Source organism: Balaenoptera physalus (assembly GCF_965194825.1).
Source record: "Balaenoptera physalus genome assembly, chromosome: 16".
NCBI lineage: Eukaryota > Metazoa > Chordata > Mammalia > Artiodactyla > Balaenopteridae > Balaenoptera > Balaenoptera physalus.
The window spans coordinates 88,653,701-88,938,271 of NC_138898.1; the positions used below are offsets into that span (position 1 = coordinate 88,653,701).

The 284,571-nt window shown below is 45.4% G+C and overlaps 3 protein-coding genes and 2 long non-coding RNA genes across 23 annotated transcripts; 2 read left to right on the plus strand and 3 right to left on the minus strand.

Annotated features, from left to right (window-relative positions):
• Positions 1 to 1,083: 1,083 nt before the first annotated feature.
• Positions 1,084 to 26,030, minus strand: LOC309645847 (uncharacterized protein). Of its 14 annotated transcripts, XM_082431595.1 has the most exons (9): positions 24,059 to 26,030; positions 23,617 to 23,734; positions 18,944 to 19,080; positions 18,131 to 18,347; positions 15,926 to 16,098; positions 14,802 to 14,844; positions 8,000 to 8,126; positions 7,618 to 7,713; positions 1,084 to 5,514 (listed from the first exon to the last, which is right to left on the minus strand). In XM_082431595.1, exons 5-9 carry the CDS (start codon positions 15,979 to 15,981, stop codon positions 4,418 to 4,420), a joined length of 1,419 nt encoding a protein of 472 aa, XP_082287721.1. In that variant the 5' UTR covers positions 15,982 to 16,098; positions 18,131 to 18,347; positions 18,944 to 19,080; positions 23,617 to 23,734; positions 24,059 to 26,030; the 3' UTR covers positions 1,084 to 4,417. The 14 variants fall into 14 exon arrangements, with proteins under 14 accessions (XP_082287721.1, XP_082287720.1, XP_082287716.1 ...); XM_082431594.1 differs by lacking the exon at positions 15,926 to 16,098 and having other exon boundaries at positions 24,146 to 26,030; XM_082431590.1 differs by lacking the exons at positions 15,926 to 16,098; positions 18,131 to 18,347 and adding an exon at positions 14,228 to 14,372.
• Positions 26,031 to 58,700: 32,670 nt separating this feature from the next.
• RNF216 (ring finger protein 216) lies at positions 58,701 to 228,969 on the plus strand. 6 transcript variants are annotated; one of them, XM_082431537.1, is made up of 17 exons: positions 58,701 to 58,869; positions 71,027 to 71,162; positions 77,445 to 77,578; positions 92,425 to 93,279; positions 94,241 to 94,317; positions 102,819 to 102,921; positions 104,552 to 104,716; positions 112,062 to 112,176; positions 115,794 to 115,933; positions 121,403 to 121,453; positions 123,016 to 123,153; positions 125,162 to 125,310; positions 125,822 to 125,900; positions 198,309 to 198,406; positions 210,503 to 210,725; positions 225,080 to 225,149; positions 225,899 to 228,969. In XM_082431537.1, exons 2-17 carry the CDS (start codon positions 71,096 to 71,098, stop codon positions 226,216 to 226,218), a joined length of 2,784 nt encoding a protein of 927 aa, XP_082287663.1. In that variant the 5' UTR covers positions 58,701 to 58,869; positions 71,027 to 71,095; the 3' UTR covers positions 226,219 to 228,969. The 6 variants fall into 6 exon arrangements, with proteins under 6 accessions (XP_082287663.1, XP_082287665.1, XP_082287664.1 ...); XM_082431539.1 differs by having other exon boundaries at positions 92,596 to 93,279; XM_082431538.1 differs by lacking the exon at positions 123,016 to 123,153.
• On the minus strand, positions 139,585 to 150,599 carry LOC309645858. Its single transcript, XR_014255093.1, has 2 exons — positions 149,363 to 150,599; positions 139,585 to 148,202 (listed from the first exon to the last, which is right to left on the minus strand). It is a non-coding gene; the product is annotated as an uncharacterized lncRNA (long non-coding RNA).
• Positions 228,970 to 245,654: 16,685 nt separating the features above from the next.
• On the minus strand, positions 245,655 to 255,394 carry FSCN1 (fascin actin-bundling protein 1). The gene is made up of 5 exons (XM_082429228.1): positions 254,432 to 255,394; positions 248,170 to 248,326; positions 247,953 to 248,074; positions 247,538 to 247,705; positions 245,655 to 247,076 (listed from the first exon to the last, which is right to left on the minus strand). The coding sequence occupies exons 1-5, from the start codon at positions 255,261 to 255,263 to the stop codon at positions 246,874 to 246,876; spliced, it is 1,482 nt and encodes a 493-aa protein (XP_082285354.1). The 5' UTR covers positions 255,264 to 255,394; the 3' UTR covers positions 245,655 to 246,873.
• Positions 255,395 to 255,488: 94 nt separating this feature from the next.
• Positions 255,489 to 259,867, plus strand: LOC309644925. Its single transcript, XR_014254661.1, has 2 exons — positions 255,489 to 255,721; positions 259,165 to 259,867. It is a non-coding gene; the product is annotated as an uncharacterized lncRNA (long non-coding RNA).
• The last annotated feature ends 24,704 nt before the right edge of the window (positions 259,868 to 284,571 follow it).

Sequence of the window (284,571 nt, forward strand, 5' to 3'; positions counted from 1 at the left end):
CCTACTGTATAGCACAAGGAACTATTCTCAATTTTTTTAAAATTTATTTTTGGCTGCGTTGGGTCTCCGTTGCTGCGTGCAGTCTTTCTCTAGGTATGCGGGCTTAGTTGCTCCGTGGCACGTGGGATCTTCCCAGTCCAGAGCTTGAACCCGTGTCCCCTGCATTGACAGGCGGACTTTTAACCACTGCACCACCAGGGAAGTCCCTATACTCAATATTTTATAATAACCTATAAGGGAAAAGAATCTGAAAAAGGATAGATTCGTAAGTATAACTGAATCACTTTGCTATACACCTGAAACTAACACAACATTGTAAACCAACTATACGTCAATTTAAAAAAGAAAGACAGGAGGAAGAGACAAAAAAAAAAAAGAAAGAAATCTCGTGAAAGGGGGTCTCTGTCCATCTGTCTGTGCTGTCTTCGTTCTTACCTTCTGCTTCTCCCTGAGGCTGGTGCCCTGAAGCACACAGGAAGCCCCCCGTCAATTCCTCCCCAAATCCTACAGCTATGAGGAAGTCCTCACTCAAGAGACACTTAGGGCTGGCAGTCTAACAGGCCTGGTATCTGTGGTTGATTTGTTCCAGCGCATCTCCTGAGACCGGGTGAGGCCTGAGGGCCACCAGCAATCCTATTATCCACACTGTACATGATTGAGAGTGATGACCACAACCAAAGAAACCTTTGCATTTGACCACCTGGTGGGGAGCCTTGGTGGGAGCTGTCAGGTTGCTGAGCACAGGTGGCTGCAGCTGCTTTGGCGTTGAGGTAAGTCAGGGTAGAGGCCCAGCCTGCATCTGCTGATGGTGGCCCTCCATCCCCAGGTTCTTTTAAAAGGTTATGCAGGGAAATCCCTGGCAGTGGTTAGGACTCCACGCTTCCACTGCAGGGGGCACGGGTTCGATCCCTGGTCGGGGAACTAAAATCCCGCATGGCGTGGCATTTTGGGTCTTTGGCCGAATTCTGTGGTGGGGAGTAGCAGCTCCGGGCCAGGTTTAGACACTTTCAACGGCTGACTAGCCCCTTTTCTCTCCCTCCTGCTGTACAAAGTCTTTCAAAATATTTTGAGTCTTGAGATGCATCAAGTTTCAAGTTTCAATTTATTTATTTATTGAGAGATAATTGACACATAACATCATATTGGTTTCAGGTGTACAACACGATTTGCGATTTGTGTACATTGCAAAATGATCACCGTGATGACTGTAGTGAACATCACTTCATGTAATTGCCAAATTTTATTTTCTTGTGATGAGAACTTTCAAGATTCACTCACTCAGCAACTTTCAAAGATGCAATACAGTTTCAAGTTTCAGCTTCTAATTCTCTATTACCTGCCACCCTGACAACTGACTTGGCCTTGGGGATGTTACCATAAAGGTCTGCAGTGGACTCCCAGGCAGCCGGACTCACAGGCGGCTGCTTCCCCTCAGGGTGTCCCAATCAGCCTCACTAGGATCGGGCTCACCCCCACCAGCGCAGAGGCAGCAGGATCACCGGAGCTGGGACCTCGGAGCCTAGAACCAGCGCTTTGGTGAGTCAGTGGTGGCTGCGTGCTCGTGGCAGGGTGCATCTCAGCCCTCACCTGCCCCGACAGGACCTTTTGGAAACCGTGGCCAAGTCTCCTAACAGTCGGCAGCTGGGTCTGTACCTGGAGTGGGGAAATACACCCAAAGTCTAACACCCACTGGGGGAGTTCACCCTCCGCGGGGTGGCAACTTCCACAGCCCGTTGGCCAGCCAAAGGCCTTTCTCCACCAGCCAATTGCAAGACTCTACCATCCTGTTCCCATCTGTGAAGACTTCGTGAAATTAACACTTGTTAAGTGGAGCACAGGGTGCAGGACGATGAGTGGGTTCAGCAACAGACCACGGAGAAATCGAAATAGGCAAGTTTATTACTCACAGGGCCTGGACCAAGCACACAGCATGCCTGGAGGGGCCCCAGGGGAGGTCAAGGCGGAGTGCAGACAGGGACTGGACTTGGCACACATCCCTTTATTAGGGTCCATGCGGGGAGTGCTCTGGGGTTTCTAGGTTAGGACCAGATCGGTCAATCCAAACCCAAAGAGCAGGGTTTTGGTAAGCTCACGGGGGTCCTGGCTAAGGGGCGCGTAAAGCTTACAGGCACTGGGAGGCAGGTGAGCTACTGATCACAAGGGCTGCGGGACAGTCACACCAGGGACTTACATCTGCTTGTGGCCGAGCGGCTGCTATAGGGCATGTCCTTGCACAAGGGGCTAGTGTCAGCTTAAGGTCCCTGCAGCCATCTGACCAAACACGATGGATGACGAGGCAGCAATACTAGAGAGCAGCTTAGCTAAACTCTGACGGGCTAAACTCTGGATGGATATACATCGAGTACATCTAGATGTGAACTTATTTTTAGTGATTCAGCTAGGCATATATTGCATGTCTATATATGCATATATATATATACATATATATTGCACACACATATGCATGTTAATGCACATCTTTTGTTAAATCTGAGCCAATATATCTTTGAATATTTACTTTTCTTCCGTTTTTTCATTTTGTCTTTCAGGAGCTCCTGTTTGCTCTTCTCTCTCTCTCTCTCTCTTTTTTTTTTTTGTTTGTTTTTTTTCTGGGGTTTTTTTTGGCCGTGCTTTGCAGCGTGCGGGATCTTAGTTCCCTGACCAGGGATCGAACCCATGCCCCCTGCAGTGGAAGCTTGGAGTCTTAACCGCTGGACGCCAGGGAAGTCCCTGCTCTTCTCATTTTTATGTCTCTTCCCCCATTCTTTCACATTTTCCACCTCTCTATATACTGAATTCTGTGAATTGGCTTATAGCTCTGCCTTCCTGTTCCCATTTTCTTCAGCTGAGTATAATCTACTGTTTGACATGTAGAATATTTTAACATTGAGTTTTAAATTTCAGTGACTATATTTTTCATTTCTAGACACGCTATGTGGTTCTTTTTCCAAATAAGCCAGTTATCTTTCTTTGTGTCTTTGCTTTCATGCAGTTTTGATTTTTTGTTTTTCATCATTTTTCAAGACAGTCATTTTTATAGAATTTCAGATTTTTCTATCACCTTAAAAGGCTTGAGGTTTTTATTTTGTTAAAATGTCTGTTGACGTTCTTCACATTTTATTATTCTGGATTATGAACTCATCTTGGGTTTGTATGTCAGAACCCTGAGAAACACAGGTTGAGGGTGTCTTCCTCCAAGAATAGTTTGTGTTTGCTTCTGTAAAGTTGTTTCAAAGACCAGGACAAATTTCTATGTTAATTGTTCAGTTTTTCAACCGGGATATGAATAGGGCAAATTCACAATTCTAACTCATAAGAGGTGCAGGTCACGGCTTGTGAATCATCAGGGTAAATTCCTTCCCTACTAGAGCCCAGGGAGAGACAGGCAAGCTTCCTGAGCAAATGAGCAGGTTTTTCTCTGGTCCATCCTTTCCCTGTATGTACAGGCTTTTGAAATTTCTCAATTTATGAGGTATTTCAGTGCCAAGCCTTCTGCCTATAGCTTTTAACACCCAAGCTTCTGGGTAAACAAACCTACAGGGCAGCTTACAGCATCAACTCACACACTTTTCAGTTCCCTCTGGAACTGGCACCTGGAAACCTCACTGATTTTCTTGCAAGCTGAATTATGCATTTAAAAGAATGTTACCTGTTATTGTCCATCATTTCAAGTGGTTTACAGTGGAATGTTTTTCACTTTAGGTGGTCCACTATACTGCCAGAAAAGGGAGTCCCAACCTTACTCATTTAACATGACTTATAAACTAGTTGATGGAGAGAGATCAGGGGATGTCATGAAATTGCTGGTTTCCAGATCCAGGGGGGCTCTGTAATACTTGCCGGCAAACAAAAAACCAAATGGTATGTGGTACGGTGTATGGACTTCCGGTTGAGTAGTAAATCCCAGTTATAACGTATATTAAAGACGAAAGGGTGTAATTTAGTGTGGAAACTCTTGATAGATGTCATCCTACATATTATGGTATCTGTGTCTACAAGTTCACAATTATGTTCAACTACAAATGCAGTTCAAAAATAAGTAAAATAAAATTCTGTTTATGTAGCATCTCCAGGAACATAGTCCCCACAAACCCCTGGGATTGTTCTGTGGCTTATTCAATCTGTTGTCTTAATGGTTTAAATTATTCACTTAGAGCTCAATAGCCACAGTTAATGTAGACACAGATACACTTCATAGTTAAGTTTATCCTATAAAAATAGATCCCTCTAGAGCATCATTAGCCTTCTATCCTTAGTTTTAAGAGAATAAGCATTTCCTAGTTCTCCAAATTGGTAGAAAGGTCTGCCCACAGTGGCATTGGACTTCTTGCTGAAGGATTTTCCACGTTCACAAAATCCACAGGGTTTTCATTCCTAGATGTGTTGGGAATTCCTGATGAAAACCTTCTCTGTCACTTTATCCATACAGTTTCTCCCTGGTGTGAATTCTGTGGTGTCTGATGAGGTTCGCCTTCTGGGAGAACGTTTTCCCACAGTCAGAGCATTCATAGGGCTTCTTGCCCATATGGGTTCTCTTGTGTATGATGAGGCAGGAGTTTTGGGAGAAAGCCTTCCCGCATTCGCTGCACTCGTAGGGTTTCTCTCCGGTGTGAGTCCTCTGGTGAAGGATGAGGTGTGACTTCTGGAAGAAGGCTTTCCCACACTGGCTGCAGCCATAGGGCTTCTCTCCTGTGTGGATTCTGTAGTGGATAATGAGGCATGACTTCCGGGAGAAAGATTTCCCACATTCTTCGCAGCCGTAGGGTTTCTCTCCTGTGTGGGATCTGTGGTGTTCAATGAGACGTGACTTGTGGGAGAAGATTTTCTCACAGTCTGAACACTTATAAGGCTTCTCTCCAGCCAGAATGGCCTCGGGTATGGAGAGGCTTGTTTCTGGGGAGAGCTTTTTACCACATTTGCCGTTTCCACCGGGTTTCTCGTCTGTGTGATTTCCCGGACGTTTTTTGCTGAGGCAAACCTTCTCCTCCCTCAGGCCATCTCCCTGGTCGTTGCATCCAGAGGACTTCTCATCCCTGTGGACTCTCTGATGGGTGATGAATTCTGATTTATGGGAGAAGCCTTTCCCACATTTGGTACATTTGTGGGGTTTCTCGTTACTGTCGGTTCTCTGATCAGCGTTAATGGATTTGTCACGGCTTAAAGCATTTCTACATTGGTTACATTCACGTGGGTGTGCCCCAGAATGTGGAGTTTCCAGCTTAGAATAGAGAAATAAGTTCCCCTGTGCATCATATTCAAATCTCCTTCTTGCAAGGTACGCGTTAGGAGTAACGCCTGCATTACCCGGCAAGGCTGCTCCACACGACTCGCACTTAGGGACCTGTTGTCCTGAAGAAACAACGTTTGTGTTCGGACAGGTGTTTTTTTCAACTGTGTTACATGCGTTGTGCCCTTCTGGGGTCAATTTTTTCTTGTCTAGGAGTGCAACTTGCTTCAAAAGTTTGTCTTGGTGTTCCCGTTGTCTATCTACTTGGGTATCAACTTGCAAAACTTCTAGGGAAATAATAAATAAGGACACAAACGTGTTATCTTTCCAGGATCACATCGTAGAACTAAACTATTTCAGAAATGTTTGGAAGGAGGATTAACTTTGTGGTTTCAAACCTGATTGCCCAGATTAAATAATCATAATCATAATCCTACTCCCTTGGCTTCTGAAAAGAAAAAAAAATGAGAAATGGAAACAGATAAAACCCTGACGGTGAATATATGTAAGCTCTGCTATTATCAAGTCCACACATTAAATTGGGAAGAAGGTGAAAACACACACAAGAGAAAAACTAGAGGATAGTGGACTCAAGGCATTGATGTGCTGATGAACCAGGTCACCAAGAGGAAAAGAAACCCCGATCTATACCAATTACCAATCTCCATGGTGAAAGCATTCCCCAATGTGACCAATTTCAAGATGACATTACAGAATGCAGAGCCAGAGGATTCTGCCACCATTGGCCATCACAGGCCGGTACTAGCTCTAGCATCCATAGGTAAGGGGAAGACATAATAAGGAGGTCCCATCAGGAGATAAGCGTATTTAGGAATTATGAACGAAGACTAAAGACAGACCAGAGTTTTCAGGGGACTCTAGGGAGAAGGGTGTTTAGGAAATATGAGCAAAGGACTCGGGCTGAACGAAGTGTGAGTTCCCCTCACTTTATTCCTAGGTTGCAAATAGGCTTTTCTCTCACCTGCACTTCCTGTGCCCTTCCCACCTTAATTTCCCCTCCATTCTGTATATCAAATTAATTTTCTCAAAGCATCAAGTTCTTTAACTGTTAAAGGAATTCTCCTAGAGTCAGAGGTCCATTCTGCAGCGATTTATTCTCACATGGATCTACGTGGTCTTTACGATGTCCAGTATATGGACACAAGATAAGTACCGTAGACCCGAATGCAAGCCATCCTTGCCCCGGGAAGATTCCCTGTTGTGCTCTGATTGCTCAGATGACCGTTTTCTTCATTTGGTTCCTTAAAACCAAATCTGGCCGACAACACAACCCTACGTGTCCCCTTCCCATATGCCTGCAGATCAGCCCCTCCACTAAACCCATACTGACATTCCTTGGGCAAGTTGGTTTCCACAGCACTGTGGAATCTACTTGGAGAATCTTAACTGTTGGATTCTTCATCCTATGCTTAGATCTTTATTTGCTTTTTCTTTACTTACATTTTAAACCACAAATACCCCGCTGTTTCACCTTGGGCACTAATACCCAGTGGAACCATGGAACTCCTGTGTTTAGAAATATTTATGTTCCCTGAGCCCCAGTGCTGAATTCCTAAGAGACAAAATCAATGCCTACTGATCTTCCCCAGCAGGATTTTCTGGGTTGGGACCCAGCCAGGGGGCATTTTTAAAGCTCCCCCAGTGAGTCTGGTGTACACCCCTGATTAATAACAACTGCCCTGAACAAATGCTTGATAAAGGATCCGTGTCCTAGACAGTAGAGGGGGTTAGTCAATATATACTATGTGTGTCCTGCAGAAATAAAGATGAATAAAACAAAGGCTCAGCTCCCAGTGGGATCACACTGAGATGGGGGAAAAGCTTCAGTTATAACGTATCAGACAAAATGGGGACATGTTACATGGTCTTGAAAGAAGATGAATTTAAAGTCATATAAAAGGTAGAAAATAAGTTTTTAAGGCATTGAAAGAAAAGACAACTAAATAAAAATGAGTGGCACAAAATAACAGTTATTTTAAAATAGGACAAATCTATGAACCCCTGAAAGCATGAGAAAGCCTGTTTTATAACCATGGGGACAAGCGTAAGCCTGAAGATTCTAGAGAAAGACTGAGAAAGCAAGGTCTTAGAAGGGGGCAGTGGAATAGAATGAATGGATAAACTTTAAAAGAATATGTCTTTCTCTAAGATCCAGGGAAAGGAGAGTAATCATGCAGTGATGTGTGAGGTATGCAGGTAGCAGGAATCATTTGGGCATTTCAAGGTCTTGGGTCAGATGTCCATAGCTGCTTGCAAAGATCCAAGGCTTTTAACACAGATGTGTGAAACAAAAAAAAATCTGAGGTTCTGCTTTGTGACCTCCTGGAATCTCATGTCCATTGTCCCCCTCCAGGCTGGTTCTCTCTCACCTGGAAAGCTCCATCTGAGGATCTCTTCCTCCTTCATCCACGGTTCTTGCCCCTGCTCCAACCTGGAGATCACAGCTGGTTTGGTGACTTGACAGCCTGTTCATAAGAAATAGTTACAAGATTTATGCTGAGCCACCTGGGCCATCCAAGGAAGCAGAAGGCTCAGGCTGCCTAATGAACATTTACATCTCAGCCAAAGAATAGCTATTTCACTTGGGAGGAAAATTCACAAATAATCCAGGTGAGATGAGAACAAGACTTACTGATGGTTGAAACCCAAGGTCAAACATTTTTAGTACTTAACAGGGTCTTATGTAACTGAGAAAAGAAAGGAGCTCAGACATAAGCGGCGGGCAGGGGGGAAACAGGAGGCCTTCCTCACCCACGGAGACCAGGTGGCTGTAGTTCTCCAGCATCACATCCCGGTACAGGGTCCTCTGCGTAGGGTCCAGCTGCTGCCACTCCTTACGGGTGAAGCCCACAGCCACGTCTCTGAATGATAACGACCCCTGGAACAGCACACTCCTGATTAATCTGGAGTGCTCAGCACAGAGTATTATGGCAAAGGTGTAGAGGAGATGGATCTTACCACCTTCGGAGGTCAGGTTTCCCCATGTTAAGTTATATAGGAAGCTTAGCATGCCCCTAACTTTGTACGACATTTTGTGGGAGAGAAAAAAAAAAGATCATTAGAAAATATCTCACTTCTGGATCTCTGTTCATCCATTCATCCATCCATCCATCCATTCATCCATTCAGTGAACAAGCATCTACGGAAGACCAGGTATGTCACTGGTGTTCTGCATGGTGCTTGAGGTTGAAAGCTCAATGCCACATTGCTTCTGTTCTAGGGCATTTGTAGTCTGGTGGAGTGAGATGAATGTAAGAGATTGCTGTGTGGTAACAATACACTGAAGGCTATGATGGAAGTACAGAACAGACACAAAGAAGACAGCAGTCAAATTCAACATCCTGTCAAGTTAAGCTTCATTGGAGGTCACATGTGAGCAGAATCATGAAAAATAAATTGTGTTCTGATGTTGGAAGGATATTCCTATCAACAGGCGTGGCCTGAGCAAAGGCAAGGAAAATCTGGTAGGAACTGCAAATATACGACAGTCGGGAATGACAGTATAGAGTATAAGGGGGATGTGTGTGTGTGTGAGAGAGAGAGAGAGAGAGAGAGAGGTCAGATCATAGGACAAACAAAGGGTTTTTCATACATGCAATGGGGACTCCATCACAGTATTTAAGAAGGGGAGCTACCAAAGACAAACTGATGTGGAAGATCACTGCATCACTGAGGTGGGAATCACTGGGAGGGAGAGAATGAATACAATTCGGGTACAATTATAGGGAATTCCCTGGCAGCCCAGTGGTTAGGAGTCCGTGTTTCCACTGCAGGGGGCACGGGTTGGGGAACTAAGATCCTGCAAGTCACATGGTGCAGCCAAAAAAATAATAATAAAAAAAATAAAGTTCGGGTACAATTATAATCATCAACATGTGATATGGTCAAAATTAAGTTGGCAACAACAGGAAAGCAGAGAAAGGATTCCACGTACACAGAACAGGGCTTGGCTCCCCTTCCCTTTCACCCTCCTCTTCTCTCTCTCTGAATGAATTAAGGACCAAAATTACAATTTTAATTTATACTGAGTAATATACATATATATATATATATATATATATATATATATATAAAATGTTAGTGTGTAAATCATTTTAAATATTGGTTTAGAAGTTAAAAGGCAAAAGTATAAGAATAAAAAAAAGTATAAGAATAATTATCTCAGATTTGTTAATGGAAACAATATAAAAGGAAGTAAAATCTGTCATAACAAAGTGGAGGGGGGAGTAAAGTGTAGAGTTTCTGTATGCGATTGAAGTTAAGTTGTTATCAGGTTAAAATAGACTGTTAACACTATTAAATATTCAACGCAAGCCTCATGGTAACCACAACAAAATCTACAGTAGGTACACAAAAATAAAGAGAAAAAAATCAAAGTATATCACTAACAAAACTATCCTCAAACCACAACAAAGAGAGGAAGAGACGAACAAGAGAACTACAAAACAGAAAACAATTAGCAAAATGGCAATAGCTAGTCCTTACCTATCAATAATTACTTTAAATATAAGTGAACTAAACTCCTCAAATTAAAACACATACTGTGGCCAAATGGATAAAAAAGCAAGACCCAACAATTTTCTGTCCACAAGAGACTCACTTTAGATATAAGGGCACATATTGGGTGAAGGGATGGAGAAAGATAGTCCATGCAGATGGTAATCAAAAGAAAGCAGGTCTGGCTATACTTACATCACACAAAATAGACTTTAAGTCAAAAACTATCACAAGAGACAAAGAAAGTCATATAATTATAAAAGGGTCCATTCAACAGGAAGATGTAACAATTATATATGCACAGACCATCAAAGCACCTAAATATGTGAAGCAACATGGACAAATCAGAAGAGAGAGATAGACAGCAATACAATAATAGTAGCAGACTTAAATACTCCATTCTTATCCAAACAGAAATCCAACAAGGAAAGAGCAGAACTGAACAACACTATAGATCAAATAGCCCTAAAAGATATATACAGAACATTCTACGCAACAGCAGCATAATACTCATTCTTCTCAAGAGCACACAGAACATTCTCCAGGATAGATCATATGTTAGGACATAAAAGCAAATCTTAACAAATTTAAGAAGACTGAAATTATTCACAAAGCTAGAAATCAATAATAGTAATGAAAATGGGGAAAACTTTAAATACATGGAAATTAAATAACCACACTCTTAAACACCATTGGGTCAAAGAAGAAATCAAAAAGGAAATTAGAAAATATCTCAAGACAAATGAAAATGAAAACATACCAAACCAAAACTTAGGAGACGTAGCAAAAGCAGTACTAAGAGGCAAGTTTATAGCAATAAACACCTACTTTTAAAAATAAGATACCAAATAAACAACCTAACTTTGCACCTTTAGAAAAAGAACAAACTAAGCCCAAATCAGCAGGGTTTTTTGAAAAGATAAAATTGAGAAACCCTTAGCTAGACTAAGGGGAAAAAAAGAGAAGACTGGAATATATAAAATCAGAAATGAAAGAGGAGACATTACAACTCATGCCACAGAAATAAAAAGGATCATAAGGACTATGATAAACAATTATACACCAACAAATTGGACAACCTAGAAGAAATGGATACATTTCTAAAAAAAAATACAACCTACTAATACTGAATCAAGAATAGAAAGCCTGAGCAGACCAGTAACAGATAAGAGAATGAAGAAGTAACCAAAAAACTGTCAAACTGTCAACAAAGAAAAGCCCAGGAACTTTATGAGTGAATTCTACCAAAAATTCAAAGAAGAATTAGTACCAATCTTTCTTAAACTCTTCCAAAAAACAGAAGAGGGAATCCTTCCAAACTCATTCTATGAGGCCAGCATCACCCTGATACCAAAACCAGACCAAGACACCACAAGAAACCTCAGGCCAATATCCCTGATAAACACAGATGCAGAAATCCTCAACAAAAGACTAACACATCAAATTCAACAGCACATTAAAAGAATCATAAACCATGACCAAGTAGGATTTATCCCTGGGATGCAAGGATGGTTCAACATATGAAAACCAATCACTGTGATTCACTACATTAACAGCATGAAGGATAAAATTCACATAATCATCTCAACAGATGCATAAAAAGCATTTGACAAAATTCAACACCCTTTTATGATAAAAACTCTCAACAAATTAGGTATAGAAGGAACTTACCTCAACACAATAAAGGCCATTTAGAAAAGCCCACAGCTAACACCATACTCAATGGTGAAAAGCTGAAAGCTTTCCCTCTAAGTTCTGGAACAGGGCAAGGATGCCCACTCTTGCCTCTCCTATTCAACACAGTACTGGAAGTCCAGCCAGAGCAATTAGGCAAGAAAAAGAAATAAAAGGCATCCACCTCAGAAATGAGGAAATAAATGTATCTCTGTTTGCAGATGATGTTATCTTAGTGCAGGGTATCAAAGAGATGTCTACATTCCCATTTCACTGCAGCATTATTCACAATAACCAAGAGATGGAAACAGCCCAAGTATCCATCAGTGGGTGAATGGATAAAGAAAATGTGGTATATATATACAATGAAATATTATTCAGCCATGAGAAAGAAAATCCCACCATTTGTGACAACATAAATGGACCTGAAGGACATTATGCTAAGTGAAATAAGCTGGACAAAGAAGGACAAATATTGCAATGATCTCACTCTTATGAGGAATCCAAAATAGTCAAATTCATAGAATTAAAGAGTAGTATGGTGGTTACCAGGGGCTGGGAGGAGGGGGAAATTGGGAGGTTGGTCAAAGGATTCAAAGTTTCAGATACGGAAGATGAGAAACTTCTGGAGATCTACTGTGCAGCATCATACCTGTGTTTAACAATACTGTATTGTATACCTAAAAATTTGCTAAGAGGATAGATCTTATGTTAAATGCTCCTACCTCAAAAGAAAAAAGTTATAAAGGTGGGGGGAGGGGAATTTTTGGAGGTAATGGATAAGTTTATGGCCTTAACCATGGTGATGGTTTCATGGGTGTACACTTATCTGTAAACTCATCAAATTGTGTACATTAAATATGTACAGATTGACTGTCAATCATACCTCAAAGTGGTTTAAAAAAATAAAAATTTCTAGTAGTCACTTTTAAACTAAAAAAAAAAAAAAATTTTAATCTCTCTTTAACCTAATCTAACCAAAATATAATTCCAACATATCATAATTATTTTAAAATCACTGATATAGTTTTCATTCTTTTTTAATCATATCACATCTTCAAAACCTGGTGTGTATTTTCCACTTAAGGTACATCTCAGTTCAGACACTATTTTCAATTTCACTTTGGTGAAATGTAGTCCTAGCAAAACAAAGTTGTGTTTCCTGAAAAAATATTTACTCTGATTGTTTTTAAATTGAAATGTAATTTAAAAATTCAGAACCACAGTCACATTAACCACACTTTGGATGCTCAGTATCTACCTGTGGCTACTGGCTACCGTGATGGACAATGCATGTCTAGAACACGTCAATACTACTGGATTCCTTTGCTGGGAATTTGCTATTGGTAGATAAAACTACAGTTTAATCATTAAGGTCCCAGTTCTATGTCTGTCTGTCTGCCTGCATTCAGATCCCAACTCCATCGCCTAATGGATTTTAACATCTCTAGCCTCAGTTTGTTCATCTGTAAAATGAGGGAAGGAGTTAATGGTAATATCTATCTCACGGGTTTATTCATGAAACAATATACGAAAAACACAGAGACCGGCACATAAGTGCTCAACAGATAGTTTTATAAGTTTTATTGTCATTATCTTTATCATGCATAGCCATAACAGGGAGAAGCTCCCAGTGAGACTTGGTTTCCTACAAAACAATAGTTTCCCCCAGAAGACACCAAATGAAACCTCCAGCTTCACATACAGGTCTGACAGCCTCATGTTGCAGTCAGCTCTCTCCTCTGAGGAGGCTGTGGAGTCACCACCTGGTTTTCAGCCTCTCAGATTGGTCCTGTCCCCAGATGTTCCTGGTATCAGATATCCAGACAGTCCTAGCTTTATTAAGCACAGACACTCCCATCAAGACAGGTCCCTACACCTGAAACTAACACAACACTGTAAGTCAACTATACTTCAATTAAAAAATTAAAAAAAAGCACCTGTAGATAGAGCATTCTGCAGCAAAAAAGACAGGTCCCTGAGCTCAAAACCAACACCCTGTGAATGCTTGCCTTCCTGGAGTGGACAGCTGCAATGTTTATCCACCAGGTCTCATCTTCCTCTGGGACTAACATCCTCCCTCCTCCCCACGCCAAGCATATGGTGCTCCTGGGAGCGCCCCTCTGCAGACCCAGCCCCTCAGCCCTTGAACTAAGCTGGACCAATCCCAATCTTTCCCAAAGATCTTTCAAACTGGCCCTATGAAAGGAGACTTGGTCCCATTCTGCGGCAGAACTTGTCAATGTGAGATGTGAGAGCTGATGGCCACCCTATTTCCGGCCATACGGATGAAATCGGCATGAGAAAAGGAGTCACAGAAACAGGGACAAGGGAACAAGAGAGACACCTGGTGAGATCTGGGTCCCTGGGCGGAACTCTCCCAGTCCCAGCTGCATGCCTGCTCTTCCCAGTTTGGGGTGCTGCCTAGATTTTTGTCTTTGTCCTCAACTAGCTCTAGCTGGGTTTCGGGCTCTTGTAACTTCCAGGATTCTGACCAGTGCACTTCACGTTCATGCAACCCTAGAGCCCAGGGTAAAGAGGGAGGCCCTTTAGGAACAGAGGCATTTGAGAATGACCGGCTGACAGAACACAATGATATTATGATGTCTGAAGAAAGATAATGACCACCAGTGAGAAAGGACGCAAGGGAGGTCAAGGGCAATGGGTAAGGTCTAAGTCACGGAGAGAGAAGGAGGCAGGCGAGCTCGCACAATCTTCCCTCCTGCCCCTGCCGAAGACGGAAGCTTTGAGCTGTTTAAGCTCCATCTGTGTCAAAAATTATCATGAACAGCAGTTTGAAGAACATACCACTCACTCGTTCCTCTAGATCATGCAGTGTTTATCTAGGTCAGTGTGAACCGTAATACAGCTGTTTATGCAGACCTAAGTGTTTGGATTCCTCCAACAACTGTAATCACAGATTTCTGCACTGGCACAATATCCACTCTTTATACTGGAAAAAAAAAAAGTCACAGGAGATCTGCTGTTGTGTTTATTTGAATGTTGCTATTATTGAGGAATCTGCCTGCTATATGTCACGTATGGAGACCCATCACATAAATGTCTAAATATCCTAAAAAGCTTTATTTCCCCTGAGAAGGTGATATGCTTGTCCCAGACAACACAAGTCATATATGGGATGGCATCTGTCTTTTTAAAGTGCCAGGCATGTCAGGCATAAATTTAGAGGGCAGCTAATAAACCCCAACAGCCTCTGTACTGCCCCCACCCTGCCTTTCCCATGGCCTTGATCGTCCGCTCTCTTCGTATTTTCACGGATCCTGATTTCCGTTTGCATTGCGTTTGATTGGATTAATTCTTACAAGCATCCTGAAATCCATGGTAAAACAAAAAGCGCAGTTGAAAGAAATGCCACACTCACCTGGCACATGGTCCTTCCTTGCTGGTCTGGGAAAAGCAGACACCTGTGGAGGCAGAGATTGGGGTGGGGGAAGAAGAGGACATGAGAGGCCAAGCTTGCCTCCAGCCTCAGAATCAACTGCTCTAACACCCCAGGCACGGGGTGGCATGGGGGCTCCTCCCAAGAACCCCATTTATCAGAGCAAAGCCCTCACCTTGGAATGTGATGGGGACCCAACTTTGAGGCTTGAACCTGAATTATTTTTCTACTTAATGAATACACATCCCTGTGTTGCAGTAATCAATGTGCAATTTACTACCCTCCCCTGCCGCTACCCAGAAATTTAATTAATAGAAATTTATTCTGAAGAAACAGTCATGAGTTCGGGCAAAGATTTAGCGGCCAAGATATTTATTACAATCTGGTAAAACTCTGAAAAAAGAGAAATAACTAAATATCCAACTATAGAGGACGAGTTAAATGAATATACCACAACCAAAGGGAAATAAACATCATGTAGCTAATAAAAATAAAACCATAGAAGACAATTTATTGATCGTATACTGGCAACTGAAAAAGGTGGTTGAAAACTATTTGATCACACACACACACACACACACACACACACACACACACACACACACACTCTCTCTCACACAGAATAGTCTCTGAAATGATGTAAGACAAAATGCAAGTAGTAGTTAGCTTTGCATAGTTGGATAATGCCCGATTTTACATTTTTTTCTTTGTACTTAGATGAATTTTCTAAGCTCTTCTATGACAAATGGGCATTTCATATATGATCATGCCTTGAAAATGATCATTTTAAAAATATCTGTAGCCCACTAATCTTCTAACCCAAAGCTTCTATCACCATTCCTGCCCCTGGTGTTGAGGAAATTCACAGGAAAATATAAAAATGGGTTCTAGAAGGCGGAGTCCGTTCAGTGGCACTTAGCTAAGGCAACTGGAGGTCGATTAACCTGGGGCGCTCAGTTCTATCCGTGGATCCTGCTAAGTTTTGTTTGCTTCTCCTCTCGTAGCTGTAGTTTCTCGACAGTAAATTTTATTATTAAGACCTGTTCTGGGCTGAACTGTGCTGATCTCTGCCCAGGAAGTGGTCCCGGTCTGGCTCTGCCACTTACCAAATATGGGACAAGATCTGATGACTTCTCCTGAGCCCTCCTCCTCCTTTCCTCATTTTCCCAGGGAACAGGAACACGAAGGTTCAGGAGCAAATTTACTGTGGCTGGAAGCATCAACTGGACCCCACACCTATCTCTCCTGAATAGACACGAGGTTGGTCCTAGGTAAGTTCCTACTCAGGATAGAGACACACTGGAGTTTGATCCAAGAATTCTGCAGAGACACTAAAACTCTAGAATTACAGAAACTCCATAAAGAATTCTGAGGGTGTCTTTTTTTAAAAATTGGAGGCTACCTAAGTGCTTAAAAATAAGAGATTGGTTAATAAATTATGATACAATTAAAGCATGCCAAGCTATGAATCAACTTAAAATATTATAAATATTTGACATGGAATGATCTTCCAACAATACCAGCAAGTGAAAAAAGCAGGATACATAGCATATGATTCACAGATGCGTTAACAGGAGAATGGATGGGATTTTTTCCCACGTGCCTGGAAATTTTAGCTAAATCCCAAACACCCCAAATTCTAAGGAGGAGCTTCCAGACACACCCTAACAGATTCCTTCCTTTGGGGGAGGGAAATTATCGAAGGAGAGCTGTCTATTGAGGGAGTGTACCGTGGGGCTTGCCTCCCGTCCTAGTTGGGGATTGCTCCCCTTGCAAGCCAAGAGGGGGTGTGCTCCAAGAAAACTGTTCATGGGTTCTGGAGGGAGCCTGGAAAAAGGGAGAACTACACCCCCAGGCTGGCGTATGTCCAGCTGCAGAAACTCCCCAGAGGGGGGCTCCTTTGAATGTTTAGGGCATGCAGGAACCCAGAAACAGGAGCCAGCTTTCCAGCTGAAGAATTCAGAAGTCAGAGGCTCCCCACGGCAGCCAGGGGAGGGGAGGGCACAGGGGCGGAAGCCACCTGCACGGCCTGCGTTTGCTGGATCAAGGATGGGAGGGTTCCCGGGGGAGCCAAGTGGATGGTGGAGAAGCTAAGTGGGCTTGAGCCCTACTGCAGGGACGCTGATGAAGCAGGCTGCTGGCAGGGTGAAGAGAGCCGGTCCTGAGGGGCAGGACCACTGAGCCAAGAGCATGGAGGTCTGCAGAGAGCCACTGCTGGTGTCCCAGGCTGGGCACCCCGAAAAAGGGCCATCACGTGGCCTCCTGCGGAGTGGAGGGCAGCCAGCTCTAGGCAGGTGAGAGCTACAAATAACACCAAGCAGGGGAAAATTAGAGCTATTTTTTCTTCTACTCTCCCCTCCTCATACCCTGACCCTGGAGGTGAAAGGAGGGAATCCGATGAGAAGGAAGAATTGAGGAGCAGAGACAGAACAGATCACGTGCCCTTCCCATGGGGAGGTCCAAGACCTCTGGCTCCACACGGGGGAGGGAGAAGCTGGAAACTGGACATGAGAGTAAGATGTTCACAGACAGTTGGCAACTGAGGGGGGCCTATTCTATTATAACCTGAAGTGACCCAACAGCTATGGGGTTCCCTGAGATAGCATCCCGGAGGGGAAGTACAATGGGTTGAATTGTGTTCCCCCAAAAGCTATGTCGGAGTTTTAGCCCCCAGGACCTCAGAACATGACCTTACTTAGTAAGAGGGTCTTTGCAGATGATCGAGTTAAAATGAGGTCACTGGGGTGGATCTTAACGCAATATGGCTGTGTCCTTATGAAAAGGGGAAATTTGGACACACAGACACAGCGAGAAGTTCATGCGAAGAGGAAGACAGAGGTCAGGGTGATGCAGCAGAAACCACGGATCGCCAGCAGAGCTCCAGAAGCTCGGGGAGAGGCCTGGAGCAGGTCCTCCCTCATGGCCTCAGAAGGAACCAACCCTGCCCACAGCCTGATCTCAGACTTCCAGCCTCCTGAACTGTGTGAGATTCAATTTCTGTTGTGTAAGCCACTCAGTCTGTGGTACTTGTGATGGCGGCCCCAGGAAGCTAATACAGGAAGGCGGGCCCAACAGCGTGGGTCAAAAACAGTGGTCTGTGACCCTCTACTCCATTTCCTGCTTCGTCGTCATGGAATGGGTATTCATAAACATGTAAAGAAAAAAATTCTATAGAAAACACGCAAAATGTTAGCAATGGTTACCTTCACACGGTAGGATTTGTTTTTCACATTTTCTAATTTTTTCAACAGTAAACGTGCTCATTGTTTAATACTTAAGTATGGCATAAAAATATACATATATCATCTTACTGGGTTCTCTCTCCATGACCTCCTATCAGAGTCCTGCCCCTGGAGGAGAGGAAATCCATGAGAAGGTCTGAAGGGGTGGAGGGTGGGGAGGGGCGGGGCTTAGCGATGAGGGCCCCGCCCAGCCTCCTCCGGACAGGAGCCCTGGGGGCTAGTGCTGGCTCGGCCTCTAGTAAGCTGGGTGGCTCTGAACACCTCTCTCACGCCCATTTTCTTTCGTCTTTAACAGGAGAAGGAAAAACGAAATACTCTTAGGTTAAGAAAGCAACGTCTGAGCCTTGACTCAACTAGAAGGGGGGGGTGGGGTTACAGGTCACCAGAAGTCAGGTGCGGAGGTGACAGTGGGATGGGAGGAGCTACACATCTAGCTGGATGGACAGCAGAGAATGAGAGTAAACGCGAATGAGTGGAGAGAAATCGGTGGTTGGGGGGGTCACCCTCAGAGCCATGGGGGTCCCTTCCCTGCTAGTTCATGCTTCTCACACCCTAAAGGAGACCCCCCTCTCCTCCTACCAGACCTTCCCCTAAATCAAGTCCTAGATGATCCCCTAAGGCAATGACATCACCCAAATTCTGCCTGCAAGCGGGTCCTGGGCTGTTGTAGGGGCACTTTTCGGGGGGCTGCCCCAGATTGTGAGCCTCCAACTTCAGCCCTAAGCTACGGAGCGGGATGAGAGAGGGATCCCTCTTGCCCAGGAGATGGCCGCTCCCCGGGTCGCCTTCCTTACGAGAATTTTTCTATTCTGGGACGCCTGGGATTTGCGGACTGGGACCTATTCCGATCGCCACAGCTCTGCTCTCCTGCTGAGGACTTACCGTCAGCTGGAGGCTCAGCTCCGGCCTCCGAGACTCTGCAGGTAGAAGCGGGTAGAAAGAAGCTTGAATATGCAGACAGGACAGAGCCGCCCTGGCTACAGTCCGATTCTAAGCCTTTGCAAAGACACTAAGAAAACCTGAAAATAAATAGACGACATGGTGAGACTCAGGTCAAAATGTCAGCAGGACACTTTACCTCTGAGTTGGAAATGGATGGGGGGCAGAGGGGGAGTCTGGAAGAGCGAAAACCCAAGAAGGAGCCGGTGCATCGTCTCTGGCTTTGAAGACAGACGTTGAGTGTGAGAAGATGCTGAGACAGGCCCTCAGCCGACAGCGGGCAGGGACGCAGGGGCCTCCGACCTAAACCGCCAGAAACTCACTCCGCCTGACCCCGAACTCCTGGAGCGGACTCTCCCTCGGAGCCCCGGAGAAGAGGCCGCCCCGTCCAGTGCCTTGATTTTGGCCTTGGAGACCTGAGCAGAGAGCGTGGCCATCCTACCGGGACTTCTGGCCTCCGAGCTGTGAGCTGCTTTAAACCACTAAATGTGTGGTGATTTGTTTGTTATACAGATAGAGAGGACGAACACAGACAGGGCGGAGCCGGAGACCACGCGGAGACTCCCTGGGTAGTGAAGGCCTACAGGAGGGGCGTGGCTGCCATTGCTGGAAACGCGGGAAGCCCCATCCTTCCAGAAATTTCTCTCCTGAGGAACAAAAGCCCTGTGTTGCTGGGGGAAGGTTAGCAAAACCCTGTTGCTCCCAGAGCACTGGTAAGATCCACCGCATGTGGCAGGAAAAAGAAACAAACAAACAAACACACACTATCCCCATGGGAGAGGGGCAGACATAGGTCCTGGGCTCAGATTTTTAGAGCCGCCAACCTCGCGGGGACGGGCAGCATCCCCAAGGCCCCAGGGCCCTCCTGAGACTGAGACACAAAGAGCACCCTGCCCCTCCTCCAGCAGGCCAGCCAGCACCGAGGAGCAGGCGGGAGTGCCAGCAGGAGGAGAGTCAAGGGGCGCGGGGTGGGGGGGAAGCCGGCCGCGGAGGGAGGCCCAGCAACCAGCCGGCTCCAAGCACAGAGCCACGCCAGCCGAGGCCGACGGTAACCATAGAGACAACAAATGCCAGCCTTGCGCAACTCGCAACTGCTGACCAGTCTTGTCGCAACCAAACTCCTGCCCTCCCAGCTCCGCACACTGAAACGGCCCAGCAGAAGTCTGCCACACACAATGCGCGGCATTCATTTTAAAAATTCGGAGACAGACAAAAAACAAGAAAGAACGACCCACTGGAAGGAGACAAAGCAATGACCAGAAGTCAACTAGATCTTAGGTCCGTGTCCCCAGCAAATGTACACGATGCATATGCAGCTCAAATGCACTTGAACGCTGACGCGACGCAACAAGGAGAAACTGACAAATCGTCAATCACAGCAAAAAGAGTTTAGTATATACTTTTAGAAACGAAGATCTAAGATACAAAAAAAAATAGTAAGAATATATAAGATGTGAATAACAATTTAAAAGCTTGACCTATTGGATCAGACAGAAGAATGAACTCAATAGTTAGAGAATATACATTTTTTAAAGTGCATCTGATATAGTTATAAAATTGACAAGCTAAAAAATAAACCTCAACAAATCTTTTAAAAATCAATACTGCATAGATGCCACTCTCTAAACCAAAAAGTAATAAAATCAGAAAATAAAAAGAATGCAAAAATACTTACAACGACTACAAAAATACTACATACCAAAATTGGTGGATATTTACAAACACATACTTAAAGGAAAATTATAGCCCTAAGATAGGCATTAAATTAAAACTGGAAATTAATGACATTCAATGCAGGAGGCTAGCACAGAAAAAGAGAATAAACTCAAAAGATGTAAAAAAAAAAAAAAGACAAGTATGAGAAGAAATTTTAAAAGAATAAAAGAAATTATTAAGCAGATTGTTTTTAAAATCCTGCCACAAATGTATTACCTGAATCTAATCATGATGTAACACCAGACAAACCTAAATTGAGGAACATTCTATAATAACTGTCCTGTATTCTTCAATAACATCAATGTTATTAAAGACAATGAAAGATTGGGAAACTGTTCCAGAGTAAAGGAAACTAAAGAGATGTGGGGGGGAATGCAATGCATGATCCTGGATTTTCTTTAGCTAGAAAAATTATTATTGAGACAGCTAGTAAAATCTGACTAAGATCCATGGGTTAGACAATGGTATTGCATCGACGTTAATCTCCTGACTTTGATCATTATACTGTGGTAGTGTGACAGAATGCTATTGTTTTTGGGAAATGCACATTGAAGTATTTACACACACACATATATGTATAGAGGGGGGAGGAAAAGCAGGATAAAGCTAACTGTATTAGCAATGAGCCGAAGATGGCCCCTGGGTGGTTTATTTCTTCACAGCAGACTGAGACCAATAGCTCAAAAGACTAGCAGCCCCAAACTCAAATGTCAACACATGTGAATGTTTTAAACACAGTCCAAATATCAGCACATTTTTAGTCATTTAGAAGCTGCATGCTTTACCCACCCTGTGAAACCACACCCAGTTTCTGATAGCTATAAACCATGTGGCTATAAAGACCCCAAGTGGCTCTGACCCAGAGATACCCCCGGGGTTCCCTCATCCTCCTCTCTTCTGGGAAGTGGCCCCTGGGCCCCAGCCTCTGGGTGGGCTCATGCTGCAAGAGGCCCCTTTCTCCCTCATGCATGCGTAAATAATCTTTGTATGTGTTCCTGCCACTTCATGTTTACATCTTTTCCTTAACTGGCCCTGAAATCCTTCCAATTCCTGGAACCCCCTGTACAAATGTGGTAAAATGTTAGTATTTGGGGAATTTAGATGAAAGGTATTTAGAAATTCTTTGCACCATTCTACTATTATGAGTTTTCTGTAATTCTGAAATTGTGCCCAAAATGAAAAATTAAAAAGAAAAAACTAAATTCAATTCTTGGAAAGGATTTATTACAACTAATAAAAGAGTTGTTTTGTATTTTAAACTAATGAAATAGACTAACTTCAGGCAGGACTGATCAAGAAAACGAGAAAAGGCAAAAAAGAAACAATTTTTGGACATGAAAAAGGAGACAATTACAGATATACTGGAGTTTTCTTTTAATTATGAGACTATTATAAATAATGCCATTAAGTTGAAATTAAATTGGACAACTTTCCAGAAAAATATAAATTAATCAAATTAACAAAGCAACAGAAAACCAAATAAACTACAGAACATTAAGTGAAATGGAGCCATACTCAAAAATATACCCATCAAAGAAACATTAGGTCCAATCAAATTCCATTCAAGATTTTTGCAAAGTGCACAAGGCAAAATGGATTTGTATCTAGACAATACACTAAAAATAAATAAGAAAAAAATCTAAAAGAAATATAGGCAAAAGTGATGAATACACAACACAAGCGTATATATTGTTTGTGGCTACATTCATATTTGTAAGTAAATAAAAATATGAAAGGATACATAGCAATTTCAGAAGTTACCTCTGAGTGAGAAGAAGGAAAATGCAATAGGCAGGATGCAAAAAGCCTTCAAGTATTTATGAGGTTTTAGTTCTTCAGAAAATTTGAAGCAAATAAACCTTTAACATTTGCTCAATCTAGATGATAAGCACAAAGGTTTCTTTCTTTTTCTACTTTGCATGCTGCATTTGAGATATTTCCTAATATAACTAATTATAAATAGTAGAAAAAATATATATATATATAGAACTATGGATTGCAGTAGGGGAAACTCCTTCAATAAAACCCAAGTTCAAGGCATAATGGAAAAACCTGATACATTTGACCTTATCAAGATTTAAAACTATAGTACCGGTTTCAGTTTTTCCCCACAGCTCAAATCTGTGCCAACTTGAACAAAAAAGAATCAAAGAAAGACAAATCCTCCATCATTTCTGCATCACTTCCCACCCTCACGTTGCTCTCTTTCTTCACCAACTGCCTTAAAAGAACAGACTACACTGAACTTTCTCTGTCTGCAAACATGCGCTCACACTACCCGACCTTCACTCCCGAGACCCAGCGCTGCTACGGCTTCACAAATCTGAGATACGACGCTTCTACTCTTCTCTCACTACCTTATTCAGCCGCTCATACATTCCGACCAAAAAACAAGTATAACCGCGCCACTGCCTTGCTTAAAACACTTCAGGCACCAACAGGACCCAGTCCACACCCCTTAAGCTAGCTTGATCTGCTCCCTCACCACCTCAAGGCTCCTCCAGAGCGCGGAATCCAGCCGTACCCCCTCGGTTTAAGCCTCTTACCTTTGCATATGTGGTTCCCTCCGCTTGGAATACCCTTTTGCCCCCTTCCACCTACGCAGACCCTATTTAAGTCAGATCTTTAGCCCCGCCTCCCCCAGTAGGAACCTCCCTCCCTCCCAGGATGTCCATTCATCCAGTAGAGATAACTACCAGGGCACCCACACCCTGAGGGCCCTCATCTGTTCACAGGAGTGACATCTCCATAGGACCCCAGCCACGGATGGGACCCGGTGCTTCCCGAGGGCCTGACCCAGACACTCTAAAGGCTTGTCAGATGAATACTGACACTGTAGACCCCTGAAATAACAATCGTTTCACAAACTTCCTTAATTGCCCTCATAGCTCAGAGCCTACCCTTGGCTGGATGTAGGGTCCGCAGGAGTGAGGGAGGGTCGGAGAGAAGGGGGGCCTTTCCTCAGCAGTTCCCTCCTCACCCACAGGAGGTCTGGACGCCTGAGTGGAGTTCAGGGACCTGGGTGGGCAGAGAAGCTCCAGGTCAAAGGTCAGAAACAAATCCACCGTCGGGAAAAAGCGGTGACCATTCGCGGGAGAGCTAGTCCCCCGCTCCTTGAGGCCAAGGCTATCACTGGGTACCCTGCGGTAGCCCCCTGTGGATGGTGGGCTCGGAAGAGGCTGAGCTGTGGGAGGTCAGAGAAGCAGGGAGACCTAGTCAGCCTGTGGCCCCCAGCCCACACCAGACAGAAACCCTGACCCTCCGCAGAAGACGTCAGACGGAGCCGCCCACCCGGACCCCCCCGGCCCCCCCGCACAGAGCACCCCCCTCCTAGCGGCCCGCCTGGCTATGCAGCCGTGGATTCCGCCACACGTGCCCTCCCTACAGCCGGGAGCCGAGGGAACCACCAGTCCGAGGTGCCGCGGAGACCTCAGAACCGGCCAGGTCCGAGGTGCTGGACGCCGTAAGACCAGCCTGGGGTCCGGAAGTGCGCAGATCACACTCGGACACCCCTGCACTGCGTAGGCGCCCCTGGACTGGGGTGGAACTACAACTCCCGGCAGCTCCGCGGCAAGGCACTTCCGGTCAGCCAGAGGCGCTTCCGGCCACGGAGGGGCTGGCGTGGGCGGGCACGCGTGGCGACGTGGACTGGCAGGGAGGCGTGTCTCTTGGCAGCCCCGATGGACCTGCGGGCTGGCTATGAACACACCATCTTCACGGTGTTGCCGGGCCGGCAGTGACCCTGGTGGTTTCCCGCCGCATCTGATCGGATCCGTTCCATCCCGGCGCCATTTTGAGGGGCAGGTTATGGGCTCCCCAGTCTTCAAAGTCCAACCTGGTCCTAGCTGTACGCCTTGTCCCAGAAAGTCGGCTCTCTGAGGAGCTCCATGTCGGATGTGTTGTTCTATAAAAAATGCCTGCCCTTCAGCCCTCATGACAATCCCCGAAATAGGTATTGTTAGCCCCGTTTGGGGGTAGAGGAATCAGAAGCAGCCTTTCTCAATATTTTTACTCTGGAGGCACCCTTGAAATAATTCTCAGGTCTCAGGGAACACTTGCCTAAGTATTATGTCTGCAGCTCATGATAGAATATGGCGATATATATATGCATACACACATATGAGATGCCGAATATATGAACTGGACAGTGGCCAGACCACATATAAAAGCGGAACTGTGGGGACTTCACTGGCGGTCCAGTGGTTAAGACTCCAAGCTTCCGATGCAGGAGGCGGGGGTTCCATCCCTGGTGGGGGAACTAACATCCCACATACCACGAGGCAAAAAAATAATAATTAACACCAGAATTCTGACCTACCACCTCCGTGAGCTACCCAAGAAACCAACCCCCTTACCTACAGTAAAAAGCCCAGGAAGCCAGACCACTATCTCTAGTCACATTCCAGGAAGCTAAACAGTGACTTTTATAGCAGTTGGCTCCAAATGACCAGGACTGGATCAATAACTGACAGCTTCCCTGGTTTTTGTACCTGCTTCTAATTAGGACCAACCAAAGAAAGTAAAACATGCTCCCCTAACCAAGCTCATAGGATGCCCTGCATCTAAGCCAGCCTTCAGCTTCCCCATACCAAGAACCTCCAAAGAGGGCATACCAGATATCTTCCTTTTTCCACTGTAAAACTCTCGCATTCCTCTGCCTGTCTTTGAGTCTCTACTGAAACAAGTGACAGTGACTGTCTCATTTGCTCTAACAAGTTCTGAATAAATAGACTTGCCTGTTTTCATTTGGTTGGTCTTCATTTAGTTTCAAAGATACAGTTAATGGTAAATATTTTTCTGTAGTTTCTGCTTATTTTGACTAGCTACTGTATTGTGTGGCTTTCCTCTCATTCTTTCCTCTCATTATCTGCTATTAAAATGTATTATTCAAAATTCACTAAGTGAAGGTAACAGGAATTTAAACTTAAAATGATGCTTTTCAGATTATCAGTGCAACACGAAGAAGAACTTTCGGATTCCTAGAGCTGTTGAAAAGTGTAATGGGTTTCAAGTGGAGGGTCAGAGGTTATTGGAAGAAAATTTTCCTTTGTGATTGTATAGATCTGTGCTGTTCAATACAGTAGCCACTAACTACATGTGACTATTGAGTACTTGAAAGGTGGCTAGTCCAAATTAAGATGTGCATTACAGGGAGATCAGTTCGGTGCTTTGTGATGACCTAGAGGGATGGGATAGGGAGGCTCAAGAGGAAGGGGATATGGGGATATATGTATACATATAGCTGATTCACTTTGTTGAACAGCAGAAACTAACACAACATTGTAAAGTGTTTATACTCCAGTAAAGATGGGGGGTGGGGGTGGGGGTGGGGGTGGGACCCGAACGAACTTTTTGGCCAACCCAATACATGTAATAGCAAAAAACAATAATAAATAAGATGTGCTTTAATTGTAAAATACCCTGAATTTTGAACACTTGATATGAAAAAAGTGAATGTAAAATATGTCATTAATAACTTCATAATGATTATATGCTGAAGGAACAATGTTTTAGACACACTGAGTTAAATAAAACAGTATTAAAATTTAAAAATAAAATGATGCTTTTCATATGCTTCTAACATTTATACTGCTAAAGTTACTAAAGCTTAAAACTTTAGGATATCCTATATTACATAATAGTGTTAATAAATTTGACTTCTTATTTTACAGTGTTGCTAGAACTGCCTGCAGTGTTTAAACCACCAAATACAATATTGGTCTGAAATAGATATTCTCTGTGACATGTATCTTGTGTGTGTGTGTGTGTGTGTGTGTGTGTGTGTGTGTGTGTTGGAGGGGGATGTTAGGGGTAAGGAACGTCATTATGTGATTTTGAAAAACCTATAAAATGATCATTTAAGCTACTTACTAATATGTTCAAATAGTAAGTTTCATATCAATTAATGTTTTGCATTATTGGAAACAACCTGTAAGAACTTTTAAAATACGCTGTTAGGTTCAGCTCATGCTCTTTTTGAAAAAAAGTAATCTTATTTTTTTGTAACATGGGATTGCTTTTCCTTTTTTTTCTAATTCCTGTATTAGGTTTGGACATCAGGGATTTGAGTCCTTTGCAGATTCAGCTACATAGTTTTCTACCTTTTGGTTTGTTCTAGAGAGAATTATAAACAATAGAAATCATCTCCTTAAAAAAGTCTGGAAAGATTCATTTGTGAACCTTTTGAGTACAGAACCTTTTACAGGATAATTGTTTGAGTGTTTTATGTCGTTTTATTGTTGTTGTTGTTTTCCTGTTTAATCAACTTTGGTAATATATTTTTTTCTTCCAAATTGTCTTTTAATTCAGTACTTTCAAGTTTTTTACTATGTTATTTATCATGTCTGTTACTTTGAATTATTTAAAATTTCCAGATGTATTTTTAGAGAGTTTTCCAAGAATTGGTATCTCTTTTGTATTGATTAGCACAACCAGGGATTTATCGCTTATTTTTTTCCCAAAGAGAAAGCTTTAGATTTATTTTTTCTCTTCTTCTCTGATGAGAGAGAAAATAAAACTCTTACAGGTATCATCTTCTAACATCAAGATTACATGGAAACTGGGCTTCCCTGGTGGTGCAGTGGTTAAGAACCTGCTTGCCGACGCAGGGGACACGGGTTCGAGCCCTGGTCTGGGATGATCCCACATGCCGTGGAGCAACTAAGCCCATGCACCACAACTACTGAGCCTGCGCTCTAGAGCCTGCGAGCCACAACTACTGAGCCCACGTGCCATAACTACTGAAGCCCACGCACCTAGAGCCCGTGCTCTGCAACAAGAGAAGCCACCGCAATGAGAAGCCCACGCGCTGCAACCAAGAGTAGCCCCCGCTCGCCGCAACTAGAGAAAGCCTGCATGCAGCAACAAAGACCCAATGCAGCCAAAAATAAATAAATAAATAAATAAAATTTATTTTTTAAAAAAAGAACCAATGCTCAAAAAAAAAAAGAGATTACATGGAAACTACTTTAAAATAAATGGGGAAGGGGATCATTCCAATCCTAATTATAAAATGAGAACTAAAAATGGATGGAGTTATATTGCTTAGGAGATGGATGAAACTGCTGTAATAGAGACACTAAAACAATAGTGCCTTAAAAAAATCATAGACAATTATTTCTCATAAGCCCATCTAAGAAACTTAGAAGACTAGGCTTCTTCTAAATGACTACTCTACCATCTCTAGGGCATTTTCCTCCTCTCCATGATTCAAGATCGCCATCAACCACATCTGTATCTCAAACAGCAGTAAGAAGGGAAAAGTGTGTAAAATGTCCTTTCTTTTAAGGGCACAATCCAGAAGAGGCATGAGTCACTTCTGCTCACATCCCACTGGACAGGTCTTAGTCATATGACCACTGCTATCTACAGGGAAGACCAGGAAAAAAACGTCTTTATGCTGGGAGGGCAATATTCCCAGCCAAAAATCAGGGATTCTGTTACTACAGAAGCAAAGAATAGATATAGGGAGGTAACTAGCAGTCTCTGCCGTAGGAGATAAGAGAGGATTCACAATGTCATGGAGAACGCCACCCAAACAAATGAAGCAGGTTGTGACATGAACAATGAACCTCTCCCCACCTCATTGAGTTGGACTATAGACAGCAATGAATTTTATCCATTTACCCCATTTCACTACAGGACAAAATTTAATCTTGGGGGTGGAAATGATAAGCAGTAATAGCTTACCTGGATATGCTGGATAGAGCTGGAGACAAGGGAATCTAACTGCTCTGATGATAGGTTTTTATGTTTTCAATTTCTTTGAAGAACATAATAAGCGTACGGTGTAACAAATCAAACCATACAAATATATAGAGAAAGCTAATTCCTCAGCCCCTACGTTCCAAAGTAACAAATATAAATAGGCTAGTATCTATTCTTCCATATAATTCCCCTGCCTCCATGTAATCATATATAAAATCATACAAGGACCATTCACATTTAATATGATTATTAATATGGCTGGGTTTAAATCTCTCATCTTGCTATTTGTTTTCTGTTCATCCCATTTGTTCTTTCTTCTTTTCATCTTTTCCTGCCTTCTTGTGGATTAATTGAATATATATATATTTTTAATAACTTTATTTATTTATTTATTTATTTATTTATGGCTGTGTTGGGTCTTTGTTGCTGCACGTGGGCTTTCTCTAGCTGCAGCCAGTGGGGGCTACTCTTCCTTGCGGCGCGTGGGCTTCTCATTGCAGTGGCTTCTCTAGTTGAGGAGCACGGGCTCTAGGCATGCAGGCTTCAGTAGTTGTGGCACGCAGGCTCTAGAGCACAGGCTCAGTAGTTGTGGCACATGGGCTTAATTGCTCCGTGGCATGTGGGATCCTTCCGGACCAGGGATTGATCCTGTGTCCCCTGCATCGGCAGGCGGATTCTTGATCATTGTGCCACCAGGGAAGTCCCTAATTGAATATTTTTTATAATTCTTGTCCTAGCCTATCTGGGCTGCTGTAATAGAATACCATAGATCAGGTGGCTGACAGTTCTGGAGGCTGGGAAATCCAAGATCAAGGTCCCAGCATATTCAGTGTCTGGTGAGAGCCTGCTTCCTGGTTCCTAGATGCAGGTCTTTTCACTGTGTCCTCACATGGTGGAAGGGGCAAGGGAGTTCTGTGGGGTCTCTTTTATAAGGCACTAATCCCACTCATGAGGACTCTACCCTCATGAGCTAGTCACCTCCCAAAGCCCCCACCTCCTAATACCATCACTTTGGGGGTTAGGTTTCAACACTTGAATTTTCGGGAAACAAACATTCAGTCTATAGCAATTCCATTTTATCTCTTTTGTCTGCTTATTAGCTATAACTCTTTGTTTTCTTATTTTAGTGGTTCTTTTAGATTCATAGTATCCATTTTAATTTATCATAATCTATCTTCAAATGATATTATATGACATCATTATTATTATAGCCCTCTCTGGCACTCTGTCCTGAGAACTCCAACTACTTTGGTCTCCCTGGACTCTCAGGTTCAGTCCTTCAACTCAGGGAGTCCACTGGACTTCACCTGGGTTACCCTCTTTATGCCCAAGCCTGAAAACTCTCCCAAGGCTGTAAGCTGGGGCAAGCATACAGTTCCTTCATTAATATCCCAGCTCTCATGAATCACTGTTCATTTCCTGATGTCCAATGTCTCACAAATAACTGTTTCATACATTTTGTCTGGTTTTGTTTTTTTCAAGTGAAAGAGTAAATCTGGTCCTTGTTACTCTATGTTCACTGGAAAGAAAAGTTCATCTTCATTTTTGAAAGATATTTTCACTGTATAGAATTCTACATCAACAGGATTTTATTTTGTTTTGTTTTTTTCTTTCAGCACTTAAAAAGAAGCATTTCATTTTCTTCTGACTTGCAGAATTTCTTCTTCTTCAACGTAGAAGTTGCCTTTATTATTTTAGTGTGTTTATTTTTATGCTTCCATATTAGGAATTTTAGAAAAAGAACATCAAACTAAACCCAAAGAAATTAATAGAAAGAAAAAGGATACAAAGAAAATGATAAGTTTGGAGGATAAACTGATAAAATAGAAAATAAATAGGACTTCCCCAGTGGCACAGTGGTTAAGAATCTGCCTGCCAATGCAGGGGACAGGGGTTCGAGCCCGGTCTGGGAAGATACCACATGCTGCGGAGCAACTAAGCCCGTGTGCCACAACTACTGAGCCTGCGCTCTAGAGCCTGCGAGCCACGACTACTGAGCCTGTGTGCCACAACTACTGAAGCCTGTGTGCCACAACTACTGAAGCCCGTGCGCCTAGAGCCCACGCTCTGCAACAAGTGAAGCCACTGCAATGAGAAGCCTGTGCACCGCAATGAAGAGTAGCCCCTGCTCGCCGCAACTAGAGAAAGCCCGTGCGCAGCAGTGAAGCCCCAATGCAGCCAAAAGTAAATAAATAATATGTTTAAAAAAAAAGAAAAAGAAAATAAACAAAAGTAGAGAAGGTCAAAAATCCAAAAGGCCTAGTTGAGAATGACAAAATTATATTACTTTTTGAAGATATAGTAGAATATCTTCATGATTTTAGAATGAGGAAGAGAATTTCCTAAGAAAAACAGAAAAACCATTAGCTATAATGATTGGTAAGATTGTATCAAACGTAAGGGCACGGTAAGAGGATGAATGAACTAGCCATAGAGTCGGAGAAGATATCAATAATATGTATAACTTCGAAGAACATCTGCAGAATTAAGAATGCCTACAAATCAATAAGAAAGAAGCAGATGATGCAAGAGAAAAAAGAAGAGGTCAAAAAAACTTGAGAAGGCACTTTCAGGAAGAGAAAACCCAGATGGACAACTAAGGACACAAAAAGGTGCTCGACTTCAGTAATGATCAAGGAAATGCAAATTATAAACGCCAGACTGGCACTGGCAATTCCAAGGATGAGCAGGGCTGTAAAATCACTGGAACACTAATTACCGGAGGAAATTAACACAACTGCATGGGGCAACATTTTGGTATTCTCTAGTGAAGTTGGACATGCATATACCCCGTGCCCCAGCAATTCCACCTTCAGATATATACCACGGAGCAGGATTTTACAACCTCAGCACTATTGACTTTTGGGGCCAGATAATTCTTTGTTGGGGGCTGGGGGCTGTCCTGTGCATTGCAGAATTCTTAGCAGGATCCAGATGCCCGTAGCACCCTCCACAATTTTACTACCAAAAATTTCTCCAGACGTTGCCAAATATCCTCAGGGGAGGGAAAAGAAGCAAAATTGCCCCCAGTTAAGAACCTCTGGTTTAATCCAATCCAGTAGCTTATGTAAATTGGGCAAGGAATTACAGCCTCATCAGACTAGAGATTTAGATAATAGGCACCTTGAATCCTAAATACATGGCTTGCAAGGTAGCATTTGCTTTCCTTTACCCATAGCCGAAAACTGGGCCATCTTCCACGGGAACTGATGGGGTTCCTTCAGCATCTCCATTTGGAGAGCTGAACTTGGAATCCCTAAAGCAACTATTAAACAGGGTTTCTCCAAACTAGCGGTTACCAGTGGGAAGAGAGAAGCGGGGAAGGGCAAGATAGGGGTAGGGAGTTCAGAGATATAAATTATTCAGTAAAAAATAAGCCACAAGTATATAATGTACAACATGAGGAAGACAGCAAATATTTAATAATAATGATAAATGAAGTGTAACCTTTAAAATTTTTGAATCACTATATTGTACACCTGTAACTTGTATAATATTATACATCAACTATACTTCTATCAAAAACTGTAATGATTATAATACAAAACAAGCAAATAAACCAACAGGCTTTCTCACTCATTTCTTTGAGAAATATTGCCCAGGAGAGCAGCTCCAAATCTCACATTCGGTCTCAAATCTCTTTCCAAACATGGAAACTCACCCAAATAATAAGGTAGCCCCATACTTTCTTGAGACAATAACAATTTAACGATTAACCAACGACAGCACATTTAAAATAACACAATGCCAACACTATTAAGCCCCAGATTTCAGTTATATGAACCCCTGTTATCATTAAGCTTCAACTGAGAAATCAATGTCCCATAATGAAATCTCCTCTTAGAAAAATTTAAAAAACTAAATCTCTTATCCTTAACTTGAAAAAACTCTGCATAACCCCACTCCCGTGGGTCTCAGACGCCTAGATAAAAATCTGCCTTCCTTCTTTTAAAACCTGCACTGTCTTCCATTAAATGTTTCCTTCAACATCTCCTCCAGGGGAGGTGGATTAATCCTCCCCCAAGGCTACTGTGTTCCCACTTTTCCAAAACCCCAACAAGTCAACTGTTTATCTGAAAAACACATGGCAACTGTAAGGAGCGTAGAAGTCACCACTCTATCCACACAACAAGTAAAAAGCTGAACAAACTGAAAAATCAACAATCTTCCTAGATTCATCTGAAAAGTGAGGTCACAGGGCAAACAGCTGCCCCCCAAAATTGGAAGGAGAGGTGAATACAGAGAATCACAACTTACCAGAGCAGAAACCTCCATATGGACCAATCCAGGGTAAGAAAACCTGAACTGTAACTGATGAATCGCTGGAGGCTCCGTGTGGATGAGTCTGAGAGTCAAAAACTCCAGGGACACCCCATCATGGAGGGGGGGGGGCGTTCCCCACGCTTTTGTGAGTTTACCTCCAGGAGCCTGACCAGGTTCTCACAGTGAATACAGGAGAAAAATCGCCTCATACTTCCTGCAGGGAAAGAGGAGAGGTAACCATTTTTAAATACACCAGAGCATTCTGGTTTCCTTAACAAGGTCTGCTCTCAGGAGAAACTAGTTAACCACAGCCTAAGCTGCTTGGGTCTTATCAGAACCTAACTGACCCAAGGGAGGGAAATACCCAACTCCAGCCCCTCCAACTGTATTAACCCACTGAAGGAGGTGAGGCGGGAGGGGCTAAAAACCACTTGTGAGGCTCACTGTCCAGAGGCACAGACTCATCAAAAGACTGAATCCTGGGCTTCCCTGGTGGCGCAGTGGTTGAGAGTCTGCCTGCTAATGCAGGGGATGCAGGTTCGAGCCCTGGTCTGGGAGGATCCCACATGCCGCGGAGTGGCTGGGCCCATGAGCCACAACTGCTGAGCCTGCACGTCTGGAACCTGTGCTCCGCAACAAGAGAGGCCGCGACAGTGAGAGGCCCACGCACCGCGATGAAGAGTGGCCCCCACTTGCCGCAACTGGAGGAAGCCCTCGCACAGAGACGAGGACCCAACACAGCCAAAAAAATGGATAAATAAGTAAATAATAATTAAAGGTGCTAATAATTTAAAAAAAAAAAAAGACTGAATCCTAATCACTGTACTATAAGCACTTCTCCTCCCTCCACAGTTACCATGACATTACTAAAGGCCAATTTACAGCAGGTTTTTGTTTGTTTGTTTATTTTTTCATTTGGTTGGGGTTTTTTTCAGCCGTGCTGTAGGGCTTGTGGGATCTTAGCTCCCCAGGATCAAACCCAGGCCCTTCGAAGTGAAAGTGCAGAGTCCTAACAGCTGGACCACCAGGGAATTCCCTACAGTAGGTTTTTTAACCCAGTACATCATATCTACCTTTCAACAAAAAATTACAAGGCATACTAAAAGGCAAAAAAAAAAACCCAAAAACAAAAAAAACCCAAACCAAAAACTAACCACACAAACAAACAAAAAAGACAACAAACTACTTTAAGAAGACTGAGCAGGCATCAGAAGGAGAGTCAGATATGGCAGGAATGTTGGAATTATCAGACAAGGAATTTTTTTTTTAATATGGGGTGGTTAGTTGTGTTTTTTAAAATTAATTTATTTTATTTATTATTTATTTTTGGCTGCGTTGGGTCTTCATTGCTACGGGCAGGCTTTCTCTAGTTGCGGCGAGCGGGGGCTACTCTTCGTTGTGGTGCGCGGGCCTCTCACTGCGGTGGCTTCGCTTGTTGCCAAGCATGGGCCTAGGACTGCGGGCCTCAGTAGTTGTGGCTCACGGGCTCCAGAGTACAGGCTCAGTAGTTGTGGCGCACGGGCTTATTTGCTCCATCGCATGTGGGATCCTCCCAGACCAGGGTTCAAACCCGTGTCCCCTGCGTTGGTGGGCGGATTCTTAACCACTGTGCCACCAGGGAAGTCCCGGCAAGGAATTTTTTTAAACTACGATTGGACATATATATACTACCAAACGTAAAATAGATAGCTAGTGGGAAGCAGCTACATAGCACAGGGAGATCAGCTCGGTGCTTTGTGACCACCTAGAGGGGTGGGATAGGGAGGGTGGGAGGGAGGGAGACGCAAAAGGGAAGAGATATGGGGATATATGTATATGTATAGCTGATTCACTTTGTTACAAAACAGAAACTAACATACCATTGTAAAGCAATTATACTCCAATAAAGATGTTAAAAAAATAAAAAATAATGACTAGATACAAAATATATATATATATATATATTCTAAAGGTTTTAATGGGAAAAGTAGTCAACATGTAAGAACAAAGAATAATGTAAGCAGAGGGCTGGAAATTCTAAGAAAGAATCAAAAAAGGAATACTAGAGATCAAAACACTGTAACAGAAATAAAGAACGCCTTTGATGGACTCATTAATAGACTGGACATGGCTGAGGAAAGAATCTCTGAGCTTTAGGATATCTCAACAGAAACCTTAAAAACTAAAAAGCAAAGAGAAAAAAAAGAATGAAAAAGCAGAATAGAATAGCCAAGAACTGAGACAATTTCAAAAGGCATAACATATGAATAATGGAAATACCAGAAGGAGAAGAAAGAGAGAAAGAAGAATAAATATTTGAAGGAATAATGACTGAGAATTTCCCCAAATTTATGTCAGACTCCAAACCATAGATCCAGGAAGCTGAGAGAACATCGATCAGGATAAATGACAAAAAACAAAGAAAATCCTGCACCTAGGCATATTATATTCAAACATCAGAAAATCAAAGATAAAAGAACAAAATCCTGAAAGAAACCAGAGGAAAAAATCAGCTTACCTATAGAGAGACAAAGCCAAGAATTATATCTGACTTCTCAGAAACCATGCAAGCAAGAGTAAAGTATTTGAAGTGTCAAGAGAAAAAAACCCACCAACTTCGAATCATGTACCCTGAAAAATTATGTTTCAAAGGTGAAGGAGAAATAAAGACTTTCTCAGACAAAAATTGAGGGAATTTGTTGTGATTAGACCTGCCCTGCAACCATATGCCATTAGAAAATTGCAGATTGGGACTTCCCTGGTGGTGCAGTGGTTAAGAATCTGCCTGCCAACACAGGGGACACAGGTGCGATCCCTGGTCCGGGAAGAACCCACATGCTGCGGAGCAACTAAGCCCACGTGCCACAACTACTGAGCCTGTGCTCTAGAGCCCACAGGCCACAGCTACTGAACCCATGTGCCACAACTACTGAAGCCTGCACGCCTAGAGCCCGTGCTCCACAACAAGAGAAGCCACCACAATGAGAAGCACGTGCACTGCAATGGAAAGTAGACCTTGCTCGCAGCAACTATAAAAAGCCCACATGCAACAATGAAAACCCAACGCAGCCAAAAAAAAAAAAAATTGCAAATTAAAACAACAATGACACACCACTACACATCTCAGGATGGTAAAAATCTTGACCACTGACAACCCCAAATGCTGGCAAAGATGTGGAGCAGCAAGAAATCTCACTTATTGCTGGTGGGACTGTAAAGTGGTACAGGCACTTTGGAAGACAGTCTGGCAGTTTCTTATAAAACTAAACATATTCTTACCATGTGATCCAGCAGTCACACTCCTTGGTATTTACCCAATGGAGTTGAAAACTTACGTCTGCACAAAAATGTGCACACAGATGTTTATAGCAGCTTTATTCATAACTGCCAAAACCTGGAAGCAACCAAGATGTCCTTCAGTAGGTGAATGGATAAATAAACTGTGGTCAATCCAGACAATGGAATACTACTCAGCACTAAAAAGAAATGAGCTATTAAGCCATGAAAAGACATGGAGGAAACTTAAATGCATATTACTAAGTGAAAGAAGCCAATCTGAAAAGGCTACGGTATGATGTGATTGCAACTATATGACATTCTGGAAGAGGCAGAGACGGTAAAAAGATCAATGGTTTCCAGGGGTTAGGGAAGAGAGAGGGATGATTAGACTGAACACAAAAGAATGTTAGGGCAGTGAAGTCATTCCATATGATGCTACAATGGTGGATACATGTCCTTACAGATACATAAAACCCAGCAGGATATACGATTGTCCATTAGTACAAAAGTTTCCCGCAGCCCGTTTTCACTCAATCTTCACCCCCCTTCGCACCACAAGTCTGACATCTTCTGGAGCACTCAAGCCTTCTGGGTCCCTACTTGCCAGTGGCTCTGAGGAAGGCATTTAATCATCATACCACCAGGCACCTGGGAAATGGCAGTCACTGTCTCCTACCCTGGAACTAGCTTTCTGAAGGCAGTAGTAACCATGCCATCCATGTTGCTGGTTGTCACCAAGAGGCCAGCCAAGTCAACCAGCGAATGGAATTTTCCACTTCCTCTAAAACCTTCCACAGAGCTGATTTTCACTTCTCGCTCGTGGCACCCAAGGTCGCAAGCTCATTTTATCCCATGGCTAATATCTGTGACAAAGCACGCCCTGATAAAGAGGGTGAAGATGCCCATAATTACCTTAGCAACGGAACATGCTGTGCATTTGAGTCATATAATCCCATCCCCATAGCAACACAGAATCACAGAATCATGATCCTTTGGAGCCCGGTGGCAATAGCGCTCACTAATCTAACCCCTTAGATTAAAACAGAAATGAAAACAAAACCTTAAAAAATGTCATTTACTGCTCAGATAGCCTTCATATCCTTGTACCCATCATTTGTTTATATCGTTTATAATGGAGTGTTGATACAAGTAGGATAAGCCTGGGAGTGTCCATTGTGGCTGCTGATTCTGAAGCTGATTTCAAATCTGAAGCTTTGTTCTACATGATTAGGAACAAAGGGGGGTTGTTTGATTGATGGAAGCAGAGTTGGCCAGAGACGAGTGTAGACATGTTGATACAAGCACCCTTCATTCATTTATCACTTATGTGTCTCCATAAGTGAGATTGTATCATCCGTCTACTCCTGAGGTTGGCACACAAGGAATGAACTTCTCTTTTATCACCTGGAGCTGCAGATTCTAACAGGAAAGTATTTTCTCTTCAGTCAAAACGCCTTCAGCTCCTGGCCTCACAGCAGCTCTCCTGGTCAGAGGGTAATTTAATATGACATGCAAAGATGGGAGTGACACCTCTTTCTGGTATATGCTCTACCTTTTTTTAAAAATTTATTTATTTACTTATTTATTATTTTTGGCTGCATTGGGTTTTGTCACTGCGCGCGGGCTTTTCTCTAGTTGCAGCGAGCAGGGGCTACTCTTTGTTGTGGTGCGCGGGCTTCACATCGCGGTGGCTTCTTTTGTTGTGGAGCACCGGCTCTAGAGCGCAGGCTCAGTAGTTGTGGCTCACGGGCTCTAGAGCGCAGACTCAGTAGTTGTGGTGCACAGGCTTAGTTGCTCCGTGGCATGTGGAATCTTCCTGGACCAGGGCTTGAACCCGTGTCTCCTGCATTGGCAGGCGGATTCTTAACCACTGCGCCACCAGGGAAGTCCTGCTCTACCTTCTGGATGCACCTTGGTATAATTCAGAACCAAGAACTCTTCAGCAGGGTGGTGTCTCCCCATCAAAGCATATGATCAGCTGAGATTTACAGAGCAAGCAAGGAACATTTGAGGTTGGCACTTAAAGAATGAATGGATTCCCTCCAGGTGGGCAGGCAAGTGCCAGGAGGGAGGGATAGGGTCTTTCTTATCTGCTGCTGCATCACCAGTGGCTAGCCCAATTCCTGGCATACATTAGACATTGAAATATATATATATTTTAAAGTGGTGGGAGCAAGGTGATGGGTTGGTTTTCAATCTTCCCACTTGTAAAGAACCAAACAAAGCCAACAAGGATAATGAGGAAACAATCCACCAACTATACTCCATCAGATCCCCACAAACTTCCAGATTCACATAAAGGCGGACAAACTGCCTAAAACAACAGATGGACAGGACTTCCGGTTTCAGTCCAACATGTAAGGATCCTGGGAGTTGCCACTCCGTCCTAACAAGCAAAAAACTGAACAAACTGAAAAATCAGCAACTCTTCTTAGATCTGTCAAAGAAGTGAGGTCACAGGGCAAGCCACTGCCCCCTAAATTAGAAAGACAGTCGGGTGAATACAGAGAATCACAACTTACCAGAGCAGAAACCCACAAGCAGAAACCTCCAAGGGAGCCAGTTCCGGGGCAGGAAAACCTGGACTGTAATTGATGAATTGCTGGAGGCTCCAGTGTGGATGAGTCTGAGAGTCAAAAACTCCAGGGACACCCCATCATGGGGGGGGGGTCCCCACGCTTTTGTGAGTTTACCTCCAGGAGCCTGACCAGGTTCCCACAGTGAATATAGAAGAGCGTGCTTCCTGCAGGGGGAGAGGAAAAGTAACCCTTTTAAAAGACACCAGACAGTTCCTTTCTTCTTAACAAGACCTGCTCTCAGGAGAAACTGCTTAACCAGAGCCTAACCGGCTGGGGTTTTATCAGGGTCTAAGTGACCTGGGGAAGGAGAAATACCAGCTCCAGCTGGCTCTAGCCTTCTATATGGAGGAAGGGAGATACCCAATTCCCTCTGTGTTCTAATCTCCTCTTCAGTCATATTGGACTGTGGCCCACCTGAATGACCTCATTTTAATTTAATTACTTCTTTAAAGACCCTATCTCCAAATACTGTCACATTCTGAGGTACTGAGGATTAAGATTTCAATATATGGATATTTGGGGAACACAGCTCTGCCTATAACATCACCCTACTAAGAATCTGACACTAAGTTTATTATTAGAGATGATGTACATTGTTCCTCCTTTTTAAAGGCTAATCAAGAACATTAGACACCTGTGTTAAATTCAAGCAAAAGCATGAAGGAAATCATGTCAGCACCTCTGAGGTGACTTGTTGGCTCTAAAGGTGAATAAGGTGATGGCAACTGTTCTTCAGAGTTTCCCATGGGCAGGTAGATCATTGGGAATCAAAGGAGTACAATTGTTCTCTTGAAAAGGGAGTTTGCTGTCCTGGTGGGCAAGCCCATCATGTGGGCTTCTTCCTGTCAAGGTACTTTGAGTACCAGCAAGAAGGCTTTTGTCCTTCAAGGTTCTTTATCCACTACATCTTCTACAATACCAACAGCAGATGAGCAGAAAAATTCCCAGGATTGCTATCAGGATGCCAATCCCTGTGGCCCTTCTTTGATGAGAACGCCCCTCCATCTGCTGGTTAGCAGTATGTGTAAAGATTGCTTCTTTTGTTCTTAATCTTTTTTCCCCCTCATCTTGAGTCCCATGATACTCACAAGTTTAGATTTCTGATGGGTCATCTGTGATGGTTGGATCTCAAGTATGTGTATATATATATATATATATTTGGCCTTGCCATGCAGCAGCATGTGGGATCTTAGTTCCCCGACCAGGGATCAAACCCGCGCCCACAGCTTTGGAAGCACAGAGTCTTAACCACTGGACCACCAGGGAAGTCCTCAGGTCAATATTGAAGCTCAGGTACCCTGGTGATGTTGGCTAATTAGGGGTCCTTGAGGATGCCCTGGCATTCTTCCAAGGTGGAGACTGAAAGGCAGCTGGCAACATCTCCACCGGAGGGGCCTACAGGACAAAACCCCACATAGTGGGGCCACTTCAACCAATCTGGGGACATGCTCTCCAGCTCTTTTGCTTTCTGGAGCCCAACCAGGAAGTCCGGATCAGATCTTATACAGGCACTTCTTTGAGTCTTTGAGTGGTTTACAGCTTCTTTATTGATGTTCTTTTTTACTATATTTGTTCAACAAATATTTATGGAGTGCCTTCTACATTCTAGGCATTGAGCGCTAGAGGAGGAGTGGTGAGCAAAAAAAAAAAAAGAAAGAAAAGAAAGGACTTCCCTGGTGGTCCAGTGGTTAAGAATCCACCTTCCAATGCAGGGGACGTGGGTTCGATCCCTGGTGGGGGAACTAAGATCCCATATGCTGCGGGGCAGCTAAGCCCGTGCCACAACTACTGAGCCTGCAACTACTGAACTCATGCACCTCAGCTAGAGAGCCCACATGCTGCAACTAAGACCCAAGCAGCCAAAAATAAATAAATAAATAAAATATTTTAAAAATAATAATAAAAGTTTAAAAAGAGAAAAAAAAACCCAGACCCGGCCCCCCTGTCCTTATACAGTGACCACAGTAGAGAAGAAAACATTAATCAAATAATCACACTAATACATACATAACTACAAATTGTAAATGGGCTATGAAGGAATGTTTCAAAGGGGAAACTGATCTAGCCTTAATTGTCAGAAAAAGTTTTCATGAGAAAAATAACATTTGATATGATGACTGAATGATGACTAAGCAAAGAGTAGGTACTCAGTACATGTTTATAGAATCTGATTCTTCCCCTAGAAGCTTCCTTTTCAAATTTGGATGTGGAAAGAGCTAGAGAAAGCAGAAAAAACGCAATGGGGGTGGGGTGTACAGTAGAAATTATCTAGAAATTGAAAAACCTCCTGAGTTTTTTGGATTTTAAAAAAAATTATTTATTTATTATTATTTTTTTGGCTGCGTTGGGTCTTCGTTGCTGCATGCGGGCTTTCTCTAGTTGCGGCGAGCGGGGGCTACTCTTCGTTGTGGTAAGCGGGCTTCTCATTGTGGTGGCTTCTCTTGTTGCAGAGCATGGGCTCTAGGCGCGCGGGCTCAGTAGTTGTGGTTCACAAACTCTACAGCACAGGCTCAGTAGTCGTGGCACACGGGCTTAGTTACTCCATGGCATGTGGGATCTTCCAGGACCAGGGCTCGAACCCGTGTCCCCTGCATTGGCAGGCGGATTCTTAACCACTGTGCCACCAGGGAAGTCTCCCTCCTGAGTTTTAGATCAGAATCTGAAATTAACAGTCTGTGTGACATTGGGCATGACACTCACCCTCTGCTTTCCACCTATTATAACACTTTGAGATTAGACTGGCTCAGGGTTTTCCAAAGCAGGTACATATACCACTGGTGTTAAGCAAAATTATTTTAATTGACACATGTTTGCATGTTAATAGTTACTTATTTTTAAATGAATATAAATAATATAAGGACCATAAAAAATCCATAATTTCAAAAACATTATCAATCAGGAGAAGATTCAAGTAAGTAGTGCTGAGCCTTCCACCTCCTATGTTGGTGAGTAACAAGAACCAGAGTCATCCTCCCACAGTAAAAAACTAGAAAACTGAACACATATATATATGAAACAGCAGTTTGCAGACATTGGACAGCATGAAGCACAGGACTGGATGCCTAAGAGATGGATAACAAAGGAAATGAGCCCTATAACTACCCCAGCTTCTGCCCAGAAGCAATTTCCGGACCATAGGCACAAGGAGGGGAGACCTAATCAGAGCCCAGGACCCTTATTGAGTGCAGGAGATAAAGATCAGAACTCAAGGAAACTCAGTCAGCCAGAAATTGTAGGGCATGATTTTGGAAAGAGTAGAATTGACGTTCAAATTATATGTGGAAGTAAAAGCATAAAAGACGGGGGTGGGGGATGGAAGTATATGATTGTAAGGGTACAACATTATTAGAAGATGGGCTGTGATAAGGTAAGTATACATGTTATAAACCTTAATGAGATAATTAAAATATTAATACAGAGAGGAATAGCTGATAAGCCAACAGTAGAGATAAAATGGAAATCTCAAAATTACTCAGCTACATCCAAAAGAAGGCAGAAAAAGAGGGAAAGGGAACAAAGAATAAGAGGGTCAATTAGCAAGAATACAAGACAGTAGATTTAGACCCAATCATATAAATAATTATATTAAATCAAAATGGTTTAAACACTTGAATTAAAAGACAGAGATTGTGAGGTTGGATAAAAAGGCAAGACCCAACATATGCTGTCAACAAACCCAAAGTTTTAGTTGGAGATTTCAAGACTTCCCCTCTCCCTAACTGCAAGAACAAAGAGACAGAAACTCAGTAAGGATGCAGATTTTAATGCTGACCCTGTTGACATGACCAGAACACTCCACTGAAGAACAAAAGAATACACATTCTTTCCAAATGTACATGGATTCACTAAAATAGACCCTATCATTGGCCATATAACAAGTCTTGATAAATTTTCTCAAGTTGACAGCATACAGAATATGCTCTCTAGCCACAAAAAATTAAATTAGAAATCAATTAGAGAAAGATATCTAGAAAACTCCCCCAAATAGTAAATTTAAAACACAATTCTAAATAATCCATGAGTCAACAAAGAGATCACAAGAGAAGTAACAAAATATTTAAGTTGAATGGAAATTTTAAGAAATATATCAAAAAAAAAAAAAAAAAAAAAGAAATATATCAAAACTAAAAATTTCTGCTCTTCAAAAGAGCATCAAGAGAACTAAAAGTTAAGAGAGAACAAAGAGGTAAGAGATTTGAAAGAAAATATGCACAGTACTAAGGACTTACATCAAAAATGTAAAAAGAGGGCTTCCCTGGTGGCACAGTGGTTAAGAATCCATCTGCCAATGCAGGGGACACGGGTTCGAGCCCTGGTCCAGGATGATCCCACATGCCACAGAGCAACTAAGCCCACGTGCCACAACTACTGAGCCTGCACTCTAGAGCCCATGAGCCACAACTACTGAGCCCGTGTGCTGCAACTGCTGAAGCCTGTGTTCCTAGAGCTCGTTCTCCACAACAAGAGAAGCCACCGCAATGAGAAGCCCACGCACCGCAACAAAGAGTAGCCCCCGCTCACTGCAACTAGAGAAAGCCCGCACACAGCAAAGAAGACCCAATGCAGCCAAAAATAAATAACTAAATATTAAATAAATAAAAATTTTTTTTAAATGTAAAAAGAACTCTTACAACTCAATTGTAAGAAGATGAACCACTCAACTTAAATAATGGGCAAAAAAATTGAACAAAAATTGAACAAAAGAAGATATAAAAAGGCTACCAGGCACAAGAGTAGATGCTGAACATAATTTGCCATCAGGGAAATGAAAATTAAAACCACACCAATATACCACTATACATCCATTACAATGGCTAAAATTCAAAAGGTTGTTGATGAGAAGGGGGATCACCTGGTGAGACGCCCATTCATTGCCAGTGGGAAAGTAAAATGGTACAATTCCTTTGAAAAATAGTTTGACATTTAATACATGACATAGCAATTCCACCCCTAGAGAAATGAAAACACATATCCACCCAAAAACGTGTACTTTAATGTTCATAGCAGCTTTATTCATCCATAGTCCCAAACTGGAAACAACTCAGTGTCCATCAACTGGTGAGTGAATAAACAAATTATGATATATCCATGCAATGGAATACCATGCAGCAATAAGAAGGAATAAACCTTTAACACACATAAACAACATAGAGGAAACTGAAAAGCATATGCTGAGAAAGACTTGTACAATGAAAACTACAAAATGCTTCTGAAAGAAGATATAAATCAGTGGAAACATATTCCACGTTCATGGATTGGAAAAGGGTATTGTTAAGCTGTCAATACTACCCAAAGCAATCTACGAATTCAATGCAATCCCTATCAAAACCCCAATGATTTTTTATATATATTTATTATTTATTTTGGCTGTGCTGGGTCTTAGTTGTGGCACACGGGATCTTCGTTCCGGCATGTGGGCTCTTAGTTGCAGTGTGCGAACTCTTAGTTGTGGCAAGCATGTGGGATGGAGTTCCCTGACCAGGGATTGAACCCAGGTCCTGCATTGGGAGCACAGGGTCTTACCCACTGGGCCACCAGGGAAGTCCCCCAATGATGTTTTTTACAGACAGAAAAAAGCCATCCTAAAATTCATATGGAATCTCAAAGGACCCCGAATAGCCAAAGCAATCTTGAGAAACAAAAACAAAGCTAGAAGGGTCATACTTCCTAATTTCAAAACTTACTACAAAGTTACAGGACTCAAAATAGTATGGTACTGGCATAAAGACAGACATGGAATAGAAAAAAAGAGTCCAGAAATAAACCCTCAAATACTTGGTCCAATGAATTTTGACAAGGACACCGAAACCATTTAATGAGGGAAAGGACAGTCTTTTTGACAAATGGTGCTGGGAAAAGTGGATATCCACATGCAAAAAATGAAGTTGGACCCTTATCTAACTCCATATACAAAAATGAACCTAAATGTAAGATCTAAAACTATAAAACTCTTAGAAGAAAACACAGCAAAATCTTTAAGACACTGGGGTTTCCCTGGTGGCCCAGTGGTTAAGAATCTGCCTGCCAATGCAGGGGACATGGGTTTGAGCCCTGGTCCGGGAAGCTTCCATATGCTGAGGAGCATGGAGAGCCTGCTCTAGGAGATGTGCTCTAGAGCCCGCGAGCCACAACTACTGAGCCCGTGTGCCACAACTAGTGAAGCCCACGCGCCTAGAGCCCGTGCTCCACAACAAGAGAAGCCACCGAAATGAGAAGCCTGCGCACCGCAGCGAAGAGTAGCCCCCACTCGCCACAACCAGAGAAAAGCCCACACGTGGCAATGAAGACCCAACACAGCCAAAAATAAAGTAAATAAATTTATTAAAAAAAAAAACTACGATGAGATACCACCTCACTCCCATTAGGATGGGTAATGTTAAAAAAAAACAGTAAATAACAAGTATTGGCAAAGATGTAGAAAAACTGGAACACTTGTGCACAGTTGATGGGAATGTCAGATGGTGGAAAACAGTATGATGGTTCCTCAAAAATGAAAAATAGAATTACCGTATGATCCAGCAATTCCACTTCTGAGTAGTATTTACCCAAAAGAATTGAAAGCAGCATCTTGAAGAAATATTATATCTGTACACCCATGTTCGTAGCAGCATTATTCACAATAGCTAAAACATGGAAGTAACCCGTGTCCATCGACAGATGAATGGATAAACAAAATGTGATAATAGGGCTTCCCTGGTGGCGCAGAGGTTCAGAGTCTGCCTGCCAATGCAGGGGACATGGGTTCAAGCCCTGGTGTGGGAGGATCCCACATGCCATGGAGCAGCTGGGCCCGTGCGCCACGGCTGCTGGGCATGCGCTCTGGAACCTGTGAGCCATAAGTGCTGAAGCCCACGCGCCTAGAGCCCGCTCGCTGCAACTGGAGAGAGCCCGCGTGCAGCAACAAAGACCCAACGCAGCCAAAAATAAATAAAAATAAAATAAATTTATTAAAAAGAAAAAGTGATAATACACACAATGGAATATTATTCAGCCTTTAAAAGGAAGAAGATTCTGACACATGCTACAACATGGATAAAACTTGAGGACACCATGCTAAGTGAAATAAGTCAGTCACAAACAGACAAATACTGCATGATCACACATACATGAGGTACTTAGAGTAGTGAAAATCCTAGAGACAGAAGGTAGAATGGTGGTTGCCAGGGGCTGGGGGGAATGGGGAATTGGGAGTTATTGTTTAATGGGTATAGAATTTTGGTTTTATAAAATGAAGAGCTATAGAGATGGATGGTGATGGTGGTTGCACAACATTATGAATGTATTTAATACCACTGCAGTGTATACTTAAAAATGGTTAAGATGGTAAATTTTATTTTATATGTATTTTACCATAATAAAAATAACCAAGAAAAAGAACATATGTTGAACTAAAGGAACCAGACACAAGAGTACATGCTTTATGATCTCATTTATCTGAAACTACAGAAAAAGCAATTCTAATCTAAAGTGACAGAAAGCAGATAAGTGGCTGCCTAGCTCCAGGGATGGGGGTGGTGGATTGACGGGGAAGGAGCACGGGGAATATTTTGGAGTGATGGAAATAATCTCTATCTTGATTATGGTGGTAGTTACATGGGCATATAAATCTGTCAAAACTCATGGAAATATACCCCTATACTGGGTGCATTGTGTTGAATACAAATTATACTGCAACAACATTGATTTTTTTTTTTAAGCAATGGGCCAGAATGGCAGGAAATTACTACTTCTGAAAGCAGACAGAGTTCAAGAATAATTTCCTCCATGGCCAGACTAGTACAGCCTCATCTCGATAAAGCTGATGGCAATACTTACAGCTCTCGGGAACAAAGTGATGACGCACAAATTATGAAAACACAGTCCTCTGCTATTATAAATGATTTTATAGGTCGCAGGCACATTAAACTAATTGTAACCAGAAAATGAAATCAAGGGAACAGTGCTGTGATGACTCACAGAGGTGTATGAATTATACAGCTCTCTGGAAGGTTCAGAGTAAGCTGGTGCGTGTTTCACACCTTCTGCCCTATTGCGTGGAAGTACAGCCAGTACGGTTGATAGGAATTTCCGTAGAAGGAATTTCCACACTTCTTCCCAGGAAAAGAGCAAACCATCACTTGAAAATAATTTTGTCTGTAAGAGGTATCTTTTTCCCTTTCTGATTCTTGGTGCTGGTTAACATTAAAAGCAAAAAAAAGTTTTATTTTTAGTTTTTTAAGTTTTTTACTGTTCTCCATAGTGGCTGTATCAATTTACATTCCCACCAACAGTGCAAGAGGGTTCCTTTTACTCCACACCCTCTCCAGCATTTATTGTTTGTAGATTTTTGGATGATGGCCATTCTGACTGGCGTGAGGTGTTACCTCATTGTAGTTCTGATTTGCATTTCTGTAATAATTAGCAATGTTGAGCATCTTTTCATGTGCCTATTGGCCATCTGTATGAATGCATGTGTTTCTTTGAGTTACTCATAATGTCCTTAGTTTGGCTGCAATGCCATGCAGATTTACATGGCTGCTGTTTTTGTTGACTTTACATTACTTGGATTAACACCTTGAATTCAGAGTCAAACATTCCCTCTTCACTGACCAGCAACGGACCTTTAACTGCAGTAGGAAAAATAAAAGTAAGAAACAAAAACCATTTTGTGTGAAAGTTGGTGATAACTGGCCCTTAAGTTCAGAAAATTAGTTCTTTATACTTGTTGCCTTAAGATGCTGTCTGCCCAAAGCTCAAATTTTTCACTCCACCAAAATATAGGGCACAGGCCCACTGTCCAATCATGTTTGCTGAAAATACTGCAGCCTGAGTATAGACAAACTTTCCCTGAAGTTGCTAGAAATTGTCTTATTTCTGACGGTTTCAGGATCACCAGACATCTTTCAAACACTGGGATAGTAAGCTGTGTAGTTCACAAAGACCTGAATGCCCACTGGGTAGTATGCCGGGGATGGCTGCGGTGCTCGTGGGTTCAAAAGCACAGAGGGCTGATAAATGGCAGCTTCAGTAGGAGTAACTGCTGCAGGAACTGGAAATGTGTAGGAGGTAACTTACATGGTGATGGGGATAAGTCACTTCGATTTAAAGTGCCCCGCATTAACACAAAGCTCATCTCCTCAGCTGAACACTGAAAGACTTCATATCTGTTCTTTATGGGTTTTTATGACACTTTTAAAAAAAATTTTATTGAAGTATAGTTGATTTACAATGTTGTGTTAGTTTCTGTTGTACAGCAAAGTGATTCAGTTATATATATACATATGTTAATTCTTTTTTAGATTCTTTTCTCATATAGGTTATCACAGGATATTGGGTAGAGTTCCCTGTGCTTTACAGTAGGTCCTTGTTGGTTATCTATCTTATATATAGTAGTGTGGGTATGTTCAGCCCAAGCTCCTGATTATCTCTTCCCCCTACGTTTCCCCTTTGGTAACCATAAGTTTGTTTTTGATATCAATAAGTCTGCTTTTGTGTTGTAAATAAGCTCATTTGTATTTTTTAAATTAGATTCCACATATGAGTGATACATGATATTTGTCTTTCTCTGTCTGACTTACTTCACTTAGTATGATAATCTCTAGGAACATGGCATGTATTTTATGGTTACTTTCTGCTTATGGAAAGTGAGACATTTTTAATTTATATAGTGAAATCAAGTTTCCTTTTTATTTATTTTTTATTGAAGTGTAGTTGACTTATAATGTTGTGTTAGTTTCTGGTGTACAGCAAAGTGATTCAGTTTTATCTGTCAGATTCTTTTCCATTATAGTTTATTATAAGATACTGAATATAGATCCCTGAGCTGCACAGTAGTTTGTATCTGCTAATCCCAAACTCCTAATTTACCCCTCCCCCTCCCCCTTTCCCCTTTGGTAACCATAAATTTGTTTTCTATATCTGTGAGTCTGTTTGATTTTTAAATAAATGTATATTTAAAAAATTTATTTTATTAAAGAATAGTTGATTTACAATGTTGTGTTGGGACTTCCCTGGCGGTCCAGTGGTTAAGACTCCACCCTTCCAATGCAGGGGGTGCTGGTTCGATCCCTGGCCAGGGAACTAAGATCCCACATACAGCGTGGCATGGCCAAAAAATAAAAATAAATTTAAAAAATACAATGTGTTAATTTCTACTGTACAGAAAAGTGATTCAGTTATATATATATATGTATATTATTTTTCATACTCTTTTCCATTATGATTTATCACAGGATATTGAATATAGTTCCCTGTGCTATACAGTAGGACCTTGTTGTTTATCCATTCTATATATAATAGTTTGCATCACCTAATCCCAAACTCCCAATCCATCTTAAATATATTTTAACAAAAATGAATCAGTCTAAAGAACAATATTACTAATGAGCAAGTAGATTAGGCAAATATTGTGGTAGTACTGCTCAGATGTCTGAGATTTGGGAAAGGCTGTTCTCTTTTCAGCTCTGCTGCTTTGTGGTTCAATGAGAGGGCTGGTATGGGCTCATCTGTGGCATCTCAATAAGATGTAGCAGTATCATTAAATTAAAAAAAACAACAATGACAATTAACTGAATCTTTGGAAGCATGTGCCATCAAATGATACCACCCTCTTTCCTGCTATCTGCTGGCCAGCTGGTCATACCTTCTTATTCATTGACGATTTTAGGACCTGGCTTATTCCGTGACGATTTTAGGACCTGTCTTATTCTATGCTCTTCCCCTGCTATTTCTGACATCCTTTTAAATAATCTATCCACTCGCAGGCCTCTTAGATTCCTGATTCTTCCCCTTCAATGATCGAGACTTTCTCTCTACCTCAGTCACCCACTCTCATAGTCACACCCTAGGCTTCATCATTACCAACAACTGCACCATTTCCAAGACCTCACCTTCAAGCATCCCTCTCCTCGATACCCTCCTATGTCTCTAGCTTCTTTCTTTCCCCTGCATCTAAGCAAGTGGCTGGAGAAAGACCCACATCCTTGCTACATGGCCTCATTTTTTTTTAATGAATTTTGTTTATTCTTTATTTTAAAAAAATAAATTTATTTATTTATTTTTATTTTTGGCTGCGTTGGGTCTTTGTTGCTGCACGTGGGCTTTTCTCTAGTTGCAGTGAGCGGGGGCTACTCTTCGCTGTGGTGTGCGGGCTTCTCATTGGGTGGCTTCTCCTGTTGCGGAGCACGGGCTCTAGGTGCACGGGCTTCAGTAGTTGTGGCACTCAGGCTCAGTAGTTGTGGCTTGCGGGCTCTAGAGCGCAGGCTCAGTAGTTGTGGTGCACAGGCTTAGTTGCTCCGAGGCATGTGGGATCTTCCCGGACCAGGGCTCGAACCTGTGTCCCCTGCATTGGCAAGTGGATTCTTAACCACTGCACCACCAGGGAAGCCCTACATGGCCTCATTTTAAATTTATGATCCCAGAACTCCAGACCAGCAAGCCTCTGCATTCTGCTCGTCATTTCACTCTCCACTCTTTTTCCTTCACAAACCTCCAAGATCCTATCCGTGACCTCACTCTCAGCTAACGGTCTTCCTTCTGATTTCACTGAGACTGAGTTCCATTGTATTGAGTCTCTGAGCAGCATTTGGCACTACCGATAACTCCCTTCTCCTCAGGATATTTTATTTCCTTGACCTTGGGATACCACACTCTTCTGGGTTTCCTCCTCCTTCACTGCCCTTTCCTTCTCAGCATCCTCCTCTAGATCCTAAATGCTCAAGTGACCCTGGCCTCCTTCAGCTGTCCTCTCTTCTCTATCTACAATCATTCCCTAGGTATAAGTATGGCCAGTCCTGAGGCTTTATATATTATATATGTCTTAGTGAATCCCAGTTTAAATCCCCAGCCTCAGGACTTCTCTGGTGGCCCAGGGTTAAGAATCCACCTGCCAATGCAGGGGACACAGGTTCGAGCCCTGGTCCGGGAAAATCCCACATGCCACAGAGCATCTAAGCCCGTGCGCCACAACTACTGAGCCTCTGCTCTAGAGCCTGTGAACCACAACTACTGAGCTTGCATGCTGCATTTACTGAAGTCCGCATGCCTAGAGCCCATGCTCCACAATAAGAGAAGCCACCCCAATGAGAAGCCTGCACACTACAACAAAGAGTAGCCCCCACTCGCTGCAAATAGAGAAAGCCCGCATGCAGCAATGAAGACCCAACAGAGCCAAAAATAAATAAATAAATAAATTTATTTATTTTTTTAAAAAATCCCCAGCCTCTGAGTTCTGTCTTTCTGAAGCTACACTCATAAATCTAAATTGCCTATTTTTTCCATATATTAATTTTTATTGAATTTGTTAATGTTACACAGTTTTTGTACTACCAAACCATGCCTGAGAATTCAAAAAAAGAAATGGTACAACAGACAGCCTCGACTACAATCCTGCAGCCTGTGGAACAAAAACCACATTCACAGAAAGATAGAGAAGATGAAAAGGCAGAGGGCTATGTACCAGATGAAGGAACAAGATAAAACCCCAGAAAAACAACTAAATGAAGTGGAGGTAGGCAACCTTCCAGAAAAAGAATTCCGAATAATCATAGTGAAGATGATCCAGGACCTTGGAAAAAGAATGGAGGCAAAGATCGAGAAGATGCAAGAAATGTTTAACAAAGACCTAGAAGAATTAAAGAATAAACAAACAGAGATGAACAATACAAAAACTGAAATGAAAACTACACTAGAAGGAATCAATGGCAGAATAACTGAGGCAGAAGAACGGATAAGTGACCTGGAAGACACAATGGTGGAATTCACTGCTGCGGAATAGAATAAAGAAAAAAGAATGAAAAGAAATGAAGACAGCCTAAGAGACCTCTGGGACAACATTAAACACAACAACATTCGCATTATAGGGGTCCCAGAAGGAGAAGAGAGAGAGAAAGGACCAGAGAAAATATTTGAAGAGATTATAGTCGAAAACTTCCCTAACATGGGAAAGGAAATAGACACCCAAGTCCAGGAAGCACAGCGAGTCCCACACAGGATAAACCTAAGGCGAAACACGCCGAGACACATAGTCATCAAATTGGCAAAAATTAAAGACAAAGAAAAATTATTGAAAGCAGCAAGGGAAAAACGACAAATAACATACAAGGGAACTCCCATAAGGTTAACAGCTGATTTCTCAGCAGAAACTCTACAAGCCAGAAGGGAGTGGCATGATATACTTAAAGGGATGAAAGGGAAGAACCTACAACCAAGATTACTCTACCCGGCAAGGATCTCATTCAGATTTGATGGAGAAATCAAAAGCTTTACAGACAAGCAAAAGCTAAGAGAATTTAGCACCACCAAACCAGCTATACAACAAATGCTAAAGGAACTTCTCTAAGTGGGAAACACAAGAGAAGAAAAGGACTTACAAAAACAAACCCAAAACAATTAAGAAAATGGTCATAGGAACATACATATCGATAATTACCTTAAACGTGAATGGATTAAATGCTCCAACCAAAAGACACAGGCTTGCTGAATGGATACAAAAACAAGACCCATATATATGCTGTCTACAAGAGACCCACTTCAGACCTAGGGACACATACAGAATGAAAGTGAGGGGATGGAAAAAGATATTCCATGCAAATGGAAATCAAAAGAAAGCTGGAGTAGCAATACTCATATCAGATAAAATAGACTTTAAAATAAAGAATGTTACAAGAGACAAGGAAGGACACTACATAATGATGAAGGGATCAAACCAAGAAGAAGATATAGCAATTATAAATATATATGTACCCAACATAGGAGCACCTCAATACATAAGGCAACTGCTAACAGCTATAAAAGAGGAAATCGACAGTAACACAATAATAGTGGGGGATTTTAACATCTCACTTACACCAATGGACAGATCATCCAAAACGAAAATAAATAAGGAAACAGAAGCTTTAAATGACACAATAGACCAGATAGATTTAATTGATATTTATAGGACATTCCATTCAAAAACAGCAGATTACACTTTCTTCTCAAGTGCGCATGGAACATTCTCCAGGATAGATCACATCTTGGGTCACAAATCAAGCCTTAGTAAATTTAAGAAAATTGAAATCATATCAAGTATCTTTTCTGACCACAACGCTATGAGATTAGAAATGAATTACAGGGAAAAGAACGTAAAAAACACAAACACATGGAGGCTAAACAATACGTTACTAAATAACCAAGAGTTCACTGAAGAAATCAAAGAGGAAATCAAAAAATACCTAGAGACAATGACAATGAAAACACGACGATCCAAAACCTATGGGATGCAGCAAAAGCAGTTCTAAGAGGGAAGTTTATAGCTATACAAGCCTACCTCAAGAAACAAGAAAAATCTCAAATAAACAATCTAACCTTACACCTAAAGGAACTAGAGAAAGAAGAATAAACAAAACCGAAAGTTAGCAGAAGGAAAGAAATCATAAAGATCAGAGCAGAAATAAATGAAATAGAAACAAAGAAAACAATAGCAAAGATCAATAAAACTAAAAGCTGGTTCTTTGAGAAAATAAACAAAATTGATACACCATTAGCCAGACTCATCAAGAAAAAGAGGGAGAGGACTCAAATCAATAAAATTAAAAATGAAAAAGGAGAAGTTACAACAGACACCGCAGAAATACAAAGCACCCTAAGAGACTACTACAAGCAACTCTATGCCAACAAAATGGACAACCTGGAAGAAACGGACAACTTCTTAGAAAGGTATAATCTTCCAAGACTGAACCAGGAAGAAATAGAAAATATGAACAGACCAATCACAAGTAATGAAATTGAAACTGTGATTAAAAATCTTCCAACAAACAAAAGTCCAGGACCAGATGGCTTCACAGGTGAATTCTATCGAACATTTAGAGAAGAGCTAACACCCATCCTTCTCAAACTCTTCCAAAAAATTGCAGAGGAAGGAACACTCCCAAACTCATTCTATGAGGCCACCATCACCCTGATACCAAAACCAGACAAAGATACTACAAAAAAAGAAAATTACAGACCAATATCACTGATGAATATAGATGCAAAAATCCTCAACAAAATACTAGCAAACAGAATCCAACAACACATTAAAAGGATCATGCACCATGATCAAGTGGGATTTATCCCAGGGATGCAAGAATTCTTCAATATACGCAAATCAATCAATGTGATACACCACATTAACAAACTGAAGAATAAAAACCATATGATCATCTCAATAGATGCAGAAAAAGCTTTTGACAAAATTCAACACCCATTTATGATAAAAACTCTCTAGAAAGTGGGCACAGAGGGAACCTACCTCAACATAATAAAGGCCATATACGACAAACCCACAGCAAACATCATTCTCAATGGTGAAAAACTGAAAGCATTTCCTCTAAGATCAGGAACAAGACAAGGATGTCCACTCTCACCACTATTATTCAACATAGTTTTGGAAGTCCTAGCCATGGCAATCAGAGAAGAAAAAGAAATTAAAGGAATACAAACTGGAAAAGAAGTAAAACTGTCACTGTTTGCAGATGACATGATACTATACATAGAGAATCCTAAAAATGCCACCAGAAAACTACTAGAGCTAATCAATGAATTTGGTAAAGTTGCAGGATACAAAATTAATGCACAGAAATCTCTTGCATTCCTATACGCTAATGATGAAAAATCTGAAAGAGAAATTAAGGAAACACTCCCATTTACCATTGCAAGAAAAAGGATAAAATACCTAGGAATAAACCTACCTAGGGAGACAAAAGACCTGTATGCAGAAAACTATAAGACACTGATGAAAGAAATTAAAGATGATACAAACAGATGGAGAGATAGACCATGTTCTTGGATTGGGAGAATCAACATTGTGAAAATGACTCTACTACCCAAAGCAATCTACAGATTCAATGCAATCCCTATCAAACTACCAATGGCATTTTTTACAGAACTAGAACAAAAAATCTTAAAATTTGTATGGAGACACAAAAGACCCCGAATAGCCAAAGCAGTCTTGAGAGAAAAAAATGGAGCAGGAGGAATCAGACTCCCTGACTTCAGACTATACTACAAAGCTACAGTAATCCAGACAATATGGTACTGGCACAAAAACAGAAACATAGATCAATGGAACAGGATAGAAAGCCCAGAGATAAACCCACACACCTATGGTCAACTAATCTATGACAAAGGAGGCAAGGATATACAATAGAGAAAAGACAGTCTCTTCAATAAGTGGTGCTGGGAAAACTGGACAGATACATGTAAAAGAATGAAATTAGAACACTCCCTAACACCATACACAAAAATAAACTCAAAATGGATTCGAGACCTAAATGTAAGACTGGACACTATAAAACTCTTAGAGGAAAACATAGGAAGAACACTCTTTGACATAAACCACAGCAAGATCTTTTTTGACCCACCTCCTAGAGTAATGAAAATAAAAACAAAAATAAACAAATGGGACCTAATGAAACTTAAAAGCTTTTGCACAGCAAAGGAAACCATAAACAAGACGAAAAGACAACCCTCAGAATGGGAGAAAATATTTGCAAACAAATCAACGGACAAAGGATTAATCTCCAAAATATATAAACAGCTCATGTGGCTCAATATTAAAGAAACAAACAACCCAATCCAAAAATGGGCAGAAGACCTAAATAGACATTTCTCCAAAGAAGACATACAGATGGCCAAGAAGCACATGAAAAGCTGCTCAACATCACTAATTATTAGAGAAATGCAAATCAAAACTACCATGAGGTATCGCCTCACACCAGTTAGAATGGGCATCATCAGAAAATCTACAAACAACAAATGCTGGAGAGGGTGTGGAGAAAAGGGAACCCTCTTTCACTGTTGGTGGGAATGTAAATTGATACAGCCACTATGGAGAACGGTATGGAGGTTCCTTAAAAAACTAAAAATAGAATTACCATATGATCCAGCAATCCCACCACTGGGCATATACCCAGAGAAATCCATAATTCAAAAAGACACATGCACCCCAGTGTTCATTGCAGCACTATTTACAATAGCCCGCTCATGGAAGCAACCTAAATGCCCACCGACAGATGAATGGATAAAGAAGAAATGGTACATATATACAATGGAATATTACTCAGCCATAAAAAGGAATGAAATTGAGTCATTTGTTGAGACGTGGATGGATCTAGAGACTGTCATACAGAGTGAAGTAAGTCAGAAAGAGAAAAACAAATATCGTATATTAACACATGTATGTGGAACCTAGAAAAATGGTGCAGATGAACCGGTTTGCAGGGCAGAAGTTGAAACACAGATGTAGAGAACAAACGTATGTACACCAAGGGGGGAAAGCCGCGGGGGGGTGGGGATGATGGTGTGCTGAATTGGGCGATTGAGATTGACATGTATACACTGATGTGTATAAAATTGATGACTAATTAGAACCTGCTGTATAAAAAAATAAATAAAATAAAATTCAAAAATTCAAAAAAAAAAAGAAAAACCAATACTAAACTTTCTTTGGGTTATTTGTATGGAAATATGTTAATATAAATGTTTCAGACATTACATGAAATTCCTAAAAATCTTAAAATGTTCTGGTATAATGTTATAAGTCATAATTCTAGTTATTACTTTAAAATGTATATCTCAGAAATAACTAAATTTCCTTGTCAATTGCATTATTATGAACTTTCATCAAATCATTAACTGTGGTCATTTTTAAGTCTTTTGTCACTTACAGACAGTTCTGGGTGTACTCTGATGCTTTTGCAAAAATGTTCCTATAAAAGGGTTTCATCTTCAAGGAATTCATGGAAAAGACTCTGACAAGTACAGGTTTCTGGTAACTGACTATACTGCTGAGCTGAATGAATAAGCATTTTCAGAACTCTAATAGAAAACTGATGAATTCAAAAAAGTGCTAACAAAAGATCAAGATAAAAAAAAATTAATTACATGGGACTGAGTGAACTGATGAGGATGATTATAATTTTTGTGACTTTCTGCTTGAATTAAAAAAAAACTGTGATGTAAATTTATGTAAAAAGAACTTAATGTAAAACAATGTCACTCTTCTCATATTTTCTCTTGTTTTGGAAAATATAGATATTTTCTGTTAAAAACGTGATTTATGCTGACATGTGATAGGTTGATTATTGTTATTATAAATGAATTAATAAATATTTTTAAGTTTCCAAAAAAAAAATAGCCTCATCCACCTATCATATAGCATATTAAAACTTGATTCAGGGCTTCCCTGGTGGCGCAGTGGTTGAGAATCTGCCTGCCAATGCAGGGGACACAGGTTCGAGCCCTGGTCTGGGAAGATCCCCCATGCCGTGGAGCAACTAGGCCCGTGAGCCACAACTACTGAGCCTGCGCGTCTGGAGCCTGTGCTCCGCAACAAGAGAGGCCGCGATAGTGAGAGGCCCGCGCACCGTGATGAAGAGTGGCCCCCCCTTGCCGCAACTAGAGAAAGCCCTCGCACAGATACGAAGACCCAACACAGCCATAAATAAATAAATAACTCCCATTTAAAAGAAAAAAAAGAAAACTTGATTCAGAGACTTACCTGGTGGTGCGGTGGTTGAGACTCCGTGCTCCCAATGCAGGGGGCCTGGATTCATTCCCTGGTCAGGGAACTAGATCCCACATGCATGCAGCAAATGAGAGTTCGCATGTCACAACTAAGACCCAGCGCAGCCAAATTAATTAATTAATTTAAAAAAACTTGATTCGTGTGTTTTGATAATTTCATAGTCTTTTAAAAAGTTATAACACGGGTTGGAATTTTTAAATCTCCTGCAGGTCTTCAGATTTCTATGCCATTAAATTACAGTTCCACATATTCATCTTAGTTCATTCCTCAATAACATAACTCCCAACAAAATTACGCTGGGAAAAATGCATACTTTTCGGGGAAATGTGTGGCTCACGGTCCGAGAGATTATTTGTTAAAAGATTTTTGGTTCCCAAATGAAGTCTTCAGATTAACCAAGAATCCTTTGTTTCTCAGTCATCGAGAAACAAAGGATCTAACTGCATATTGATATGTCTACTTGAAGGTCTAGTTTGCAATGTAACATGTGCAAAACATGTTCACTTCTCCTCACTCTAACCAAAATCTATTCCTCCTGATTTTACCCATATTTGTGAATGGCACCACCATTCACCCAACTGCACAAGCCAAAAATCTTTTAGTTAGTTATCCTCAACTCCTTTCATTCTCTCTCACCCCACATCCAATCCATCTGCAAATCTCTCTGTTTTACCTTTAAAAAAAATCCCTACTCCGACCATTTCTCATCACCTCCTCCCTGACTGTACTGGTCCAAGCCACGATCTCTTATCATTTAGAATCCTGCAATAACTTCCTAACTGGCTTTCCTGATTCTGGTCTCGGAAAACACAAGCAAATCAACTCACGTCCCTGTTCCTAGTTCTCCAGTAGCTTCCCATCACACTTAGAATAAAATCCAAATTCAATTTAAGACCTACGATTTGGCTCCCAACCAGCTTGCCAAGCCCATTCCCTACCACTCTCCGTCTCACTCACTGCACTGCCATGCAGCCACACAGCATAACGCTGTTTTTCTAACACGCCAGGCGTATTCCCATCTCAGGGCTTTTGGCCTTTCTATACCGTCTGCTTGAAGTGCTCTTCCGCCGGGTGGTAACCACGGCTCACTTCCTCACTTCATTTAGACCACACTATTATCCCCATCACTCTATCCCTTTCTCTGTTTTATTTTTCATCTCTGTGTGTGTGTGTGTGTGTGTTTGCAGAACACTTCCTGTCTAGGCCAGTATTTTAGTTGGTTAATTAGTTCACCAGTCATTGACTTCCCAATAAAACATAAGCTTCATGAGAACAGGGACAGTCTATACCGTTTTGGCTCCAATTCCTAGAACAGTGCCTAGCATACAGGAAGCCCTCCGAAAATGTGTTGCATGAATGACTTGCCAAAGGCAACGGATGCAAATAAATGCATATCCAGGAGATTTCCACGGCTGCCCGCTTCACGCTTCACGCCCTGGAGTTGAAAACTCCAGGGAGACAGCAACACCTCCTCACGGGGTTGAGAGGCTCTCAGTTTCTTTCGTCCTCCCGCCTAGTGGGGGAGTCAAGACTCAGCGGGCCGTGAGGCGGGATGGAGGAGCGGACAGGCGTCCCTCTCTATGGTGTTACTCCCCAGACCCCTCCTCCCTATCACCCGGCGTGCCTCTATGGTTCTTCCTGTCATTAGTCGGGAGGGGGCGCTGTGCGCAGGCGCGAGGTGACGCCGCGGAAGGGCCGGAAGGAGCGCAGCGGCGGCCTCGGCTGCGGCTACGAAGCTGTCGCGGCTGCTCCTGCTGACTAGAAGCTGCGGCGACAAAAGTCGCCGAGCCCGTCTCGAGAGCCGGCGAGTTGAGTGGCGAGTAAGTGTCGGCCGCGGGGCGCGCCAGCTACTCGGCAGGCTCTGTGAGGCTAGTGGCGTCTCCGCCCGGCGCCTCCATTGAGCCCGGGGGTGGGGGTGGGGGTGGGGATGGGGGCGGGGGCTCGTTTGTGAGGGGCGGCGGGGGGCGCTGGCTGGGCTCAGCCGCGGCCCCGACACGAGCGAGCCCGGGACCGCGCGGGGCGCCGCCTAGCGCCGAGCGGCCGGAGCAGCGGGGCTAGTGGCCGAGAGGGAGCGATAGAGGCGCGGGCGGCCGGCGGACCCTCAGCCGCTCCCGCCACTTCGGGAAGTTTCGCGGGCCGGTAGCGCCGAAAGACCGAGTTTCCTCGGCGGCGCCTCACGGGAGGCGGTGGCCGTGGAGCAGAGCGCGGCCGGGGGCGCGCGGGGAGGCGACACGCCGTGAGTTTGCACTCCGACGCCCTGGTCCGGGCAGGGGGTGGCGGGGGGCTGACGGGCCGCGGTCCCAAACCCTCCCGACTCGGCTCTGGAGGAGCGTCTTCCCGAAAAGGCGGCCACTGCTGCCCAGCCCTCGTGAGGCCTCCCCGAGTGTGTCAGAACCCTGGGCAGCGCGGGGAACGCGAACCCGACAAATGTGCCCGGAGCGCCGAGCGGCGAACGAGGCCGATCTTCCCGCGTGAGATGTGGCCTGAATACCGTGTGGGACGGTTGTCGAAAACTTCGGGCCGCTTCAGTCCCGTGACCAAGCTCACTGAGTGCCTGCAGGGTCCCGGTGATGTCCGCTGGGCAGGGTTCCGACATCAGCGAGCCGAGGGCTCTGTAAAGAACTCGGATGCGTCGTGATAAGCTCCTGGGTAGGGTTGTCCCAGGCTTTTTTATTTTTTTATTTTTATTTATTTACTTATTTTTGGCTGCGCAGGGGCTTTCTCTAGTCGCGGCGAGCGGGGGCTACTCTTTGTTGCGGTGCGCGGGCTTCTCATTGCGGTGGCTTCTCTTGTTGCGGAGCACGGGCTCCAGGTGCGCGGGCTCAGTAGTTGTGGCTCGCAGGCTCTAGAGCACAGGCTCAGTAGTTGTGGCGCGCGGGCTTAGTTGCTCCGCGGCATGTGGGATCTTCCCGGACCAGGGCTCAAACCCGTGTCCCCTTGCATTGGCAGGTGGATTCTTAACCACTGCGCCACCAGGGAAGTCCCTGTCCTAGGCTTTTTGATGCAAAGAGAAGATGACTTACCCTGCTGAGAGAGGGCTGGGCAGACTTTAGTATGCTGGCCTTCTGGAAGACGGCTAGGAAATGGCCTTGCTTCGTTGGTGTTTTGTAGAAGTAATTTATTGCGGCTGGGGGGTAGGGAGTGGTTGAATTTAAGGAAATATTTGGAGAGCCTGGGGCCAGATTTTGGACCTCCCCATAAACTTAAATAAAGGCTTTAGATTTTTCTCCTGAAGGCAGGCCGCAGCTAATAAAAGAGAAGCCTTGCAGCCCCTTTGGAGAAGTCTTTTAAAGGAAGTTGAGATGTGAGTCTGGGAGACAAAGTTTATGAAACAGGATAGATGAGAGAGCCTGTGTTTGCTAATTCTGATAGCTCCTGTTTAATGAAGGTTCACTATATTCTAGGCTATGGTTAAGATCTTTCCGGACATCTGTCTTTAGCCAGATACTATTCTAAGGATTTTCCATATATTAACTCTTTGACTCCTCAGTGCTGTGGATTTTGTCATTATTCTTATTTTAAAGAGGAAGGAAGGGAGGTGCTGAAAAATAACTTACCTAGTTGCAAAGCTTGTAAGGGTCAGAGCTGGGACTTGAACCCAGTTTGGCTCCAGAGTTCATGCTCCTAATTATCCTGCTATATCTGTGAACTTCTTGTTTGTTCAAGAAGTTCTTCTGGAGTATTTACTTTTGCCTGGCTGTGTGCTATGTCCTGAGGCTATGGGAATGAACGTTTTTTAGCAGAGGAGATAGATATTAATCATAGCTTCCTAAATTGTAGATTATCATTGTGGTGAGTGCTTTGAAGGAGTGAGAGGTGTGTGAACAAACACTGGGGTTAGTCCAGAAAGGTTTTTCTCTGAGGAGGTGACATTTAAGATGAGGAACTGAAGGATGAATACAGTTAATTTGGTCAAAGAGAGGCAGTGAAGAAGAGTAACCCAGCCAGAGAGAAGAGCCTGAAGTGGAAGGCAGAAGCATGGAATGTTGAAGGATCTAAACCATGGTCTCTGCAGATTAGTGAATAGGGGGAAGAGGTATGAGGTGGGGCTAGCTATGTCAGCAAGGGCCATATGAGGCAGTGTTTCACAGGCCATGGTAAGGATTTTGGTTCTAACATGATGAGATCTGTGGTTTTTAAAAAAAAAAAAAACTCAATGCTATATGAAAATTTATCATAGAGTGTAAGCTGTAGACAGTATTGGGATAGAAGGGACAGGATATCACGAGTTCACAGGATATCACGAGTTCACAGTATCAACTGTAAAAATATCATTGAAAACATTGATTTCTCCCCTTGGTGGATGAGGATATGCTTGCTCATTCATCCCAGTTTCTTTTCTTTTCTTTATTTTTTTTTTAACATCTTTATTGGAGTGTAGTTGCTTTACAATGTTGTATTAGTTTCTGCTGTATAACAAAGTGAATCAGCTATATGTATACATATATCCCCATATCTCCTCCCTCTTTCGTCTCCCTCCCACCCTCCCTATCCCACCCCCTAGGCGGTCACAAAGCCCTGAGCTGATCTCCCCGTGCGATGCGGCTGCTTCCCACTAGCTATCTATTTTATGTTTGGTAGTGTATATATGTTCATGCCACTCTCTCACTTCGTCCCAGCTTACCCTTCCCCCTCCCCATGTCCTCAAGTCCATTCTCTATGTCTGTGTCTTTATTCCTGTCCTGCCCCTAGGTTCATTAGAACCTTTTTTTTTTTTTTTAGATTCCATATATATGTGTTAGCATATGGTATTTGTTTTTCTTTTTCTGACTTACTTCACTCTGTATGACAGACTCTAGATCCATCCACGTCACTACAAATAACTCAATTTCGTTTCCTTTTATGGCTAAGTAATATTCCATTGTATATATGTGCCATATCTCCTTTATCCGTTTATGTGTTGATGGACACTTAGGTTGCTTCCACATCCCAGTTTCTGAGCCAATTTTCAGTTGACAGTTGAGGAAAAATCTCAATGTTATATATTAAACTCTGTAGCTTCCCCACTGAAAATTTTGAATAATTTTTGGTTTAAAACCTTTTGTATTGTAGAAAGATACTGATAGCAGGATTTTTAGAGCTCTTTTAAACTGCTTAAACTCCAGACTAATTGTTTGCATATTATCTGTAATTATGGATGCTATTTTGCCTTAGTTTTTTCATTTTGTTTATGTATTGAAATTAATATGCATTGCATTTTCTTATTCTGAACTCATCAGCTTCCTTGTTCTTTCTTAATAATATCACCATTCTCCAGTCACCTGATCTCAACATCGAGGTCAACTTTGACTACTTGTTTCCTCATGCCCTTCATGGCCAATTACATACAAAAATCCCATTGAATCTAACCTCTGTGGTCAGTATCTTGTATCTTTTTCTCCCTCTGCTTACTGTTACCTTTAGTTCAGACTTCACTGGCTCTTGCTTCCTGGGTTTCCTGCCACTAGATTACACATTGCAGCTAGGTTGATTTTCCTAAAGCACAACTCTTTGCATTGCTTCCCATTGGTCAGAAAATAAACTTAGAGCTCTGCTTCACTTACCTGTTAGCAAACCACCTCCAAGCCTGGTGAGTTAGTATAACGGTTTTATTTGTTGGCAGTTTTTTGAGTCAAGAAATTGGGAAGGGCTCACCTGGGCCTTCCCCCCCCCCCCCACATGCTGTCAGCCAAGGTGGCTGGGACTGGAGGATATACTTCCAAAATGGCTTCTTTATTCATACGCCTTGTCTGAGACTGCTGGAAGACTGGGTTCAGCTGCCCTTTCCCTCTTCATGTAGTGTCAGGGCTTTCCATGTGGCCTCTCCGTCAGGGTAGTCAGACTTCTTACATGGTGACTATGGGTTTCAAGAGCCCTAGATGGAAGTGCTGTTCTCTTAAAACTAAGCCTGGAACTGGCAGAGCATTAAGTTTAGCTTAAATATTGCTGTCTCCACTAAGCCTACCCTGACTACTTGCCCTCTCTCAACTGGAATAGTCTCTGTATTGCACTAATGGGTTTATACTTTGTAGTATACTTAATTGTGTGCATATTTTCTCTCACTGATGGAAGTTCTTTGAGGCAAGATCCATGTTGGATTTTCTTTGTGTTCCCCATGATGCATAACACAAGTTCTTTTATACCATGTGGTGAGCCTGCAATAAACATTTGCCAAACTCTTTTAATGTTATTTTAATTTTAAATGTTAATGTAAATAATACCAATTTAGTATATAAAAATATAAGGAAGCAAAAAATGTAAACCTATTACTTAGAAATAACCATTATTAACTTTTCTGTGTTAATTTAATATTGATTACATAGTAGTACAGGATTACAAAGAATGGCTAGCCAAATGTTAAGACGAGAAACGAGTATTTGAATTAAAAGCAATAATCATTTATAGACACTTAAAAAAATATGCTAGGAAGAGGTTTTGTGGGTGCTGATATGACATGGGCATGTCAGCTTCTCTCAGCCTGTCCTGGCTCTTCTTTGCCCACCTTTCCCTAGAACATTCAAAGAGTTAACCCACTAAATTTGAAACATCCTTTATTACCCCAAAATCAGTGTTGCATAAGTGATGGGCATATTTTTGGAGATTACTCTGGAAAACAGGAACACCACAAAACCCCAGGATCATACAGTATTATATTAGGAGCATCTGGAAGGAGAAGTGGAGAAGTGACATGAATAGAAGAATTGAGAAGAAAATGATTTGTTAAGAGACAGAGCCAAGGACCCTGGTCACAAGGAAGCAAAGATGCAATTTCGGAAATAATAAAATTGTGTGAGAGAACCATGGGTGATTCCCATCTTTTCCCGACTTTGTTCTCCAAATTTTGTTCCTTTGTTCTCCAAATTTTCTATAATGGTGTAATACTTTATAACTGAAGAAAATCATGATAAACTTGTTGTTGTCATGTAAGCCATGTTCCTTGACTCTGGTTGTATATGGCTATGATGAAGAGCTCCAGTCTCTGGCAGAAGAGTATGTTTTTGGAGCCACTCATTCATTCAACAACTGTGAGACTCTGGAAGTACAGTTATGAGTAAGACATAGTCAAGGGCATATGGAGAAAACAAAATGCGAACTCCTTCTCATCATGTGTTGATTCATTCATACAAGGAAGTGAAGGGGATAAAAAAAAAGATCATTAGGACAGTTGTGGGAGGTGGAAGAGAACCTCCCATAGAAGAATGGTCATCCAATTTTCTTAAATTCTTATAGTATTACTACATAAGATTCTCCACTAGTAATGAAGTGATGAAATATCTCCTAATTTTAGGTTCTAATTTGGAAGCATTAATTGGTATATTTGACTATAGAGTATAATCATAAATGTGTAAATGATTATTTGTATAATTAAAAGCAAGAGGTAAGAACTGAAATATTCTTTTTTGGGTGGCATTTCCTATTTCTGAACTCCACTTTGGTGTCTGATCAATAAGCTAAAAGACATACATAGCTTCTGGCCACTTCCAAAGGGAAAACGAAGTTTCTTATAGAAGGAAGTAGAAGTTTTACTGTGAATAGTTGTAATACTAATGAAAAGTACCTTGGAAGAGGAGAATAAAGTTCTCTCTCCACCCCCCTCCCCCCGTTTGGTTGTATTATCAACATATTATTAATAAACACTGTGCATCTGCTGTTTCCATTTCACAGGTAATAATAATAGTCATAATGTGACACTTGCTATTTGCCAGTCATTATGCTAAACACTTTATATACGTTTAATTCAATTAATTTTAAAACAACTGTTTTAAACTGTCATTTTAAAACAAATGACAAAACAACTGTATTGTCATTTTACAAATAAAGGAATTAGGCTCAAGAGATTAAGCAGTTTATGCATAGTCACTGATTCACTAATTGGTGAAACCATGGTTCATACTTAGGCAATCTGCTCTGAGCCCAGATGAGAGGACTGAATGTCAGGGAGTTAAATGACCTTTACAGAGAAGCTAGTCAGGAGTAGAAATTTCATCATCAGACTTCTTTTTTCACTGCAGCTTGGGGCCACTGTACTTGCCATTCATGAGGAATCTTGCTTTTAAAGCATCACTAGTAATCTGCTTAACTACAAGCTTGACAGTCTAACTAAATTAGATATAAAATAAATCACATTTTCCTTTGATTTCCAGTGTAAAATTGAAGGAACCTAGTTATGGTAAAAGAAGAAATAAGCTTGGTTTTTGGAATTAAGTGTTCAAAATGCTTTTTTTTTTTAATTAATTTTTGGCTGCGTTCGTTGGGTCTTCGTTGCTGCACGGGGGCTTTCTCTAGTTGCAGCGAGCAGGGGCTTCTCTTGTTGCAGAGCATAGGCTCTAGGCGCCCAGGCTTCAGTAGTTGTGGCACGTGGGCTCAGTAGTTGTGGCTCACGGGTCCTAGAGCACAGGCTCAGTAGTTGTGGCGCACGGGCTTGGTTGCTCCGCGGCATGTGGGATCCTCCCGGACCAGGTCTCAAACCCGTGTCCCCTGCATTGGCAGGCGGGTTCTTAACCACTGCGCCACCAGGGAAGTCCCAAAATGCTTTTTAAAAATTGTATTTGATGGGACTTCCCTGGTGGTCCAGTGGCTAAGTCTCCATGCTCCCATTGCAGGGGGCCCAGGTTCGATCCCTGGTCAGGGAACTAGATCCTGCGTGCCGCAACTAAGACCCGGCACGGCCAATTAAATAAATAAACATTTTTTTTTAAAAATTGTATTTGAAAGAAAAGTACTTGAATAGGTGCAGTTGAAATTTGATACCAGAGCTCTTTCCATTATACCGTGCTATTTATAAATATCAATAACATCATTATTGTTCTTTCAAGTAAGATACTTAAACTTATGCTTGGATTTATAATTTTTAAACATTGAGATACTTTTTTTTTTTTTTTTTTAATAAATTTATTTATTTATTTATTTATTTATTTTTGGCTGTGTTGGGTCTTCATTTCTGTGTGAGGGCTTTCTCCAATTGCGGCAAGCGGGGGCCACTCTTCATCGCGGTGTGCGGGCCTCTCACTGTCGCGGCCTCCCCCGCTGCGGAGCACAGGCTCCAGACGCGCAGGCTCAGCAGTTGTGGCTCACGGGCCCAGTTGCTCCGTGGCATGTGGGATCCCCCCGGACCAGGGCTCGAACCCATGTCCCCTGCCTTGGCAGGCAGACTCCCAACCACTGCGCCACCAGGGAAGCCCTGAGATACTTTTGTTCAGTTATACATACCAGAAAGTTATGTTGTAATACTTAAACATAGTTTTGATATAAAATTTTATAGTATCTTAATTTGGAAAAATGATGACATCATTTGATTATCTCTTTATAGACATCATATAATAAGCCAGGGTCTGCGGCCCACCTCCTCTGAAGTACATGATTTCTCACAGGAAGGCAAAGAAAATTGAGATTTTCTTAGGAAGAAAAACCTTGAGTGGGTAGGTTACAGATAGGATCTTGGAACTAAAAAGCCACTGTAGCAGTTATAATTGTCCCCCATTGGTTCTTACTTATTGATTTTCATTCTTTTTTTAAAAAAAATTTTTTTTTATTTATTTATTTATTTATTTATTTATGGCTGTGTTGGGTCTTCGTTTCTGTGTGAGGGCTTTCTCTAGTTGCGGCAAGTGGGGACCACTCTTCATCGCGGTGCGCGGGCCTCTCACTATCGTGGCCTCTCTTGTTGCGGAGCCCAGGCTCCAGACGCGCAGGCTCAGCAATTGTGGCTCACGGGCTTAGTCGCTCCGTGGCATGTGAGATCTTCCCAGACCAGGGCTCGAACCCGTGTCCCCTGCATTGGCAGGCAGATTCTCAACCACTGCGCCACCAGGGAAGCCCCGATTTTCATTCTTGTGATGTCCGTCAGAGTAAAGCAAGAAAATGGTTCCAAAATCAAACTACAGAAAGAAATAAAAGCAATAATTCTCTCCTCTTGACCCCCCAAATACTGTTTCACAGAGGCAACCACTCTTTTTTCCCCTTAGGGTGACTTTTTTCCCTTTAAGTTTTCCATTGTTAAATACAACACACACACAAAGAAATTTCACCCCAAACAGCTAAGTTTCGGCCTATGCCTAAACTTTATCTAAATGGAGGCATTCAGTATATATTCTTTTATGTCTGAATTCCTTCACCCATCCATTATGGGTTTTTTTTGTTTTGTTTTGTTTTTTAAAGGAACCATTTTGAGATATGTCAGAGCACACGGTTCTTTTTTTTGTTTTTTTTTTAAATTTTATTTATTTATGGCTGTGTTGGGTCTTCGTTTCTGTGCGAGGGCTTTCTCTAGTTGCGGCAAGTGGGGGCCACTCTTCATCGCGGTGCGCGGGCCTCTCACTATCGTGGCCTCTCTTGTTGCGGAGCACAGGCTCCAGACGCGCAGGCTCAGTAGTTGTGGCTCACGGGCCCAGTTGCTCCGTGGCATGTGGGATCTTCCCGGACCAGGGCTCGAACCCGTGTCCCCTGCATTGGCAGGCGGATTCTCAACCACTGCACCACCAGGGAAGCCCCCATTATGTTTTAAGATCCATTCATATTGTGTGTGACTGTAATGGCTTGATTCTTGATGCTGTGTATGTTTCAATTGTATGAGCATACTTCAGTGTATTTGTCCATTCCATCATTGATATGAGTCCTTTTCAGTTTTTGGCTGTTAGGAATAGTGCTGCTGTGAACATTCTTGTGCATAGACCTGGTGCGTATAAGTGTACATTTCTGTAGTACAGATTTTACAGTGAATTGTTGAGTCTTCCAGGATTTATATTTTCCACTATAAATGATAAAGTATCAAGGATTCTTTTTTGCACAGTTGTGGTACCAATTTCCTCTCCTACCAATAGTACTTAAAAGTCCCCATTGCTCCAAATCCTCAGCAACACTTGGTCATCAATTTTCAGGCTTCTAGCAATCCTTATGGGTATGCAGTATCTCATGGGAGTTTTTTGCCTTTTACAAAAAAAACAATATATAAAACATGTATGGCTTAATGAATTATTATAAGGTGATTATATGTACTACTTAGGTCAAGAAGTAGATCATCCCCAAGCCTCCTCTATGCATGCTGTCCTGAGCATAATTCATTCCTTCCCCCTGAAATTAACCATTAGTCTGATCATTTTCTTGTATTTCTTTATGGTGTTTTCACCTGAGTGCATCCCTATTAGGGTTCCTCTTCCATTCCTTTTCTTTTTCCTTATAATTTATCTGTTGTTGAACCTGAATCATTTGACCTGTTAGTTTCCCAGAGCCTAGATAGGTGTTTGTCAGGCTTAAAAAAAAATCATTCCTCCCTGGAGAGCCTTTTTAGACATTTTTTTCTGATTCTCCCCCATTAAATACTAAAGAATAAGATTTTGTTGGGTGGGATTGAATTTGGGAGGATGACAAACCATTGTAATATATAAGATCTTTTTACCCCCTTGCAAAATTGCCCCCATTGAGAATACCTGATCTAGATGGCATAATTAACGGTGTAATTCAAAAATTTCGTTTTTCAGATAGCCTCTATTCTAAAAATTAGGCTGTGTCCAGTTCTGATTGTCTCTGTCAAGACAGTAGATAGTGTTCTTTCCTCAGCAGGCAGTTATGTCTTATTGTCTCTATGATGTTAGCAGTCAATGATATTCAATGTCTAGGTCCAGTAATTTTTTTTTTTTTTTCCACTTGTGGGATCTTAGTTCCCCAACCAGGGATTGAACCTGGGCCACCGGAATGAAAGTGCCAAGTCCTAACCACTGGAATGCCAGGGAATTCCAAGGCCCAGTAAATTACTGAGGATTGCAAAATGGTGATATTTTAATTGAATTTTTAAATTAATACTAGAATAATTTTATAAAGAAATGATTTCCTCATCTACTATTTGGTTATCCAGTGATATAGTTTATATAGAAAAGGCAAGAAAATGCCTGATTCTTTGCCTTTGTTTTACCAGTTTTAAAGATAATGTATTGGTTGACTATCATCTTTTGAAAATGACCTTTTAAAAAAATTATGAACACTTTCATTTATACATTTTCCTAAGATGTTTGTACCATATCAATTATTATCTTTACTGAAGTTCAAAATGTTCAAAATGTTCCACCTTTTGCCAGTGGAAGCCTCTTCAGGAATTTATTCTGACAGGATTCAGTCTTTGATAAGTAGTCTTTGATAGCTTCTTTGATATGTGATATGACAAGATGTTCCATGTTCATTTTGTATGATTCCTGCCCCAGACTTGGAATTAGTAATTTGAATATCTTATTTGGGAAAATGTCTATTTAGGTCCTTTGCCCATTTTTTAAAATTGGATTATTTGGGTTTTTTGCCATTGATCTCTGTGAGTTCTTTATATATTCTGGGTTTTAGCACCGTATTAGGGGTTATGATTTGCAGATATTTTCACCTATTCCATAGGTTGCTGTAATTGAGTTTTTAATTTTCCTTTTTTTATATATATATATAAATTTATTTATTTATTTATGGCTGCTTTGGGTCTTCATTGCTGTATGAGGGCTTTCTCTAGTTGTGGTGAGTGGGGCTACTCTTCATTGCAGTGCACAGGCCTCTCGCTGCGGTGGCCTCTCTCGTTGTGGAGCACAGGCTATAGGCACGCGGGCTTCAGTAGTTGCGCACGTGGGCTTAGTTGCTGCCCGGCATGTGGGATGTTCCCGGACCAGGGCTCGATCCTGAGTCCCCTGCATTGGCAGGCAGATTCTTAACCACTGCGCCACCAGGGAAGCCCTGATTTTACTTCTTGAAAAATGTTTTTTAGTTCCTTATTTTGTTTAATTTTTCTGGTTTAATTTTACTTTTTTAAAATATACATCCCATCTGTTCTTTGATCCTTTGCTGATGTTTTGTATGTTCTTTTGCAGTAATAGTTTTTTTAATTTCCATTTTTTCTCTTCTGTTAGGTTTTTATTTATTTGTTTATTTATTTTATATAAGCTGCTATAGATACACGTCTTTATTTTACTTTATTTTATTTTTTTGACTGCACGGGGTCTTCATTGTTGTGTGTGGGCTTTCTCTAGTTGCGGCAAGCAGGGGCTACTCTTCGTTGCAGTGCGCGTGCTTCTCATTGTGGTGGCTTCTCTTGTTGCGAAGCACAGGCTCTAGGTGCGTGGGCTTCAGTGGTTGCAGCACGCGGCCTCAATAGCTGTGGCTCACGGGCTCTAGAGCACAGGCTCAGTAGTTGTGGTGCACAGGCTTAGTTGCTCCACGGCATGTGGGATCTTCCCAGACCAGGGCTCGAACCAATGCTCCCCTGCATTGGCAGGCAGATTCTTAATAACCACTGTGCCACCAGGGAAGTCCCATCCTGTTAGCTTTTTAGTTATTCTTTTTTCTTTTTATTTATTTATTTTTTATTATTTTGTTGTTGTTGTGCTGGGTCTTGGTTGCAGCAGGTGGGCTCCTTAGTTGCAGCTCGCCGGCTCCTTAGTTGCCGCTTGCCTGCTCTTTAGTTGCGGCACACGAGCTCCTTAGTTGTGGCACACAAACTCTTAGTCGCAGCATGCATGTGGGATCTAGTTCCCTGGCCAGGGATCGAACCTGGGCCCCCTGCATTGGGAGTGCGGAGTCTTAACCAGTGTGCCACCAGGGAAGTCCCCTTATTTTTCTTTTTCTTTCTTTTTAATTTATTTTATTTATTTATTTTTTGGCTCATTGGGTCTTCATTGCTGTGCACGGGTTTTCTCTAGTTGTGGCAAGCGGGGAGCTTCTCTTGTTGCGGAGCATGGTCTCTAGGCACGCAGGCTTCAGTAGTTGTGGCACGCGGGCCCTAGAGCACAGGCTCAGTTGTTGTGGCGCATGGGCTTAGTTGCTCCACAGCATGTGAGATCTTCCCAGACCAGGACTTGAAGCCATGTCCCCTGCATTGGCAGGCAGATTCTTAACCACTGTGCCACCAGGGAAGCCCCTATTTTTCTTTTTAGTGGTGTTTTCATAATAAGCTTAGAATGCTACCTTGACCAGGTATGTGGGAAGAGTTTTGATATTCCCTTATTCTTAATTTTCTTTTTTTTTCTTTTTCAGACTCTTTGGAACAGGTAGTCACCATGTTTAGATATTAGCAAGCACATAGGTGTATGTCTGCATTGGAAAATGGCAGAGGGAAACAACAATGAAGAGGTAATTCACTTGAACAACTTCCACTGCCACCGGGGACGAGGTAAGTGTTCTCACTTTCTCTCTTTCATCATTGCTTTTTCCCTTAGTGTTACAGTTATATTGTCTTTGAAATGAATCTGTTCTGCACCATGTAAAACCCAGAGACGTTTCGTTTTTAGATCTCAGGACATCAGGTTTAAACAGACTCATCAGACTAGAATTTTGTGTCAAATGGTGATTCCTGCTGGCATGAATGAAGTTTAAGAATCTTCTATCACAAGTAGGTTAGATCCTAAGGGGTAGGAGTATGGGAACTGTGGTAGTTCCTCAGTTTTTGAAGGAATGCTGACTGCAGAGGAGTGCTCCTCCAGACCTGTACATTCTGAAAGTACTGAATCTGCTGCTAAGCACTTCTGGTCCCTCATACAACACTTAATTTCGTTTTTGCCAGAAGATTCTGGTTTAGCCTTACAAGGAATTTTAGGACGTGTATTCTTTGACTTTACAGTTTAAAATTGGGGGAAATTCATTGATTCATAAAGGGAAGGGAGCCTACATTTCTCTAAGATTCTTAAATGCACATGAAATTTCTTATCAGATCATAATTCACAGTTACATCTAGACTAAAAGGAAAAACGTTATGCTGATGAGTAGGAAAAGATCATAAGTATAAATTCCATGGAAAAAGTTATACCATTTCTTGTGTGTTTTCCCGTTGATAATATTTTGTGCTTATGAAGAAGTTTTTTTTTTTTCCAGCAGAAGGTAAATTATATATATATGGCTTTCAGATCATTTAAAATTGAGCAAATTTTATTAAGGAAATAAATTGATAAACCATTAGCCAGACTCATCAAGCAAAAAAGGGAGAAGACTCAAAATCAATAGCATTAGAAATGAAAAAGGAGAAGTAACAACTGACACTGCAGAAATACAAAGGATCATGAGAGATTACTACAAGCAGCTATATGCCAATAAAATGGACAAACTGGAAGAACTGGACAAATTCTTAGAAAAGCACAACCTTCTGAGACTGAACCAGGAAGAGATAGAAAATATAAACAGACTAATCACAATCACTGAAATTGAGACTGTGATTAAAAAACTTCCAAAAAACAAAAGCCCAGGACAAGATGGCTTCACAGGCGAATTCTATCAAACATTTAGAGAAGAGCTAACACCTATCCTTCTCAAACTCTTCCAAAATATAGCAGAGGGAGGAACACTCCCAAACTCATTCTAAGAGGCCACCATCACCCTGATACCAAAACCAGACAAAGATGTCACAAAGAAAGAAAACTACAGGCCAATATCACTGATGAACATAGATGCAAAAATCCTCAACAAAATACTAGCAAACAATCCAACAGCACATTAAAAGGATCATACACCATGGTCAAGTGGGGTTTATCCCAGGAATGCAAGGATTGTTCAATATATGCAAATCAATCAATGTGATACACCATATTAACAAATTGAAGGATAAAAACCATACGATCATCTCAATAGATGCAGAAAAAGCTTTCGACAAAATTCAACACCCATTTATGATAAAAACCCTCCAGAAAGTAAGCATAGAGGGAACTTACCTCAACATAATAAAGGCCATATATGACAGTCCCACAGCCAACCTTGTTCTCAATGGTGAAAAACTGAAACCATTTCCACTAAGATCAGGAACAAAACAAGGTTACCCACTCTCACCACTGTTATTCAACATAGTTTTGGAAGTTTTAGCCACAGCAATCAAAGAAGAAAAAGAAATAAAAGGAATCCAAATCGGAAAAGAAGAAGTAAAGCTGTCACTGTTTGCAGATGACATGATACTATACATAGAGAATCCTAAAACTGCTACCAGAAAACTACTAGAGCTAATCAATGAATTTGGTAAAGTAGCAGGATACAAAATTAATGCACAGAAATTTCTTGCATTCCTATACACTAATGATGAAAAATCTGAAAGAGAAATTAAGGAAACACTCCCATTTACCATTGCAACCAAAAGAATAAAATATCTAGGAATAAACCTACCTAAGGAGACAAAAGACCTGTATGCAGAAAACTATAAGACACTGATGAAAGAAATTAAAGATGCTACAAACACATGGAGAGATATACCGTGTTCTTGGATTGGAAGAAACAACATTGTGAAAATGATTGTACTACCCAAAGCAATATACAGATTCAATGCAATCTCTATCAAACTACCAGTGGCATTTTTCACAGAACTAGAACAAAAAATCTTAAAATTTGTATGGATACACAAAAGACCCCAAATAGCCAAAGCAATCTTGAGAAAGAAAAACAGAGCTGGAGGTATCAGGCTCCCTGACTTCAGACTATACTACAAAGCTGCAGTAATCAAGACAGTATGGTACTGGCACAAAAACAGAAATACAGATCAATGGAACAGGATAGAAAGCCCAGAGATAAACCCACACACATATGGTCACCTTATTTTTGATAAAGGAGGCAAGAATATACAGTGGAACAAAGACAGCCTCTTCAATAAGTGGTGCTGGGAAAACTGGACAGCTACGTGTAAAAGAATGAAATTAGAACACTCCCTAACACCATGCACAAAAATAAACTCAAAATGGATTAAAGACCTAAATGTAAGGCCAGACACTATAAAGCTCTTAGAGGAAAACATAGGCAGAACACTCTATGATATAAATCACAGCAAGATCCTTTTTGACCCACCTCTTAGAGAAATGGAAATAAAAACAAAAATAAACAGATGGGACCTAATGAAACTTAAAAGCTTTTGCACAGCAAAGGAAACCATAAACAAGACGAAAAGACAACCCTCAGAATGGGAGAAAATATTTGCAAATGAAGCAACTAACAAAGGATTAATCTCCAAAATTTACAAGCGGCTTGTGCAGCTCAATATCAAAAAAACAAACAACCCAATCCAAAAATAGGCAGAAGACCTAAATAGACATTTCTCCAAAGAAGATATACAGATAGCCAACAAACACATGAGAGAATGCTCAACATCACTAATCATCAGAGAAATGCAAATCAAAACTACAATGAGGTGTCACTTCACACCAGTCAGAATGGCCATCCTCAAAAAATCCACAAGCAATAAATGCTGGAGAGGGTGTGGAGAAAAGGGAACCCTCTTGCACTGTTGGTGGGAATGTAAAATGATACAGCCACTATGGAGAACAGTATGGAGGTTCCTTAAAAAACTAAAAAGAGAGCTACCATACGACCCAACAATCCCACTACTGGGCATATACCCTGAGAAAACCATAATTCAAAAAGAGTCATGTACCACAATATTCATTGCAGCTCTATTTACAATAGCCAGGACATGGAAGCAACTTAAGTGTCCATTGACAGATGAATGGATAAAGAAGATGTGGCACATATATACAATGGAATATTACTCAGCCATAAAAAGAAATGAAATTGAGTTATTTGTAGTGAGGTGGATGGACCTAGAGTCTGTCATAGAGTGAAGTAAGTCAGAAAGAGAAAAACAAATACCGTATGCTAACACATATATATGCAATCTAAAAAAAAAAATGGTTATGAAGAACCTAGGGGCAGGACAGGAATAAAGATGCAGATGTAGAGAATGGACTTGAGGACATGGGGAGGGGGAAGGGTAAGCTGGGACGAAGTGAGAGAGTGGCATGGACTAATATATACTACCAAAGTAAAATAGATAGCTAGTGGGAAGCAGCCGCATAGCACAGGGAGATCAGCTTGGTGCTTTGTGACCACCCAGAAGGGTGGGATGGGGAGGGTGGGAGGGAGGAGAGATGGGGATATATGTATATGTATAGCTGATTCACTTTGTTATAGGGCAGAAACTAACACACCATTGTAAAGCAATTATACTCCAATAAAGATGTTTTAAATAAATAAGCAAACAAGCATATATTGAATGTTGCACCCAATGTGTTTACCAAAATTGACATTTTGAGCCACAAAACAAGTTTCAAGTTCCTGCACTGCTGGTGGGAGTGTAAATCGGCACAGACAATTTGGAAAGTTAGTTGGCATTGTCCACTAAAATTGAACATACGTTTTCCCTGTGGCTCAGCACTTCTCTTAGAATGTACCCAACTGAAATGAGTCTATCAAGATACATATACAAGAACGTTCATAACAGCATTATCGAAAACAGGCAAGACTGGAACCAACCCAAATGTCTGTCAACAGAAGAATAAGTAACTTATGATATATTCATATAGTAAATTACATACAGCAAAGAAAGCTACATACTGTAACATGCAACAACACGGATATATCTCAGACATGTTACTTGCAAGGAAGCCAGAATCGAAAGGATGTATTTTCAGGAACTAATGTGAGTAGTTTAGGCTACTAATGTGCAAGAAATGTATTTACGAACCTTTGTGATGGTCATACGGGTATGGGCCTTTTGTGTTAATTCATAGCCTTTGCTCTGTTATACTTTAAAATTTTAAAGTATATTTTTAAAAGCTAATGTGTTTATATGTGGTATATTGGGGAGTATCTTGTCAACCATTGGGCTTCACTGTAAGGTGATAGGTTTAAAACCAGCTTTTTCTCTGGGTGCCCCACGGTTGTTGTCTGTGTCTTTTTCTTGGGCCAGTTCTTCCAGAGAGGAATCTACGGTGTCTTGAATGTGGAATCTAAGACTGTTTGCCAGCATTCAGGGAGCCAAGCGGCAGAAGGCAGCCAGGGTCTTACTCATTATGGCTGTTCCAGTGACACCCCTTTCCTCTCTTGGCCTGGTGTCTAGTGACTCTCTGCCTCAGTGGCTCTTCAGAATGGACCTCCACAGTGTGGGTCTTCTGGAATGGCTGAGTGAGAAGCTTGGCAAATCTTCTCCCCAAAATCAACGGTAAAATTAGACAGAATTGTCTAAAATAACCATTTAAAGACTGGAAATGACCAAAGGCATACAGTAATTGAGAACAGTTATTCAGGGAAATCTACGATTCTGCAACATGAATTATTCCACCTCTGATTGGCCGCCCCTGCTGCAGGCTGTGGGTTTGAGCCTTATCCACTCTTCTAGAGCTCTTGCCGTGTGTAAATCTGCTGTTTTCCAGAATTTTGTTTAAATCTCTTGCTGGCTATTATCTCCTTTTCTCTTCTTTGTGTACTTACGAGGTTATACTTTTTAAAAGTTCCTTTACTATCATTTTAGTAGGGTTTCAGCAGGTGATGGTGATAATCACTTGGATTCATTATGCAAGTTTAAGAGAAATCCTCTATAATGTACTTCCGTAGGCCCTCAGTTCAGTTGGTTGTTTCTGTGTAGGTAGCATTGGACTTAAAATCAGGCGACTTCACTGTGTGTCAAGTACTATAATAAACAAGCATTTTAGGTAATACAGCTATTTGAAGTAGGCAGTGTTGTTAGCCTTTCTTTAATGTTGAGGAAGTGGATGCCTAAAGAAGTAAATAATGGCATCGTATAGCTAGTATGTGGTAGAGCTGAGACTGGAATCCAGGCAGTCTGACCTTAGATCCCATGGATGTACCTGTTTTAAACTACTATCTTGGCATTACCACAGCCCTGTTACAGGAATGAAATGAGATAATTGGTTTTATATTGCTTTTCAAATTGTTAGATAACATAAAAATACATGAGGCATTAACCTTGAGAAAAATATTAGAGTTTTAATGGAGGAATTATTAATTTGTGTTATCCAGTAATTCATATCAAACGTGCTTTGTCTTCAAATGAATAAAAGGACTTGGAGACCTTTAACAGAATTATTACATCTATCAATAGATGGTTAGTTTAACTGTAGTTATATTTAAAAGGAAACAGGAAAGTTAAAGTGCTTATTGTCATAGATGATAAATGGGTGTTTGACCAAAACACTGAAATATGTTTGCGTAAGTGATACTTAAGATTTGTGTCTAAGGTGAGCAAATTTTAATATTTTAAATATTAAGTGAAAATTTTACTGTTTCTGAGTGAAAGTTTTTTCAGACCTATCAGTTTGAATAAAGCAGTGTTTTGTATTCCTTTGGAAGAATAGAGGTGAGATGGGAGGCCATGATTTCACTTTTAAGAAATGAGCAGTCAAGATTTTATCAACAGATTCCTCCAGTCTATTATAAGAAAAAGTTGATAATCTTGAGCGTAATAATTGTCAGGTTTTCTCTGGTGATTCCCAAAATGAATTATTGGCAAAGATCAGCATGGAAAAATGGCTCATTTTAATGCTTGGGTGCATGTGCTGCTTGAGGAGATAAGTTAACACTCCAATAGCTGTAAACTTGGCTTTAGGCTTGACCCTTTTCATGCTAAAGTTGAATTAAAGGACAATGTGATTATGCCCACCTCCTCCTAACAGTGTTCTCTGCCTACTTTTAGACTGGATCAGTCTCAGAGATGGACCCATCACCATATCTGACTCCTCTGATGAGGAAGGGGTTCCAATGCTGGTCACCCCAGCTCCTCAGCAGCATGATGAAGAGGACCTGGATGATGATGTCATCCTGGCGGAAGTGAGTTATCTAAAACTTACCGTGATGAGGCACATTGCAAGTTAATAATCTGATTCTTCAGCCACTCAGTAGTGGGTAGGGGCCTTGTAGAACAGCTGAGAGCACCTCTTGTGCTACACTTGTAGCACTACTTGTTTGCACTTGTTCTACATTTCTGAGAACAGCCTCTTTTATACCCTGCCTGATGTCCCCTTAGCTTAGAAGTCAGAAACCATATGTTTTGGTCTATTTCTGAACTTAACTTCTGCACTATTGCTTTGACTCTTTATGTACTAGTCCACAGTGTTGTAATTACTATGTCCTTATAATGTATCTTAATATCAGGTAGTGCCCATCTCCCCTTATTACTCTACATTTTTCAGACTCATCCAGGATATTTTGTGCTTATATTTTAATGCAAATTTTAAGATCAGCTTTTCTAATTTCAAAAGATAGGTAGATAGTTTGTTTAATTTAAAACATATTTTATTGTTATAGAACAATTTTTATAATATTGACCCTTTCTAACTAAGAACAAGTTTTGTCTTTCAGTCTAACCTTCTTTTATATTCCTCAGCCAGAGCATTTTGAATTTTTCTTACTATAGATCTTAAACTTTTTTTTTTTTAAACATCTTTATTGAAGTATAATTGCTTCACAGTGGTGTGTTAGTTTCTGCTTTATAACAAAGTGAATCAGCTACACATATACACACGTTCCCATATCTCCTCCCTCCCACATCTCCCTCCCTCCCACCCTCCCCATCCCACCCCCCCAGGCGGTCACAAAGCACCGAGCTGGTCTCCCTGTGCTATGTGGCTGCTTCCCACTAGCTATCTGTTTTACATTTGGTAGTGTATATATGTCCATGACACTCTCTCACCCTGTCACATCTCACCTCTCCCCCTCCCCATATCCTCAAGTCCATTCTTTAGTAGGTCTGTGTCTTTATTCTAGTCTTGCCACTAGGTTCTTCATGACCTTTTTTTTTTCCCTTAGATTCCATATATATGTGTTAGCATACTGTATTTGTTTTTCTCTTTCTGACTTACTTCACTCTGTATGACAGACTCTAACTCCATCCACCTCATTACAAATACCTCCATTTCATTTCTTTTTATGGCTGAGTAATATTCCATTGTATATATGTGCCACATCTTCTTTATCCATTCATCCGATGATGGACACTTAGGTTGCTTCCATGTCCTGGCTATTGTAAATAGAGCTGCAATGAACATTTTGGTACATGACTCTTTTTGAATTATGGTTTTCTCAGGGTATATGCCCAGTAGTGGGATTGCTGGGTCGTATGGTAGTTCTATTTTTAGTTTTTTAAGGAGCCTCCATACTGTTCTCCATAGTGGCTGTATCAATTTACATTCCCACCAACAGTGCAAGAGGGTTCCCTTTTCTCCACACCCTCTCCAGCATTTATTGTTTGTAGATTTTTTGATGATGGCCATTCTGACCGGTGTGAGATGATACCTCATTGTAGTTTTGATTTGCATTTCTCTAATGATTAATGATGTTGAGCATTCTTTCATGTATCTGTTGGCCATCTGTATATCTTCTTTGGAGAAATGTCTATTTAGGTCTTCTGCCCATTTTTGGATTGGGTTTTTTGTTTTTTTGTTATTGAGCTGCATGAGCTGCTTGTAAATCTTGGAGATTAATCCTTTGTCAGTTGCTTCATTTGCAAATATTTTCTCCCATTCTGAGGGTTGTCTTTTCGTCTTGTTTATGGTTTCCTTTGCTGTGCAAAAGCTTTTAAGTTTCATTAGGTCCCATTTGTTTATTTGTGTTTTTATTTCCATTTCTCTAGGAGGTGAGTCAAAAAGGATCTTGCTGTGATGTATGTCATAGAGTGTTCTGCCTATGTTTTCCTCTAAGAGTTTGATAGTGTCTGGCTTTACACTTAGGTCTTTAATCCATTTTGAGTTTATTTTTGTGTATGGTGTCAGGGAGTGTTCTAATTTCATACTTTTACATGTAGCTGTCCAATTTTCCCAGCACCACTTATTGAAGAGGCTGTCTTTTCTCCATTGTATATGCTTGCCTCCTTTATCAAAGATAAGGTGACCATATGTGTGTGGGTTTATCTCTGGGCTTTCTATCCTGTTCCATTGATCTATATTTCTGTTTTTGTGCCAGTACCAAACTGTCTTGATTACTGTAGCTTTGTAATATAGTCTGAAGTCAGGGAGGCTGATTCCTCCAGCTCCATTTTTCGTTCTCAAGATTGCTTTGGTTATTCGGGGTCTTTTGTGTCTCCATACAAATTGTGAAATTTTTTGTTCTAGTTCTGTGAAAAATGCCAGTGGTAGTTTGATAGGGATTGCATTGAATCTGTAGATTGCTTTGGGTAGTAGAGTCATTTTCACAATGTTGATTCTTCCAATCCAAGAACATGGTATATCTCTCCATCTATTTGTATCATCTTTAATTTCTTTCATCAGTGTCCTATAATTTTCTGCATACAGGTCTTTTGTCTCCTTAAGTAGGTTTATTCCTAGGTATTTTATTCTTTTTGTTGCAATGGTAAATGGGAGTGTTTTCTTAATTTCACTTTCAGATTTTTCATCATTAGTATATAGGAATGCAAGAGATTTCTGTGCATTAATTTTGTATCCTGCTACTTTACCAAATTCATTGATTAGCTCTAGTAGTTTTCTGGTAGCAGTTTTAGGATTCTCTATGTATAGTATCATGTCATCTGCAAACAGTGACAGCTTTACTTCTTCTTTTCCGATTTGGATTCCTTTTATTTCTTTTTCTTCTCTGATTGCTGTGGCTAACACTTCCAAAACTATGTTGAATAATAGTGGTGACAGTGGGCAACCTTGTCTTGTTCCTGATCTTAGTGGAAATGGTTTCAGTTTTTCACCATTGAGGACAATGTTGGCTGTGGGTTTGTCATATATGGCCTTTATTATGTTGAGGAAAGTTCCCTCTATGCCTACTTTCTGCAGGGCTTTTATCATAAATGGGTGTTGAATTTTGTCGAAAGCTTTCTCTGCATCTATTGATATGATCATATGGTTTTTCTCCTTCAATTTGTTAATATGATGTATCACGTTCATTGATTTGCATATATTGAAGAATCCTTGCATTCCTGGGATAAACCCCACTTGATCATGGTGTATGATCCTTTTAATGTGCTGTTGGATTCTGTTTGCTAGTATTTTGTTGAGGATTTTTGCATCTGTGTTCATCAGTGATATTGGCCTGTAGTTTTCTTTCTTTGTGACATCTTTGTCTGGTTTTGGTATCAGGATGATGGTGGCCTCGTAGAATGAGTTGGGGAGTGTTCCTCCCTCTGCAATATTTTGGAAGTGTTTGAGAAGGATAGGTGTTAGCTCTTCTCTAAATGTTTGATAGAATTCGCCTGTGAAGCCATCTGGTCCTGGGCTTTTGTTTGTTGGAAGATTTTTAATCACAGTTTCAATTTCAGTGCTTGTGATTGGTCTGTACATATTTTCTATTTCTTCTTGGTTCAGTCTCGGTAGGTTGTGCATTTCTAAGAATCTGTCCATTTCTTCCAGGTTGTCCATTTTATTGGCATAGAGTTGCTTGTAGTAATCTCTCATGATCGTTTGTATTTCTGCAGTGTCAGTTGTTACTTCTCCTTTTTCATTTCTAATTCTATTGATTTGAGTCTTCTCCCTTTTTCTCTTGATGAGTCTGGCTAATGGTTTATCAATTTTGTTTATCTTCTCGAAGAACCAGCTTTTAGTTTCATTGATTTTTGCTATTGTTTCCTTCATTTATTTTTCATTTATTTCTGATCTGATCTTTATGATTTCTTTCCTTCTGCTAGCTTTGGGGTTTTTTTGCTCTTCTTTCTCTAATTGCTTTAGGTGCAAGGTTAGGTTGTTTATTCGAGGTGTTTCCTGTTTCTTGATGTAGGCTTGTATTGCTATAAAATTCCCTCTTAGCACTGCTTTTGCTGCATCCCATAGGTTTTGGGTCATCGTGTCTCCATTGTCATTTGTTTCTAGGTATTTTTTGATTTCCCCTTTGATTTCTTCAGTGATCACTTCGTTATTAAGTAGTGTATTGTGTAGCCTCCATGTGTTTGTATTTTTTACAGATCTTTTCCTGTAATTGATATCTAGTCTCATAGCATTGTGGTCGGAAAAGATACTTGATACGATTTCAATTTTCTTAAATTTACCAAGGCTTGATTTGTGACCCAAGATATGATCTATCCTGGAGAATGTTCCATGAGCACTTGAGAAAAATGTGTATTCTGTTGTTTTTGGGTGGAATGTCCTGTAAATATCAATTAAGTCCATCTTGTTTAATGTATCATTTAAAGCTTGTGTTTCTTTATTTGTTTTCATTTTGGATGATCTGTCCCTTGGTGAAAGTGGGGTGTTAAAGTCCCCTACTATGATTGTGTTGCTGTCGATTTCCCCTCTTATGGCTGTTAGTATTTGTCTTATGTATTGAGGTGCTCCTATGTTGGGTGCATAAATATTTACAATTGTTATATCTTCCTCTTGGATCGATCCCTTGATCATTATACAGTGTCCTTCTTTGTCTCTTGTAATAGTCTTTATTTTAAAGTCTATTTTGTCTGATATGAGAATTGCTACTCCAGCTTTCTTTTGATTTCCATTTGCATGGAATATCTTTTTCCATCCCCTCACTTTCAGTCTGTAAGTGTCTCTAGGTCTGAAGTGGGTCTCTTGTAGACAGCATATATATGGGTCTTGTTTTTGTATCCATTCAGCCAGTCTGTGTCTTTTGGTGGGAGCATTTAATCCATTTACATTTAAGGTAATTATCGATATGTATGTTCCTATTCCCATTTTCTTAAATATTTTGGGTTTGTTATTGTAGGTGTTTTCCTTCTCTTGTGTTTCTTGCCTAGAGAAGTTCCTTTAGCATTTGTTGTAAAGCTGGTTTGGTGGTGCTGAACTCTCTCACCTTTTGTTTGTCTGTAAAGGTTTTAATTTTTCCATCAAATCTGAATGAGATCCTTGCTGGGTAGAGTAATCTTGGTTGTAGGTTTTTCTCCTTCATCACTTTAAGTATATCCTGCCACTCCCTTCTGGCTTGCAGAGTTTCTGCTGAAAGATCAGCTGTTAACCTTATGGGGATTCCCTTGTGTGTTATTTGTTGTTTTTCTCTTGCTGCTTTTAATATGTTTTCTTTATATTTAATTTTTGATAGTTTGATTAATATGTGTCTTGGCGTGTTTCTCCTTGGATTTATCCTGTATGGGACTCTCTGTGCTTCCAGGACTTGATTAACTATTTCCTTTCCCATATTAGGGAAGTTTTCAACTATAATTTCTTCAAATATTTTCTCAGTCCCTTTCTTTTTCTCTTCTTCTTCTGGGACCCCTATAATTCGAATGTTGGTGCGTTTAATGTTGTCCCAGAGGTCTCTGAGACTGTCCTCAGTTCTTTTCATTCTTTTTTCTTTATTCTGTTCCGCAGCAGTGAATTCCACCATTCTGTCTTCCAGGTCACTTATCCGTTCTTCTGCCTCAGTTATTCTGCTATTGATCCCGTCTAGAGTATTTTTAATTTCATTTATTGTGTTTTTCATCATTGCTCGGTTCCTCTTTAGTTCTTCTACATCCTTGTTAAATGTTTCTTGCATTTTTTTTTTTTAAAATGTATATTTATTTGTTTTGGGCTGTGTTGGGTCTTCGTTTCTGTGCGAGGGCTTTCTCCAGTTGCGGCAAGCGGGGGCCACTCTTCATCGCGGTGCGCGGGCCTCTCACTGTCGCGGCCTCTCCCGTTGCGGAGCACAGGCTCCAGACGCGCAGGCTCAGTAGCTGTGGCTCACGGGCCCAGTTGCTCCGCGGCATGTGGGATCTTCCCAGACCAGGGCTCGAACCTGTGTCCCCTGCATTGGCAGGCGGATTCTCAACCACTGCGCCACCAGGGAAGCCCCCTATTTCTTGCATTTTGTCTATTCTATTTCCAAGATTTTGGATCATCTTTACTATCATTATTCTGAATTCTTTTTCAGGTAGACTGCCTATTTCCTCTTCATTTGTTAGGTCTGGTGTGTTTTGACCCTGCTCCTTCACCTGCTGTGTGTTTTTTTGTCTTCTCATTTTGCTTATCTTACTGTGTTTGGGGTCTCCTTTTCACAGGCTGCAGGTTCGTAGTTCCCGTTGTTTTTGGTATCTGTCCCCAGTGGCTAAGGTTCGTTCAATGGGTTGTGTAGGCTTCCCGGTGGAGGGGACTAGTGCCTGTGTTCTGGTGGATGAGGTTGGATCTTGTCTTTCTGGTGGGCACGTCCACGTCTGGTGGTGTGTTTTGGGGTGTCTTTGGCCTTATTATGTTTTTAGGCAGCCTCTCTGCTAATGGATGGGGCTGTGTTCCTGTCTTGCTAGTTGTTTGGCATAGGGTGTCCAGCACTGTAGCTTGCTGGTCGTTGAGTGAAGCTGGGTCTTGATGTTGAGATGGAGATCTCTGAGAGATTTTCACCATTTGGTATTACGTGGAGCTGGGAGGTCTCTTGTGGACCAGTGTCCTGAAGTTGGCTCTCCCACCTCAGAGGCACAGCCCTGATGCCTGGCTGGAGCACCAAGAGCCTTTCATCCACACGGCTCAGACAGCACTTTGTTGTCAACTTTGTCTCCCTTCACTTCCAACTTTACTTTCTTCTTCAATGCAATCTTTATCTTTCTGCCAATAACATCCTTTATGCTATCAACTCCGTGGGCACCTCGGAGCTCTCCTCGGTCATGGTGGCCTTCTAGGTGCGGGGGTGCTGCAGGTCCAACTCTGATTTACAGCTCCCCACCCTACCCTGAACCCCTCAATTTCTTAGAGGCAGATGCAGCTTGCAAATGGGAATAGGCAAGAAAGCGTGGGCGGAGATAGAATTTTGCCACGCCCCCCCACCCCACCAAAAAAAAAAAAAAAGAGTTGCAAATCCGAGGTGGGTTTGCGGCTGCTGCTACATGACGCCTCCTTGCAGTTGCTGGCGGCGGAACGGAGACCCAGCAAGATTGGGAGCGGGCGCGGGGCAGCTGGGGCTCGCAGCTAGCGGCTCCCGGCGGCGCTGCTCCGGCTGCTGGCAGCTCCCGCCTGGTTCGATCTTAAACATTTTTAAGTTTGTTCCTGGTTATTTTATCTTTTCTCTTGCTTTTGTAAATGGCATCTTTTCTTCTGTGTACCTTTTTAACCTTTGTTTTTTTTAATTTAAAAGTCTGTTGGTTTTTATATTAATTTCATAATCAGTCAGCTTGTTTTTATTGTCTGTAGTCATTTTTCAGTTGACCCAAGGAATGGGATCTGGTCCATCTGTAAATAATGATACTTACAGTTTCTTCCTTTCCAGTTTTTATACTTGTCTAATTATATTGTGATAAGTCCTCAAAATTTTTAAGTAATAGCGGTAATAGAAATAAGAAAAATAGCCACTAACATAAATGGGAATACTTTTAATATTTCTTCTTAAGTGTGATGGTGACTTTTTGCTTGAGATACCATTTTTAAATTATGTTAAGGAAGTAGCTATCTTCTTTATTTCAAGTTTTTATTAATGAGTAAATGTAGAATTCTATCAAATTCAATCTCAGCATCTGTGGAGATTATTATGTGATTTTTTAAAAATCTGTTAATGTGGTAAATTATTTTGTCTCTGGACAGACTTTGCTTGGTAATGGTATTACAATATGATGGTAATGTGCTGTTAGATTCTATTTGATAAGATTTTATTTAGGGTTTTCTCCATAGATCTCACGAGTGAGATTGGCCCATAGGGGTGTGTGTGTGCCTGGGCTGTCCTTGACAAATTTTTTATAAACATTATTCTGACTTCATGAAGAGTCTAGAAGTTTTCTTTCTTTTTCTGTGCTCTGATAAAATATTTTAAATAATGTTGGAGTTACCTGTTCTTTAAAGATTTGGTAGAACTTACTCTAAAAGCATCTGGGCTATTTCTTTTCATGGAGGACGGTTCTTTGAAACTGTTTCAGCTTCTTTGGTGATTGACATGTCTAGATTTCTGTTGCTTTCAGTATCTGTTTTGGTCCCTGATATTTTTCTAGAAAATCATTTATTTCTTCAGCATTTTTTAATGTATTTAATAGAGTTAAACAAAATAGCCTGTTCTTTCTACTTACTCTGAACCTATGGTTCCTCCATTTTCCTTTTCTATTTTAGTGTAGTTATGTTTTTTTAGCCTTTTTTCTTGATTTGATGAGCTAACCATTATCTTCCCTCCTCCCTTCTTCTCTTCCACCCAGTCCTAAGAACTACTAACCACTTCTGACTCTATAGATTTGCCTATTCTAGACATTTTATATGAACAGAATCATATACTATTTGGTCCTTTGTGACCAACTTCTTTCATTTATCATAACGTTTTCAAGGTCATCTGTGATGTAGGATGAATCGGTACTTCACTCCTTTCTATCGCTGAATAATATTCCATTGTGTGGATATACCACATCTTGTTTAGCCTTTCATCAATTGATGGACATTTGAGTTGCTTCCACTTTTTTGTGATTATGAATAATGAATAATGCTGCTATGAACATTCATGTAGAAGTTTTTCTGTGGACGTATGTTTTCGTTTCTCTTGAGTATTGTCTTAGTCCATTTGGGCTGCTATAACAAAATACCACAGACTGGGTAGCTTACAACAGAAATTTATTGCTCACACTTCTGCAGGCTGGGAAGTTCAAGATCAAGACTCCAGCATGATCGTGTAAAGGTCTTCTTCCTGGTTCATAGCTGACACTTTCTCACTGTGTCCTCACATGGTGGAAGGAGCTAGGAATCTCCCTGGAGCCTCTTCTATAAAGGCACTAATCCCATTCATGAGGGTTCTACCCTCATGACTTAGCACCTCCCAAAGACTCCCCCTACTGCTGCCATTACCTTTGGTGATTAGGATTTCAACATATGAATTTGGAGGCAGAGGGAGTATAGACCATAGCAGGTATATACCTAGGAATGGAATTGCTGGATCACAAGGTAACTCTGTATTTTACTCTCCCAGACTGTTTTCCATAGTAGTAGCACCATTTTACATTCCTACCAGCAGTGTGAGTGTTCCAACTTCTCCATATTCTCACCAATAATTGCTGTCTATCTTTTTTATTATAGCCAACTTCATGGTTGTGAAGCAGTATCTCATTATGATTTTGATTTGCATTTCCCGATGGCTAATGATGTTGGCCTCTTTTCATGTGCTTATTGGCCATTTGTATATCTTTGGAGAAATGTCTATGCAGATCCTTTGCTGGTTTGTTTTTTTTGTTTTGTTTTTCTTTTTTAATTTTATTTTTTGTTGCATTGGGTCTTCGTTGCTGTGCTCTGGCTTTCTCTGCTTGCAGCGCGCGGGGGCTGCTCTTCGTTGCCGCGCGCGGGATTCTCATTGCGGTGGCTTCTCTTGTTGCGGAGCATGGGCTCTAGGCGTGCGGGCTTCAGTAGTTGTGGCACGTGGGCTCAGTAGTTGTGGCTCGCAGGCTTTAGAACGCAGGCTCAGTAGTTGTGACACATGGGCTTAGTTATTCTGTGGCATATGGGATTTTCCCGGACCAGAGCTCGAACCCCTGTCCCCTGCATTGGCTGGCGGATTCTTAAACACTGTGCCACCAGGGAAGTCCCCCTTTGCTCATTTTTAAAGTGTGTTGTCTTCTTATTATTGAATCTTTATGTATTCTGAATACTGTACCTTATCAGATGTCTTGATTTGTGGATACTTTTTCTAGTTTTGTGAATTGTCTTTTTACTTTTTTGACAGTATCCTTTAAGCCCAAAAGTTTTAAACTTTGAAGTTCAGTTTATCTTTTTCCTTTGTCACTTGTTTTGGTATCATGTCTAATACTACATATGACCTATTTTAACCTTTTTTTTTTTTGGCCACACCGTGTGGCCTGCGGGATCTTAGTTCCCCGACTAGGGATCGAACCCGCGACTCCTACAGTGGAAGTGCGAAGTCCTAACCACTAGACCGCCAGGGAAGTCCCCCCCATATGGTCATTTTAAAGGCTAGTTCAGGCTTCCTCACATCATAGAGGCCTCAGCACTAATGTTTATTAGTGTTTTAAACTTTTTCTGAGGATTGTAAAGACTTTAAAACACTTTAACTCTATTTGTTCACCTCCCAACTTAAATACTGGGTTTTTTAATATATTTTAATTCTGTATACATTTTTTAAAATTTATTTTATTTATTTATTTTTGGCTGCATTGGGTCTTCATTGCTGTGCGCTGGCTTTCTCTAGTTGCGGAGAGCGGGAGCTCCTCTTCGTTGCGGTGCGCGGGCTTCTCATTGCAGTGGCTTCTCTTGTTGCGGAGCACGGGCTCTAGAGTGCAGGCTCAGTAGTTGTGGCACACAGGCTCAGTAGTTGTGGCTCACGGGCTCTAGAGCGCAGGCTCAGAAGTTGTGGCGCACTGGCTTAGTTGCTCTGTGGCATGTGGGATCTTCCCGGACCAGGGCTCGAACCCGTGTCCCCTGCATTGGCAGGTGGATTCTTAACCCCTGTGCCACCAGGGAAGCCCCTGTATACATTGTTTTAAACAATCAGTAATCACTTTACCTTCTCCAGATACTTATCTTTTTATGTTGGTCTTCATTCCTTTCTGCATCTCTGGCCTTAAAACAGAGATTATTTTTACTCTACCTAAAGAACACTCTTTAGGATTTTCTTTATAGTAAGTCTGATATTTTCATTGAGTATAGAATTCAATGTGGCAGTTACTTTCTTTTAACACAAGGAAGATACTATTCCAGTATTTTCTGCTTCCATTTTTCTTTTTCTTTGATTTATTTATTTAATTGAAATATAGTTGATTTACAATGTTGTGTTAATTACTGCTATACAGCAAAGTGATTCAGTTATACATATATATAGTTTTTATATTCTTTTCCATTATGGTTTATCATAGGATATTGATACAGTTCTCTGTGCTATTCAGTGGGACCTTGTTGTTTATCCATCTGGCTTCCATTTTTCTGTTGAAAAGTCAGTCAGTCTTATTTTTTCCTTTTGAAAGCAGTGTGTGCTGCTGCTTTAAATTTTTATCTTTGTATTTGATTTCTGCAGTCTTCCTATTGCTGTATCTAGGTCTCTGTTTGGATTTTTTTTTAATTATCCAGCTTAGATCTTCAGAAATGAAATCAAGCTGCTGTTCTGCTTGAATTTTGTATTTTATCTTCAGACATTGCTTCTTATCTCTCTCTTTTTCTAGAACTTTAGTTACATAGTTGGGTAAAACCTTTTCACTGTATTATATGTCTCCTATTCTCTTATCTAATTTTCAATCATTTTGTGTCTCTATGCATTATTCTGGCTATTTTCTTCTGACCTGTCTTTCCGTTCACTAATTTTTCTTTTCAACTGTGTTTATTTAAAATGCTGTGCACTGATCCATTGATTCCTGATCTCAGTTACTGTATTTTTACATTCTGGAATTTCCATTTGATACTTTATTTTTTTTCTTTCTTTGTAACAGTTTCTAGTTCTCTGGTGAAACTTTCAATCTAGTCTTTTATTTCCTTAAACATGCTAAGCATGTTATTTTAGAATCCATGTCTGATAGCTTCACTATTTGAAATCACTGTAGATTTGTTTCTGTTGTCTATTACTTCTCTTGGTTTTGGTTTTCTGTTATGTTGCATCAACTTCTTATATGCCTGGTTATTTTTTGTTGAGTAGTAGTATCACTATATATGAAAATTTTGAGGTTCTAGGTGATGTTATCTTTCTTCAAAGAAGGCCTATATTTGTTTCTCAAAGAAGGTTTGGGAGACCAGGAAACTCAGATCCAGAGATTTAAACTATTGAAACTAGGATTCAGCTTCTGGGAGGTCGCGCATATTTCCAGTTTACTCTAACTTCAGTGGTGTACCCTTCAAGGAATGACCCTAGAGCTTGAGATTTACCAGAACTCCTCCCCATGGTGAGTTCTGAATTCCGATTTTGTGCACTTAGCTCCTCAAAAAAGATACCAAAGGTTTTGTTCAATCTTCTCATTCTTCATCCAGGTCTGGGATTGGCAAATGCATCTGTAGAAGAAAAGTAGCTTATTTTGTTGGATTTCTTCCTCCTGGGTCCTGAGGCCTTCAAGTAGATGTTTTGGTTTTTGCTTTGATATTTTGACCAGGGTTTCTGCTTTTACTCAGTAGAAGGGTTGATCTGAATGATCTAGCATGCCATTACTAGAATCAGAAATCCACTTTGGTGTCTTTGTCCATGTGCTTTATGAATCACAGTGGTCTAGTAACTCTTGATTGTATACAGGCATGTCTCTTTTTACTGTGCTTTGCAGATATTGCTGTTTTGTTTTTTTTTTTTTTTAACAAATTGCAGGTTTGTAGTAACCTTGCATTGAGCAAGTCTTTTGGCACCATTTTTCCAATAGCATTTTAAAAAATTAAATATGTACATTTTTTTTAACCATAATGCCATTGCACACTTAATAGACTATGGTATAGTGTAAACATAACTTTTCTATGCACTGGGAGACCAAAAACTTCATGAGACTTGCTTTATTGGGATACTCGCTTTATTGCAGTGGTCTGGAACCAAACCTGCAGTATCTCTGAGGTCTGCCTGTAGTTGATTATATAGTTGGGTTTTGCCTAGTGGTTCTATTTAAAGAGACTTTTAAATTAAATAGGTGAATTGATCTAATTTATATTTATTGATGTGACCATTATACTTTGTTTTTATTAGTTCTCTCATAGTGTTTAATATGCTTTATATTTTTATTGCTTTTAAAAATGATCTTTCACTATATTCCCTGCATTTTTGAGGTTTTATTTTATTTATATTGGGGGCATGTGTCCTTGCTGATAATTTGAAAGGTTTTTATCCTTAGGTTTTTTTGTTTGTTTTTAGTTCTTCTAGTACTTTTATACTTTCAACTGCTGTCCTTACATATGTCCTTATATGTTGATTTATTAGCTTTAAGTGTATCTTTTGACCCTCAGCTTCTCTCCATTTCCCCTCCCAACATTTGATGGTTACCTTATTTCTACAAAACCATGATTTAGAACATTTATATTGAATAGCTAATTGTTTCATTACTTCTTTGTGTTCTTGCTTCTCTCTTTTCTCATTTCATTCACTGTGTAGTACTGATTTTATCATATGTGTTGCTCATCTACCACTTCTTTTTTCAATAGTTAGGTATCTCAATATAGTTTCTGTACTGGTTGTTTTTTATCACTACTCAACTTTGAATGCATTTGAAGTTTTCCTGGACCAGCTCTTTGCAGGCATTTATGTTGGGGAAAGGCTCAGGCACTATTCTTGGCTAGCAGGAATTCTTCCTATGACAGAGGACATTGGGGTGGCGGTGGGTGGGGGAGGTGTGCTTACATGCACGTATGCTTCTTTCTTTCTTACTGCCTGGCAGATACTGCCAGTTTCAGAGCAGCCCAGTTCAAAGTTCTCTCCCTCCTGCCTCACTGACAGCCTACCTCCAGCAGAGATGTGTGTCTTCATTCAGTCTAACCTCCTCAGAACATCCTTGCTGCCAAATGGAGTGGAGGTTCCCATTCTTCCAAGCAAGGAGTTGATTTTGCCCGCCAGGCCACACCACCTACTTTGGAAAACTCAGCCTTTCTGAAGCTTTCTCTGCCTTTCCTAAAATCTGGTTAGACTTTCCTCACTACATTTACCAGCTCCTTCTCATATATATTGTGATTTGGGATCACAGATGTCTGCTGGTTTTATCAAAGATTTTCAGTTCTGTGTCTCATTCTCTTCTCTGGATTGGGGTGATTTCAGAGAAGAGAAGGATCAGAGACATCTTTATTCTGCTACCTTAAAATTGGGCATTCCACTTTTTAAATTTATAAATAACTTATGATTGTGTTCTCTATAGAAATTGAAACAATACAGATAAAACTGAAGTCTGTCTTCACCAGCCCCTTCTGCCCCAGAGGTTTCCCAGAGGAACTGTTGTCACTAGTTTGGCATGTGTCCTTCCAGATCTTTTTCTTTGAATTCATATGTATTCGCGTGTGCGTGTGTGTGTGTGTGTATGCTTTTAGAAATGGTATGTCTATGTCTGTGTTTTGATTTTTTTAAAGAATAGAATCAGTCTGTGTATGAATTGTTTTGTAACTTTTCTTCACGTAATAACGTTTATTGGTGACGTTTCCATTTCGTTACATATAGAGCTACCTCTTGGAGGGGTGGAGAGTTGGAGAGTATTTTGTAGAGCAGATAAATAATAGTTTACTTAACTATTCACTTAGGAACAAACTTCACAGTGTCTCCAGTGTTTTTCTTTTTATGTTGCAAGCAGTGTGGCAGTGAATATGCCTCCTTTGGATACGTAAGGGTTTATAGAATAGATATTGAAAAACAATATTGACAAATCATAAGAATATACATTTTTAAAAAAATAAGTAATACCAAATTGCTTTTCTAAATTCACAAGCAACGAATGATAGTATGAGAGTTTTCCCACATGTGTACCAATGCTAACTAAAAAGTTATCTAACTAAAAATTGTTTGCCAGTCTTGGGAGGGGGTACCTTGTTTTAATTTGCATTTTGCTGAATTACTAATGAGATTTAGCTGCTTTTCGTGTGTCTGTTGAACATTTCTCATTCCTCTACTGTGTTGTCATTCTTTCATTATTTTCTCTACTATGCAGTTATTTTTGTTTTACTGGTCTCATGTGAAATTATAATTCAAACTATAAGTCATGCATCAATCAATGAATGGCTGCTCTGATTCTTACAGTTACTATAGTGTGACCAAATTTCAGTGTTAAGATAAATGTGAAGAATAGGTCTCATGGGGGAGGGTGCTTTTGTTTTTGTTTCTTTCCTGTCCTACCTCAGAAGCTCAATATAAGTACATAGGGAGGTATAGACACAGGAAAAAAATTGAATTATTATTAAAATTTCATTTTTTCTTAGACAAATAAACCTCAGACATCACGACCCAATCTCATCAAACCAGCTGCCCAGTGGCAAGATCTCAAAAGATGGGGAGAAGAAAGGCCTAAAAAGTCTAGAGCAGCCTTTGAATCAGATAAGAACAGCTTTTTTTCTGTGTGTAACAGCTCATTGTTTGGTTCTGGGGCACAGGATAATTCTGAGGATAACTACGGTGAATTTCTAGATCTTGGGCCTCCTGGAGTTTCTGAATTCATTAAGCCAAGTGGACAAACAGAAAGAGAACCCAAGCCTGGACCAAGTCATAACCAAGCAACAAATGACATTGTCAACCACAGAGCAGAGCAGAAAATCATTATCCTGAAAGAAGATAGCCTTCTTTTTCCAGAAAGTGATCCTTTGGACACTCAGAACCAGTCATCTGAAGACTCAGAGACAGAGCTTTTATCAAACCTCGGAGAATCAGCTGATATCCTAGATGACCAGGCCATCGAAGAAGACTGCTGGTTAGACCATCCTTACTTCCAGTCTCTGAACCAACAGCCCCGTGAGATAACAAACCAGGTTGTGCCTCAGGAGCGGCAGCCTGAAGTAGAACTGGGCCCACTGTTGTATCAGCATGAACCCTCAGGGTCAGCTTTTCCAAGACCGGCTTTTCCAAGAGCAGAACCCCAGCAGGATGGGATTCCAGGCCCTTCTTCTCCTCAGCCTGCCCATCTGGGAGAGCTTGAAGACCAACAGTTAGCAATAGATGATGAAGAGCCAGGTCCAGCCTTTCCACTGCAAGGATCTCAGGAGCCCAATTTGGAAAACCTTTGGGGGCAAGAAGCTCCTGACGTAGACCAAGAACTCATTGCACTATTAGTGAAAGAAACAGTAAGTTTTATTTTGATATGTAAATAATTATACACACTAAGTATACTGAATTTCCTTTTATTGCAAAAGTATTATTTGTGTGTGTGGACTTCATTTTCTGAATTTCCTAGATTTGTAGACTAGAAGGAGAGAAACTGAAGATTTGAAAATTGAATCAGGATTCCTGAATGTATGCTTAAACCCTCAGCAAGCCCTCTGGGATTCTAGCTGCAGATCATGGTTGCCCTTATGCTGTCATATGAGCAGTCCCCGCAGTTTTTAAAAAGGAATTGAGTTAACTCCAACTTCAAACCCTTAAAGCAGGTTTATAAGATTACCTAGAGCTACACTGTCCAATACAGTAGCTTCATTTGGCTGTTTAAATTTAAATGTCTTACAATTAAATAAAATTTAAATTTCATTTCTGGTGGCACCAGTCATATTTTAAGTGCTCAATAGCCACATGGGGCTGAACAGCTACCGTGTTGGAAAGCACAGAATAGAACATTTCCATCTTTGTACCAAGTTCTGTTAGATAGCACTGACCTAGAAAGTCATGCAGGGCTCTGTGGGCTGCTGTTTGCCTTGGAACAGTCTTTTAACCCTTCTTCCCCCAGGTTTTTTCATCTGGTCTACTAGATTGTGTGCTTCTTGAGGATATACACTAGAAAGTGTTTTATTCGTCTTTAGACTTCCTTTGCTTGGGCGGAGATGTTCAATATTTATTGAAAGACTATAGAATAGATATGCAGAATGGGGGCAGAGGACCAGGTGATCTCTACGTACCTTTCTAAATTCCATATTCTATGTAGACAGATAAATCTGGGCACCTTGTGTGAAGGTTTAAGCCAGACACTAAACTGCTTTACGGTCCTTTTCTAGTCTTTAGTCATTTTATGTACTTTTTGCCATCTGGTTTTTATTGCAATTTGAAACCATTCCAGGGAATGAAATATAAATAATGTTTTTTATTCCCTTCTAGGAAGTAAGATTTCCAGATGTAGCACATGGGTATATTGAGGAAATAATTCATTTGAAAAATTACTATGATTTGAATGTGTAAGTATACCATGCGTTTTTTCTTTCTTTTTTTTTTATTGTGGTAAAATATACATAAAACATTTTAACCATTTGTAAGTGTACAGTTCAGTGGCATTAAGTATATTTACATCTTTGCACAACCATCACCACCATCCATCTCCAGAACTTTTTCATCTTCTCGAACTGAACCTGTCCCCACTCCCTCTCCCGAGCGCGTGCCAACCACTGTTTTATTTTCTGTCTCTATGAATTTGGCTCCTCTAGAGACCTCATGTAAGTGGAATCACACAATATTTGTCCTTTTGTGGCTGGCTTACTTCAGTTAGCATTATGTCTTTTTGAATCATCCTATTAGAAGAGTTCTAATTTTAGTCGTATACAGACTGTTTTCTGGATCTTGTGTAGAATCATGCATGGTTACAGAATTAAAATGTTTAGTTAATTCTTAGCATTGATACTACCCATGTTTTGGTCAGGATGTTAAAGACATATTCTTCCCTATATTTGTAACGAAGTATTCTGTAGCCCCTCTGCCCATTTGGAGAAAGGTATGGAAGTGTTTTTTTTAGTTTTCATTATAAAGATGATAAATATGTTTTTTAAAAAATAAAAGTGTCCCAAAGAATACAAAATGAAAAATACGTCTCTTTCCTCTTATACTCTTTCACCTCCTTCTAGTATGCAGAGGTGGAACAGTTGTAAATTTGTAAAGAGCAATAGGTATTGAACTTGATCAAATTTTTTGCTAATTAATACAGATTATTGTAATTAAAGGTGGATACTAAACCTCTGTCCTCAAAGATTATATTCTGTACTGTAGAACTCAGCAAGGGTGCGAGTGGGAGCTGGCTGCCTTGACCAAGAGGGAAGGGCCCTCTTTCTGAGGTTAGCAGCCCAGAGGAGGTACTTTTTTCTAACTCATACGAAGGCACTGTTGGTGCCATTGGCAGCCCTATCTCTCCCCCTCCGTCCAGAGGCAGGCACTGTTACCAGTTTTTTAAACCAAGATGGAATCAAGGTTTCAAATGTATTTGTTTATCTTTTTAGCTTTTTAATTTAGAACAGTCCCCCACTTACTTTTTTTTTTAATGTTACTGATTTTTTCCCCCTGTAATTTTTTTTTTTAAGTTTTTCATTTATTATTTATTTATTATTTTTATTTTTGGCTGTGTTGGGTCTTCGTTTCTGTGTGAGGGCTTTCTCCAGTTGTGGCGAGTGGGGGCCACTCTTCATCGCGGTGTGCGGGCCTCTCACCATCGCGGCCTCTCTTGTTGCGGAGCAGAGGCTCCAGACGCTCAGGCTCAGCAGTTGTGGCTCACGGGCCCAGTCGCTCTGCGGCATGCGGGATCCTCCCAGACCAGGGCTTGAACCCTTGTCCCCCGCACTGGCAGGCAGATTCTCAACCACTGCGCCACCAGGGAAGCCCTCCCCCTGTAATTTTTGAACATAAAAAGTTGAAAGACTATAAAGTGAACACCCTGTATCCACCACCTAGATTATTATCTGACATTCTGCTGTAAGGAAGATTTTGCCTTTTTTTTCTTGTGTTCTTTTTTTTTTTTTTTTTTGGCTGAGTTGGGTCTTTGTTGCTGCGCGCGGGCTTTCTCTGATTGATGTGAGCAAGGGCTACTCTTCGTTGCGGTGCGCGGGCTTCTCATTGCGGTGGCTTCTCTTATTACAGAGCACAAGCTCTAGGTTTGTGGGCTTCAGTAGTTGAGGCTCGTGGGCTCTAGAGAGCAGCCTCAGTAGTTGTGGCGCACGGGTTTAGTTGCTCCGCAGCATGTGGGATCTTCCCGGACCAGGGCTCAAACCCGTGTCCCCTGCATTGGCAGGCGGATTCTTAACCATTGAGCCACCAGGGAAGCCCTGTGCTCTTTTTTAAATCTCTGTAGACATAAAGGTTTTGTATAAGTGGTGCTTTATAATCAGTTATAATTTTTTTCTTTTTGAAACTGAATTATCCTAAATTTGACCAGTAGGAGCCTCTTAAGATGCACCTGTCTTTTTAGCATGACTCCATTAGTCTTTGAGCACATCCTGGCTTTCTAATAGGCCAAGTTACCCCAGGCTTACCTTCAACTTCTCTGCCCAAAACCTGGAATCTGTCATTTCCCCCAAGAAACCCAGGTTTCTTAGAATGAGGATTTTTTTTGTTATTTATAAACTAACATCTTGGGGCTAAACTTGCTCATCATACCTACTAGCCTGTCATTACTTCTAGGACCTTTTCAAGGGACAAACCAAGAAAATAAGTTTTTTTTAAATCATGAATTTATATTCAAAATTTCCCATTCAAATTTAACATTAAAATTTTTTTCTCCATCTTTCTGAATTTTACATTTATGTGTTGTTTTTTTCTTCCACTAAAAACTTAATTTCTAATAACATTAATATATTTATTTTCTTTATCCTAAAATATACATAAAATAATGTTAACATTATAGTACCGATGTTACTAGTACTAATACCTCTACTGAGTGAAGTAAACAATGTTTTGTAGTTATTTTTGCACTTATGTATATTTCACTAAGGCAGTACAGTTAGAATATAGACTGTACTGGGCTGTAGATTGATGATGTTGGTCAGGTCTGGAAATTTTGTAGCCACAATCTCATTAAATAATTATTTTGCCCTGTTCTCTTTTTCCCCTCTTCTGTAACACTTTTCTTCTAACCCCTGTCCATGATGGCTCTTAACACCATCTCTTTGTTTCTGAGATGCATGCCACATGATTTTTCAGATCTAACCTCCAGCTCACCAATTGTCTTTTCAGTGGGGTATAATCTGCTAGTAAGTCCATCCGTTATGTTTTTAATTTCAGTTTCTATATGTTTTTCATTTCTAGTATTTTTATTCTTTAATTCTTCAGGCCATTCTTCTAGTGTTTTATTTTTTGTTTGTATTTTTAATCATTTTAGGTCTTTAAACACAGTAAACATAACTTCTTTGTGTTCTGGGTGTGATCATTCTGACACATGAAGTTCTTGTGAATCTCATTCTGTTGTTTCTCCTGGCCTCATGGTGTCCTGTTTCCTTGCGTTATTTTGTAGATTTTGACTGTGAGCGCATTACTTGAGGTCTTGATAGAAACGGTTCCTTCAGGGAGGATTTGCTTTAACTTGTCATGTGCCTCAGGGCATTGTCAGTCTAATACTACTTTAGGTTGTTGTCTGGAAGTTTTATCTTACCTGGGTAGTAAGACTAGTCCTGGATGAGGACTGGGTAATCTTCACAAATTCTCAGGGGGAGTTTTGTTTTCCCATCCATCCACTCAGCATCCAGTGTTAAGGCATGCTTTTCCATGTGGTCTCTGAGCTTTGTCTCTTATCCTGTATGCCCTGTGAAAACTAAGGGCTCATGTTTATTAGGATCAACAAATGCCCTCAGAAAAACTAGCTCCTGTGTTTAGCTTATTTCTTAGGGGTGTCAGTTTCACTTAGGTTTGGACTCCTGAAAACTCCTTACTAACTTAAACATATTGGTGTACTTTAAAAGTTTTATTTTAATATTTCATTCAGCAGTTTTCAATTGGAGACTGCCTGTGTACTTAATTGGTACTTAATCTTCCATACTCCTGGAAGGGGAAGCCATTTTGTTATTTTACACGCCATTCATTCTTCTCAAGCCTTTCCTCCGTATTCTGGATTGTGTATAACTTAATTTTTTTAATTTTTGGACTATAATACACATACAGAAAAATGCACAAAATAAAGATGCACAGCTTAATAATTTATCACAAATCAAACATTCATGTAACCACCACCCAGAAATCTTCAAAAAATAGAGCATTGCTGCCATCTTTGAATGCTGTATGAAGATTTCATGTAGTCTGTATTCTCTCATGACTGGCTTCTTTCAACATTATGTTTGTGAGATTCTTTCATGCTGTGTATAACTATAGTTCATGCATTTTTGTTGCTAAGTAGTATTCCACTTGTATGAAAATGCTGTAATTAAATTTTTCCCTCTACTTTTGATGGACATTTGGGTTGTTGTCACTTTTTGGCTGTCGCAAATAATGCAGCTGTGAGCATACTTGTACATGCCTCCCAAGCCCCTAGTCTTAACCAGACTTGGCCTTCTTTACCACCCTGTTGGCTAGTGATACCTTCAAGTAGAAATTTTTTAATTTTATTTTTAAATTTTGGTCTTGTTTCTCATCTTTGGGAGTATTGGTCTGCCATTACTAGAAGTGAAGGTGCTGTTTTATTCTAAGCTTTTAAAATATTTTCTTTTTGAGTTTGTAAACAACATGATGACAACTGCATTATTTTTCATTAATAAACTTTAATTTTAGAACAATTTTAAATTCATAGCAAAATTGAGCAGAAATAACTACATTTTTACAATGAAAAATATTTCCTAGACTTCCACTCAACTAAAAAACAACTGATTGATTGATTGATTGATTTTTGGCTGTGTTGGGTCTTCGTTGCCGCACGCGGGCTTTCCCTAGTTGTGGTGAGTCGGGGCTGCTCTTCCTTGCGGTGTGCGGGCTTCTCATTGTGGTGGCTTCTCTTGTTGTGGAGCACGGGCTCTAGGTGCGCGGGCTTCAGTAGTTGTGGCACACAGGCTCAGTAGTTGTAGCTCGAGGGCTCTAGAGCGCAGGCTCAGTAGTTGTGGCACACGGGCTTAGTTGCTCTGCAGCATGTGGGATCTTCCCAGACCAGGTCTCAAACTCGTGTCCCTGCATTGGCAGGCGGCTTCTTAACCACTGCGCCACCAGGGAAGTCCAAACTGATTTTTTTTTAACGTACCTTTTTAGTTCTTGGAATGAAAACGTAATTTTTTTTGGAGGGTAAATACAATTTTGGATGTCTTTTTTATGAAATAATGTTAAGTAAAAAAATATTTTCCATTTTTTATGGTGTTATTAGTTATTACTTTTAAAAAAAATTATTCTATTGAATTTTCCTCTTTGTTAAATATTTTTCCTGTTCGTAGTTTCACTAGTGTTCCGAGAAACATTATTCTGCGTTATTCCATGTAGTACTTTTCCTTTTTTTTGTTATACACTATATGCTGAAACCCTAAAAGTTAAGATTTGGGATCAGGGATTATAAACAGATTCATGGTCCTTGAAACATATTTCCAAATAGCTTTCCAGGGAATTCCCTGGCAGTCCAGTGGTTAGGCCTCTGCGCTTTCACTGCGGAGGGCCTGGGTTCAATCCCTGGTTGGGGAACTAAGATCTCACAAGCCAAGTAGCGCAGCAAAAACAAACAAACTAACAAATAGCTTTCCTGTGGAGTTGTGCCAGTTTATGTTGCTGTTAGAGATGTATATGAATTGGTTTAATCATTCCTCAACAATATTAAGTAGTGGTCTTATTTTAACTAGGCATAAAGTAATTAGTATTTTAGTTGCATTTCTTTGATAATTAGCTGTGTACCATTTTTCATATATTTGTTTACTAATTGTATTTCCCTCCTGTGTGAATTGTTTACTCCTTCTCTTGTCTCATTGAATTCCTTTTTTTGTTAATATTTTCCTGATTATGAAGCATAATGTTCATTTTAGAAACTATAAATGATAAAGTATATACCTAGCACATTTAGTAACAGAATACTGATTTGAATAGGAAATACCAAGTAGTATTTTGAATAACTTATAGTAAATATTAAAGTAATCCTTTAGAAATTTAGTATACTATAATGCTTCCCTCTCATTCTACGGATGAATATATTATTTTTTAAATATCTGCAAAATTAGTCTTCTATGTAATATCGGTAAAGTGTGATCAAATTGACAGATTCTGTGACAGTTCTGTTCTCCTACCTCCTGAGTCTCATACATGTCCTTTTTTCTAGGGGCTTACTGACTGTGCTTTTTGCATCACTTAAAAGCAAATATTCATCCTTAAACATAAATTCTTGTGAATTCCAAAGGAAAGGGAATGTTCAATAACTGTATTGAATCTTTTGAAACTTACAGTATGATTTTCCTGACACTGCTTTCCTTTCGTCCCTGGGCTGTTGAGACTAAGTTGTTAATTCTCACAACTAAGTTGAATGTTGTTAATGTAGGGCCGAAAGGAGGCCCAAAGCAGAGTTGAGCAAGCTGGTATTTTGTGGGGCTGACTCTCAGTCACTTTGTGTGCAGTCTTTAAGTCACCTTTAGATGTAACCAGCTGGTCATTTTAGCAGGAGGGGCCTGTTCACCAGAGAACCTGCTGTGATGGTAACCTACTCTTTGACGCTTTAACTAAGACTTTTCACTCACATGTGATGCAACTTAAATTGGATCGAGGCAGCAACAACTATTAAAGAATAAAAGCTTGGAATATTAGCCTGGCCTATTTAGTGGGAGTGCTTTCTCGAAACCCTTTAGCTTGTCAGGTCAGATCAAGCATGAAATAATACAAATAGGTGGGCAGATTTGAGTTCTGACAGGCGTCCCCCTGCGTTTGCCCCAGGCTGTAAATATTAATTTATTTGGTTGTAGCTTATATCTGTAGAAGGGAAACTTTGTTCTTAATTATCTGTGCCACTGAATGTCATTTAATTCCAGGAAAGTTGTGTTGGTGAGGGTAGAGAAGATATTAAAATGGAAATGAATTTTGACAGTTCAAAGTGAGAGCCTCTGATATCTGCCATGTGGAATTCCACATCTTGCAGCATTTCGATATGTGAAGTTTTTAATAGTGTTGAAAATATAAAATGAATTGCTAAGAGAAGAACCTCTAAAATGCGGGGGAGGGGGTGATTCAGAAATTATACCTACTATTCTATAGCATGCACTTTAGAAAGTGCATAAAAATAGAACATTTTAAAGGATGAGATTTTAAAAACTAGAAACAGAAGTTTTACTACTTTCTTCCAACACCCTAGCAGGTCATCTTCCATGCATCCCACTTAGGAGACCTCTGGCTTCACTCATGCATGGCTGTTCTATTAAAGAAGATTCTTTATATTTGACCTTTTTATCTTTCCCCAAATTCCTGGTTTTGGGGCAGTCTGTTGGCCTGTGGTAGCCACACTTATCAGAATGTTACAAACAGGTAAGATTGGAATGGAGGAGCTGTTCCACATCTGGTTTGTAGTACGTCCAGTTGTGCATGTTAAAGGGGTTGTTTGGAACTTCATGCCTTTCTCCACGAATACTGGGTTCTTAACAGTGACTAATTCTCAGGTTAGCCTCCAGAGATCTGTATAGCCTGTGGTGCTCATCAGTTTGTACTGGAACAGAGTCACCATCAATGACAATGCTTTTAATGGGAAATGTGCTCAGAATTCTTGACTAGGGGTGTCTCCCCTTGCTACTACTGTAATATGGGAAAGGGGTTTTTCCCTCTCTGGGCCTCTGGCATTGTGTTCCAGAGACTGGGCGTGGTGATAGGAAGAGGAGAGCTTAACGATAAGAAGCATGGGACTCCTGGAAGTGATGATGAAGAAAAAGGTGTTGAGGTGTGCTGACCGGTCCTGGAGTAGGAGGAAGAGGGGGTTTTGCAGTCGGGCTTTGTATTCCGGCCAGTGCTGAGGGTCCTGAGGGGGATTGCAAAAGAAGCATGCCTCCCTAGTTTTTAGTCCCCAAACACTGGCCCTTGGTGAGAAGAGGAGCTGGAGGTGAGCACTTTTTCTCTGTCTTCTTCCTGCTAGACCTGTCTTAATTAGAGGCTGCCCTCCTCACACTGGACAGGAGAGACCTGGGGAGAAGGGAGTTGAGTGAGAATCATGGTGGGGCACCTTCGAGGCAGTGGAGTCATCTTCAGAATCTTCAGGAGCAAGGGAAGGAAGGTAGAGGAGAGGGGAAGCCCCGGTTGCCCTGTGACTGGGAAGCTTTCTTGCTACTGAAGTGGCTCGTGCTGCATACCGCCAGGCTGCACTTGTTTCTGTGGAATCATCCCAGGAGTACAGTTCATTGCCTTCTTTGGTTGTTATAGGGTGAAGGGCCTTGTTAGTTATTAACATTTGTAAATCTGGGTGGTGATACATCTCTCATGTTATCTTATTCTCTATATCCTTACTTTTGAAGGATTTCATAGTAGTGATAAAAAGACAAAGTTGTGAGTTTGGTATGAAGAGAATCTGTTCTTAAGCAAACATGGTCTGTTCCTCCAGCCTTACAGTAAACTGAGCATCCCTCAGATTGTCATGAGGATTTATTATCGTAGGGTTAAAAAAAGTATTAATGAATTAGTAGAAGGTCTTTTATGTTCCATTTATATTTATTAACTGTTAGAAAACTATTTTTAATTGTGAATGTAAATACAAACTTTTCCCTATACAGTTCAACCAGTAAGAATGTCAGTGACTTCATTATATTGATACCCAACTAATAGAAAAACTTCAGAGTTTATATTTATCAGTATGTATATTACTTTTTAAATTAGCAAGAGAGATTCAGTGTAACTGTCTTTTGTCTATTTATTTGTTTTTCTGATCTGCAAACATTTTAATTCCCTGATAGGTCAATTATAATGTGTGTCTAGAAACTTTATTTTCACACATTACATTTGAATCAATGGGCAGGTGTGGGATTTGGAAGCAGTATGAAAATAACATCATTTATTTTTGCAGACTTTGTAATTTTCTTCTGGAAAATCCAGATTATCCAAAGAGAGAAGATAGAGTCCTTATCAATCCCAATAGCAGCCTGCTTGCCAGCCAAGATGAGATAAAGGCAAGTTGTGCTCTTGTTTTGCAGTGTCTACTTGGAAATGCTCTGCCCTTTCCATCATTTTTAAGGGAATAAACTGCTTTGTCAAGACATATTTTTTTAAGACTCTCCAGGAAAAGAGGATTTCAGAATATATATTTTAGTGGGGTTTCTCCATCTGAGTCACTTTGAATTCTGTATTTGACTTCTTTCATTGTAACTCTGTCTTTCCTTCTCCACAAAGAATTAAACAAATCCTCCATATCTTTAATCCTACAAAGGAAGTTCCTAAGATAAACAAGAATTGGACCGGACTATTTGTATCATTTTAGGGTTTTTTTTAACATTTTATTATGAAATTTTCAAACATACAGTAAAGTAAAAAGACTTTTCCATTGATTTCCTATATACTCACCAGCAGGACTATTAAAAGTTAACATTTTACTATGTCCATTTTGTCATATATCCATCCCCGTGTCCATCAGCTCATTCCTCTCATATTTGATTTCATTATAATGCACTTCAAAGTAAATTGCAAAAACATCAATAAACTGCCCCGTAAATACTTTAGCATGCAGATTATTGCCTAAAGTTTAATGTCTGTTTACAGTTTTTCTTTTTGTATAAGATTTATATACAGTACATACACCTGTGTAACCAAATCCTATATCAAGATATAAACAGTTTGGTTTTTAAAAATCTTAATCATTGTCTTCATTTGTGATCCAGACTAGCATTTAGTGTGTTAAGCGGTTGAAGGAAAGTCTAGTTCAGAACTGCTTCACTGGGATCTGTTGTACCATCCTTCTACTTACCACAAATTCTTTTTGACTCTTTCTTTTATGTATGGGTATTACTCATTTTATTGCTCTTTACTTTATTGTGCTTTTCAGATGTTACAATTTTTTTTACAAATTGAAGGTTTGTGGCAATCCTGCCTTGAGCAAATCTGTCGGTGCCATTTTTTCAACAGCATTTGTTCACCTCGTGTCTCTATGTCACATTTTGGTAATTCTCACAATATTTCTGACTTTATTATTATATTTGTCATGGTGATCTGTGATCAGTGACCTTTGATGTTACTGTTGCAAAAAGATTGACTTGCTGAAATCTCAGATGATGGTTAACATTTTTTAGCAATAAATTATTAATGCAGCATGTACCTTTTTTTTGTACATATGCTGTTGCACACTTACTAGACTACAGTATGGTGTAAACATAACTTTAACTTTTTTTGCATTGGGAAACCAAAAAATTTGTGTGACTCGTTTTATTGTGATACTAACTTTATTGCAGTGGTCTGGAACCAAACCCACAGTTTCCCTGAAGTATGCCTGTATTTTGTAGCTGGAAAAAAATTCATTTTTCTAAACATTTTGTGAAAAGAAAATGGCTAAAAAATTGGGTTCAAATCCCCAGCTATACTTTTTCATAGTTCCAACTAGTAAAACTAGTCTTCAGACTCCAGGCAGCCTGTTTAACCTCTGTGAACTATCATTTCTTCATCTCTATTCAGGGTTGGTATCCTCCTTTAGAGTAATTATGAGTACAAGTCAGATTATTCTATTCTGTAGTAAATAATTCTTCAAATGATTTCCCCCTCATAGGAAGTGCACCGTCTGGCCTCTAATGTTGTGCCTCTCTCTCGTTCCAGTTGCCTAAAATAGACTTTTTTGACTATTCTAAATTGGCTCCTCTTGACCAGCGCTGCTTCATCCAAGCTGCTGACCTCCTGATGGCCGACTTCAAAATGCTCAGCAGTCAGGACATCAAGTGGGCCCTGCATGAGCTCAAAGGACACTATGCAATCACCCGAAAGGTGCTCTACTTAGTCTTCCTGGTGGGGTCACACCTCTTGACTACTACTTCCCGTGATAACAGAATGAAGAGTTCAGCTTGTGGAAATTGGGATGGTTTATGATGGTAAAGAGCTAAGGAGTTTGTCGGGGTGAAGATAAACAGACAAAGGTATTTGCTGATCAGGAAGAACTGAATGAAAAGAAATACATGTTAGAAGCAGGGAAGTTCTGGTTTGACCATAAAGACATGGAGGGTAATGAATTTTCTCATGGAATGCGGATGACTAGAGTGTAAAAGATGCACTTCAGTGCTACTCCTCCCTCATTTGCTTTCTGACTTGGAGCTGGCCACCACAGTCCTCCCCCAGATGGCTCAGTTAGCAGTTACATGTAGAGTCTGTAAAAGGCCCAGGAACCCAGCTCTGCCCAGGGAGTGGTGGTTTGCCTCAGAAGAGAGTGGGCAGCTACTGAAAGCGCTCAAGGTTTTGTTTTTTGACTCTGGGCCCTAAATAAGATTCCATGTGAGGGCCTCTGTTGCAGGGCTTGGAAGGGTGCTGGTCACTAGTGGGTAGCAGACATGCTTCATTTAGTGAAGTCCATTGTACAGTGCCCGTTTCATGGCAGTCAGCCAGGATGGAAGAGTGAGCACCAACAGGTCCTTGACTCGTTCCTCTTCTTTCTCCTACCTTTAAATCCATTTCTCCTGCTGAAGTTCTGGTGATTCTCAGCAGACAGTGTGCTTTTCTTTCCAGAAGACAAGCAAATGTGGAGTTAACTTTAATGGTTAAAACACCCACTGGGTCTTAACCTGAAAGAAGGTGAACATCGGTGAATTTGCTGAGTGTAGGCCCCTTCCACCTTTAGATTGATAACATCTAGGCAGCTGTCAACAAACTCCTAATTGTAGGTTCATTTTAGGTAAAATTACTCTGAAGGCAACACAGAGATAGTGCCTTCTATTTCTGAGTCTCATTCCCCATGCTAAAGAGGGAATGTCTGTACTGTCATTGAAAAATGAATGAGCTTACCCCCCCAAGATAATGACCTTGAGAAAGAATGGGCTCTTTCATCTTTAGGCCCTGCCTGGCGTCTTTACTGACGCTTTGGTGCCTCACACCTTTTCCGAGCTCCCAGGGAGCCTAGATGAGAAGTAAGAGGGCAGCAGCAGGAGACAGCCCCTGTGGTCTGGGTGTGGGCTGGTCCTCATCGGTAACGTCCCTGCCGCCATCCTGAGATCAGTAAGAGTAACTGTACTCGCACATGCTTCTCCCCACTGAAGGCCTACTAGTTACGTGGGTGGGAGGTTGTAGGGCTTTGTGGCTCAGTTCTTGTTCATACCTTCCTTATCCTTTTCCTCGTTTTTCTGGCCCTTTATATTTTTATGGTGTCTGCTTGTTTTGGTGGGTAATTTAAAAATTTGCAGGATTTTGAAAAGAAGTGGGTTGGACTGTTTGAATGAATGTAAGGTGTTTAAGGAGAAATAATGTTTGACAGAAGCTAAAATCTGATGTGCTCAATCAGAAAGTCTCCCTGCTGAATGGACATGGTGCACAAGACTTCTGCCTTGTAGGAAGTTACACTCAACGTGGACAGGGATGTAGAAAACACACCCGGAGATGCTTCCTAGTTTCAGCAATAGCATGTCTTCCCTGCGCCACTCCCCAAACATGGTGATAGCTTTGGGAAGGTATGCTGACTGAAGACAGAGTCAATTCTCCATGGATTTCTCTTTTTTTCACTTTTTACTATGAACATCAAACACATATAGAAGTAAAGATGGTGTTGTAACAAGCCCCTGCTTACTGTCACTCAGCTTCAGCAATTATCAGCTTCAGCAATTATCATCAGCTTCAGCAATTACCAGCTCCTGGCCAGTCTTGTTGTATTGTATTTCCACCCCTACCCACTTCTCCCTCCCAGACTGTTGTGAAGTAAATTCCAAGCTTCATTTCATTTTTTTCATCCATAGATATTTCAGTATTTATCTTTAAAAGATAGATACAAAGACAAAATAATTTTTAAAACACAACCAAAATACCATTATCGCAGCTTAAAAATTAACGTCATCAGATACCCAGTCAGCATTCAGATTTCTCTGAATATGTCAGAAATCTTTAGCTTGTTTGGTCATAGAGTTCCAAGTAAAATCTGTTTATTGCAGTTGATTGATAAGTTCTTAAATCTCTTTTTAAAAATCTGTAAGCTCTCTCTCTCTCTTCCCCCTTTATTTTTCCTTACTGCCTATTTGTTGGGAAAAACTGGGTTGTTTTATCTTACAGGTTTTCACAGTCTAGATTTTGCTGACTGCACCCCTGCATTGTAATTAAATGATTCCTCTGTCCCCTCAGTTTTGTATAAATTGATGGTTACATCTAGAATCTTGATCAAACTTAGGTTTGGTTTTTTTTCTCTCTCTCTTGAATTTTAATTCTACTTCTGCCGCTTGTTGGTGTGTGACTTTGAGCAAGTGTCTTAAACTTGCAGAGCTTCAGTTTTCTGTTAGTGAATAGTGGATGTCTTAGATGGGTAATGTGAGAATTAGATGAGATAATATATAGCAGGCCTATAACACAGTGCCTCACATATATCAAGTTTCAGTAACAGGTTCCCATCCCTTCACACTTCTCTCTGTGTGCTACAGAATAATTTTCAAACCTTTTTACTTAACAGTTACTCAGTGCTATCTTCAGAGTTGGTCCTTAGTGTAGTACAAGAGCACAAGAGCCTTGTGTGGTTCGGCCTCCTTAGGTTTGCAGCACTGAATTCATGCTGGAGAGGCCTGTGACCAGCAGGGCCCACTCTGGTTTGTTCCCAGCCTGTGGTATGGAGGCCCAGAGTGCAGGAAGACTCTACCCGCATGTGTATGCACTTGTGGATATTTTAGCTCCACTCTTTTTATGGGTGTATCCTGTGGGTAAGCTTCTTGGAGACCCCAGTGCAGCTGCAGTAATGTTTCTTCTGGTTGTAAAGTTCTGTAGGGACAGAAATGCTATCAGCACTAAGTGTTTTCAATGAATAACTTCTAAACTGGAGAGAACTGGTCATCCTTAAAATTCACAACAGGAACTACTTCTTAAAATGAATGTTTATTTTTATCAAACTAATTAATTTCCATAGTTTAAAAAATCAGGGACTTCCCTGGCTGTCCAGGTTTTTGACTCTGGGTAAATCTTTCCACACCCAACAACTTGAAAGTTGTTCTTATTCTAGTTTTGCTTTTTGTCAAACCTGTCAATTCTCTTTTTTTTTTTTTTTTTTTTTTTTTTTACCCAGAGCCCTCCCCTCCTTCCTCTTCCAGTCTGTTCTTTTTTTTTCTTTTTTTCAATTAAAGTGTACTTGCTGTACAATATTACATAAGTTACAGGTGTACAGTATAGTGATTCACAATTTTTAAAGGTTATACTCCATTTATATTTATTATAAAATACTGGCTATATTCCCTGTGTTGTACAATATATCCTTTTTAGTTTATTTTATACCTAATAGTTTGTACTTCTTAATTCCCCATCCCTATATTTCTCTTCTCCCCTTCCCTCTCCCCACTGGTAACCACTAGCTCTCTGTATATGTGAGTCTGTTTCTTTTTTGTTATATTCACTAGTTGTATTTTTTAGATTCTACGTGTAAGTGATATCATGTACTATTTGTCTTTCTCTGTCTGACTTATCTCACTTAGCATAATGCCCTCTAAGCCCATCCATGTTGTTGCATATGGCAACATTTCATTCTTTTTTATGGCTGAGTAGTATTCCATTGTATATATATTCCACACCTTCTTTATCCATTCATCTGCTGGTAGACTCCAGTCTGTTCGGATTGTTCTTCACGCCTGCTGCATAGCTTTTATCTTGGGAATTCCCTTTGCCTTTTGACAAAGATTAATTTTCTGTATTCTAGATCCTGACAACTTTCTGTGTCTTCCTTTACACACTCATGCTTGACTGATGGTTCCACTGGATTGAAAATTATTTCCCCTCCTAATTCTTCTCAATAATTCTGCCCCAGATGTGACTACTTCTTTCTTTCAGGCAGTTTGTTGAATGCCTGCCATAGGTCACACATTGGTAATGTCACAGTGAATATACAGGTTCCCTTCCTTCATGGAGCTTAATGCTAGTGGACAGGGCCATCTTTTTTAACCCACCCCTTGACTTCTGTTCTCTGAGGTGATCGTTCTCAGGGTCTTGACTACCCAGGCTTCCTAGATTTCTCCCTCTGTGTACTAGAATGGTCATCTCTGTCTCCATGCAGGTAACATATCCCTATCTCTGAACCTGACCTTTCCACCAGGCTCCGCAGAGGAGTCTCTGTCTACTTCTCAGCTTTTGCATCATCACATGACGATTGTCGTGTTTTTAGGTCATCCCTTAAAAGAAGTTTGGCTGTTGTCAGAGATGTCCCAAAAATCTTACCAGACTGTATCCTTGATTCTCAAAACGAATACTTTGAGTGGGTATTTGATTTGTGAGTGTGAGCAGCCTGGAGGGAAAAGTGCCAGAAACAACAAAAGGAAAATTTTTTAAATTATTTCTTCATTATCTGTTCTGTGTTCTTCCTGGTAGGTTTTTGGGGTACTTACTTCATGGTAGTTACTGACTAGACCCTGAGGACACTGATGTGCGTAGAATACAAATTAGCTTCTTTCCAAAGAGTTTTCAGTCTGTTTGAGGAGATTAAAGTTTAAAAAAAGGCTAAAGCAATGTGATGAGTATTATAAAAGAGAGTGAATAAAGGTGCATGAGGGCACTAGGAAAGAAATGAAGATGTCATTTGAACAGGGTCTTAAAGATGCTTTCACTAGAGGACTAATATGTGAAAGGCTAAAAGGTAAGAAAAAGTAACTGTGATGCCTTTTGGTTTTGTAGGTGTAAATTATAACTAGCAGGTCTCGAAAGGAAGGAATTCTGATTCTCTAATTTTATTTGTCTATTGGACCTTTAGTGAGTAGGTTAAGTAGGGAGTTACCTGGTGGTCTAGTGGTTAGGACTCAGCGCTTTCACTGCCGTGGCCCAGGTTCAGTCCCTGGTCGGGGAACTGAGATCCCACAAGCTGAGAGGCGCGACCAGAAAAAACAAAAAAAAGATAAGTAATGAATGTTAATATAACTATTAAGATAAGATATTGGAGGTGCCTTTAATTTTTAGGCAACATTTTGTTTTAAGGTACAGCTTCCTGACAGGTATGAGTTTGTGTTCATATATATGGATTTTTTTTTTTCCTGCTAACTAGAAACAGTATTTAAATGGGACCAAGGTGATGACCTCAGTTCTTCCAGTCAGGAGCCTCTATGTTTTTTGTTTGTTTGTTTAATATTTATTTATTTGGCTGCACCAGGTCTTAGTTGTGGCATGTGGGATCTTTTAGTTGCGGCATGCGGGATCTAGTTCCCTGACCAGGGATTGAACCCGGGCCCCCTGCATTGGAAGCGTGGAGTCTTAACCACCGGACCGCCAGGGAAGTCCCAGAAGCCTCTGTGTTTGATGACAGTGTAGTGTGGTTGAAAACCCAGTAGACTACCTACCAGTTATGAGCTCTGAGTTCACATTCCAGTAATCAGTTGCTGATAAATGACATCTGCCATTTAATTACCTCATTTTTAAAATGCAAATCATAATAACTTATCCTGCCTCCTTTCCTGGGTTTTTGCACATAGCCCTGGTTCAAGGGTGGGGTTTTACCTGTAGATAAAACTTGGTATAGATTAGTAGTTTTGCAGCTGAGTACAAACATGTGACTTTAAGATTGGTGCCTAAGGATTTGTGGGGAATGCCTTGGGTAGTGGGACAGAAAGAAGAAACAGAAAGCAAGGAAGGAGGCACTGCAGCTGTAGAGGGCGTTGATCCGGGATATAGAGAGGTAGCAAGATGAATCTTGCTGTTGGCCAGCTCTTGATGGGGTTTCACTGAAATCTGAGGGCAAGGTGACGTCAAAGAGAGGAGCTTTAGTTCCGAGACTGGCCTGACTTCCTATACTAGCTTTAATTAAGGTTTGACTGGGGGCAAGTGCCTTTCTCTTAAGCCTTGCTTCCCTCTACTATAAAATAAATAATACCTCCCTCAGAGGATTGTTGTGAGAATTAAATAAGTAAGGACTTGAAAGGGCCACATGTAGTGCTTAGCTTATAGGAGGCGCGCACAACGAATGGTAATTCCCTTCTGATTCCCAAACTTAGGAGCTTTGAAAAGGAAGGGAGGTAGGAGGTAGATTAAGATGCAAGGGTGATCCTTAGAAATCATGAATTCTGTCTGGGAAATGCTGAACTGCCAGCATGCTGGGTGGGGCCTGTGAGACATCCAAGTAAAAGCAATTCATTGGTTGGCTGAATGGACAGAAAAGGTGGGAAATACGAACTGGAGAAGGGATTTTGAGAGTCGTCAGCATATGGAAGGTGACCTTACCAGCCTGGATGAGGTGTACCTAGAGAGACTGTCGGTGAGAAGAGAGCCAAGGCTGCCTTGAGGACTCCCAACATGGAAAAACTAGGTAGAGCAGCAGGCAGCGAGGGAGGAGGAAGTCAGGAGAGTGGAGCAGGCAGCATTGTTGGTGCTGCTGAGAGATCCAGTGAGATGAGGAGTTAGCCCCGTGTTAGGAAGATTAGCAAGTGGAAAGGTGGGGTAGAGGCCAGATTAGAGGGAGTTGGCCGCTTGTGGGAGGCGAAGTGATGGAATGATATACAGATGGCTCTTTTGATAAGTTTGGCTACAAAGAAGAGGAAGAAGAAAAGGGCTGGTAGCTGGAAGAGGAAGGAGGTCAGGGAATGAAAGGTTTTCTTTTTTTTTAAGATGGCAGAGACTTGAGCACCTTTAAATGCCTATTGGAAAGATCTAAAAAGGGGGAGATACTCCAATAAAGATGTTAAAAAATAAAAAAATAATAAAATAAAAAATAAAAAGGGGGAGAAGCTAAAGGAATGAAAGAAAAGGGATTATCACTGGCATAAGAATTTTGCACTCCACTGTTCAGTACAAAGTGGGGATGTGGGTGAAAGCAACGAGAATGTGGGGGAAGTGGAGGAGGGAGTGTTGACCAGGGAAACACCATGTAAGATGCTGCCTGTAAAATATAACTTGTACCCATTTGTTATGTGATTTAACCTGTGCTTATTTAAGGACAGCTTCAGTAGTTTCTATTTTCTTGTGTACCTTTATCAGTAAGCATTTTGGTTCTACCATTATAGCAGTTGTTGAAAGGGAAAATGAAAATAATGAAATGCTACCTGTTTATTTTGCTGCTGCCTTTTCTGGTAAGCCATGTAGGGAAAATGGCTGAAACTGTGAGTCACAACGAGATTTGGGGATTGCCGATGTTTCATGTACTTTTTTTGTCCCATTTACAGCGGTAACCTTTCCCTTTCTCAACTTTTAGGCCTTTTCTGATGCCATTAAAAAATGGCAGGAGCTGTCGCCAGAAACCAGTGGAAAAAGAAAAAAGAGAAAAGAAATGAATCAGTATTCTTACATAGATTTCAAATTTGAACAAGGTAATGGCCAAATGTTGCTGATGGTGTTTGCAGAGCAGTCTGCTCCCGCACAGCCCGGAAGGGGAGTCGTGGTGTGGCTGCTTAGAAATGCCCTGTTACAGCAGTCTGAGGAGTGTCACTGACATGACTGCTTTTTTTTTTGCTTTTTTTTTTTTAAATTTATTTATCTATTTATATTTATTTATTTATTGGCTGCGTTGCGTCTTCGTTGCTGTGCGCGGGCTTTCTCTAGTTGTGGTGAGCAGGGGCTCCTCTTCGTTGTGGTGCATGGGCTTCTCATTGCAGTGGCTTCTCTTGTTGGGGAGCATGGGCTCTAGGAGCCTGGGCTTCAATAGTTGCAGCACGTGGGCTCAGTAGTTGTGGCTCGCAGGCTTGAGCACAGGCTGAGTAGTTGTGGTGCACGGGCTTAGTTGCTCCGCGGCATGTGGGATCTTCCTGGACCAGGGCTCGAACCTGTGTCCCCTACGTTGGCAGGCAGATTCTTAACCACTGCGCCACCAGGGAAGTCCGACATGACTGCTTTGATGGCACATCGGTGTTTTTAGAAAGTGGCTACGTTTGTCATCTTTCTGTTTAGGATACACCATGACAGGAAAATTGTGTGTAGTGTTAGATTCACATGTGGAAAAGTGTTTGGGGACATTCTTCAACTTGGGGGGAAAAGAGGTCTTGAAGGTTTGACAAGAATTAACCTTATCACTGCATAGTAAAAGGTAGACCAGTGATTGATTGCTTACTGCAGAGGAGTCACTTACACACCTGAGAGAGTGGCTTCTACACAGAAAAAAACCAAACAGCTCTTAGACTGCCACTTAAGCTGTTTATTTAAAATTCTGTTATTCATATTGATGAAGTAACTGCTGAAAGCTCTTTCAAAGAGGTTACTTCAGGTCTAACTCCCCACCCCCCGCCAAGGTAAACTTGCTGAATTTTGCAACAAATTTGATCTTAGTTGCTTGTGTCTAAGAAAAGAGTCCACTTCAACTTTTCCTGTAGATTATGTCATAAATAAGAATATTTCCCTTTTCTTTTCTCCTATGTGTCTTTCCGTTACATCTGTAATTAATTTCATGACTTGACTTCAGGTGTGACTAAATGAAAAATCCATGAGATAGTTATAGAGTTGGAAAGTATTGAATTTTTGAACTCTTCAGGGTCTAAAAGAGAACGTCCTAGGCTCTGACTTATAAGGTCACCAAGCTACTCTGTGAAGCACTGCTCTCCTGACATGACATTCTCACAGGTTTGTGGCAGAATGAAAATGGGGACAGTGTATAGGTAGTTTTTCATTCAGCTGAATTTATCCACAGTTTAGACTAGGCATCCCTAATACATAGTCATTCAGTATTTGTTTCTGACTTTCAGTGGTAGAGAAAAGAAAGTATCACTTCACAAGATGATCTACTCCCTTGTTGGTCAGCTATGTCTGTTAGAAAGTTCTTCCTTTATATCAAGCCAAAAATGTACCTTCCTGGGACTTCCCTGGTGGCACAGTGGTTAAGAAGCGTCTGCCAATGCAGGGGACACGGGTTTTGATCCCTGGTCCGGGAAGATCCTGCATGCCACGGAGCTACTAAACCGGTGCATCACAACTACTGAGCCTGCGCTCTAGAGCCCATGAGCCACAACTGCTGAGCCCACGTGCCACAACTGCTGAAGCCCACATACCTAGAGTCGGTGCTCCGCAACAAGAGAAGCCACCGCAATGAGAAGTCCACGCACCGCAACAAAGAGTAGCCCCCACTCACTGCAGCTAGAGAAAGCCTGCACGCAGCAACGAAGACCCAACACAGCCATAAATAAATAATTAATTAATTTAAAAAGTAAAGTCGCTCTGAAAAAATTTAAATACTTAGATGTGAATTTAATACATGTACAGGACTTAGGATGAAAACTACAAAACACTGAAGAAAGAAATCAAAGAAAATATAAATAAATGGAGAAACGTACTATGTTCATGGATTGGAAGACTCAGTGAAGATGTAAATCCTCCCCAAATTGGTACCATGCTTAATGTAATTTCTGTCAAAACCCCAGCAAGATTTTTTTGTAGATACAGGCAAGGTATCCTAAAATTATCCTAAAATTTATACGGAAAGGCAGGGTACTAGAATAGCTAAAATGATTTCTTTTTTTTAATAAATTTATTTATCAGTAGTTTTGGCTTGAGGGCTCTAGAGCACAGGCCCAGTAGTGTGGCACACGGGTTATTTGCTCCGCAGCATGTGGGATCTTCCCAGACCAGGGCTCGAACCCATGTCCCCTGCATTGGCAGGCAGATTCTTAACCACTCCGCCACCAGGGAAGTCCCAGTGAGTTTTAAAAAGAAGAATAAAGTGGGAGAAATCAGTCTACTGGATTTCAAGACTTACTACATAGCTACAGTGATTAAGACCAGGTGGTCTTGGGACTTCCCTGGTGGTCCAGTGGTTAAAAATCCACCTTCCAATGCAGGGAACACGGGTTCAATCCCTGCTCGGGGAACTAAGATCCCACATGCCACAGGGCAGCTAAGTACGAGTGCTGTAACGAAAGATCCTGCATGCCGCAACGAAGATCCCATGTGCTGCAACTAAGACCCAACGCAGCCAAAAAATAAAATTAAATAAATAAATAAAATAAATACTCTTTAAAAAGAAAACCAGGTGGGCTTGGCAGAAATATAGACAGATAGATGGAACAGAATAGAGAACCAAAAACTGGTTTTCTAAATAATCACTGAAAAAAAATATTAATTTTTAAAAACTAGTGAGAGTGAACAAGAGAAAAGAGAGGAAAAATAAAACGTATCAGTGTATAGTAAATATTGATAAAATCAAAAGAGATTATCAAAAAGGTTTTTTGAGTAAATAGAAAATCTGGATGGAATAGACAATTTTCTAGAAAATGTACATTACCAAATCAACCAAAGAAATACGAAACCTAAATCAGACCAACTGCAAGATTTGACATTTGTCATTTTGTTAGCTTTTATTCTAAGTGTTATTTATTGTAAATCTAGGTACTGCTCTTTTCTGTCTTTGAAATTTTCAAAATAAAAAAATTTTTTAAATATACATGTAACACATGTGCATCTACCAGAATGGCTGAAATTAAAAACTGATGTCATCAGGTGTTGAGGACAATGTGGAGTGATTGAAACTCACATACATTGCTGGTGGGGGGAGGGTGTAAATTGGAACAGACACTTTGGAAAACTGGCACTGTTTTCTAAGCTGATCCAGCAATTCTACTCCTTCACGTATACTCAGCTGAGTTGCAAGCATATGTATAGGAGCCCTGGTCATAATAACCCAAAACTGTAAACCTGCCTGTCCTCAGTAGTGAATGCACAATAAATTGTGGTATATTCACACAGTGCAGTACTGACAGGCTAGGAGAGACCTTCCAGTTGGATTATAATAAGCAGGAGCGAGGGAGGGGTGGAGAGGAAGAAAGTCGGGAAGTGCGTGGAATGTTAGGGAATGGTAAGGAGCCCAGTTTTCCCAAAGAGAATATGTTATGGGAAAGTCACTAAACGTCCTCTGTAGGACCAGGCCACAGAGGACTGGGATGGCTGCCTGGATTCCTAGCAGAACAGTTGTCTGCATGATTTTGCATTGTCATTTATCTTCTAGGTGACAAAAAAATAGAAAAGAGGATGTTCTTTCTGGAAAATAAGCGGCGACATTGTAGGTCTTATGACCGGCGTGCTCTCCTTCCAGCTGTGCAGCAAGAGCAGGAGTTCTATGAGCAGAAAATCAAAGAGATGGCAGAGGTAGGAAGATGTGCTTGGAATGTGTTTCTGGGATTCTGGTTTGCTGTTAGGGTGTAGTATAAAACTGTCTTATAAGATTTGCCTTTTCTTTCAAGTGATTCATTTGAATAAACTGTAAAACTTTTAAAAGGAAAACAAAACTAGATTTTGTAATGATACTGACTGAAGTTCACAGTTTCATAAATCAGATTTATGTTAGAGAATTTTAATTGGAGCTTAGTAAACACATCTGTTTCACCTCCTTCGCCCTCTAATGGTGGAAATTAGAGGAAATGGAGGAAAAAACAGAGAGAGGTTCCATTTAGCTCTTTAATTCTTCCAAATATACTATCAAGTGTGCAAGTCAACTGGAATATACATATATTGGTTATTTAATACAAACAGACCTCGCAGATATTGCGGGTTCGGTTCCAGACCACCGCAATAAAATGAATATTGCAATAAAGCTAGTCATACGAATTTTTTGGTTTCCCAGTGCATAGAAAAGTTATGTTTACACTACACTGTAGTCTAGTAAGTGTGCAATAGCATTATGTCTAAAAAAAACAATGTACATGCCTTAATTAAGAAATACTTTTATTGCTAAAAAATGCTAACCATCATCTGTGCTTTCAGCGAGTCATAGTCTTTTTGCTGGTGAGGGGTCTTGCCTCAGTGTTGTTGGTGGCTGCTGACCGATCAGAGTGGTGCCTGCTGAAGGCTGGGGTGGCTGTCCAGATTTCTTAAATGTGACAATAATGAAGTTTGCTGAATCAATCGATCCTTGCTTTCATGAATGATTTCTCTGTAGCATGCAGTGCTGTTTGATAGCATTTTACCCACAGTAGAACTTCTTTCAAAATTGGAGTCAGTCCCCTCAAATCCTGCTGCTGCTGCCTTATCAACTAAGTTTATGTGATTTTCTAAATCTTTTGTTGTCATTTCAACAATCTTCATAGTATCTTCACCAGTAGTTTCCATCTCAAGAAACCACTTTCTTTGCTTATCAATAAAAAACAACTCCTTGCCTGTTAAGGCTTTATTATGAGATTGCAGCAATTCAGTTCTAATTCTAGGTCTCTTGCTGTTTCTGCCACATCTGCAATTAATTTCTCCATTGAAGTCATCCACACGTATTGGGATCAGCTTCTTCCAAACTCCTGTTAGTGTTGATATTTTGACATCTTCCCGTAAATTATGAATGTTCCTCTTTGCATGTAGAATGGTGAATCCTTTCCAGAAGTTTTCAATTGACTTTGCCCCAGATCCATCAGAGGAATCACTATGGCAGCTATAAGCCTTACAAAATGTATTTCTTAAATAATAAGTCTTGAAAGTCAAAAATTACTCCTTGATCCATGGGCTGCAGAATGAATGTTTTGTTAGCAGGCATGAAAACATTAATCTCGTTCATCTCCGTTAGAGCTCTTAGGTGACCAGCAGCATTTCAGTGAGCAGTAAAGGAATATTTTGAAAGGAATCTTTTTCTGAGCAGTAGTTCTCAACAACGAGCTTAAAATATTCAGTAAACCGTGTTATAAACAGATATGCTGTTGTCCAGGCTTTGTTATTCCATTTATAGAGCACAGGCAGAGTAGATTTAGCCTAATCCTTAAGGGCCCTAGGATTTTTGGAATGGTAAAAGGAGCACTGGCTTCAGCTTCAAGTCATCAGGTGCATTAACCCCTAACAAGAGAGTCAGCCTGTCCTTTGAAGCCAGGCATTGACTTCTCCTCTCTAACAGTGAAAGTCCTAGATGGCATCTTCTTTCAATATAAGGCTGTTTTGTCTACATTTGAAAATGTGTTGTTTAGTGTGGCCACCTTTCATTAATTATCTTAGCTAGATCTTCTGGATAACTTGCTGCAGCTTCTATGTCAGCATCTGCTGCTTCACCTTGCACTTTTATGTTATGGAAATGACTTCTTTCCTTAAACCTCAGGAATCAACCTCGGCTAGCTTCAGACTTCTGCAGTTTCCTCACCTTTCTCAGCCTTCATAGAATTGAAGAGTTAGGGCCTTGCTTTGGATTAGGCTTTGGCTTAAGGAAATATTGTGGCTGGTTTGATCTTCTGTCCAGACCACTGAATCTTTCTCCATATCAGCAGTAAGGCTGTTTCACTTTCTTATCATTGTGTGTTCATTGGAGTAGCACTTTTAATTTCCTTCAAAAATTTTTCCTTTGCATTCACAACTTGGCCAACTGTTTGGTGCAAGAGGCCTAGCTTTTGGCCTGTCTCGACTTTTGACATGTCTTCCTCACTAAGCTTAAATTGTTTCTAGCTTTTGATTTAAAGTGAGGTGGGCCACTCTTCTTTTCATTTGAATGCTTAGAGGCCATTGTAGGGTTATTAATTAGCCTAATTTCAGCATTGTTGTGTCTCAAGGAATAGGGAGACGGGAGAAGAGGGAGAAGGATGGGGAATGGCCAGTCAGTGGAACAGTCCGAACACACATGACATTTATCAGTTAAGTTCATTGTCTTATATGGGTGCAGTTCATGGCACCCCAAAACAATTGCAGTGGTAACATCAAAGATCACTGATCACCATAACAAATACAGTAATAATAATAATGAAAAAGTTTGAAATATTGTGAGAATTGCCAGAATGTGACCAGAGACGTAAAGTAAGCAAATGCTGTTGGAAAAATGGCACTGACAGACTTGCTTGATGCAGGGTTGCCACAAACCTTCAGTTTGTTTTAAAAAAAAAAAAAAGGCACTATCTGCAAAGTGCAGTAAAATGAAGTGTGCCTATATGTGTTTTCTAGACCAGCAACTCTCAAATTTGCCCCATGGACCCCTGGGTTTCCCAAGACTCTTTAGGATGTCTGCGACGTCAGATCTCTTATCATGATAAGACGATATTTACCTTTTTCACATTGTTGAATTTGTACTGAGGAACAAAAGTAATGGTGCCTTAGCATGAATCAAGCCAGTGGCACCAAACTCTACTGGAAATCATTACTTTCTTCACCACCATGCACTCACATTTAAAAAAACAACAAAAAAAGCCCATGTCGTCTAAAAATGTATTTGATGCTTTGATGAAGCAGTAGAAATTATTACTTTATGAAATTTTAACCCTTGAAAACATCTTTTCAATACTCTGTATGACAAAATGGGAAGTACAGTTGTCCCTCCGTATCCATAGGGGGTTGGTTCCAGGACCCCCACCACAGATAACAAAATCTATAGATGCTCAAGTCCTTTGTATAAAATGGCATAGTATTTGCATATAACCTACACACATCCTCCCGGATACTTTAAATCATCTCCAGATTACTTACAACACTTAATACCATGTAAATGCTCTGTAAATAATTGGCAGTACACTGTAAATTCAAGTTTTTCTTTTTGGAACTTTCTAGAATTTTTTTTCCCCCAGATATTTTTGATTTGAGGTTGTTGAATCTGTGGATGCAGAACCTGCATATATGGAGGGCCGAATGTATGCATTAAGTGCTTTTGCTGCATACTGACTGTGATGGTTTTCTCAAGGAGAAACATTTGTGACATCGAATTGCAAGCTGCTGAATTAGGCCCTTCTCCCTACCCACCCCCCAAAAAAACCACCATTTTTACTTGAAAAAATGACTGACAGAAAAACTATGATTATTCAAAATTAGGTATTTAGCAGGAATTTTCTCAAAAATGAATGAAGTGATTATTTATGTCCAATGATAAAATTCTGGATCTCAAACAGAAATTGGAATTTTGGAGAATTGTCATCTTGATCCATCCGTCATAGAGTTACCTGTGACTGTATGTTACTTTAAAATCTGTTAGTGTAGCTTGCAGTTCGAATAGATCTTTCACCCATGCATGATTTTATCATAAACACCGATTCACTGAGTTATGTAGACCTTCCAGATGTTGGCACATTTCACAGTATAGTATCAAAACACCACATTTGCTAATATCACTGCCAGTCTCATCAGAGAAGTGTTGAAGTATTGGCAAGATGGTTGTGGTCATCTTTTTGATGTCCAAATTGTCCCTTCTTTGGCCAGTGGCGTCACCTTCAAGTTAGTTCTGCTGTCCTGGACCTAGTCGTCTTTGACAGTATCCTTGTTTTCTGGCATACCTGGTGACCCAGGTTCAACTTCTGCTTTTCCTAACCTGGACCTGGAATCACCAACTTTTCCAAGGTGTCATATTTTCTTTTAGTGGAAATTCATACTGAGGTTTTTTTTTTTTACTTCTTTCATTTTATGTAAGCATTTCTTTTCTCCTATGCTGAAAATCTTGGCTCTTAATTACATTACCATAATGGCTTATTTCCTTTATCCTATGTTGTATACTTAGTAGATCCCAAATAACAACCCAGTATTCTTACCAATAATATTGCTAAATACGGTCTAGGATTTATTTATAACTTAGATTAGGAATTTGAAATTAAAATATTATAAAGTTACTTGAAATAAGTGTGGTTATGCCATTAACTTGGTAAGCAAAGAAGTTTATTTGTTTCTGTTTGAGTTTTAAGGAATTGGTTTTTAATTTCTTTTTCATTTAATTCTGTTGTTCAGTTATGTAAAGTATTTTTAAAGTCAAAACTATAAAACAACATTCAGAGAGATCTAGCCTCTGTCCTGTCTGTCCTCCCCATGTCCTCTAACTCCCTCTATACATAACCATTACTAATAGTTTTTGGTTTGTCTTATTTTATGTAAAAGCATATATGTATATATATATTTATTTTTTTAAACCTTTCTTATTAAAAGGTACACACTGTTCTACCCTTGCCTTTTTCACTTAACTGTGCTTCTTGGCGAAGACTCCACGGCAATCCATGGAGATTTTTCTCTTTCCTTTTTAAAACTGCCTAGTGTCCCATTGTCTGCAGTACCAGAGTTGATTCAGTTATTCCCCTATTGAGGGACATTCAGGGTTGTTTCCAGTTTTTTGCTATTATAAATAGTGCCATGATAAATAACTTTGTGCATACATCATTTCATATTTCTGCCCCAGGGTAACTTTGGAATAGATTCCTACAAGTGCAATTGATGAATTGGAGTGTAAATACTTACGTAACTGTTATATGGTGCCAAATTCCCTTCCATAGTGGTGGTACTGTTTTGCATTCCCACCAGTAATGTACAAGAGTGCCTGTTTCCCGCTAACCTCACCAACAAAGTATGTTGTCAAGCTTGGTTTTTACCCATTCAGTTTTTTTTTGTTTGCTTATGCTGTTCTGTACTCTTCATAAGTGTTTTATGTCAGTCTTTTATTCCTTCTATATTTTGAGTCAGATTTAAGGAAGTTTTCCCCATATATTCTAGTACTTATATGGTTTCCTTTTTCATGTGTAGTGTTCTGATGCATTGTAAATTTACTCTCAGGTAACTTTTTAAACTACTAAACTATGTAACTGAAGAGATGACTATTAGTAATAGGGTTTTTTTATGTTTATGAAAGTAAGTGCTTAATGGTTTGTGGCATCTTGACTAAATTTGCATCTGCGTGTATGGTTTTTTGTTCCTCAGCATGAAGACTTTTTGCTTGCCCTGCAGATGAATGAAGAACAGTATCAAAAGGTAGTTAAAATCTCACCAATCAATTTATTCTGGGTATTTTCATTAGCTGTTTTCTCTTCTCACATTTCCTGAGCATTTTGATGACATATTGGTTCCTGTATAACCTTTGCTGTTGATCTGCTGAGTCTGAGCTTCAGCTAAGTTACAGTCAGGTATTTAAACCATTATAGTCACTCTTGCTTCCAAATTGGATCAGATTTGGAGGGAAGATAATATTGTTAGAGTCGTGCCTCTTAAAAAACATTGCCTGGAATCCATTGGATAGACTCTTAGAGCAAACTTTAGAATTCACATATCACTTACAGAGTTAGAAGGAAGAGATGTGTCTAACCTCAGGACCAGATGGCTTTTGTATGATGTCAGCCATCGTCATGTAGTGGCCTTTTCTAACATGGTAGAAATGGACTAGTGACTGGATCAATCACTGCCCTTAATAAAAAGTGTAAGTTTCCTGGTACTCGCAGTACTTGAGATGCTGCTTTATATAGCTTCAGTAGTCACTTAAGATAAAGCTTGGGCTGAGTCGTGACCCCATCGCACTCTTGTCTTATGATAAGGAGCAAAATCCAACTTTTTTTTTTTTTTTTTTTAATTTATTTTTGGCTGCTTTGGGTCTTCATTGCTGCGCACAGGCTTTCTCTACTTGCAGCGAGCAGGGGCTACTCTTCGTTGTGGTGCATGGGCTTCTCATCATGGTGACTTCTCTTGTTGCAAAGCACAGGCTCTAGGCGTGCGGGCTTCAGTAGTTGTGGTGCACAGGCTCAGTAGTTGTGGCTCACAGGCTCAGAGCGCAGGCTCAGTAGTTGTGGTGCACGGGCTTAGTTGCTCCGTGGCATGTGGGATCTTCCTGGACCAGGGCTCGAACCCGTGTCCTCTGCACTAGCAGGCGGATTCTTTTTTTTTTTTTTTTTTTTAATTAATTAATTAATTAATTTATGGCTGTGTTGGGTCTTCGTTTCTGTGCAAGGGCTTTCTCTAGTTGTGGCAAGCGGGGGCCACTCTTCATCGCGGTGCGCGGACCTCTCAAACCGTTGCGGCCTCTTCCGTTGTGGAGCACAGGCTCCAGACGTGCAGGCTCAGCAATTGTGGCTCACGGGCCTAGTCGCTCCGTGGCATGTGGGATCCTCCCAGACCAGGGCTCGAACCCGTGTCCCCTGCATTGGCAGGCCGACTCTCAACCACTGCGCCACCAGGGAAGCCCGAAACTTTTTAAATAATATCCCTCATGCCACTTGTCCCTGACTGTTATGTTAACATCTGATTATAGATGTTACTGTTCTGCTGGTACCATGGAATTCATGAATATGATAACTTTATACAAAGGATGATACCAAAAAATACCCCAAAAAAAAAATGAAAATCTCACTGTCTTTAGCTACGTATTAATATTTGTACTAGCATCTTAAGCTAGATTTATACAGCGAAAACAGCTCACGATTGTTTTATGGCTTCTAGGGATTGCTTTTCACCTCAGCATGTGTTTGGGGGTGGGGGAATATGAAACATGGCTGCCCCTCTACTTGAGTGTAGGGAATTTCATGTGCGTTTCTGGTGGCTTGCAGGATGGCCAGTTGATTGAGTGCCGCTGCTGCTACGGGGAATTTCCATTTGAGGAACTGACGCAGTGTGCAGATGCTCACTTGTTCTGCAAAGAGTGTCTCATCAGATATGCCCAAGAGGCAGTCTTTGGATCTGGAAAGGTAAGAACCGTACAATGTGTCCATACATAGGAAATACAGAGTTTGAGGACACCACATTTATAGACAAGTGTAAATACCTCATGGAAGTGCCTTTTCTGAGGTGATGTGGAACTCTGCCAGGACATGCTAATGTGTGTGATTCCTAGACAGCCTTTGATTTGTGTGATTATGTTGATTTGAAGCACAGCAGATTTCTTTTCAGGGAATGGTTAATTCTTCCATGCTCTCATACCCAGCTCACTGGAGCACCAGCTTCTTCAGTCATCTTCTGTTTGAAATTAAAATGAAGGATGAACTCAAAAAGAGAATCTTGCAGGCTGTTTGAATATATGAGGCTGCAAATTAGTATTTTTTTAACAAAATTTTTAAAACATTTTATATAGTTGTATTAAAATGAATAATATTTTATACAAGATTATATTTCTCTGTCCAAAGTCAGTTTCTCTTGACACCAACATACAATATGGAAAGGAGTTTTGTTTTGTCTTAATGAACAGTTAAAAACCAAAATTGCTTTTCATAAATGCCTCACCAATAATCAAGCCACTTGACATCAATTATTCTAAAATCAGTTGTAATTTAGTCAAGGACTGAGTAGCAGGGTTTTTTTTTTTTTTTATTTTGTGTAATGTCTTTCTTTTCCAACTAGAATGTAAGCTCCATGAGTTTATTCTGTTTCCTGTTGTGTTTTTGTTTTTGTTTTTGTTTTTGTTTTACTTTATGGCTGTGTTGGGTCTTCGTTTCTGTGAGAGGGCTTTCTATAGTTGGGGCATGCGGGGGCCACTCTTCATCGCGGTGCGTGGGCCTCTCACTATCGTGGCCTTTCTTGTTGCGGAGCACAGGCTCCAGACACGCAGGCTCAGTAATTGTGGCTCAGGGGCCCAGTTGCTCCGCGGCATGTGGGATCTTCCCAGACCAGGGCTCGAACCTGTGTCCCCTGCATTGGCAGGCAGATTCTCAACCACTGCGCCACCAGGGAAGCCCAGCAGGGGTTTTTTTGTTTTTTGTTTATAAATGTATTTATTTATTTATTTTTGGCTGCGTTGGGTCTTCGTTGCTGCGGCGGGCTTTCTCTAGTTGCAGCGAGTGGGGGCTACTCTTCGTTGCAGTGCGCGGGCTTCTCATTGTGGTGGCTTCTCTTGTTACAGAGCATGGGCTGTAGGCGTGCAGGCTTCAGTAGTTGTGGCATGCGGGCTCAGTAGTTGTGGCTCGCGGGCTCTAGTGCGCTGGCTCAGTAGTTGTGGCGCACGAGCTTAGTTCCACGGCATGTGGGATCTTCCCAGACCAGGGCTCAAACCTGTGTCCCCTGCATTGGCAGGTGGATTCTTAACCACTGCGCCACCAGGGAAGTCCCCTAAGGAGCAGTTATTGAGCAGAGTGGTTGTGATTAGCAGAATAAAGGCATAGTTTAAAGATATTGCAAGTTCGGTTCCAGGCCACTGCAGTAAAACAAATATCACAATAAAATGAGTCACACAACTTTTTGATCTCCCAGTGCATAGAAAAGTTATGTTTACACTATACTGTAGCCTATTAAGTGTGCAATAGCATTTTGTCAATCCCCTCCCCTCCTACCACTCATCTCTGCCTTTCAAGAAGTTCGGAACTCCAGCTTTTCCACAGACTGTAGAGGGAATCAACTTGCTTATCATGAGTATCTGCTTTTCAGACACTGAGCTGTGACTTTCCTCCTCTAATCTGCTAAGCGATTTATCCTTCCTCATCTACTTCCCATCTTCATATATTGTGGTTTAGGCTGATAGACGTCCTCTGGTAGAATCAAAGATGGACTTCGTGTTTTTGTTTCATGGTTTTCTTGTTTTGAGTGTGGTTTCTCAGAGAAGAGGGGACAGAAGAGGGGACCTTTACCATCTCAGAGTCTGTGTTCCAAACCACGATTTATTTGCTTCCTATTGAAAGATGCATTTAACCACTGGGGTTTTTTTGTGTTTCTGAAAACTTGGTTAAATTTTTTTTTTCCCTTTGCCTCCTGACCGTATCATTCTAGTCAGAGCTCAGCTGCATGGAAGGCAGCTGCACATGTTCATTCCCAACCAGTGAACTGGAGAAGGTGCTTCCCCAGACCATCCTGTGTAAATACTATGAGCGAAAAGCAGAAGAAGAAGTTGCTGCAGCCTACGCTGACGAGCTTGTCAGGTGGGTCCTCAGAGTCAGAGTGTCACCTGTCCACTCGTTCCTTGTTAGGAAGACTGCCTGGGCCCTTTCACTGGTGATGAAGATTCTGTAACAGAGCTCTAGCTCCAGGTTTTCTGGCATTTCTTGCTTTTAAATAAGAGAATAATTGTATTGATAGAAAAATTTGCAGTTCATATTTTTACCTGCATTCCTTGGCACCTCTTAATCATCTGGCTTATAGGTACAGTCCTTGTGCGTTGGGTTAGAGGAAAGATGACATGTGTAAGGAGTTCTCAGAAAGGTTTGTTAAATATTGAGTGGTTTGCACTGAGGCAGGACCCAGAATGGCACCTGCATTTCCTGGTGAGAGCCCGCACAAAGCAGAGCCTCAGTCCATGTTTTAATGAAAAGTTAAGGAGCAAAAGGAGGTGTGGCTGTCCAGCTGAAAACTCCATCTTAGTATGAATAATCACATGGAACAAATCAGGCTTTAATATTCTGAATAATATTCCTTCTGCTGTTTTGATTCTAGGTGCCCCTCCTGCAGCTTTCCTGCTCTGTTGGACAGTGATGTGAAGAGGTTCAGTTGTCCCAATCCTCGCTGCCGAAAGGTAGGGAGGCAAATATTTTTTCTAGATTCATAGTTGAACTATGGTATTATGGACTGCCTTTGTGGCACGGATATGTGCTGGTTGTCTGCATGCTGACCCATGAGGAGGATTTGAGTGCTCTCCTTTTCATGAAAGCAAGTGAAGATTGGTTCTTTGTGAATGGCGGTTGACTTCGTTGCAGAGATAGGGGCCACTACGGAATTTTAATCACATAGCTCTGGATCCCTGTTTTATGCCATCTTCCTAAAGGGCAGATACTGCAGTGTAAAATGTGAAGGGTTCTGTGTTTCTTCCACTGTGCCAGTATTTTTCTTGCTTGCTCTTTCACCACCCTCTTGTGCTCAAATACTTCTTTTCTGTGTGCGCACATGAGCGTGCACACACTTCCTGCCACTTGCAAAGCCCAAGTGGTGTTTCTTTGATTAAAGAATTGGGCATCATGGTGGCATCTCTGTCACATGCGGTAGATGATTCACTCAGCTGTTCACATAAGGACTGATTGTGTCAGGTGAGACCAAAGCTGTCTAGTCGCCTTGCTGCTGAAAATCTTTCTTCCCTTTAGACTCCTATTCCGTGAACTAAGAATGTCTTGATATTGGTCAACCATTTATAAGCCACTTAAGAGTTTTTAAGGAATATAATATTGGCATCCACATAGACACAAGTGTGTTTTAAGCTGTTTTCCTAAAATAGAATGATCAGAGTTGAATATTATAATATCTCCGCCTTTTGGGGAGTGAAGAAATGAAAGTAGATATTGGAAAAGGAAGAAGAAACTACACTGATAGACTAAAACCTTACTCATTTTGTTTTCAACATTAACATTTCTGTGTAAAATCTGGATATTTTCTTACAATTGATGTATCCATTAGTAATTTGTCCCCAATTACTGTTGCTATAACAAATATTTCAGTAGTCTCTGGAATCTTGGAGCTAAGAAAGCAGACTCACTGACTGTCCTGTGTGCTTCCAGTGTGTTCAGCTCTAGAATGCCTGGGAAGGCAGTGCCTGAACTAAGATACAGAGAGCAAGGGAGGTAGCCAAGGGAAGAAAAGGGTGGGAGTAAAGTGAAAGTGAAGGTGTGGAATGCTGTAGGTCCAAGGAGCAGTAGTATCCTGGACACTCACTGGTACTGGGAGTGTGAAGAGAAAGGCTTACGAGCTGGGAGGGGCCAGGGCCATGCAGGCCTTCAGCACCATTCTGAGGCAGGAGGATAGGGGAGTGAAAAGGCAGGGAGATCTGTTTGGCTGTTGAGTAATCAAGGTGAGAGATGCACATCACTGTCACCCCCCTCTGGAGTCTCCAGGAATTGCTAGTTTGAGCTAGGAATTATATTTCCTGGTAAGATTCCAAATTAGACCTTGCCAATGAAAGTGCTCATATATGATTTGGAATGCCAGAGACAGCTATGTCTCAGGGTAGTACTTAGGAGTCTAAAACAGCATCCCGTGAGTATTTTGAGAATATCCAGCCTGGGATATCAGTAAAAGCCTCCTAGAGGCTCTTAAGATGCTAGGCAGAAAACCCAGATATTCTGCTTCCTCTCTGTGGGAGGAATATACTCGCCCTGCTGAACTTGGAGGGGGCTGTGTAGCTTCTTTTGGCCAGTGAAATGTGAGTATGGGTGAGAGGTCACTTGCAAAAAAAGTGGTAAAATAAATGCTTAGGGGTGATGTCAGCAAGGTGGTGGAATAGGTAGCCCCAAATTCTCCTTCCCCCACAGAAACACTGATTCAACAATACATGGACCAGTTTCCTTTGTGAGAAATCTAGAAACCAGTTACGAGGCTCCTGCACTCCATACAGGGTAGTTAGCTGCATTGAGGCCTATAGGAAAATTAGTGGAGCTCACTCCCCAGAGCCCGTACCCCAGCACACGTAGCACTCATGGGAGGAAACACCTAACTCCTCTCTTCTCCTTGGGAAGGCAAAGAGCAGACTAGAACATACAGCTAACATTCAGACTTCTCAGAGGGCTTGCCCAAGGGGCGGGCTTATGTCTTTCCTAAATCTGAGCACCGACAGGAGGGAGCACCAGGTTTCAGATCATCAAGAACAAAAGCAGTGGTTTGGACTAGCATACACTCACTCATCTTTGCCCCTTTCCTTGGCTTAGTGTGGAAAGAGCAAGAGAAAACCCCCAATTCCCAGCTTCTGGTAGGGAGGGGAAGAGTTGGAGTGTGCGTCCAGTGTCCCAGCTTTTTGGGGTACTGCCCAAGGGGCTGGTTTCTGTCTCACTTGACTCAGCACTGACAGGACCCTGCATACTCTAGATGCCTGGAAGCTTCTGAGGAAAAAAGAGCTGAGAGACTTGCTGCTGCTACAAAGGACCCACAGTATAGCAGACAGAGGCCATTACGTCTCTGTGGCTTTTCCCTCAAGGAGAAAGGAAGAGTGGGACATATACCCAATGTTCTAGCTTTTGGGGGGAGGGTGGAGCTCTTCAAGGGACTGGTTTCTCTCTTGCCCAACTCAGAGCATTGGTGAGACCCACCATACTCTAGATGCTTGAGGTCTACTGAGAACAAAAAAGCTGGGCATCTTACAGCCCCTCCAGAGAACATGCAGTACTGTAGACGGACACCAGAGGGAGCAAGAGATTACAAGCTCCTGAAAAAAAAAAGGCAGCAAAACCTCTCTGAATTGGGAATTTACACACATAGGTCCAGAGAAGGTGCATCCACAGAAGAGGTTTGAGAGTCCTCCATAATTTATAGCCCAACTGATTGGTAAAGGTTTTTCCCTGTACAGGGCCAGTCTAAAGACTGGGAGAGTTGGCTGTTTTTCAAATGTATAGATCCTGACAAAGTAACAAGGCACAAGAAGAACCATGGTCTAACCAAAGGAACAAAATAAATATTCAGAAACTATCCCTAAAGAAATGGAGGTATGTGAATTACTTGACAAAGAATCCAAATAATCATCATGAAGATGCTCAATTAGGATGGACCCAGACATTTTATAATCAAATGGTCAAAAGTCAGAGACAAAGAGAATTTTTTAAACAGCAAGGGAAAAGCAACTTGTCATGTACAGTGAGTCTCCCATAAGGCAGTGGTTAAGAACCTGCCTGCCAATGCAGGGGACATGGGTTCGAGCCCTGATCTGGGAAGATCCCACATGCCGTGGAGCAACTAAGCCCGTGCGCCACAACTACTGAGTCTGCGCTCTAGAGCCTGCAAGCCACAACTGCTGAAGCCCGCGTGCCTAGAGCCCATGCTCCGCAACAAGAGAAGCCCATGTACTGCAACAAAGAGTAACCCCCGCTTGCCGCAACTAGCGAAAGCCCGCGCGCAGACCCAATGCAACCAAAAATAAATAAATAAAATAAATAAATTTATTTTTAAAAAAAAGATTCTCAGAGCATATCTCAGCAGAAACCTTACAGGACAGAAGAGAGTAAGATGATATGTTCATAGTGCTAAAAAAGTAAAAGAAAAAACCCTGCCCGTCAAGACTACTGTATCTGGCATAACTGAGGGAGGAATTAAGACATTCGCAGATAAACAACAGCTTAGGGGGTTCATCACCACTAGGCCTGCCCTACAAGAAATGCTACAGGAAGTCATTTGAGTTGAAATGAAGGGATGCTAGATAGAAACACAAAAGCACGTGAAAGTATAAAGCTCACTGGTAAAGGTGGGTATGTAGACAAACAGAATACTGTGACGTGTGTGTATATAATCACTTTTAACTCTGGTATAGAACTTAAAATTATGGAAAATATACAAAATATGTTTATGGATACACAATATAAAAAGACATAATTTGTAACATCAACAACATGAAATGGAAGGGAGGTAAGAGAGTAGAGTTTTTGTATGTGATCACAGTTGTTATCAGCTGAAAATAGATTGTTATAGATATACACAAAGAAAGGAGTCAAAGCGTGTCACTACGAGAAATTCAACGAAACACAGAGGAAGACAGCAAAAGAGGAAAAGAGACCAAAAAGCTACAAGACAGAGAACAACAAAATTACAGTAGTAAGTTCTTCCCTGTCATTAATTACTTTAAATGTAAATGGATTAAAATTTCCAACCAAAGGACACAGAGTGACTGAGTGGATTTTTTTTTTTTTTAATTTATTTATTTTTGGCTGCATTGGGTCTTCGTTGCTGCGTGCTGGCTTTCTCTAGTTGTGGCGAGCAGGGGCTGCTCTTCATTGTGGTACGCGGGCTTCTCATTGAGGTGGCTTCTCTTGTTGTGGAGCACGGGCTTCAGTAGTTGTGGCACATGAGCTTAGTTGCTCCGCGGCATGTGGAATCTTCCCGGACCAGGGCTCGAACCTGTGTCGCCTGCACTGGCAGGCAGATTCCTAACCACTGCGCCACCAGGGAAGCCTTGGATTTTTTTTTTTTTTTCTTTTAATCCAACTATATACTGTCTACAAAAGACTCACTTGAAATTTAATGGCGGACTTCCCTGGTGGTTCAGTGGTTGAGGGTACGCCTGCCAGCGCAGGTGACGTGGGTTCGATCCCTCGTCCAGGAAGACCCCACATGCCGCAGAGCAGCTGGGCCTGTGCGCCATGGCTGCTGAGCTTGCGCTCTGGAACCCACAAGCCACGGCTCCTGAGCCCACGCGCCACAGCTGCTGGGGCCCACTCGCCTGGACCCCATGCTCCACAGCGGAGAGGCCACCGTGGTGAGAGGCACATGCACCGTGGTGGGGAGAGGCCCCTGCTTACGCAGCTGGGGAGGGCCCACCTGTGAGCAAGGACCCAACACAGCCAAAAAATAATTAATTAATTAATTGAATTGTATTTTAAAAAAGAAATTTAATGGCACACATTGGAAACAAAAGGATGGAAAAAGGTATTTCATGCAAATGATAACCAAAAGAGAGCCAGGGTGGCCATTCTTATGTCATACAAAATAGTCTGTAAGTCAGAACTGTCATAAGAGAGAAGGACATTATTTAATGGTGAAAGGATCAATTAACCAGGAAGATATAACAGGGATAAATGTATATGCATCCATTGTCATAGCACCCAAACATATGAAACAAACACTGACATATCTGAAGGGAGAAATAGGCAATTCAGTAATAGTTGTAGATTTCACTACTCCATTTTCAATCATAGAACAAGCAGATAAAGAATCAGTAAAGAAACAAAGGACTTGAGCAACACTGTAAACCAAATGGACCTAACAGACATACAAAACATTCCCCCCAACAGGAGCAGAATATACATTCTTCTCAAGTATACATTTTATAAGGCCAGCATTACCCTGCTACCAATGCCAGACAGAGATACCACAAGAGAACTACAGGCCAACGTTCCTGACAAATGTAGATGCAAAACTCCTAAACAAAATACTAGCAAACCAAATTCAACAGCCCATTAAAAGGATTATACACCATGACCAAATGGGATTTATCCCTGGAATGAAGGATGGTTCTACAAAAATCAATCAGTGTGATAGACCACATTAACGGAAGGATAATTATATCATCTCAGTTGATGCAGAAAAATCATTTGACAAAATTCGACACCCTTTCATAATAAAAAACACTCAACAAACTAGGAGTAGAAGGAAATTACCTCAACATAATAAAGGCCATGTATGAAAAGCCTACAGCCATTGGTGAAAAACTAAAACTTCTCCACTAAGATCAGGAAAAAGGCAAGGATCACTTTTGCCACTTCTGTTCAACATTAGTACTGGAAGTCCTAGCTGGAGCAATAAGCGAGAAAAAGAAATAAAAGGCATTCAAATCGTAAAAGGGGCTTGCCTGGTGGAGCAGTGGTTAAGAATCCTCCTGCCATTGTAGGGGTCACGGGTTCGCTCCCTGGTCCGGGAAGATCCCACATTATTGCGGAGCAACTAAGCCCGTGTGCCACAACTGCTGAGCCTGCGCTCTAGAGCCCGCGAACCAGAACTATTGAAGCCCGCACTCCTAGAGCCTGTGCTCCGCAACAGGAGAAGCCACTGCAATGAGAAGCCCACGCACTGCAACGAAGAGTATTCTCTGCTCGCTGCAACTAGGAAAAGCCCGTGCGCAACAATGAAGACCCAACGCAGCCAAAAATAAATAAATTAAATAAATTATTTTTTTTTAAAAACCTGTTAGAACTAACAAATTCAGCAAGGTTGCAGGATACAAAATCAACATACAGAAATCAGTTGAGTTTTTATATGTTAACAACAAACAATGCAAAAAGGAAATTAAGAAAACAGTTCCATTTATAATAGAATCAAAAAGAGTAAAGTACTTAGGAATAAACTTAACCAAGGAGGTGAAAGACTTATGCACTGAAAACCGCAAAACACTGTTGAAGGAAATTAAAGGAGATACAAATAAGTGGAAAGACATCCATGTGCTTGGATTGGTTATTAAAATGTCATACTATCCAAAGCTATCTACAGATTCAGTACATTCACTATGAAAATCCCAATGGCATTTTTTACAGAAACAGAAAAAACAATCCTAAAATTCATATGGAACCCCAGTAGCCAAAACAATCTCAAGAAAGAAGAACAAAGCTGGAGGCCGCACACTTCCACACTTCAAAGCATGTTACAAAGCCACAGTGGTCCAAACAGTATGTTACTGGCATAAAGACAGGCATAGAGACCAGTGGAACAGAATAGAGAGCCCAGAAATAAATCCATGCATATATAGTCAAGGGTGCCAGGACTACACAATAGGATAGTCTCTTCAACAAATGTTGCTGGGAAAACTGGATAACCACATGTTAAAAAAAATGAAATTAGCCATTATCTTATACCATGTACAAAAATCAACTCAAAATGGATTAAAGACTTAAACAAATGACCTGAAACTTATAAAATTCCTAAAAGAAAACATAGGGGGAAAGTTTCCTAACATTAGTCTTGGCAGTAATTTCCTGAATCTGACACTAAAAGCACAGACAACAAAAACAAAAATAGACAAATAGGAATGCATCAAACTAAAAAGCTTCTGGGCAACAAAGGAAACAATCAACAGAGTTAAAAGGCAGCCTTTGGAATGGGAGAAAGTATTTGCAACCTATTTATCTGATAAGGCATTAATATCCATAATATATAAGGAATTTCTACAACTCAGTAACAAACAACAACACAAAAAACAAATATGGGCAAAGGTCCTGACTAGGCATTTCTGTGAAGAAGACATACAAATGGCTAACAGGTATATGAAAAGGTGCTATACTATATAACTAATCATCAGGGAAATGCAAATCAAAACCACAGTGAGGTATCACCTCATGTCTATTAGGGTGGCCAGTATCAAAAAAAAAAGCAAAAAATAACAAGTGTCAGCAAGGATATGGAGAAATTGAAACCATTACAGGATGTTGGTGGGAACGTAAAATGGTACAGCTGCTATGGAAAATGGTATGAAGTGTCCTCAAAAAATTAAAAATAAAACTACTATACAATCTAGCAATCCCACTTCTGGATTTTTATCCAAAGGAATTGAAGACAGGATCTTGAAGAAATATTTGTGCTACCATGTTCATTGCATTATTATTTATAATCAAGATATGGAAACAGCCTAAATATCCAGTAGATAAAGAAAATATGGTCCATCCATATAATGGAATATTATTCAGTATTTAAAAAGAAGGAGATTCTACGACGTGGATGAACCTTGAGGACATTATACTAAGTGAGATAAGCCAGTCACAAAAAGGCGAATACAGTATGATTCCACTGACGAGGCATATCTAAAGTAGTCAAAGTCATAGAAGCGGAAAGTAGAATTGTGGTTGCCAGGGGAGGGGAACTGGGGAGTTGCTGTGCAATGGGTATAGAATTTCAGTCACACAGGATGCAGAAGTTCCAGAGCTCTGCTGCACAGCAGTGCACACATAGGTAACAGTACTGAACTGTACACTTAAAATGCGTTAATAGGGTAGATTTCGTGTTATGTGTTTCTTACCACAATTTTAAAAAGAGAGGATATGGTTCACTGTGTCTTTTCCTTCTGCCAAGATAGACATGTAGAAATAAGTTTGTTCTGAGCTACTGAAATTTGAGTTTGTTCCAACAGCATAACCGAGCACATTCTGACTGGTACAGATCATGAGAACCACAACTGACAATAGGGGTGGAGAAAAGGAAAGATAGTAGGGAGATAGGATTAGAAAGAGATATTTGACTGTGGGGTGGGGAGAAGCCCAGATGACTCACTTTTCTGGTTTGAGCCACTAAGTGGGTGATGATGCTATTCACACAAAATTGGAAATAGAATAGAAAAAGGTTCCAGGAGAGAAGATCAACTCTGTTTTGCACATGTTGAGTTTTGAGGGTGGAGGGATTCAGTAAGCGTACTTTTCCCCAGTGCCTGGCACATATCAGGTGCTCGGTAATTATTTGGGACATGACTAGGGTCAGGAACACAGGAGAGATATGGGCTGCAGAAAGATTTTGGAGTCAGGAATAAGATGTATTGAAAGGCGGGAGTCCTGGGGGAAGGCAGAGGGCAGAATGCAGGGAGCTCAGGGGGGCTGGGGTGAGGCCCTCTAGGAGTTAGGTCACAGGAGTTAGAGAATGCTGGCACCTAAGGTCGCTGGTAGCATTTGCATTAGAGTCTCATCAAATTTATAGGTGAGTTTATAAGGAAAGTATTACCTTTAAAATGTTGAGTACTGCTATCAAAGTTCAAAATAAGTCTTTCCAGTGATTCACATTTTTTTATGTCCCTTAGTAGTGTTTACAGTGAAGAGAATGCATCATAAAGTGTTATCGATCACAGTGTGCTTCAGAACCTGACCCTCACTTGCGGACAGTAGCATTCATGTTCTAGACTTGCTTTCTACCATTAGGGTAAGATCTGCAGTGTTTGGACCACTGTGAGAAATAAAGGGAAAACTGTCTCATGGGACCTGAGGCAGTGACAGCTGGTTAACGGTTACTGAGAAGTTCCCAGCTGTCCTTTGAAAAGAAGGGAGAACTGAAAAGTAAAACGTTTGATCCTTATTAGGAGCTCTGGAAAGATTCGCCACAAGGTGGCACTAACACTCTATGAAGAAAGGTTTTCTCTTGGGCATTTCAAAAGCATGTGTGTCAGCAAAACACTGTCCTGTAAGCAGAATTGACAGAATTCTTTTAGGTTTAGTACCAAAGCAAACCACTCTTTGCATTCAGAATTTAACATCAAAGAGTCATTGTTGTTAGGACATATGCTTTTACCTTTTTCACTTGTACACATTCTCCTTACGACGTTCTTTCTCTTCAGCTACATGGCTAAACCAACTGTTAATCCTTGAGGATTCCTCATCTTCAAGAAATGAGCCACGAGCTAATTTGGGCCCTTGTGAGACTAAGGGCTTCTGCTTCCTTATTGCAGTGTCACTGCCAGTAATCTAAACTCCAGTTAGATTTCCGGGAACTTGTCACTCTGAGATGAGGCATTTATATTAATGCATTATCTGGAGACGGGCTTGAATGCCTGGAATCATTCCCCTGAAATCCCTGAAGAGTTAGTAAGACACTGTATCTTTGATGAAATGGGGGGAGAGTCTTTGTTACATTGATATGATGAAATGCCTTTGTCAAGGCCCTCGGCGTCCTGTGTGCTCTCAGATAAAGGATTCATCAGTTTGTTTTCAATGTGCCACTTTTAGGAGTGGATTGGATGGGTTTGGTGTGGGACTGCAGGGTGTTAGATTAAAAAGAGATTTGAAAGTGATACTTCTGGAATATTTTTTAGGGTCAGAAGTTTCCCTGTTGGGTCTCTTTCTAACTGTCCAGAACCATAAATTTGCTCCATAAACTCAGAGATATGTAAGTAGAGCTTTCCCGAAAGGTAACCAGGACCACAAGGTGGAGCTTTAAGAATACTCACGAAGCACGTGCTATTAGGGAAACCATCGGGTGGTAAGACTTTAATCAGAGTAACTGTGAAGAATGCCTAGTTTGGTATCTTTTAGTGGAGAATGTGAAGTGACTGTGTAACCACTCATCTTTTCCCAGTGTCACTTATATTTGTTTTTATGTATCTTTCCCACCTGCTAGCTTTCTTCTCTACTCATCTTTTTTCGTGCTTCCCAGGCACCATCCTATCTTTGGTAGCATTCAGTGTTACTGACTCTGCAGTAGTAAAATATAACCAAAATTCACATCTGCAGTGAACCAGTCTGTTGCTAAAAAACAGGCATCTGCAGCCACCTAAAGTAGCTCAATGGCTGTGTGAAGAGAATGTAAATGAGCCGGGACCAGCTGTCAGTGCCAGGGCAGCTCCAGCTGTGACAGTGGACGGTTGGCACTTATTAGCAGCACTATAATTTGAGGCCCAGCCAGTCAGCTGACTCGTGTGCTGAGCACAGGCCTTTACATTTATCTAGATATGAATGAAGCTTGAGCCTCTTGTTTTCTTATCAGGGAGGACCTTTATTCTGGAAGTAACATTGAGAAGAACCAAATGTCTGGGTAACAAAGGATTTTTAAGTCCCCAAATGAGGGCTCCTTTACTGGCGTGGAAGTCCATGCTGCATAATGCAAGTCCAGAAAAGAAGTGGGGTGGTGTGGGAATTCCTTCTCAGGCATTCAGCTGCCCCTGCTTCTCTCAAGGTGAGTCACTTCCTTCCGAGCCCGAGGGCTCTGGCTGAACAGCTTAAGACCTCAGGCTGCAGTGGCATGCAGGTGTGTCAGGAAGGGTGCCTTGCAGGGTCCTAGGCTCCTGTAGGTCCCCATAGCCACCCTATGAAGTGGACACTGAGGTAAAATGGTGGAGCTGAGAACCCAAAGGGGGGCCTCCCTACCTCCCCCAAACAGTCCAGAGTGGATCCCAAAGGCCATCTCTGTGAGCCGTCCTCCCAACAAGCACTGAGTAGAGCTGGCACTGTAGCAGCGAGGTTTCAGGATTTAACTGTTTTTGTCTTAATATTTTTTTTCCACTTTTTAAAATTCCCCATAGTAAACAGCGTAGTGAGTCTGTTCATCATAGGCTTCTCAATCCTTGAAAGATTTTGGTTGATAACTAAACACACTTCCTTACTTGACATCTTAACACATCAAACATTGTGTTTGAGAAGCTAGGTCTTCCAGTTAGGGGTGTGTGTTTGTGTGTTTCCAAGAAGAATAAAAGCAACGAAAGGCAATTATTGCTTACCTCTTCCCACCCTGCCTTCCCTAATAAAAGTCAAATAAATACCATCTTTGCTGTTGTTTGTAGTCGTTACTTAAAAGGGAGATAGATATCCACCCAAAATAGGGAAAGGTAAAAATATGCATACATTAAACTGAAATGCCAGTATGAATAAAACATTTATTTTTGCTTCCCCTCAACTGTACAGAAATAGTTTTTATTTTTGTACAGGCATACCTCATTTTATTGCACTTCACAGACACTGCATCTTTTTTTTTTTTTTTTTTTTTTTTTTATACAAATGGAAGGTTTATGTCTACCCTGCATTGAGCAAGTCTTTTGTTGCTGTTTTTCCAACAGCATTTGCTCACTTTGTGTCTCTGTGGCACATTTTGGTAATTCTTGCAATGTTTCAAACTGTTTCATTATTATTATATTTGTTATGGTGATCAGTGATCTTTGACGTTACTATTGCAAAAAGATTATGACTCGCTGAAGGCTCAGGTGATGGTTAGCATTCTTTACCAATAAAGTAGTTTTTAATTAAGGTATATACATTTTGTAGACATAATGCCATTGTACACTTAATAGTACATTGTACAGTATAGTGTCAGCATAACTTTTATATGCACTGAGAAATCAAAAAATTCATGTGACTGCCTTTACAGCATATTTGCTTTTGCCATGATCTGGAACTGAACCCATGATATCTCCAAGCTTAGGGGACTGGTAAGCGGGCACAAGCAGTGCCGCTATGCCTGCTTCCTCTTGGGGGCTGGCACAGCCCCTCAGATTTCTCCCCTTGAAACTCTCAGAGGTTGACTGCTAACTTTTCAGCAGATGGTGGAGTGCATTTCAGAGCCAAGGTGGTCCAGACACAGCTGTCAGTATGGACTTGGGGCCTGAGGGCAGAGCAGCAGCCTGGGCCTCGGGTTTTTGCCGACTTCCCTCACCCTCAGGAAATGGGCATGGCTCTGTCTTGCCCCCAGAGAACATTCTGATGCTTCTTAATGAAGCTGCTTTAAAGGGTTAAAATGTTGTCACCTTCTAGGAGACAAATCACAGAACTTCCTGTTCTCTGTAGAATGAAGAGGCTTTGCCTTTCTCCTGTGTCAGCATTGCTTGGGACAAGTACCTTTTTTGCTGGGCTTTATGAGTGAGTTCTCTGTTTTGAGAGTTCTTTTTGAATACAGTTACACGAGAAATACTCACGGAGGCACTGCTCTGGGTCCAGCCCTGTGCTGGGTGCCGTGAGGCTGTAAATATCAAAGAAATCGTGCTGTTGCTTATGATGCAGCTCAGGAGACAGTCTGGCATAGCGGATAAGACCGGGATTTTGTTGTTAAACCTGCTCATGCTTTAATTCTAGCTCTTCCTCTTCTTGGCTTTGTGACCTAGGGTAAAAACGTCATCTCCCTGAGCCATATTTTCTTTATCTATAAAAGGAGAACAATTACACCTATGTCGTGGAGCTTTTGTGAAAAGTAAATGGCTTGTCAGTTTTATCTCAGTAAATCTACACCAGGGGGGTTGGAGGGGGGCGTTAAATGCCATGATGTAGCTGAAGTGCTTACCCCACTGCCCAACACTTCCTCGGTCAGCAAACAGCTGCTGTCCGTACAAGGAAGGCAGAGACTGATGCCGACAGTGTGTACAGGTGCGGTGCAGGCTCAGGTGAGGACAGGAATTCCTGGAAAGGAGGAACCTCTCCCAGGTTTGTAAAATCTTTTACCACAAGAGCACAGAGTTTCCCTAAAGTGGGCAGATGTGACGTCCCATCAGAGGACCAAAAGAGGACTCCTCACTTATCTTAATTTTTCAAATCATGTACTGAAAAAATTTCATTTCTTATTAGCATGCCACAATGGAAAGGGGATAGATTTTTGTAGCTAAATGTTTTGCTGACCAGTATGTTCTGTCAGAAATAACCACTCTCAGTTCAGCCCACAGTGGTCAAGTTGAGAGAGAGCCCCGTTCTGCCCTGGGGAGAGCTGTGTCTTAAAGCAGGCTGCTCGTGGGTTTGCTCTCCATGTCTCAGTTGCTTGGTCTGCACCACTGCTGTGTCCCCTCCTTTCAGGTTCCTCCTTGATTTTTTTTTTTTAACCCCTATCCAGAAGGATTGGCATCTCAGGGAATGATATTCAAAGAGATGAGTGTAGGAAGGACCTAGAAACAAAACTGATAGTACATTTTGCTGGAGAACTCAGAATTAGTCACAAAGGGAATATTTTTAAAAATCTTTGGTTCGTCTCCATGATTCGTTGGTAATTGTCTTCCTAGCAGGGTGCTGACCTTGGAGTCTTGACCATCACCCGCACGTGCAGTGCAGCAGGCAGCCCTGGAGGTTGGGGCTGCTCGCTTTTTGCTGTCCTCTTAGCAAAGGGACACACCTCCTTGTCTGTCTTTTGTTGTTTTGGTCTCTACTAAAATATACTGTCTGTGGTGCTTAAAGAAAAAGATTCTGTGGATTAACAGGTTTGTATGGGCACTTTATTAAAATAGGAACTCTCACCCTTTTTCATGGTTTTTATGGCCACCATTAGCCATTGCTTATCAGACTCATAGCAGCCTAACCCTGTTCACAAACCGTACGGGGATCAGAAGCTTTTTTTTTTTTTTTTAATTGAACCATCTTTTCCCCTTTATTTATTTATTTATTTATTTATTTAATTTTTATGACTGTGTTGGGTCTTCGTTTCTGTGCGAGGGCTTTCTTTAGTTGCGGCAAGTGGGGGGCCACTCTTCATCGCGGTGCGCGGGCCTCTCACTATTGCGGCCTCTCTTGTTGCGGAGCACAGGCTCCAGACGCGCAGACTCAGTAGTTGTGGCTCACGGGCCTAGTTGCTCCGCGGCATGTGGGATCTTCCCAGACCAGGGCTTGAACCCGTGTCCCCTGCATTAGCAGGCAGATTCTCAACCACTGCGCCACCAGGGAAGCCCGGATCAGAAGCTTTGAGTGCCTCTCTTTCTGGAAACCACATATTACTTGTTGAGTGCCTTTAGACATTTTGCTAAAATAATGCATTTTTCTGTGCCTGTGGCCTCATCAAAGGAGAGATGCATTTTGATTCAAAATCTTTAGAAATCTCACATTAAAAATCCCTCAAGACTTGATAATCTACAGAATATCTTTTTATAGAGTCATTTGCCTCCTTTTTGTCTTTCACTAATTGTGTTACTAGGTGTCAGCATCTTAATTTGTTTTAGCGATCCTCATCGTGATGTCCTTGAGGAAGGAGTGTTGTGTTGTGTGTGCGTGCATGTGTGTGTGTGTGTGGTGCATGTATGTTGGAGAGCAAAGCAATAGTGTCCCCTCTTTGCATTCTCAGCACAGAGCACTGCAGGGCTTCCAGCCTTCCAGGTAGAAGAAAAATTGTTGCTATGGTAATAGCACAAGCACGAAAGCACCCTGTATCCCCCTGGGTGTCTGTGTCAGGGAGGAGGAATGCAGGCAAGGGAAGCGGTAGCAGAGAGGAATGTTCAGGCAAAATCAGAGTGAAGCCTAGGCTAAAGCTGCCGCTGGATGGAATTTCTTGTGTTTACTGTTGAATTCAAGGTCATTTTCCGATTGCTGTGTGGTAGCTGAGAAATGTAAATGGTCTTTTACTCCTCAGTGTCCTCCCTGACTTGGAGACAAACAGAGAATGAGAAGGGCCTCTGTCATTTCTGTAGTTCCCAGAGGCCACATGGCCTTCTCCCAGGCCACAGTTAGAAACGAGTGTCTGTGTCTGTGGCCAGTGTACCGCTCCAAGTGGGACCGACCACCCAGACCCACAGCACCCACTGCCCTTCGTCTCCAGTATAACAGGTTAAGGAGTCAGCCTTGCCGTCTCATTTGAAGCCAAATGGCAGCTTTTGTGCTCTGCGTCTGCGTTACATGCTAATGTCCCCTGAGAAGATGGACTCGGAATCACCTTGGTAACTCAGAGCAGTGCTGAGAAACCAAGTGCAGTCCGCTGAGGTTGGCTTGAGGAGCACGACCAAAAGCTAGTGTGCTGCTCTGCCAGAAAGTCAGAGCCAATCTAGTCAGGGTGCCTTGAGGTGGGAGTTTAGCATCATAGTTACACCCGGCGGAAGTCACAGTACCTGCCAGCAGCGCTCTTGCCGGCTTTTAGGGGCTTTCTACTCCTTGTCCACTGAAAGTCACGCAGCTAGCAGGTGACAACATCAGGGTGACAACCCTGAATCAAATCCAAGGTTTTCTTACTTATCATTATTTGTGTGTTTTTAGGTGTGATTTTGGTATGATCGTTAGTTTTTTAAGGGTCCTTGTCTTTTGGAGATACAAACTGAAATGCTTACAAATGAAATGATGTGTAGTCTGGGATTTGCTTCGAAATTATACTGGAAGAGGGAGGATGGGGGAGCAGATAGGGTTTAGAGAAGCCAGGATTGGCTCTGAGCTGATAATTATTAAACATGAGTGATGGGTACATGGGGTTCATTATATTACCTACTTTTGCATATATTTAAATTTTTTCATAATAAGTTAATTTACAAAACAGAAGTCTAGATGTGTTTGACTTTTCTATGTCTATGCTCTGACCTACTTTGCTTTACTACTTTGAGGGCACCTCACTCTTGGAAACTGGCAAGACCCTTCACTCAAATATTCTTTTTCATGGTGTAGTCACTTTTTTAAGAGATGAGGAAAATTTGTAACATAACAGGAAAATGTCAGCAGCTATTTGTGAGAAGATTAAAGGGCTAGTCATCCTGGAGAAGGGAAGGCTGCATGTGTGTAGTTTCTCTATGGGTACAAGATTCTTCCATACAAGTGGTGGTGACCTGATGTTTTCCAGCTTCCCTGAGAAAACAGACTTCAACTGCCCGTCAGGAATCCAAGGTGGATCGCTAGACTATAATGTAACCAGTGAAACAGGTTCCAGGAGCCTGGGGCCCTGCGCAGAGGCTCACGTACAGCCCTCGACAGATTCTCCTTCCTCTAGGACGACTGGCAACGTGCGGTCTAGCCCCGAGGCCGGGAGGGAGACCAGATGACCTTTTGAGTGTCCTTCCAGTCCAGAGTCTCTGATTTCTAGAATACTGAGGGCTTTCAAACTGGCATTGGCATTTGGTTTTCAAAGAGAAGTAGACTAAGAGAATTTCTCAGATCAAATCCCTAAAGCCTCATAAAAGCACTTTTCAGTTTTATTTCCCATCAGAAGCATATATATGGAAAGCATTTTAAGTTTCAAAAGCTCCCTAGAAGCTGATCCAGATCCTAGCCCAAAGAGAGTGAAACAGATCGCAATTTTTTTCTTCTCTTGTCTTTGACAGCGGCTCGTCCTTTTGCCTTCCTCTCCCCTCTTCTGTCACATTTTGCTGCTAAAAATCTCTGTTGCTCCCTGTCCTGTGACCACAGCCCTCTTTCCTCCAAGGCCCTCTTGCCTCCCTTAAAACCCTTCTTTTCTCCCCCAAGGCCAGCGCCCACTCTGACCTAACTTCATCTCTCCTGGCTTGGATCTTTTCTCCAGGTGGCACCCTTGCCCCTAAACCCTTCATTCCATGGCTCTGCCTGCCGTGCAGGTCCTTCCCTCTCTAGAGCTCTGGACTCAGTCCTGCCTAAAAACCTTTGTCCAGCCATCATGCAGAAGCAGCCAACGAGGGTCTTGCCCCTTATCCTCCCCGATGTTACTTGCTTCTTCTCTGAACACGTTTGTGAGCTGCTCCCTCAGCCTAGACTTGTGCCAAGACAGGCGGGACATCACTGCTTGGTCGGAATCTTGGTCATTCAGATACTTACTGAGCGCTGCCGTGCCTGAAGAAATGCAAAAGGGGCAGCCACAGCCCTAACCTAAGGTCTCGGTTGGCCTCGACAGGAGGCCAACTCCTGTGAAGACGGTTCAGTAGTGAGAAGGTGATGGTGACTGCTCTAGGGAGTCAGAAGAGCGCTCAGGAAATACTCCCTGAAAGAGCAGGGTCTTGGCCTGACTGGGACCTAACGAGTGGAGACGGGCGACTGGTACTCTGACACGAGCAAAACTGCATGAGTGGTCAGCCAGTAGACAAGTGTGACAGGGCAGGAGAAGATGGCGCTAGGAAGATAAACAGAGCCCAGATTGAAGAGGGCTTTGCAAAGCAGAGTAAGGACAGTGGATCTAATTCTGGACACTCCAAGGAGCTATTTGCAGGCCTGATGTTGGGACAATGTGATCAAAGTGCAAGGAGGGTGGACCTTGTAGAGCCATGAAAGAGGAGTGGGAGTTGGGGAGAGATGAGATACAGAATGTTAGGGGAGCTGGGAAGTCTTGTCAGTTTAGTTACCGTAACGGGTCTGGTGCCGCAAGACCTAGGATCACACAGTGTTCCCGTGGTCCTCGGTTAACAAACCCTCCGGTCCCAAAGCCCATTTATGTAGTGCCTCAAGTACTTGCTGTGATTTTTTTCCTTCTCCAGAAGGCCTTGATGGGGTTGGATTGGCCTGAAGAAACACAGTCTTCTGAGGGCTGATTGGGGGCTGCAGCGGAGGGGCGGCAGCCATCAGGAGCAATGGTGGAGGCGCCAGCCCAGGGCCAATGGTGGACACAGCCTGGGCACGGGTGTCCAGGAGGCTCCTTCCTCCTGCAGGGCTGTCCCGGAGCGCAGCCCCTGTGGGTATAGGGAGTGTTGTGTGGAGGGAGCCCAAAAACGAGACACTGGACACATCCTTTAGTAGCTGCTGCTTTGGTACAGTTCCGTACCAGCATGTTTGGTTTTTTTAGTCCTTGGGTGCTTTTTAAACATGGAAAAAACCACGTAACCATCAGAGTTTTTTCCCCACACATTTTAAAAGGCTTGTTTTCCAGCCGAAAGCTTGTTGGATTAAGCTTAATTTCTCACTCAGATGGCTTAATTTCCCTAACTCTGATGTGCATACAGAGATTTGCTAAATTTTCCTTTTAACAACATGCTTTCCCAGCTGCTGGGAGGCCTGCTTTTTTTTCTGTGGGCCTCCTGACAGAAGTGCAAACCGTTTAAGGCCTTGTGGTACCAACTGCTGTTTATTACCACAGGGACTTGGATATTGCTGTGTTTTCCCAGGAGTTGCATTTATCTGGGGTTTGTGGCTACTCTCCTGTCCCTCTGAGCCATATGGGAGGCAGGGACCAAGGTTGCGCTGGGCTGCAGTAAAAGCCACAACCCCTCCTTCAGAGTGAGGTCACCTCCCTGCCCAGCTCCAGTCCTACATCCTCATTACGCAAGGAAGTGAAGTCTGTTCCTCGGATGCGATCTGATTGGAACCATGTTTTCTGGGACACCTCTGCTTAAATCTTTCAGCAGAACACAAACAGCCTTTTTATGGCTTGTTTTGTAAAAGGTACATTTTCATAAGAATGAGGCTTGATACCGTTCATAAATAAACACATCCCTTTACCGCCCAGGCGAAGGAAGAATGCATCGGGGAGCAGTTTGGCTGGGCTTTTGCTTTTCCCTCTCTGAATGCCTGGCGTGCACTGTCCATCCAAGGGTGGCTGAGGGGAGAACACTCTCTTGCTGCCAAAACCACAACAAATGACAACTTTCCGTTCTGTCATCTCTCTCCGCTCCACTGCTGGGCAGGCAATTCATTTTTCTACCATAAAAGGGCAACAAAGCTTGTGTAGAGCCGTGGTGCCTTCTGCACTGCAGTAAGAAAGCAGAAGACAGGCTGGGGAGAGGGACGCGTCGCAGTAGGTACAGCAGCACGTTGGCCGAGCCCACATCGCTGCTTTGGCCAGGCTGCCGAGCAGCAGCCTCAGTTGGGGAAAGCAGGGCAAGGAAGGCCTCCCATCTGCCTGGGTACCATCGACAGCTCACGCTCGTCTAGTGGGACACAAGTGTGTAGTTCAAACCCTGTCGGGGGAACTGCACTGAGCCTGCCCAGGTGGTTCTATGTTACTGGCATTTGGTTCTCTCCATTTGTAATTGTAGGCGCTGGATTTATAAAGGGGGTAGAGGGGACTCATACAGCCCGTACATCTTCACTGTGCAGACGAAGAAAGGGGTTAAGTGCCAGGTTCACGCAGCTTGAGGGAACTATCACACTTTCGTCTTTTGGTTATATATGAACTTCGGGTTCAGGGATAGCTCTCTAACCTGTGTATGTCCTCAGTGGTCCATTAGTGTACAGTTTGACTCAGTGAAAGGTGAGTCACAGAAGTCTTGACTAATAGAAATACAGTTCTTAATTGATGGGTTCAACCAGGGTTTCAAAAAATAGCTGTTCTTTATAGTGTTACCTGTAAAATTCATGGGTCCTTTAGGTGATTGTAAATAAATGTGCAAAGTCAATAAAGGAATAGGTAGAAAGCAAACACTTAGCAATTTTGACAACATATAGAGCACTTTGGAGCTAGGGGCTGCGTATTTCCTGCCCCATGCAGCCTGGCAAAGGAACCAGGATACCAACTCAACACAAATTGAGCTACAGCACAGAAAACGCTGTTTCAACAGGAGCCCCACGCCAGTCCATGGCCACCCGTGCAGATTGCTGCTCTGGGCCTCTGCCTTCTCTGTGGGGAGCGGCTGCTGCGCTGGAGAGAGCAGGTTCTCAGATTGAGCCAAGAACAGTGCCCACATCTTTTTGCCTGGCTCCCTTGAAGATTTTCCTATAAAGAAGAACTGAGATTTGCTTTGTCATTTAAACTTACCTTAGCTCTAACTGCATGTCTGATTTCTAAGCGAATACTGGAACTGAACTGAGCACATTCCTAAGGGAATAAAAATCATGTCCAAGAATCTTGCTGATCTGGAAATTTGGGAGGAAAGCAAGGATTTTCAAGGTTAAATTTTATTACCCAGATAGTGCTGGTGGTCAGAGTAGATTCTGAGCTCATTGGCTCAGAATCAAAAGTTAACTCAGAAGTCATTCCTGAAAAAGAATATCACTGCGTAGAGATGGCAGAAACAAGCTCAGTGTGAATGATTGATTCAGTATCGCATACCTCAACCTTGTTGGAAAGTGTAAGACTAGTTTAAAACGTTATCCTTGCGGCAGATAAAGCAGTTGAGTAGTCAGTCTTCAAATAGAAATTTATACAATTCTATTTTAGTATGACCTTTCTAAGTTCTTTTTTTCTCAGTACTGTAAAACTGAATATCTTATTAATCTATCAGAGAGCTAATTGGTATGTTTTTCCTTGGTACTTCGCAAGATCTTCACTGCCCTTGGAGTAAACAGAAAAATGCCCCAAAGAATTCATCTCCACTGCGCACCTCCCACATTCTTCCCTTGTAGAAACCTTGGAAGCCCTGGTTTTTTTGTCAGAAGCAGGAAGTGAATTTCGTCTTCAAGAACAATTACTGATTCTTATTAAGTGTAATTTTTATAAGGCTAATTTCTCAAGCAAATAGCATTTCTTTCTTGGATTGAGTCTCTCCTTCCCCATCCATCACTGTGTATGCATGCCTGGGCGTCCTGGCCATGTGGTGACCAGCTTAGAGACATCAGCCTGCTTGCTTCCTAATTTGGTCAGAGTATGCTTCAGGCAGCCTTGCCTAACTTAGAAAAACACAAACACAGGGAGTAGCTTTGATACAGCAAAGGGGAATTTCCTTTTATCAAAAGACCTACAGTTTGCCTCTTACTTCCTCTAAAAAAAGGAAGTAACACTTTGGGAGGCTGTAGCTTGCCCTGCAGTTCCCTCTTTACGCCTGCTTCTTCATGCCAGCTTCTTCCAGCTAGTTCCTGCTCTTTCCTCCTCATCCTTCTTAGTGCCTCTCAACGTTTACAGTTTAATTTTATTCTTAAGGATACCCATTTTCCACTTGAATGTTCAACAGGGAACAGATTACATATGGACATTCATACAATGGCATACACCAGGGGTTGGCAAACTTTTTTTGTAAAGGGCAAGATAGTAAATATTTTAGGCTTTTTTGGGCCATGTAAGTCTGTCAGAGCTGCTCAGCTTTGCCTTTGAAGCTTTGCAAGCAGCCGTAGACAATATGTGAACAAATGAACGTGGCTGTGATCCAGTTAAGATTATATTTACAAAAAGAGGCAACAGACCAGATTTGACTTGTGAACCAGTACACCGTAGCATTAAAGAGAATGACGTGGGTCCAGTTTTGCCAATCTGGAGCTATCACCAAGATGTATTAAGTAAAAAAATAAAATAAAATAAAATAAAAACAAGGTGTAGAACAGTGGGTATTGTATGCTTATATCTGGGTCTCACATGGGAGGAGGAGGAGATGGGTGCCAACATGTGAATAAAATCTGTATGGAAGGATAAATAAGAAATTGGTTACAGGGCATTGCTTTGGGGGAGGCTAACTCTGAGGGCAGGGTGGGAGAGGGGGAGCACTGTGCGTGTACTACTTTTCCAACTAAAAGATAACTGCACCCGTTTTCGTCAACCCAGTCATCTCTGAACTTTTAAAACAAAAGGATTTTATTTTATTTGTTTTTAGGGAACTTGAATGATAGACATGTGATTTTTAAAACATGCTTGTATATTTTCAAACCCATAGACCTTTCTCCTGGATCCCTGTGAGGGCTGACTTTGCCACCCTCAAAAGGAGTGCTTTGCCTCAGGTTGTAGGTGACGTGATGCAATTTTGTGGCCAGTGGAAAGAGCTGGAACTCTGGCAGCTCTGCCTTTCTTCTCACTGGCCTTTCTGCAGGAGCCCCATCTCTAGCACACAGGACCATATGCTGCCAGTGAGAAAACCTTGGCGCAGAAGTCAGAGCCCCGTGGGAATAGATACAGCTTTCAGTAACTATGATTCAAGGCTGATTCCAACTGCTTCCTTTTCCCACAGAGACTTATTTCTGACTAACAAGTAAGGATGGGTTCTGATTCACCCAAGCATTGCTATCACCAGCTTTTAAAATGTCTGGTTTTGGTTGTGAAACCAGCAGAGAAAGTTGTTACTTTCCTAGTATGTAAAGCAGTTCACTTTTGGTAGGTGAGGGACAAGTGAAAGGTTGTGTCTGCTTAGAAGGTAATGTAGCTATAAACAGCTCAGGAGTCACAGATGGCTGTCCACCTTGCTTCAGGGCCCCCTCCCCCATCTCCTAAGCAAATGTTTTTCAGATAGCCATGCTAATCCTCTCCCACACCTAATTTGCAAGCTTGTTTGCTGTCATTCGGTTCTAATACAAAGATCTGTGTAGGAATGTTGGATATCGTACCTTTTGAAATCCCCCCTTGGAAACACGGTGGGATGGAGATTTGCAGAGATGGGGAAGCAGTTGCGACAACATCGTCTTCTGTCTCTTGCACTGAAGGAGTACCTGGCTGCCAGACCAGGACCTGTTCTGCATCACTTGTCTTGACTTTCCTGTAAAAGCTTAAGTGGGAAGGTACCAGTTTTGCTGAACAAGCAGGCATTGCCTTTTATAAGAGAAGTCATTTAAAACACCAGAAAGGTGTTTGAAAGATGCTGGCATAGTTTCCTCTGACCTCAATTTCATACACTGGTAACTCTTCAGTGCCTGAGACTTAGCACTGACACCCTCCCCACCAGGTGGCCAGAGGCATGTGTCCACTCCAGAGGAGAGGAGAAACTATACTCAGCTTGATGAAGGACACTGAGAAGTGCTTCGCCGTACATACTGCCCCTAAAGGGAAGCTGGACGTTTTAAAAAATAAATTTAAAACTAACTCCGCATCACCTCTCTCCCCCACACCCTCCCTGCTTCTCTCTCTCTCTCTCTCTCTCTCTCTCACTCTCACTCTCTCTCTCACACACACACCATACACACGCACCACACACACACACATGCTTTCCTCTTCTGCCAACACCGCCTGCCTCCCCCCAGCTCTCCCCATTACTGCTTTTAACCTTGAAACCTCTGTTGCACATTTATGCATTCATCCTGTTCCTGCCCTTGCATTATTAATGGGCCTGGAGCAATCCAGCCAGAACACTGACATTACTAATTACTGCTTATAACCGAGAAGTAAGGAGTAGGGAGTAAAGTGGGTCACAAGACGGTGTCATAACAATAAAATACTGCTGTCAGGCAAAATTGCTTGGTGTCTGTGCTGTTTGTTGAGGGTAGAGGTGGATCTTCACCATAAGCTGACCCAGCACAGACCCTGTTGGTGGGAGGGGAGGTGCTCTTCACATCACATCGGTCACCCCAGTCTCACTGTCTGTGCACAGGGTTAGAGAAGAGGGTGAGTTTCTCTCGGAACTTTGAAACATCCAAAACTCTTATGGCAGAACAACCCCTTTGAAAGCGAGCTCTTTGTGCGCTGGCGGTATGAGCCGGACAGGACTGTGTTAAAGTGGCAGGAGAGGCGTTGCAGGGAGACTGCGGGGAACCGGCTTCCGCCCTCGCTTGGCCATGTGCTGAGTGCTGGCATCAGCCCTTCACCTCCAGGTCTGAGTCTGCCTACCTGAGTTAAGTCTCCCTCCAGCCCCCAGATCCCAGCTTTGCACGAATGTGACACGTCGGTGGTGTTGGGAGAAGTGAGCTTGGCAGAACGAGCACGTGCACTTACCTAAGGTACAAAAGACTGGGCGGCAGAGCGTTGCCAGAGGGCAGGGCCAGCAGCCCCCCTTCTTCCCTGTGGAACAGAGCCCTGCTTATGCGAGGGCGTGTTTGGTTGACGGCCCCTGTGAGCTGGTGTAGTGGTTTCTGTGAGAGGTGAGGACAGCACCTCCTCCCGTTGTTGCTTCAGGGAGAGGAGAATTTCATGCCGCTGGAGCCGCCTTTAATGTCACCTGGGGAACCTTAGCAAACTGATCTCTAATCTAAAGCCTGCCCAGCTTCTGAGGAACACTGACCATGTCTTCTAGAGTAAGAGGAAGTAGAAAGGGACTTCAGAGGTATGAGTAAACTGTAAGACAGTTGAACTCTGCAAACGTGGGTTACCTGCCCCCTCACGTATCATTTTCTTGAACGCTTCATTTCTAAATTATTTTACTCAAGTGTGCTATCATGCAATTACAACCCTGAGTCCAGGAGAAAAGGAAAACTACTTTGAAATAATGTTTTTTAATTGTTGAAAAGCAGGAAAAACCATTTTGAGAGGACACAAAGCTTATATTTTTCTTGGAAAGAAAACAGCTTCACAAAAGTAAGGAGTTATTAATCGTTTGACGGTAGAACTGAAAGGATGTGGGCTTCTATGTTCCCTGATTCATGATCTGCCTCTCTTTTCTTTTTCTTTTTTAATACTAAAAATATGGCCAGAATTGAGAGAATGTAGGGAGAATGAGTCATGGTTCTCAAAACTGAAAGTAAATCCTGTCGCTTTTCCCCCATCTCGCACACCAGCAAGATGCTGAAGCAGGCCGCATGGGAGGGCAGGCACTCCTTCCAGTTCCACGCCCCCGGCTCTCCCAGTGGCATGAGTGGTCCTGGTGGTGGTGCTACATCCCAGGAACTTACTTTGTCTTAAGGTCTTGACATGAGGAATGGAGCCACGGCAGATCCACTTAAGGAAGAAAGGTTGTTTCCTTAATCCAATTCTTTGAATGTTTTCATTTGTTTGTTTTTCTGTTCTCTCACTCAGTCAACATTTGAATTCAGAATCTCTTAAATTTTTACTTTAAAAAGCAGTGATCTGGGAATTCCCTGGCCATCCAGTGGTTAGGACTCAGCACTTTCACTGCCGGGGCCTGGGTTCAATTCCTGGTCAGGGAACTAAGATCCTGCAAGCCGCACAGCGCAGCAAAAAAAAAAAAGATGATTAAAAAACAGCTATCTGCATAGTAATGTTGACTGTTATCTTCATTTAGGAGCCTGAGTCATACTTTATCAAAAGCAACCCTTTCTGGCTTCCCTGATGGCGCAGTGGTTAAGAATCCGCCTGCCAACGCAGGGGACACGGGTTCAAGCCCTGGTCTGGGAAGATCCCACATGCCGTGGAGCAACTAAGCCCGTGCACCACAAGTACTGAGCCTGCGCTCTAGAGCCTGCGAGCCACAACTACTGAAACCCATGCACCGCAACTACTGAAGCCCGCATGCCTAGAGCCTGTGCCCCACAGCAAGAGAAATCACTGCAATGAGAAGCCCACGCACCACAGCGAAGAGTAGCCCTGCTCGCCGCAACTAGAGAAAGCCCGTGCGCAGCAACGAAGACCCAAGGCAACCAAAAATAAAATAAATAAAAATAAATAAATTTTTTAAAAAAACAACTCTTTTGTTGATCAGAATGTAAGATAGATAAATTGAGAATTGGCCCACTGCTAGAGTCACCAGAAAAAATTTTCATAACCCGTGCCAAAGTATATATATATATAAGAAAGACCTATAAGTACTGATCAGGAAATCTCTCCAAGAAGTGCACTGTCAAGTGCAAAAAGCAAGGTAAAATGGGTGCAGTGTGAGCTTTTTTTCTGGAATGAAGCACAGGCTTTCACTCATTATGCCTTTTTGTATTTCTCAGCATGTACATGTGTCTTTTTTTCTTTGACCGGTGTCCACAGAGGTTTAAAAAACAAAAACTACCCCAGCATAGAATTCTGAGCTTCAGCTGACCCCTTTTTCCCCTGACGTTCAGTCTGTTTGGAATGAACGAGTCGGTAGCTCCTCCTTCTCTTTCTTCATAGTTTCTGAGTATGTGAATGTGTCATATTAAGTAGTTTTCACCCTACTTCATTTACCGTCTGCTTATACTTTTCATAGCTTTTTACTCTACTTTTTCTCTCAATATAAAAATAATTGAAAGAGGATAATCATTGCCAGAATTATCTCGGTTTTACACAATTCTGTGCTTTTAACAGCAAAATGAAAGCCTGGTGTCCTCACTGGCCAGCTGTAGGAATCCAGGACTGGAGGCAGGAATGTCTTCTGTTAAGAATACTCTCGTGACTCTTCCAGGAAAGCTTGGCAGAGCTTCAGACAATGTAGACAGTAAAGTTCCATTTTCTTCACTGGAACTGAAGTGCTCCCTCCGTCTGTTAGACCTAGAGCTGTGTCAGAAGTAAGTGAAATTCACTAGGCAAAAACTTTTGACATTAAATGTTTTGGGGACTTCCCTGCGGTCCGGTGATTAAGACTCCACGCTCCCAATGCAGGGGGCACGGGTTCGATCCCTGGTCGGGGAACTAAGATATCCCGCATGCCACCGGTGCGGCCAAAAATAAAATAAAGTAAATAAATTAAATGAAATAAATGTTTTAAGTTTTCTCAGGGAACAGAATCAATACACAGAACACAAAGACTTTGTTCATTGAACAAAGATCTGTTCTCTGATATTTATTTACTGCTCTAGTCATCTCTTTAGTTTCATTTCCAACAGCCAGGACCTTTTATCAAACATAAGTAAAATTGTCAGAACAGCTGTTTTTTCCTGCTAGAAAACAGGGGAAAGAGTATGATAGGAAGATAATTGTAGTGTGAGTTTGAGAATCTGGGCATAACCTACGTAAACTAGGCAAGTCCTTCAATTTCTTAGTAACATGGTTTCCTCATATGTGAAATGGATATTATGACATTCTCTCTGGGCTATCTGAGGATTGAAGGAAGGGATATTAGTAAAATTCTGAGACAGCACCTCTGTAATCTTTAAGTCCTTGAAAATGTGGGTAGGTCCATTTATCTTCTCCCTCCCCTCGGACTTGGGAAATAAACAAAAGACGAGGTTTTTACCGTTCTTTATTCCTCCTCATTTGAGGCATTTGGTTCCTCTACTTCAGTCTTCTCTGAAGTGATACTGCTGGATCACTTGGGTTCCTCCTCTGGAATGAGACCTACTTACCTTAGAATCTTTCAAGGGGCAGAGGAGCTTCACACAGACTTTTGGACCTAGAAGAAACTTTAAAATGTCATTGAGATCCACTGGTGTCAGTGTGACAATCCTTCCACAATATCTTTGTCCAAAAATTAGATACGAGTATACTCTTTCTTTGGTTTCTGAAAACTCTGCCTCTTCCCTTAATTTCGAGGTTTTGATTTGGAACCTGGTATTCCTGACAGATACATTCAGTTGACCATGGTAATGAATCCAGTTGGAATAATCAGGGCTTCTGCTTTTGTCTTTTAAGATCTTCTGTAGGTAAAATTCCTTTACCACAGATATCCCTGTCTTTGAAAACTTTGTTGATAAGTTTTCCAAACTCAGCCATCGTAGCTCAGGCTGCTATAACAAATTACCGTCGACTGGGTGGCTTAAACAACCAACATTACTTCTCACAATTCTGGAGGCTGGGAAGTCTAAGATCAAGGTGCCGGCAGATTGAGTTCTGGTGAGGGCCCTCTTCCTGGTTTGCAGATGGACATCTTCCCTATATATCATCACATGACAAAGGGCAGAAGGAACAGGTTCTCCTGTTTCTGCTTACAATGAATCCCATTCATGAACACTCCACCCTCATGGCCTTCAAAGGCCCTACCTCCTAATACCATCACATTGGGGGTTAGGATTTCAATGTATGAGTTATCCAAGGACACAAACATTCAGTCCATAACTCCAACTCACAGTGTTTTTTAGGAAATAATTGATAACTACAGTTCCAACAGAACCAAGCAATTTAGACAAATCATGGGAGCCTTTTGTAGATGATTTGGTCTACATGGTGACAGCCTTTCCTGCAGGCACCAACGGTTCTGACCAGTAGCACTTAATCAGAGAACTGATAACATTCAGACTGTAAACTGCTTACTGTGTGACTGTCAGCAAGTCATTTACTCTGACTCTCCTCATCAGAAAGATGGACGTGTAATTCCTATTCCACCTCATCTCAGGGTGGTTGTGAGAAGCAAATGAGGTTCTGTGAGGTGAGAGCACTTTGACAAAGAGTCAAGAGCTGTTCAGACACCACGTGGCAGCAGTAGTGTTCTTGAGATTTTTGAGAAGTACACACTTTTTTAGAAATGGAAGATTGGATACCTTCCCTTCAAGACACACAGTATGTTGGGGTGACCAGTCTCTTTCATGGTTGATTTTCAAAGAGAAGGTTAACCCTGGAAGATTGACACGAACAAGGAAATAAAGTAGAAGATCCCAGGAGAGCAGAAGCAAAGAACTTTTCCAAGATGCGTTTGAGGGCTGCCCCCTCAGGATCCAGAGGGGCAAGGATCAGGGAGAGTTAAAAAACTAAGTGGAGATTATCATTGGATAACTTATGTGGAGCCTTAAAAGTGAAGATGTTTATCAAGGCACATTTTTCTAAAGCTCAGTATGCACTGAGATTGTATCTGCATTCTTTCTGCCATGTTTTTACAGTGTGTGCTTCACTAAATTTTTTACATAGTTTTCTACAAGATTAGTACTTAGAATGCATTATAATGCTATGAATGTAAAGAATTCACATTTGAAAATGTTTTGCTTTTTTTTTTTTTTTTTTTAATTAATTTATTTATTTATTTTTGGCTGTGTTGGGTCTTCGTTTCTGTGCGAGGGCTTTCTCTAGTTGTGGCAAGCGGGGGCCACTCTTCATCGCGGTGCGCGGGCCTCTCACTATCGCGGCCTCTCTTGTTGCGGAGCACGGGCTCCAGACGCGCAGGCTCAGTAGTTGTGGCTCACGGGCCCAGTTGCTCCGCGGCATGTGGGATCTTCCCAGACCAGGGCTTGAACCCGTGTCCCCTGCATTGGCAGGCAGATTCTCTACCACTGAGCCACCAGGGAAGCCCAAAAATGTTTTGCTTTTGTCCAAGCCTTCTTAACATACGTATTTAATTACAAGGCATGAGGATTAATGGGGCTTTGAACACTTAAAGCTCTTTTCCTGAGATTAATTTGATTTAATTACTCCTGAGATAGATGTTTGCAGCCTTGGTGACTTGCCGTTTGGATGCAACTGTGAGAGAAGAGTGGCTAAACCATGACTTCTGTCAGGTTCAGCTTCTGGCTGTTTATTTCCCTCCCACTGCATACCCTTCCCTCTCATTTTCAGCTCGTCACTTTGTCCTTTTGGTTTTGGATGGAAAGAGGAAAGGTAATAGAATTCGCCTCTGTGGAGTTCATCTTGTAGCTGGCTGTATTTTCAAAGTAGTAATGTTTAGTGTACATTCCTTAGTGTTCAGTAAAATACAGTAACAGAACAGTTTATGCGGCCCTGCTCTCCCAGACTTAAAAAAGTCCTCCCTTGCACCCTGGGTCCTTCAACCTTGGTGGCCTATGGGGAGGGGAGGAGTAGGCCCAGGCCCACAAAAGAGCCCAGACCCCAGACAGGGGCCAGTGGGAGTCCCCCTCTCGTAACATTAGTCGCATCTAGTTCTGAAGGCGGAGGAGGTCAGGGAGCCTGTGGGGCACAGAGGAGGAGTGGCTGTTCAAGTTCACTGTATTCCTTTTCAGCTCAGGCCACCTCCACCAGGGGAGCCACCCCGTGTCCACACATTTGCAGTGGGTGACAATCAGGGTGCTTCCCTGGTTCCTACAGCCCAAGCCCAGTGAACGAAGGCTCACCCCTCTTTCTGCTGTTGTCTGGCTCCCTTTAGGAAGCAGAGTGTGGCATGAGCAGCCAGTGGCACGGGTGGAGGGGAGACAGAGGTCTGGCCAGCAGAAGCTGGCTTCGCCCGGCGTGGGGCTCACCTCAGCAGTCCCCGGCAGCCTTGTCCACACGCGCCTCAGCAGGAACGGGTGCGGGGCCTGTGGGTGGGGGGGCAGTGCAGATGGCCCCAGCAGGAGCCCACTTTTCCTTCTTAGGGGAGCTAGGCAAGGTGTTTCATTGACTTCTTTAGCCACCTCAAAAAAAAAAAATGAGGCACACCATTTGATTTGCTAAAGGAGGGAACCGTTTAAAAGTAAAAGCTTCGTTTTTCCTTCCTATTTGTGAGGTGCCTTTTGGACAGATGCTGCTTGGGAGCCCATTGGAATAGCTGTTAAGAAATCAGTAGAGCCCCCTTTCTCCCCCTCTGCTCCACAGGCGGGGCACAGGCACCCGGGCCTGAGGGCAACTGGGGACGCTACACGACTGCTCGGGGTGATCTTCGCTGCCACTGACATAAGCCAAGCTGGAATTTCCAGAAACCCCAGGGAGCATTGTACAACAGGAGTGGTGGCTGGTGCTTCCTGCACAAGCAGGTCAGGGATAACAAAGTCTGGCAGTAGTTTCAACCTCAGGATTTTTTTTTTTTAGTTTATTTGGTTGCGCTGAGACTTGGTTGCGGCAGGTGGGCTCCTTAGTTGCAGTTCAAGGGCTCCTTTGTTGCTCCACGTGATCTCCTTAGTTGCTTCATGCAAACTCCCAGCTGTAGCATGCACGTGGGATCCAGTTCCCCGACCAGGAATCGAACCCGGGCGCCCCCGCATTGGGAACACAGAGTCTTAACCACTGTGCCACCGGGGAAGTCCCTCAGGATTTTTTTTTTAATGCAGACTCCCATTTAGAAAGCCCAGCTAATGGAAACACATGTTCGGCCATCACAAATCAGAGCCAAACACTGGCCAGGCTGAACTGCTTCTCTGCCCACTTGTTCTTCACACATCACTGTCTACTTTTATCTAGGTCTTAAGTCAGCCATGGCAGCCTTCTCACCATATGTCACTTGTCATATCATAGTGTTGCAATTTTTTTTTTAATTTATTTATTTATTTTTGGCTGCATTGGGTCTTCGTTGCTGTACGCGGGCTTACTCTAGTTGTGGTAAGTGGAGAGCTGCGCTTCGTTGTGGTGTGCGGGCTTCTCGTTGCGGTGGCTTCTCTTGTCGTGGAGCACAGGCTCTAGGCGCACTGGCTTCAGTAGTTGTGGCATGCGGGCTCAGTAGTTGTGGCTCGCGGGCTCTAGAGCGCAAGCTCAGTAGTTGTGGCACACAGGCTTAGTTGCTCCGCGGCATGTGGGATCTTCCCGGACTAGGGCTCAAACCCATGTCCCCTGCATTGGCAGGTGGATTCTTAACCGCTGCGCCACCAGGGAAGCCCTGCAATTTTTCTTTAAACAAAAACTCCCCTGTCCCCATCCGGAATTAAGTTAGAAAATCCTGTCTCTCACTTGTCTCTGTGGTAATGGCCAGAGTAATTAGGCTATGAACTCTGCTCGGCTAATCATGAGCTTTGTACAGATTCTATCCCAAGACACTAATATGATTGCCACCCACTTCCCCCAATAATAACTGTATCGCTCATTGATTATCTACTGCTGTGCTAAGCACTGTGAAAACTCTTACTAGTCCTCAGAGTAACCCTGAAAGGCGTCATCATCATCCCCAGTTTACCAGATAGGGACACTGAGGCTCAGGGGTTAAGTGCACACCTGTAAATGGCAGAGCCAGGACTGAGGCTCGAATGTCTGTTTAGAAGGTTCTAGTGAAGCAGTTAAGATCACAGTGCCTGAGTGCCTGTGACCTTGGAGTCTTCACAGGGAGAGTGGAGATAATGTGGTACCTGCTCAGGGTGTGATGAGGAGTGTGGCAGCACCACCAGGCTCTCTTGTTGCTACGTAAGAACAGCAGCTGTCGGTTATTGAGCACTCACATTTCTCACTTATGTTTACAGAAATCCTGCCAGGTACTTGTTTTCCCCGTTTTTGTTTTGTTTTTGTTTCCCCGTTTTTTGTTCCCCGTTTTCTGCGGAAGCAGAGAGGCCAGGACTTTCTCAGGGTCACACAGATTCCTCTGATCCTCTGCTCTGCCATGTGGTGCTGCACCTTTAGCTTGCGGGCTAGCATTTACTTTTTGCCATATGATTGTAGTCATTCCATATGTACACTGCTGTGCCTTGCTTTTTTACTTAACATGATGTAAGCACTTTTTGCATTCTCTAACCGTGTGTAAACATGTGTCAGGGGTGGCTGTCTTTCCATCAGTCAGATGTGCTTCCGCTTATTCACACGCACCCCTGACTGGGAAATGCAGGAGGCTTTCCGCTTCTGTTGCTGCAAACAATGCAGTGCGCGGCCTTGTATGTAAAGCCTTCTCTCTTTTAGAATTATTCATGAGGATAGATCTCTAGAGTAGGACACTTGGGCCCAAGAGAATCAATTTTCTTAAGACATAGTTCCAAATTTCTTTCCAGGATTGTATATGGTTGTCTTTCCTCCAGTACATGCTGCTTATTTTAAAAGGAAAAATGTCGTCTGTTCTTCAGCACAGAGACTGGCTGCCCCAGGCTGAACAGTGACACGTGCTGCCTGGCTGCCCTTCAGAGAGGCACTGACACCTTTGAAGGGCTGCTTTGTGAAGTGGCCTTTGAGGTGATTCCGGAGGATTTCAAGACAAAACAGGAATTTTCGGAGTCCAGATTTGAGCAGAAGCAAGTATAGGCCAGCACATCGGTACAGAGTTTGTCCTGGCAGCGTGACACCCACTCTGGTCTCAGTTGTCCTTCTCTGAGTGGACAGTTGTGCTTGCATTTTAGTGCAGGCGTTTCTTGATTGTCCCTGCCGTGAGGAGAGAAGCTGCTGGGGTAAAGAAACAGCATGAGAAGAACCAAAACAAACCGATGGGGGCTTCCCTGGTGGCACAGTGGTTAAGAATCCACCTGCCGATGCAGGGGACACAGGTTCAAGCCCTGGTCCGGGAAGATCCCACATGCCACGGAGCAACTAAGCCTGCGAGCGACTACTGAGCCCGCGTGCCACAACTACTGAAGCCTAGAGCCCCTGCTCCGCAACAAGAGAAGCCACTACAATGAGAAGCCCGCGCACTGCGAAGAAGAGTAGCCCCCGCTCGCCGCAATTAGAGAAAGCCCGCGCGCAGCAACGAAGACCCAACGCAGCCATAAATAAATAAATACATGCATGCATACATACATACATACATACATACAAACAAACAACGGACGTGCCTGTGAAGCCGTCATTGTGAGAGTGGGCACACGTGTTCCGTCATGGTTGCTGTTGGCTCAGGGAGTTTGTCACCTTTGGTCACCTTTGTAGCATCCTTTTTTTTTTAATTTATTTATTTATTTATTTTTCGTTTAGATTCTGGTTCTTCCACAACTACAGGGTCCAGGCTAGCAGTGATTCTGGATTTAGGCTTCTGGCAACACGAGAGTGGGTGGGTTTGAGGTAGAGCTGAGAGGACTGGCTGGTGGGATGAGTGTGGGGGGGTGAAGAAAAAGGAGGAATCCAGGGTTTTTGCTTGCGCAGCTAGTGGGTGGTGGTGTCCCTTAGTGATACAGAGGAGACTAAGAACAGCTTCGTGGGGAGGTGAGGGGATCAAACTTTGTGTTTCAGACGTGTCTGTGATGCCTTTTAGACCTCCAAGTGGAAATGTTGAAGAGCCAGTCGGATATGCAGGCCGACCACTTAGGGAAGCCGTCAGAGCCAGAGTAGAGCCAGCCGGGCACCACCGAGCCTGCCTGCGTGGGAGAGCCTCAGAGCCTGGCGATCCTGCCTGCGCGGGAGACCCTCAGAGCCTGGCCTGTCAGCTGGGGAGGCAGTGGGTGAGAGGGGACTACTGGTTTTGCCTGGGAGAGTTGAGGAAACATTATAGAAGTGACTTTAGGATTGGACCTGGAAGGCTGCTGGGTAGCTAGGGCAGAGGAGTGGGGAGAGGCCTCCCAGAAGAGGACACAGCATATTTAAGGTGTGTTTCTGAGGGAGGGGTGGGGTGGTGGCTGGTGGTGAGCCATTTGGTGAAGGGACAGTCCTTGTGGGAAGAGTGTGGGCGTCTTCTTGTTAGCAATAGCAGGTCCATCCAGGGTGGGAAAGGGGATGATATGATCAAGTAAAGGTTTTCAGAAGATTATTCTGGCAGCAGTTTGAAAAAAGGACTGAAAGTGAGAAGAGATTGAAGGCAGGGAGGGCAGTCGGAAGACAGCGTAAGGATGCAGCTCAGCCACACACAGGCAGTGCAGTGCAGTTAGCGCTGCTGCTTTCTTCCTTAGAGTGACGGCGGAGCCACCGTGCTCCCTGCCCTGGGGCTCTGGCAGCTCAGCAGAAAGGTGGGTGTGAGTGGGCCAACATGCTGTGTGGACAGTGGGGGTTCTGGGTTTATCGATCCAAGTGTGTTGGGAGGGCCGGCTCTTTATCAGTGTGATGGTCTAGCTGCTCAGGTTCTATCTCACCAAGGGCAATTCTGAAGACACTTCTGTACCTGTTTCTGTAAGACCAGTTGTTTAAAATGCACACATTCACCCTAATACTCTCATTCTCCTGGTGGCTTTTTTTCCTTTTCTTTTTTTTTAAATTGTATCCTGCAACCGCACATTCCACTGGCAGATTCCACAACAGGAATGTTCTTTCACTTGCTTGATTTCAGTGGTTTGATTTTGTGGTCTGTTGCCATAGCGCCTGGAGCTAAGGCCTTATCAAATAACTGCGCATCTGGTGAAGACTTCAACTCCCAGGAACAGGAGGCAAGGAGAACTGTCAAGGGGCTCTCCGGTCAGCTCTCCCAATACTGGGAGGCCTCGCCCAAGTTCTGGCTTCCTAACAGTCTGTTCCACCAAATACATCTCTTTAGTGTATCCATAAATACACCATTTGTTTATATAGTATTTTCTCTGTGCTGCACCGTTCTGGGGCTAAAGAATTTGCCCAGAGTCACTAGACGGTGGCAAAGCAGGCTGTTAGTCCAGCGCTCTTCACTGGGGCTGGCTGGAACAGCACTGCCACTGCCTGCATTCAAATCCCAGCCCCTCCACCACCTAGTCATGTGGCCTTACACAGCCCACTTCACCCTCTGTCTCAGTTTCCCCTACTGTGAAAATAGGAGAATAGCCCCCTCCTAAGAGATTGGCTGTAAGGATTGAATGACTTAATGTAAGTAAGTTGTTTAGTCCATGGGCACTCAGTGAATGTTAGCTGTTATTATTATTCATCCCACTGTGTATCTCATTTTTCCTACTCTTAGATTTGGCAACTTTACTCAGTCTTTTCAATATTCTATACTTGTGGCTCCCATAAATTTCCCTGTTGCTCTTCCCAGGGTTGTTCCAATCCCTGTGTGGTCAGGGTTATTGGAAAGTAACTGGAAGCCAACCGTACTGCCCACGTTGTTTCCAGGTGCTCATCCTCTGCTCACCTGCGGCATCCTCAGTTTCCTCAGCAGTGTCTACGGACCTGGGTTTCGGTTCTTTAATGCGCTCGTTGCTCTGTCAGTTCTCTCGATTTCCCTTTGCCGTTTAAGTGAGAGAAACCAGCTCTCACTTGGTAACCTGCTGTCCAAAAATAGGCTCTGCCACCTTCTGTATGAGGGGGCCCCTCCGACTCATGTTATTGCTCTAGACCCCATGGGGCAGGGTTTTCCTGCAGCTATGCTTGGCAGGCAGGAGGCCTGGAGGCCCAGGCTGTGATGATAGCGATGGCAGAGCAGCAGCTAAAACGTCTATTAGTCTACTGCTGGGTGCCGCCACCCTGTGGGTACTAGAAGTGCAGCGTCTCATTCAGTCCTGTAACTCTGTTATCTCTCCTTCATAGACAAGGAAACTAAAGCTGGGAGATGAGCTACTAGCCCACGGTCACCATTCAGTGAGTGGCCGAGGCAGACCACCCAGATCTGCCCAGAGCCAGTCTCCTGACCACCAGGTTGTGTGGGGAGCCCAGGTTGCCTTAATCTGTCTGAATCTCACTTTGCTCATCTGTAGAATGAGATTAACTGTACATACTTGGTGAGGCTGCAATGCTGATCAGAGGATATCTCGGGCAGATCTTGACCATGTTAGTTCCCGTCCTGAGACTGGGCACAAGGCTTAATGTTCTGTAGATCCTGTTTATTAAATGTGGATAAAAATATTTACGTTGGGACTTCCCTGGTGGCGCAGTGGTTAAGAATCTGCCTGCCACTGCAGGGGACACGGGTTCGAGCCCTGGTCTGGGAAGATCCCACATGCCGCGGAGCAACTAGGCCCGTGAGCCACAACTACTGATCTTGCGCGTCTGGAGCCTGTGCTCTGCAACAAGAGGCCGCGATAGTGAGAGGCCTGCGCACCGCGATGAAGAGTGGCCCCCACTTGCCGCAACTAGAGAAAGCCCTCGCACAGAAACGAAGACCCAACACAGCCAAAAATAAATAAATAAAGTGAAATTCTTAAAAAAAAAAAAAAAATTTACGTTGCATGAGCTCAGATGACGTAAAGCTCTATTGCGTATTTCTCTGCATGTGGGTGTTTTCAGTAAATTGAAAGCCTTGTAGATGACAGTGAGATGGGAAGGTTTCTGAGGACCATTTTCTTACTGGTCTAGTGAGGAACTGACAGTTACAGCATGCAGTCAGCAGAGGGCCCCAGAGCCTCACAAATAAGCGCAGATTCTGGCCCTCTCAGGGAGGCCAAGGCCAGCCTTCTTTGGCTTCAGTGGGCGTGCAGTCCGGCAAGCCCAAACTGGAGTGCCCATCTCTGAACTTGGGAGAAAACTCCACCACCTTTGATATCAAGATAGGGGCTAGGTGGAAGATAGAAATCACAGTTAATTACAGAAGTATAGTTGCAAAATCTGGTGGCCTGGTAGTTGGGAATATGTGTAGTCTTGCTTTGAGGGTGGGGCAGAGGATTGTGTGGTATGCCATTGTATGTAAAAGAGGAACCCATTGGCTCTGCAGGAACCGGGAGGTGAACAAGAAACTATTTATCTAACTCCTTCACACCCCAGTATCCCCTTGCTCTGGTTTTTATTGGGTTCTGCTTCAGTCACCCGCATGGCCTCTGCATGTATAATCCCCTCCCTGGGCAGACTCTTTCCTGGGAAGTCCTGTGCAAGGCTTCCAGGATTGTGGACAGCAAATGCAGAGTGAAGTAATGACAGACACACCCGGAAGAGGATTAAGCTGTTTGGCTCTTAAGCCTCAGTATTAGCAATTGAATGGCCAGATTCCAGACTGGTTATTAGTAATTTCTTTCTAATCTGAGGATCCTGATTGTAGGTGAAGTGACAAGCGCTTGGAACGATGCCTTTATAAGTACTTGTTGTTGTTAGAGTCTACCAAAAACGGTGTATGGACCTTTGTGTTTATTTTATTTTTTTTATGGTTTTTTTTGGGCATGCGAGATCTTAGTTCCCTGACCAGGGATCGAACCCGGGCCTTTGGCAGTGAGAGTGAGGAGTCCTAACCACTGGGCCATCAGGGAATTCCCTGTATATGGGCCTTTAAATTGTGGCCTGGATCTTATATTTCATTCCCTTTTTTCCCCATGGATGTCCCTTTTTTTCTCCTTTATAGTGGAAAGCTTAGAAAAATGGCAAGAAAGCCAAAAGAATGCAGTTATATCACTAGCAGTAAAATTTATCTCATGCTCACCTTTAGTGAATGTAGGAGGCATTCATTGCCTGTGCTGCACATACAGTAAGAGCACATAGTGTTCAGAGGGCAGGGGAATCCTTGGTGACTCCTTGATTGACGCGTGGAAATGCGTGTTCAGCAGTCTCTACGTAATATGTGTTTGCCCTGAAGTGAACACCTTGACAGTTTAGAAATAATGCTAATACAAAATAAAATCATTTTCAGCTTCCCACGCCTTATAAGTTACATCAGAGTACCCTGAAACTGTTGGGTGGGCAGGCCCCACTCGTGTGTGTGTGTGTGTGTGTGTGTGTGTGTGTGTGTGTGTGTGTGTGTGTGTGTGTGTGTGTGTGTGTTTTATACCAGTATTTTACTTAAACTGGGCCGCTAGTTAGGTTTTCTTAGGAAGGTCATAGAACAGAACAGAATCTGGTTTGTTTTGGTTTGCTTTTGTTTGGCTTTGTCTTTAAGAAACAGTAACCCCTACCCACTGGAAACATGGACCTTGGATGAGAGTATTTCCGGCATTCACTGGTCCCATTTTGGAGCACCCCAGCTGGATGCACACCTGGTCATAGGCCCAAGGTCAGCCTTGAAATAACAGCAGGGGACAATGGCTGGAGGGGAAGTACTTTGAACCTGAGGCCCAAGGAAGGCCAGTGGCCTTTCTGTCTGTCACGGTTCTCATATTGTACTGTTTGTGAGTCCTTTATTTCTTTACCAGTTGTTAGGCCTGAAGTGCCATTCTTCTGCAAGAATAAGGGCTTAGATTAGACTGGATTTTTCCAGCACAAGCCTACTCTTTCTAATTGTGCACCTGTCCCCCTTTTGTGCCCTCTCAGGGTGTCTGGGGTGCTGTTTGTGTTCCAAGAGTGCCATTGAAGCTGTGGTAGCCATGCAGACAGGCAGACAAGACCGAAGCAGTAGGTCTGGAGCAGACTGCACCGCTTTGTTCCACGCAGAAATGCCATGTGGACAGAGGCTGCAAGGAAGCAGCTCACTGGCTCTGCTGCAAGTGCTGCTGGGAGATTTCCCCAGCAGCGGTTCTGACAGGGCTTACCTCGTTTCAGAGTTGTACTCATTTTTTGCACCTGCTGTCAACACTTTTACTGTCAGCTTCGTTTTGTGTTAAAATTTGCATAAATTTTTAAGGTATGAAGCTGGGGAAAAAGGAATTTCTTTCAGATAGAGGTGGTGCTATGAGCTTCATGATCTGTGTGGTCCTGCCTCTCTCCTCCATCCACGAAGATACAGCCCAGAAAAGTCACTTCCCTTGCAGGAGCCTTAGATTCTTGTCTGTGACTCACTTGCCTCAGTGCAGGGGATTAGGGATTGACAAGATGATGGGTGTGAAGCACCCAGTACAGTAAGTAGTATATAGCAGGTATTTAATAAACGATGCCATATCTGAGTCTTCGAGAGTTGATACTTCTTCTTTCCATGCTATTATTTTAAAATCAAATTTTAACCTTTCAATTAAATTGCGGGAGTTCTGCTCTGTTACATATGAAGCTAACATATTCAGACATTAACCGTTTTACATCCACATTGCTTTAAAGGCTCCCTTCTTTGTGCTCCTACAAGTGGGTGTCAGCATTTCTTTGAAGAGTCTTCCCAAGGATTCCTTGACTGGCAGTTTTTTCTCATAGCCTGTGATGACTTAGGGTTGTTTGGGTTTTTTTGTCTAAATCTAGCCATATGGAAGAATTTCTTCAGAATCTCTTATCTCCCCATTTCACCTGGTCGGACTTTCACTCTGGACTGTAGCTGTGGCCTCCTGCACTCCGTCTCCTGACTCTCTTTTCCTCCCTCCAGTCTGTCCTATAATGTTGTCAGCCTTGCTGTTCCTTCACATCACCCAATTAGAACCTGCAGTGGCTTCTAGAGCCCAGGCCTTTGACATTCTTTCAAAAGAAGGAAATCTGGCCACTTCCTCCTGATTTCTCACAGACCAGACCAGGTCCTCCACGTGCCTGCCTCTGCTCATACACGTGCCTTCACTTGGACCATTCTCTTTACCTCTTGTCCTGCAGTCTCCACAAAGCCCTCTCCAGTCTACAGTGCTCTGTGGATCCTTTCCACATTAATTAAATAGATAAATAGGCAGGTAAGTAGATGGGTAGGTAGGTAGGCAGGCAGTGGCCCTGTTTTATACTTCGGGGCTCCACAGAAGAATCTCAGTAACCACTGACTATTTAACCTGCTTCCCCCTCTCAGGTAGGGCTGGTGCCAGATGCAGTACTGCCCACAGGTGGGGTTTGGTGTTGGAGAGAATACATCTGTCTCAGCATCAGATTGTTCAGTAAACTGGTCTCAGGGAGTCCAGTTGGTACAGAGCAGATACCCACACTGTGCATGCGTGTCCCCGTCCCACCGTGAGAGTGGGTAGAGAGGCTGATAGATACCACCCCATGTCTCTTGTAAAGACAGAACAAACCTATAAATTGCAGCTTCTTAGGCTAAGGCTTAGGAAATCTCAGCACTCCTGTAGATTTTCTGACCAAGGGATCCCCAGAGGTCAAGCGATAGAATCCAGAGAGAGAACCTCAAGCACAAAGTGCCTCAGCTTCTCACCTTCCATCCTAGACCTCCAACTCTCCCCACTCTCTGCAGCTCCCTTCTCCTCCACTTTCCCACCTCTCCTTGCAGCCTGTCACCAAGTTCTCTCCAAGTCTCTCCTCTACCCTGCGCTGCTCGCCCAGATCTCAACAGCCTCCTCACAAGGCTTCCACTTCAAGTTTCATGCTCCATACCTGCACTGGAGTGATCTTCCTACAGAACAAACTTGGCCGTGTTGTCTCCTGTTTAAGACCCTCCATAGCCCCCATGGCTCTTAGGATGCACCTTAGGAGGCCTTACACATCTGGCCCGGGATCTAGTTGGCCTCACCAGACTCCTCTCCTGCACATCTTCCTTCTCCCAGCATCATGTTCCAGCCCCACACGACTTGAGTTTCCTCACTAGACCAGCTCTCTCACATCTCTGCTCTTTGTACTTGTTACACCCTCCACCCTCTCCTGGGTGACTCTTCCTGAACCTTTGAACCTCAGCCAGACCCTCTCCTTTGTGCAGCCTTCCCAGGCCCCACCCCTTCCCTGACACCTAGAACACCATGTGACCCTTCTTCTCTCTGGTCCCACTCTACACTAGCCGATACCTGAACAGAAACACTGTAGGATCCACCTCTTAGCCGGCACCTACTCAGGACCTGGCATAAGCATTTGTTTGGATGAACAAGTGAGTTAGTCATGAGGAGTAGACACCACCACTCCCTGATGATCTCTGCTTTATGAGAAGACAGCTCTTTTCAAAGAGGCCTTTTCCGAGCAGCAGTAACCGTGAACTCTTGTACTTGTCTTGGGGGGGGTGTGGGGGCCTGGGGAGAAAGATGGAGAGGGAACAGTCTCTTGATGGTTAAGGAAAACCACATATACCTTTGTAAAAAGGGTGGGGGCAGGATGGAGACAGCGGGACCAGCTGGTGAGTGGCAGCAGTTCAGTAGCTGGATGAACAAACAAGCCTAAACCTAGAGCCAAGGTTGTGAACGTTTCCTTGGTGCTAGTGTGCATCCCCCAGCTGTGCCCGGTCCTAAATCTGGTCTGTAAAGTGCAGAAAACCCTACTCCCAGCGCACGCGCGCGCTTGCACACACACACACCCCTGATGGAGCTCATAGCCATTTTCATTTAGTCCTCACCAACATTATAAACTATTTTTTTAGTTAGCTACCAATATATGAAATCAGATTTTATGTAAAATTTCAGATTTCTGGCTTCTCTTAAATTTAAAGCTTAGGCAAACTGAATCTCGCTTTTGATTGGCAGCTATTGGTCACCACGATTGGTTGTTATTTTCTGGCAGCTTGCATTACCTGCCACCCATATGGGCGTTTTGAGTTTGCAGTTCGTGATCTGCTGTAATCTCCTCCTGAAAGTCAGAGACAGAGTCTTGTTCATGGTTTTATTTCCACTTCCTAATACAGTGTCTGGCTTGCTTGATAAATATTTGTTGAAATAGATTTAATCACACTTTAGTATCATAACTATTTGTTGTCGTGTACTGGCAAGAGAATGCAGGGAGATGGATGCAAATTTAATTCAACATGTATTTTGTGAATTCTGGAAACCTCTTTTTATTCCCAGAAGATATATTGAGTCCGATTCCTGTTGAAATTGGTCAGTAGCATAAACTATCTCTTCATGCTCTAAGCACCACATTGCGTTGAGGGGGGTGGTATATTCTGAGGATTACCATTAGTAAAGGTAGAAGTAACTGGTATAACTACAGGATTACTGGGAATTCCCTCGTCCAGTGGTTGGGACTTGGCGCTTTCACTGCAGGGGCCTGGGTTCAATCCCTGGTCAGGGAACTGAGAATCCGGCAAGCCACGCAGCACGGCCAAAAAAAAATTATTATTATTCCCCCAAAGTCAACATGTACTTAGAGGCCCCACTTCCAGGAAGCCACGTGTTCATCTGAATGGAAAATAAATCAGTGGCACTCTCGGTTTTCGGGGACTTAGTCACAATCTCCACAGCCTGTTCCTGTCTGTCCCCCAAAAATCATGACTTAGAGTCTCTCAGCATGAATGAAGAAGGTCAAAGGGCAGCAGTGTGTGCACAGAGGGTCAGGACCTCTCTGGATCCACCACCATGTAGTGTTTGATCACCATTGAAGGCCACCCTATTAATTTGCTAGGGCCGCCATAACAGAATACCACAGATTGGCAGCCTAAACAACAGACATTTACTTTCTCACAGTTCTGGAGGCTGGAAGTCCAAGATCCAGGTGTTGGCAAGTTTGATTTCTTCCGAGGCCTCTCTCCTTGGCTTGCAGACGGCCACCTCCTCACTGTGTCCCCACAGGGCCTTTCCACTGTGAACGCAAATCTCTGGGGTCTCTCTGTGTGTCCAAATACCCTTCTTCTATAAGGACACCAGTCAGGTTGGCTTAGGGTCTACCCTAAGAGCCTCATTTCAACCTAATGACCCCTTTAAAGGCCCTGTCTCTAAACAGATTCACATTCTGAGCTACTGGGGGTTAGGACTTCAACACCTGAATTTAGGAGGGAGCACAATTCAGTCCATAATGGCCGCCAAAAAAAACCAGCGTCTTTTGTAGCCTGCTTCAGGTGAGAAAGCCACATAAATCAGGAGTGGTTATAATTGAGCTTACAACTGAGCCAGAGACAAATCTATTAGAGCTTTAGCAGATGTGTCCCCATGTATTTCCAGGTTGTCCAGCCTTCATCCAGGCGCATAGGGCAATTGCTGCTGAGCCCGAGTGGAGCAGAGCTTGGGGCGCCTGACAAAAGGCAAATGGCTTCTGGTGAAGTTTTGTCCTATTGTCCATCTGTTGTTTTGAGTTGTTGCTATAAGGAAGGAATTAAGAATGAAAAACAAAGATACTGGCAACACCAGAGCAGGCTTCCACTCTGGCAGCTCTCTGCAGGGCCAGGTGTTCACAAAATCACTGTAGGCCCTTCTAGGGGAGGGGGCATGGAAGGGGGGCGTGAGTGACATGGTTCCTATTGAGTAGACCTTCAGCTCTACCTTCCTGGACTGGGCTTATCTTGCCTTTAAGGAAGGCTGTGGACAGGCTCCTTACATGGCCAAACACTACAAGTTCCCCCTCGGTACACCATATAACTGGAACTGAGAATTGGGGCCACGGATAAAGGCTGAAAGACAGCTTAAAAAAGATGAGAGGGAAGTCACATTTGCAACATACTGTGTTACAAGACCCATTTACAACACCTTAGTTGCACTTTTGCTTCCAAAGGTCACCTTTGGGTTTTTGAACATGAAGAAAACTAATGAAAAAGTGGTTAAGCATTAGTGGGTGGTGGTTAAGCATGCTTTGGGGTCAAATGGTGAGGATGCACCATTGATTAGTTTCTCTCTGATCAAACACTTTCTGATAGTGTTTGAGATAGTGGTATACTAAGGTTTGTTTTATAGTTGAGGGACTAACTGTACTGAAAATTTAAGTCCAAGAATAAGCAAACAAGAAAATAAAAGACCATTTGTCTTCATCAGCAATCAGCTCAGCACTCTCGCCTGGTTCTGAATGTCTCTTCTTGGCAGCTTCCTCGACGTGGCATCAGGCAAGCCCTGCCTCCCCGCATAGCTGGGTCCTTCCCTGCATCAGCAAGCAGCCTTTACGGGCAGGCGAGCAAGCCCTGCCTCCCCGCATAGCTGGGTCCTTCCCTGCATCAGCAAGCAGCCTTTACGGGCAGGCGAGTACGTGCTCAGTGCAGATGGTTTATATACAGTCTTGAAGACCCTGTGCCGGCATGTTTGTCTGCAAGGTGCTTTCCAAAATGCATGGTTCACCATCTCGTTTTCAACAACAGTATTTGGCAAATTCAGTAATAAATTTTAGACCTTGATTTACAAGCATAAAGAATTGTAGATTTCACTATTGCCCCCTCCTGTCACCTCACTCTCTCATACCTCTTTGTCCCCTACTGTTAAATATGTTGATGGCCTTTCCCTTGAAGCAAGATGGAGTGATGATTTCATGAGCATTGAGTGAACTCTGCCAGTCCCCTTAGCCATGCTGAAAAGAATGGAGAATGAGTATAGTCAACTTCCTTAAAAATTGCCAGTAGTGAAAACTGATCTGCTAAAGAACCCATATTTACCTGATTTTCTTCTTGTCTGAATAGAGGTATCAAAAAGATCAGCAAAACCAAGACCTGTGTAAGAAGAGGCCAGGGCTTCTCAAACTTTACTGTGTATTAGAATCACTCAGTGATCTTGCCAAAATGCAAATCTGCTTAGTAAGTCTAGAGTGGAGCCTGATATTCTGTATCTCTAACAAGCTCCCAGGGAAAGACAGTGCTGCTCATCCTTTGAGGAGCAAGTAACTAGGTAACCATCCCCTGAATGTTCTCTGATGTTCTTTATACTATTATGTCCCACAGAACTAAAAATCATTGATTAAACTGCTCGTATTCCTAAGGGAAAGGACTAGTTTTCAGTTGGATAAAGAGTGACTTCCCTGGTGGTCCAGTGGGTAAGACTCCGCACTCCCAATGCAGGGGACCCGGGTTTGATCCCTGGTCGGAGAACAAGATCCTGCACGTGTGCCACAACTAAGAGTCTGCATGCCGCAACTAAAAGATCCCATGTGCCGCAACTAAGACCCGGCACAGCCTGCATAAAGAAAGGGAGGGAGGGAGGGAAGGAAAAAAAGAAGGAAAAAAAATTGGATAAAGAGCCATGTGGGCATGTGAGTTCAGTAGGGGTGTAAGGATGATAGTATCTGAAGACATCAGATGGATAGCGTACTAACCAAATGCATAGTGTTTTACTGTTTCCTATAACAAAAATATATGAAAACTTACAGCATAACGAGTTGCCAAAGCATGTGAAGTGGGAGCATGGAGGGAGTGAGGCATTAGGAGGGTGACAGCACGAAGCGTTTCTGTATTGAGACAGGTCTCTGTGTTCGTGTTTCTGTACCTTTCGAGTTGGGATTCTTCCACTTGCATTTTTTATCATGCCCTTGTGTCAAGTTGACATTTTTTCTTCCCTTTTCTGACCCTTCTATTCAGTCATATTGCTTGAGCCCAAGAGAGGCTTTTCTTTTTGTCACACTTAAGGAGCAAGGAGGGAAAGATTGAAAGCTCACCATTGCTGTTTACTCTTGAGGAGGGGGTTTGTTTGTTTGTTTGTTTGTTAATGAGAATATGAAAAACTACTAGCTAGGCAGCTGCTCCCTCCCTGCAAGCCTGCTGTATAAACGGCACTTGTGAATTGGGTGTAACTCTACCTCCAGCTAAGTTCGAGGAGAGAACGTTCCTTCCAACACCAAAGGAAAGGGACTGTCATTGGCAACACATCAGCAATCCATGTCACTCTTGGTTTTCTTAACCTGCTTCATAAGAATTAAACAGCCCTGATTGTACCTCCCATTGATAGCAGAACAGAAGGAGGGAATGTGAAAGTACCAGTAAAGATCAGAAGTGACTGCACCCTTTCAATTTTTTACCATTGTTTGCTCTTTCCTTTCTGGGAAGACAGTGAGGATTTTGTCTCCTTGAGATATACAGAATTTGGGAGAATTCTGGGTTCTTTGGAGGAAAATCATTCTAAAAACCTTTGCGAGTATGTAGTCCCCTTGATTGCCATCCCTTTTCCAGGAGCTGACCGTGTGCCTGTGGGCAGATGAGATATTTATAAATGGCCGTCCACTCCCTGGACAGTGAAGAAGGAAGGCCCTGAACTCTGAAGAAAAGAGCTTTGTGGTCAGGCGTAACCCAGGCAGAGTATTGCCAGGGTCCACGGTGGAAGGATTAGGCCCTCTGTTCAAAGCATTGCCAATATGTGAAGCATAAAGAGAGCACACAGTTTGATAATTTCAAGCACTGCTGACAATACCCGGCAGTCTGCTTGGCCCCCGGTGGGCACTTAGTCGATATTTTAAGTGGATGATATCAGCATAGAATCTGCCCTGCAAACCTTATGAGCAAAAGAAAAAGAAAAGACAGACATACCCACACTGCACTGTGTGCAAATGTAGAAAACAAGCCGTGAGGAACATCAGGCTGTTGCTGGTGCTCTCTCTAATTGCTGGGGAGTTAGAAACACAAACGGCAGGGGTGAGAGGAGCAGCAGAGAAGCTGAGTCCCTGCTAGTGAGGTCAGCATTCCAAGGGAGAGCCTCTCAAGAATATACAATGGAGAAAAGACAACCTCTTCAATAAGTGGTGCTGGGAAAAATGGATAGATACATGTAAAAGAATGAAATTAGAACACACCCTAACACCATACACAAAAATAAACTCAATGGATTAAAGACCTAAATGTAAGGCCAGGCACTATAAAACTGTTAGAGGAAAACATAGGCAGAACACTCTATGACATTAACCACAGCAAGATTCTTTTTGACGCACCTCCTAGAGTAAGGGAAATAAAAACAAAAATAAACAAATGGGACCTAATGAAACTTAAAAGCTTTTGCACAGCAAAGGAAATCATAAACAAGATGAAAAGACAGCCCTCAGAATGGGAGAAAATATTTGCAAATGAAGCAACTGACAAAGGATTAATCTCCAAAATATACAAGCAGCTCATGCAGCTCAGTATCACAAAAGCAAATAACCCAATCCAGAAATGGGCGGAAAACCTAAATAGACATTTCTCCAGAGAAGACATACGGATGGCCAACAAATATATGAAAAGATGCTCAACATCACTTATCATTAGAGAAATGCAAATCGAAACCACAATGAGGTATCACCTCACACTGGTCAGAATGGCCATCATCAAAAAATCTAGAAACAATAAATGCTGGAGAGGGCGTGGAGAAAAGGGAACCCTCCTGCACTGTTGGTGGGAATGTACATTGATACAGCCACTATGGAGAACAGTATGGAGGTTCTTTAAAAAACTAAAAATAGAACTGCCATATGACGTAGCAGTCCCACTACTGGGCATATACCCTGAGAAAACCATAATTCAAAAAGAGACATGTACCACAATGTTCATTGCAGCTCTGTTTACAATAGCCAGGACATGGAAGCAACCTACTGTCCACCGACAGATGAATGGACAAAGAAGATGTGGCACATACATCCAATGGAATATTACTCAACCATAAAAAGGAACAAAATTGAGGTATTTGTAGTGAGGTGGATGGACCTAGAATCTGTCATGCAGGGTGAAGTAAGTCAGAAAGAGAAAAACAAATACCGTATGCTAATGCATATATATGGAATTTTTAAAAGCGGTACTGATGAACCTAGTGGCACGGCAGGAATAAAGATGCAGACGTACAGAATGGACTTGAGGGCACTGGGATGAAGTGAGTAACACTGACATATATACACTACCAAATGTAAAGTGGATGGCTAGTGGGAAGCTGCTGAATAGAACAGGGAGATCAACTCAATGCTTTGTGATGACCTAGAGGGGTGGGATAGGGAGGGTGGGAGAGAGGCTAAAGAGGGAAGGGATATGGGGATATATGTATACATACAGCTGATTCACTTTGTTGTACAGCAGAAACTAACACAACATTGTAAAGCATTTATACTCCAATAAAGATGTGAAAAAAAAAAAAAAAAAAAGGAGAGCCTCTGCGTGCCAGGCACCCTACCAGAGGTGACACCTCTTCTCATTTAATGCTTATACTACTACAGGGAGATCTGAAAGTGGTAACTCTTTGAGAAGAGACTGCCCATAGCAGCAAATAGCAGCAAATACTTCCTCTTATTCTCCAAGCCTTCTGCTACATTGTGTTGTCTTTATTCCTTTCATTGGGTTGGGTCAGCAGTTGGGGAGGGCATGTGAGCTTTAAAAATAAAAATGGAAGGAAATCCAATGGGATTTACCAATTACCAGCACAGAAGTGTACCTGAAACCACATCCCAGAAACCAGTACTTTTTTTTTTTAAGGGAGTTTCTGAAAACTAACTTCCTGTATGTCATTTTTTTCTCCAGTCTGTCCACCCAGCATGGTGAGCCATAAAATCCTTCCAACAGAGCAAGTCTGTGTGTCTGTCTCAGGGAAGAGGAAGAAAAAGGCAACTAGAGATATTGCGTTGTCCTGAGGGGTCCAAAGAAGAGTGAGTGCGGGCCACGTTCAAGGGAACAGGACAGCAGACTCCACAAGGGAAAGGCTCACATGTGACCTCTACTTCCTTATGAAAGTCCATTTCTGAAAGGGGAAATGAACGTCATTGGAGAAAGAGTGGGATTGAGGGGTCAACAGGGAGGTGAGCGAGAAGGTAGAAAAATGCAGACAAGTAGGGCCTGTCACAGGAGTGCGGGGAAAAGGCAGCCACTGAAGGGAAATTATGAGAAGAATTGTTTTCCTCCCTGTCCTGCTTTAATGCTCTCATTGGCTATTTCCTACCACAACCCCTACCGCTCCTTCAGGAACCGGTTCTCCTCTCAAGTTTTCCAGAAATCATTACCAGTTTCGGTATCAGAAATGGTCATATGAACTGTAACTACCGGTTGTAACAACTCTGCAGAGGATCTGTTCTTGCTCTGTGTGCGCTCTGAGGCCTGAACACCTTGCCTTAAGCCCAGCTAAGGTGGAAAGATGGTATTGGTACACTCCAACTGGATATCCACCTAGGAGTTCCTGTTTCTGTAAATTAAAGCTGAAGTTTGTAGTTCAGGAAGTTGCTACCAACTTGTGATCTTATGTTACATGAATGATGCAATTCTAACCCATCAATAATTAACAAAATTTGAGCCAAGAATTATCTGAGTGTTATCTAGTGGCTGAATGGGCTCAAAGTTGAGCCAATTCTTGGTTCCAGGAAGCCTGACACTAGCAGGGCTTTGGATTCCTATCACTGTAGGACTACAAAATGCCAGAAATTCTGTAGTGAACTGTGAAAGACATCACCAGAGAGAAATGCAAGTAGGATGTGCCTCGATACTCAGGCAGAGAGAGATGGGTGTGATGTTATTAAGTAGCCCAAAAGAGAGATTGCCAGTCCCTAAGGCGTAGCAATTTTACCCGCTCTCTTTCATTTGTCATCTTTCCATTTTAGAAACCTAATCTGGTACCTTAATGACCCCCACCACTCAGAAGCTTCCTGTCTCTTCCTCTGTGCCCTGCATGCCACCCCTGGAGCACCCTGGGGCTCTGACCTGTGCCCCTTTGCGTTTGTCCCCACTCGCCCTGGGTGACCTCATCCAAGCTGTCTTAAATGCCTTCTGCGTGCCAGAGCCTCATACATCTGGACTCCAGCCCCACCCCTCCCTGAGCTCCTAGCCTAACAAGTTCAAACCACACAGCCAAACAGTTCCCCAAATCCACCACATAAAATCTAAATCTGTCATGTTTTCTTCAAAAATAACTCCCTTCTCCTTGAGTCCTGGGGAGAAAACAAACATGATTACAATAATGTCCCCATTTTCTAGTTCATCAAATGAGGGAATACAGATAAATCCAGGCTCCACTTGATTAATCCCATTATTAAACATGGCATTTGCTATTACAGTTCCAGATACTATGTCTCTGTGATATCTTCCTTTTCAAGTCTTGTTCTCTTGACAAGGGTTTCATAAAAGTACACTGACAACATCTCATAAACCATGAATCCTAAAAAATTAAGATGAGTCTGATGAGACCTGGGCACCAGATCGAAAAAGGCAGTAACATACCTGGTCTCCAACTGCACTAACCTCATGGGTTGCATTTCGTGAGAAAGCCCGTTAATGAGAACTGACTGAATATGTCCTCGTCAGAGAGGCTTGTCGTCTAGTAAAACGAGAAGACATGGCACCTGTCTCCTCCACCCTAGTATCTAAAGACTGTTGTTGGTCTGCATGGCGCTCTGCATAGGCTGGAAGCTCCACCCTCAGGGAAACTGAACACAGAGTCAGGGGATTGACCTAGTACCCCCACAGCCCCCTCGGACTTGTCTGCTGAGGCAGAGAGTACCACTCCCCGTACAGTGTTGACCCAGCAGGCGAAGATAATCTGGCTGGGAAAGGGCTGTAAGGTCAAGCCAGGGCAGATTTTGTAGTCATTGCCATTTTTGAGAAGAATTTTCCACAGCTGCCTTTTTTCATCTTCCACACTGAAATAGTGGCAGGAGCTAATCAGAAAAGCCTTTGAAGCATCCAAAATAGTTAACATCACAGTCCGTGATGCTCTGTCCTCCAAGGTGAGCCTAGAGATTTGCCCTCAGATCAGTCTATTTTTATTTGAGATCCAGTTCTAAAACACTTAGTTATCTAGTTTTCAACTCCTTAACAATAGATGGGGAGAAAGAAGGAGCATGTTGGGCAGTCATAGAAACAGCAGCAAAAAAGGGCCGCCTGAAAGCAAGGAAAAAACTGTCTATCCGAAACAAACATGAGGACTCCAAAGGCCCAGCAGCCCGGGGACATTCTGGGTAGGGACAGACTTGGTAGACTCCTTATGGCTCAGAGTGGCTGGCATACACCGAGACCATAACTGTGAGTCACCAAGAAAAGATTGAATTGTGTCCTCTTCACTCTAAGAATTTCATCCCAAGTGAAAAGTCCTGGTGTCTGTAAAGCGGTCCAAGAAATACAGAACCACATGTACCCTAGGATCACAGATTCTACAGGGTCCTCTTACACTTATCAGGACCCATCTTTCTGAGTATGTGCTATTCTTATTATTTTGATTTTTTATTCAAGGTTTTTTCTACTGTATTCTAAAACTCAGTCATATTTAGACCAAGTCAATGAAATAAATCCCCAGACCTAACCAAAATAAAAGTATTAGTGAAAGATACACCCCAGAATACACCCACACCCAGTGCTTACACCCTGATCATCGTGCTTTGCTTTTTGATTTGCAAATATGGAGATTAATCCAGTCCTTCTACAGCTGTTTTTAAATCCTAGGGAGGGTGGGGGCAGTAATAGCAGTTTGAGCCCAGGGTGTATGAATGGTGTGTTTTAGTCTTGGGGTGAGGACTGGAACCCCAAGTCCACAAATCTGAATCAGTCACACTCTCCACCTACAGGCGCACCATCAGCACCAGCTGCAGAAGACCCCTCTTGTTTTACTGGGTTTTCTCCATCTCCCATCCCTACTCCTATCTCCTCCCCCTTAGACACCCATTTTAAATACTCAGTATATGTCCTTGGATATGTGTGTATCTTGAGAAAATAGAGTTCTATGCCTGTATGATTTTCATTTACATAAATGATACGTGCTGTAAATCTCATTCCGTTCTTTTTTTCATACTGTTTCTGAGGTCTTTTCTGCATTGCTTTTTGTGAATGTTTCTCCTTGCCTGCATAGCATCTTGTTATCCATTCTCCTGTGTACCGTAGCACCTCTCTGCCATCCTAGACCCCTGAATGCATCCTTATGGGCCTGGGGAAGCAACCCTAGGTGGAGGTGGCCAGGCAGTTGACACTCTCCAGCTGTACTCAGCGGTTCCCTTTGACACACAGCCTCACGAGCACCTCACGTGGATTGACTTTCTGATTGTTGCCAGTCTGCTTAGTATAAAGTGTTTTCATACACATTTTTCTGGTAACTATTTTTTAATTTTTTTTATGGAAGTATAGTTGATTTATAATGTTTCAGGTGTATAACAAAGTGATTCAGTTGTGTGTGTGTGTATTCTTCTTCAGATTATTTTCCATTATATGTTATTATAAGATATTGAATATAGTTTCCTGTGCTATACAGTAGGTCCTTATTGTTTATCTGTTTTATGTATAGTAGTGTGTGTCTGTTAATCCCAAATTCCAAATTTATCCCTCCTACCTCCTTCCCCCTTTGGTAACCATAAGTTTGTTTTCTATGTCTGTGAGTCTATTTGTGTTTGGTAAATAAGTTCATTTGTATCATTTTTTTTAGATTCCACGTAAAAGCAACATCATATAATATTTGTCTTTCTCTGTCTGACTTAACTTCACTTAGTATGGTAGTCTCTAGGTCCATCCATGTTGCTGCAAATGGCATTATTTCTTTCTTTTTTATGGCTGAGTAGTATTCCATTGTATATATACACCACATCTTCTTTATCCATTCATCTGTCAGTGAACATTTAGGTTGCTTCTATGTCTTGGCTATTGTAAATAGTGCTGCTGTGAACATTGGGATGCGGGTATCCTTTCAAATAAGAGTTTTTGTCTTTTCTGGATATATGCCCAGGAGTAGCATTGGTGGATCATATGGAAACTCTATTTTTAGTTTTTTAAGAAACCTCCATCCTGTTCTACTTAGTGACTGCACCAATTTACCATCCCACCAACAGTGTAGGAGGGTTTCCTTTTCTCTACACCCTCTCCAAAGTTTATTTATAGACTTTTTGATGATGGTCATTCTGACTGGTGTGAGGTGGTACCTCATGGTAGTTTTGATCTGCATTTCTGTAATAATTGGCGACGTTGAGCATCTTTTCATGTGTCTGTTGGCCATTTGTCTTTGGTAACTTTTGAAGTTGCACATCTCCCCTCTCATATCTTTAACCCATTTTTCTGTCAGATTTCTTTTTTTTTTTTTTTTTTACTTCCCTATTTTTGCCAGTTCCCTGTACATTCTAGATATTAATCTTGTTTCAGTTTTAAGTGTTTCAGATATCTTCTCCTAGTCAGTCACACATCTGTTAACCCTGATCTATGGTGTCCTCAGGATAAAACTACTCAGTTCAGTTGTTTCGCCTTTGTAGTGGGTGCTTTGGGGAATTGTTTAAGAAATCCTTTCCTAACTAAAGAACACACAGATATTTGCCTACATTTTCTTTTATTAGCTTTAACATTTGAGAAAGTTTCTAGTAATGCCTTCCCTGTCCCAGAGAGCCTTACTGACCTGTGCAGCACAACTGTTAGTCCAGACCTCTTTGGGGATGTTTTCTCATCTTATTATAACTATATTCACCTCTTGGGCTCTTCTGCTAGGGCATAAACCCATCTGTGGGGGCGGGACGGAGGTGGAGGTACAGGCTCGGCGAGCAGCCAGGCCGCCTCCTGCGGAAACAGGCCACCGTGAGTGGCCTACAGGGTCTCCCTCTTTGGAAACCTTTGCTCATAAGGTGGAAAGCCTAGGTCAGAGACCTCCGTGAGCTGTCCTATCCAGCGTCCACCAAGGGGTATTGTGAACCCTAAGTCCTGACACTGGGTGCAGGTACCACTGACAGCTGTACAGAATGCCCCCTGAAACTGCACTCCACCTTAGAATCAGCACTTCCACTGAACTACCTGTGATTGACGTCTCTGCTTCCTCCTTCCTCCTGTGCTCAGACCTCATCGCTCCTCCTCTACCTGGGCAGCCTATTGGAACCCCAGCTGCATAAATCTCCCAGCCTGTTGCCGGACCTGCCACGGGGGAGGACTGCTAACTAAGGTGGTCTCCACTCCTTCTCAGAGGCCTGTGTGGCGGGGCCTGGTTTCTCTACTTTTCTGGCTCTCAGTGCATCATCAGACCAGGCTAAAATACACGTGGACAGTATGTTCAAAAGACCTTTTTTTCTAATTTTGTCAAAGAAGAAAAAAACAACAAAAGTGTGCATGCTGTGTACTCAGGAATGCCCAGGAAACTGGGCAGCCTATTAGGTGAGGGACATTAATTACCATTTATTTACCGTTGAAGAGTAGTCATGACTGTCCTAGAGGAAAGCCACCAAGGCCAGACCTCGTAAAGAGGCAGTGCTGGGATCTGGGCAAGGTTTCTCAAAGCATAATCTGTAAGCCAGCTGTAGCAGTGTCCCAAGAAGCTGCTCCATGTGCAGGTTCCTGGGTCCGCCCAGCACCACAGCGTTAGAATCTGCATCTTTTATTAGCAACCCCAGTGATTTTTGTGCACACAGAAAGTGAGTGCCAGGGTCAAGGGTTTTGTCTGACACTACTGACCCAGAAGCTGAATTTTACACTGGCCCAAGCCAAATCCACACAAGATTAAAAGAGAAACCAGAATGCAACTAGAGTCCCAGATGTAACTGCCACATAGACACTTAGGTTGGCCTTCTAGCACATGCTCTCTGTCCCCAAAGGCACATCTAAGAGGGAGCGCAAGGCAGGGGGCAGGTCCAGTCATCTCATGGCCATTTGTCACGGCTGCAGGATGGTAGCTGTGACAAGGCCGGAGATACTTGAGGTGGCTGGTGCAGTTACCTCTCCTTTAGAGCATGTGGAGTCAGGCTGACAAATCCTTCATTTCTTCTTTTTCTAACCTCAGGTAACTCAGGTAATATCCTTCTGTTTCTCAGGTTGTGAGAGCTGTTCATTAGGCTGTAGCACTCTTCTCCTTGGCCATGCCTCTCCTGTTTGATTTGTAGACTTGCTCCCTGAGCCCTTCTGCCACTTGTCTGTCTCCCACAAGAAATATGTAGCATTTCCCGGTTTAACACTGAGGCAGAGGGTCACTTCTCTCCAAGTTCTGGATTGTGAGTGGCCTTTATTGTCTGTCTGCCCCTCAACACCCCTGCCCAGCGAGCTAACACCATGAAAATATAGATGAGGTCTCGAAGCATATTGTGGGAGGTACATCTTTTGGTTTTCCTGAAATCTGGAGCCTCCCTTCCAGGGCATGTTGACAGTGGAGTGAGAGCAGGGAAGAGCTGGCTTTGCCGGCTCTTCCTTCCAGGCCAGGATTCCCAGAAGCTCCAGGAAGCCCAGGAGTAGCCCTTTTTTTTTTTTTTTTTTTTTTAATTAATTAATTTATATTTGGCTGCGTTGGGTCTTCATTGCGCATGGGCTTTCTCTAGTTGCGGCTAGTGGGGGCTACTCTTCATTGCAGTGCCCAGGCTTCTCATTGCAGTGGCTTCTCTTGTTGCGGAGCACGGGCTCTAGGCACACGGGCTTCAGTAGTTGTGGCATGCAGGCTCAGTAGTTGTGGCTCACAGGCTCTAGAGCACAGGCTCAGTAGTTGTGGCACACGGGCTTAGTTGCTCCGCGGCATGTGGGATCTTCCCGGACCAGGGCTCAAACCTTTGCCCCCAGCATTGTCAGGCGGGTTCTTAACCACTGTGCACCAGGGAAGTCCCCCAGGAGTAGCCCTTGGAGTGAGCAGTGGGCTTGTTTCTGCCCAAGTTCTAACAATGTTTATTTTTGACAGTCAAAGTGACCTATTATTAGATCCGCCACTTCATAATACGTTGCTTTGCTCCTGAGCCCTCCTGACGGCTGTTGTTCTACCTGATTCTCATGCATTGTTCCTCACTAAAAGCATTACCTCTAGGGTAAACTGGAGACGGGTCCATTTTTCAATTCCTCACAGCTGGTCCCTGGAAGAAAGAGCCTCTCTGATCCTTTAAAGAAACTTTTTGGTTCTTGAATGAATGAATGAATCCTAAGTTGATGGTTTTCAGACTGTTTTAACTGTGACCTATAGTAAGAATATATTTTACCATAAAACCAACACATACATAAACACATATATGTATAACCAAAACAATAGTTCTACAAAAAACAAATGCCTGACATGTGGAATGCACTCTAATATCTTCTTTTCTGTTCTAGTTTCTTTTTTTTTTTTTGATCATAATCTACTGAAATGATTTCATAACCCGCCAATGGTTTGTAGTCCATAGTTTAAAAATCATAGCTGTAAGTAGCTGGTTCCACAGACTTGCACTGTGTTGAGCGTCCGCTGTGAGCAAACCCCTTTGGACAGGGCTTAGTCACAACCTCTGCCCTCTCGCCCTTTCAAGGCTGTGAGCGCAGCACAAGGCAGGAGAGGCCCAGGGCCCAGGTGGAGGTGTGGCTCAGAGACCTGAGAACTCGCCAGGAAAGGGGAGCCAGCAGATGGGGGTTCTTTGGGACTTAACTCACTCAAGTCCTTGTAGAGGGAATCCTCTTTAACCTGTTTACTCTGGGTACAAGCCAAAGTCCTTATCATTACCTCCCAGGCCCCAGACACCCTGCCCTCCTTACAGCTTACTGGCCTTTCCACCTCCCTTCTTGCTGTTTCCATGGCCTGGAATTCTTTCCCCCAAACATCACAAAGCTTACTTGCTTTCCTAAGTCTTTGCTTAAATACACCGTCTCAGAGAGTCATTCCCCAACCACCCACTTTAAAATTATGAACAATTTCCCTTTCTGCAACCCAACGCTAACATTCTTCCTCCCTGTGTTTTTCTCCTAAGCACCTATAATCTTATCTCACTGTGTATTTTACTTATTTGACATATAGTGTGACCTTCCCTCCACCCCAGTAAATTCTGGGAAGGTAGGGGATTTGTATTTGTCCATTTTATTCCCCAATGCCCAGAGCAGTAATCAGATTGTATTAATGTCCACCTCCTGGCATTGCCCTGGGTGTTGCTTATATTGTCCCAATGGTTCTGTTAAGCGGACATTCTAGAGAACATTATCAGTATTTGAACTTACATTTATTTCAGGAAACATTCACCTCACACTTTTTATCTTAGAAGTCCTGGTCCCCATAGTATAGTAAAAAGCAGGCAGCTGTGGCCCTGATGTAATGGGCTTTTCCCAGTCAGTATTTCTCAAGCATTACCCTTTTCCCAGGCAGCGTAAATCTCTTAAGTCTCCGTACCTTTATAGCTTTCTATCCCTAGGGGGCAGCATTAGCACAGAAACCAAGTTTATAAACCACCTATTCTGATTTGTCACCTAATCCTGGTGGATCCAAAGGAAGGGAGTGCTTGACTTCTTTCTATTCTGCAGGAGTAAGATTTGGAGATTTCTTTTTCAAAATGTGCTTCTGTGCATAGAAATGGTAGGGTGCGCATCCAGTGCACACATTTTTTTAAATCTCCATAGTTTAGTGTGTGTGTGTGACCATCAAAAAATAAGAACAGTATGAAATCTTCCCCAAAGAAGCCCATTCCGCAGTAACGTTGCCCAGAGCTGTTGCCTGGTCACACCCAGATTTGAATTTCTACATTCAGAAATCAAAAGGTTCTTCTGCCTCAGAGTGATTATTTACTTTGAAGGAAAGAGAGAAATCTCCTGCAAGGAGAGCTTGGCTTCTTGTAGAGGCGTGATGTAATCCAATAATTACAAGACATCATTTAAAGAATTAATGTTCAAATTTTGTTTGTCCTTTAAGAAAAGTGGGCCCAGGCATCATATACCCAGAGAAAACCATAATTCAAAAAGACACATGCACCCCAGTGTTCATTGCAGCACTACTTACAATAGCCAGGTCATGGAAGCAACCTAAATGCCCATTGACAGACGAATGGATAAAGAAGATGTGGTACATATATACGATGGAATATTACTCAGCAATAAAAAGGAACGAAATTGGGTCATTTGTAGAGACGTGGATGGATCTAGAGACTGTCATACAGAGTGAAGTAAGTCAGAAAGAGAAAAACAAATATTGTTTATTAACACATATATGTGGAACCTAGAAAAATGGTACAGATGAAGCAGTTTGCAGGGCAGAAACTGAGACACAGATGTAAAGAACAAACATATGGACACCAAGGGGGGGAAGTGATGGGGGTGGTGGTGTGATGAATTGGGAGATTGGGATTGACATATATACACTAATATGTATAAAAGGGATGACTAATAAGAACCTGCTGTGTTAAAAATAAATAAAATTCAAAAAAAAATAGTGATTAAAAAAAAAGAAAAGTGGGCCCAGGCAGACTGGACTTGTCTTATTGGGGTGAGGGGTGGGCAGGAGGAACCTGTGATCTGACCTCAGGTGGTAACTGACCTTCCAGAGCCCCTGGGTGGGAGAAGGAAAGAGCCAGGCTGACTGTGATTTTTTTTAATTTATAAATTTATTTATTTATTTATTTTTGGCTGCGTTGAGTCTTCGTTGCTGCACACAGGCTTTCTCTAGTTGCAGCGAGCGGGGGCTACTCTTCGTTGTGGTGCATGGGCTTCTCACTGCGGTGGCTTCTCGTTGTGGAGCACGGGCTCCAGGCACATGGGCTTCAGTAGTTGTGGCACACAGGCTCAATAGTTGTGGCTCGTGGGCTCTAGAGTGTGGGCTCAGTAATTGTGGCGCATGGGCTTAGTTGCTCCGCCGCATGGGGGATCTTCCCAGACCAGGGCTCGAGCCCGTGTCCCCTGCATTGGCAGGCGGATTCTTAACCACTCCGCCACCAGGGAAGTCTTGACCGTGATTTTTGAGTCTTAATCCCTCTAAAATAGAGGCTCTCACAAGCAGTATAGTTGGTGAACCTCCTTTCATTGGAAATGAAGAGAGATCAGTTTCCACATATTGGAGCTATAGGAGAAAATCAACAAAGAATGTCTTATTTGAAATATATGCGGTGCTTTCTCAAGCACCATCTGCAGGCATTTGGCCATTAGCTTCTTGTTAATAACTGATCTGTAAGTTTTATGCATTAGGTTGGGGAAGGGGATTAGGGAGCAAAGAAAGGAACCACAGCTGGTTGTGTGATTCTCTGAGCTGCCCTGATGTTCAGCGCTTCCTAGCCCGTCTTCTCCCTGCATGTTGATTGGAAACCTCTAGAGTGCCCAGGGTGAAGTCTGAAACTGGCCCCCGAACCCAAAAGGCAAAGAGAGACTGAAGAAAGAGGCCGCCCACTCCAGATTGAGCTTTTTGAAGAGTCACCAGAGCATGATATTGTGGCTGGTCACCAATTTGAAGGAAATTCTGTGATTCTTTGGATTTGCATGTCAACTCTTTCAGGAACAGGGTCAGGACTCCGAACCGCAGCCTTCATGTTTTCCGAACTTGCCCAGCCGTGTGGATGAAAGGCTCTTGGTGCTCCAGCCCGGCATCAGGGCTGTGCCTCTGAGGTGGGAGAGCCAACTTCAGAACACTGGTCCACAACAGACCTCCCAGCTCCACGTAATACCAAACGGCAAAAATCTCTCAGAGATCTCCATCTCAACATCAAGACCCAGCTTCATTCAACGACCAGCAAGCTACAGTGCTGGACACCCTATGCCAAACAACTAGCAAGACAGGAACACAGCCCCATCCATTAGCAGAGAGGCTGCCTAAAATCATAATAAGGCCACAGACACCCCAAAACACACCACCAGACGTGGACGTGCCCACCAGAAAGACAAGATCCAACCTCATCCACCAGAACACAGGCACTAGTCCCCTCCACCAGGAAGCCTACACAACCCACTGAACGAACCTTAGCCACTGGGGACAGATACCAAAAACAACAGGAACTACGAACCTGCAGCCTGTGAAAAGGAGACCCCAAACACAGTAAGATAAGCAAAATGAGAAGACAAAAAAACACAACAGCAAGTGAAGGAGCAGGGTCAAAACACACCAGACCTAACAAATGAAGAGGAAATAGGCAGTCTACCTGAAAAAGAATTCAGAATAATGATAGTAAAGATGATCCAAAATCTTGGAAATAGAATAGACAAAATGCAAGAAACATTTAACAAGGACGTAGAAGAACTAAAGAGGAACCAAGCAACGATGAAAAACACAATAAATGAAATTAAAAATACTCTAGACGGGATCAATAGCAGAATAACTGAGGCAGAAGAACGGATAAGTGACCTGGAAGATAAAATAGTGGAAATAACTACTGCAGAGCAGAATAAAGAAAAAAGAATGAAAAGAACTGAGGACAGTCTCAGAGACCTCTGGGACAACATTAAATGCACCAACATTCGAATTATAGGGGTCCCAGAAGAAGAAGAGAAAAAGAAAGGGACTGAGAAAATATTTGAAGAGATTATAGTTGAAAACTTCCCTAATATGGGAAAGGAAATAGTTAATCAAGTCCTGGAAGCACAGAGAGTCCCATACAGGATAAATCCAAGGAGAAACACGCCAAGACACATATTAATCAAACTATCAAAAATTAAATATAAAGAAAACATATTAAAAGCAGCAAGGGAAAAACAACAAATAACACACAAGGGAATCCCCATAAGGTTAACAGCTGATCTTTCAGCAGAAACTCTGCAAGCCAGAAGGGAGTGGCAGGATATACTTAAAGTGATGAAGGAGAAAAACCTACAACCAAGGTTACTCTACCCAGCAAGGATCTCATTCAGATTTGATGGAGAAATTAAAACCTTTAGAGACAAGCAAAAGCTGAGAGAGTTCAGCACCACCAAACCAGCTTTACAACAAATGCTAAAGGAACTTCTCTAGGCAAGAAACACAAGAGAAGGAAAACACCTACAATAACAAACCCAAAATATTTAAGAAAATGGGAATAGGAACATACATATCGATAATTACCTTAAATGTAAATGGATTAAATGCTCCCACCAAAAGACACAGACTGGCTGAATGGATACAAAAACAAGACCCATATATATGCTGTCTACAAGAGACCCACTTCAGACCTAGAGACACATACAGACTGAAAGTGAGGGGATGGAAAAAGATATTCCATGCAAATGGAAATCAGAAGAAAGCTGGAGTAGCAATTCTCATATCAGACAAAATAGACTTTAAAATAAAGACTATTACAAGAGACAAAGAAGGACACTGTATAATGATCAAGGGATCAATCCAAGAGGAAGGTATAACAATTGTAAATATTTATGCACCCAACATAGGAGCACCTCAATACATAAGGCAAATACTAACAGCCATAAAAGGGGAAATCGACAGTAACACAATCATAGTAGGGGACTTTAACACCCCACTTTCACCAATGGACAGATCATCCAAAATGAAAATAAATAAGGAAACACAAGCTTTAAATGATACATTAAACAAGATGGACTTAATTGATATTTATAGGACATTCCACCCAAAAACAACAGAATACACATTTTTCTCAAGTGCTCATGGAACATTCTCCAGGATAGATCATATCTTGGGTCACAAATCAAGCCTTGGTAAATTTAAGAAAATTGAAATCGTATCAAGTATCTTTTCCGACCACAATGCTATGAGACTAGATATCAATTACAGGAAAAGATCTGTAAAAAATACAAACACATGGAGGCTACACAATAACACTACTTAATAACGAAGTGATCACTGAAGAAATCAAAGGGGAAATCAAAAAGTACCTAGAAACAAATGACAATGGAGACACGATGACCCAAAACCTATGGGATGCAGCAAAAGCAGTGCTAAGAGGGAAGTTTATAGCAATACAAGCCTACATCAAGAAACAGGAAACATCTCGAATAAACAACCTAACCTTGCACCTAAAGCAATTAGAGAAAGAAGAGCAAAAAAACCCCAAAGCTAGCAGAAGGAAAGAAGTCATAAAGATCAGATAAGAAATAAATGAAAAAGAAATGAAGGAAACAATAGCAAAAATCAATGAAACTAAAAGCTGGTTCTTTGAGAAGATAAACGAAATTGATAAACCATTAGCCAGACTCATCAAGAGAAAAAGGGAGAAGACTCAAATCAATAGAATTAGAAATGAAAAAGGAGAAGTAACCACTGACACTGCAGAAATACAAACGATCATGAGAGATTACTACAAGCAACTCTATGCCAATAAAATGGACAACCTGGAAGAAATGGACAGATTCTTAGAAATGCACAACCTGCCGAGACTGAACCAGGAAGAAATAGAAAATATAAACAGACCAATCACAAGCACTGAAATTGAAACTGTGATTAAAAATCTTCCAACAAACAAAAGCCCAGGACCAGATGGCTTCACAGGCGAATTCTATCAAACATTTAGAGAAGAGCTAACACCTATCCTTCTCAAACTCTTCCAAAATATTGCAGAGGGAGGAACACTCCCCAACTCATTCTACGAGGCCACCATCATCCTGATACCAAAACCAGACAAAGATGTCACAAAGAAAGAAAACTACAGGCCAATATCACTGATGAACATAGATGCAAAAATCCTCAACAAAATACTAGCAAACAGAATCCAACAGCACATTAAAAGGATCATACACCATGATCAAGTGGGGTTTATTCCAGGAATGCAAGGATTCTTCAATATACGCAAATCAATCAACGTGATACATCATATTAACAAATTGAAGGAGAAAAACCATATGATCATCTCAATAGATGCAGAGAAAGCTTTCGACAAAATTCAACACCCATTTATGATAAAAGCCCTGCAGAAAGTAGGCATAGAGGGAACTTTCCTCAACATAATAAAGGCCATGTATGACAAACCCACAGCCAACATTGTCCTCAGTGGTGAAAAACTGAAACCATTTCCACTAAGATCAGGAACAAGACAAGGTTGCCCACTGTCACCACTATTATTCAACATAGTTTTAGAAGTGTTAGCCACAGCAATCAGAGAAGAAAAAGAAATAAAAGGAATCCAAATCGGAAAAGAAGAAGTAAAGCTGTCACTGTTTGCAGATGACATGATACTATACATAGAGAATCCTAAAGATGCTACCAGAAAACTACTAGAGCTAATCAAAGAATTTGGTAAAGTAGCAGGATACAAAATTAATGCACAGAAATCTCTTGCATTCCTATATACTAATGATGAAAAATCTGAAAGTGAAATTAAGAAAACACTCCCGTTTACCATTGCAACAAAAAGAATAAAATATCTAGGAATAAACCTACCTTAGGAGACAAAAGACCTGTATGCAGAAAATTATAGGACACTGATGAAAGAAATTAAAGATGATACAAATAGATGGAGAGATATACCATGTTCTTGGATTGGAAGAATCAACATTGTGAAAATGACTCTACTACCCAAAGCAATCTACAGATTCAATGCAATCCCTATCAAACTACCACTGGCATTTTTCACAGAACTAGAACAAAAAATTTCACAATTTGTATGGAGACACAAAAGACCCCGAATAGCCAAAGCAATCTTGAGAACGAAAAATGGAGCTGGAGGAATCAGCCTCCCTGACTTCAGACTATATTACAAAGCTACAGTAATCAAGACAGTTTGGTACTGGCACAAAAACAGAAATATAGATCAATGGAACAGGATAGAAAGCCCAGAGATAAACCCATGCACATATGGTCACCTTATCTTTGATAAAGGAGGCAAGCATATACAGTGGAGAAAAGACAGCCTCTTCAATAAGTGGTGCTGGGAAAATTGGACAGATACATGTAAAAGTATGAAATTAGAACACTCCCTGACACCATACACAAAAATAAACTCAAAATGGATTAAAGACCTAAATGTAAGGCCAGACACTATCAAACTCTTAGAGGAAAACATAGGCAGAACACTCTATGACATAAATCACAGCAAGATCCTTTTTGACCCAGCCCCTAGAGAAATGGAAATAAAAACACAAATAAACAAATGGGACCTAATGAAACTTAAAAGCTTTTGCACAGCAAAGGAAACCATAAACAAGACGAAAAGACAACCCTCAGAATGGGAGAAAATATTTGCAAATGAAGCAACTGACAAAGGATTAATCTCCAAGATTTACAAGCAGCTCATGCAGCTCAATAACAAAAAAACAAACAACGCAATCCAAAAATGGGCAGAAGACCTAAATAGACATTTCTCCAAAGAAGATATACAGATGGCCAACAGACACATGAAAGAATGCTCAACATCATTAATCATTAGAGAAACGCAAATCAAAACTACAACGAGGTATCATCTCACACCAGTCAGAATGGCCATCATCAAAAAATCTAGAAACAATAAATGCTGGAGAGGGTGTGGAGAAAAGGGAACCCTCTTGCACTGTTGGTGGGAATGTAAATTGATACAGCCACTATGGAGAACAGTATGGAGGTTCCTTTAAAAACTAAAAATAGAACTACCATATGACCCAGCAATCCCACTACTGGGCATATACCCTGAGAAAACCATAATTCAAAAAGAGTCATGTACCAAAATGTTCATTGCAGCTCTATTTACAATAGCCAGGACATGGAAGCAACCTAAGTGTCCGTCATCAGATGAATGGATAAAGAAGATGTGGCACATATATACAATGGAATATTACTCAGCCATAAAAAGAAATGAAATGGAGGTATTTGTAATGAGGTGGATGGAGTTAGAGTCTGTCATACAGAGTGAAGTAAGTCAGAAAGAGAAAAACAATTACAGTATGCTAACACATATATATGGAATCTAAGGAAAAAAAAAAAAAAAGTCATGAAGAACCTAGTGGCAAGACGGGAATAAAGACACAGACCTACTAGAGAATGGACTTGAGGATATGGGGAGGGGGAGGGGTGAGATGTGACAGGGTGAGAGAGTGGCATGGACATATATACACTACCAAATGTAAAATAGATAGCTAGTGGGAAGCAGCCGCATAGCACAGGGAGATCAGCTCGTGCTTTGTGACCACCTAGAGGGGTGGGATAGGGAGGGTGGGAGGGAGGGAGATGCAAGAGGGAAGAGAGATGGGAACATATGTATATGTATAACTGATTCACTTTGAAAATTAGAAAAAAAAAAGAAAGGAACCACAGTAGAAAAGACGTAGCCCGTATCTTTAAGGCATAAACTCTATAGAATTAACTTGAAATTGTCTTACATATAACTTGATTTTCTCATAAAATCATCATTATATTTTGTATAACTATAAAGAAAAAGATATGATAGGGAGGAACTAATGTTCTTTTGGGAAAAGGATCAGTTTACTAAGAGGTTTCATGCCTTTTTCCCATGTAAAATGCAGTAGTCCCAGGCGTAGGGGTGGGGTTGTATTTGTAACTCTGTATGGAGAGGAATGTGCTTTGTCTTGCCAGCCTTCATCTCTCTGTAATTTTTCATACCTTCAGCCCCTTGATTGTGTCAGAGCTAGTGTAAGGCCCTAGAAATCCAAAGACAGCTGAGACACAGTGTAGAACATTGTAAGCTCCTTTCAGTCAGGAATTTTGCTGGCTTACTCACCAGTGTATCCCCATGTGGCACATAACAGGCACTCAAAGGATAACATTTTTTGAATAGATGAATTGAACCCTCCATTCCAAGTCTGTCTGTAGTGATCAGCAGGGCATAGTCTGTGCCTGCAAGGAGTGCTTGGCTCCTTGGAGATGTGATGTAACCAGATAATTACAAGACACTATTAAAAGTGCTACTGTAATAGAGTTGGAGCCAAGAGCTCCAAGAGTCCAGAGAAAGAGTGCCAGCTTTTGCCCGTGTCATTTGGGTTTTCCAGAGCCCCCGGTACTTGAAATGAGAGCTGATGAGTAGGTGTTCCCAGCAGAGAAAGGACACCTAGGCAGAGCTTTGCGAGGTTGAGGGTGTTGAGTGTGTGGCACTGGCAGGAGGCCAACTGTGCTGGCCTTGGGTGCTGGCTCGGGGCAGACGTGGGACCTGGGACGGCTGTTTCTCTGAGCTTCTCTCCTTCTCTGCTGGCTCACTCCACCGTCCTCCATCCTGCTCCCGCTCCTCTACCGGATACCCTTCAGGTTTGAGCTGAAACGCCACCTCTGCACAAGGCTGTCCTTCACACCTCTTTGCCCCTCACCTTGCTTTGGTTCCCCTGGGTGCTCCTTGTCTTCCTACAGACTCGACATTTATCTATTTGGCGATCCACCCACTCCAACACTCCCAGAATGTAGACTCTAGGAGGGCAGGGACTTCATTTGTTCACTGATCGTTTGCTGAGAACAGTGCCTGGTCCTCATGGCAGCGCTCAGGAGGTATTTGTTGAAGGGGGCAAGGGAGGGAAAGTGAAAGTGTTCCTACTGCTCTCAGTGCAGAAGTCGTCTGCACTGAATCACAGTGTTGGTGATGGTGGTCATCTCAGGCGTTGTCACTAGCAAGTCTTCACGTATCATAATCCTGGCCACCTCTGGGGAAGTGAGTGGCCAGTAGTTACAAGTAAAGTTCCAGGGGCTGGTTGAGGGAAGGACCAGGTAACTGATACTTGGTTCTGGTGTGGAATACTCACGTTTGTACATCTAATGGGAATCTAAAAACACACTTCCGTCAGTGCCCCGCCAGACATGCAACTGGCTGAAAGCGGCAGGAACAGCTACTTCCTCACATGTGTCCGGTCCGAGATTACTTTGTGATTAGCAGGTTCCTATTGTTATCACTAAGAAAAGGTGTCCTCGCGTTTAATCCTAGTCCGTGCTGCCTCTTAATGGGTCATCCCCAGCTCTCCAGGAAACGCGGGGAAGCAAGCATCCTGCACAGCTGCAGCCCGGTGTCCCCGCCTGTGCCACCCTGACGCTCGGTTCTGCGTGACCTCACTGACCTTTCGTCTGTGCTCTCCTTACACAAGATGCCCGTTGTAACCTCAGGGCTTCCAGTAAACAGTGTGCCCTCAGGTTTCCAGTAAACAATGACCTGTTCTTGCTCACAGACACCGTGCTGGCAAGCAGTGAGAATAGAGTGGGAAGTGTAAATGGATTTGAGCAGACTTGAGTCCATAGCTCTGTGACCTTAAACAAGTTAATTTGCCTCTCTGAGCCTTCCTTTCTCATTTACTTAAAAAAAAAAAAAGGGGGGGGGGTGATAATGGCCAGTACTTCCCTTGTAGAATTGCTGTGAAGACTAAGTGAAATGTGTATGTAAAACAGTCTGTACCAGAAGGTGTATAGGTCTGAAACCTTGAGCCAGGGTCTCGGGTGAGATGTCTGAGTTCAAGACTCTTGTTAAAGATGTTCCGTACCATATAGATGACATTTCAATGAGAAACTCATCTAAACAGCCAAAACTGAAAAAACAATCTCCTTTTTAAAATAATAATGAAGTCCCTTTCCGAAATCGTGTAGGAAAAGTGGTCCCCTTATTCCTAACAAGAAAGGATAGGTGTGTTGCCGTTTGCTGGTCACAGGTGAGCCTCACCTCTGCCAGGCTCAGCATTGGCACAGCTTGGTTCAGGAGGGAGGTTGTGGCCTTATTTGTGGAGGGCTGTGGAGGAAGTCTGGCCAAGAACTGAATCCAGACTCTAGGGCTTGTTCCCCTAAAAGTTATTTACCAGGCCCTGGTTCAGTGAGGGGGGTCACTGCAAGGTCCTACAACCTAGCAAGCCATCAGCCGCCAGAGTGATCTTTTGAAAATGTGAATTAGATCATTGCACTTCCCACCCATTTAGCCTGGCTTTCCAAACACCTCCCTCCAGCCTCAGCGGCTGCACCAGGATTGACCACTGTCTACTCTCAGCTCTCCCCCTTGGGCTCCAGCCAATACCAACTCCCTCTGTGCTCCTTGAATGAGACAGGCCCTCACCTGTGCCAAAGCCTTCACACATCCTCTCCCCTCTGCCTGGAACACCCTTCCCCCGTATCTGGCTAACTCTGCTCATCCCTCAGGGCTCAGCTTCAACATCACATCCTCAAAAATACTTTCCTGATCCCTGGGCTAATTTAGCTCTGCTCTTTTACAGCACCCAGTGCTTCTCCTCTGAGTGTTCCTGTCACAGTTGTAGCTGTATATCCTGTTTGTCTAATATCTGTTTTCTTCAGCAGAACATAAGCTCCAAGAAGTTAGACGCCAAGTCTAACTTGCTTAATGCTGTATCCCCAGCATCTCATACAGCCCTCAACCAATGATAAAAATTCAGCCAATATTGAGAGTGAATAACTAAGCTCGTTTAAAATTAAACTTATGTTCTCATCTCTGCCCCCCACCCTCACTCAGATCTGCTGCTCCTCCTTCATCACTTGATCCAAGTCCATGTTTTCCCCAGCCCAGTCCCACAGACTCTTCAGTTGCTGCTTAACTGTCTTCCTGCCTCTAGTCTCAGCCTCTCCAGTCCATCAAAGCATTTGGAAACGCAAGCCCAGGCAGGTTGCTGCCATGTCTGGGTCCCTTCCGTGACTTTCTGATATCTAGGGTAGTAGATGGCACAACTTTGTGATTGCTCTCTGTATTGGAAAAAAATGTGTACAGCAGAATTCCCCCCAAAGTTTGTATTTATTTATTTATAAATTATGTGTCTGTACTACTGTTGTAACATACATTGCAAAATATACATAAACACAGAAAATTGTAAAGGGTAGGATGAAATAAATACTTTTAAATAATTTTATTTAAAAAACAAAATTTTATTTAATGATATGAAAACCTTTTGTGTTCATTAAAATATTAACACTTTGAATATGTTTCATTGTTGAAATGTTTGATTGAGAGTCTGGTTCTACTTTTTTTTTTGCCCATGCCATGCGGCTTGTGGGAACTTAGTTCCCGGACCAGGGATTAAACCCACGCCCTCAGCAGTGAAAGCACAGAGTCCTGACCACTGGACCGCCCGCCAGAGAATTCCCTGGTTCTACATTTTACATACTTTAATGGCTGTTGTAGCTGGGAAAGGCACTTCACTGAGAGATGTCAGTCCAGATGGGAGGAGTACTTCATTGGTTGCCTGGATGTTCTCGTCACTCATGATACTGTTGTTTTTTTATTTTTGTTTGTTTGTTTTGGCTGCATCTGGTCTTCGTTGCAGCCTGAGGGATCTTCGTTGAGGTGTGCGTGCTCTTCGTTGCGGCGCGCAGGCTTCTCTCTAGTTGAGGTGCACAAGCTCAGCAGTTGTGTCGTGCGGGCTTAGTTGCCCCGCGGCATCTGGGATCTCAGTTTGCTGACCAGGGATCGAACCTGCATCCCCGGCATTGTAAGGCGGATTCTTTACCACTGGATCACCAGGGAATTCCCCACAGATACTGGTTTTATTCAGTCCCATGAAGACACCAACTCCTCAAAGAATCCTTGTCTGACTTAGCCCCACCCCCTTTGCTGTCTCTTGTGTGCTCGTGTGTGCGCGTGCGCACGTACATGTGTACACTATTATACTTACTTCCACTGTGCTCTACTTGGTTTGCTCACATATCTGACTTCCTCGGCATCCTTGCCGTAGAGAAAATAGAAATCCTCGAATTCCCTTAGTGAAAGGAAGGAAAGCCCACTGATTCTGCCTGAGCTTTGACTTTGCCAAGCTTTCTTGATTCCCAAGGGTTCCAGCATCCATCTCATTGTCTGTTTTCCTGTCTTAAAATCGAACTCTTTCTGGATTTGGCTAGCATCCGTATGTCATTTGGGTCTTGAGGTGGGGAGAACCAGTGACTTTGACGACTGGAAGACACATGTGGCCTGAATGCCCATAGCCCTGTGGCTTCTAGAGTATGCTAAGCATTTGTGAATGGTCAGGTGCCCGGGCCTCATGTTTTACTTAAGAGGTGTGAGGATTTACAGCCCCACCATTTTTTGAGTACCTGAGATGGCAAAGCAGAGGGCTGGAATTTCAGAGACTCGATATGAATTGGCCACAGCCCCATGCCCCATGTCTTAGGCCAGCAGACTTCTCTCTCCTGGAGAGTGAGTCTAGAAGTTTCACTGGAGGAACCATTCAGAAATAAGTGAGCGGGCTTCCCTGGTGGCGCAGTGGTTGAGAGTCCGCCTGCCAATGCAGGGGACACGGGTTCGAGCCCTGGTCTGGGAAGATCCCACATGCCGCGGAGCAACTAGGCCCGTGAGCCACAATTACTGAGCCTGCGCGTCTGGAGCCTGTGCTCCGCAACAAGAGAGGCCGCGATAGTGAGAGGCCCGCGCACCGCGATGAAGAGTGGCCCCCGCTCGCCGCAACTGGAGAAAGCCCTCGCACAGAAACGAAGACCCAACACAGCCATAAATAAATAAATAAATAAAAATTTAAAAAAAAAAAAAAAAAAAAAAAAAAGAAATAAGTGAGCAGTTTCTACTGTGCTCCGCTTCTGAGACAAGGCTGGAAGTCAAGCAGGAAAGATGCAGGGTGCACAGGGAACCAAGCAACTTCAGGGCAGGCCTGGAGGGATGGCGAGCAAGGAGTGCAGAGTCTGGTGACTTGGACCCTTGGTCTCATCTCTCGGGTTCTTTGCCAGCAGCAGGAAGCCCTGCTATGTGTAGATGATGACCTGGGACACTGTCTGCTAGTCTCTGAGGAAGCTGTTTCTTTGAAGAAATGTCGGCTCCCTGACAGGGTCATCTGAAACCAAACTTGATCTTCTGCCTTACCCAGTAAACATTACTTAAGCAGCAGAAAATGGATGAAGAGAAGCTATCGAGTACTTTCTTTATAGTGCAAAGTTAAGACCTTAATGAATAGTCAAAACACCTTGATGCATCTTGGGCGCTAAAGGGCAACATAAAACTTAACCAGAAATCTCTCTGATGTCGTGAGGAGCATGGACGGGTAGCTGCTGAGTGAAGCAGTGTGTGCACGCCTTCCTCATCAGGAAGCAGGGGGCTGCCTTCTCTGTTGTATGTGGGGCGACAATGAAGTCATCTGTTTCCTCCTGATCTGAAAACGCACACAGGCGATGGGAAGCCTCTCCAATTAGATTTGACAGCCAGGATATGCATGTCCTTCATGTTTTGAAGTTACTTGTCAACGTTGTACTCTGCCTTCCAAAATGGTCCTTGGGACTTTCATTAACCTTACTTTGAAGAATTGATTATCTTCGTGTTAGAAATGTTGAAGAACATTTCTTCTGCCTGATATTGTTTAAGCATTTGTTGCATTTAGGAACAAAGCCTAGCTGTACTTGAGAGGAGAGAATTGCAGCTTAGTAAACTATACGCTGTGTTTAGAAGAGAGGGTACATTGTAAAGAAACAACACACAGAAAGGTCCAAATGTAAAATTCACCCAGCCTGCTGTTTGCTTGCCTTCTTTTAATTGTGGGTTTCAATGTCTAACTAGCTAGTCTCTTCAAAAGACATTTCATTTTTATTCTCTGGGACCCCTCAGCCCTTCAATGAGAAGTACATGCCTGAAAAACCACACACGGACCTACAGGAGAGCCGCTGTGACATTGGAAGTAAGCAGTGGCTTCGTGGTGACCCCTTACAGCTGACTCAGCTTGGCCAGGTCCTCTTGCTGTCATGGACCTGTGCCTCACCTAGAAAATGGGTTCTTCCCTTACGAAGAAGGTCCCATGAATTAATAACTGGATCACCAGGAATGCTGGAAAGCACTCTCTAAATGCCATGCATTGTTTCCAAGATGTTATTCCTGGTGGGTGGCTAGGTTAGTATTGTTTTGAAGGTTAGGATATAGATACCAGCTCATCTATTCTCCAGCTGTTGTTTATCCTCCAGTTTCCCAGAATAGTCAGGCACAAGGTCTTTAAAAAATGGGTTTAAAAAAAAAATTGGGTTTTATGCTGCTTTACGTTTGGGTGTGTAGTAATGAAGTCAGTACTGATTTAGCTTCTGTTTACTGACAGAGATGTAGGTAGTGGACCAGAGAGCATCATATCCCTTGGAAGCAACAGCATTTAGTAGAGAGTCTCTGACCAGCTCATCTCTAACCCCACCCCACCTCATGCCATTGATTGAAGCCTTTTTATGAGAGTTATTCAGGTTCTCAGTTCCTGAAGCAGTCCATTTTATTTCTCTTTCTCTTTTAAAATTTTATATTTTAATTAGGTAGTACAAGATACAAAAGATACAAAGAGCTTACAGTAAGAAGTCTCACCCCACTTTCCATCCACTCGGGACAATCAGTACTACCAATTTCTTGGGTATCCTTTCAGGTTGATTTTATATATCACTATATTCTCCCACCACCACCTTTTTTGATGTAGAAGTGGTAGCATCTTTACTATGTATACTACTCTGCACCTTGTTAGAGTCATCTTAGCAGTATAATAGAGAAAGTTCAGTAGTAAGTGGAGAATACAGAGGTAGGAGATGTTTCTAGAATTGATGTGAAGATATAATCTAGCACATCTCCTGGCGAGCTCTACCCCAGGTACTTCCAGATGCTAAACATGTACCCCCAACTCCCTGCCTGACATCTCCACTGGGTATCCCACAGGTCCTCCTGTGTCATTACTGCCAAGATCAAACTCGGGATCTTAACACCTGCCCTCCCTCCTCCCAAGCCAGGCTTTTCCACTGTTCCCAAGCTCCATCCATGTCGCTGTTATCTTGGGTTGCACAAACCAGAAACCAAGGCATCAGGGTGATACCTCCCTCTCCTCATTCCCAGAGCCAGGCCGTCACCAAGCCAGCCAGTTTTACTTCCTAAATTTCTCTTAAATCAGTCAACTTTCCTTCATGTCCTTACCTACCTGACTGGGGCCTCCATAGTCTCTCTCCTGAATGACTTTAATAGCTTCCTAGTGTCTTACACTTCCACTCTTTCCTCCCTCTACTCTGTTCTCCACACAGAATCATCTTTTAAAATCACAAACCTGCTCATGTTACTTCCATGCTTGACACCTTTTGACGCCTCCCTACCACTCTTAGGATAAAGGTCAAACTGATAATCACATCCTACAAAGCCTCACATGGACTGGCTCCAATGGGCCTCACCAGGCCTATTTTCACTGCCTGCAGTCCAGCTACAGGAACCAAACTCGGCCAGTTTCATCTGCCGGAGTCTTTCTCTTACTGTTCCTCTGTCTGGAATGCTATTCTCCTTTTGCTTTCTTTGACTCATCTTTCTGATCTCAGGCTCCACTTCCTCAAGCCTTCACTGTCACCCCAGGTCAAACAAAGCTGACAACACCATTTCTTCCTTCATTGTACTTATTAGGGCTGTGATTTCTATTTATGGAAATTAAATTTAATTAATGTTTCTTTAAATTCCTGTTATTGATGTGAGATGGTTTCTGGCACATGTGAAAATATTTTATAAACTGTGAAGAGTCCTAGAATAAAAAGTAGTAATTCTTTTGAATTTATGTTTATAAATGAAGTTAAGCTATGGAGGATGATATCCATGTTTATGAGTGAGGGATGACTGAGGGAATGTCTCCCTTAAGGACCCCTAGTGATCCTAATCTAGACTGTTCTTCACTTCAATTCAACACAAGTGGTCTATGCCAGACCAACACTGGAACACTGGGCAGAACCAGACCTCAAGCAGCTCACAGTATTTTATTTTTAAAAAACCAAGATCACATAAATTTATCTTCTGTAGTTTTTTCAGGTGACTCCTGGCATTTTAGAAAACCTTACAAACCTTGGGTGCTGGGAGCAACACTTTCTTTTGATCCAAGGAGAGAAAAATTTCCCCATGCTTTCTTATAATGATTGTTACATCTTCTGTTGAGAGATGTCTTTAGAAATATCCCTGCTGAAAGGGAGAGAGATCCTCTGAAAGAATTCAAGCCAAGTGAAGCTTGTTTCGCATTCCCCCCCGATTGTTAAACAGAAACATATATGGTGTCTACTCACGAAGAGCTGTCTTTGTGTCTCTCCTTTATCCCCAGGAAACCTGTAGGAAGTGTCAGGGACTCTGGAAAGAGCACAACGGTCTCACTTGTGAAGAACTGGCTGAAAAAGATGACATCAAGTACCGAACATCTATGTGAGTAACATGATTCAGGGGGGCTTATTGACTGATTTGCAACTCCCCCATTAACCTGCCTTTTGGGCAGAGGAGGCAGTGAATATTGTGGGAAAAACAAGCTCTCAAGCTACCCCAGGCTAGTGATCTCAAGGAAGGGACCTAACCCCTGAGCCTCTGTTTCCTCATCTCTGCAGCCTCTTAGAACTATTTCTTGGGTCAAATGTAACATAGTAAATGCCTGGCACATATGAATTCAGTAACTTTCGGTTCCTCTTCTCTTTACTATTTAAATACAATGTGTTATTACACATTTTAATTAACTTATTTTATTTTTGGCTGCGTTGAGTCTTCATTGCCGCGCGCAGGCTTTTCTCTAGTTGCAGCAAGCGGGGGCTACTCTTCGTTGCGGTGCACGGGCTTCTCATTGCAGTGGCTTCTGTTACCGAGCACGGGCTCTAGGCGCACAGGCTCTAGGCACGCGGGCTTCAGTAGTTGTGGCTTGTGGGCTTCAGTAGTTGTGGCTCACGGGCTCTAGAGCACAGGCTCAGTAGTTGTGGCGCACGGGCTTAGTTGCTCCACGGCATGTAGGATCCTCCTGGGCCAGGGATTGAACACGTGTCCCCTGCATTGGCAGGCGGATTCTCATCCACTGCGCCACCAGGGGAGTCCCTTATTACACATTTTAATTAAATCACATTGCACTACTGTTGCTTATCTGTTTTCTATAGGAGACTGATGGCCTGAGACATTAAGTAGAATTACAACCTCCAGAATGCAAAATAATGCAGTCAGTAAGAAGAACATTACTGTATAGCACTCCGTAAGTGTCTGGGCACTTTACAGATATTAAATACATTGATTTATATAATACAGAAGTCTATTTCTCTCTCATATAATAGTCCAGCCCTGCCTAGCAGGTGGGGCAGATCTTTCCCATGAGGTCATTCAAAGACCTAGGTTTCTTGACCTCATTGCTTCACTAAGGCGGTGTTCTTATCTGCATAATTGTGACTAGGTTGCAGCCACAGTTGCACTCCAGCCCATAGGAAAGGAGAGAGACAGAGACAAATTGCCAGGCAGGCAGCTTTTAAGTTTTCAGTGAAGCAGAAATTATATATATTATTTCTGCTCATACCCTGTTGGTCTACACTGAGTCATATGGCCACAACCTGGCTCCAAGGCAGATACCATATATAGTCTCTAGCTGGCCAATTTTTTGTCCAGCTTAAATTTGAAGGGTAAGGAGTGGGTTTTGTGACCAAGAAAATAAAGTGGGGGGCTTCCCTGGTGGTGCGGTGGTTGAGAATCTGCCTGCCAATGCAGGGGACACGGGTTCAAGCCCTGGTCTGGGAAGATCCCACATGCCGCGGAGCAACTAGGCCCGTGAGCCACAACTACTGAGCCTGCGCGTCTGGAGCCTGCGCTCCGCAACAAGAGAGGCCGCGATAGTGAGAGGCCCATGCACCGCGATGAAGAGTGGCCCCCGCTCGCCGCAACTAGAGAGAGCCCTCGCACAGAAACTAAGACCCAACACGGCCAAAAATAAATAAATAAATTTAAAAAAATAATAAATAAAGTGGGAAATGGCTATTTGGGGCAGTTAACAGTCTCCAAGTCTCCACCACAGAAAGGCACTGTTATCCTCATTTTACAGATGACACAACTGACACACAGAGAGCCCAAGTAAACATGGTCACACAGGTAGTAATTGGCGTAGCAGGAATTTGAACCTAGGCAAATGGCTCCCTGACTTTGCTCTTTGTCACAGGTTTGGTAGGCAGAATAATGTTCCCCAAAGATGTCCTATGTCCTAATCTCTGGAACCTGTAAACCTTTGGATATATTTCCTTACATGGCAGTAGGGACTTTCCAAATGTGATTCAGGTTATGGAACTTGAAAGAGGGAAGATTATCCTGAATTATCCAGGTAAATCCAGTCTAATCACATGAGTCCTTAAAAGCAGAGTGAGCTTTTCTCTGGTCAGACAAAGATGGAATGATGGACAAAGAGTCAGAGAGACACGAGAAGAATTTTACTTCCTGTTGCTGGCTTTGAAGATAGAGGAAGAAGGCCATGAGCCAAGGAATGTGAGAGGCTTCCAGAAGCAGAGAATAACCATCTGTTTATAGCTACCAAGAAAATGGGGACTTCAAGTCCTACAACCTCAAAGAACTGAATCCTCTGACAGCCCAGATGAGCAGCAAACAGATTGTCTCCTAGAACCTCCAGTAGGTAACACAGCCCACCAGCACCTTGATTTTAGTCTGGTGAGATCCATGCTGGACTTCGGACCTACAAAACTATAAAATAATAAATTTGTGTTACATTTAGCTAATATGTTTGTGGTAATTTGTTACAGCTGCAATAGAAAATAAATTTTGGAACCAGAAGTGGAATGCTGCTGTAACAGATACCTTAAAATGTAGAAATGGGTTTGGAATTGGGCAATGGGTAGAAACTGGAAGAATTTTGAGAAGCATGATAGAAAAATACATAGATTGCCTTGAACAGACCATGAGTAGAAATACAGACATTAGAAACCACCATTGAGGGCTCAGAAGTAAGTGAGGACCATTATGGGCAAAGCCTAAATTACCTTAGAGAACACTTAAATCACCGTGAACAGACTGTTAGTAGAAATATGGACACGAAAGGCAGTGCTGGCGAGGACTCAGAAGGAAATGGAGAACATGTTATTGAAAACTGGAGGAAAGGGAATCCTTGTTATATAATGGCAGAAAGCTTAGCTGACTTGTGTCCAGCAGTCATGAAGAAAGTAGAACTTGAAATAAAAATTAAAAAAAAAAAAAAAAAAGGGCTTCCCTGGTGGCGCAGTGGTTGAGAATCTGCCTGCCAATGCAGGGCACACGGGTTCGAGCCCTGGTCTGGGAAGATCCCACATGCCACGGAGCAACTAGGCCCGTGAGCCACAATTACTGAGCCTGCACGTCTGGAGCCTGTGCTCCGCAACAAGAGAGGCCGCGATAGTGAGAGGCCCGCGCACTGCGATGAGGAGTGGCCCCCGCTCGCCGCAACTAGAGAAAGCCCTCGCACAGAAACGAAGACCCAACACAGCCATAAATAAATAAATAAATAAAAATTAAAAAAAAAAAAAAAAGAAAGAACTTGTAAATGGTGAAACGACATTTAACTGAAGTTTCCAAGCACAGTTTTTTGTTTTTTTTTTTGGCTGTGCTGGGTCTTAGTATTGGCACGCAGGATCTTTATTTGCGGCATGTGGACTCTTAGTTGAGGCATGCATGCGGGATCTAGTTCCCCAACCAGGCATTGAACCCAGGCCCCCTGCATTGGGAGCACGGAGTCTTACCACTGGACCACCAGGGAAGTCCCCCAAGCACAGTATTGAAGACTAGAAAATGCAAGTGGAAAGAGATAGACTGAGAGGAGAGCTGTTAACAAAAAGGAACAGGCGGGGCTTCCCTGGTGGCGCAGTGGTCAAGAATCCACCTGCCAGTGCAGGAGGCATGGGTTCGAGCCCTAGTCCAGGAAGACCCCACATGCTGTGGAGCAACTAAGCCCGTGCGCCACAGCTACTGAGCCTGCACTCTAGAACCCACGAGCCACAACTGCTGAGCCTGCATGCTGCAACTACTGAAGCCCGCACGCCTGGAGCCCGTGCTCTGCAACAAGAGAAGCCACCGCAATAGGAAGCCCACGCATTGCAACGAAGAGTAGCCCCTGCTCGCCACAACTAGAGAAAGCCTGCGCACAGCAACAAAGACCCAACGCAGCCAAAAATAATAAGTAATAAATAAATAAACAGATTTTTTTTTTTTAAAGGAACAGGCTTGATTGTTTCTGAAATTCTCATACTCTCCAGATGATAAAAGACCCTAAAATTAAGAGATTGACTGTCAGGAAAAGCATGCTCTAGAGAAAAAAACCAAGGCTGCATTGAGAATGTCAGAGTGTTCAGTTACACAAAGGCTCTTTGAAGAGCCTGAGAGAGTGACTCATAGATCCCCTCAGTGTAACCAGGGAGCCTCTAGGAAACTCGGGTATTATCCCTCAGCCATCTAAGCAGAAGCCAGAAGTAGAGATGGGATTATCAAGGAAATATCTGTGAATGAGCTTCATGTCTTTTTTTTTTTTTTTAATAAATTTATTTATTTATTTATTTATTTATTTATTTATTATTGGCTGCGTTGGGTCTTCGTTGCTGTGCACGGGCTTTCTCTAGTTGCGGAGAGCAGGGGCAACTCTTCGTTGCAGTGCGCGGGCTTCTTACTGCATTGGCTTCTCTTGTTGTACAGCACGGGCTCTAGACACGCGGGCCTCGGTAGTTGTGGCTCGTGGGCTCTAGAGTGCAGGCTCAGTAGTTGTGGCGCATGGGCTTAGTTGCACCACAGCATGTGGGATCTTCCCGGACCAGGGATCGAACCTGTGTCCCTTGCATTGACAGGTGGATTCTTAACCACTGTGCCACCACGGAAGCCCCTGAGCTTCATGTCTTAATGGAATGAATCCCTGTGACATACATGGGAGACCCACAAGGTTCTTGAGAATTTTATATCAGTAGAAACACTGCCAGGTTGGACTGAAAGAGACAGTACAAAATGAAAGAAGTCTGTCAGACCCCCAAAATTCTATAAGCGGCAAACAGGCTGATTAAAAACTACTCAGCTGCAAACATATGCTACCTTTCTTGAAAAAGGAAAGATTATTCCTCTTCAAGCCATGAGCAGAGCTGTGAGCCACAGAGGATTGTTCTCAGAGCTGAAATATAAGGGAGTTTGCCCAGCTGGATTTCTAAATTTATTAGGAATGGTGACTCCTTTTTTCCTTCCATTTTCTCCCCCTTTGAACCAGAATATCTGTAAATGCTGTCCTAGGCCTGTCGCATCATTGTATTTTAGGAGCAGATAATTTGTTTCTTTAGTTTCCCAGGCCCACAAATGGAGAGGAAGTGTGTCCCATAGTGGATCATACCCAGAGTCTCATCTATACCTAATTTAGATGTTGAAATTTGAGTTGATGTTATACTGGATGAGATCTTTGGGGTCCTTGGGATGAGGTGACTGTAGTTTGCATGTGGGATGGATATCAATCTTTGGAAGCCAGAGGGCAGACTATGTTAGAGAAGAGAAAATGGCCTCCAAAGATAATCCATGTCCTAATCCCCAGAACCTGTGGTTTGTTTTGTTTTGTTTTTAATCTCACATGGCAAAGGGCTTTGCAGGTGTGATTAAGGTTACAGTAAACAAAAGAAAACTAATACAGCCACATACATAGTAATCACAAATACCACGCCAACTAGAAAAATGTGGTATTGCTTCCTCACATCCAGACTTACCCCTGTCAGCCAGCCTTTGTATTTTAGAGTAACCACCACCCTGACCAGTGGCATGGCCTTGAGTGATGAACATGTCAAAAAATGTTCTTTTTTCAAAGTCATCATCTTGTCTGGCAGTATTCTAGCAGTTGTGCTATTGCCTAAAACACTTTAAACTTCTCATTTGGAATTGTCTTTCAGCCAGTTTACGAGCCAGCTCCCCCAAAATCTGTTCTTGTTATTGTGGACATGTCATATCTAGTTTGAGTTGGGAGGAACAGATGATTTCTGTTGTTGCTGTTTGAGCCTTTGTTTTGCCTCGAAGAAGGATGTCTTATTCATGAAGACAGTACAGATTTATTGAGTGCTCACCCTGGATAGCTGTACTTAAGAACCTTAGGCAAATTTTTTAATCTTTCTGTGCCTAAATTTCCTTATATGTAAAGTATAGAGTATAATCATACCTACTTGTAGGGTTGTTATGAAGATTAAAATACCCAGAATGGTTCTTGCCGCGTGATAAGTCTATAATAAGTATTAGCTCTTTGTTGTTGTTGTTTTCTTTTTTAAGCAGGAAGCCCTGATTTATAAATGTAACAAAGCACATAAACAGACAACTTCTTGCATTCAGGGCCTGCTCAGGCCTGGTCATATGTACTCTACTTGCAGTTGGTGATGGAGTATTGCCCAGCTCTATAAACTGGTTCTTGATCAGGCATTTAGACTACTCCAAGACTCGGTCACAGACCCAGAGATGTTTCTCAGAAGGAGAAGACTTGGTTACTTTTTTTTTTTTTGGCCACGCTGTACAGATTTCAGAATCTTAGTTCCCCAACCAGGGATCAAACCCGGGCCGCCACAGTGAAAGTGCCACATCCTAACCTTTGGACCACCAGGGAATTCCCAGAGTTGGTTACTTTTTGAAGCACAGCCCCCTTTCTGACTCTCCTGTCAGTTCCTGCTACCAGCTCTGTTCAGCATGTTGGTCTGCCATAGACACTGGGAACAACACTGGGTCCGATAGCAGCTGTAAGGCTTCTCTTGGTTTAGGCCCTACTTAAACCTGGCCTTTTGTATCAGCAGTAAATGGATCAGAACCATGTATCCAGATGTGATATATGTTAATTCCAAAATCCAGAAAGGCCTTCCAAATGTCTGACTTCTTTCTTTGTGGTAGGGGATACAAGATAACAGCAATGTGTGCGTAGCTTTGGAAGGAATAGCCTGATATGTACACACGTGACCTCCAGACCACCAGAGATTCATAGAGATTAGAGATCTCTGTATTTTCAAGAGATCTATCTCCCACCTTCTGGCATACATACACCATATTAATGTATCGTAAAGTACCTGCTACTTCCTGTTCACTAGGTTCTATTTGCATGTCATTAGAATAGTGGTCCAGTGGATTGTCTGTTGGTTGACAGATGATCAAGGTCCTTGCCAACTGCTTCTGGTGTTCTCGGCTTATTGGTCAGAAAATAAAAGCATTTTCCAGATCATTGGCTGCATACCAGTTGCCAGAGGTTATGTTTATTTGCTCTGGTAAGAAATGACATCTGGAACAGCAGCTGCAATTAGAGTCAGGACCTGATTAGGCTTATAGTAATGCAGTGTTCGCCGAGACCCATTCCTCTGTACAGTCCAGACAGAAGTAAAAGGAGATTTGTTGAGAATGCGCAGCCCTGCATCTTGAAGTCCTTGATGGTGGTGCCGCTCTCAGAGGCGCTCACAGGACTCTGGTGTCACTGTTTGTAGGCAGAGGGTGCTCCCGGGGCCTCCACTTCTTTTCCCCACCGTACAGCCCTAAAGCCGTGGACCAGAGAGCCAAGGAATCCCCAGTTGCCAGCTGTCAGTAGTAAGGAACAACAGGGTACACACAGGGAATCATAAGCAGTTTACTGCTAAATCATAAGATACAGCATAGTAAGTGGTATAAGATGGGGCAGGTATTCCAGCAAAACTTGTACAAGAATGTTCGTTAGAAGCACTGTTTGCAATAGCCGAACGGAGGAAACAACCCAGATGTCCACCAACTGATGAATGGTAAACAGAGTGTAGTATATCCATAGAGTGGAATATTATTCAGCCATGGAAAAGGAATGAAGATATTTGGCTACACTGTGGATGAGCCATCAAAACATGCTAAGTGAAAGAAACCAGTTTCAGAAGGCCACATCTTGTATGATTCCATTTATATAAAGTATTCATAGGCATATGGATCTTTGCCTATGTACAGAATAGACAAAACCGTTAAAGACAGAAAGCAGATGAGCAGTTGCAGGGGAAATGGGATTGGGGAGAGTGAGTGCTTAATAGGTACAGAGTTTCCTTTGGGGATGATGAAGATGTTCTGGAACTAGGTAATGATGATGGATGCACAACATTGGGAATATACTGAATGTCCCTGAATTGTACACTTTAAAATAGATAAAATGGTAAATTTTATGTGCACATTATCACCAAAAAAATGCATACACATGCTCACAGAGAAAAGCCATTTAAGATTTTGAATAGTGTATGCTACAAGAAATAAGGACAGCTCCCAAAAGGAGTTTCCAACATAATTAAATAGTGGTGAGAACAAATAATCATGGAATCGTAGGATCTTGATTGGTTATGTAGAGGAGGGCAGTGAGCCTTCCTGTTTGAACACAAGGTCAGTCCACACAGCTGCAGCCCAGGCTTCTCTTCCTTTCCTACAAACGATCACATCCTGTAGAGCTGTTTGCTTCCTGCCTAGTTTAGAATCTACTTGCCAAATCACCCTCCTCCCAAAAAAATCAACTATGATTTCTCCCCAGTCCCATTTTGCACTTTCACGTTACTGGATAGGTGGGCACCACATCCCATAATAGCAGTCCTTTTATGGTACAGGGCCATTCTGGCCCTATCTAGTTCTGTTCTTTTGCAAAAACAAAGGACTTGAATAGATATCCTGCAGTGTTGAGTAGCTATTTGAACATTATAACCATGCTGAGTTGTATGTGTTCTTCATATTCCTCCATCCATTTAGAAGTGCCTTTTCTCCCCCACCACACCCAGTATTATTTCACATTGGCGACTGACAGCTTGGTGGAACAGAGCAAGCAAATGCACCCTCTTCCTAGAAAGGACTGTGTAACCTTGGTTCTCTTTAGCCACTCCTCTCCCACACTACAGCCTAAGCAGCTGCCCAGGGAAGCGGTGAGCCAGCCCCAGGCAGAGTGCAATGGCTTAAAGCCACACCTCAGTCTCCAGGGTGCGTGTGCACTGAAAGTTTGTGCCATAGAAAATGGCAATTGTGTTTTGGTTACAGCTTTTCAGATTGGAAACTTTTCATCAGAACCTTGTGAGTCTTGTTTGTTTGTTTTTTTAATAGTAATTTTGGGGACTTCCCTGGTGGTCCAAGGGTAAAGAATCAGCCTTCCAATGCAGGGGACGCGAGTTCAATCCCTGGTCGGGGAACTAAGATCCCACATGCTGCAGGGCAACTAAGCCCGCACGCCACAACTATTGAGCTCACACGCCTCAATGAGAGAGCCCGCGTGCCATAAACTGCAGAGCCCACGCGCTCTGGAGCCCACACACCCTGGAACCCACACGCCACAACTAGAGAGAAAACCTGCACGCCACAACTAGAGAGGACCCTGAGCACTGCAACGAAGAGACCACGCACCGTAATGAAAGATCCTGCACGCCTCAACAAAGATCCCATATGCCTCAACTGAGACCCAATGCAGCCGAGAAAAGGGGGGGGGATAAATAAATAAAATAATAAAAAATAAAAGACAAGAACTTTATTTTTAAATAATAATAATTTTGAATATTTATTTATTTATTTATTTTGGCTGCGCCAGGTCTCAGTTGTGGCACGTTTAGTTGCGGCATGCAGGATCTTTAGCTGTGGCATGTGGGCTTCTTAGTTGCAGCATGAAGACTCTTAGTTGTGGCATGCAGACTCTTAGTTGCGGCATGCGAACTCTTAGTTGCGGCATGCGAACTCTTAGTTGTGGCATGCATAGGGGATCTAGTTCCCCGACCAGGGATTGAACCTGGGCCCCCTGCATTGGGAGCATGGAGTCTTACCCACTGGACCACCAGGGAAGTCCCAGAACCTTGTGAGTCTTAACATGGAACATTGAGAACTGTCTTCACAGTTGCTGAAATCATGAACATGTGTACAGTGTTGACAATAATAAATTTGCTTTTTTAAAACTTTGTCTCCTTGACCTTGTTTCCTGTTCAGCAAAACTTAGAACTCATTTGTTCTTCTGTAACTTGAACTGGGTTTAAATTCTTTTCAAGCCAAAGTTCTGCCTCCCTTCATTTTGGGCCATTCAAAACTTAGACCTAAATGAAATGAATAGCAGCCAATTTCCTAATGTATTTTTCTGTTTTTAAACACATGATCTGGCTTCTGAGGAGCATTCTACAGCAGTCTTCTAAATATCAATAATTAAAACCACTTGCCTGGACTTCCCTGGTGTCGCAGTGGTTAAGAATCCGCCTGCCAATGCAGGGGATACGGGTTCGAGCCCTGGTTCGGGAAGATCCCACATGCCATGGAGCAGCTAAGCCTGTGCGCCACAACTACTAAGCCTGCACTCTAGAGCCCGTGAGCCACAACTACTGAGCCCACATGCCACAACTACTGAAGCCCGTGTGCCTAGAGCCCATGCTCCACGACGAGAAGCCACCACAACGAGAAGCCCACACACTGCAACTGGAGAAAGACCGTGCGCAGCAACAAAGACCTGATGCAGCCAAAAATAAATAAATAAGTGTATATTTTTAATCTTTTATTATTTATTTATTTTGGCTGTGTTGGTTTTTCTTTTTTTTTTTTTCTTTTTTCTTTTTTTCTTTTTTTTTTTTTCTTTTCTGTGTTGGTTTTTCGTTGCTGTGGGCAGGCTTTCTCTAGTTACGGCGAGCGGGGGTTGCTCTTCATTGCAGTGCGCAGGCTTCTCATTGCAGTGGCTTCCCTCGTTGCAGAGCACGGGCTCTAGGCGTGAGGGCTTCAGTAGTTGTGGCTCGCAGGCTCTAGAGCACAGGCTCATTAGTTGTGGTGCACGGGCTTAGTTGCTCTGCGGCATGTGGGATCTTCCCAGACCAGGGCTCGAACCCTTGTCCCCTGCGTTGGCAGGCGGATTCTTAACCACTGTGCCACCAGGGAAGTCCTAAATGTATATTTTTTAAAAAAAAAAAACAAAAAACACTTGCCTGGCCACAGGCTCATCTGGCTACTCTTACTTATTAGCAGAAAAACTGGGAGCAGTGGAAGGAAGAAGGCTGCATTCTCTCAGCTTTAGGAGGGAGAGTGCAGATCAGAACCCATCCCCACACTATTACATTCTTTACATTGAAGCAATTACCTGGTTACACACTGTGTTTGTACTCAGAGAGGAGAGAAGTTCTTGAGCAATAGGATGAGTCCTTCAAGGCTATCCATGCTTAGGGTCATTCATGCTCTTCTTGGTCTCAGCAGGAATACCTTTTGACTCCTTCCCATCAAGATGATGCTTCTTCGTGCCAGCTGGGTACAAGGATCATAGCCTCTGCCTTATACTTTAAGGAACTCAACACAGCAGAGGAAGACAGACACATAAGCAATTATAGGCAAAGGTGGCAAGTGTTATTTCAGAGTTATTAACAGCACCATTAGAAGTAACTAATTCAGCAGTGCCAGCTGTTGAAAACAAGCCAAGACCTGTCATCTTGACTCTAGATACCAGTAAAAGTGCTTCTGGAAACAAGTTGGCTCCCTACAAGCTTCCCATTGGCCAGGATTGAGTCATATGTGTGCCCATCCCCTGGCTGCAAGGGAGTCTGGGAAGGTAGTATTCCAACATGCCAGTTTGTCATAGGAGTGAGCTCTGCCAACAGGAGGAAGTCATAGGGTGGCTGTTGGATCGCCCCCAGCTGTGTCTACCCCAGCCCTATGTCAAGTATGTATTTAAAAGTCTAAGGTGTGTATGTAACTAAGGTTTACTGGCTCTCCATTATCCAGCTTTGTGTATATAAAAAACATTGATTAGGAAGACACTGAGTTTTTTCTCTCCATTTTAAGCCTATAGGGACTCCTATAACAAATAGAATAATCATTTTCTAAATGCTGGGTGCCAGGCACTTGCCCCAGGGTACTCTGTATCTTATCTGTAATCCTCAAAACACTATGAGATGTTAAAAATAAATAAATAAATAAATAAAACACTATGAGAAAGTTGGGTTCTCCCAATTTAAAAATGAGGAAACTGCGTCTGGAGGCAGTTAAATAATTTACCCAAGGTCATACAACTGAAAAACTGAAGCCAGTTCTGAGATTCCAAAACATAGGCTCCTTTTTCTTTTTTTTTTTTTTTTTTTTTTTGACTGAGTTGGGTCTTCATTGCTGTGCGAGGGCTCTCTCTAGTTGTGGCGATTGGGGGCCATCCTTCATTGCAGTGCGTGGGCCTCTCACCGCAGTGGCCTTTCTCGTTACGGACCATGGGCTGCAGGCGCGCGAGCTTCAGTAGTTGCAGCGTGCAGGCTCAGTAGGTGTGGCTCACGGGCTGTAGAGTACAGGCTCAGTTGTTGTTGCGCACGGGCCTAGCTGCTCCGCAGCATGTGGGATCTTCCCAGACCAGGGCTCAAACTCGTGTCCCCTGTATTGGCAGGCGGATTCCCAACCACTGCACCGCCAGAGAAGCCCAGAACATAGGCTCTTTTCACCCTTCGAATGTCACCAAAAGAGCCAGGCAATCATTATCTGTGAAAAGAAAGAAAGACTTTTAAGGGCCATAACATTTTTCTTTCTTTTTCATTTTCCGTGCTATCTCCAATCCTGTTTTCTTTTTTTTAGTGAAGAAAAGATGACTGCAGCCCGCATTAGGAAATGCCATAAGTGTGGGACCGGCCTCATCAAATCAGAAGGCTGCAACCGCATGTCTTGCCGCTGCGGTGCCCAAATGTGCTACCTCTGTCGAGTATCTATTAATGGATATGACCACTTCTGCCAGCATCCTCGCTCCCCAGGAGCCCCTTGCCAGGAGTGTTCAAGATGCTCCCTCTGGACCGACCCCACTGTAAGTGAATGCATGGCTACATGTTGCTTTGTAGGGAAAAAGTATCTATAACGTAATATGACGAAAAGAGATTTTATACACACATAACACATTTTGAATCCTAAAAAGATAGGGAACTGCGTAGATAACCACACACAAAAATTGAGAAAGTAGCTAAAAAGCTACTCCTCAGAAAGCAGCATTCCACAACAGTTTATGAGCAAATTCTTTTAATCCTTTAGGGAATAAAATTTTTCTATGCCATTTGAAATACTTCCGAGGATAGAAAAGTACGGAATGTTTTACATATATTTGTATAAAGCCAGCATAATGCTGATACCAAAACCTCTCAGAGGTAACCCTGAAAAAGAAATCTACAGATCTATCTCACTTATGAATATAGGTTTAAAATTCTCTAAATAAAATAACAGCAAATAGAAACCATGACCAAGTGAGATTGTTCCAGATGTGCAAGGATGGTTCAGTATTAAGAACTCTATTAATATAATTTACCATATGATATCTTTAGATGATAAAGACAAATACACTGATGAGGATGCTTATAATTTTTGTGACTTTCTGTTGGAATAAAAAAAAAAAAATCCCACAAGGACTCAGAGGCAAAAAACATACAAATCAATTTTCACTGCAAAGGAAAGGAGCTGTTACAGTGGAGGATTACTGGACTGAATGTCAATATTATGACATAATATGAGGGTGTTTCATGTTTGGTAATTGAAGTCATTGTTGCTTTTGTTGTGGTCATCCATGTACAATGCTTGGTATCAGTTTATTTATCTCTTGTAAAAATACAGTGTGTGTGGGGGGAAAAAAAAAAAAGACAAATACAGCCAGCCCTCTGTATCTGCAGGTTCTACATCTGTGGATTCAACCAACCATGTATTGAAAATATTCAGGGAAAAAAATTTCCAGAAAGTTCCAAAAAGCAAAACTTGAATTTGCCACACACCAGCAACTATTTATATAGCATTTCCATTGTATTAGGTATTATAAGTAATCTAGAGATTATTTAAAGTATACGGGAGGATGTGCATAGGTTATATGCAAATACTACACCATTTTATATAAGGGACTTGAGCAACACTGGTTTTGGCGTCCGTGGGGGTCCTGGAACCAATGCCCTGTGGATATCTAGGGATGACTGTATCCATTCTTGATTTAAGCTTTAACAGTAGTATTAGAAGGATACTTAATATGTTTTATAAGCCCCATATTTCAAAACAGTCATTAGCATGTGTTTAATAGTGAAATACATAGAAGCATTCCCCAAAAGTCATATATAAGACTATCACCATTATTTGTGCTAGTCAATGCAGTTAGCTGAGAGAATAAGATGAAAAATATAGATATTGGAGAAGATAATCACTAATGCTTATTGGACACCCACTGTGTGTCCAATAAAAAGTTCTAAGCACTTTTATATGTAAAGAAGAAAAGCAGGACTTCCCTGGTGGTGCAGTGGTTAAGAATCCGCCTGCCAGTGCAGGAGACACAGGTTCTATCCCTGGTCTGAGAAGATCCCACATGCCATGGAGCAACTAAGCCCATGTGCCACAACTACTGAGCCTGCACTCTAGAGCCCGTGAGCCACAGCTGCTGAGCCCACACGCTGCAACTGCTGAAGCCCACGCACCTAGAGCCCATGCTCCGCAACAAGAAAAGCCACCGCAATGAGAAGCCCGCACACTGCAACGAAGAGTAGCCCCCGCTCACCACAGCTAGAGAAAGCCTGCGCGCAGCAACGAAGACCCAGCACAGCCCCAAAAAAAAAAGGAAAAAAAAAAGGCAAACCTACTGTTTTAAACCTGAGAAAAGACAAAATAATCAACTGAAAAGGCATCAGAAGCAGTGAAAGATGGCTAGATACAAAATAAATATACAGAATGCCATTCACAGTAGCTATATAAATTGTGAAATACCCAAGAAATTAATTTTAACAAGAAGTATGAAGAAAACTATAAAACCGTATTGAAGGACATGAAGAGACTTGAACATGTGGAGAAATATGCTTTGTTCTTTTTTTTTATGTATATAATAACGATAAATTTCATTTATTTATTTATTTATTTATTGGCTCTGTTGCGTCTTCATTGCTGCGCGCAAGCTATCTCTAGATGCAGCGAGCAGGGGCTACTCTTCGTTGCGGTACACAGGCTTCTCATTGCGGTGGCTTCTCTTGTTGCGGAGCACGGGCTCTTGGCACGCGGGCTCAGTAGTTGTGGGTTGCAGGCTCTAGAGCACAGGCTCAGTAGTTGTGGTGCACGGGCTTAGTTGCTTCGCGGCATGTGGGATCTTCCGGACCAGGGCCCAAACCCGTGTCCCCTGCGTTGGCAGACAGATTCTTAACCACTGCGCCACCAGGGAAGTCCCAATAATTTTTAAGTTTGATAGTATTACTATTAGTCAGTTGTAAGTTGCTCTGTAAGGATGGCAATGTAGTACGTGAGAAGACTTGTTCTACCAAAAAACGATTGAGCATAACAGTGGATAGATACCCTGCCAACTTGGAGCTAGCAAGGAAGCTGCACCATAGCCCACAGAGGCCTGGGGATAGCCATTGACAAGTCAGCTTTCACTGGGGCAAGTGAGGATGACCTGGATAGTGGAGAAGCACCTTGTCCTTCAAAGGGGAGACTTGGTATTACAGAGAGATTACTTATGTCCAAAGTAATCTACAAGTTTACTGCAATTCCCGTTTAAATTCAGTCGGATTTATTTTTTTTCCTTGAAAAATTACCTGTAATTTTGAAAGTGAGACTAATTTTTACTGTGAAGCTGCACAAATCAAAATCACGTAGTCTAATGCAAGAATAGACAGATAGATCAAGGGGACAAGATAGAGACCAGGAACAGTCCCATAAGAATTTAATGTGTGACAAAAATTTCATTCAAATCCCTGGAGAAATGATAGATTCATCCATTCTTTCGTTTGTAACTATTCAGTGTTGCCAGGACTAGTTTTCTTGGAGTTTACAGTCTATTAAGTTTAAAACAGAGATCCTTCATGAGGTTGGTACTGTGTAGGAACAGTAGGAACGATGCAGTGGAGAATGACGGGAGCCGGAGGGGGGAGTCATCTCGGCAGGCCTCTCTGAGAGGCAGCGTTTACAGTGAAACCTGCATGCAGAGGAAGAGCAAGGCAGCCAAAGAAATAAAACAGATCTGGCCTATTCGTGGAACAGAAAGAAGGCTGGTGTGGCCTGCAGGTGGTGAACAAGGGGAGGACGGTGAGAGAGGTGGGCACAGAAGCAGGCCGTGGGTCTCACTGAGTGTGCTGGGAGCTGTTGCAGGCCCGGAGTACACGAGTGACTCGGCCTAAGCCCCCATAGTTTGTTGCCAGATGGGACTGTGCTCAGAGTTACCATGGCTTCAGATTTTCCAGAGAGGTTGGAAATCTGTATTTTAATGTGAAATCTTCCAATTTTTAAAGATTGACCTTTAATCCAAATCTAAAACACTGTTCTAGCTAGAACTTTATAAGTCAAAGATAAAAGTCTTGTTAGCCACCAGTCTTTATCCCTCATATAGAACACCTCCAATATGCCTGATAAGAAAAGGTGTCAGGGTAACAGGCTGGCCCCTGTTGAAAGCCACAGCAGGCCAGGCTGGTGGCCTAATCCTAATCCTCAGAACTCCCCCCTGTTCTGTAAAGCACTGAGTCCTCTGTGAAAACCCGGTATCTGCATGTCAGGAACAGTCTCCTCCTGGGTGGAAGACTGGGCTGAGGGACCCAGGAATTGCTCTTATTCCACAGCTCCGTGACCCAGTAAGACCCTTAGCAAGCCTGCCCTCCTATCACTGAGGAAATAATTGAAAGAAAGGGGCGACTTTGGAATAAACAGTCATCCTGTTGCTGGTTGAGTGGAGGGAGGTGTGGCCCACAGTGGGAAGTGCTCTCCAAGGTAACCCACGCTTCATTTTGTGACAAAACTTCCCAGGCCCTGGCAGTTCCACTGACTCGGTTCCTCAGTCCCATCCAGCCAGCAAACTGGGGGCCTGAGCATCTCTAGGAACTTGGTGAAGAAATAGGGTCTATTTCTTCAGCGGTGCTCCTAAGAAGCATTCCTCAGGCTGCTTTCCTCTCTAGAAGCAGAGAGCAGCGTGGGAGTTACCACGTGCAGCAGGGTGTGCGGCAGGCAGTCTGGCTTCTTCGCAGCCCCGTTTTCCTTTCTGCTCTCTCTTGTTCTTCTCCTGCCACCTCCCTTTTCTTCCCACACATGGAATTGATTATAAACGTTTCTCGTGTTCTGTTACCTTGTTTGGGTGCCATAGCATACGACTGCCCCTCGTTTTCATGTTGAATTGTCATCTTCTACCCTGAGAAAGGTTCTGTATTTGCTCAAAATAAAGTTCGAAAGGAAGGTCAGGCAAATACAAATCCCTCCGATTTCCTCTGGTAGCCACAGCCAGAGATTTTGTTCCATTTGTCCCGTTCCCATCAAAACCGGGATCAGCCCCGTTTCCTTGATTCTCACCAGGAGACCGATTGAATTCCAACCCAGCATCTGTTGGGGCTTCTGGGAACACAAAGCCATTCAGAAGTTCAGGGAAACAAAGCATGCCCTGTCATCCAGCCTTTTCTCTGGCTTAATTAACCGGCAAGGCCAGGAAGAATCTCTCATTTGTCCATGAGGGAGTTATCCCTTCGTGGTTTGGAGAGAAGTTGAGTTTTCATCCTTAATGACTAGAGATTGCTTGGGAACTGAACTAACTGCATATTAGAAAACTGTCAGTTATCTGTTAGTTGTCAGAAATAAGCTCAAAACATTCAACCAAGAGTCTTATAAAAACAAGATGTCTTTTTAAGAAGGAAAAAAGAAAAACAGAAGCAAACCAGTCACAACAAACCACAGTTTTCTAGCTTAGGGGTCAGAATGCACAGCCAAATCACAACACATAAATGAACAAACATTATTTTGCAGTGGGGAAATGGTTACCCCGGGACTTTACTGGACCCATATGTGCTGACTTTTTTCTTGTCCGTGAGTGGTAACTTAAGGGGGTTAACAAGTTACATCTTACTGTTAGAAGCCATGTTCAGAGCAATCATCTGGCAGTCCGGATTCTAGAAGTGGGGCAAAATTCATAAGAGCATTTTCACTTTAATACAAAACAAAGTCGGTATTTATCTTGGGTTTTGGCTACCAGAAACTGCACAGAATTGTTTTCTACAACTTCTTTGTTTTTTAAATACAAGAATTTGAAGCATGTTCAGTGCAAATAAAACCCTAGGGCTTTAACAGCCAGTTTACAATTTGGCACCATTATAAGTCTAGCCATTTGGTTAAGAGAATTATTTATTTTTCTCAAGGCTGCAGTGGATTGAACCTGACATTAATATGTGTTAATATATTTAATTCTTCGACAGTCCTCTAAGGCCAGTGTATCATCCCAGTTTTACAAATGAAGAAACTTGCAGAAGATTGTGGTCAGTAAAAGGTGGCATGAGGAATTCCCTGGTGGTCCAATGGTTAGAGCTCCACGCTTTCACTGCTGAGGGCGCAGGTTCAATCCCTGGTCTGGGAACTAAGATCCTGCATGCCAAATTAAAAAAAAAAAGACGTGGCATGTGTTGATCTCAGGTCTTCTGTTCTCTCAGCATCTTAAACAAAGCTGCTTTCTGCTTTCTCCCCTTAGTTGGCTCCAGCACCACCCAGCCTGGACCAGTGTCTGTCTTCCTGATGGGTCAGGGGCACGGAGGGCGCTGGGCACCTTTGAGACCCTTGTTTGAGTGGCCTGGGAAAGGCAGAGGAAATAAAAGTATTTCAGACAGGGTTGAGGAGGAAAAGGTGGAGATAATTTTAGGGAGTATCTTCAGAAAGATACTCCAGAGTTTAGCTCAGTAACTAATTTTCAGTTTCAGTTTTTTTTCCTTAACTTTTAAAATTTACCTTCTGTGAAGAAGATGGTAAAGTGAACACCCATGTTGCCCCATCACTTAACTTCCACAGTTGGCCTTAGCATTTTATTTCAAGTCACTGTTTTAAACACCATTGTTTCTGTTACAACATGGAGGCGGGACCACTTTCACATTCTGCAGATGAAGAAAACAAGATTCAGGTCACTTGGTAAAACCAGGCTGCAAATCCAGGTCTTCAGCCAGCTGTTAGCTCCTTCCACTCCCCAAGTCTCCACTCTCTGGAGCAAGAGGTCGCAAGTACGGGAGCTTGCTGATAGCTGCCTGCAGGGTCCCTGCACCCAGTGAATCAAGCAGGCCTCCGTAAAGGGATTGGCCCTCACTGGACCCTTCCCCATTGAGCAAGCTGCAGATGGTAGAAAGGGGCCTTGACAGTGTCCCCAGTCAGGTTTAGATGTCACTAGAGGATTGTACCAAGGAGGGCCACAGTGTGGCTCAGTCCGGTAAACATGGCATGTTGGCATGTGTCATGTTCAGCAGATGCCAGCAGGCCCCAGGCTGAGTGCTTGACCCTGACAGGAGTCACAACATGGCCACACCCCATGCTGCCTCCAGGTCCCTGGGGGGATCTCTAGACAGAAAGGTGTTTGCGTTCCAGGCCTCTGTGACCCGAGGAGATAGTTGCAGAAGCCAGCAGAGAGCCGTCCAGTCTTTGCTCCTCCCCAGCACATTATCCGGACCTCCTCCGCACCCCGTCCCCGGCCATTCCAGACCCCAGCTGCACAGCATGTGCCACTCCGGGCCGTGCTGCACCCTCCTCCCCCCAATTTCCTGTTGCAGGGGGACAGCTGGCGCTGGGGGGTTAGGGTCTGGTGTTGCTCGGCGATCTGCAGCCAATCTGGGAATAATTTGAAACTAAATCCTCAGCTCTTTGGAAGCCTTTTATGAAATCATTGCAAGTTTATTAACAACAGCTGTGGCCATACATGACCTGGATCCCAGCCCCAGCCCCAGCCCCACCCCCAAAATTGCAGGAGGGAAGCAGCAGTTGACTTGCAATTCTCAGTCACCTTTTTACAGGGAGGAAAAGCTAAATGAAGAAAAGTCACCACCCTCCCTTCATGATCACCAGAGGCTGGCAGCAGGCAAGCAGGCGGCCAGCTCTGGTGTCCAGAAATGCTGAAGAAAACGGGCTCAAAAGGATGTTTAAAAGCCTCTCAAGAACAAGCCGTGTGCTAAGTACTCAAACATTTATTTTAGGAACCTTCAGCCTGTGGCTGGCGATTGATGTCAATATCTGATTGGTGGAAACCTTCTCTGTTTCCCTTTAACCACTTGCAGTTTCTCATCCGTCTTTTTCTTCCGTCCAGACCCTGCTCCATGGGCAGAGCTGTGGGGCTTCATTGTTGAGGGACATGTTTTAAGGAGTTGGGGTTTGGGGTTGTTTTTCTTCATTAAAACCTCTCTGGTTATTCTCCCTCACTTCCTGCCGGCAGCTGGCGTGCTGAGTCGGTGTTTCGGAGAGGCCGGGCCCCTGCCATCCCCCTCATGCTCTTGCCGTGCCTCACTCCCTACCCACCTCCATGTGAAGCAAGCGTGTCAGAGTCTTCTGTGTTAGGCCAGCATTTCTGTATCTTGCTGAGCTCAGAGGAATTCAGGGAAAGGAAATAAAATCCTCTCACTGTTAAGATGCAGCCCCTCGTTTCTTTATATAAAGCATTCTTCCAGATCTGCTAGGCGGCGAGACTCCATGTCACTCTCTGCTGTGGTCCTTTGTCCTCAGCGCTGCATTCGGGGCGCCCTGTGGGTGCTGCGCGTGTTCCCATCCCAGCTCTCATTACGTTCAGCGGTGGCCTGTGGGTTCCCCTCCCAGAGTGGCCATGCGTAGTGATGGAAAGTGCTGCGGGGTTCACTTCTATCTAGCCTGGCGTTTCCTTATGCTCAGTCTGAGACTTGCTTATATGCATATTCTGTGGATCTGTTTAAAGGTTTTCACCAAGATGAGGAGGGGCCAGAAAGAGGGCAGAAAAGGCCTACTGGGTCCATCTTAAACCCCAAGCCAAAGGCCAAGGAGAGGAATGCTGGGGTGGGCATGTTGCCCTTGGTGGACATTCACTAGGGCCTGTGAATTTATTTATTTTTGGCTGCGTTGGGTCTTCGTTGCTGCCCATGGGGCTTTCTCCAGTTGTGGCGAACGGGGGCTACTCTTCGTTGCAATGCACGGGCTTCTCATTGAGGTGGCTTCTCTTGTTGCGGAGCACGGGTTCTAGGCGTGCGGGCTTCAGTAGTTGTGGCTCGCGGGCTCTAGAGCACAGGCTCAGTAGTTGTGGTGCACGGGCTTAGTTGCTTCGCAGCATGTGGGATCTTCCCAGACCAGGGCTCAAACCCGTGTCCCCTGCATTGGCAGGCAGATTCTTAACCACTGCGCCACTAGGGAAGTCCCAGGAATTACCTTTTTATTTGTGTTTTGTTAAACTCTTTTCCCCAAGATTGCTTTAATGTGTGTGAGAATCAAAACCCTGGCTTTTTGTGGAAGAAGGAGAAAATTCCATGGGACTCCAAGGTATACAAGTAACTTGGTGACCTCATGAGAAAACATGTCAACGAGGCAAGGACATCTGGAGATGGCCTGGAACAGTGCCCAGGTCAGGAGCGATAGGCGACTCAGTTACCATGAGCCAGTTAAGTCCTGTGGCCTCAGTGATGGAGCCTGGCCTGCACCTTAGGTTTCTGGTTTCTCCCCGAGCTCCCAGCTCCCACTCTGGGTGAGAAGGTTCTGCTGGCTTTGTCTCAAAGGCCAAGTGCTGGGGAAGCCAGTCAGAGACTGATGTTTCAAGTGATGGCACATGTACTTCTGGGTGAGCTGACCCCAGGAAAATGGGAATTTTTCAGGGAAGTGTCCCCTTCTCTGCTGTACTGGCTGTTCATCTCCTTGAGTAGAGGTGTTTTATTTTGCCCTGTTCCCTTCTTTTATTCAGTGGAGAAAGGAGATTTCAGAGTTCTGCACATCCCAAAGAGAAGGAACTCTTAATATTTCAAAGAGAGCAAGATACACTCTAGAACAAAGCAGGGCCTAAAAATAGTCACCTCTGACAATTCTCAGGGCAGGCAGAGTACTCTGGGCCCCTCCAGTCATACTGTTCCAGAAGCTTCTATTCAGAAACTAGTGGTTTAAGTGCTTGAGAGCTCAGGCTTTGAGAAGGCCTGGATTCAAACCTTACTATGTGTGGGACTTCCCTGGCAGTCCAGTGGTTAAGACTCCGTGCTTCCAATGCAGGGGGCGTGGGTTCGATCCCTGATCAGAAAAAATATTTTTAAAAAACCTCAGTTTCCTCATTTGTAATATGGGTATTAATTAATAGTACCTAACTCCTGGATTGTTATGAAATCTATGTGAGATGCTTAGAATAGGAGCTGGCACACAGTAAGCCATTATTGCTACCACTGTGCTTGGCACTTTATAAAAAGTGAGATCATTTGCTTCTCACAGTAAACCTGCTTTGGAAATGATTAGGCTCCAGGTTAAGTCGTGTTGGGTAGAGGGGTCCCCAAGCCAAGGTCTGTGGAACCCCAAAGCTGGAGTTCTTCCCATCACACCAGCTGCCTGCCTGTTAGGAAGCCAGTGCTGCTTTAAGATAAAATTCACTGCGGTGGGGGCCGCTCCAGCATGCCTGGATTTCCTGTAAGTGACTCAGGCCCTGCAGGGGGGCTGGAGGACAGTTAATTCTGTGATCCAGCCCACACACCCCTGGCCCTCTCATCATCTTTTTTCCTCCTATTGTTCCCTGTTTCCAGCAGGTTAGGTGTGTCCTAGATTTGCAGAATAGCAAGACTTTTTCCCAAGTGTCCTTATTCACCGTGAATGATGACACTTGGGATGCCTAGAATGTTTCCCAAGGGAACTCACCTCTAGAAAAGCCTTAATATCCCCATGTATCACTTACCCAACCCAAGAAGTGTTCTGATGAGGGACCAGTCCTCATGTTTCATCTCAAGATCAACCCTAAACCTACCTTCACTCTTTTTTTTTAGCATTATTAACTTTTTAAATTGTGGTACAGTAAAATTTGCCAGTTTTAAAGTGTACAATTCAGTCTGCCTTCACTTTTTTTTTAATTTTTTTAAAATTTTATTTATTTTTATTTTTTATTTATGTATTTTTGGCTGCATTGGGTCTTCATTGCTGTGCGCAGGCTTTCTCTAGTTGCGGTGAGCAGGGGCTACTCTTCGTTATGGTGTGCAGGCTTCTCATTGTGGTGGCTTCTCTTGTTGCAGAGCACGGGCTCTAGGTGCTCAGGCTTCAGTAGTTGTAGCACGCAGGCTCAGTAGTTGTGGCACATGGGCTTAGTTGCTCCGTGGCATGTGGGATCTTCCCGGACCAGGGCTCGAACCCGTGTCCCCTGCACTGGCAGGCGAATTCTCAACCACTGCACCACCAGGGAAGCCCATGCCTTCACTCTTGACTTGAGGAATTTTAAATACTCAAGGGAAACTGCTTATGGAAGGAAATTCTACCCCAGATGAAGAAAAAAGTCTTCCCCCTTAGAGTCTAACATATTTGGCTGAAAATGTAATTTTTATCTTTAAAAAAATATATTAAAATGTGTTTTAGTTCTTAGTTTCGAAATATAGTGTCCTGTGACTCCAACCAGTTGGAGAAAGTTGAAATCTGAAACGCTTAACCCATATTCTAGGTGTAACTAACAATTCGCTCATTCTTTATGGTAACAATCACTGCTCAAAATAGTTGAGTGCTGACATTTTCTTGTGAAATACAGACTGTATTTAGACTGTAAGAGCACTACCTAAACAGGGAAAGCTAGAGCTTAAGGACAAATAGTCCTGAGTCCACTTAACAAATCAGGAGAGTGATCAGAGCAAAGGAAGGAAGGGAAGAGCCTCCAGGTAGCTCTCTTCAAAAGGTGAAGAACTCAAGGCTCTAAGGCTTCTCCCACCCCCCAACCCCGGAAGAGCTCTCAGTGACGGCCTGGGAGTTTCTGCCAGCTGGTGGACCTGGCTGCTCTGTCCTCCAGAGAGCTAGCAGATCTGTATCAGGACGCTCAACTCACACTTGCCTGTGCAAGTGCCTCAGACCCACCTAAGGGAATTCTTACATTGCATTTATTCAGGGGCGAACTTTACCAGGAGCATTCGGATTTATCACAGGAAACTTAGTATTGATAAAAATCGGTCAGATGCCCTGTTCATCCATACCCTTAACAGTGCTATAAGAGACCTGGAATCTTCTACTCAGAAAGTATCCCTCATTCTTCATTTATCCTGACAGAAATGTCACAAGACAGTCTGAGGGGAAAGAGGGGGTGGGGGTCAGGGGTTAGTCTTTAATGCTGTGAAATTGCTCTTTAAGCCCATGTAGAATTCCAAAGTGGAATGCCAGCTGGAATTGTGATCACAGCACAAAAATAGAAGCTCCATGAGGGAAGGGACCAGGTCTGCCTTATTCTTAGCTGTACATCCAGTTCAGTGCCTGATGCATACTGGACACGCAATACATATTCTTGAATGAAAGCATACATATACCCTCCACGTTTTCAAATCAAACGACAGGGACAGGGAACCTGCAAAGTAGTTTTCTGTGGATTTTCTGCAGGAAAGGTATTTGAGTGACACTGCCTAGTCCGCCGCCAACTAACCATAACTTTGAACAACTTACCTGATCTGGGACCTTACTTTCTGTGGTAGAAGGAAGTTAGAATGGCTGGTTTCTAAGGTGCCTTCCTGTGCCATCAGAGGCCTTAGGTGTCCCTCTGGGTACTGATGGGCGTGACCACATTTAGGTGATGTGATAGAAGAGGGATGAGATAGTGGGGGTGGGGTTGAGGGTGATGGTGATGTAGTACTAATAGTTATAATTAATAAATGACCAGAGGCAGGAAACCTCACTCATACCATAAAGAAGCCACTGAGAGAAATGTTAGGGCATCTCCCAATCTTTACCACTTTTTCTTGAAACTTTTCATCTTTCTGAAATCTTTATTCCTGCCATTTTTCACAACTTTCCTGTCTTTAATAAGGAGTACTTGCTTTGTGCTGGGTCCTTTACACAGTTGAGCTCATGAGGTCCTTACAACAGCCCATTTTACAGGTGAGATACCCAGACTCAGACGTTCAGGAATTTGCCCACGTCACTCAGTGAGCAGTGCAGAGCAGCACCTCTCCTACTTTCCATTTTTCTAGATTACTCTTTTTTTTTTTTTTTTTTTTTTTAATCTTTTTTCCTAGACTTGCCACTGGCACCAAAATGAAGATGTTTGCCAGCTCCTAATCTAGATAGTGGTAGAATTTATCTTGACATTCACATGGAGAACTTCAGACTGCCTCCACCAAAGCCTGCTGCATTACTGGAGCCCTTAGTGTTGATTGGCTTAGTGATTACTGTGTAGAGTAGTAAGTTTCCTCATTTGGAGTGTTCACAAAGAGGCTGGATGACCATGTCTTAGGGTTTTTTATTTTGTTTTGTCTTTTTTTTTTTTTTTTAAGATTTATTGATTGATTGATTGATTGATTGGTATGTTGGGTCTTCGTTTCTGTGCTAGGGCTTTCCGTAGTTGCGGCAAGCGGGGGCCACTCTTCATCGCGGTGCGCGGGCTTCTCACTATTGTGGCCTCTCTTGTTGCGGAGCACAGGCTCCAGACGCGCAGGCTCAGTAGTTGTGGCTCACGGGCCTAGTTGCTCCGCGGCATGTGGGATCTTCCCAGACCAGGGCGCGAACCCGTGTCCCCCGCATTAGCAGGCGGATTCTCAACCACTGCGCCACCAGGGAAGCCCTGTCTTAGGGTTTTTATAGAGTAGGTGTCCAGTACACACTGAGTGAGTGACACTCATGACTCCAGAATCATGGAGGGGCCATAACTGTCTGTGAAATCACAAGTTACCATCTTGGTTATGACATTAGTAACTGCCCATTGCATGCAGACTGCCCATTGCCCAGCTCCACGCTGAGGCTTCTGTGCTCTCCCCTGGTCCAAGGTTTTCCAGGTGTTCTTTCCAGCTCATGCGCTCCCTTCTGTGGCCCTCCATTCACGTCCCAGAAGTTCCATGGGTGACGTCAGCCAGTCAAGAGCATCCAATCAGCATGAAAAATCCAGAGTTATCACTGACAGTATTCCAACCCAGACCACACTGGCCGTGTGGAGAGGCCTTGCCTGATGCGTCGTCTGGGGCAACACACGTGTCTAGCAGGCTTCTGGAAGTCCTGAAACTTGGCTCGTGCTTCCCCGTCCCACATTGGGCACCACTGCCCTTCTCCTTACTTCTTCCCAGCTTGACTGCCCTTAACTCCTGGAGAAACTACTGCAAGACCCTAGGAAGCAGAACATGCCTGCCTGTCTCTCGGTTTGATCAGTGCACTTGCCACGCTCAGGTTGTGGCTGCAGTGTCTACTCTGCTCTTTGTCGAGCCCCAGCTCGTGATGGGTAGACTTAAGTCCCATGCCCTCCGTGGCCGTGCTGGTCCAGCAGCAGCCCTGCCGCTGGCAGCAAAGACATGCAGCGTATTGGTGGTGGTTTCAATCCAGCGAGTGTCCTTTCAGTCCCCAGCCATTTTGCAGGGCCGCTGAGGAGTGGGTTGAACCCCCAGCACATTACACAGAACAGGCATGGTTCAGGTTGTCTGTCCCGGGCCAGCAGCCCAGTTCACGGTGCCTGGGGCAGGTGGAGATGGGGGAACTGTATGTGGCACAGACCCCAGAGTTTCCCTGGTGAAGCCCACACATCTGCCTGTACCCAGAGCGCCTCTTTGGCTCCTGTCCCCAGGCTGGGATAATCCAAGTCTGAATTGCCCATTAGGGAAGCAGGCCTACCAAGCCTGAGTTTGGGAAGGGGAGATGGTGAGGTCTGCAGGGGAGTTGTTCTTAAACTGCTGTGCCCTTCCTTGTGGCCCAGGCCACTGTTCTGCTGGCAGCATGCTGCTCCTTCTACAGCCCACCACTGTCTAGGAGCTAAAGGCCAGCTTCAGGGCTCAGCAGGCCTGCATAGTCTTTTGTCCAGCTCAGTTCGGGGAGCCGGCAAGACTTGCGGGCTCTACAGAGACGGCTTCTGTGCTCAGAGTTTGTAGACTCAAGATCTGAAACTCCTCAGGCCCTGCCCACTCCAGACTCACCCCCATCCCAAATCCTTGGGTTATCAGTCTGCCCGCTCCGAGCTGTGGGAAGTTCTTACCTTACAGCTGAGTGAACAGAGCAGGCTCTCTTAGCCCAGCCCCCAGACAGCCATGTGCAGTGCACAGACCCGCTCCTTGGTCCCAGCCTTTCAGATGGGTTTCCTCATGGGAACACCGTCTAATGATAAAGGAAGAAGATTCCCGGGGAACTGGGAATGGGTGGTATGCAAGCCCACGACCTCGCTGGTCAGCAGCAGGTTTCTGGCTTAGCCCCATTGCTGATGGGCAGCAAGCCGGCGTCCCGGGAGGGCCTCAGCGCTGCATGGAGCTGGCTGAGAGCAAGCCAGCCAGCTTGATCTTCTTTCCTTTCTCCTAGGAAGATGATGAGAAGCTAATTGAGGAAATCCAGAAGGAGGCCGAAGAGGAACAGAAAAGAAAGAATGGAGGCAAGTGCTCCCCAAGACGGGCCCTGTGCTCACTCACTCCATGTGCACAGGGGAGGAGGGGACCCCGCTGCTGGCTTGCATCGGGATCCTGGCATTCCACTCAGCCAGGGACCACCAGGGAGTGCTGTCCCTCAGGTGGCCGCTGATAGACCCCACCCATATATCCAGCTCCCTCTGGGAAAGGCCCTGAAAGCATAGAGACAGTTTCAGCAGCTCCTTGATGGCCAGGAGGTCCCAAGGGGTGAGTTTGAGCTTAGGAAGCAAATAGAAGCCAAAGCAGACTTAAAAAGACAGTAGGCCTCTGTGAGGTTACAGAGGAATGAAATGGAGTTTCTGTAAGTGGCCATCCACGGCCTGCCTCTAAAGGAAATTCTCTCACAGAAGCTCCACCTGTTCTGAGCTGGATCAGTCTTCCCCCTTCCAAGGTGATCCTTGTGGGGTGTGACACTCGGTGGGAAGTATGGTTTTGTCCTCGGTGATGGCTGGTGAGGGGGCTGTTGCACCCATGCGTGCATGCTACGTTTGGGGCTTTAATCGGCCTTATTCTGGCCTGGCCACCTCTCCTGTGTCCACAGGGAAGAATGATGCTGAAAGTTGGAGGCTCCTGGTCTGGCCTCATGCTCCAGGCTGTCAGCCTACAGCTCAGGGCCCCTGGGACCAGGATCAGGATATGCGGTTCTGGTTCCAGGCCAGATCCGAGCACAGTGGGATTTAACTGTTTTCTGTACTAAATCCCGTCTTCTTTTCAGAGAATACCTTCAAACGCATTGGGCCCCCCTTGGAGAAGCCTCCAGAGAAAGTCCAGAGGATCGAAGCCCTGCCGAGGCCCGTCCCACAGAACCTGCACCAGCCACAGATCCCCCCCTACGCCTTTGTGCACCCAGCCTTCCCCCTGCCTCCCGTCCGGCCCATGTTCAACAACTTCCCCCTCAACATGGGCCCCATCCCAGCGCCCTATGTGCCCCCTCTGCCCAATGTACGAGTCAACTACGACTTCGCCCCCGTCCACGTGCCGCTGGAGCACAACCTGCCTATGCACTTTGGCCCCCAGCCGCGGCATCGCTTCTGATACCCAGGCCCCACCCCTCCCGGGAGCCCCGCCAAGCATCCCGTGCAGGCTGGAGGCTGGATAGATGCTCCTTCGCCCCCAAGGCTGATGGCTGTGTCCATGCCTGCTAAGTAGGGATGACGGACTTGCCTGTTGAATAGATAGGCTGGATTTCTTCCTGGGAAGGGCCACTGCTCCTTGAAAAGTGATCAGCAGGCTGGTACCCTCCGGGTGCCCGTAACAGGATTGGGCCAGAGATAAGGGACAGCAAAACCCTCTTCCTGAAGAGTTCTGCCGTCCTAGCAGCCAACGTGGTGGCCCTGGGCCACAAGGTAGCCCGTCTCTGTCACTCACGTCCCTGCAGAAATAGATGAAGGGAAATGTTTGCCTCCATCCCCTCCCCCTGGCAGACAACAGAAGTCTCTCAGTTAAAAACCACGTAAGCCTTCCTTACCATAGCAGTGTGATCCATAAACAAAGTGAAGTAACAAGTAGTGCAGCTTCGAGAGAGCTGAGAGCTCGGGACCATGTCGTGGAGGCCTGGTTCTTCTACCCACCTCGCTCTGAAGCCCACCTAGAGTGAGGTGCACCCCACTGCCCTGAGCCGGTTGGTCTAAGTGGCAGAGCGATGTCCACAGACCTGGGAGCGCCGCTCAGGTTGGGGAGGCTGTGGACCGTGTCCAAGTGCAGAACCCAGGCCTCCACCGCAGTGATTGTTCCAGGGTCTCGCCCTCCCTCTTGGTCCTCTCGGATGAGACCACAGAGAGCCATCTCATGCAGTGGGATGTTTGTAGTTTATCTAAAGAAACATTTGCTGTTTACTCACTTTGAACTTTTCCAGTTTTCTGTGGCCTACTAGAGTTTCTCTCCCTCAGTCTCTGGAAAGTCAAAGAAATCTGTTGCCCCGTGCCTGGCAGTTGATGAGGGTGGGATGGTCCTGAAATTTTTGCCAACCACAAGATCTTTTGAAGTGGCTGTGACAGAGGCCTGGTGGCTTTCCCAGGGAGCCGTGTTTGCCACCACCCAGGTAATGAACAGATTCTCCCCTAAGGTATGGTGGCGCTGGCTTTCCCCAGCAGGTAGATGACCCAGGTTGCGCTCGGCAGCTACCCTTTCCTGAGGTCAGGTGAGTCCGGCTGTGGGTTTGCTTGGGAGTCCCCGCCATGTTCCCAGTTGCCTTTTTCTGTCCAGCCCCAGCCAGGTGTTTGAGCCTCACCCCAGCCACCTGCTGCTCTGCAGTACTTCGTGCTCCAGCCCATGTGCAGCGCAGAGGCCTCAGTGGGGAATGAACCTGCCTGGCTCCCTGTGTTGGCCTGCGTTCCTCTTGCTGAAGCTCTGATGGCTATGGGGTTCCCAGAAGTTCACACACACAGACCTCAGGAGGGGACACACCTGGGACCAGGCATCACCGTCTGGTCACCCGTTGCCATCAGCCTCTCAGATGTTTTTCAGAGATTAAAATGGAGAGGTGATGTGCCAGGTTGCCTGTTACTGCTGTCTTTCCTCTGGGTTTGGGGTTTGCGGATAGGTGGCCCCCAAGGCTTGGGGTGGGGGGGGCGCATGAAGAGAGGCTACACTGAGTCTCTGCTGCCAGGAGCCTTTCCCTACCGGGCTTCCTGCCCCTGCCCTTGGGGCACAGCAACAGGATTTATTCAAGTACCTTTAAAGCATGTTCCCCGTGCTTCCCCAAGGGAGGGTCTCTGAGGGCTGTGAACTGCCAACAGATGTCCCACCGGATGGGGAGGGTGACCCCCGGTGCTGTCAACCTGCCCCACTGGTGACAGTGCTCACCCCAGCCCACCAGAACCTTCTGGGTCTCTGACCCGATTCATCATCCAACGAAGGAACCAGCTTCCACCTCTTCCCTGCAGCCCAGGGTATGTGGCTCCACGGAGGTCCTGGGGCAGCGGCAAGGACAGACTTTGGGCTGGTGTCGCATGCCCTTGACACTGTGGTCCAGCAGCTGCCCTAGGACCTGGCATGCGAAGGTCCAAAGGTTGCCGCACAGGAGGGAGACCAGAATAATTCCCCCAAGGCCAAACTGAAGACTTGTCTTTTGAGATGAGTTCTGGCTGTTTTTAGCCACACGAGGCAGCTAGGGAGCCACTCCTGCCTTTCTGAGCCGAGGGCGCCTGATTTCTATCGTTCCTCCTTGAGCCGGGCTGTGGAGTGGCTCGCAGCTCTGCAGGTGTAGCGCAGTCACTTTTGCCTCAAGTTCTGACCCAAGCATGAGCCCCTCATGTCTGCAAAATGACCCTGTAGGTGCCTCGTGTCTTGGAGAAGCAGTCTGTACTAGTGATGGGGTTGGGGAGAGAGGGCGCCATAACCATCAGACAAACCAGTCAGTGGCTGCAAGATGCAAATGACAGGACACCCCCCACCCCGAGATCAGCCCCTGTCTGGGGGACAGAGCAGTCCCGGAGGCAGCCTGGCACCTTCCCCTCTGGGCTGCCTTGCTTGCTCGCTGGAGCGAGAGACTGCCCAGCAACAGTCCCATTCTTGCCTTAAAACTGGAGAGAGGAATCTAGTATTTGCACTTAGCAAAAGATTTTAAAACTTAAAAAAATGTGCATGACCTGTCACTTTGTATAAAAATAGCAAAAACGATTAGTTTATTAAATTCTGTTCTTTACCTTCTGGTAGTAAAGATACATAAAATTATTGTTTACCAATAAAGATGTTAAAAAATAATAATTGTTTAAACTACTGTGTGTAAAAAGCCTGTACCATATGTAACTTGGTTTTTTTGTAAATAAATGTTTGTGCAGACTGCTCTCTGGTTTCGTTTCTCCACACGGCCTGATCAGGCAGGCCCCACAACCCCACAAAGTTACAGGGGCTGCTCAGACTGAAAGCCAGCGGATTCCAGGGGAGTGGTAACACCTCACTTAACACTGCTCACCCAGAGCGGAGGTCGGGAGGCTGCTGGAGAGCTGCAGGATCTCATCCCAAAGGAGCCCCGAGGGGCTGGGCCTGCTCAGGAGGAAGGTCAGGTGATCCATTACGCTAACCCTGCCTGGGTGGCTGCCCAGGTTGGGTTGGGCACAAAGGGATTTTTTTATTTGTTTTTCAGTACAGAATCCCCTTCAAGAAAGTATGGTCAGCCCCTCTTCCAGGCCCCTGCAGCAAGCCACTGACTCGGCCCTGGAGATGGATGCAAAAGGGAGAAGCCTCATTCAGACAGGAGGCCAGTCCTGAGAACACGGAGCCCCTAGGCAGAGAAGCTGCAGGTACACCCCCTTCCACACACTTCCTGCCACCTGCCAGGCCTGGAGGGTACCCTGGGCACAGGTGGATCACAGCACGCTCGGGCTCAAACTGCCACCTGCCAGGCCTGGAGGGTACCCTGAGCACGGCGGACCACAGCGCACTCGGGGTCAGATGTTGAGAAAACACGCTATCCTCTTCTCCACTTGCAACTTTTTACTGAGTGACATCTTTTTTTTTTTTTAATTGCACGTCTGAAAAAGGTGTACTGAAGTAAACCCAAGACAAAAGTTACCTGCATTCCCAGCTTCTAAATCGGTGTATTTTTAAATATACCCATGCCATCTAGTTCTTGTTCCTGTACATGTTCCATATTTACATATTTGCAGCAATATCATAGACTATTCTACAGTTTCCATCAGTAGATAAGTAATGTTTTTTTCCCGCAATCTGCTACCATCTTTTTTTCCCATTCTCCATTCAAGTAACCACAGTCACATTCCTCCCTCTTTTACCCCACTCGCCGTCCAGCACATTTCCACATGCACCTGCTTATCAGGGCTCTGGGCCTTTGTTGTTACAAAAGTGGTTTCGTACTTTTGGCTGAAACTCACTTTTTTCTCTTTGCAATCATGGAGTGCCCTCCAGGTCTGTGGGTCAATATACCTCTAATTTGTGCCTTTTATGCCTTCCATGATATTTCTTTGTATATATTTGCCACAAGTGATCCAACCATTGCCCCATTAAAGAAAATTTGGATACTTGCGATGTCTTGCCACCACACACAACACCTCAGTGAACATTCCCTTTGATGTTGCAACAGAAATTTCCAGCAGTGGAGTTGTGAATCAAAGGATGGGGTGTGTGTGTATTTTTTTTTTTTTTTGAAGTATAGTCGATTTGCAATATTGTGTTAGTTTCAGGTGTACAGCAAAATGATCTGGTTATACATATATATATCTAGATTTTTTTTTTAATTTTTTCCATTATATTTTTTTACAAGCTATTGAACATAGTTCCCTGTGCTATACAGTAAATCCTTCTTGTTTATCTATTTTATATATGGTAGCACGCATCTGTTAATCCCATACTCCCAATTTATCCCCCACCGCCTTCCCCTTTGGTAACCATAAGTTTGTTTTCTGTGTCTGTGAGTCTGTTTCTGTTTTGTAAATAAGTTCATTTGTACTATTTTTTAGATTCCACATATAAGTGATATCATATGATTGTCTTTCTGTCTGACTTACTTCACTTAGTATGATAATCTCCAGGTCCATCCATGTTATTGCAAGTGGCATTATTTCATTCTTTTTTATGGCTGAGTAGTATTCCATTGTATATATGTGCCACATCTTCCTTATCCATTCATCTGTCGATGGACGCTCAGGTTGCTTCCATGTCTTGGCTATTGTAAATTATGCTGCTAAGAATGTTGGGGTGCATGTATCTTTTCGAATTAGAGTTTTTGCCTTTTCTAGATCTAACCCCAGGACTGGGATTGCTGGATCATATGGTAACTCTATTTTAAGTTTTTTAAGGAACCTCCATACTGTTTTCCATAGTAGCTGCACCAATTTACATTCCTGCCAACAGTGTAGGAGGGTTCCCTTTGCTCCAGGTATATTTCAGTAGCTTTGCCAGATTCTTCTCCTGCGAAGCTGTGTCAACCCACCACAGGTGAGAGCCTTTGGCTGTGCTCTCGCCCCTCATTGGCACATCTTTGTGACCATGGTCCACCCCGCTGTCCTAAGACATGCCCTCTGTAATTGGACCTCATGGAGGCATCACTTGTATTTTCACCTCTTTCTTTAGGTAAAACTGCTTTTAGGTCAGGAGCATTTGTCATTGTAATGTCCAAACTTTTATTTTTTCCATCCTTAAAAAAGTGCCTTTTTTTAATAAATATATTTGCCAATTGTAAATGTTTTTAAATGAAAAAAAAATTGAAAACACAGAAAAGTATAAAGAAAAAGAAGTGCTTTGTTACCCAGAGGTAACTACTAATAATATTTTGATGTGTTTCCTTTCAGTGTATTTTTTTTTTCTGTGATATATACGGTGTACTTCACAAAACCAGTAAGCCAGATGTGCGGATTTTCAGTCTATCTTGAGCAGTAACAAGGTACGTATGAGCAAGTGCTTCTGAAACATGATTTTTAATTAGCTCCTTGTTTTATAACCTCTTGCTGCAGGCTCTGTTAGCATTCTCTTTGGGCTTATTAAAATCTCTTTCCTGAAGGCTGGTGCACAGCCAACCCTCCCCAGCCTGCTGGCCCTTTGTTCCCATGACCCCTGGTGGGAAATGGTCACATCTAAATCCCCATCTGTGTCATCCCTTTTAGGATTATGTTGGAGAACCAGTTCCTCTCCCTTCATCAGCACATTTTTGGCAAGGACTGATCGTTTTGGCAGAACTGATCACTGGCTTGGGTTGGCTTTGCCTTAGAAGGTGCCAGTTAAAACCCTCGCGGCATTTGTTGAGACGTGGATGGATCTAGAGACTGTCATACAGAGTGAAGTAAGTCAGAAAGAGAAAAACAAATATTGTATATTAACGCATATATGTGGAACCTAGAAAAATGGTACAGATGAACTGGTTTGCAGGGCAGAAATTAAGACACAGATGTAGAGAACAAATGTATGGACACCAAGGGGGTAAAGCGGCGGGGTGAGGGGGGGTGGAGGTGGTGGTGTGATGAATTGGGCGATTGGGATTGACATGTGTACACTGATGTGTATAAAATTGATGACTAATAAGAACCTGCTGTATAAAAAATAAAACCCTCGCGGCACTGAGACCATGCCCCACGCCCTGAACACGGTGGCCACCTGTGCACGCGCCACTAAATGGTACAGGCTTGGGCTGGGCCTCAGGAAGGCGCCACTCAACTGGGTGGTCTTGGGCTGTCAGGCTCCCCAGCAGTGGTGACGAAAAACATGCCACTAAAACAGCAGACCGCGGGAACCGAAGCGGCAGCAGGAGCCTCCCGTGGGCTGGGGAGGCGGCGGAGAGGAGGCGCCTCCAGCCAAGAGGGTGCGGAAAGAGCCCAACCTGGCTCCTCCTCTGCATCGCCTGGGGCTTGTCAATAGGTTCCTGGGCCCGTGATTCCGGGGGTTCCTGGGACTCTGGATTTTCAATCATCTCATCAGTGTTGGGCCTGCAGAGAGCCTCTGGAGCAGTTCCGGCGGCAGCACATCTGGGAGGAAGGAGGAGAGAGTCCAAAGGGACCTGGCGCCTGGGGACGGGCTGAGAGACAGCAGGACCCCCGGCGGCGCTCAGAGCCTGTCCTGCTCTGGCGGAGTCGCGGGCCCGGGCACGTGGAGGCCTGCGGAGGAGCTCTTGCAGACGCATCCGGAAGGCCTGGGGCTGCCGAGCAGGCCAGGCCGGGGCCCTCAGGGGCTCGCTTAGAGAGCGGGCGGGCGGAGGGGCGGCCTGGAAGCGGGAGGAAACCCAGGGGGTGCGGCGACAGGGGGAGGAGCCTCCTGCCCCGCCGAGCCCTCTCTCCGGCCCTCTGGTTACTGAGCGTCGGGTAGCAGACCCGGTGCTGTCCCTTCTCCCCTCCCCTTCAAGCCCCCACCAGGGCCCAAGCGAGCTCCTCCCCCCCCCCCGGGGCCAGCGGCCCCCTCCCCCGCCGCTGCTCCACCAGCTCCAACCCGCCCCGAGCAAGAGAGCGCAATGGCTAGAAACCACCGCGGGCAGCTTTGAGCCCTGCTGCGGTTTGGCTGAGGCTGCAGCCCCGAGATGGCCTCCCAGGGCCCCTCGCCCCACGCGGCCCGAGCTTCCCCCCAGCACGACGGGCGCGGGCTGTCAAGGGCTCCCCGGGGCCAGCGCACACAAACCACCTCGCGCAGCGCCCAGCGTGCCCCAAACCAAGCCCTGCGGCCCCCTGTGCGCGGCTCGCCTCTCACAGCTGGAAGAGGCGTCTGGGGGGGACTGTGGCCACAGCCTTCTTAAGTGGCTCTGTCCCGCCTTTCTCTGTTGGCCCCAAGTCTGGTCCTCTCTGTCTCTTTGTCTCTCTCTCTCCCCCCCTCCCCCTCTTTACTCATTTCTATCGTGTTTAAGGCCACTTACCAAAAATACACGATATAAAAACAAACAGAAAAACCAAATTGGAACAAAAGCGAAGCTATGATAATAAAATGAACACAGCCCAGAGTTAGGGCTCTGAATGCACCTCCACCAGGCGTCCTTGCCCAGTCTTCAAAGGCAGCTTCACCTCACATGCTGAAACGCGTGACTTATAAGGGTCAATGTCTCTATAAGATGGAGACATGCCCATAGCTCAAGGGAAGGGCACTCTGCAGGCAGAGGCACATCTCTGCGACCTGCTGGAGGCCCGGCTGCCCCTGTCCCAGGCACCCTGGGGGCCAAGCCTGCTCACAGCCTCAGACCTCGGGGAAGCTGACACCTCCCCCACAGACATAGCCTTTCTCTCCCTTCTGATGGGGAGTAAGGCCAAAAAGGAAGCCTAGAGCGACCTTGAAGCTGGGCGTTCCTACCCAGCTCTGCCATTTCCTGCCTCTGAGACACAGCCCAGTCCCCTGACCTCTATCCTCATGAGGCACTGACCATCTTTGATTGATTCCCTACCTTTGGAATATTTTCCACGGTGCCTGCCTCCCTGAAATCCCAGGAGCACCATCCTGCCCAGCTCAACATCTCCAGCACCAGTTCAGGGTCTGGGATGCTCAGGCAATAACTGTTGGAAGAAGAAATCTGTGAAATGAGGATAAAAAGACCCACCTCAGAAGGGAGATGTAGGGCATCAAATGAGATAGTGTATGTGAAGATGCAGTCTGACCCACAGAAGCCACACAAATGTTACCTTCATTGTTTTTAGAATCAGAAAATGTGGGTGAGTGTTCCTTCCACTACTGGTGTGGTGGGCAAGTCACCTGCCAGCCGGAGCATCAATTCCCCCATCTGTAAAGTGGAGGGGTTGGCTGGGTAGCCTGAAAAGCCCTCCCCACTCTAATGGGCTGGGATTTTACAGGTGTCCTGATGGTGCAGATATCAAGAGCTGGTGTTGTAAATCTACAGAGATGTTTCCCTAGAATGTGTTTAATACAATGATAATTTAGCGTTATTCATAAATAGCCAAAAAGTGGAAACAATCCAAATGTCCGTCATCTGATGAATGGATAAACAAAATGGGGTCTATCCATACAATGGGATATTATTTGGCCATAAAGGAAAGAAGTCCTGAGACCTCCAACAATGTGGATGAATCTTGACAACGTTACGCTAAGTGAAGGAAGCCAAACACAAAAGGCTGCAGACTGTGTGATTCCATTTATATGAATCAGCAAACCTATATAGACAAAAAGAAGATTAGTGGTTGCTTAGGGTTGGAGGGGGCCATGGAGGGATAGGGGATGACAGCTAAAGAGTGCGTGCCAAAAAAAAAGACTGCGTGCCCCCTGCATTTGGAGCGAGGAGTCTTAACCACTGGACCGCCAGGAAAGTCCCTACAGTCTTTCATTTTGAGGTGATGAATTTATGGTATGTGAATTATCACACAATAAAGCTGTTATTTAAAAAAAAGAAGGAGAAGGAGAAGAAGAAGGAAGGGGAGGGAGGGACGGGAGAAATACCACTTCTGGCCGTGTGGAGTAACAAGGATGACTGGATTTACCCTTCCCCCTTAAATAACTAAAAAATCAGACAAAATATATGAAACAATAGTCTTCAGACAGTGGACAACAGGAGCAAAGTCAGTGACCCCTGAGACAAGAGAAACAAATGAAGTGAACTCTACAATTTCCCAGCCTCCTTTCTGGAGAGTTGTCCAGGCTGCAGCACAGGAACAGGAAACCCTGGCGGAGACCAGCGGACTCCCCGAGTTGAGGAGAGTTGAGAATTTGGTGAGACCGAGAATCCACAGAGCAAAAGCGCAGAAAAGAGGGGAGAGCTACTCTAGGGATCTGCAGAGGGGCCTCCTCTGTCTTCAGCTGACAACTGACGAGTTAATGCATGTGAGGACCCGGTGCCAGGCCAGGAAATAACCAGCAGAAAGAAGCAGACTAAACGACCCACAAAGGCCACACAGCACTGGGAATAGTTCGTGTTACCCACAGCAGAGCAAAGAATCTCAGTGCATGGGTCAGGGCTAGAATTCTCAGAAAGGTGTCGCCGCCATAGTGGGCGTGAAAGGCTGAAGGACTGCTCTGGCCCCAAACTTAAAAGCAAGCCTCCAAATGATCAAGCTGTTCCAAGTACTTTAACTTCATCCCAGAGCAAAAACATATGAAGCTAACAGACATTAAAAGAACACAAAAAAAGAAAAGAAATCCGGACTTCCCTGGTGGTCCAGCGGTTAAGAATCCGCCTTCCAACGCAGGGGATGCAGGTTCAACCCCTGGTCAGGGAACTAAGATCCCACATGCCACAGGGCCACTAAGCCCACGTCACAACTAGAGAGCCTGCATGCCACCACTAGGTAGCCCACATGCCACAACTAGAGAGAAGCCTAACTGCCACAACTAAGACCCGACACAGCCAAAAATTAATTAATTAAAATATTTTTTAAAAGAGAGAAAAGAAATCCAGCATACAACAACATGAAAATCTAAATATCTGTCATCCGATCAAAAATTACAAGGCATGCAATGAAGCAGGAAAATACAATCCATATTAAGGATGGAAGAAAATCAATCACTAGAAACAAGAAGATACAGTTAGTAGACAAGGACATTAAAACAGCTATTATAGGGGCTTCCCTGGTGGCGCAGTGGTTGGGAGTCCGCCTGCCAATGCAGGGGACACGGGTTCGAGCCCTGGTCTGGGAAGATCCCACATGCCACGGAGCAACTAGGCCCGTGAGCCACAACTACTGAGCCTGTGCGTCTGGAGCCTGTGCTCCGCAACAAGAGAGGCCACGACAGTGAGAGGCCTGCGCACTGCAATGAAGAGTGGCCCCCGCTCGCCGCAACTAGAGAAAGCCCTCGCACAGAAACGAAGACCCAACACAGCCAAAAAATAAATTAATTAAAAAAAAAAAAAAAGCAGCGATTATAAATAGATGTAAATTGATTCCCTCAAGAAGGCAAAAGAAAACATGAGCATGATAAAAAAAAAAAAAAAAAGGGTAGGGGGAAACCCACCCAAATTAAACTTCTAAAGATGAAACTATACAATGTTTTATATTTAAAAAAAAAAATACCGTGGGTGGAATTAATAACAGATTAGATGCTACAGGGGAAAAAAGAAAAAAAAAATAGGTTACTGAACTTGAAGACAGCAATAGAAACTATCCAAAACAAAGAAACACAAAAAAAAAGAGTGAAAAAAATAAACAGAAGGGGAAGCGAGCCAGACAGGGCACAGCCTACACCCTGAAAGAGGACAGCCTTTGTGGGGAGGACCTTGGCCCAGGTGAGTGAGGGGACTGGCTGGCCATCAGACACCTTGGAGCCCCCTTGAGCACGTCTGGAGCTGGAGCTGCAGGGACCCAGGGCCTCCTTGGTTACCAGCTCTTTTTCTTTTCTTTTTTTTTTTATAAATTTATTTATTTTATTTTTATTTTTGACTGTGTTGGGTCTTTGTTGCTGCACACGGGCTTTCTCTAGTTGCAGCGAGCGGGGGCTACTCTTAGTTGTGGTGCACTGCCTTCTTATTCAGTGACTTCTCTTGTTGCAGGGCACTGGCTCTAGGTGTGCAGGCTTCAGTAGTTGTGGCACACGGGCTTGGTAGTTGTGGCTCGCGGGCTGTAGATAGCAGGCTCAGTAGTTGTGGTGCACAGGCTTAGTTGCTCTGTGGCATGTGGGATCTTCCCGGACCAAGGCTCGAACCCGTGTCCCCTGCATTGGCAGGCGGATTCTTAACCACTGCACCACCAGGGAAGTCCCGGTTACCAGCTCTTTGATGAGACTTTATCTGGAGCCCTGGGAGATGTACGAGGCTTTTATTTACACCCCTCAAATCTGCCAGTGGTGCTTTGGGAAAGGAGGAAGCCCAGCAGGCAGGAGCCCCCTGGGCCAGATGCCCTGTATTCCCGGTTAGCAGACTAACCGGAGCGCAGTGCTGATGGCACACAGTAGGACCCGGGTTCTCACCTCTCAGCTTGGCAAGAAGCTTCAAGAGCAATTCCATCCACGTTGGGAAAAGTGTAAAGAAACACCCACAGCTGGGCAGGGGCCGGGGGGAGGGTCTTTTGGGGAGGCCATCAGACTACATCTATCAAAATGTCAAGTGACCCAAGAATTTTAATCCTTCCAGGAATTTACCCCAGAGACGTGTAAAAAGGCTCCTACCCACCGTTGTTCCATTCAGCCGTGTTTGTGCCAGTCATGACAGATGAGAAAGGATATGAATGTCCATGAGCAGGGGACGAGGTAGATAAGACAGGATGTCACAGGGCTGAGCGTGAGAAGACAGAATGAGATCTGTCTGGGCAGATAAGGAAAACTGGCATGTGTTAGGTGACAAGTGAAGGGACGGAGCAGTGGACACATATGCTGCATGTGTCAAAAAATAAAATAAGGGGCTTCCCTGGTGGCGCAGTGGTTGAGAGTCTGCCTGTCAATGCAGGGGACACGGGTTTGGGCCCTGGTCTGGGAGGATCCCACATGCCGCGGAGCAACTAGGCCCGTGGGCCACAACTGCTGAGCCTGCACGTCTGGAGCCTGTGCTCCGCAACAAGAGAGGCCACGATAGTGAGAGGCCCGCGCACCGCGATGAGGAGTGGCCCCCACTTGCCGCAACTAGAGAAAGCCCTCGCACAGAAACGAAGACCCAACACAGCCATAAATAAAATAAATAAATAAATAAAAATAAATAAAGGACATGATACCATTTAAAAATAAATAAATAAATAAAATAAAATAAAACCCTCGTGCACCATTGGTGGGAATGTAAAATGGTGCAGCCACTATGGAAAACATGATGGCAGTTCCTCAAAACCTTAAAATTAGAATGGCCACATGAACCAGCAATTCCACTTCTGGGTCTATGCCCAAAAGAAATGAAAGCAGGGGGACTTCCCTGGTAGTCCAGTGGTTAAGAATCCACACTTCCTCTGCAGGGGGCATAGGTTCGATCCCTGGTCGGGGAACTAAGATCCCATATGCCATGCCGTGCAGCCAAAAAGAAAAAAAAGAATTGAAAGCAGGGTCTTGTACACCTACGTTCATAGCAGCATTATTCACAATAGTCAATAGATGGAAGCAACCAAAATGTCCACTGACAGATGTGGCATATCAATACAATGGAATAGTATTCAGCCTTAAAAAGGAAGGAAATTCTGGCACATGCTACAGCATGGATGAACTTTGAGGCCATTATGCTGAGTGAAATAAGCCAGTCACAAAAGGAAAAATACTGTATGATTCCACTTGGATGAGGTCCCTACAGTATCACATTCATAGAGACAGACAGTATAAGGGTGGGTGCCAGGGTCTGGGGAAGGGGACAGAGTATCAGTTTTACAAGATGACTAGTTCTGGAGATGACGGTGGCAATTTGATGATGGCACAACAATGTGGATATTCCTAACACCACTGAACCATTAGAAATGGTTAAGATGGTAGCTTTTGTGCTAGTGTATTTTACCACAATTAAAAGTTATTTAATTAATTAATTGGAATAAAATAAATACAACAGGGGTCATGATAATAAGTGTATGACAACATAGGCCGTAGCAGCCATGTCGGTGCCCCTCACATATCCCCTCGGCTCCCCCTCTGCAGCAGAGGTGCTGCCTTCGAGCCCCGGCGCCACCCTCTGCCCCCCGCCCAGCAGCCCCCCAGCTGCAGGCACACATCCGTCCTGTCCACACAGGGAAAGTCCAGAGGACAGCTCGGCGTTCTGGAAAGCAGCCCACCATGATGGAGAGGTTTGGTGGTGACAGGCCTGCGTCCCTGCTCCTCAGGGAAGGCTCTGCAGTGCGTTGTCCTGATCTCCTGACCCACCCAGAGGGGTTCAGGGCCCGGTGCCCACGGTGCTGCCCTGCCACTGCGTTCCTTCTCCCCTCCTCTCCCTGTCCTCGGGTCACCTCCGAAGTAGCCACTTGGCCTGAACGCTTGTATCCATCTGTTTCTGGGAGAACTGATGACTTTGAGTGCCTGTGTGCCTGTACATACTTGTCATGTTTGTTGATTTTTTTTTTTTTTTGGCCGTGCTGTGCGGCATGTGGGATCTTCCCCGACCAGGGATTAAACCCGCGTCCCCTGCAGTGGAAGCGTGGAGTCTTAACCACTGGACCTCCAGGGAAGTCCTGTTATGTTTGTTGATTTTTTTATTGAAGCATAATTGACTTACAATGTTATGTTGGTTTCAGGTGTACAACATAGTGTACATTAGATTATACGTATACATAGTATGCATTACACTAATGTACTACATACGTTACAAAATGATCACCACAAGTCTAGATACCATCTGTCACCATACAAAGTTATTACAATATTATTGACTATATTCCCTATGCTGTACATTTCATTCTGGTGATACTTATTTTGTAACTGGAAGTTTGTACCTCTAAGTCCCCTGCACCTATTTCACTCGTCCCCCCAATCCCTCCCTTCTGGCAACCACCTGTTTGTTCCCTGTGTCTGAGTCTGTTTGTTTTGTTATGTTTGCTCATTTGTTTTGTTTTTTAGATTCCACATATAAGTGAAATCATATGGTATTTGTCTTTGACTTATTTCACTTAGCATAATACCCTCTAGGCCCAGCCACATTGTCGCAAATGGCAAGATTTCATTCTTTTTTATGGCTGAGCAGTATTTCATTTTGTGTTTGTGTGTGTGTGTGTGTGTGTGTGTGTGTGTATCACATCTTCTTTATCCATTTTTATCCATTCATCTATTGATGGGCACTTACGTTGTCTTTATATCTTGACTATTATAAATAATGCTACTATGAACATTGAGGTACATGTTGAGGTACATGTATCTTTTCGAATTAGTGGGGTTTTTTTTGGGGGGGGGTTAAAATAAATTTATTTATTTATTTTTGGTTGCGTTGGGTCTTTGTTGCTGCACGCGGGCTTTCTCTAGTTGTGGCGAGCGGGGGCTACTCTTCGGTGTGGTGTGCTGGCCTCTCATTGCGGTGGCCTCTCTTGGTGCGGAGCACGGGCTCTAGGCGTGCGAGCTTCAGTAGTTGTGGCACGTGGGCTCAGTAGCTGTGGCTCACGGGCCCAGTTGTTCCACGGCATGTGGGAATCTTCCCGGACCAGGGCTCGAACCCGTGACCCCTGCACTGGCAGGCTGATTCCCAACCACTGCACCATCAGGGAAGCCCCTCGAATTAGTGTTGTTTTGGGTAAATACCCAGGAGTGGGATTGCTGGATCATATGGTAGTTCTATTTTTAGTTTTTTGAGGACCCTCCATACTGTTTTCCATAGTGGCTGCACCAATTTACATTCTCACCAACAGTGCACCAGGCTTCCCTTTTCTCTAAAATTTCTCTCCAACACTTGTTATTTGTTGTCATTTGGAGAATAGCCATTCTGACAGGTGTGAGGTGGTATCTCATTTTGACTTTGATTTGCATTTCCACCTGTTAGGTTTTTATATAAAAATTCCAGTTGCACCACGAACTGGGTGTGTGACCTTGAGCAAGTTACTTAACCTCTCTGTGCCTCAATTTCTGCACCAATAAGTGGAATAACAACACTACCTACCACGCGGGGCCGTTATAAGGTCTGTATTAATTTCCTGGGGCCACCGTTACAAAGTACCACAGGCTGGGCGGCTTAAACAAAAACATATATTAGCTCACAGTTCTGGAAGCCAGAAGTCTGAGATCAAGGTATCAGCAGAGTTGATGTCTCCTGGGCCTCTCTCCTTGGCTTGCAGACAGCTGTTTTCTCCCTCTGTCCTCACATGGTCATCCCTCTGTGCCTGTCTGTGTTCTAATCCCCTCTCCTCTTTTTTTTTTTTTTTTTTTTTTTGACTGCATTGGGTCTTCGTTGCTGCACGCAGACTTTTCTCTCTTTGCGGCCAGTGGGTGCTACTTTTCCTTGCGGTGCGCAGTCTTCTCATTGCGGTGGCTTCTCTTGTTGTGGAGCACAGGCACAGGCTCAGTAGTTGCGGCACACTGGCTCTAGAGTGCAGGCTCTGTAGTTGTGGCGCACAGGCTTAGATGCTCCGCGGCATGTACGATCTTCCCAGACCAGGGCTCGAACCCGTGTCCCCTGCATTGGCAGCGGATTCTTAACCCCTGCGCCACCAGGGAAGTCCCTAATCCCCTCCTCTTATAAGGATACCAGTCATATTGGAGTAGGGCCCACCCCAATGACCTCATTTAATTTTAATCACCTCTTTAAATACCCGATCTCCACAAACAATCACATTCTGAGGTACTGGGAGTTAGGACCTCATCATATGAATTTGGTGGGGACACAATTCAGCCCATCATAAGACTAAATGAGGTAATAAAGGGCTTTGTACCTGGCACATAGTAAGGGCTATATTCCTTAAATAAAAAATAAGATTTTCTGGAAGAGTATAAGTAACTTCAGTGTTACCTCTGGGGGGAAGGACTGGGGCTGGGGCACCCTTTGACTTTATACTCTAGGTATTTATTCTCGTCTTTTTTAAAATTTATTTATTTATTTATTTGGCTGCGCCGGGTCTTAGTTGCTGCACACGGGATCTTTAGTTGTGGCATGCAGGATCTAGTTCCCTGACCAGGGATCCAACCCGGCCCCTGCATTGGGAGTAAGGAGTCTTAACTGCTGGACCACCAGGGAAGTCCCTATTCTCTTAATTCTTTTTTTTTTTTAATAAATTTATTTATTTTATTTATTTATTTTTGGCTGCATTAGGTCTTCGTTGCTGTGCGCGGGCTTTCTCTAGTTGCAGTGAGCGTGGACTACTCTTCGTTGCAGTGCATGGGCTTCTCATTGAGGTGGCTTCTTCTGTTGCGGAGCACGGGCTCTAGGCGCGAGGGCTTCAATAGTTGTGGCACGTGGGCTCAGTAGTTGTGGCTCGCGGGCTCTAGAGTGCAGGCTCAGTAGTTGTGGCACACGGGCTTAGTTGCTCTGCGGCATGTGGGATCTTCCTGGACCAGGGCTCGAACCCGTGTCCCCTGCATTGGCAGGCAGATTCTTAACCACTGTACCACCAGGGAAGTCCCTCTCTTAATTCTTAAAGTAACAATAATGATGGTAATAGTAAAGCTTTCAGAGCAGCTTGCCCAGTTAGTTCCAGGTTCCTGGAAGGTGGGTTTCCCCTCCCCTTCTGGGGGTCAGGCCTGGATTGGGGGGAGGGGGCGGGGAGAGGAGAGCAATTTCTCTTCCCCCCATCTCCTCACAGAGAACCAGCCTCCTCCTGGTTAAGCTCAGGGGCCCCACTAAAGGGCTGGGGCTTCAGGCCAAATGCTCAGCTCCACCCCACCCTTCCCAGGCCTGAGCCCCTTCTCCAGGCCTCCTTCTGCCTGGGGAGACCCCATCTGTTCCCTTCTCCTTTCGCTGCCCCAGAGGTCTCAGAGCCCCTCCCCCATCAGACAGTCTTGCGGCCCAGGGGACCAGCTGTCCATCGCTCAAATGAGGGAAACTGAGGCCAGAGGGTCCCCAGGAAGTCCAGAGTGGCGGGGGTCCCTTTGTAGCCTCACCTACCTTACACTTCAGTGTGAGATATGAGCCCCAAGTTCACTGGAGGTCACCTCTCATCCTTCCCAATTCTGGCAGAGGCCCTGGAGGAAGCAGGGCCCAGCCAGGTCTGGGGTATCCTCCACTGAGGTCTCCCCAGAAATGAACAGGGGAGGAGCCTGAGCTGGGGAGGGCAGGGGGCTTGAAGTGTCCTGTGGAGACGCACCTGGCAAGTTCAGAGGCTTCCCCCCACCAGGGGGGCCCACCTGTGTCCTCCTGGGGCTGGAGCCCCCAGCAGGGCTTGGGGTCCCACCCCAAGACGGACCTAAAGGACCAACCTGTGGAGATGCCAGTTTAGTCTGGCCAGGCTACATCCTGGGGACCGCAGCTGCCCCCAGCTGCCCGGCCTCCGGCAGTCCTGCCCCTAGCAGGGAAAGACCCACGGAAGGGAAGAAGGGTTGCCTCTCCTTCCTTTTTTCTTCCTTACAAGTTTAATCGAATGTTTTTCCTTCTGACATGATCTTTTAGGCTCACAATTAACCCCAGCGAGTAACTCGGAGCACTGGCTGCAGCTGCCCAGACTCACTGGGCATTTCTCTAGGCCTTGCTGTCCGCATCTGAGCAATGGGAGGCTGGACTCTTGCTGGCCCTCCATGGCAGGCTTAGGGGGAACCCAGCCTCAGAACTGTGGGGCCCACTGGCCCCTGACCCAGCTGGACCCTGCCAGTCAGGGTCTGGGAAAACTGAGGGGAACGGAGTCCCCAGGCACAGTGGTTGGAAGCCTGGGGGCTGAGTCAATGCAGGCTGGTGAGCAAACCGTAAGCTCTTTGTTCCTGTGGGCTGGTCCGTGTGCCTGTGCCTGCGTCCACGTATGTCTCTATGTGCACTGTGTTGTGTGTGCACTGGGCTCCTGTACATGCCTGCATGTGTTCCTGTGTGCACTCACCCATGCATGTACACAAGCCCGTGTGCGTGTGTGCAGGGTCACGCAATGACCCTTGTGAACTGGGAATCGCTGAGGAAGACCTGCATCCTTTGCTCTGGAATCTGAGCCCTGGGGGCCCCAGAGCCAATTCTGACGGGGGGCACCTTTCGACCAGGACATGGGGAGTCCCGGTGCGTGCGCAGGAGTGAATCTGGCGGTCCCCACGGTGCTCCATTTGCGCCCACGGGAGTGTCTGCCGCCTTCCGGTAATGCCTGTCGCCTCCACGTGGGCCTGGAGACAATGGCCTCACTCAAATCCACTCTTCATCCGGGACCCAACCAGGCGCCGCCCCAAGGTTCCTCCCACATGACTTTTGCTTGTGCCGTTCCCTTGCCCTGGTTGCCCTTCCCGTCCCTAGTATTGGGTTAGGTTCCCCTCCTCCCTAGGTGTGATCACTTCCCCCACCAGCCTTTGCGCCTCATTCGCGGGGTGTGTGTGTGTGGGGGGGTAATAAACAGCCCCTGTAACGCGCAGCCACTTGCTCTGCGCCCATTTTTGCAGAACGCGTGGAATTCAGAATCAGTGCCTGGGCCTGGCTGGGAGGATGCGGGGAGGGGTGCCTGGCATCATTCCAGGACAGGTCATTCCTGCTCCTGGGCAAGCCCCCACCCCGGGTACCGCAGGGAACCACCTCGCTCAACCTCGCTCAACTGCCCAACTGGGGACCCCTCCCTGAGCCCCTTCCAGTGCATCCCCATCCCTACAGTCTGGAGGAGCTTGGCTCCGGAGAACTCATCTGTTCCCTTCCACGTCACTGAGACTTTTCTGGCTTCCAGCCTGGCTTTAACAGTGGTGGAGGGTTGGCCGCCAGGACCCCGCTGAGAGCCCAACGTCCCTTTGTAACCGCCATCTGTGCTTGTCAATCTCGAGGCTCCCGCCCCCAGGGACCACCAATCAGAGCGCAAGCATCCCAGTTTCGTCATCAGCAGCCAATCAGCGCTTCTGCTGACAGCTCAGGCCCCTCTGGTCCCGCTGGTCCCGCTGGTCCCGCTGCCCCCGCAAGACGGCCACACACCCAAGTCCATCTTCAATCACCGCCTACTTATTGGACGCCCATGGGGCGCCCCGTTCCACCCTTAAAAGCTGTGCCTTGCTACTCTCAACCTCAGTCTCCTCCCCTGTAAGATAGGAACAGCTATGCTCTGGGTAACATGATACTGCACAGAAGGGCCCAACCCAGCGCCTGCCTCTCTGGAGTCCCTGCAGGGCTGGCCACCTGGAGGTCTGCCAGGGGCCACGACCGCAGGGTGGGCTCAGGACCCAGGTCCCCCCTCGAGGTTGGAAACTTCCTCAGCTTCTTATCTGCCAAATAGAGAAGTGCCTCCCTTCCTCCCCAAGCTGGGCCTAGGGGTCCTGTTCTGATGAAGGCATCCACCCTGGACTCCAAGCTTAACTCATCCAGCTGACTTTTCCCAGGGCCTGTGCCCACCTCTACCCGGGCCTGTCCTCCAAGGGCTCCCAGACAGCACATCCAGGTCCCAAGGGGCCCAAGCCTGCTGTGTTGGGGTATGGATGGATGCACACAAGGCCCGTTGCAGTATGGAAAGGGGGCACCCAGGCCCCGTACCTCCAAGCTCTAGTCAAGGCATACCCGCCAAGGCAGGAGGAAGTTCGCTCTGCTGGTTTGTGTGGGCCTGACCTCTAACTCCGAAACCTGCAGCAGGAGGGTTCCCAGGCCCACCACTCCCACCTGCCTTCATTCCCAACACACACACACACACAACCTCAGGGGTGCAGACTTGCGTTAACTTTATTTTGCTCTTTCCAGTCTGAAGCTACTATCATGGGCATTTAGAGTTATACAAATGACACTTACAAAAAATAAAAGACCAAGACACCCAGAGTGAGATGCATGGTGGATGCTGACCAGAGGGGAAGGGAAGGGGCAGGGGCGGGGCTAGGAGCCAGGGACCAGGGGCTTCCACGGGGCTCCCGGCTGAGGGCAACGCCCAGCTTCATCCCGCCGAGACCCGGGAGTCCAGTCAGAAGAGGAGCACCGATCATACCAAGGGCCCTGGCTGAGGCGGTGAAGGGCCCAGCACCACCAGGTGGGGACACAGGCCTGGGGCCCAGGCACATGGGAGGGAGGGGGCCGGTGAGAGCCCCCTGGGAAGGTGGAGGCAGGTTCTGGATTCGGGGAGGCGCCCCGCCTACCCCACCACTAGTGGGCAGAGGGCACTGAAGCCCAGAGATGCCGTCTCAAGACCACCCCCCAACCAAGACCCCTTGAAGACCACTCATGGCTACAACCAGGCTTGCCTGGGGCTCCTCCAGCAATAACATTTCACTGAAAAAAGAAAGTTACTGATTTGGTCATTTTCTGCTTCCAGTCAGGCCAGAGTGAAAGAAAAGAGACAGGAGCAGGACCCCCGGACCACAGCAGGATGTGTGTGCAGTGGCCAGGCCCGGGCGGCCATCAAACCAGGCCTGCTCCACTCACAGGGGCCTGGAGCCAGCCCCGTCCTGTCCACCAGCTGTCCTCCCGACCACGCAGGGACGGCGCCCCAGGGGGGCCACCAACAGGCCTGGGGCAAGAGCTTGGCTCCCGGGAAATGGGGGAGGGGGAGGTTCAGGAGGGGACAGGAGATTCCAGTTACACACCCCGCCACTCCCAGGAGCTCGGGAAGGCCTCCCAGCCCCCCACTCCTCCTCGGCCTCTTCGGGGAAATAAGGCTCAGAGTTGTCTGAGGTCAGAAGAAAGAAGTTCCAGCCTCGCCCAGGGCAGAGAAGAGAGGGCAGAGGGATGTGAAATCCCTCCAAGGACCAGGTCACAGCCTCTGACCTGCCCAGGGGAGGCCACGTGGGACAACAGGTGAGGGCACCGTTTGCTCTGGGTTTCCAGTTTGAAAGGCAAGGGGCTCGCCACCCACAGCAGAGCCCACCTGGAGAAGAGAGTTAGCAGGGCGAGTTGGGCAGGGTGGGGAGGGGGATGCCGGCGGCGGGGCCCTAGTACTCCCACAGCGTGGTGGGGTCGATGGTGTCAGCGCAGGCCTTCAGGACCCCCGCGTGGTCCCCCTTCAGGTAGTGCCCGCCCACCTTGATGGCCACCTTGTTGTAGTCACAGAACTCGAAGAAGAAGTCCACAGGGCTGTCGCTGCTGCTGGTGACGGAGGAGTCGTTGCCCACCATCCAGTACTTGCCTGTGGAGTCTGGAGCAGGGGCAAGGGGAGGCCCCGTCAGGCCCTGCCTGGGCTCTGCTCCCCACCCTCCAATCACGGCTTCCAGAATGGGGGTGGGGTCTGTTACATCCACCCAAGCCTCCGGCCCATGCTGGACTGGAGTCCCTTCCCCCGCCTCCCACCAGAATTTTGGTCCCATAACTCGTGTGTGACCCCTCCCCTGCCCAGCCTTTCCAGAATCCCTTCTCCCTCTCTAGCTCTATCTGGGGTGGGCCGGACATCTCCCTCCTGTACAGACAAGAGGGGAAGGGGCTACCCCCCAGCCTAGAGCCTCTGGTGGCCAGATGGGGCCTGGCCCAAGCCACATCACAGGGTGGCCAAGCCGAACCCCAAAGCCAGGCTCAAGGGGGGCAGGGGTTTGCTCTCTGTGCCTAACACTGGCCCCCTGAGCCCAGGGGGCCCCACCCGGCACTGCCCACAGGAGAACCTGCCTTTGATGTTGTAGGCACCGTCTCTGAACTCCAGCTGGAAGACGTCGTAGTTGGAGCGGTTGGCGTCCAGGGTGCCTGTGACCTTGCGGCAGCCAATGAAGCCGTGCTCCCCACGGAACACGATGATGGGGCGGTTGATCAGCTTCATGAGGAAGAGCTCCGAGTCCCCTGTCCCAGGAGGTGGAAAAGAAGTGAGCCTCATGGGGTTGGGGGTGCGACACCCAGGGTGTGGCTCAGAGAGGGAGAGCGGGAGTCTGGGGTCACACAGCACTCCAGCCCTGGGTGAGGCAGGGTGGTGCCAGTTTGGGAGTATGCCCAGCACAGGGCAGGCTTCGGGTGGGGTTCGTAAGTGACCATGGCATACAGTTAGACCCTCCAGGGAACAAGGGCTTGAGGTATGCCCCCAGGTGGCTACCTGCTGTCTCCACCGAGGCAGCCAGCTGTCCGTTCTTCTTGGCCGTCACAAACTTGCCATTGGACGCGCGCAGTATGATCCTCCGATCACGCCACTCAATGTCAAAGTAGCAGCTGGCATCCCTGGGGGTGGCGGGACAGGGTCAGGCGAGGCCGCCCCACAGGAAGGCCAGCCTGGGCGAGCGCGGGCAGTGACAGGCGGGCAGTGGGGCACTCACTTGGTGGAGGCAGTGGACTGCACACCCCCGGTGGCCGTCAGCGTCCAGTACTTGCCCGAGTGGGTGCGGAAGGCGCACTTTTTGGTTTCGCGGTTGATCTCCAGCTGGAAAGTCTCTTGGTCGGTCTCTTCGTCCTGATTGGCCGACAGGTCCATACCTGCGGGGAGAGCCTCCCGCTAGTACAGGGACCCCCACGCCCCCCCCCCAGTGCTGGCTGACCCTCAGCCCTGCCCGCACACACCAGCACAGCGGGGGGCTGCTGAGACCCCACAGTGCGGCTCAGACCCCTCGGCCTTCACATCAGAGGGCGGAACCCAGGATCCCAGGCAGGACAAGTCAAGGGCCAAGGCCAGCTAGGTCCATTTACACATCACGTTCTCTGATTACAGAAGTAATACCTTCCAACAAACCAAATGCAAAAAGATATTGTAGAACCAACTGGGAGACTCTCAACATGGTCCAGGATTAGAGAGCATGGATTAATTATTGTTAATCATGTTGTCATTAGGTAAGAAAATGGACTTGTTTTTTAGGGATACACGCAAACATTTTGAGATGAAGTGCCCTGATGTCAGGGATTTGCATTAAGTACAACCAGAAGCAATGAATAAAGGGACAGGGAGCTAGTGTGGCAGAATATCGCAGCTGGGGGAATCGGTATATGGTAGTTCATGATATCCTTCCTGCTTCTGTATACGTGTAAAAGTCAAGAGTCATAGCACACGTTCCCTTCAGGGAATTTAGAAAACTCATAAAAGCGAATTCACACACACCCCCATGCCCACCACACCCCCAGAATGCCCCTGTGAACGGCAGGTGACCACACACTCCTAGCCTTTTCCCCGTGCACTCACATATGCATTTTCTTGACCTTAAGTGCACGCGTGCTACAGACCTCGATTTGCAAATGATCTGCCTAACACCTTTACACGTTTCCATGTCCCTAAATCGTCTGTGAAGGAGGCGGCTTCGGCGTTTTGCTCCCACAAGCTGCAGCCATGTCGTTTTGCACATCCGTATGGACTCCTCCAGATAAAACCTGAAGTGGGATCTTTGGTCCCAACAAGTTCACATCCCCAAGCGCCATGGATCCTAAGAGCCTCCGCAGCAGGGTGAGTTGGGCCTTGAGGCCTTTATGAAGCCGGGATCAGTGGCGGGCGGCAGGTGTCCTTTTGGATGAGATGAGGCTGGCGTGTGGCAGAGCCTGGGGTCTGAGCACCCCCAGGCCCTCCCCCAGGACCCATTCTTAGTTCTCCAGCCACCACCCAGAGGGCCTGAAAGGTTGTCAGCCCCATGCTAACCAGGTCTCGTGTCCCATGTCAGCGCCACCCCATCACAAAGGAGAATGAGGCAGAGAGGTGGTGCCCTTGCCCAAGGTCACCCAGAGAGAAAGCTAGGGGTCCAGGGCTCTCAGGAGGAGAGATGGGCAAACTCAGGCCTCCTGCCATGCCCTCTCCCCCAACCCTCCCTTCCCTCTGTGGACTGGTGGATGGGACCTCCACGGGTCACTCTGAAGCAGACCCTCACAACGCCTGGGCTTGACCCTCCAGGCCCCCTGGGTCCCCTCAGCCACAGTGTCAGGGATCTGCTGACTACTGAGGAGCCGGGGGTAGAGGTGAGCTCGATCCACCATCACGCCCCAGTGAAGCACGGGGCGAGGATCAGCAGGGGCTGGGCCTTCTGGGTGCCCGAGCCACCCAGAGGACGACCATCCTAAGGCCACACCCAGGAGCACAATGGGGGGCTGGGGTCCATCCTTGCTCAGACCTCACCCAGCCAACCTGCCCCACCCCACTGCTGCAGAGCTGCCACCCCCAGCCTGCCCAGCCACATGGCACCACCTACCCAACACGTGGCAGGCCGGCTGATGGGAAGGAAAGAACTGACGAGGAGAAGCCCCACCGGGCACACCTCAGCAGCAGAAAAGACAGAGAGGGGCTCCCCAGAAAGAGGGGCAAAGCGGGCAGGGAAGGGCCCCGAATGGCAGTCAGATCTCTAGCACTGACCAGCCTACCTGACATAACAGAGCCTTGCCAGTGAACAAGGCGCTGGCCAGCCTGCCCGAGGACAAACACAGCAAGTGCAGGGGCTCCTTTTCAATGAGACTTTGGTTCCTGAGAGCTTAGCCAGCCCTGCACTCCAGCGGACAGCCGTCGGGCTTGACTCCTCCCGGCAATTCCACAGAGTTATTTCGAGGAACAAAGGGAGGCTATGCAAAGGGAGGCGGGTACCTCCCCAGGGCCACACGACCACCACCACCTGCTCAGCCATTCAGACCCCGTCCCGCCTGGGTGTGTCCAGTCCTGGAACTGGTTTGATAAACAGGCCTAGGCCAGCCCGCAAGGTACGCAAAGCCAGGGCCAGGCGCCCTTGAGTGCCTCCCCCGCCCAGCCTCAGTTTCCCTCTCTGCCTGTCAAAAGGGCCCGGTCTGAGATGGAAGGGATTTAGCAGCCCATTGCCAAGTAGACACCAGGTCTTCCGCCCGCAATAGGAAGGGGTGGGGAGAGTATCCCCTCCCCATTCCAGTGGGGTCCCTCCTGGCTCCAAGGCCCTGCCCAGATGGGAAAGGCCCCACTTGGCCTTGGAGTCTCTAATTAGAGCTGGGTTACTATGGGAACAGGGTTTTCTTCAGGATTTTTCTTTTCATCAACAGCAGCACAGAAAACCTGAGTCACAGGCCCACAGGAGCCCTGAGGAGGCAGGAGATGCGGGGGCTCAATGTCCCCCCGACCCGCTCCAGAGAGCACAACTGAGACACCAGGCCCCCGCATGTCCCCCCTCCATCGTGGCTCTCCCCACCTCCAGCCTCTGAGCCATCCTGTACAGTGGCTTGGAGGGGGCACCCCCTCCCTGCCAACACACCCCATGGTCCCCATCCCCCTCAGCCTTAGCAGTCCGCATATTCCCCTGGCTTGTTCAAATCAGGCACTCTCCACCACCCCCATTCAGTTTAAGGGAGGGGGCCCAGAAGCATCTGTGGCCTCACCTCACCTCCCCTCTTCCCAGTCAGCTCTTGCCACTACCTGACCACTTTAAATCCCTACTCCGCCCTTACACAAGCTGTTCCCTGGGCCTGAAATGCCCTGCCTCATCAGGAGAACTCTTACACATCCTGCAAAGCCCAGCCTGACCAGCCCTTTCTCAGCCAGCCAGCCTCACCTTCGAGCGGCTGGGATTGGGCACTTCCTGAGCATGGAGTCCCCAGGGCACAGCTGGCCAGATGCAAAGAGGCTGTGAGACCAGGTGGGAAATGGGGTGAGGCCCTGCCCAGGGTCTGGCTGGAGCCCAGGGCAGGTGAGGCTCCAAAGTAGCATGAGTACTGCTCACTCAGTGGCCCTGCCATCCTCCGTCCCTGCCCAAGCCATGTCCTCGCTGTGTGGTCACAGCCACAGCACTTCCCAGGACCTGGGATAGACATGTGCCATCTGCCTTGTCACATCAGCTCTTGGGACCCCCACTCCCTGTGGCCGACCCTGCCTCTAATGTAGGCTGTGACGGCCTCCTCCCAGAAATACAGCCTGGCCGAAAAGAATGTGCCCAGGGCAGCCCTGGGCGAGCCCTTTACAAATGGGGAAACTGAGGCCAGAGAGCAGGCCGCAGCTTCAGCAGGGAGCGCACCCCACCCCCACCAGGCCCGGCCTGTGCAGGCCTACGGGGATGATTCACTTCCCCCAGCCCGCTAAACCCAGGATGCTCCTCCTTCCTGGCTGGCGTTTCCCAACATGTGTCGGAAGCACAGCTGAAGCCTCCTTGCCACGCAGGCCTGTCCAAAATGGCCTCTGCAGACACAGCCCCCAAGCCCATGCCGGCTCCAGGTCCTCTGGTCATCCTCCGCCCCACAAAGAAGACCCGAGGTCAGCCAACATCAGAACGAGATGAGGACCCCAAAATCTGAGGCCCATGCATCTCCAATCTTTGCTCCCAAAGCTCCCTTCCCTTTAAACGCACAGATGAGCCAGCAGCTCTCCTGGTGCAATTTCCAGCTCCTCCTGCCCCATCAGCTTGAATCACACCATGACACCACCAGCGAGCTTTACTAGAAAGGTGAGGGCACCTGCCCAGGCTCACCAGTGCCTGCCAAAAACACCCCCAGGATCTCTCTGCTCCTTTGTGGCACCAAGGGCTAGGGCCAGGGCCACCCGTTCCTGCCACACCTTCCCCAGGGCAGGTGCTGGATGCAGCCCAGCAAGGGTGGAGCACGCCCGCGTTGATGAACACCCAACCGAAGTCCTGTGGCCCTGCTGGCTGCCCCAGTCCCACCCACCAACCTCACCCCACACTGGGCTTTCGGCTCCTTCCTGCCTCGGGGCCTTTGCACAAGCTGTGCCCTGTACCTGCAACGCTGTTCCACACACCTGACACATGCTACCTTCTATTCATCCTCAGGTCAGGTCAAGTGTCCTCCTCAGAAAGGGGCCTCCCCCATCTAATCTGGGACCCTCATGTACTTCCTGGACCCCCAGACCTTTGCTTGACACCTCTGGGATGTTGCTCATGTCCCAGCGAGAACATTGGGCCCAGCAGGGAAGGATCCAGGAGATGCGCATGTGCTCACCACTCAGGCCTCAGCATGTCTCACTTGGTAGGGGCTCAGTGTTTGCTGAATAGGTGGAGAGTCCTGCCCCACCTCGTACTGTGTGAGACTGGAAAGGGGAGGGCCTCTGCCCCAGAGGCCGGGAGGCATCAGGGGCTCCAGATAAGAGCTCATTCTGGAGTCAAACCCAGTTCTTCATGCTGCTTACTTGCTGTGTGATCTTGGGCACATGGCTTCTCCTCTCTGGGCCTAAACCTGCCCATCTGTAGGATGGAAGAAATACCGCCCACTTCAATCAGCACACTCGGGTACGGAACTGCCACGGGGCTGCAACCTCCTTGGCAGAGCCGGGTCAGGAGGGTGGCCGTCAGGAGGAAGTGGGGGGGGGGGGGCAATGACTCGGCTCCCATCCAGCTATCTCCAGAGGCTGGGGTCCAACTTCCCGGCTGGGGGAGCCAGACACCCACAGGTTCCCCCAAAGGAGGGGCGAGGGCGCCAGAAGGAAGAGAAGCCGCCTAGGGGGAGAATCTAAGAAGGGAAAGAGGAGGGTTCACTTCTGGCGCGCAGGCCGGTAGGAAATGGCCAGGCCAGCGGGAGGCCCCGGGAGAGGACGCATCGAGTTGCAGCCAGTTGTTCCAGGCGGGAGTCTTGGGGGTGGGTTCAACCGAGGGTAGGGGGGCTTCCCGAGGGTGCCGGGCTGGGGTCTCCGGGCTCAGGCTGAGACCGCTCTCTGTCTCCCGCAGAGCAGAGGGTACCGGCCAGGAGACGCGCGGCGGGCGCAGGGCGGGGTGCCTGGCGGGCTGCCATCCGCGCCACGCCGTCCCGGGGCCGGGGCGCGAGCAGGGAGGCCGCCTTCTGGGGCGGCTTCGGACGGGGCACTGGGCCTGGGGGCGGCGCGGGGGATCCTCAGCAGGGGGGGACCCGCAGAAAGTCGATTCCCTCCCCCGCCCGGCCGCATCTGGTTTTCCCATCTGCAGAGACGGAGCAGGACAAAGGGGGCGAGGGAGGGCCCTGTCGACGAGCCCGCCCCCCTGCTCACAAAGGCCGCGGCCTCGAGCGCGGGGCGGACGCGGGAGGAGGGGCTGGGGGGGAAGGGTAGACACTCTGGGCGCCCCTTTCCAGCAGAGGCCAACCCCTCCCAGCAGCCAGCGGAGGTGGAGAAAGGCCCGAAGGGAGGGGAGGTGGAAGCGCAGCCTGCGAAGATCAAAGGCTACTTCCATCCCGCCCGCGAAAGGCGGCCTTCAGGGAGCGGGGGCGCGCCCCGTGCCTGTTGCGACCCCTCGCCTCCGCCATGGAGCCAAAGGCCCACTGACGGGGGGAGGGGCACGAGGAAACAGGCGAGGGGCGTCCCCTCCCCAAGGGCTAGGCCCGCGGATGCGAGGGAGGGATCTGCGCGCGTAGGGAGGACCCAGATCAGGCCGAGGGTTCGGAGGGTGGCACAAGGGGCGGCGTCTAAGCGCGGCCTAGGAGCCCCAATCTCAAGGCGGAGTGGGGGTTATGCAGCGGCACCCAAGGATGGGCAAAGCCCCACCCCTCGCCCCTTCCCGGGGATCGCAGCGCAGGTCCCGCGGCGGGGTGGGGTGGCCCGCGCGCCCAGCGGGGGCGCACCGGGCGTCGCTCGGGATTGCAGCGGCGCCGCGGGCGAGAAAGGGCGGGAGGCTGCGGGGACTGGGGTGGGGTTCGCTTTGTGCATGGCCCAGAGAGGCGGGGGACGGCGTCCCCACTCACCCTGGCGCGTGGACACGTTCCTCTCGTTGGCTGCCTGCAGCACGACCTGGGCGCAGCTCTGCTCCAGGGCGAAGAGCTCGTCCTTTCCCACCTTGGTGGCCTTGCCCGCCTTGAGCGTGCCGCTGGGCCCCGACGGCGCCAGGTAGCGGCCTTCGCAGTCGCGGAAGGCCACCTTGCCGGAGCGGAACTCGAGCGTGTAGCCGGTGGCGGGCTCGGGGTGCGCCACTAGGCGCCCGTCGTGGCGCAGGAAGCGGTGGTCGGCCGTCTGCAAGCTGTAGCGCTGGTCCTGGAAGGCCAGCGTGATGAGCGAGTCGACGCCCCAGGGCACGTCGCGGTCCACTGCGATCTCGTCGGCCGGCCGCGCGCTCAGGTGCGCGTAGCGCTTGCGGGCCAGGCTGTAGATGGTGACCTGGGGGTGCATGGCGATGTGCACGCTCCACTTCTCGGCCGGCGACACGGTCTGAGCGAAGCACGACAGGCGGTCCTCGGTGCCGCCAAAGTAGCGCCGGTGCGCCTCGGACTGCAGCGACCAGCGGCCGTCGTCGTGCGCCACGATGAGAAAGCGGCAGTCGGCACTGGGCACCTCGTGTTCGCAGGTCACGTTGCCATCCTTGTCCGCCGCCAGGTAGCGGCCCAGGTGGCTGCGCAGGCACACAGCTGCGCTGCCCGCCTCGTCGGGCGGCTGTTCCAGCGTCCAGATCTGCTTCTTCTTCAGGCTGCTGGCCGACGCATTCACCTTGAACCCGAACGTCTCGGCCGTCAGGTACTTGTTGCTGCAGTTAATGAGACCGAACTGGATCTGCAGGGCCTCGGCCGTGCCGTTGGCGGTCATGGTGGCGGCGGGCGGGAGGCCGGCGCGGCCCGGGAGGTTGGTGGCGGGTCCCCGCGGCGGCGCCCTGCTCCTTTGTTCAGCTGCCGCGGCCGTGCGCTCACCCTCAGCAACGCTTTACAAAGCCGGCGCGTCGAGCCCGAGCCCTTTTATAGGCGGGGTGACGTCAGCGTCGCGAGGTCCCGCCCCCGCCCCGCCCCGGGGCTCGCCGAGGAGGGGGCACCGGGGCCCAGGGAGCGAACTGAGTCGCGCAGGGGCCCGGAGGGGCGCGGGTGGGGGCTGGGCTCGCCGCCTTCCCTGCTCGGCCGGCCTCTGCAGTGCCCCCTCTTCGGGCCGCCGCCCCCTCCCCGCCAATGCCAAGGCCTCGCCCTCGCAGCGCCGCAGCCTGAGGACTCACCCAGAGCACGGGACCCCTCGGAGGCCCCGCACCCCAAGCCCAGCCGGGAGGAAGGCCGAGCCAGGTTTGAGGTTGTGGTAGAGACCGCAAGACCACAGAGCACATCAGTACTAGGCGGAGCGGCCCGGGGGCTCCTCAGAGGAGGTGGCTTTAGAGCAGGGCCTTGAAGGAACTGAGAGGGGACCCTCCAAGGGCCTGTGGGCAGAAGAGTGGGGGGCAGGCCAGGAGCTGGGGAGGGGCCTGCGGATCCCAACTCACCCAACCCAGGCCTTGCAGCCTCCAGAGCGGGGGCTGCGGTTCCCCGAGGCTTCCCTCCCAGGACACTGCCCTGAAAGCCACCCAGACCCTTCCCGGTGGCCCAGGCACCCAGCCGGGCTGGCCCAAATAGGTCTCCGTGGTGGTGGCTGAGACAAGCGGCAGTGTGTCCACTCTGAGGATGCAGAAGCGACAGGGTTCTGGTGAGGTTCACCAGGCATAGAGTGAGCAGTGTGCCCTTTTACCGAGCAGGTCAGAGACGTGCTACGGCTCAGGCAGTACAGCCCCGAGGGGCAGAACCCAGGTCTCCAGCCCCAGGGGCCAGCGTGCCTCCCACTTGATACCCACCTCCAGGTCCCCACTGCATTGGACGCAGAGCCTGGCACACAGGAAGGGGCGACACTGGCTACAGCCCTCCTCCTTTAGGACCTCAGCTCTCCATCCTCCTCCGTCAACGTGGTATTCCCTACAGATGCCCACCCCCACCCCTGTAGAGGAACACTTCCCTTTTCTGAGCATCTCCAAAGGCCAAGACTTTTGCTGGGACATTCCCCACATGCCAAGCAGGCCCCTGGAATGCCAGCATGACCACAGGCTGCCCACAAGGTCTCGAGGCCAAAGGCAGAGGGCACTGAACTAGCTCCTGGGCTGGTTGGTCTGTGCCTGTGGCTCCCCCCAGGCAACCTCCTCCAGGGATTTTTATCTTTCAGGATAATTTTGTGTTACTTTCCCATCATTTGGGTCAAATGGGTTTACTGGCAGGTCCTTGAGCCCCAGGCAGGCACTGCCCACAGCATCCCCTCCCACAAAGCTCACCTCTGGAGAGATGAGAAATCAAGTGTCTCTTTTTGAGGTCATCTAATAGGCTTGAAACCCAGGGTCTCGCTGGCTGTGTGACTGTAGGCAAGTCACTTAACCTCTCTGAGCCTGTTTCACCTTTTGTAGAAGAAATACAAATCCCCCATCTCAGGGTTGTCTGAGAGTCCCCGAGGGCATGGAGCTCAGCAGACACTGAGGGTGGTCCCTGGCCACCCTCAGGACCCATTCCAGGCCCCAGGAAGCCCTAGTAAGGGAGACCCCAACCCTCTGGCCAACTACCAAGGCTCAGAGGAGAGGGAGCTGAATAACTGAAGGTTATGGGTGGGGTCCACGCTGACAGCAGGACTGGAGTCTGCTGAGACGTGCCTGCTGGGATGGGGGCTGGATGGCACCTCCCTCCTGGCTCTGCAGCTCCCCATTCTGACCCGACTCCCGCTCCTACAACTTTGCAGCCTGGAGGCCAGGAAGGGGGCTGGGGTTGGGAGCTCCTGCCTCTCAGTCAAGCCAGGAGTGGGAGCGGGTCCAGGCCTTCCCAGGTGATGCTTTTGACAAATAGAAAGACTGGCGAGCCCAGCTGGGTATGGTGGCAGCCTGGGTTCCTGCATCGGGCTTCCTGGGCTCAAATGCACATCCCTGGTTCGTGATTTTCCCATCTCTAAAAAGGGCATAATGATAGCACCTGCCCCAGGAGAGAAGCTGAGAGGACAGAAGGAGCTGTGAACAGGACTGAGGGGGCTCCCGGGACATGGCACTCGGTTTTCAAACCAGGAAGGTCTTGGGCAAACAGAGGCAAGTTGGTGACTCCACACATCAAGAAAATAGTGCCTGGCACGTGGTCAGTGCTCATAAATGCCAGCTGGTCCTGGGAACTGTCCTGGGGACGGGCCAGACTCCCTCCAGCCCCAGGGTCACCAGGAATCCCCAGGACCCTAGTCCCGTAGTCAGAGCGATGGTGAAGTACAAAGCTTTAGGATCAGTCGGCCAGGACCATGAGCCTTGTGCCGATTTGCTGAATAAATTAAAATCAAATGGAGCAGTGTGGGGGAGGGCACGTAGAAAGGGGACCTTGGATTTCCCTACAGGCGAGGGCAGTCCAGGTCGAGTGAACAACATAGAGCCTGAAGTGTTGGGGAAAATCAGGTTAGTCCTGGGAGTGGGGGCAAGGGGCGGTGTAGGGGTGAGTATATGAAGAACTGCGGTTCGTTTCAATAGGCATGAAGCTAAATTAGTATATTTAATTTTTTTCTGAACAGACAATATATTCACATAGTTCAAATCTCCCAAACCCTAAAAATGCTTTTGTCCTCCCCCTCCCCCCATTCCCACCCACTACCTCCATAACTGCTGTTAGTCTGTTTTCCGTTCCTTGAACGTCAAAGACAAGCAAACCTGCATCTGTATTCTTGTAAATCTCTACATCTTTAAACAGTATTTTCAATCCTGCTTTCGTACTTGCATCTGAACCCAGTTTCTGCTTCAGTACGTGAGTGCCTTCCTTGTTCTCTTTCACAGCTGTGTAATATTCCACTGGATGAATGTGCCATTTATTTAACTGCTGCCATATGGATGGACATTTGGGTTGTTGCTATTGATGCCCTGCTTTGACCAGAACCTCCACCCAAGAGTGATGCCCTCAACCACAAACCAACATGTTTTCATGTTTCTCTTTACCCAGCAGGCACCATGTAAAAAATTAAGGCTGTCCAGTCTTGGCTTGAATGCCTCTGGTGATGGGGAGCTCACTCTGTCCTCTGTCCAAAGCCAATATGGGTGATACGTATTTGCCTTGTTCTAGCTTGGGAGGAGATTGGGGGGTGAGGGAGCCCTGGCCCACAGCAGCTGCTGGGAAAGAGGGGTCTCCTGTGTACAGGGAAAACTACGAGATGGCTGAGTCTCATGACCATAGATCTTTGGATAAGGGCAGAGGGAAGCATCTCAGCTTTTTTTAAAATTATTATTATGATTAATTATTGCTGAAAAACCAATATAGGAACAAAATCTTAGGTCAGTTTAGCAAAAGAGCATTTTCAAAACTCCTTCCCTGCCCTGCACCCATGTTCCCGCCTCTTCCCTTCCCCGAGTCTCAGTTACACTGGGCACTTCTGTGTCCAGTGCAGTCACATGGTCCTGTCTGCAGGCTCCACCTTGGGTCCCTCTGGGGAAGGACAGGAACACGGACGCTGTGTCCCTAGGCCCCACGGGAACCCAGGCGCCACCTGAGCTGCCCAGAACAAGGGCATGGCACGGGGAGAACGGAGGTGCTTGGCTGGGGCCAGGCCTGAGCCGCTCCCAGGCTGGCCGCTGGGCGCCCTCCTGCCTGGTCTGGGCAGGAAAATGAGGCCACCAGGAAGGGCTGCTCAGCTAGCCCTGAACCCAGTTCCCCGAGTGAGGGTTCTGAGCCACAATGACTCAGACTCCTCCCCTGTCCAGCAGGCTTGGAGAATTCCCTGTGCCCACCCACCACTGATGGGCAGGGGCTTCCTGAAATGACATCCTGGGGTGCATCCCAGCACAAAAGCCAAGGAGCAGAAGCTGGAATCAGGAGGCCTTGACTTGGCTCCCGGCTCTGACACATACTTGCCATGGGACCTTTGATAGGTTACTTCACCCTCAGTTTCTTCACCTGTCAAATGGAAGTAATAATACATGCAGAGTTCCTCGTGGACAACACAGGGGTAGGTATAATAATGGTACAGTGTTTGTAGAAGCAACAAACGAATGTCTTTACCTGTCAGAAACACTCCCTAAAGGAACCTCCCTGGCGGTCCAATGGTCAGGACTCGGCACTTTCACTGCTGAGGGCCTGGGTTTGATCCCTGGTCAGGGAACTAAGATCCTTCAGGCCAAGAAAAAACGCTCCCTATGAAATGACATGATGCCTGGGTTTTGCCTTAAACTATTCCAGACAGGGTGGTGGGTAGGTGGGGTTGCCTTCTGTGAGTCTCTCTATTTTTATTTTTTGGTCACACCTCGTGGCCCTGACCAGGGATCAAACCCGGGCCCTTGGCAGTGAAAGTGCAAAGTCCTAACCACGGAACCGCCAGGGGATTCCCGAGTCTCTCTACTTTAATAAATGTTTGGACATTTCCATAATAAAAAGTTTTGGACAAGCACACTAAGAATAAAAATAAAATATCCCAGTCCTCCCTTCCCCCCCAAAAAAAGAGTGGTGGTGGGGAATAGATAGGATGTAATGATTGTGCCAGCAGTGACGGCACGAGAAGACACAACATACTGTGTTTTTTATGTCTGCCTGAACGTGTTCATAACAATAATGAACCCTGACGTTCTGACCCTGTATCTTCGCCTGTGCCTTAGTCCTGTCCTGTGTGTGCTGTTGTGTTGTGTTTGGACCTCATCCTGCCAGCCCTCTCTGTACCTTTATTCAGAAATGTATTATGTAGGTAGAGATGGAGAGGTGATAGGTAGATGATAGATAGGTAGGAGATATTGATAGATATTCAGATAGAGAAGTGCATAGCTTTATTTCTGAGGGTTTTATTAATTTCGCTTTTTTTTTTGCTCTGCATCTTAACTTACATCCCTTGATGACTTGTTCCAGTGAACGCCCCCCACCCCCTCCATCCCCAGGGCTGTTTCCACCCCATTCTCTCTGGCATGTGGAAGGTCATCAGATTCCTACCAGGCTGTCATGTTGACCTGACGCTTCAGGCTCGATCCCAGGGGCAGATGCCTGCCTGGACTAGCTAGGCCCTGACCTGTGCCTGTCCCGGAGCTGAGCCCTCTCACCTGGGCTGGGGCAAAGCTGCGCTGCCCAGGGTCTCCGGCACCTCGGGCTCCCCATGGCTTCTCCTCGAGGAAATCTTCCCAAGCCCCACTTCTCCCAGCCGCCGAGACCCGGGCCCCAGCTCCCACCACTCCTGGGGTCGCTGGTGCTGGGCTCCGGTCGGGAGGCGGGCATTAAACCACTCACAATCCCAGGCGCTGCAGGCACTGTGCCGAGGGCTTTATCTGCTTTAACTTTCCGGCAACCGGGTGTCATCCCCACTTCACGAATGAGAATGAGGAGAAGTAGCCTGAGCAGCGAAGAAAACCGAACAGAAAGGAGATTGGTGCCTGCCGGGGACTGGGGCCCGGGGAACGGGGAGTGACTGCCTAATGGGGACGGAGTTCCTTTGCGGGGTGGGGGGACGACAGTGTTTCGGAACTAAGTAGAGGGACTTCCCCGGCGGTCCGGTGGTTAAGACTCCACGCTTCCAGTGCACGGAGCGAGGGTTCGATCCCTGGTCGGGGAACTAAGATCCGACATGCTGCGCAGCACAGCCAAAAAATTTTAAAAATTAAAAAAAAAAGAACTAAGTAGAGGTGGTGATTGCACAACATTGTGAATGTATATACTAAATGCCACAGAACTGTGTGCTTTAAAATTGTATGTTATGTGAACTTTATCTCAACTTTAAAAAAATCAATCAATCTTGGGGAAAAAAAGAACATAAGCAAATCACGCAGCTAGGAGTGACAAAATCAAGCCTTAGACTGTCTCCCATTGTCCCCCGCCCCGCCCCCAGCACCTCCCACTCCTTCCTGGGGCTCCCCCTTCACACCAGCTTTGCAGTCTCACACCCTCTCTTTGCCCGCCAGGACCTCGATGCTAGAAACCTCCTGTCACACCTGACCAGGGCTGCCGGCTTTCAGGGCATGGGCCCTGCACTTGGTCTTAACTGTTGTCCAGGGACCAGGGTTTGAGGCCCCTCGAAGCTTCAGTTCCTCGTTTGCAAAAGGACAGGATGTGACATCCTGGGAGTTTCCCGCCAGCATCACTTAGAGCCATAAACAGGGGGCTCCCTGTCTTCTCTGAGCCTCACTTTTCCTTCTCTCAAAAGGAGGTAAGTGTGTCCCAGGCGTGTGTAAGGAGCCAGAAGGGCCATCCACGTTGCAGATGCACAGATGTCGACGGCCCAGCCCCCATAGATGACCGGCCTCAGGGCCCAGAGCCTGTGAATGGTGTCTTTGTTGTTCTGCCCCTGTGGCCCCTCGAGGCAGCCTGGTACGGCCTGCATCCCTGCATGCCTGCATCCCTCGCATCCCTCACTAGTGCCCTAAGTGGGAGGTACCGATGGACAGCTGTGCCTTCCAGGGCCACGGGCCACACCCCAGCACTGTCGGGTCAGAGCCAAGGAGGGCAGGATCAGCTGTCACCCCATCACCCCGTCTCCAGAAACATCTCTGCCAATCTGGGTTCAGGGCCTCCAGGTTACAAGTAGGGAAACTGTGGCCTGGACAGAATAGCGAGGCTCTGGTCCAGCTTTTAGGAGGGACATGCAGTTCTCAGGGACCCACTCTGTGGCTCTTCTCAGATTTGCCAAGAGATCTGTGACACCCCTCCTGCCCCTAAATTGTAACCCTTCTAAGTCAGGAACCAAACCTGTGGGTGCCCACAGCATGGCCCACGTAGTGAGCTGTCCTGGGCGGTGGGGGAGACCCCAGAGTTAACCATGAGGTCCAGGAGGGCCCCCAGGAGGAAGTGATGGCCACGCTGGGTGAATAGGAATTCAGCAGGGCAGAGCCAGGCTGGCTGGAGCAAAGGTACAGAGGCTGACCTGCCCCATGTCTGTTACCGAAAACGTGTCCCTACAAAGCATTTCTATTTCTGTCATCCTGGACCATGAAGCCCCGAGGGGAAGGCCTGGAGTGGCCTCAGCGGGCAGCTCAGAGGCCGCACCTGGCCATCCACCTGACAGTATGGCCGGTGCTGGACCAGCTCTGAGGCCCGAGTGTGTTTTGTAAAGTGAGGCTGTGGCGGCAGTTGCTTGGCAAGTGCCTGGCTAATTAAGAGGGCATTAGCACCCTGGGCAGAAGCCCTCTCCTGCCAAGACGTCCTTGCCAGGAGCAGGGCCGATTCCTGGCCATGGAGAGGCCTCTGGCCATGCCAGGCCTCAGCTAATCCCCACCTGGCCGCCTCCCCGCTCCTACTCCTGAGAGCCTGCGCCCGACCTTCGGGGCTCCCCGCCGCCCCTCCACCAGTGCCCGTGAAACCTCCACAGGACAGGCCAGCCTCTGGCCTCAGGCCTCAGGCCCCGTCTGTCCAACGGTGTGTTCATCCATCCTCCCCGAGCCTGCACGGAACCCTTGCTACGTAACGCCCGTAAGTCCAGGGGCATCACGGTCAGCTGCGAGGAACACGGTGCCCGCTCTTACCCCACCCAGCGGGCTCTGAGCGCTATTCTGATTGACTTATTTTTTTAATTAATTAATTTATTTGTTTTTATTTTTGGCTGCGTTGGGTCTTTGCTGCTGTGCGCGGGCTTTCTCTAGTTGTGGCGAGCGGGGGCTACTCTTTGTTGCAGTGCGCAGGCTTCTCATTGCACTGGCTTCTCTTGCTGCAGAGCACGGGCCCTAGGTGCGCGGGCTTCAGTAGTTGTGGCACGCAGGCTCAGTAGTTGTGGCTGGCGGGCTCTAGAGTGCAGGCTCAGTAGTTGTGGCACACGGGCTTAGTTGCTGCGCGGCATGTGGGATCTTCCCAGACCAGAGCTCGAACCCGTCTCCCCTGCATTGGCAGGCGGATTCTTAACCACTGCGCCAGCAGGGAAGTCCCCAAGGTAAAGATTGACTTTGATGCCTGGGCTGGGGGGGAAGGACGAGTGCCGAGCGCCTCCACAGGGACAGCAGCCTCGCCCGCCTCCTGCATTAGCCCCAACTCATCCACTGGGGCTGCCAGGCGGCTTCCTCCGCGGCAAAGCTGGCACTGCCTGCCCCGCAGCTTAAAGCTCTCTCACGGCTCCCCAGTGCCCAGAGCCCTTGGTGGTCCAGCCTCCGTCCATCTCTCCTGCCTCGCTCTCCTCCCCTCCCTGTTCTCCACCTGCAAACCCCTGCTCATGCAAAAGACCCGCCTCAAACATCCCCCATCTCCTCTGGGGAGGCCCCTAGTGTGTGTGGGGGAAACTCTGGCCCTGTTCCCGCAGGTCCGGGCGTCCCAGGGGTCAAGGCAGGCATCTTTGTGCAGTGATGGAAGCGTTCTGGAACCTGCTCTGTCCGATACGGGAGCCTCAGGTCACGCCTGTGGCTGCGGAGCATTTGGAATGTGTCTTGTGTGACTGAGGAACTTTTCATTTTGCTTCACTGTGCTTCGTGTAAGAAGCGCAGATCTGGGCACTTCCGCAGCCCGGGCCACCCCGCCCCGCCCTGGGAGGCTAGAGCAGAGTTTGGAGCTCGGAGGGATATCCCATGAGTTGACAGATGTGACAACAAGCGTCCAGTGCCTCGGCCAGTTGTTGGTGACTTGCATCTTTTGCCCTCCCCCGCACCGGCGGCCAGGGCTGTGTCTCCCCACCCCCGACTCCAGTGCCACAGCTGCAGCACCCATGTCAGGCCCTGCACAAACCCCTGACACATGCATCCCTGAGGCCCACCCAGCAGCCAGGCAGCCCCAAGCAAGACAGAGGGACCCAGAGGCAGGAGGGGTGGTGCGGCCTGGACACCAGACCCTCCCTCACCTTCCCTGCTGCCCAGGCCTTTCTTGGCTCAATCCTCCGCGGCCCAGGGAGCCTCCCAGACTCCAGACCCCAACAGTTCCACAAGTGGGCACGTGGCCTCCGACCAGCACTCTGGCTGCTTCCCCGAAAGAGCCTGGGGTGGCGTCTGCATGGCGTTTCGGGAGCGCCAGCTGTCTGGGGAATTCCAAATGCTCATACGGGGAAGGGGAACCTTTCACTACATGCCTGGCTCAGGGGTCCTGCCAGCCCCTCTCTACCCCACCCGATGCACGTCCAGCCCCTCCATGAAGCCCACCTGCTCTCGTCAACCTGGGGTCTTCTCCCAGGGCCTCCGTGTACAGCTGGGGTTGGGGGAGAGCCAGCTCAAGCCCCCTTAGACAAGCCCTGTGCCCCAGCTTGGGGGCTGTGTCAGTCTGGAGGAAAAGAGGCTTTTATTCTTGCCAAAAGCCATAGCCTCCAGCCAGGGCACTTTTTAGCCACCCAGACGAGCACCTCTTTCTAATTCACACAAAGGCTCTATGCAGGCCAGCAGGATTCTGTCCTCACCCATCTTTCCCTAGGCCATTCATGGATCCCTTTGGAAACACTGTCTTTCAGTCGTGAAATCTTCACGGCAAAAAAAACACAACCAACCAACCAAAAAAACTGGGAGTTCCCTGGTGGCCTAGTGGTTAGGTTCCGGGCTTTCACTACCATGGCCCAGGTTCAGTCCCTGGTTGAGGAACTGAGATCCTGCAAGCCTTGCAGGGTGGCCAAAAAAAAAAGAAAGAAAGAAACTTGACTCAACTGGATAAATATCAATAACAAGTCCAGTAGTTATGGCAAGAAATAAGAAGCCCTGAAGAGGGGAGTTTCCTGGGTTGGGTAATTCTGATAATAGCTGGGAAAGGACCCTGGAACTTCCCCTACTCCTCTCTCTACCATCCTTAATGAGTCAGCTTTACTCTCAGGCTGAGCCCCTCAGAGTCACAAAATGGCTACCAGGGTTCCAGACATCACATCTCCCCAGCATCATCTAAACTAGGCTTTTGACAAACCCCTTCTCAGTATCATGTTTTTAAATGCATAAGACAGAATACGTAGCATTACAAAGGAAGCCAATTACATTGAAATTGTCAACCTATTGTTTACTTGTGATGTGCTAATATGGGCTTTCTTTTAATACATTAAATAATACCTAGTGGTGGATTTAAGAACTACCATTACTTGAGTCCAAACGACATTCTGAAATTTCTGCAATAGAGGTACTATGTTCTGAAACCCTCGGTGACAGTGTTGGTGGCAAAGCTACAAGCCCGTCTGGGGTTTGCTGTTCACAATCCTAAAGGAGGGAAATGCTGAACTCAGTGATGATCAGGATGTGATTGTTTTCTTATCCGAGTTCAGAGACTCCAGACTCCCTAACTCCAGCAGCTCTCTGTGGAAGGCTGTTTTTATAAATAGAAGATACCTTTCCCAGAGCCCTCCTGCAGACCTTCCCTCACTTCTCTTAGCCAAGCTGACAACGTGCTTCTCCCCAAATCCACGCCCCATAGAATGACTATATGGTCCAGCAATTTGACTTCTGGGTATAAGCCCCCGAAGAACTGAAAGTAGGGACCTGAACAGGTATTTGCACACCCATGTTCACAACACTGTTTATTCACAGTAGCCAAAAAGTGGAAGGAACCCAAGTGACCATTGACAGCTTTTTTTTTTTTTTTTTGGCCACGCTGAGTGGCTTGTGGGATCTTAGTTCCCTGACCAGGGATCGAACCCGTGCCCCCAGCAGTGGAAGCTTGGAGTCTTAACCAGTGGACCACCAGGGAAGTCCCATTGACAGCTGAGTAGATAAACGAAATGTGGTCCATCCATACAATGAAATGTCATTTAGCCTTAAAAAGGAATGAAGTTCTGACACCTGCTACAACGGGGATGGACCTTGAGGACAGTATGCTCAGTGAAATGAGCCAGACACAAAAGGACAAATACTGTAGGATTCTGCTTATCTGAGGTCCCTGGAGGAGCCACGCTCAGAGAGGCAGAAGGTGGAATGGTGGTGGCCGGGGGGTTGAGGGAGGGGAAAAAATAAAGAGAACTTACTGCTGCCTAACCTTGTGACTTTCTCTGACGCCACAGTAAGGAAGATGGCAAAGTTCTGGAACAGGACCGACACGCAGATGAATGGAATAGAAGATTGAGCCCAATTGACTTATCCAGTCATTTGATTTTCACCAAAGGTGCCAAAGAAATAGAGGTCGGCACACGGACGGGGCAACGGTCTCCGAGCAGGGCTGTGGGCAGCTGCAGCCACCGGGGTGCAGGCCCTTGCTCATCCTCTAGCTTCCTTTTCTCTCGAGCCTCAGCGTTGTCCTCTGTGAAATGGGTACCATACTGCCCACCTCAGAGGGCTGTGGGGAAATGTCCTGAAAAAGATATGTGTCCACGGGAGCCTGCAGGGGAGGAGGAGTTCAGGGACCACCTGGGGTTTGGTCTGGGGTGCACAGGGGGGAGACAGGGTGGTAGAGAGGCCGGAGCCTGCAGGTCTGTGCTCAGGGTTTATTCTGAGAGTGCTGGGGAGCCATGGAAGGTTGCAGTGGTAGTGTTGACACCTGGGGAAGACAGATGGGAGGAGGTGCCGTGTGCAGGAGGGTGTCAGCATGATGGGGAGCGGGGGGCCTCGGAGCCCCACATCCAGAGGATCACGAGGACCAAGCAGGGCCCGGAGGATGTGCTCAGAAAGCAGTTTCTGTTTTGGGGGGAAGAACTTTGACACCGTCCGAGGGGCTGGAAGGGGGCAGCATGAGCAGGACCAGACGGGCCCCTGGGGGAGGGCCACAAGCCTGCTCAGATCAAGGCCTCCTCCAGCCCCAGCCTCTCCACACTGGCCGGGACCCCACGGTCCCTTCCGCCTCCCCCCTGCCGTCCCCAGACTCCCACCGCCCTCTAGCCACCACCCCATGAGGCCGGTGACCAGCAGGAAGGCAGCGGAGGGGAAGACAGGGGTGCGGAGGCTGGGAAGTGCCCTCAGGGTGCACTTCCCTCCCAGCAGCTCTGGCCGGGCCCTGGCAGGCATCATGCAGTGGCCAGAGGGCTGCAGTGTCCCTTGCCTTGTCTCTGGCCTAGTTATGGATTTTTTTATAAAACCTGTGCAAGGCAAAACCCTAACAGGAATGCCTTAGAAGCTAGTGTCTCCGGGCACCCCAGGGTCTGCGCACAGTGGTGGTGGAGCTGATGGTGAGTGTCACTGAGGAGCCAGGCTCAGAGCACCTCTGGGGGCAGAGGGACGGAGGCCCCTCCCTACCACCCGCCGTGCCCCCCAGCCCTCGGTAGGAGGGTCTCTGTCCACTCTCAGCAGCGCCTCTTCAAGGAGAAGGACAGTGGGGCTCAGAGAGGTGCAGTGACTTGCTCAGGGATGCCCAGCGAGTCCGGGAGGGGTCACGAACCTGTGCTCTGTGAGGAGACCTCACTCGCTTGCCCCCAGTGCCTCAGTTTCCCCTCTGTTCCCAGATGAGTGCTGCTCCAAGGGCCCCCCACAGTCTCCGTGGATGGGTTTCCTGGGGCTGCCATAACAAATCGCCACACACTAGTTGGCTTAAAACAACAGGAATTTATTTTCTCACAGCTCCGGAGTCCACAAGGCAGAAGTCAAGGTGTCGGCAGGGCCGTGCTCCCTCCAGAGGCTCCAGGGGAGGCTCCTTCCTGCCTCTTCCGGGCTCTGGTGGCCCCGGGTGTTCCTTGGCTTGTGGCCGAATCACCCCATCTCTTCCTCTGCCTTCACAAGACCTCCTTCCTGGCGTCTCTCTGGGTCCCAATCTCCCTCTCCTTTCTCTTATAAAGACACCAACCAATGGATGGAGGGGCCGCCCCCAACCCAGGCTCTCATCCGAGATCCCTAAATAATGACACCTGCCAAGATCCTATTTCCTATCCTAAGGTCACATTCTGAGGTTCCAAGGCGAAATGAATTTGGGGGGGTGGGGTCACAGTTCAACCCAGTCCAGTTCAGATGTGGGCCTCGCTCAGGTGCCCCTTTCCCTCTGCAGCCCCCGGGAGCCCCGGCATCATTCCCACCTCCTGTGGGCTGCTCCAAGGCAAGGACCCGGCTGTCCTGGTGGCCACAGCATCTTTGTGCTCCATCCGGAGTCTGGCTTGTTAAATTCCCCATGAGGATGCAGCAGCTCCACCACCACGATGACCCACAGACGGGAAGGAGCACTTGCTGGGTGACTCCTTTTAGGAAGTTCAAGAACAGTCAAAGCTAGTCGGGGAGGCGCTGGCCAGGTGGGGCTCCAGGGGGCTTCTAGGAGCTGGAAATGTTCGGTATCAGCCACAGATGTAACTTTAAATGTTCCAGCAGCCTCATTAACATGGTAAAAATAAACCAGTGAAACCAATTTTAATAATATATCTTATTTAACCCATGAGTATGCCCCAAATATGATCATTTCAATATGTAATCAATATAAAAGTTACTGACAAATTTTTAGGTTCTCCTTTCCCTCCAAACTAAGCCAACTGGCCCACCTCCACTGCGCCAAGCCGCACCTGGCCCACTCCCACCACAGGCCCATCCTGGGCTCCACAGGCTGACATCCTGGCTGGACACTCAACAGACGCAGACTTGTACTCAAGGTAGGTGCACTTTGCATTTGAAGAAAGAGAGAGAGAGAAATAGAGGCGGGCCGGGGGTGGGGGGTGGTGGAGGGAGGAGGAAGGAAGAGGTTGTCCTTGAGTGACTGAGTCCCGGAGTCAGGACTGGGGCCCTGGTGAACCGACCAGGCACAGCCTTCGGGCCTCCCTTCCACGAAGGTGCAGAGTAATGGGGACCAGAGGCCCTGGAGGCTGTGGAGGGCCATCCTTGGGGAAGCCCCCTTCCTCCAGGCAGCGGCCGGAGGCTGTGATTCCACTGGGCCCCCACCCAGCCCCTTATCTCCCTCAGCTGGCAGCCCATTGTCTTGGAAGGAAGGGAAGGGCAGAGGAGAGGCCCGGAGGCCCCTGCCCTGCCCCACCCTCCCCCAGGCTCGCCCACTCCACCCCCCTCACCCCACCCCGTTCCAGCTTCCCCACCTGTCTCTGCCCCGGACCGGCCCCTGGAAGCCCCAGACCCCCTCCCAGGACAGCACGAAGATGAGTGGGGAGGACCCTGCATCACGTTAAACTGAAAGGAATTGCGTTCCTTAAAAACTGCACGCTTGGCATGTTTTCAAGATAAAGGGAGAAACAGAGAAGATCTCTTCCTTCCTCTCCCCTTTGCCCCTTCTTTCATTTCCCTTCTGGAACAGCTGAGTCCTAAAGCCACTGGCTGGGGCAGAGCAAGGTGGGCTTCCAGGCACAGGGTGGAGAGGGCTCCCATGGGGGGTGTGCAGGAGTGGGATGGCCGGCTTGGGGACATGAAGCCAGGTGGCAGAGGGTGGTGTCTGTACCCTGCATTGACCCTGGAGGTGGCAGGAGGGTTTGGATTCTTATGTTCAGGAGAAAGAATAGAGAGGCCCTAGCGACGAGCCAGGGAAGTGGAGAGAGCAGAAGGGGGCTTCCTCCAGGAGGGCAGGGCCACTCACTGGCTGAGGACAAGAGGACAGCCCTGACCCCTCACCTGGAGATATACCACATGCCTCAAGCTTGAATCCAGGGGTCCTGGCCAGTGTTCCCACCACCCGCCCACCCTCTCCCAAAACTGCAGAAGTGCCATCAGCTTTGAAACAGTTTAAGGTGTTTCTGGGAAGTGTGAGGTCCTCAAGCCCACCCACACCCCTTGCTGGTCCTTGCTGGGCACTGGGAGGCTCCATCCCCGTCCCCCGCTTCACACCGCCCCTGCCCAGGCATGGCCCGAATGTCCCCCCACACCCACCCTTCCCGGGGCAGCCTGGACACTCACCCCAGCTTGCCCTCATGGCTCTGGCCATCCCATAACCGGAGATGCACAGGCCCATCAGCTCCTCCCCACCAGAAACCTTGAGCCTGAGGCAGCCACCTTCCAGGACCCCCCGCTGAGTTTCTGTGGACTTTGGCCCCTCACTCTTCACAGTGCTGCACGTCTACCCCTACTGTGTGCCTGGCACTGGCAGGGTCTCATCTAATCCTCACAGCTGTTATCAACCCATTTTACAGATAAGGAAAGTTTCAAGGAGGCAAAACTTGCCTGGAAGGTGGAGGTGGGAACAAAGCCTATACACGCTCTCTAGACACCACTGCCAAGTTTTCTTGCTAAAATCCCCTCCTCCAGACAAGAAACCTTAAAATTAAATATGTGATCTGCATTTATGGCTTGCATTATGTATCTGTTGGATAGTGCTGTTGTTTGGGATCAAGCACATCACTGATAAAGAAAATTCTGAACAAAGAATCTTGACTACATTAAAATGGCTCACGTTCTGACCATAAAAAGTAAATAAAATAAAATCCCCTCCCTCAGCCTCAGCTGTCTGGCACACCCTTCTGTCACCCTGAAGACCCTTCCCTGACTTAGCTGCTGAGTCTCAGGTGTGCAGGGAGGAAGGTGGGGAGGAGGCACGGATGATCACACCTTCCACAGCCCTCTCCCCCCTCCTCCCGCACCTTATTGTTTTTTTCCGGCTACTCCTGAGTGCGGTGTGACTTGGCCCAGGCTAGCTACCCTCTGTGAGCCTCAGTTTTCTCATCTGTAACAGCTTCATAATCAAGTAACTCGAAATCAGTGAGTCCACCCACCCCCACCCCAGCACGAAGGGCAGGGAGGGGAAACAGCGGAGTGACAGAGGGACGGGGCCTAGAGGGTAAGTTCCTAGGTGGGAATGGAGCCGGGGGGCGGGGCGCGAGGTCTGGGTAGGGAGACCCGGGTTTTCCCAAAGCGGAACCCCCCCAAGGCCTGAGTCAGCACATCTGGGGCTCACAACAACCTCGACCGCAGTTACTATTACAACCCCCAGGCTGTGACTCAGCTGGGCCGCCTCGGTCGGGGCGAGAGCGGGGCTTGCAGCGTTGGGACCCGGCACACCCGCCCCCACCCCGCCAAATTCCTTGCGGTCTGCGGTGGAGGTGGGCTGAGCGGGCCCCTTTCTTTGTGCGGGCGGGAGGGCGCGGTCTAGCGGAGATGGGCCAATCCGGGGAGGCCCCAGCTCTGGGAAGCCAGTGGCGGGGCTGTGGCCGGGACGTGGGCGGAGCCTGCGGGAGAGTGGGCGGGGTTTCTGCTACCTGCTGTAGTTGAGGTTCCTTTGGGGTCCTGCAGAGGCCGTCGGGTGCCCCAGGGGAGAAGGAGGGTCTAGGGGAGAGGGGTGCCACGGGGGGAAGGGGCCTGGGATCCAGCAGTGGGATCAGGGCGAGCAGTGGCCCCGCCCGCGATGGGGAAGCCCCTGACTCTGGGCGCGGCTAGGAAGGGGGCGCCCCCGGGTCCGCGCGGCCCTGCAGAGCCACGCCCGGACCGCCCCAGCGGATCCCGCGCCCCCGGGTCCCTCCTCCCTTTGCAACTCCTGCTACCCGATTACTTCCCGCACCGGCCGAGTCCCGGGACGGCCCTTCCCGTCCCCTTCCGCGAGCAGCCTCCCCTCCCCCGCTGGTTTCCTGCTGGCGGAGGCGGCAGTTAGAGCAGTAGGAGGTTTGGGGAGCTTGGAGGCTTCTGGTAGGGCCTGAGTGGCTTCGTTCTGGGTGTGGTTTCCGGAGTCCCGGGGTTGAAGCCCCCTCACCAAGGTCCTCCAGCTGCACCCTCACCCAGAGCCCCTTCCACCCTCCACACGTGAGCTACTGCACCCGCTGCCAGCCAGACAGGCCCCAAGCCTGGATGATTACACTAGCAGCAACCCGCCTAAGGGATTTCCTTGTCAATCTCCTCTTTCCCCTCCATTGTTCTTCTCTGGGCTCCTTCCCCACATCCATCCCTCCCCTTCTTTTTAGGGACAGTCCAGGTTTTCATTCCACTCTCTGCTCTTCCTCACAACTCCTGAGCCTTGGGCCAACCCCTACTCCTCCCCATCCGGGTCACCTCCCCATCCAGGTCATCATTGCTCCAGGGATGGGCCTGTGACTTAAACTGCCCAATCTGGAGAGACCCCAGGGCATGCTTGGCACCCTGGCCCAGAGCACTGCTGTTCTACTCCAAGTCACTATGGCCTATGGATGTGCCACCTGGACCTGCAGCAAGCATTTGGCCACCCTGTACACAGAGCTGACCCATGGAGAAGACAATGCTTAGAGAGAGAGAAATTGAGCCAGAGCCCTGATCATACCATACCTGACATCCCACTACCTCTAGACAGCTACAGAAGCCAATATTTGTTGTTCTAGACAAGATACATTGGTATTTTCCATTTCTTGCAACCTGAAGACCTAGAAATGAAGCCCAGAGAAGGACTGCATTATGTGTAAGGAGCCCACCTAAGGATTACCTAATTCTCTAGGAAACTTGTTTGCCTTGCTATTTACTTTTCTTTTTTTTAAGATTTATTTATTATTCATTTATTTATTTTTGGCTGCATCAGGTCTTAGTTGTGGCACACGGGCTTCTCTCTAGTTGTGGCCTGTGGGTTTTCTCTAGTTGTGGTGGACAAGCTCCAAGGTGTGTGGGCTCTGTAGTTGTGGTGCGCGGGTTCCAGAGCGCTTGGGCTCTGTAGTTTGCGGCAGGCAGGCTCTAGTTGAGATGTGTGAGCTCAGTAGTTGTGGTGCACGGGCTTAGTTAGTTCCCTGACCAGGGATCGAAACTGGCATCCCCTGCATTGTAAGGCGGATTCTTTACCACTGGACCACCAGGGAAGTCCCCCTTGCTATTTACTTTCTTTTTTTTTTTTAATATATAAACTTATTTTATTTATTTATTTTTGGCTGCATTGAGTCTGTTGCTGCGCGCGGGCTTTCTCTAGTTGTGGCGAGCGGGGGCTACTCTTCATTGCGGCACGCGGGCTTCTCACTGCGGTGGCTTCTCTTGTTGCGGAGCACGGGCTCTAGGTACATGGGCTTCAGTAGTTGTGGCACACAGGCTCAGGAGTTGTGGCTCGCAGGCTCTAGAGCGCAGGTTCAGTAGTTGTGGCAGGAGGGCTTCAGTAGTTGTGGCGTGCAGACTCAGTAGTTGTGGCTTGTGGGCTCTAGAACACAGGCTCAGTAGTTGTGGCGCACGGGCTTAGCTGCTCCGCAGCTCGTGGGATCTTCCAGGACCAGGGATCAAATCGGTGTCCCTTGCATTGGCAGGCGGATTCTTAACCACTGCGCCACCAGGGAAGTCTGTACTTTTTTATTTACATATAAATTTATTTTATTTATTTATTTATTTTTGGCTGTGTTGGGTCTTCATTGCGCACGGGCTTTCTCTAGTTGCGGCGAGCAGGAGCTACTCTTCGTTGCGGTTTGCGGGCCTCTCATCGCGGTGGCTTCTCTTGTTGCGGAGCATGAGCTCTAGGTGCGCGGAAAGCCCTGAGCCTTTATTTAAAAGTAAACAGTAAGGGCTTCCTTGGTGGCGCAGTGGTTAAGAATCTGCCTGCCAATGCAGGGGGCACAGGTTCGAGCCCTGGTCCGGGAAGATCCCACATGCCGCAGAGCAACTAAGCCCATGTGCCACAACTACTGAGCCTGCGCTCTAGTGCCCACGAGCCACAACTACTGAGCCCATGTGCCACAACTACTGAAGCCTGCGCATCTAGAGCCCACGCTCTGCAACAAGAGAAGCCACTGCAATGGAAGCCCGCGCACCACAACGAAAAGTAGCCCCCACTCGCCGCAACTAGAGAAAGCCCACGCGCAGCAACAAAGACCCAATGCAGCCAAAAATATAAATAAATAAATAAATAAAAATAAAAAATAAATAAATAAGGGCTCAAACTTGAAGTTACAGGTTAACTTGTGGATTTGTGTCTGAGATGAAAGATAACACCAAAGGTTAACTCTTGGTTGCCCCAAAGGACATGAGTCAGGTTTTGGCAGTTTTTGAAATCGAATTTAGGAATCTTATCCTAGCACTTTTTAATGGACTATATAAACCCCAGTTCCACAAATGCTCTTTGTGTGAATTTTACCACCTTACTGTTCCCTCATTAATTAATGAGTTGAACTAAATCTCTCACAAATGTTCATGTTCTAATTATGTGAGAGTCATGATCTTAGCTTTTCAAAAATCATGCTTTGACACCTGCCTCCCAGCACAGGGCCTTTCTATCTCCCCACCTTGATCAAGTCTGGGTGGGGTGGGAGGTCAAGGCCTGGTTCTCCCCCAGTGCTCACCCCCCACCACTGCTCCCAGGCCAGAGTCACTGCCCGGCCCACCTTAGCACCTGTGCCGAGACCTCCTTATTTATGCCTTTCTGACCTAAGAAGCTTGGAGGGTGCCACTAGTCCAGCGCCCCACATATGCCGTTCCTGATCTCCATCTGCCAGGGAATGTCCAGCTGCCACTGGCATGCAGGTTCAAGCTGAGGCCCCAGATTTTGTCTCAAGGGCCCTGGGGAGCTTTGGATGATGTTAGGTTGGAAGCAGACAGGCAGGCCTACTGTGTCCCCAGGCTAGGCACAGCCCACAGTGACTTCTCAGTATCTGTCCATGCCAGAGTGAAATGCCAGTGGAGCAAGGACACCATGCTGATGGATCACCTCCTTCAATGTCCCTGAAGCCACCCTGAGACAAACTGTGGCCAGTCCCAAGCTGGACGAGGCTAGGACATCACCCACCCCATCTACTCCACTTGCCAAATTCCACCCTCTTACCCGAGAAATGAACTTGTTTTGTTCTGTACATGTTGGAACCAGTCCCACCTTCCAGCCTAGAATTCCCTCTCCCCTCCGCTCCACATTCTACTCACTTTTCAAGGCCCTATTTAAATCTCCCTGCTCTGATAAGCACCCCAGCCACTTCTCACCTGTCACCGCGCCAGGACAGAGACCTCTGGCCCTGCTCTGGACCCCCAACTCAGAAAGATGAGGCGAGTTCAGTCATAACTTGACCACATAAATACATATATGTATTGACTCTTAATTTTGCATTTTTTGAATGCAGTACTTTTGGCTGGGGGCGGGGGTGTCCAAAGGGCTTCTCAGTGGATCTGGGGTGGCTTACTGAGCAGGCCCTTCTCAAGGACAAGTCCAGCCCCGCCCAGCTTGGCTTGGCAGGCGCGTCTCCAGCGCCACCTGGAGGCCGCCAGGCGCCCCGCAGCCCGATCGGGCGGTAGAAAGGGCAGTGGGGTCCCTGTGGGCTGCCGGATCCTGGGCGGGGTCCTCCCTTCTCCGGCCCCGAGGAGGGAACAGGCCGTGTATTTTGTCTCGGTAGTGGGGGACGTCTTCCCTAAGGAGGGCAAGTTGGAGCTGGGCCATGCAGTACACTTATTAATTCGCCTTCTCAGTCCAGCCACCCCGGGGTACAAGGCCAGAGCAAGCTCTTGCCCTGAATTAGGTGGACCGCGCGCAGCTTACTCCAGCAAGCCTCATTCTTGGGGTTGTTGCACCCGTTTTATGCATTGGAAAACTGAGGCTCATTCTTAGAATATCTGCGCCACAGCCCCAGTCCAGTGCTCAGACCTTCTTAACTCAAGCCTGCCCTGGCTCCCCCTCGGAAATGCCCAGTCTGCCACGAGCGACTTTAAGCTTGAATGCCTGCTGATTGAACGATTCCCTTTATTTAGAGGAAGAAGTTAGTCCCAGAGAGGCCCTGATCCGGCTGACTCACTCAGGAGTCCGGACTGGGCCAACTTTGCTCCCCAGAACCCGGCCGAAGGCCTGGGCCACCCCCGGGGGCTGAAAAGAGAGCCAGCCTCCACCGCACCCCAGTTCCTTCCAGTCTGCCCCACCCCCACCCAAGTCCGGGCTCAAGGATGGAGGTTCCAGGAGGATGGGAGAAGTCCCCGCCCCCCGCCAGCTCTCCCGCTCCCTCCCTCTCTCCCTGAATCCTCCGGCCGTACGCCCACCGCCGCCCCGCTTTCCTCCGCTCCTGCTGGTGCTTGCCGGAGCCAACAAGGGTAGGGGGCAAAATTCCAGGGTGGGTGTGCCCCGCCGTCAGCCAGAGCTTGGGGGTGGGGCCTCTACGCGGGCAACGCCCCCTCCCCAGACTATTTGGAGCATCCCTCCCGCCCACACCCAGCTCCCAGGAATTACGCTGAGTCACTTCCGAGGCTGCAGCTGCAATCACGGTGAAAACAATAAGCGTCATTCAATTCACTAGGCAGCGGCCCAGCGCTCACCTGGGAGACTCGGCCACTAGCCTGTTTAAACGCCTCTACGTGGCCAACGAGGCCAACCCCACCTCATCTCCTGCCGTTCTCCCCCCAGTCCAAGTGGCCACGCAGCCTCCCGCCTCAGTGCCTTTGCACTGTCTGTGCCCTCAGCCTGGCACACACTTCCCCAGGGCATCTGTAGCCTGTGCATCCTCCCCATGGTCACCGCCAAGGCCTCTGCTCCCGTGGGGACGTGTCAGGGAAGAGTGAGGGAGCATCTACGAGCCTGACCCGCAGATGTTCGGGTGGGCATTTGTATTGGAAAAAATGTGCAGGTGTAAACTGTAAACCGGGAGCGCCACGCGCTGCGTGGTGCAAGTGGACAGGTGTGTGTGTTCGTCTGACCGTGTGAGAGGCTGCCCTGGGCAACGTGGGGACGGGTGCGCCGAGCTTGCATTCCGCGAACCCCCCGCCATCCCGCATGTCGGTCTCGGAGCTATTGTCTCCCAGCTCCAAGCCCACCCTTCTCAGCGAGGCTCCGGCTGAGGGCTGTAAACTACGATTCCCAGAATCCCTGGCCGACCCGGAATTCCTGCTGGTCTCGGCCAATAGGAGGCGCCGGGGCTCTTAACAGTTCGGGCGCTGTGGGTGGACCCATGTGGATGCGTTTAGCATCTGAAGATACTTAGGGCGACCCTTCTCAGAATCATGCTTTTTTTTTTTTTTAATTTAAAAAAATATTTATTTATTTGGCTGCATGGGGTCTTCTTTGCGGCATGCGGGATGGAACCTGGGCCCCCTGCATTGGTAGCGCGGAGTCTTAACCACTGGACTACCAGGGAAGTCCCAGAATCATGCTTTTAAGAAAAGAAAATTTAAGACTTTCAGTTGTGTGTATTGCATCCTGTATTTTTTTTTTAATTCTTATTTATTGATTGATTGATTTTTGGCTGCATTGGGTCTTCGTTGCTGTGCGTGGGCTTTCTCCAGTTGAGACGAGCGGTGGCCACTCCTCGTTGCGGTGCGGAGGCTCCTCACTGCTGTGGCCTCTCCTGTTGCGGAGCACAGGCTCCAGGTGCGCAGGCTTCAGTAGTTGCAGCACGTAATTGTGGCTCACGGGCTCGGTATTTGTGGCACACAGGCTCAGTCGCTCCACGGCACGTGGGATCTTCCCGGACCAGGGATCAAACCCATGTCCCCTGCATTGGCAGGCGGACTCCCAACCACTGTGCCACCAGGGAAGTCCCTGCATCCTGTATTTTTTAAGTTGTGGTAAAATACACATAAAATTTGCCTTCTTAGCCCATTTTAACTGTACAGTTTAGTTAAGACAGTCACACTATTGTGAAACAGCTCTTGAGAACTTCTTCATTTTGCAAACCTGAAACTCTATACCCAATAAATTCCCCTTTTCACCCTGCCCCCAGACCCTGGTAAACACCCTTCTACTTTCTCTTTCTGTTTGACTATGTTAGCTGTTTCATGTCAGTGGAATCATACAGTATTTGTCCTTTTGTGGCTGTTCTATTCACTTAGCATAATGTCCTCAAGGTTCATCCACCTTGTACCATGTGTCAGAATTTCCTTCCCTCTAAAAGGCAAAATCATATTCCATTGTATATATGTACCCGTTTTGTTTATGCATTCATCCATCCACAGACAATGAGAATCATGCCTTTAAGTGCATAAAATAAAATGCATAGAATTACAAAGGAATTACGAAAGGAAACTATCAATCGCAGTTGTCAACAAGTTGAAAGCACAAATGTGTGATACAGTAACTGATAAAAGTACTTCTTTATTAATGCATTAAATAACATATCTCAAGCCTAGAAACTCAAGACTGTGGGGACTCCAGTGGGATTTCTGTCCACCAGACCTGGAGTTTTCCAATTTTATAGCTCAAGTGATACGTTAGTATGTGGCCCATCTACTTCATTCCTAAGAACACCACGATCCATTATCCTCCATCAGAAATTCCTGCAGGCCAGAACTTTCTGGAAATAGCTCCATCTCTGTGTAATTTGCTCACCTTGTCTCTAGCGCTTAAGGGTCACCGCTCAGCCTCTGCCGTTCAGGGTGCCATCAGCCCGCTGAGATCAGGAGCCCATGGCAGTGCAGCACCACCCCCTCACGCCAGCCCACAGAGGATGGCCGCTGGTGCCTGGGGATGCTGGCGCTGCCTCGCCGCTATATTTCTGAGAGAAATGCAGGTCACACATGACAAATCACTCTCTTCTGATTCTTCCTTCAATTATGCCTGGGAAGTTCTGGCACATCTGCCTCACTGAATGTAGACCACTGATGGGATGCAACTTCAGACAACAGACCAAGCAAATTGTTGGAAGCCCTTTCAGCTGCACCAGCTGACACATTACATTCTGACTCTCTGGGATGCACATTCATGCCCGTAAATCCAGCCCAATCCAGTGTCACAGTGCCCCAGTGTCACCCCCACAGGCCTAATACCTGTAGAGTCCATCTCCATAGAGCCCCAGGTTTCTGTTGATGGAAATTAGCAACATTTGTCTCTCTTGGAGTATAAGCTGTTTCCTCCGGGGTCAACTTTGACCTCTGAGCCCCTGAGGCATGCTGAAATCTGACCCTAGTTCTGGGGCTGAAGGCCACAGGGATGGTGGAGCTAAAGCCTGTAAGAGGGTCCCTTCAGGTGAGGGTGTGAAAGCACCTTCCAGCCAGGGAAGGTTGGATTCCTCAGATACTGCAGGAGGGGCTGCTTTTGCCAGCCAGGGAGGCTGAGAAACCCAGATTCTCGGCTTCATCTGCATCCACCCAGGTGTGCAGACTCAGGGTGCCCAGTTCCATCGTGCACTCGTGTGCATGAGAGGTGGGCATGCCTGGTACCCTCTAGACCTCAGTTTCCTCATCCGGAAAAGGGGGAGAGAAATGTCCGCCCCAACAGTGTGGCTGGGAGGCTGCAGCTGGAGCGTTTGGTGGGTGGATGACGGCTGGGCCATGGGGCAGCTAAGGACGCTCCTCTTGCCTGATACTTTGCCATGGCCACTTCTTGTCCAGCAAGGCCTGGGGGAGGCAGGGCCTGCGGAGGTGAGGGAGGGTTGGGAAAGGGGTGCCATGAAGGGGGTGCCTATGGAGGTCTGGGCCGTACAGGGAGAATCCAGCCAGCCCCTAATTCATGTGTGGGGACATCACAGGTCCACCTGGCCAGGGAAGAAAATGTCCCCACTAGAGGGCACCCGAGAGCAGTGTCTTCCCACGGTTCCTGCCCTCCGGCCGGCCCCAGCTGGTTGTCATTTACTTACTTCTCTCTGCTCCCCCACCCCCACCACCACCCCCACCACCACCCTTCCTTGGGCCCCCGCCCCTCCTTCCTACTCCCAGGGCCTCCCCTTCCCTTGGGCTGCTTCACGCCCGCTACCTACTCTGTTGTCCCCTGGCCACGCTTCTGTCAATTCTCTCTTGCTCATACCTGCCCTTCTCAGCTGGGTCACCTTGACCTAGTCACTTAACCTCACTGCATTTGGGGGTCTTCCTTCCCCGTCAGGGTCATGGTGGCTTCCATCAGAGCACCCGGGGGCAGTGCCCACCGGTGGGTGCCCCTAAGTCATGGGAGGAAAGGCAGACTCTTCTTTTGCTTTCTCTTCCCTGTTCCTTCCCGAATGCCCTTTCTAGACCCCCACGCCCAACCCCCTTCCTCCCTGCTGGCTAGGCTTGCCCACAGCGCTCTGGAGCCCTCTGCGCCATGCTCCCAGGGCAGGGCTCCAGGACTCACCGCCTGGCACCCACCATCCAGTGTGTCCTCACCGCCACGGAGGCTGCCTGTGGCCCCAGCCACCTGGAATCTGAGGCCAGGGGACCTGCAGGCCCATGTCCTGCTGACTATGCTGGCCCTGAGCCTTACCTGGAGTGACCCTCGCCCCAGGGACAGGACAGTCAGGACAGGACAGGACAGCAGGGCATGGGGTTGGCTGGCCCCATTTGTCAGAAACACAAGCCTTTCCAGCCAGGCCAGGCCAGGCCAGGCCATTAGCCTAAGGGAGCTATGGCCTAAAGACCTTCCCACCCTGGGCCCACACCCCAGCAAGTCCTTCCTTCTCCCAGGGGTGCTGAGGAAAGGGGGAGCCCCACACCTGCCCCCTTTGTCGAGCACCTACTGTGTGCCTCGGGCTCACGTTCAGCACTTTGCATGCCCCACCTCTTATAGTCCTAATATACTTGCCCCAGAGGGATTACTGATTGGCCCACTGTACAGAAGAAGAAACTCAGTGTCAAAGAGGTTGACCACCATGTCCAACTACCGGCTCTGTGCTTTTCCCCCTCTTTTTTTTTTCCCCCTCCTTTTTGAAAAGCGTGAAATATTTCGAATATACAGAAAAGTACAGAGAGGAATATAATGCACCCCCAGATCCGGTAATTATTTCACCATTTTTTCTTCAGTTCTGTTTTCTCAAAGAAATAGAGGATATCAGAATCAGTGGATGCCCACCCTTCCTGCCCCCTCCCACCTCCACCCTGAAGCTGTGGTGGCCCCTTCCCAGCTGTTTCCATGGCCTTTGTCCCTACCTACATGTCCCTAAACGATAAATGGGAGTGTCCTGTGTGCGCATTCCTTTTTACAGTCTGTATTGGAGTGTAATTTACCTACAGTAGAGGTCACCAGCCTTGGGTGTACAGCTGGGTCCTGAGTGTACAGCAGTGGGGTCACCACCCAATTAGCACACAGAACTTTTCCATCCCAGGATGGCTCCCCATGCACCACCCCCCATAGCCTACCTCCCACCTTGGATGACCACCATCCTGACTGCTGTGACCCTTAGTTAGCTTTGACTGTGAGAGGAACCTGAACCAGACAGCCTGAGGCTGCTCCATGTGGGTGCTTCTGACTAGTTACTCCTGACTTTGCACGTATTTCATCCCATACCCCTCTTATCTATCCCTGCTCCTGAGGGCCGGTATTTGGTGGTTTCACAAAGTGTTTTTACATTTTACAAACTCGACCTGACTGCCTTGCACTTTTCTCCCCGGGGCTTCGCTTAGATTGATCTGGGCAGCGACCTCGGCCTTCCTCGCAGGCATCTTCTGGAGGTCACCCTGCAGGGCCCAGGCGCCCGCCCGCCCCGGCGCCAGACTGTCCAGCAGCTCCGGGGTTAAAGCGCCGCAGACCGACCTGGGTGGGGGCGCGGGTAGGGGCGCGGGTTGGGGCGCGGGCGGGGGGCGGGGCGGTGGCGTCCGCGGCGGGTCCCCAGCCCGGGACCCCCCAGGCCAAGCCTCCCAAACTCCCCGAGGGCGCCCCACCCCAGGGCCCAGCCGCTGCCGGCCCTTTTGAGAAGCGCGTACGTTTCGAAAGGCGCAGCCGCACCTCGGACCCCTCCCGGGCCCCTCGGCACACGGGAAGTTCAGGGAGGAAGCTGAGCGCGGCGCGCGCCGGGCGGCCCGCGGGCCGGATGACTAAGTTTGGCAGCGCGCCCCACCGCCGGTTGCCTTTTATGGCGGACTCGCCGGCAGCGGACGTGGCCGCCCGGGCCCCCCCCCAGCCCCCCCCCCCGGCCGAGGGGCTGAGGGCACGACTGCGAGGGGGCGGGCGGCGGCGGGGGGCTGCGGGCGCTTCCCCGAGGGCCGCCCATCCTCTCCTCCCACCTCCCCCACCCCCAGCTGGCCAGGCCTAGCCTCCCAGATTTACCGAGAGGGAAACTGAGGTCCGGTGACGGGCGGAGCCCTGCCAAAGTCACATCGCACCACGGCAGGGTGGCACCCGATGACACCCAAAGGCCCTGCTTCCCAGCCCAGGGCCAGGACAGAGATGACACACTCCCAAGGGCGCGCAGCTGCATTTATTGAGCACCCACTGTTTGTCTCCCGGCCTCCAGATTTCTCGGCTTCACAGCAGTCCTTTGAGGGCGGGTTTGGGTCCGCGAACCACAGCCCGACAAGGGCTCTCCCCGGAGGGGAGAAGCAGCTCCCCCTTGTCCCTCCCCCTCACCTGCCCCTGGCTGGCTGTTGTACTTTACGTTTGCGGGGAGATGAAAATCATCTCCCGGTTTAACAGATGGTAAACTGAGGCTGTGATCTCCAGGTCAGGGAGCTAAGTGGCAATGCGAGGGGCCTTACACAAGTATGTCTGGGAGCGGGTACCCCAATCCTAGGGGCGTCAGAATGCACATACGCCCCACACGGAATAGAATTCCCGTGCGTCTGTGCGGAGCGGAGTTGCACCGCGACCCTCGGGGCACGTGTGCAGTTTCCTGCTGGTCTCCAGTCCCCGCCCCCGGCCCTGCCACGCTGTGGGCCTCAGTTTGTTCAAACGCAAAATGCGGAGAGTACAGGGGGTCCGCAAAATGCGGAGAGTACAGGGGGTCCGGCTTGGAGGGGGGAGCGCGCTCGGGGTGATGGTCTGGGAGGAGAGAGGCAGGGATTTAGAACACCCGGGCGCTGGGCTGTGCCCCCCTCCCAACCCGGGGCGCTCAGGCCCGCGACAGCTCCCTGCGGGGAGGGGCATGGGGGGCGGCCCAGGCAAACCTCCGCGGCGGTCGGGCCTCTGAGGCCAGCGCCCCCTCCCCGGGCGCTCCCAAACCTCGCCTTTTATGGAGAGGAAGTTGGGCCAAGTGGGCCGGGCCGGCCCGAGGGGCGGGGTGGGGACCTGGAGCTCCGGCCCGGCCCGCGCTGGACACGCTCTGGGAGCACCAGGCTTATCTCCGAGCCCGCCGAGCGGCCCTGGGACGCGGGAGGCCCCGAGCCACGGCCACGTGAGCCGCGCGGGCCTGGGAACGCCAGATAATAAACACCCCACCCCGGCCCCAGCGGCCGAGCCCAGGGGAGGCGGAGCCTGCACCCCTGCCGGCCAAGCCTGGCCCTGGCCTTGGGCTCCTACGACCTGCCTGGGGACGGGTCTGCGCACCCTCACCTTGGGACCCCAGACAGTTCCTACCTGAGGTGTCCAGATGGGCTCCCACCCTCTGATTTGACTTAGACACCCCCCTCCCCGCTCCCCTGACCTGGGAGAGTCAGGGCCTCTGACCTGCAGCTCAGTGTCTCTCGGTCCAGACTCCCAACAAAGTTCTCCTCCACCTTCAACAGCCACCAGCTCCAGCCCTGGCCACTTTATGGGAGGAGGGCCGGGATGGGCTGTGGGATTCTGGGAACCCAGTATTCCACCCCATCCGTGTGGTCCAGAGTCCAGCTGGGACCCTGCAAGGCTGGTTTGAGGCCAGTGGGCTCCATTTTGCAGGTGGGCACACTGAGGCCCAGAGACAGCAGGGCGTGGTTCAGGGTGCTGCAAGGGTTCTGCTCTTCTGTTGTGGGGCCTCATGAACCCCGACCAGAGGGTCTGGACACGGGGAATGCTGTACCAGCTATGCCCGAAGAGATTCTCCTGAGTCCCCCCCCAGAAATCGCCAGGCCTTGGAGGGAGTTCACAGGCCCAAGGAGCTAAGCGGCAGAAAACGGGGCTGCCGCAGGGCCTGAAGACCCTGGTCCAGCCCCGCTGCAAACGCTCTACAAACCCCTCCCTCCTCCGGGGTCAGCAAGACCTGGCCAGGAGTCCTGGCACCGCCCTTCCTAAGGGTGGGGGCCCCTAAGGTCTCTAGGCCCATAGTGGATACCTGCCCCTGCCCCCAGGCCTGGGGTGACATTTCAGTGGAGGGTAGGGACAGGTGGGCGGAGGTGTACATGTATATTTTCAGATTCCTGAGCTGGAAGGCTGGCACCACACCCCATACACCCTTGGGGAAAGGTGACTGTCATGATTAAGTCTAGATATGCCTACAAGTGCCCCTGGATGACAGGGAGAGGCCAGATTCCAGCCCCTGCACTTTGTCCTTTGCTCTCCGCTCACAGGGACCCTGGGAGTGGGCTAGGGCAGAACCAGGAAGCTTAGCTTATCAGCTGATACATGAACACCTTTCTCCTCCTCCCTACACCCCCCCACCCCCTCCCCCAAAACCAACCATGAGCAGGTACCACAGAGAGGCCACGGGCCCCCGGTTCTTCCCTGGGAACAAGAGCGGTAGTAACCACAGCCCAGCAACTCCGTGTTGTTTTTGGTTTTTTTTGCTGCGCTTACATGGCATGCAGGATCTTCCCGGACCAGTGATCGAACCCGTGCCCCCTGCCTTGGGAGAGCGGAGTCTTAACCACTAGACTACCAGGGAAGTCCAGCTCCGTGGTGGTTTTTATTTTTTGTTTATTTAAATTAATTAATTATTGGCTGCGTAGGGTCTTCGTTGCTGCGCGTGGGCTTTCTCTAGCTGTGGCGAGCAGGGGCTGCTCTTCGTTGGGGTGCAAGGGTTTCTCATTGCGGTGGCTTCTCTTGTTGCAGAGCACGGGCTCTAGGCG

What these genes read in the sequence shown, in the direction of transcription:
- LOC309645847 (XM_082431586.1), bottom strand. Translation starts at nt 8,279, where the DNA reads ATGTCGTACAAAGTTAGGGGCATGCTAAGCTTCCTATATAACTTAACA. An exon ending in CAGCCACCTGGTCTCCGTGG is followed by an intron (nt 7,714 to 7,999) that starts GTGAGGAAGGCC and finishes TCTTATGAACAG; the next exon opens with GCTGTCAAGTCACCAAACCA. An exon ending in CCTCAGATGGAGCTTTCCAG is followed by an intron (nt 5,515 to 7,617) that starts GTGAGAGAGAAC and finishes TTATTTCCCTAG; the next exon opens with AAGTTTTGCAAGTTGATACC.
- RNF216 (XM_082431537.1), top strand. Translation starts at nt 71,096, where the DNA reads ATGGCAGAGGGAAACAACAATGAAGAGGTAATTCACTTGAACAACTTC. An exon ending in TACGCTGACGAGCTTGTCAG is followed by an intron (nt 125,311 to 125,821) that starts GTGGGTCCTCAG and finishes TTTTGATTCTAG; the next exon opens with GTGCCCCTCCTGCAGCTTTC. An exon ending in CCAATCCTCGCTGCCGAAAG is followed by an intron (nt 125,901 to 198,308) that starts GTAGGGAGGCAA and finishes CTTTATCCCCAG; the next exon opens with GAAACCTGTAGGAAGTGTCA.
- FSCN1 (XM_082429228.1), bottom strand. Translation starts at nt 255,263, where the DNA reads ATGACCGCCAACGGCACGGCCGAGGCCCTGCAGATCCAGTTCGGTCTC. An exon ending in GAACGTGTCCACGCGCCAGG is followed by an intron (nt 248,327 to 254,431) that starts GTGAGTGGGGAC and finishes CTCTCCCCGCAG; the next exon opens with GTATGGACCTGTCGGCCAAT. An exon ending in CAGTCCACTGCCTCCACCAA is followed by an intron (nt 248,075 to 248,169) that starts GTGAGTGCCCCA and finishes CGCCACCCCCAG; the next exon opens with GGATGCCAGCTGCTACTTTG.